We start from the raw sequence: 288,358 nt of genomic DNA, 5'->3' as shown, positions 1-288,358 counted from the left end.
AAAACATATATGTAAAGATCAGTGCATTGCTTTTGCAGTTTCACAATGGCTTTGAGCCTGTCGGATTCCACTCGGCAAAACCGCTTTATTTTGTTAAAATAATGTGCCGTCAGCATCAATCAATAACGACATTAAAAATTTTGCCGCAGCGCAATTCATGAAATTGACTTAGATTATTAATAATTAGCAGAATAAGCTAATAAAAGGGAAGTCATTGTAAAGTAGAGAGAACAAAGTTATTGCTATTTCGTAAAAGGGAGAGATGTTGATAGTATAAAACATTGCGAGAAACTGCCCCCCCCCCCCTCTGAAGTATTCAGTTGTTCTGGGTTTTGTTCAAACAAAAGATTTAAACATGTGAGCATGACGCACACCTATATTAATCAAAACAAAATAGTTTAGCCGCAACCAGAAACAAGAGACCTATTTTTGCCGTTCGGAATAACCTGTCTAAACACAACCCGGAGCCAGTCTAAATTCGCCTCAAAGAAATCGGTCAAAACCAGTGGGCTTGAGCAAACACATACACACAAAAAAGCATTACTCATAAATGCAGTTATTGTTCCTCCGAAGATGACGCTGTAGCGCTTCAATAAAACTATAATTAGGGGACCGGTAAATATACTTGTTCTATTAATAGGGCGCTGCAGTTTTTGTATCTGCCGCGGTGACGTCATTGCGACAGTGTCATGTTTAAACGTAATACAACCAGTGAGTTATTTTTTGACTGAATGGGGCGATGAAATGAGCTGATACAGTGTTAGGTTTGTTTCCGTACTTGAAACTCTTGAAGTAACGGTATATGCCTAAATAATAGTCCTAAATATATAGTTCTTAATAAATAGTCCTTCATATATTGTCCTAAATATATAGACCTAAATTTATAGGGCTAAATATATGAAAGTGTATTTAGACAAACTAATTTCAAAGCTATCAAAATGCTTTGTTAGGGTGATTTACCTCTGACAGTGTAGGTGTCAAATATTTAACGTAACTATTACGGTTACCCGTTTAACCGTATGTATATCCATCGACAGAAATTCACCTCTACGGTATAACATTTAGAGAAACAACTCCCTTCAAAGGAATGTGGTTTTAGAGAGAGGGATTCAAAAACATTTCAATCTGAGAAACGTTTCTGCATGAAACGGTGTCAAAGACCAGTCTCCTCACTTGGTGTACCTCAACATATGCATAAAATAACTAGAAGTAGAAGTTGCGAGATATTAATGAAAGAAAAAAACATCTTGTCACACGAAATTGTGTGCTTTCAGATGCTTGATTTCGAGACCTAAACTTGAGGTCTCGAAATCAAATTCGTGGAAAATTACTTCTTCCTCGAAAACTAAGTCACTTCAGAGGGAGCCGTTTCTCACAATGTTTTATACTATCAACCTCTCCCCATTACTCGTCACCAAGTAAGGTTTTATGCTAATAATTATTTTGAGTATAGGTGTCCACTGCCTTTAAGTGTGCTTGATAAATGTTGCCTGAATGCCGAGTGAACAATTACATAAAGAAGCAGTACCGGATCTGTTTAGGGAGACAGAGCTATTTCAGCCTTGAACAACAAATTATTTATGTCCATCTGTTTTGAAGGATGACAAGATAATCAAACTAGAAAGAAAAAGACAGAAAAAACCTCGGACTTTATTAATGGAAACTCAAGTTGTGTTGCAAGTATATCACAGGGGAGCATAAAGGCACTAAACACCTGGAATTGTCAAATACCAGTATTATCACTTAGTGTATCCCAGCATATGCATAAAATAACAAATCTGTGAAAGTTTGGGCTCAGTTGGTCATCGAAGTAATGACAAACAAAACACTCTTGTTGCACAAATAATCCACATAATGGGAAGAAGGAAACAAATCCACGGACGTTAAATGAAAAACTCAAGTTGTGTGTCGAGTATATCGAAGGGGGAGCTTAAAGGCAGTGGACACTATTGGTAATTACTCAAAATAATTATCATCATAAACCTTTCTTGAATACATACGAGTAATGGGGAGAGGTAGATGGTATAAAACATTGTGAGAAACAGCTCCCTCTGAAATGACGTAGTTTTCGAGAAAGAAGTAATTTTCCATAAATTTTGAGTCCTCAAGTTTAGAATTTGAAGTTTCGAAATCAAGCATCAGAGAGCACACAGCGTCGTGTGACAATTGTGTTTTTTCTTTCATTATTATCTCGCAACTTCGACGACCGATTGGGCTAAAATTTTCACAGGTTTGTCATTTTATGCATATATTGAGATACACCAACTGTGAAGACTAGTCTTTGACAATTACCAATAGTGTCCACTGCCTTTAAAGGTGTGGTTTGCGGAAGAGTTGTATCGACTGACCAGAGCATATTGCCTTACCGCACGCACGGTCTGATGCTGACGGGTTGCCCACTGGTCGTTTAGCTGTAAGCAAATACAGCATCCGTACGCGATCGATCCGCTCTTGCTAAATTTAACGTCGCGGTAGGTTGGGAAATAAGGGAGAAAAACCCATAAGTATATGCCTCAGAAGCAAAGCAGAAACATTGCGGTGGAAAGGCATACCTATAAAATATTCATGAACGATAAGCTAGTATTTTTTTTTATGGTGGTAGCAATTTGTTTTCATATTATAGCCTATGAATAAAATTGTATCCCTATTTATTTTGTGGTAGCACCATGTGTGTCTACTTCCGGGTAGATTATGTCCTTTTGAGACAACTTGTCTTGCTTTATATTCTACTACTACCGCGGAGTAGATTTTCTGGAATTTGGGAGACTTCTTAGTTCTCAAAAGAACTGGCCTGCTTCTTAACTGCTACCCGTTCATTCTTCGGTGTGTGTAATAAGTTTTGAGTCGCTCCAAAGATTCTCAATTTTGGCCCCTGGATGTGGAACAAACGAACAACTTCCAACACACTCATCTCAATATTGTTTTTCATAGTTCTCATGATAAGACACATGATGGACACCTTTGGTAATTGCCAAAGACCAGTATTCTCACTTGGTCCATCTCTACATGCATAAAATAACAAATCTGTGGAAATTGTTAACCAAATTGGTCTTCGAATTTGCAATGCACAAATTTCATTTGTGTGCTTTCAGATGCCCAATAAAAGGCTTCAGGCCTGAAGTGTTTTATTATTTTAGTGAGAAATTACCTTTTTCTCAAGAACTACGTTACTTCAGAGGGAGCCGTTTCTCACAATGTTTTATAATATCAACATTTCTCCATTGTTGATATAACCAAGTAACATATATGTAAGATATGTTGTAGCCAGGCAGAAAATTTCGACCTCCAGTCGACAAAATTATCCTTGTGTGAACTCGGCCTACGTTTTTTTTTTTTTTTTTTTTTTTTAAAACGTAACTTTAATTTAGATCAATCATACATTTGATAGGATCGATTTTGAAGTGGGATTCTTAATTGGTTTTGTTGTCGAGACGTAGCTTGTGTAAATACGTACGTTAGTCGTATATGATTTTCCAATTATGACAACACATTTTCTAAATCTTCACCGGAAATATTGGCAGGATTTTCATCGTAATTACTCTAAGGTAAACCGTTGTCACCATGCTGCACTACGCTGCGGAAACGGGGTGTTTAAATTTACACCACGGGTGTTTTCTCCTGAAGACAAGCAGAGTATGGGCATACTGTTCGAAACGTCGATTCCACATCAGCTCTTTTCAGAGCCAACACTCCTGCAAAAAAGATTTACATCTGTTTGTACCCGCAAGTTTAACTGTCTAAACTTGCTAAGTGGACAATTCACTTGCATATTGCCATACCAAACACAAGCCCGAAAAACCCGACGATGCATATTGCCTTTACAGATATTCCCTTGCTAAAATCCCGATTTTTTAAGAAATCTTTTCTGTTGAAAGAGCTTGGATTTTCTTTCTGTAAAATCTTTTGGTTTCGACTTATGATCACACGCGCTTGCTCGGATCCAAGGTTGGATTTGACAGGCAAGGAGAACACATATCACCCCACCCCGTACGGTGCATAATGCCCTTAAAAATATTCCCTTGTAAAAGCCGAGTTTCTAAGAATTATTTGTTCCATTACAGTAAGAACAATTGATTGTCTTATTTTAAAATCTTGCTCTGGTAGCGGCTGTAATGATCACACGCGCAGCCAAGCCCCAAGGTTGGATTTGAAACGGCGTCCACTGGGACGATAGGCATGGAGAACACACATATCCCCACCCCGTACGATGTATAATGCCCTTAAAAATATTCCCTTGTCAAAGCCGAGTTTCTAAGAATTATTTTCTTCCATTATACTAAGAACAATTGATTGTCTTTCTTTAAAATCTTGCTCTGGTAGCGACTGTAATGATCACATGCGCAGCCAAGCACCAAGGTTGGATTTGAACCGGCGTACACTGGGACGACAGGCAAGGAGAACACATACCACCCCACCCCGTACGGTGCATAATGCCCTTAAAAATATTCCCTTGTAAAAGCCGAGTTTCTAAGAATTATTTGTTCCATTACAGTAAGAACAATTGATTGTCTTTCTTTAAAATCTTGCTCTGGTAGCGGCTGTAATGATCACACGCGCAGCCAAGCCCCAAGGTTGGATTTGAAACGGCGTCCACTGGGACGATAGGCATGGAGAACACACATATCCCCACCCCGTACGATGTATAATGCCCTTAAAAATATTCCCTTGTCAAAGCCGAGTTTCTAAGAATTATTTTCTTCCATTATACTAAGAACAATTGATTGTCTTTCTTTAAAATCTTGCTCTGGTAGCGACTGTAATGATCACATGCGCAGCCAAGCACCAAGGTTGGATTTGAACCGGCGTACACTGGGACGACAGGCAAGGAGAACACATACCACCCCACCCCGTACGGTGCATAATGCCCTTAAAAATATTCCCTTGTAAAAGCCGAGTTTCTAAGAATTATTTGTTCCATTACAGTAAGAACAATTGATTGTCTTTCTTTAAAATCTTGCTCTGGTAGCGGCTGTAATGATCACACGCGCAGCCAAGCCCCAAGGTTGGATTTGAAACGGCGTCCACTGGGACGATAGGCATGGAGAACACACATATCCCCACCCCGTACGATGTATAATGCCCTTAAAAATATTCCCTTGTCAAAGCCGAGTTTCTAAGAATTATTTTCTTCCATTATACTAAGAACAATTGATTGTCTTTCTTTAAAATCTTGCTCTGGTAGCGACTGTAATGATCACATGCGCAGCCAAGCACCAAGGTTGGATTTGAACCGGCGTACACTGGGACAATAGGCAAGGAAAACTACTCCACGCTGAAACAAAGCAGGGTTTCCCTTTAAGGGAAGTAGTAGTTATCCGCAGTCCGCGAGGGGACGGGACTTATTATGGAACAAATGTCCTTGCGAGCGCCTGACATAAGATCTCTGTAAACAAGGTTTGATCATGCCCGATTCTAACAGATAGAGAAATCCCACTGCAACCCCCGGGTACAATAATATGAAAAGATATTTATATTTTTGAAGTACATTCATAATGCCCTACTTAATTTAAGGCGGGTAATCATTGAAAGTCATATTTTGTGTTCGTCGATGAAGATGGATAATGAATAATGGGATGTTTTTTACAATAATGCCACAGTGATGCATACAAAACTGCTGATTTTTCGAATACATGTAACTTTCTGCATTTTGTTGTTGATTGGTGTGAAAAAAAACAGAGTATTTTCTTATAAAAGGCCGACCTTTCATTTTTAACACAGATTTATTTGTCATCACAGAGTAGCGCAATAACACCGCCCCAAACAATCCTAAATTTGTCAACGGCTGCTTCTAAACTTTGCCTCATTCCCCCGCAGTAAATCACACCCTCGACGCTAGACTGAGGTTTTGGTTGAAGATAATGTTGCATTCTTTAATCAGCCAAAGTCACAAATTTCCTCATGCCACTGTGTTTACCACTTGCTCTGATTTAAGACGTAAACACGCTTTCTCAACTCATAAGACATCTTGGAGTAGATTTGAAGGCACTGGACACTATTGGTAATTACTCAAAATAGTTGTTAGCATAAAAACTTTTTTGGTAAGGAGCAATGGAGAGCTGTTGGTAGTATAAAACATTGTGAGAAATGGCTCCCTCTGAAGTAACGTAGTTTTTTTTAGAAAGAAGTAATTTCTCACTCAAATATTAAAAGACGTCAGGCTTGAAGCCTTTTTCGAGCATCTGAAAGCACACAAAATAATGCAACAAGGGTGTTTTTTCTTTCATTGTTCTCTTGCGACTTCAGTGACCAATTGAGTCGTAATTTTCACAGGTTTGTTATTTCATGCATATGTTATGATACACCAAGTGACAATATTGGTCTTTGACAATTACCAAAGTTGTCTAGTGCCTTTAAACTCTTTCTAAAAAGGAAAGGGGCATTGCCGTTAGCGCACGACTGGGGTCTCAAATTACACGCCGCATTTCCCCCCAAACATTGGAGCTTGAAGTACACAGAACAGGGTAATGAATTCACGAACATAGGCTTCAGCCAGACAATTTAATTTTTAATATTATATATTTTTTTATTTCACTCGTATTACATCATGACCATATAACTAATCAAAAGGAAAAAAATGGCACAGGAAAAATGACACGGTTCAGCCGTCCTATTCTTTAATTAAAATATGATATGAACTTTTTTGACACATAAATCGCATTGGTTATTCGTTGGCACCTACACGCTGTTTGAGTTGTGTTACTTCATTGGGAAGTTTCGATTCTATAAAGCATAAACATAAAATAACAAACCTGTGAAAATTTGAGCTCAGTTTTTCGTCGAAGTTGCGAGATAATAATGAAAGAAAAGACACCCTTGTCAGACGAAGTTGGGTGCTTTCAGATGCTTGATTTCGAGACCATGTTTATTTGTTTATTCACAATTGTACCAAAACCTGCACAACAATAATCACAGTTGACGCTGACGCTTATACAATAAAACAACATGTATTGGTCACTGGACGTTTAGGTAGAAAATAAGAACTCAAAATCATCTCACAAATACACATATAAACAAAATGTTACAAAAGCATTTCCCTTTATAACGATTCTGCAAAATCTTAACCCCTTAAAAACAATAAACGTACAATGCCGAATACCTGAAAGTTGATATTCCGTTCTCTTTGGCCTGCACAGTATTCGGTACATCAATTTCCTATCATTTTGACCTTTGACCTTTGACCTTTGAAATTTGTTCGCTGTATTTGATACTGCAAGAACTCAGAGATTGCTCAACAAGTTTCCGCTATGGGAAACTAAGCTTGTGTAACCTGCCTCTTAGAACAGTACATAATATAACAAGGTATTAGTTAGTTTGTATCTCTTTATCTGGTAAGCGAAATTATGTTATGCTTACCTAATTTTTGTGAAATTTGATTCGTGTAACAGGTGCGCTGAATTGTTTATGAGACAAAGGCGACGGGTGGTGTGTTGTTATTAATGTATTGACTATTGTATGGCCATGTTTTCTTTGTGTTTAATTCGGTTGATCGTGTAGTGTCTATATATGCAATTCGCAAACCGTAGTTTAGTTAGAAACTAATGTGCAAACTTAATGGCAATGGACGCTATATGTATTTATTTAAAGTGATTGTTAGCATAAAATCTTACTTGAAATACGAGCAATTGAAAGATGTTGATGGTAAAAAAACATTGGGAGAAATGGTTCCCTCTGAAGTAACATAGTTTTTGAGAGGAGGAAATTGTTCACTCAAATGTTTAAAGACATCAGGCCTAAAGCGTTTTGATGCATCTGAAAGAGAACACACATTAGTGCACCAAGGGTTTTTTATTGCATTATTCTCTTGAAACTTCGATGACCAATTGAGTCAAAATTTTAATATTTAAGCATATGTTGGGATACACCAAGTGAGAATACTGGTCTTTTACCAATAGTGTCCATTGCCTTTAAAGGACAATATTGTCATATACGATGTCATCATCGAATAATTTGCCATGCTATTATCACACCTGCCTTGCATGCCCCCTCCGGTTTTTTCTAAAGCCCTCATCTCATCTTAAACAATACTCTGGTGCAGTCCGCATGACCTTAGAAATGCAAAAGAAATATTGCAAATTATTGTATTTCCATTTACATCTAAAAGTTTAATGGGAATGTTTGAGCGGCCATAATAACCGTATGGTTTGAACCGTCACATCAATTACGCTGTACTCAATATTTGATGAATATTGACAAGCACTGGCGTTTTTTTAAAAACCTACTTCGGTTTTTTATACACTGTAACACCCGGAGCATCGTGCCAAACCAAATTGAAAATTTCAGAATTGAGGAGACAGTTCACCGAAGAGTGAAAACAATGTGATCGGTCCGCTCCAAAGAAAGGAATAAATTCGTGGCGAGATTAAATCGTGTTTATGCCTCAGTTCAAACTTGAAGTGACTCTTACTTAGTATTACACACTTGGATTACATTTCTATTGTTTGCCGACATTGAGAAGGTTGAAGGGAATTTAAAAGAAAAATACCAACAAAAAATACACATTTCACAATGTTTGATGAATACTACAGAAAAGAGTTGCGATATCACTTTCCTTTAGGATGCTTATACCACTGATCGTATTCCGTGTATCCCCAAATTGCCCTTGATAGTACTTCTTCTGTTACATATCGAGGACACAGACTGATTCCAATACCAGCCTCACTTTGGTTGTAAAACAAAAAGTAAGACAGACAATGGTCAATCCGTATGATAGCGATTCATAACATTGCACGTCGTGGTGGCTTCTGGCAAGCTTTGCGTTTATTATACAGATTAGTAACTTACGTCACTATTACGTCTGATACAAAATATCACCGTTAAACGTTTAAATTGACTCGTTATTATGTTAATACTAGGCCGATGCCAAAGTTTCGTTGTACACTTTAAATCGGGTACGGTGTACGGTGGGGTATACACTTCGCAACCATAAACTATCTTAAGCGTATCCTATACTTCCGTTTCATTTACGTGTAAGTTACCTGACAATTCAAGTAACATTGTCGTGTTTTGAAGGGTGGAGTAGCTGTGAGTTGTGCTGTGTAATACCGTGTAAGGCGCACAAAGTGTTTTTATCACACACGTTTTTTTCCCCACCCTTTGATCATGAATGACCATTTTAGCAGAAAAGTTGACATTCTAGTGTCTACTGATTTAAGGAAAACTTAACTATTTCGTTTTGTTTACTTTACTTTTCACTTATTATTATATTGTATAATACAGGTAATTGACAATACATGCAATATTGGAAGCGCGTTGGAACATTTTAATAAACATCTAATACACACAACTAATAATTGTACCAATTACGGGAGTCACGTAACGCCCAATTATGATGATCGTCCCAAATATAGTTAGGATGCCCAACTATAGTCGGGAGGGCCCGATTGTAATTCGGACCGCCCGGCTTGTAGATGGTACTGACCCAACTTGAGTGTAACATAGAGTGAAGAGGACATAGAGGACATATATATTGTACCAACTACGGGAGTCATGTAACGCCCAATTATGATGATCGTCCCAAATATAACTGTGATGCCAAACTATTGTCGGGACTTTCCCGAGTTGCAAGGGTCGTGGGTTCGAATCCCACCCGAGTAAGATGCATGTGATATTTTATTCACAGGACTCGGGAAAGTACTGAGTATACAGTGCTAACACACATCGGTGTATGGGTAAAAACCAAAATTAATATTCTTTATCCCCATGCAAATTTAACATCTCTTATATCGCTGCCAAAACATAGGATTCGAACTTCCTCTAGCTACCGGGCAACCTCGGTTGGTAAGACACTGCTCTAGAATTGCAAGGGTCGTGGGTTCGTAACCCCATCCGAGTAAGATGCCTTTGATATTTTTTTACAGGACTCGGGAAAGTACTGAGTATACAGCAATAACACACATCGATGTATGGGTAAAAACCAAAAATTAATATTCTTTAACTTGGTTGTTTAATATACTGAAGCCTTGTCAATATGACAAATATGAGCTTACTAGTTAATGTATAGGGCTAGGCGTTAAAAAATATAACCTGCAAACCATTTTGTCGAAGCAACCATAGTTCAATTGAAAGCCTTGTAAATTGTATATTAAGGATTTATTTAAATAAATAAAAACATATTGTGGCAAACTCCAAATAAAAACCCGTTGTGTCCAAATCGATATTTAATTTCCAGCTGATACTCAGTGATGCCGGATGTGAAATACATTACCCTTTTGAAATTTGAATGTTTTCCCCTAAAAAGGGTGTATTATTAGAAAAGTATTGAGAGGCAGAGCTAATATTAAAAAAATGACAGGTTGGAGTTATTGATATGTAATAACTTCCCGTTGGTTCAGTAAACAGTCTGTGTTTACCTTAGCACCCACCTGATGGACTTTCGCGTTGGAGAATGTTGCTTTATGTTCCGGTTATGCAAACTGTGGTTTATTGTGTCCGCGGTGTTAAGAAAACACCGGTCAATCCAATAAGTACAGTAGTTTGAGCGCGTGTTTTTTCTCTCTCTACACATCCAATATCGATGTAAAAGATAGACATTGACTGTACGAACCCATTTGAATGTCCAATGTCCACTATTGAAAAAGCAAGGTTGATATTCGACCTATGTGGATGTCCGATGTCCAATATTGAAAACGCAATGCGTTTAGAAAACAACGGACAAACCATTAAGTACGTGGGATTTGTTGAAAGTATTTTGAACGCGTTCTTTTTTTCTCTCTCTCCATAATATCCAACACTGAAGTACAAGGTAGATATTGACTGTTCAAACCCATTTGAATGTCCAATGTTCAATACCGAAAAAGCAACTTTGATACCAAAGTACAAACCTATGGGAATGTCCAAAGTCCAATATTGAAAAAGCAAAGTTGATAATGCTGTACAAACCCATTTGAATGTCCAATGTCCAATATTGAAAAAGCTACATTGGTTTTACAAACCTACGTGAATGCCCCATGTCAAATATTGAAAAAGCAAGGTTGATATTCGCTGTGCAAACTTAAGTGAACGTCCAATAACCATAATCAAACTAACTTTACTGTCATTCAGTAAATCTGCTTCGTTGGGCAAGTTCTACCTCCGAGGAGGGTTTTGTCTTCATTCGGTAGATGTATTGCAAAGATACACAGCTTACTGCTTGATGCAGCTTTCAGAGTGAGTGGATGCCGTTGGTTAATCAAAACAAAAAAAGTGAGGCAGGCGTCATTAAGACGGGTGTATATTGGCGAGAGAAAGACTTGTAATAGACCCAAGGAATGAGATAAGAAGAAGATCAGTAGAAATTCAGTTTCATGTATGAGGTTTGATCATCAGAGGTAGAGATGTCTCGGCGTTCAGGAAATGCATTCTCTACTCTTTCAGCAGTCCGGTCATCTGACGCTTTTCAATTACTCTCACGAGCGCATTGAGTGTATATGTGAAGCCCAGGCAGGGACCTAAATCATTCCACTCATTGCTGATGGGGGCTCCGCTCCTCTTGTCAGGCCTTCTCTATCGACGCCCTAATTTGCGATCGCTGCAACTCACTTTAGTGATGATGTGGTATCCCAAATCAAAACAACCTTGGGACTAATTTCATATAGAGCTACTCTCAGCAGCAAGTATTGCTTAACACAACTTCTGCTAAGCAAAAATTAAGTAGGGTGCGATTGCATTTGGTACTGTTGGAATGGTATTTTCGCTTGTAAACATATTCTGAAGGACGTTGCTCAGCTACTGTTTGTGCTTAAAGCAGAAAAGATATTAAATAATTTGAAAAACGGAACATCACTTTTATGTTTTCGATTTCAAAAAATGTGTACTGAGCGTTTACAGCATAAAGGGAAGGTACACGTTTGGTAATTACTCAAAACAAATATTAACTTAAAAACTGACTTTGTAACGAGCAATGGGGAGCTGTTGATAGTATAAAACATTATGGGAACCGACTCCCTTTGAAGTAACGTAGTTTGTGAGAAAGAGGTAATTTCTCACCCACAAAAAAAAAAAAAAAAAAAAAAAAAAGAGTTCTGCCTATCTGAAAGCACACAAATTCGTCCAACAAGGGTGTTTCTTCTTTCATCATTTTCTCGAAACTTCGATGACCAATTGAGCCCAAATTTTCACAGGCTTGTTATTTTATGCTTATAATGGGATACACCAAGTGAGAACACCGGTCTTTGACAATTACCAAACGTGTACAGTGTCTTTAAAAGTAGATGAGATATCATGGGAAGTATAGTACAATTCCTCTTTGAAAAGCACTGCAGAAACTGAGTGATAAAAATGACACCATGTGTTGTCACATATAGATACTATAGAAAGTAGTGTTATTTTAACAATCTATGTTGTAAAAAGAAAAGAAGAAACAAAATCGATATATTATGTGACGCCCATGGTGTCAATTTTAACGCAACATTTTGTACACAGTGTGGAAATATATAGTTGGTGATTTTTTTTCTTCTTCCAAAACCCCTGGGCTTAATTATTTATCCCATGGTTGTACAATAAACATCAAGTGTTACACCTAATATTTAGGTCTGTGCAAATATTTGATAATTTATGGTTTTAGACCACAATCAATATTCCACCGTCGCATGGAATTCAATAAACCGATTTTCTCCCCCATGCAAGGTCAAAATATGTGAAATATCCCTAATGAAATTATTGTGTGAAGACAATGTGCACGCTGTGTTTTTAGATGTCTACTGAATTATTTATTGATATACGTATTCATTTGTTAATTTAGCATGCTTTGTTTGTGGATGAATCCAACATTGTCAGTACTTATAATATGTACAGGTATAAAGAAAAGAGATTCGCCACAAAAAAAAATAATTTGACTATTTGTATACGGTGATTACGGTAGCTGTGCAACGTCGGTGCCAAACAAAGGACGTCAAGTTTACATGTAAATTCATCGCAAATTTTACGGTAGCTGTTTGACACACTTTCTGCCATGAACCAAATCGAGGCTGAGTTGTCAAATAGTCTGGTCCCCTCTCTATTTAATGGGCAAGGGAACTACCATCATCAGCTGGGGATATAGGAATTATGACTAACATGTGTTCGGTTTGATTGAAGACTTTTTCTGGCATGAATACATTTCCATCAATTATTGTTTGTATATTTTCAGAAGAATATTGTTATGATCACAGTTTGTACAATCTGATTCCTTTGAGTAATTCCTTTCAGCCACATTATTGCCGAACATTCCTAGTTTAATTGTTCCTTTCTGTTGGAATGTTCTCGGCTGGCTGAACTCCTAAGTTCTTTCATTACTTAAACAAGTGGTCGCATTTGATTTTATTCTAATGTGCGTATAAGGCATTGTTTTAACAACCACAAGTTGACTGTGGATCAGTACTACAGTAGTCATTTTAAGTGACTATAATTTCTGAGAATGTTTACTCTTAAAATGAATGGTAATACACACTTTTTGTTAAGCCCACTGCAGTTCTCACACTCAAACAGTAGAATGGGAACTACCAGCGTTTAAAAAGACTGATTGAGCTGCTCTTCCAGATGATATTTAGCCTTTTCACAGACATTTCAGATTTGTAATGGTGTTACTAGTTACTGACACTCATGGTAACCTGGAAGACGAGGTTGTAATCGGTTTGTAATAAACTGTCACTCGTTTGCCCTTTTCTGTGGTTAACTACTAACAGATATGTGGAGTATCGGGTGTTTTCGTGGCAGATAAAGCAAGGCCGAATCTTGTTTTGATTTGAGTGGTTGTGCTGCCATCCTTGCTCAAAGTGGACCCATTATATTTAAAGGATTGTGTTAGATGCTGTTTGTTAAACGGTTTCAAAAACCAAACGTATTCTTTCCCTTTAAAGAAAACCATTGACTTAAGAGCCTTGACTCAGATATGGCATCTTCCAAGACTTTAATCTTAGGAATTTTTCTCACAGTCATATTGAGTGGGGAATAACCAAACAAGTACCGTGGATGGTATCTTTGCACTGCTAAGTGTTCTGAAAACCGTACCTTACTGATAGTTGATGGCTGACCCCAAGCAATTATTTGCGAAAAAAAACAAGTCAAGCTTTTGTACTTCAATACTTGTGACAACTTGTTTACATAAGAGATCCGTCCTCTCGACTCGCTTGTTGGGTCTTAATTGCTACACAAAGACACGAAGTTAAAATGTGGACTTAATTGCCGGGTTTTATTTAAACAACGATAATAGGTTTCGGATGGAGGCTGTTGCTCATTAGACGAACAAACACAAAACTTCTCGTCCTGTCAATGGTTCTGAGGACTGTGTATAATGCACGCTAAAATGAAACTTTGAGACATACACTACATACACAAAAAAGCCAACGCTCTGAAGTTAAGAATTATTTTTGTTCAAAATGTCTTGCTTTGCAGACTCGCCAGTGAGATGTCTACCTTTGGGAAGAAGCTCGATATGTTCGGGCACCAATTTGGTTATATGATTCAAAGTGCAAATTCAGAATGTGTTTACCGCTCGTAAGGGAGCGAACGACGATGCGTACTAGGTGGATTCTATGACACAGCTTAACTAGGGTGGGCACTGGCATAATGGCAATTTCTTATGACAAACTTTCATGGCATTGAGATATAAAATAGAAGAAGGAAAAACAACGGAGCACACACGGCTTAATAGGAAAACTACAATCCTTGAATATTTATGACTTTAGCCTCGGAAGATAAAATCTCAATTAAATTTGGACGTGCATGCTCTTCAAGGGCGATTTCTCATCGCAGTTTTAAGTGACGTTCCATAGTTTTGTCCTCCAAGGAGGTATTTTTGATAACTGCCTCTAATTTGTGTTCAATGATGAGTTACTTTCTAGGGACAAAGAGACAAGGACGCAACTCCACATAACCAGGGGTTTGCTGTTTTGAAGACCACTGCCGAAACGTTCAATTTATAAAACACTCATGATTAAAACGCTGCACGGGAGTAAGACAAAACGTAACTTGCTTCAACCACACAATTTCTTTTTTAAAAGAAGCACATTGACCACGTGCTTGCGTGCGTCACGATTTAATAATCCAAATGGCCGCTTGAAATTGGCCGCTTGAAATTGTCCTCCCTCGTTAGACGTGTGGTAAAATGCAATTAACAACATGGAACGTGTACTCACCATAAGAAGTTCATTTAGCACAATCAAATTCATTTAAACAATAATTAATGGAAGCTATCGTTCGCACGCACCAAGCAATGAGGGGAAAACAGCACACTGTTCAATAGTGACTGGATTTCCAACCATACTTCTGACGATCACACATTAGGATCTTTTTAAAAGCTATCTTAAAATCTCTGTTCGCGAACGCATAACATATTGGATTACACGAGCTGTTGATATAGCACAAGAAGTAGCTGAGTTCATAAAGGTACATGTTCACACAGTCGGGGCAGAAGCCTTTTACAATGACCAGCACGCTGTACGGCGTCCAACACAAGATGAAAAATCCAAGGATGGCGCTTAGAGTCCGCACGGCCTTGGCCTCCTTCAAGCTCACCAAAGCGGCAGATAACGTCTTTCCTATGGTATGGTCTTTGCTGTTCGGACTGGCCTTAGTGTGGCTTCTATTCGAAGCCTGGTGATGCGAGGCCCGGTCGCTTTGATCTTCGGAGTACTCATCGGTTTCAGACTGGAGTGTGACCCGTCTCTTCTGCCCGTCCATCCGGCACCCGTTATCGGCGTTATGCTGGTGGGAGCTGGAGGCTCTACCACACAGGTCCTCCTCCTCCTGGTGCGCCGGTAACGGCAGGTCCCGTGTGGGGAACGACACCGTTTGTTCGTCCTCGGAGTCTAGCATGACACCAGAGGAAAATTTCCGTTGGTGGTTGTTGTTGTGTGACGTCTCGGCCGGCTCCACGTGGTGCCGGACGCTCAAGCGACCGATAATCCTGGCCTCGCGCTTCACGAGCCTTCGAGTTAACAAGTAAATACGCATGTACAAGATGAGGATGACGACTAGTGGTAACCAGTATATCATAATAATGGAACCCGCCGTGAAGAAAGGGTCTTTGATGAACTGCACCTCGCACTCTCTCTCGGGGACGGTGCGTTTCCCTTCAAAGAATTGCCAGCCTATGATGGGGACACCGAAGAGAAGTATTGTGGTAATCCAACTAGCTACGATGAGGAAGAGTACACGAGCCCGGGTCATGTCACTTCGGTAGGTCATAGGGTGAGATAAACACCGGTACCTATCGACACTAATCAAGAGGATCCCAAGAACAGAAGCACCACAGCACAAGTAGTCCAGAAACAACCATATATCACATATGACGGGACCCAACGGCCAGTAGTCTATAAGTAGATACATTGTGTAGAGAGGCATGGAGAAGGCTCCTATAATCACATCAGCCGATGCCATGCTGATTATGAAGTAGTTGCTGAGGCAGCGCAGTCGCCTCTCCCGGCAGAAGGCGACGATGACTAGGGCGTTGCCGCACACCGTGAAGAGACTCGCGAAGCCGGACAGCACGGCCATGCAAGCGATCTTCACCGTCTCCATGTGGGATTTACTGTCGTCCTGGCCGCCGGGCCCGCTGCAGTTTACCCCCGTGCAGTTCATGGCTGCGTCCATCATGTCCATGGTCTCCGTAAAATCCATTGTACTATCGGGGGACTGATGGAGACTCGAATCAGTTGGCAAAAAGGTTTGATAGGAAGTCTCAAATTCCATGAAATTCAACCACGTAGAAGTCCAGCTGGTTCGTGAAACGGTTCCCCTGCGGAGAAATAATAAAATAAATCGATATGTATTAAATAGATGGCACTATAATAAAGAAATCGTAAAGCAGTGCAGTTAATATCCGTCTTCAGATGATTGGGGCACTTTAAAATATCTTAAACCAAAATTTAGTTGAATGTAATTTGTAATGATGCAACTCCTTTCTGCGGCCATATTGAAAACTGCGGCTTTTGGCTTGGGCTAGGGTCTAGGCTTGCCTCACCCCATGATTGGTGCCCCGTACCGAAACACCACGTTTTCTATATACACAACAACAGAACGGATCATAAGCCGTACGTACACGATACATCCCAATTTATCGTACACGATACATCCAAACTTATCGTACACGATAAATTATTGTGTACATCTAAATTTATCCGTACGTACATGGTAAGAGACTACTCGTGTATGTACACGATACGTTTGGAGTTAGCGTGTACGTACACGATAAGATAGATTTTCTTTATTCATGATGTGGTAATGAGCTTCCGAAGTAATCCGTGCCAACCCGTTTCAAATGTTCCATTCAAGAGAACCCAGCTTCCAGCGCTGTACCCGTGCCACTAAATAATCAGCTTTAAATATTTGTAGGGAAATATGAACACAAGTTTTTTCGACAACAAGCCTGAGGTAATCCGCGCCAACCTCTTTTAGTTTCACGGCAACACAGCTTCCAAAGCTGTACCTATGCCTTCAAAAGGATGAAGAAAAAAATATATCAACCCTTAAAAAAAAGAGAGAAAATGCTCCGGAACATAGTTCGATTGTTCCACATTGATCGCTAATGTTTGCTCGTATTGAATGTGCGAGGGGCCGAGTCTGAAGTGCAGGCAATGCATATTCTGATCACGTTGCTTGGATGTTGGTTGATTAAATTGCCTTTCTTGTTGCTATGTGTTTTTTCGTCGAGTCAAGTAGCTTGACGGTGACACATGTCGTGGCGATCCCCACGACGATCCCCACGACCTTGTTGCTACATGAAACACAGGATGACCTAGAGTTTATGTATAGATCTGCATTCTTTACTTGATATGTTGTCTGATGTGGTGGAATGAAGAATATATTTCTACTGATTCGAATAAACTGTACGTCAAGCTCGTTGCTCATCTTTGAAACCACGCCTTGGGCTCTGAGTAATGTAGCGTTAAAACAATAGCTTTTGGCCGTTAGAAATAGTACACAAGTTTTCCAAAAGGTTTCTTCTTTATTATGATGAAAACACAACGGTGTTCAGGCGAAAAGTCACGGCATGCGAACGCGAAGGATTTTAGCGTCCATCGCGAGTCATACACGCTTAAGAGCTCCCACCGTGTACGGGAAAAAGAGTTGCACGGCCTCAAAAAGCAGATCCCATGTAAGGATTGGTTAAGCCAATTCGTTTTCGTGCTTGTAAAACCATAATTTGATTTGAGTGGATTGTGTCCAGTGAGTTTAAAGGCCTTTTGACCTATTCCACTGACGTCACAACTGTCTACTGTGTGTCCATGGTCGGCCATTGTTAACACCTTTGGTAATATTGTCAAAGACCAAAATTCTCACTTGGTGTATCCCAACATATGCATAAAATAACATATCTGTTGAAATTTTTACTCATTTGGTCATTGAATTTGCAAGAGAAACATGAAAGAAAAAAAACACTCATATTGCACAAATTTGTGTGCTTTCGAATGCACAGTAGAAAGCTTTCGGGCCTGAAGTCTTTTATAATTTGGGTGAGAAATTACCTCTTTCTCAAAAACTACGTTACTTCAGAGGGAGCCGCTTCTCACGATGTTATACTATCAACAGCTCTCCATTGCTCGTTAGCAAATAAGTAATTTCATCTTTACGCACAAGAAAGTTGTTAACAGATAAAATGTAGCATCAAGTACAACCACCGTAAACTATACCACAGCATAGCATTCCCATTTCAACCACCTCGCTTTTTGCTAAACGAAAAACCATCGAATATGGGTAGCTTCTGTGGTTATAGATACCCCCTTCTTATACGTGGCTAACTATTTGGGTATTTGGAACTAGGAATTTATTTGTGCTAGTTGTTTCTGCAAAGTCTCGAATTTCTCTCCAGATAATCTTTTTTTGTTGTTGATACTTTGATATTACACGACAGCGTGCAATGAGTCACAATGGGAAATAAATCCCTCACTCGTAGAAGCTAACACTGCTTGTCTGAGAGCAATACCACGAGATGAGATAGATATAATGTTCTGTGCATGGGCTCGACGTAAAGCTGTAAGACTTGCTGATAGATACCGTCCCCCGACGGAAATCAATTTCACCTAATTGCCCCTGACAGGTAATCTGTACCGAACATTGTAGGCGGGGCCTGCAAATATCCCACCCTTTTTCTCCATCCTTTAGAGAATAAATAGAACATTAATCAATACTAATCAATTACTTAACAGGTAAAAAATAACCGCACAGCCGATGAGTTTATTTTTAGTTATTTTATTGATTGTTATAGACAGGGTAGCTTTATCAATTTGAGAACTTCCATCCATAAGGACCCTTTGTGTATTACAGCAACAATTAGAACTGTTAAAATATAGTGCAAATAAATGGTATAAACAAAATAGGCAAGAGGAAATGTTTACGTTTGTACAATGGATCCTTAAAAGGGCATAACTTTACTAATTACACCACTTCAATTCAATGACCGTGTATTAAGAGCACTGGGGAGCTGTTGACACTAAATCAGTCTAGAACTGACTCCTTTGACATAATTTAGTTTATAGAGAAAGAGGTAATTTTCACCCCAAAATCTAGAAGCTTCAGGCACGAAGCCTTTCCCAGGCATCTGAAAGCACACATTCTTTGCAACAAGGGTATTTTGTTTCTTTCATTATGTTCTTGCAACCTCGAAGACCAATTTTTGAGCCCAAAAAATGTCCACAGATTTATTATATTCTGCATACGTTCGGATACACCAGTGAGGATGGTCTAATTTGAAAATTACCAAAAGTGTACCCTTATGTATTTCAAGTCATCAGGTTGGGGGAAGAGGCCAAATCGTTCCCAATCAGTTTGGATTTTTATTGATGAACGACGACAGAAAATTTATTCAGCGGATATGTATGAAAATTACCGCTACCCGACGAACTGAGCATGCGCTGTAAGTAGACATAGCAACAATCATAATTTACTTGAGACAAACAGAGCAATCGGTTTAGCAAGCGACCGAACTCGAGCGAGGCTCTGCTAGGGTAGAAACGTGAAACCGTTATTAACAACATTTATGCCGCATGTCATTTTGGGTTAGTATGCATGCCGTTCGCAACAGCCAACTCCCTACCGGCCAACAGATTGAGCATGCCGAATTTTAACATAGTTTTTAACCCTGCACCGATTAGAACCGACTATTGGTCGGTGGTCTAAAGTGGTGAAGAGCATCTGCTCTAGAATTGCTGCGGTCGTGGGTTCGAATTCCACCGCGACCATCAATTCCTGTCCCTAGTGTTTTTCATCTACTTTTCCAAGTGCAACAAGCTAAAAGACAGACTAAACAGACTAAACAAAAATATCGTCGAAGTGTCAAAATAGACTCAATACACTTCTTAAAGTCTCCTGGAAGTGGTATTTTTTTCAAAATAAAGCTTTTGTCACTAATTTATGTGTTTTGATGAGTGGAATGTGAATAAACAGTTAACTAAGGTTTTAAAAAATCAGTTCTTATGTTATTTACAAATTTAAGAGTAGACCCCGACCCGAGAGGGCGCAGTTCGTGACGTCAATCGAGGCAGACTTTGCCTGTAATGCGTAGAGTAAACACAATTGCAAAGTACATGTACGGACCAAATCGTGAGTTTGTACTTTTTTTTAAATTTTTTAATTTTGTTTTTTTCCGGCAATGCCGACCAGGTGTATTGCTGCTGAATGCAGAAAAACACTTTTTGAAATGTACCAACCAACTCACGACTTGGACGTACATGTACTTTGCACGTGTGTTTACTATACGCATTGCAGGTAAAGTCTGCCTCGATTGACGTCACAAAAGGGGTAGGCGGAGTCAGCCCCCCAAACAACTTTATATATTTTTTAAACATATAAATCGTGACAAACAATTACTAAAAAAATTGTTTTATTGTTCATAAGCATATACTCTTATGTTTGAAAGAAAAAAATTATATTTCCAGGTGACTTTAAAGGCAGTGGACACAATTGGTAATTACTCAAAATAATTATTCAAAACCTTACTTCGTAACGAGTAATTGGGAGAGTATGATAGTATGTTGATAGTATAAAACATTGCGAGAAACGGCTTCCTCTGAAGTGACATAGTTTTCAAGAAAGAAGTAACAGATTTAGAATTTGAGGTCTTGAAATCAAGCATTTGATAGCACACAACTTTGTGTGACAAGGGTGTTTTTTCCCGTTATTATCTCGCAACTTCGACGACCGATTGAGCTCAAATTTTCACAGGTTTGTTGATTTATGCATATCTTAAGATAATAATTTACACAATGGGTGTTGTCAAATGTAAACAACGAAAAGAGAATCAAAACTAACATCATTATGGTGTTAAAATAGCACAAATGTTATGCAGAAATTTGTGTTTTTGTGGAACACCCTTTTTGTATGTAACAACACCCATAGTGTAAATTTTAACACCCCGTTTTGTGTAGTGTATATTCACTTTATCCTCACAAACAACCAGTGTTTATACTTGTCTTCTTCACAATATTCCAAGGCATCATGTTTATTCACTTCATGGTGCCTACTATAAATATGTCATTTTTCACGGTCTCTATAACTGCCACAATCGTACAACTCACGTGCATAATTTTATACAGTTGGCCCCTATCTTATTTAATAAGAGCGTTCTATTTTCCTCTGTGCCGCCCCATGTTTTGCAGTGTCTGTTAAGTCGAGCTGTATTTTACACCCTAGCCACATAAACAGGGAAGGGAAAACAAATGTCGGACATTTTGGTAAAGAAGCAAAACAAAACAATCAAATAAATGCCATAGATATGACTATAGTTCAAATTCATGTGATTGTTTTTAATTATTGGCTAATAAACCATTCTAACCTAATCTATACGAGTACGCAGGGAACGATGTCTTCCAGCCCTTTTGCATGGTAAAACATTTTGACTGAACAAGCTTTGTTGCACACTGAATGGTAACATTGAGTAGCAAGTGATGATTTTTTTTTAGTTGCAATTGATGCATTTTGCTCTGCCATGCAACCACCGAGAGGGTTTGAAACTTTGCATGGTGGGAGAATACAATAAGAGATTTGTACATGGTGCTCCCGCAAAACTTCACCTGAAAGTAAATAATAACAAATTAAATTTAAAAAGTCATCTTGAATGAGGTAACACTTAAAAGGCACCGGTTAATCAAGGGTTGTTGCCACTGTCACTCAGGCCCTAAAGACACTGGACACTATTGGTAATTGTCAAAGACCAGTCTTATCACTCGCTGAGTCTCAACATATGCATAAAATAACATTCCTGTGAAAAATTGGACGCAATTGTTCACTAAGATGCAAGAGAATGTGAAAGAAAACACATCCCTGTTTCACACATTTTGTTTGCTTTCAGATGCCTTAAAGGGCTTCAGAAAGCATGAAGTATTTTGATATTTAAGTGAAAATGTACCCTTTTTCTCAAAATCTACGTTATTTTAGAGGAAGCCGTTTCTTACAATGTGTCATACTATCAACAGCTCTCCATTGCTCGTTACCAAGTAAGTTACTATGTTTATAATTATTTTGAGTAATAACCAATAGTGTCCAGTGCCTTTAAAGGATTTGGGTACTTTTTCAAAATGTCCATAGATTTACATTAAACTTACCGGCTTTGAAGATAATGATAGTGGAAAGCTTCCCTTCAAATCTTACTTACTGAGGTGCTGTAGTTTTTGAGAAATGAGTAAAACAATGTCATGAAAATCCGTTTGTAAAGGATTAAAATAATGTTCGTCTCATGAGACGAAAATTATTTTCATGACATTGTTTTACTCATTTCACCAAAACTATTCAGCACATCAGCACGTAGTATTTTCAGGGAAGCTTTCTACTATCGTTATCTTCAACCTGTGAAAGTTTTGTGTAAATCTGTGGACATTGTGTTTTTTGTCTTACAAAAGTTACATAGACCCTTTAAGCAATATATGTGAGATGATTGATCAAACTACAGCATTGCTCATCCACACACACACACAAAGGAGTAAAATAAATAAAGGGAACAAAAAGACAAACAAGGACGGACAGATAATTTATCAAGTGAATCAAATTGCCCGGTAACTGTTTATACAGCAATCCAGTGGGCTTGGTCATATTATTTTCTGAAAGTGCTCTGAAAGTAATTGAAAACGCAAACCGTTGACGGCAAATTAAAGCACACAGAAATATCATTTGGATAGACTTAAATAAGGAAATGTTCACAGAGGAACTGAGAGGTAGGTACGTCTTAAAGGCAGTGGACACTATTGGTAATTACTCAAAAATAATAATTATTATCATAAAACCTTACTTGGTATCGAGTAATGGGGTGAGGTTGATAGTATAAAACATTGTGAGAAACGGCTCCCTCTGAAGTGCCATAGTTTTCGAGAAAGAAGTAATTTTCCACGTATTTGATTTCGAGACCTCAAGTTTAGAATTCGAGGTCTCGAAATCAAACATCTGAAAGCACAAAACTTCGTGTGACAAGGGTGTCCTTTAAAATATTCCCAGGAATATTACTTACAATATTGGATAACGTGTGATCCCCAAGTTCACTGCATGCGTCTAGTATAATTGGAAAATTAATACAGTTCCCTGGTGAAATCTCGACGGGTGGGGGCGGGTCACTTACAAGCCTCTCAAGAGCAACGTTCGTTTTATCCCCAATGCTGAACCGTGAGCTACTCGTTTTATCCCCAATGCTGAACCGGGAGCTACTCGTTTTATCCCCAATGCTGAACCGTGAGCTACTCGTTTTATCCCCAATGCTGAACCGGGAGCTACTCGTTATGTCCCCTAATGCTGAACGTGAGCTACTCGTTTTATCCCCAATGCTGAACCGGGAGCTACTCGTTATGTCCCCCAATGCAGAACCGTGAGCTACTCGTTTTATCCCCAATGCTGAACTGTGAGCTACTTGTTTTATCCCCAATGCTGAACCGGGAGCTACTCGTTTTGGCCCCCAATGCTGAACCGTGAGCTACTCGTTTTATCCCCAATGCTGAACTGTGAGCTACTTGTTTTATCCCCAATGCTGAACCGGGAGCTACTCGTTTTGGCCCCCAATGCTGAACCGGGAGTGACTAGTTTCGTCCCCAATGCTAAACCGTGAGCTACTCGTTTTATCCCCAATGCTGAACCGTGAGCTACTTGTTTTATCCCCAATGCTGAACCGGGAGCTACTCGTTATGTCCCCCAATGCTGAACCGGGAGTTACTAGTTTCGTCCCCAATGCTAAACCGGGAGTTACTCGTTTTATCCCTAATATTGAACCGTGACCTACTCGTTTCGTCCTTAATATTGAACCGGTAGCTACACAAGAAATGTATTTGGCAAATTGCTATCTGAAGAATGAAGAGGAAGGGGTAGTTGGCCATTCTAGCTTGCGACTTCGGTTCAGTTTAGAACACAGTGGAATGTATATTTGAAAAGGATCAGGCAAATTTGGTTATTGAGGAAAACTGACGTATAGCCTATACGAATAGACGTTCATTTTATATCATAAATTCCTTGGCTACACGTTGTACATATTAAGAGAGGTCCACATAATGTATGGACTTGAAACACTATGTGGACTTCCACACGTCCACAGAGTGTTTTTACAGGTGTTAAATAATACGATTGTGTGTAACGAGCAAAGGAAATATCCACACAGTGACTGCAACACAGAGTTGGATGTGTTTGCTTTCTGTCTCTCCATAGGTCATCTCAACATTTTGGAGTGCTCTTCAATCTCATACCGTACTGTGTCGCCTAATGCTATGAACAAATACATTAGTGTTGACTTTTTGCTTTAGTAAGACCTAAGGAATCGATAGTTGCATGGGCTCGGAGTTTTCTCTTATGGGTATTTTTTTTTCTGAAGTCGTAATTCATCCTATTACTCATGATAATTGTAAGCATAGAAACGTATCGGTACCGAGCAACGGAGAGCTTTTGATACTATAAAATATGGTGAGGAACGGCTCCACTGAAGTATAATAGTTTTTTTAGAAAGATGTAATTTTGTACTCAATTATTATTAAAAGACTTCAAGCCTAAAGCCTTTTATTAGGCATCTATGAAAGCACATAAGTTTGTGCAAAAAGGGTGTTTTTATTGCTTTAATGACCCAATTAATGCAAAATTTTCACAGATTTGTTATTTCATGATTAGGCCTATGTTGGGATAACTGGCTTTTGACAATTCCTAAATGTGCCCAGTGTTTTCAAGTTTCAATGAACGAACCATGTATAGGACAGTATGGTTAATGTTCTGTCGGGGCTTTAGTGCACATTCACAATCGGTTTACTAAACAGGTTTTGCTTTCAGCCGGATAATATTTCTCCGAAGGATTTGTAACATGGACTTTGTTTTCTTCAGTGAGCTTTCAGACAAACCTCGATCATTTTTGTTTCGATAATAACAAAACATGTACTTTAATCGTTTTATAGGCAGTGGACACTATTGGTAATAACTCAAAATAAGATAATTATTAGTATAAAACCTTACTTGGTAACGAGTAATGGGGAGCTGTTGATAGTATAAAACATTGTGAGAAACGGTTCAGTGAAGTAGTTTTCGAGAAAGAAGTAATTTTCCACGAATTTGATTTCGAGACCTCAGATTTAGAATTTGAGGTCTCGAAATCAAGCATCTGAAAGCACACACAAATCGTGTGACAAGGGTATTTTTTCTTTCATAGTTATCTCGCAACTTCGACGACCAATTGCGCTTAAATTTTCACAGGTTTGTTATTTTATGCATGTTGAGATACACCAAGTGAGTAGACTGGTCATTGACAATTACCAATAGTGTCCAGTGTCTTTAATATGCATTTTGTTTCCAATGTGTGTCTGACAACGACACACCCAACATTGGCAACTGTTAAAGAATGTATCCGCACTTTGTGTGGATCAATATACACATGAAATAACAGACCTATGACCCTGTGTTGCGAGAAACCTTTGTTCAGAACCCTCCTCGTGATTTACATGCTAAAAGGTTAGGCTTGGGGTTAGGGTTATGTATAGGGTTAAGATCAGGGTGAGGTTTAGGGTTAGTTGTGGGTAATTAGGATTGGGATTGGCATAAGAAAAAAGACACCGGGGTAGATTTCACAAAAAGTTTAATACTAGTCTTATCTCAAGTAAGGATGAGTTACTAGTCCTAACTTAGGGAATAACTCCTAGAGTAGTCCTTAGTTAATATATTGACTGGTAACCTGTTCCGGTATACTCTGTTTTGGCAACCTAAAGCACGCACATGTGCATCAAGGGTGTTTTTCTTGTCACTTATATTGTTCTCTTGCAACTTCGATGAGTGACCAATATTGAGTCAAACATTCCACAGATTTGTTATTTAATGCGTGTTTGGATACACCAAGTGAGAATACTGGTCTGGGTCAGTTACCCAAGGTGTCGTGTCTTGTGCAATACAGGTTGGATACACCAAATGATAATACACGTTCTTAGACAAATACGGTGACAAACTGGTTCAAAAATGTGGCATGGCCGATTTTGGGGAGAGATAAAGACGATCAAATACTAGAACCACCACAGGCGCAGGCTCAGCTCTCATCAGTCCAGCCAGATATAAAAGAGAGAAGTTTCCAATCGAATCTTAGCTCTAAATCAACCCCCTTACTGCCTGGCAGTTTTAGCCGTGCCTACCTCGTATAGATGGAGGGCACTTATCTATTGCTCGAGGTGCGCAGTGTCCTTTTTACACGCCCAATATATTACGCTTGCCCCTGAGGGATGTCCACTTGACGCTCGGCCAACTGAAGGAAAAAACACCGGCAGGCTCTTCTTGGCGAATAGTGTTCAATTTCTCGGGGATTGCATATATCTGTGTCTTTCCTTTCTTACTGTCTTTCTTATATTGGTTTTTCGCCCTAAATGATGGAATTTCTAAATTGTGTTTGAAACTGCATGAGTGTCGACTGGCATGGGGGAAATATATAACGTTCTTTATTAAATAAGGTACGGGCTGACGGTATGCACGCGAGTTGTATATGACTGTCACAGTAGAAGATCGCGGAAATGATATTTTTTTTGTGGGCACCATGGAGTAAATAAAACACGCCGTGGGATATTATGCACTAAACAAAATTAAACACTCTGGTTTTGTGTTAGGCAGCCAGATGACACTTTGGTCAACTGTTTCAGTTCGAGTAAATGTATTTGGTTGAATGTTTTTTTGACAATATTTTATGTCAATGACATTGAGAGTAGCCCATGAAATGATTATCTGTGGGCACCACGATGTGAACAAAACGTGCATTTGTGGGGGGGGGGGGGAATGGTTGGAAGAAAGGCAACCAGTGCATATAATGCAAATTGGGGTGATAAAACTAACACCCGTGTTGTCAAATAGATACCCCAAAAATCAACATTTTACACCGCGTGTTAAAATAGCACCCATTTCAGCCCAAACTATTACATTAATGTTATTTTAACACCCTACGATTTTAGATGTATGTGACAACACCCATGTGCCAGTTTAACCACCCAAGTTGTTGTCAAGACAATTTGGTTTACCTTTTCAGCGACGCGTACATTGTATTTCTTACAAAATGTTATTGAAAATATGTCCATAATTTATCAAGGAATTGAGCATCATTAATTTCGGTTTAACTCTTACACCTATGTGGTTTTTTTCGAGTTCTGTGGGAAAAAACATGTATGTTACTCGGGTGGGATTCGGACCCACGACGTTTGCGATTCCAGAGCAGTGTCTTACAAATAAGACCACCGAGATTGCCCAGTAGCTATAATAGGCAGTTCGAATCCTTTGTTTTAGCAGCAGGTACTGCAACGATATAAGATATAATTAAGTTTATTTTTTATTTTATTTTTATTCTTCGGACAAAACAAAACAAAACAAAACAAAACAAAACAATAAAACAAGCACAGGCCGGCCAGGGAAGGGCAAAAGTAAAAAAAAAACCTGTCAACCAAAAAGATGTGCCCTCCCAGACCTAAAATCGGGTTGCATTGGGGATGAAGGATATTACTTTGGTTTTTACCCATATACACCGATGTGTGTTAGCACTGTATGCTCAGTACTTTCCCGAGTTCTGTAAAACAAACAGCCATATTACTCGGGTGAGATTCGAAACCACGACCTTTGCAAGTCTAGAGCAGTGCCTCACCAAGACGATTAATATGTCCATATACATTTGTCAAGGAATGGAGAAACATCAGTGAAAGCTAGAGGAATTTTTTCAAAGTCTGATTTCTCGATCTTCGCACGGTGAAATTGAGTCAATCATGATGGGTACTAATTGGTATCATTTGGTTGCTAAACCGACCGTGCCTGTGTGAGTATTATCTTACCTTGGCGTAGGGTTTCCAGCAAAGTGTGTTAATATCTGGGTCTCCACATCTTGAGTTTCTGGTTCACCCTGAGAGCATCTTTCATTCCACACATCCTGACGCTGCCTCCAGCTGCAGTTGATTTTATAAACAGAGGTATCTCTCTATCTGTAACTATACATGCACGCATCCTGAAGGCGTATTCAACCTCATTTGAAATACAGGTATCTTCAAGACATTCTGCACTGAGATATAAGTGTCTTATCTGGCAACTGATATCATTTTAATCATCAGATTTTTGAGTTACTTTTGTTGGTGGTATATCTGCTACTCTTAAGTTCCATGTACGTTAATTCGCTATAGCATATACCAGCACTGTATACGTAGAAACAATATTCACTCTGTAATCAATTTGTACATGGCGGTCGATGTTGTTACGTCATTGTAGTTATATCCCCATAATCGTGGGCAATTTTTAACAAGCCTCTTGTGCCGTACCTAAAAATTGATTTTTAATAATCACATCAATGGAGCAGTACAGGTGCTGTATCAATTCCCATGTTGTTGTCAAATAAAACTCTGGCGTTTATCCTCTTGGAAGTTTAGACTGGTGTGTGCACGGAAGAGTTATGAGTGGTCACGATGAGAAGTTAGCCCGTGAGATGCTTCTGGATTCCCGCCTTATTGTACGTGTGTGTGAGTGTTAAGCCTGCCGGTGCATCCTGCTGCTATAGTCCTCATACGAAGGCGAGCCCGTGATAAGTGGTCGCTGAGTAGAAGACGCAAGAGCCACCGAGAGACCTCACGTGCTGCATCCCATCGCAAACGCACACGACGCATGCTCCCAACCACTACAATCATAGCTCATCTCATCCACACGCTGCACGGACTTTTTAAATAACACCACATCACTGATGGTGAATAGGCGAAACTAGCTAGCACTGCAACATGGATACAGCTTATTAACGAGCGGGCAGCAGTCTTGATTCCCAAACCACGCTCTTTTCATGAACTATAATTAAAACAAATATCTGTAGCGGAATGCTGTGAACCGTGCAGGCTACGCATTGTCAGGGCCACCAATATATAATAATATGAACAATAAATACTACTATTGCATTGGCATACTGGCCTTGCATTGATGGAATGAGTTCAGCGGACACACACCACTTACTCACAGTCTACATTTTTCTTTATCTAATCCGCATCATCAGTACTTACTTGAGCAGCATGCAGCATCAGAGTCCACTATTCTCCAGAAGACGATCAGAGCATACTGATCGAAACGTCGAATTGGAAACCAACGTTTCAGAACCACCCCCAACTCAATGAAAGATTATTCATAATACATGGTGTTACCGCAAACCTTACTCAATCGTTTTGCCCATATGCAAAGTTTCAAATCATACATATACTTTTCTATAAGCCATCCTTCGAGATTAAAATATTTTCTGATTAGTTGTGATTATTCATCACTTTATGTTTAGGAGAAGTGTAGATTCGTGCCGAAGGCAGGAACATTCTATCCACGAGTCTACACATGACGTTTGGTCATATTTTATAGCTATAACAAAATTCATAAGCATTTTTGTTACAGTAATTTTGAAAAACAGTGATTTTCAAGCTGAACTACCTCTTTATTTTGTAAGGAATCGTAGTAAAGTGTAGATTCGTAAAAATAATCTACACTTTCATCAAAAGGGTGACGTCACAGGACTTGGTTAAATTAAGTGTTATATGGCTCCCGTGTTTGATGTTGTGCACTTTTTCTGTTGTCACCTCCCCCACCTCATCCCCATCCACCCCACGCAGTTCCAATATACCGATGTGATGGCATGTTATTTTCATACTGGTGCTACTGTTTGTTTGTGCAGTGCCGTCATTTATTTTATTCACATCGTCACTAGTATACACAAACTGTCACCAGAAGAATGGGTCCGTCGTTGAACTCTCTCCACCGTAGGGTAAGGGTGCCATTTGTAACCTATTGTGAAGATCTTGAAGCGTACTTGAACACGCTACTGTGGGAAACATGTATATTAAAGAGGAATGGCAAAGGGGTTGTGTTTGTGGACTTTGGCCCGGGTACCAAGTAAATCAAATTAATATCGTAGATCTACCCAAACTGGCCGTTTGATCGCCATGATCACACTAATGAACGCAAATAAGCCACCTGGTATATCGCCAATAAACATATAGATAAAGAGGCCATCTGTGGGTGTGGCCATCTATCGGATGCCTCTTATTAAGGCCATACAAACATAATCAACCCAGCCTAAGACCAACTGTAGTTGTAACTGATATCAGTTATAGGCCACCTGACAGATGTGGCCAGCTATCAGATGCCTCCTTGTGGCCAGCTATCGATATCTGGCCACCCGATGGCCATAATGAGCATAAGGCCACCTGGTAGTTTTGGCTGCTATCAGTTAAAGACCACCATATGTGGCCAGCTAACAGATGTCTCCTTATCTATTGTGACCAACTATCGACATTGAGGCCACCTGGTTGACAAACATACTTAGATATTAAGGACACCTGATAGTTGTGGCTGTTATAAGTTTTAGGTCACGTGGTCGATGTGGCCAGCTATCGGATACCTTCTGATCTATGTGACCAGCTATAGATATCTGGCCACCTAATGACCATAGATATACACTTAGGTATTAAGGCCACATGATAGTTGTTGCTGTTATTAGTTAAAGGCCACCTGGTAGAGGTGTGGCCAGCTATCGGGTGACCATCTATTGACATTGAGACCACATGAATGACAAACATAGATATCAACTTAGATATTAAGGCCACCTGATAAGTGTGGCTGCCATCATGAGGCCATCTGATGGCCAGTTTTTGTTCGATACCAACCAATGGGCCACCGTAGCTAGTGTTCAGCGTTCACACTGTGGCCACCTCACATCCAACCTTCATGTTAAACATCGCGGCCACCTGATTGATATGTTCAGCAACACAAGCTGGGCCCAATTTCATGGCTCTGCTTACCGTAAGCACAGAATCGGCGCTTACGGAAGCAGGGAATTATGTGCTTACGGTAAGCGTATTCTACGCTTTCAAGGCTAGCGCAGAAATTCGGCGCTTGCATGTAAGCAGGGAATCGTGATCGTAAGCGCAGAATTCGGCGGTAAGCAGAGCCATGTAATTGGGCCATGTACAGTTACGCTTAACTGCACAGTAAGAAATAGAGCAACAAAACAACCAATTTAAAAGAAAGACGCCAAATGTCAAAAATTAATAGATGTTGATTATTCGAAAGCGGCAAGCCACGAGGTGGCATCGTTTTGCAGGCAGAATAATGCCAAAAGAAAGCCCAATGGTAGGGCCGATATTTCCCTAATGTGTTATCTTCTAAAATGAGCATGTGCCAATGTTCATGATATAGACTCAGCCGAGACAGTTGTCTCACGTACTAGAGCCTTTTGACCTTTCACGCTCCTCTAAAACCCAACATTTGTCACGCTAAAATGTTTGGCATAATCAATGATGTACTTGCCATGCCTGTCAATACACTCGTCCTTAAAGGCACTGGACACTGTTGGTTAATACTCTAAATAATTGTTAGCATCAAAACTTATTTGGTAACGGTTAAATAAGAGCCGTTGATAGTATATAAAACGTTGTGAGAAACGGCTCCCTCTGCAGTGACGTAGTTTTGGAGAAAGGGGTAATTTCTCCTCACTCGAATAACAAAAGACTTCAGCCGAAGCCTTTAATAATACACCTGAAAGCACTCAAAATAATGCAACAATGTTATTCTCTTGCAACTTCGATGACCAACTGAGCCAAAATTTTCACAAGATAGTTGTTTGGTGCATATGTTGAGATACAGCAAGTGAGAAGACTGGTTTTTTTGTTGACAGCTGCCAAAGGTGTCTACTGCCTTTAAATGAAACTTCTACGATGAAGAGAGTCCAGGGCGATTCATCCTTGACCTTCCACGCGTCTTTTTCCTTCGTTTTTTTCTGATTCTCTTCTCTGTCTTTCTACTTTTCTTGTTAAAGAGCTTATTTTTAACATGTAAAGCTTTTTGAGGAAGCGATTCTCAACGGCAGACGTTGACACTTTCGGACAGGGTGAATTTCACGTCTGTTCGGGTTGATGTTCTTACTGAGTGGATAAAAGTGAATTCAGAAGTTTCGTCTGTAATCTTGTGAATGGGTGCATTAACTCGGTTGACAGTGATGTATTGAGATAGTGTTAAGAAAAACCTTGGCTTGTGACGAGGACTTATCAAAACAAATCAATTTGCTCTGGTGCGGGTAAAACAGTAAGCCTGGCAAATGCCTCACAATCGCCAAGAATAACATTAAGAATATCTGAATATTATGACCAAATAAATGCATGCATGTTATAACTATACTCCCCCCCCCCCCCAGCAAAAATAGAAAGCACCTCTTTCATTTCATGTTTGAGTGCAGCAAACACGACCGCAAACAAACCAAACAAAACCCCAACATCTAACCGAGTAACAACACCCATCAAATAGGGCCAACAAATAAACAAAACAACTGTTTGTTTTCAGTGAAAACAACTAACAAAAGGGAAACAGTTAGCACAGGAAAGTCATTTCTCATACACCCCCGGACTCCTTTTACTCAAAGTGTTAACAATAACCTTCGCTAAAAGCAAACACTACTGTATTGTACTTGGTTAAACTGAAGTGTTTACATTTAGTTTGAGGGAGTTGGCGTCGATGATCTCATATTCTAATATAAAACCTCTTGAATTCATTACTATGGTGCAGGTTTGGACGTAATGTGCTAGCAATACATGTCTTTCAATTTCTGCAACCCTGCCACAGTATGAGCTACTTAAAGGCAGTGGACACTATTGGTAATTACTCAAAATAATTATTATCATAAAACCTTACTTGTTAACGAGTAATGGGGAGAGGTTGATAGTATAAAACATTGTGAGAAACGGCTCCCTCTGAAGTGTCGTAGTTTTCGAGAAAGGAGTAATTTTCCAAGAATTTGATTTCGAGACCTTAAGTTTAGAATTTGAGGTCTCGAAATCAAACATCTGAAAGCACACAGCTTCGTGTGACAAGGGTGTTTTTTCTTTCATTGTTATCCTCACAACTTCGACGACCAATTGAGCTCAAATTTTCACAGGTTTGTTATTTTATGAATATGTTGAGATACACCAAGTGAAAAGTCTGGTCTTTGACAATTACCAATAGTGTCCACTGCCTTTAACTTGTATGCACTGGTCACTGTTGGTTATTACTCAAAATATTTGTTGGCATATAACAACTTTACTTGGCAATAGAGAGGTCTGTAAAGAACATCCTTTATGTCTGCATGTGGTCTTGCTAGTATAAAACATTGTGAGAGACAGCTCCCTCTATGTGACGCAGTTTTTGAGGAAGATGTAAATTCTCACTCAAATAATGGAATACTCCAGGCCTTAAGCCTTTTTTATAGGGGTCTGAAAACACACAAGTATATTTTTGGAACAAGGGGTTTTTCTTTCATTGTTCTCTTGCAACTTTGATGACTAATTGAGTCCAAATGTTCACAGATTTGTATCCAAGAGCGTTTAAAGGGGCGTGTATACCTTTGGTAATTACTCAAAAATAAATGACCTACTTCAAGAGCTTTTGTAAAAAGTATTGAGAAACATTCCCATTCTATAGGAATTTGGTTTTAAAGAGAGTGATTAAACCCAAAATAAATCTGAGAAACGTTAATTTCTAAATGAAATTTTTCCAAGATTTTGTTTTCCATTCGGTTTATTCATCCCTGCGCGGACATAAATGCTCCAGGTTTTTCTACAATATCTCAAATTAAACACCTTTAAATTAAAATTTTCACATGTTAGTTTGATTGTATACAATATTCACATTCTATGGGAAAAAAACAATCGAACGATTTGAGAAAACAAACATTACCTTTAAAAACAGTTCCTCTGACAAAAACAAATATGTCTCCGGTAAACAGCAAGCTCGGTGTTTACATTGATAGACTGCAAGCTTACCTTCAGTTAATTATATTGCAAATATTTGTTGGAAAATTATTATGAGATTATAACTCACTAATAAGGAATAGTGCCCGGTAAATGTGCATGAGTGAGTGTATAGTATTTTCCGCACGAGTGGTGATCTGTCTCAGTTAATATCTCTCTAGCATTATTATTGACGTGCAACTTCAAAATTAGAGTACAGATTATTCATAAATGGGTCACTTGACTATAAATAGAATTGATATTCAGAGAAAACATAACGTACCGGGATAATCAAATGAAGTAAACTGAGAGAAAAATGGTATCTTATGATATAAAGAACGTACGCATTAAAACAAACGAGCAACATGGCAAGGGCTTAATTAAAGGGAAGGTACACGTTTGGTTATTGTCAAACACCAGTGTTCTCACTTGATGTATCCCATAATAACCATAAAATAACATGCCTGTGAAATTTTGGGCTCAATTATTGGTCGTCAAAATTGCGAGAAAATGATGAAAGAAAAAACTACCTTGTTGGACGAATTTGTGTGCTTTCAGGTAGGAACAAAAGACTTCTAGGTCGTTTATTATTTTAGTGAGAAATTACCTCTTTCTCAAAAACTATGTTACTTCAGAGGGAGTTGTTTCCCACAATGTTTTGAGTAATTACCAAACGTGTTTAAAGAGAAGGGTGTCTGGGTAGCAAAACAAATCTTTGCTACCGGGTACAAAAATGAGTGCGGCGTGAGCGGCAACACTGTAAACTTTATGGAACATTGCCCTGCAGGGTGTTTCTGCTAAGCAATATTTGTTATTGCTTAGCAAGTTATTTTGTTCTTACAAGCTGTTTCACGTTTTAGTGAGTCCTCGTCGAGCGCATGTAATAAGGGTATGACCGTAAACAGCCGTTTCGTAGACGACGGCTATTCATTTCGAAATGCATGTTTTGTGATCTTTATTATATTTCTGAATGTAGAGTTTGATGATATTTGAAGATGTCAAGCAGTCATCAGGAAGTCTCATTTTATTTCTCAATATTTTTAGTTGGCTGTAACAAATATGTTTACATTGACTTCGGTTTGAACTCATATTATATTACTTGAATAGTATCATCTGACGTAATAATAATATATCTCGAAATTTACAATGATTTTTTTTGAAAACTCGATAGCTATTCAATCTGGTCATCAACACGGTGCACTTGCCTTTGAGGTGAAATATAGGGCGGTTCAGAGATTTATATATATGTTCTAAAAACAGTGATAGCCCGACGATATTTTTATGATAGTTTAGCGTGCAATGATTTGTAAAAACACACCGGTCATTAATTCGATAATGTCTAGTCCACGGGAATATTTATTTGTTAATGAAATGTCAAATTCCCGAGGCAGTAAGGCTCGACTCCGCGAAAAGGGGGAATTCTTTTGTATCCCTTGATGGGAATTTTGTTCATAACCAAGTCTTGCAATAAAATGATTGTGTAGTGTACAACAATCAACAAAACAGGATCGCTGCAGCTTTAAGCGAAAAGGGTAATTATACAGGATTGGTAAGAATAAAAACTCCATTGTTTTAGGTTGAGTCTGATCGACTAGGCCTAGTGTTGATGAAATTCAAACTAGAACCATGATTTTATTTGAATTATGCCCCTCTGAAATAAAGTCATATTCGAGAAAACTGTATCAAAAAACCTAAATGAACCCAACACCTGATTTCGGTTACAACCGAAATTAAGGACAATGCCGGAAATTGTGCATGGTTTTTCCCCGCTGACTCACACTGGATTAAGCCAATTTATTTACAGGATTGTTAAATGTTTTATTTTATGTACAAAACATGAGTACTGTCTGCGACTATTGTGTGTAATAGGCATTACCGATCCTGTGTAACAAGTTTCCCCACGTTTCAAAAACGAGTCTAAATCGATTCAAAGTACTTTTTTAAAATCCTTTTAAATCCTTAGCATTCTCACTTCGTCAACATTTTCAAAGATGTATAAATCAGTCAGCCTCTTCCTCCTACTACCACTAACGAAGATCTTGTGAAATATTTTATGGGCAGCTGATGTAACCACGCAAATCATGACCACGCGTAAAGGTGCAATGGCTCTCTCTCTCTCTCTCTCTGTGAGCAGTTGGTGCTAGAGGGCGCTGTTTGCGCTTTAAAGAGGTCTCTATCGGTTGAAGATGGTTGAAGTACCAACGGAATTCCCGCGCACTCAAACAGGTTTTTAAAATATTCGCGAATCATGTGCAATAGAACAACCGCGGGTGGAACCAATGGGGGTAGTTTCTACATTCACATCTGACAAAATTTCGCCATGGACGTTTATCATGCTGCCACCATTTTGGTCGTATTCTCTGTATCATATTACGGTAATGGATACTATAATATTCATTGAACAAAAAAGAAACCAAACTATCTCCCTTCAAGACTCGGTTTGGTTGAATGGATTTGAATGGGTGAAAATCGAGATAACTATTGTTAACTGGTTCCTTTTTCAACCCTAATTAATTATACTTTTTTTTTTCTTTTTTTCTTTGGATGTACAGATTATAGGCAGTCTTCCAGTTCATTCCCGCGAGATCTCGCGAGAGCCAGTTGACTGCCCCTTGGTTCCTGCCCCTTGGCCCTGCCTTTGGGCAGACACACTCATGCGGGCCAAATTTTATAGAGCTATACTCGAGCGCAAAATGAACAAGCATAACAAAATTACACTTAGAATAAGGTTGCCAGCCAAATAACCATATCACAAGTACAATTTGTGACTAGTATCCTGCTTTACCAGACATTTTTAATCGAAACTCTCTGCCGAGGCAGCTCTATGAAATTAGGCCCGGTGGTAGGAATAGAAATATCTTCCTTGATAAAAACAGGATTACCAACCAAATTTCCTCGTGATTTTCAGTATAAGCAAGCAATAGCTAAACACCAGTAACAAGCAATGTGTAACAAATGGAAATTTGGTTGGTAATCCTGTTTTTATCAAGGAAGAAATCTAATGCTAAGCACATTTTGGTGCTTACAGGCTTTATGAAATTGGGCCCAGGTACCGGATTGTCGCGAAACACCACTTGTTTATCATAGGAGTCGGGGTACTAGACGGGTTTGACGCCTTGACGAGGGTATTCAAAATGGCCCCCAGTTATCCCCGACTGATGTAACACCGTGGATGACAATATGAGGATTTTGTGTTTTTAATACCCTTATGAAATGTTTATGGTTAGCTTCTTATGTGGTTTGTACAATTTAATGTTAAAGTGTAGGATGCGTATAGGCCCATTGATTCCGTGTAGAATAGAAACTAATAGTAGTACAACAACAAACCAGATAACTTTGTGACATATACAAATATAGTTACGACACAATAGAAGCAACAAAGTTGTTTTTATTTTATTTTTTATTTTAAAGTTGCATAATCTTACACGACAATGTAGTTTTTCCAAAATGTTTGTCTGTTTGGATAACTGTATCTGCAATCAGTGAGTATTGACAGAAAAAATACTATGTATACATACATACATTTGTTATTTTTGCATCGTGGATAAAGAATGTTATTTGGTTGTGCCTATGAGCACTGTCTACTCAGTACTTAGTAACCCTAGATAGCTGAGTCTACCTCCATGGTCTTCCTTAAATATTTAGGTTTACAAAAATGTGTTTGTTTTCTGTACAATTTCGGTACTGTGTATACAATTATTGTTTCATGACGTGTGTTTGTGTTTACTCTAACTCTCAAGTAGGTCTGCCAGATTTTTTTCAAACACCAAAATAATGATTATTTGAAAGCTGAATAAATTGAAACTGTCCGACCCGGTAAGGGGTCAGGCCCATCTGCACTAGGAATCAAGGCAAAGCTAAACGAAGCTAAAAACTTAAAAATAATAATTGCTAAATGACAACATAACAAACATGAACAGGTAACTAAGTGAAACATAACCACTTCACTGCTTATGTTTTACTTAGTTACCTGTCCATGTTTGTTGTGTTGTCATTTAGCCTTCGAGAAAGACTCTGCTAGGGTCGAAACTTCAGGCCATTAACTATTTTTTGCATTTATACTCTCGGTCCATTTGGTTGGTAAGTTGTTTGCAACAGCTAGTTCTATTTTGTCAAATAATAATTGCATAATATTTGTGTACGATTTGAACAGCAACAAAACAATGTACGACTGAGGAAGTATCGATTATCGATTGAGATAAACACAAAATCAAGTTGTTCGTAATCCATTTCTTCCCGGAATCAGGTCTTGATTGTCTATGATTTTCAAAAATTGTTTTAAATTTGTTTATTTGTCTACTTCTGAACGAATGTCTAATACGCCATTTCAAGATACGATGTGAACACAGAACTATGACAAAATGTTTGGTGGGTGAAACGGTATATGTAAACACCCAGACCAACAGGGACCAATTCTATAAAGCTGTTTAGCAGATAATTCTGACGGGGGTGTTGCAGCAATGGTAACTGTACTGGCTGGTAACCTTATTATGCTAAGCAAAAGTTGTGTGCTAAGTAAGTTTTCAGTGCTTGCAACACAGGCTTTTTGAAATTGGGCTCAGCTCACTTCTATTTCAGTTTCTACCATACCTTTAAAAAAAATATAATTTAATTGAATAGAGTTGAATTTAAAGACACTGGAAACTATTGGTAATTGTCAACGACTAGCCCTCACAGTTGATGTATCTTAACATATGCATAAAATAACAAACCTGTGAACTTTTGAGCTCAATCGGTCGTCAAAGTTGCGAGTTAATAATGAAAGAAAAACCACCCTTGTCACACGAAGTTGTGTGCGTTTAGATGCTTGATTTCGAGACCTCAAGTTCTAAATCGGAGGTCTCGAAATCAAATTTGCCAAAAAAATTACTTCTTTCTCGAAAACTACATTACTTCAGAGGGAGCCGTTTCTCACAATGCTATCAACCTCTCCCCATGACTCGTTACCAAGAAAGGTTTAATGCTAATAATTATTTTGAGTAATTACCAAAAGTGTCCACTGCGTTTAAGATGACGAGTCTGCTATGTACAAATAAAATCAAAGATTATTATGTATGTGATATTATGTTATTTCTAAAAAGTAATAACACTGAAACACCAGACATTTTCGTGTCTATTTGTGTGTTTATTGTGAGCAACATTTCAAATGACAAGCATGGATGTGTGAGTTGTATAAAATGCAATTTTAATCACTTGGTAAACTGTTACCCATGTCACGAGGCTAAAGCTCCCCCACCCCTCCCGTGATTTTATTCGACAACAATGTACTTATGTGCATCCAATAATTTGTAACTATAAACAAAAAAACAAACAAACCAAACTTACTCAGCAAATGCACATAACATGTCATTGCTTGTTTTGAGCAGAAAACCCCCAACACCAAAACATAAACAAGTACAAAGCCGACAAAGCGTAGAAACAGCATTTAGCGTTCTATTTTTGTTCATACACAAGTTTCCATGCATCTCGACCATCCTTGCATTATCTGTACCAACCCGGTGGGAAGTTATATGCAAATCTCTTTGTTATGCAAATGAGGCATTTCTGTGCGTCCAATCATAGAGAAAGAAAACGACGCAAAATGGTCCAATGCAATGCTCTGTTTCTAACCACCACAGCAGCATGCATGGGCTAAACACACGTGTTGAATTTTTCCACGAGGACGACAACACAATTTATCGTCTGCTAAAACGAACACTTTCTTGTCTGCTAAATCAACAATTTTAGAGTTAGAGTGATTTGGGCTTTAGTGTAAATGACTCCAGTTTGAGTGAATTGCTTCATTAAGTCACCACAGAGTTAAGTAATGAAAGACTGTTTAGAAATTGCCGACATTGCTGTTGAGATATACGACGGACCAGAGGCCTCAAGAAAAAGATAGACCGAACTTTCGCCGGACTTTATATTTCTCTGTTGAGCTTTCACTCAGTTATTTGCGAGCACCTTTTTGTTGGCCGAAGTCACACACCAATATGCCGAGTGAAGGCAGGACTTCTTCTGAAAAGTTGACAGGCAAAGTTGACAGGCAGTAGACAGCACTTGACAACGTGCCCAACCGGAAGAGACGAACCCAGCCTAGGGACCAGTTTTATCACAAGAACCAGTGGGAGGAGGAAAGCTGCAACACCTAACCCCGGACCAGAGCTGCATGCACCCGGCCAAGCGAGGATGGCGACATGGCGACTGTTCAACGAAGAGACAACGGACTGTGTTGCTGCTGTCCACGAACCATGAAAGGTAAATACCCCTATATTGTTGCAAAAATCATTGTCATAATGGAATTATTGACAGCTGAACTTCGCACTAGTGTCATATTTCTTGCGCGACATCTCGGTGAAATTCAATACAGTTCAAGACACTTTCTACCTTCCCCACTCTCAAAAACACTGATTTATGAAGGACAAGCTCAAAGAACAGGCTATAGGGCCTACATTGTGGCAAATTTGTCATTTTAACTGCTTTAACCGACTGCAACTTTTATGACTGAATACGTTATTAGGGAAAATTATGGGGTATTTTGTTGTACTTGTGATTTATAAACATGGCGGTCGGTTCGACATGTATTTTCGACATATTTTTACCATTTAGCCCCGCCCACCATGTCATAACAAAGCCAACGTGGGTAGCAATGAGTTTAGTGTGTCTGGATCTTTGGGCGAGTGTCCGCGGTTGTGAGTGGTCAACTCTCCCTGAAGAGGCGGGGCTTGATTGACTGTCGGCCTATGCACTAAAATGTGAAGAGTGACTACTGTTTTTTGTTGGTTGACAAGATAGTTGCGGTTGTTGTTCGTTGTTTTGTTCAGGGGGGGGGGTCCTTGAACCAAAGGAATATATATATTTATTTATTTGGTATTTGTTTTAAGACTTAAAATTCTTCATATGTAAAATCTTGAAAGCATGGAAATATTGTGTTGAGCCCCATGTACCCCAATGTATTTTGTTCATGCTTAATATAATTGAGAGCAGCGAAGTTAACTCATGTCAGACTTTCAATGTTTCATTTGATGACACAAATTTGGTAAAAAGTTCTGCATCCTGCCACCACTTTTTCTTTCGTTACTAAATAAATTGGTATCTAATTGTGGTGACAGGGCATTTTCTCATGCTGGTCCGCTACTTTGGAACAACCTGCCACTTAATATCCCTAACATGTCATCTAAATAATTCATAATATTAAAGAGGCCACTTTTTGACTGCTGCTTTTCACTAGATACTTTTGTTTCATTCCTTTCGCCAGAGCATCCCTTGTATGGATACCGTGTTCTTCTTACTGTTAATATTATTTAGTCAAAGAAGAGATTTATTTGGTAACAATGCGTAAAATGGTGATGGCAGGATCTTTCCTAAATTTTAGTTTTAAATGGGTTTGTTTGTCTTTTCTTTTCAGGTCTTTTCCCCTACTCTGGCTGGCTGACCAGTGAAGTTGAAGATTTCTATGGAGTGTGCCTTATTGAAGATTCTGACTGATCCATGAAGTTGAAGGTTTCTATGGAGTGTGTGGTATTGGTTTTCTGACGATTTGGAGTCCTACAAAGGTAAACAAGATCTTGGAGACATCAAATGGTAAGAGAAGATCTAACCCAATTCCATCCCCAATGATTCTCTGCAGGAAGCTTGACTCAGTACTTGTAGATGTTGTCAACTTGTACGGTTTCATGGTGATGTAGACAACATTATGGGCTTTTCTTTGTGTGGCATGTTGGTCGTAGCCAGTGATGCCTCTTTGTTAGGTTTGGATCCTCATTTCACTTGGACAACTTTCCCAGGGAAGTCTCAAGCTGAAATTCTACATTGGCATGTTAGATTTAAAAGTTGTCATAACAATTTTGCCTGAAATCATGTTAGATATATTAGGCAACACCTATGTAAAACCTAAACGTCATCTAGGGTCTTTTTAACAAAATTCAAAAAGAGTGTATTCTCTTTGGTGTTACTAAATATTTAGTTAAGTGTAAGGAACTCAAACGAGGTGACCACATACCACTAGTTGCTGATGAATCATACTAAAATCCAGTAAAGCTGCTTCAAAAAAGAAAGCATGTGTAGTGTATTGTAAACCAGATGTATAGTTTCTTAATTTTGGAATATTAAATTGATTCAAATTTAGTAAAGCTAAATTATACTGTTTATGTTCCTGATCTCTGATATTTATATCAACTGAGATTACTCATTCTGAGGCAAGAAAAAATATCTCCACCTTCCCCCCCCCAAAAAAAACCCAAACATTTCAGTTTTTAGAAGACTAGAGTAGTACAGGAAAAATTTAATTCTCTAATGAGCGGCGCGTAAGAGAAGTCATCAAGTTATTCTCTTTTCGCTGTAGGCTAAGGGCTAACTTTTCCTTCCACAGCATAGACCTTTTCGCAAATACCCATTGCACAATTGTAACTGTTGATTGAGATGCATGCTGGTCTAGCTAGCGATCAAACTAGCTAGACCAGCATGCACCTGCTTATTCAACAGCTACTGTGCATGTCCCAAGTATTTGCGAAAAAGTCTATGTTAACACCCCTTCTCTTCATAGCTTTTAAGATACATGAAGAAGTGACTTGAGACAAAACATCGATCGGAGAAGTGCTTCTACCTGAGCTAGATCTTGCAAGTGGGTTAGAGACAGACGTCACATTTTGTGAGGTGTAACGAGTGCAGAGAAAGGTCAGTGGTAACACTAAATCTTGTTTGATAAAATGTGCTGTCTTTTTTCTTTTCTTTGGTTTCAATCTCAATTATGGCATGTAGTGGTCGAGTGGATAAGAGCACCAGACTCAAGCTGTAGTGTTTGTTATCAGCAGCATGTGGTTCAAGTCTCGGTTATGACACTCATGTCCTTTAACAAGACACTTAACCATGCTTGCTTTGTCCTTCTGTTGTAGCCTTGATCAAGGCTGTGTAGACTAATAAAGCTAAAACCATAGAGCACCTTAGCCGCCCGAATGTCCCCCGACTGACTCTTAACAGAATAGCACACCGTACTCTCACCCACACCCACACAGCGCCTGTAATGTACATCCACCCAGCCCCACACACAGCCCCCACACACACTCGTTGGGACGTAAAGCCAATGGTCCCCAGTGTTGTGTAAAGCTTATAAAAGAATCCACTTATTGAAGGGGTTTGCCCAGAAATTTCTAGCAGTGACTACTGAATGCGTTACATGACCTTGTAACCCTTATAAGGTTGCTACATCAAAAACCTGTCCGAAAATGTTGGTGTTAATTGTTTAATTAAGTGACTTGAGTACCTCATTGGTAGTTACATGTGCTACATCAAAAACCTGTCCGAAAATGTTGGTGTTTAATTGTTTAATTAAGTGACTTGAGTACCTCATTGGTAGTTACATGTGCTATATGACAACATGTCATTATTATTATTATCTCAGCTTTGAAAGCACTGAGTGATCATTACAAATTGAAACAAATCCTTCAAGACTTGAACCATCTTGATCTATCACAGTGAAGCAGTCAGACTTTTAAAAAATAGCCAAGTTAAAAACACTGAGTTAAAAACAATAGGGTTTGATGTGAGATCAAATTGATTCTCAAAATGACCTAGCTGTTCCCCAAAATATGTTCCAACAATTTCGTAATTGTGTTGAATATTTCTTTCTTATCTATTCCCAGCAGTGAAATCTCTCATGCAACTCAAGTTGTGATTATGAACATCTGTCAGTGAGTGGTGATGCGTTCAAGAATCATCGACCATGCACAGAGGCTATGTTCTGAATATTTCTAGGTAAGTAGGGTTTGAAACTTGCATGGTGGGAGTACATTCTGGGCCTAGTTTCATGGCTCTGCTTCCCGCAGAATTCTGCGCTTATGATCACCATTTACCGCTTTCTGTGCAAGCTCTGAGCAGAAAATTCCCTGCTAAACCCATGAAATACGCTTAACGGAAGCGCAGAATTCCCTTCTTCCGCAAGCAGCGATTCTTAGCTTACGGTAAAGAATTTCTGCGCTAGCTGTGTAAACGAAGAATGCATAGTAATGTCAAGTGGACAGAGGCTATGTTCTGAATATTGCTAGGTAAGTAGGATTTGAAACTTGCATGGTGGGAGTACATTCGGGGCCTAGTTTCATGGCTCTGCTTCCCGCAGAATTCTGCGCTTTCGATCACCATTCACCACTTTCTGTGCAAGCTCTGAACAGAAAATTCCCTGCTAACCCAGGAAATATGCTTGACATAAGTGCCAGGGGTCGATTTCACAAATAGATAGGACTCGTCTTAACTTGAGTTAGGACGCGTAACTCATCCTAACTGACGAGTAACTGCATGCTACAGTGCAGGGTTGGGACTCGTCCTAAGTCCTAAGATTAGTCTTAAGTTAGGAAGAGTTTTGTGAAATCGACGGCAGTTCCCTAGCATCCGCAAGCGCTGATTCTTTCCTTTCGATGATAAGCCATGAAATTGGGCCCAGGTGAGGATTTATGGTAGCACCGTGTGTAAATCTCAAGTGAGTAATAGGGTTCTGAGACCACCGGTTCTTCTCAGAACCACCCCTACCTAAAATAGATTTACACACGGTGCTACCACAAAACCTCTCCTAATCAAGGTAGTGGACTTAAGATCTGGAACGCAAATCCCAAAAGATTGTCCACTTGAAACTTGTTTGAACTAAAGAGGGACTCCAATGTCAATTCGTTTTTCTGATGCAGTCTTTTTCCAATAAGCAAAAAAAAACATTTGAAAGGTGGGAAAATATTGCAAGTCTGTAAACTGCCACTTTATTGGACACTCTTTCCAGCCAAAATTAAATATGGCGGCACAGAACATCATCAATAAATGGGTCTGTACATTCTGCACCTGTAGAATTGTTCATTAGTCAAGGTTAAATTCAATGCCATTTGATGAAGTACATGTATCATGAAAATTCAGGAATAAATTGACAATTTTCCCTGTGCAATAATGTACAGACCCACATAGTTGAAATGCAATGTCATTGGATGTTAATACATTTTGCACTGAGTGTAACCATAGCCATTTGATACCATTTTAACAGTTCCATAAGGGCTCTATCTATTGGACAATGAGTGCATCACAAAACATAATTTGATCTTAGGGCCCTCTATTAAAACTGAGTATGGAATCTCTTTACAAGGGCAGATCAAGTCAAACATTTTTTTGGAGGGCCAAATCTGTCTTAGATAGAGCATGCGAGTGTGGAGAAAATTGTTGATTCTTGATGCTCTGTGGTGCAATCTTAGACCAATTAGAGGCACAATTGATGAACAGAATGATAGGCCTTCAAAATTTAAGATGGCCAGCACTCCCTAGATCTACCCTTGTTCCCTTAACCCCAAAGTTGTATAAAAGAGTTTCATGGTGTATAAAATCATTGGTTTCCACACAGCATTGAGGAACTCTGGAGTTAACCTTACTATCATGGTTTCCGGTTCTGGCAAACAGCGAACCTCCAAGCAGCCATAGTTACAACCATGCAGGAGTTTCATCGTACCAAGAACAACAAAGATTTGCCCATCAACAAAGACCTACATAACGTACAACCATCAGAACACCTGGCGTCATCTTTCTGGGAACATAGCCAGTCTCTTCACAACAATTTAAGGTAAAGGATGAGAAGGGGTTGAAAATTTTCATGGTAAAAGTACAATCAGGTTGGGTTTTGTGGTAGCACCATGTGTAAATCTCAGTTGAGTAGTGGGGTTCTGAGACCACCGGTTTGTCTCAGAACCACCCCTACCTAGAAGAGACCCACACACGGTGCTACCACAAAACCTCACCTGATCAAGGTTGTGGACTAAAGGAATGGTATGTGACCCGCTTTGGATTGGAACATGGGAAATGTCTCGCAGGCGAGAAGAGGTACAACTTTTCCAAAGCGGGGATAAATGAGTGAGTCTCACCATCAGAAAGCCTGTTTTCCAACTAGAGAGAGATAAAGTAAAGGTGTGGGACCTGTCATTGTTGATATGTCTAACCTTATACACAAGTGTGGGGTTTGCGGACTTGCCAGTGTGTAACTACTCACCTAAGGGCCAGTTTCATTTTGGCTGACTTTGTGCCAACTGCGCAAGTTTCAAACTTATAGCGCTGCTGACCATGCCCACGAAAAGGTATGACCGGTGCTTACTGTGTGAAAATGAATGGCGTAGGCCTATCAATAACAATGCAAATTACATGTATCCTACAATTATCTGTAGACGTTATGCACCTATCAACAAAGACATCTGAAACTGTGAAAAAACTTATCCACATAGCAATAGGCCAGAAGCTATTCATGGGATTGTATTTTTAGGATAATTACAAATAAAGGTATTAAGTTCTTAGCAAGACTAAAGTAAAGGGTGGGATTTTGCGCTGTGCACAGCGTTAAGTCTGGCTGTGCCAAGGGAGACAGTGAAGTGATTCGTCTCTAGCTGACAGCTACTGGCCTTCTAATCAAATAATTTGAGGGGTGAAACTATAGGGATTTGCAGCTTCTTCAGGAGATTTTTATTGAAAATACTGGCAGCAAAATCTATACAACGGGGGCAATGTAAAAACCACACTTTCCGTGCACAAACACATGACATCGTGTGAGTATTCTCGTGGAATTTTCTGGTTGGTGGAACTGTGTTTAGTCCATAACTGCCATTGTTCAGCCATCGGTAAGGTCTCATGTTACAAACTCTGGAATATTCTTTAGTGATATCGAGAATTGAGTCTTTATTGAACAAAAAAATGCCACAGTAATCATGTCTTTTTAACGAACGTTGATACGCAGTACGCCATGTTTGTTGGTGTTTAATACCCATTACAGGTCACGTGATGTTATGTAGCACAGTATGTCTATTAACTACCTGTTACTGCCAGTTGTATATGGTGGATGCCTTGTTACACATTTCCAGGAGGTTGTCTGGGAGTTTCATATGGTGGCATAATATAATTTTGGACTGGCTTTGAATCTTTTGTATGAGAAAGTTTAAACGTGTTTGAGTGCTGTTCCAATATTGAAGTAAACAGTTCAAATCTTATTGAAACTTTTTGAATACCAGTTCATTGTATTCATTTGTTCCCATCCCATATTAATGTCAGTAGTAGTCAGTTAACTCTGTGGCTCATGTAGAAAATAAAAACAAACTCTTCATTGTCAGTCATTTAAAACAAAACTATGTGGTACTCATTTTTATTTAGTTTAAAGAGAGTGTTTTGTAGGACGACATACATAGTTGTATTAAAAACTGGTGTATTTTTTCATGACATTTGGCACATGTAAAAAGTCATAGAGGTTTGCGGTAATGATATTCTCTAAATGAGTTGGGGTGGTTCTGAAACAAACCGTTGGTTTCAACTCAGGCTTTTCGATTAGTATGCTCTGATCGTTGTCTGGAGAAAGCTGGTTTGCACTTTTATAGTAAAGGTTTGCGGTAACACCATTTAATGATATTCTCTAAATGAGTTGGGGTGGTTCTGAAAAGAACCGTTGGTTTCAACTCAGCATTTCGATCAGTATGCTCTGATCGTCTTCTGTACAACGTTGATAGAGAGGATGAATCCTAAAAACTAAACTTTTATCCCCTGTGAAAACTTTTAGAGGAAAACAACCCACAACTTTACTAGTAAAACTGCAAGTATCACAAACACAAGAAATGAAACCCAGTCTCAGAGGTAGATTGTCCACTCAACAAATGTATTAAATTAAAACTGACTGTAAACATAAACAAAATATATAAATATATAATTCACACAAAACTGTAAAAACCTTGCAAGCAAAATTTGAATAGAACTTAAAAATTCATGACATACAAGAGTACAAATGAAAAACATTGCAGCAAGGAAAATTGCTTTATTTGCCTTTCAATTCAATTCCCCGCATTTTTTTTTAATTGGCCCACCTCTAAATTCGCCCCAACTAAAAATTGTGTAAAATTATGTAAATTGCAGAAAAATTATTGAAAAATTTTTTGCAACAGAGTCATTTATTTTTATCACAAATTTCCTCTGCATGTAGTGTACATGTAATAGGTTTTTAAGAAGATAACGAGCACACATAGTAAACTATTCGGTAACGCTAATAATTGTATGCACAAAATCTGTCAAATACATGTACAGTGTACATCATTGATTTATTTAAAAATTCTTCAAATAATTCTTGTAATAAAAAAAATGACATGGCATGGAGATATTAACACACAAAAAATGTACATTGCATATTGCCATAATTAAGTTTTATCATAATAGGTAACACGTTTTGGGGGTTTGTTTTATTGCTTTCAATTTGGAATGCAATGCACTTTTGACCAGTTCCGATTTCAAAGAACATTTCTGCTTGAACAGAATAAAGTAACTGCCAACTAATGTTTGCTAAGCAGAGAAATTATTAAGCAGCATTTGGCGCTTCAGCAGCTTTGTGATATTGACTCCCAGTTATAATTAATTTTGCCTTTCACATGGTGATGAAGTAATACAAGAACTTACTACAAACAAAACATTATGATATTGTCACAGAATCTTTCATTTATGGCTGGTTTATAAGGATGGTTTTAAATTGCAAGCTAATTTTTATGGCATAGAATACTTCTGGGCTGACCAATGAATTATCTCTGTGAAAAAAGTGATGTCACAAAACAAAACTACACTCAGAAGAATATAGAAAACTCATCATAAGATGGCTAATAAACAAATTTTGACAGCAACCTGAAATCTGATTAAAGTAAGAAGAATATCATGCCTGCTTATTCAAGTCATAAATTATTTTCTCCCAGCGGCAATATTTTCAAGGATATTGGTAATTATTTGTTACTATCATTTCAAGTTGCCTTTAGACACGTAATCTGAAAACGTATCCATAACGGCACCGTCTCTTTAAATTATGGAATGTACAACTTGAAAATATTTACCTCAAAGGATGGTTTACTGCTGCTAGATTGCCTCCAGGCAGTCAACTTAAATTAGCAGCTGAACTTGAGCAGTATATTTACAACAAATGCGCTAGAATCTGTGATACTTAACAGCAATGCTCTTGTGTGCTGGCAAACATTCACAAGGACTCTCTTATAAACCGGGGGCGATTTTTCAGTGAGTTTAATTCTGCCATAGTATCTCGATTCTAACACTTAAACGAACCTCCTTTTTTCTTTCTTGTGTTTTGTTTTTTCTTCTCTTCTTTTCTTTTTTTAGCAATGCACACATTTGAAGTGGGTCCTTCTTATTCAGGCAGCCAATGTAATCTGATTATTAAGAACTAGGTCAGCCCAATTGGTCCAGATTAGATTGGCTGCAAATAAACCTTGATTGTTCAACTTAAATTAAAATATGATGAAATCTGTGTTTATTTTCTCCAGTAGACATTCTCACAGTGTGCATTTAAGATGAAATAACTGCTATGTAAGGTTTATTAAAAACCAATAAAGCGAAAGCATTTATATCTCACCTTTTGGTGCGTATAAATGACATCAAGTCCATCAAGTCATTCAAGAGATGTTCACACTTTTCACATAACGGCAAACATTTACTTCTTAAAAGAAAAATCGGAGGCAAAGCAAAACACACCAAAACATAAAAATGTCCACTGTGATGGTGTCCTGTTTATACACCTGCTCAACAGAAAACTTGTTAGCAATATTTTATGCTTGAGCTCTGAGCAGCTCTATATATATGGAATTGGGTCCAGCGATCAGTCCAAGTCTGTTTTGCTTCACTGACTTAATCTGTAACTCCTAATCGACATGTTATAAATCCAAGACTTATATTAATCTTTAATACTTTGTGAACTCCCAAATGATACATGGATATTGCATGACCATCTTATAAAGTATTAATGTTTACATCTCCCTTAATAATACCAAGAATAATCTGGAAATATTATCAAAAACGCTTACGATAGCCTAAATTCCGCAGTAGTAGTAGTAATAGCTTATATTAATCTTGTCTGCTCAAATCCGATCGCTACGTAAAAACATCCTTCGCCTACATAAGTCATAACCTTCATGTCACTCAATAAAAAGCTTTATCCTTAAGTCTTTTCTTCATCTTTAACTCTTCTCACCAAGTTTTCTGCATCAGTGCCGGTTCATTTCTATTGGTGTGAAGCTTAAACGTTGAGCAAATGTTTTGACTAAAAACAATTGGGAATACAGGCACTGGCAACCAGTCTTTCCGGCTGCTACTTCAAACATTGAGGTCGATCGAGGCCGTGCTATCAACCTTGGCTAGACGTGTCTGTTTTAGACTCTCAGTTCTGGTCAAAGCTTTATAACAGCCATTAGGAGACCTTGTCCAATGCTCAATCAGAGATAACAATTGACTGACTAACAAGACATTATTATCAACCATTCAATCAATTTGCCAATTATAGTAAAATTATGAGCATCTTTACACGGGGGAACTTTAAATACTGAAAAACTTAAATTAATTTAATCTTTGAATACTGTATCAATATTTAAAAAATAATCAATCAGTTAATCAAACCTTAAATCATTATTACTTATTTCATTCATCATTATTTCCAACTAGTTATAATCAATTTATACATTGCTTGTCATAATGAACAAGGCAGGGCTGTGACTTAACATTTTTTGCACATGTAGTCACAATCCTGATTTGATCATGACGATACAGTAACTTCCAAAATTATTGTAAGAAAACTCAAGTTACACCAAACAGGAGAAATATTCAAACCTTTAAACACTTGATTTACCTTAAACACTTTTCACACTCAGTTTCAAATCTGCTAAACGTAACAACAACACACATCATACTGTAAATACTGATAACATAATTAGGCCAGGGCCGCTGCCAAAGCTTGTAGGGGTCAATTTCATGGCTCTGCTTACCACAAAATTCTGCGCTTACTGTGCAGCACATGAGTCTATGGGCTGTAAGTGCAGAATTGTGTGTAAGCAGCGCCATTAAAAAAAATCTGGAGGGTACATCTTGAGGCACTTGTTGAAACCACAGCTTGGTCTCTGGCTTGGGATATACTGCTAAAAATTGTATTCTTGAAACAAGAAAGACATATTGTTTAGAGAAAATATTTTATGTATCACTCCCTAGAAACTTTTTCTAGGGAGTGGTACAAGAAATATTTTCTCAAAATAAAATGTTTTTCTTATTTCAAGAATACCATTTTTAGCAGTGTAGGTCCGCTTGTTTGAAGCCCCATACCGAAAACGGTTTATTTTAAAAATAACGGATGGAGCCTGAGCTAGAACAGCTGAAGTTTCATTTAAGGTCACAGTGTCCCATTCACCTTCGGTCACAGGTAAAAATTTAGGATTTTGCAATAGATCTTTGGAATTTTTCTTAATTGAGATCTAAGAACAGCACTGTAGCCGTTTCAAGGAACAAATTGCATAGTTAATTTTATGTTTTGCTGAAGAATCAATTTATTTCTGGATATTGTAAATAACAAGTAAATATGTGAGTCTTTACTAATTATCACAATCCAATAGTATGATACAAAAAAATGGACGAAATTTCAATAATACCTGGATTGAGTATAAATGTGATCAAAAGGTGATCAATAATGGATAGATTATCAATTCTAAATACATAATAATTTGTCATGGACGGAATGTACTCACTATGGTTATGTTTAGAGTAACAGGAACGTTGACCGATCAATATCATCAAGTTGATGCAGTCGTCCCAACGATGATAATATCTCTTCTTAGTAACTTGAAAAAGAAGATGCACTCATGGGCCTCGGAGACAAGCTACTTCCTGGTCGGGAACCTATTAAACAATCGATAGAAATACAAAACAAATGTCAGACTAACATGTACTAATTCCATTTAATTTAATGGACCAGTCTTTAAAGGAAAGGAAGAAGATTCAGCATTGATCTGAGGTCAGATTAATTAGTCCAGTTGGACGAGCATGAAACCTCCATGAACTACCAGGCTGCTACAATATAGAGGATTTACAGACTCTCCACATCACAGCAAATTGTATGTTATGTTTATAAGGGCACTAATTGAATGGTTTCATATCCGTAATGATCAAAAGGGAGAAAAATTAAAATGCTTATAAAATCTGGAAACACAAATCGAAATCCACACATATTTTTTTCTTGAAATAGGCAGTTTTTAAACTATTTTTGACCAGGAGATAACATGTAGGTCTATACTAATATACAATAGAAAGATATAAAATCCAAACATAATGTGCTAACGACATTAAAAAGTTATCAGCTGACGAAATGCAAAAATAAGACGTCTGAACATAAAATGGCTGTCCTTTTCCCTTGGTCAGTTTACTGTTATCCTAGTGAGCAAACTTGCTTTTAGCTCAGCCATTGTCTGTGGTGCTTGACCAGCTCTCTGAAATTGGGCCCAGTGCATGAATTTCATTAAATTACAATTTTGAACTGTGCATCCACATCATAAAAATACAGAAATTTTGCATCTTTGCGCATTCTGCTTGTAGGCCGTACACAAACCCCTACCCCCCCTCAGCAAATTGTGAATTTGATTTTCCTATTATGCCAGTCGTATATCTGACAAGTTTCTGTCGCATATTATTATCATTATTACTCTTTTATTAAAAATCTGCTCATCACAGACGGCAGGCATAATTACAATACTGGATTTACAATAAAATACAAAAGTACACCAAAATATTTATACAACAGAAACATTAAATATTTAAAGGCACTAGACAATAGATTCATTACGAAAACCCCAAATAAGTAAAAAATAACATAAAGCAAAATAACATAAAGCATATAATGAAGTAGTCCAGCAGATACATGCAGCAAAGCATTGTAGCACTGTGTACATATTGTTAGTGGATTGACGCGCGCAATTCCCGCTCGATCCCAAACGCCAGCGTAAATACACTCTGTCTGGTAAAACCGGCTACACTACAGCCCGTCTCCACATAGTTGATTTGAATTGAACAGTTATTGTTTCCAAGCGCTGAAAATAGAGCGCTATTGATTTGTGCGGTCACTCACTTCAATGATTAGGGGTTATATGAGACGCAATTGAAGTGTGTCCGTCCATACTCCAATTACACTAGATGTCAATAGTAATACTACATGTATAGAGAGAAATATTAAAGGGAACACTGGACAGAGAGTGTAGGGAAAGCTGACAGATTATTAAAGGGAATGGACAAATTGTTTATGCTCTGCCGGCGTTTGAATGCTAGAAGAGTCTATAAAATAACAACACAATACACCTTCTGTGTTTTTAGAGAGTGGGATTCAAAAATGGAATCTGATATACGTTTCTGCATGAAATATTTTTTTATAGATCCTTTGTGGACATAACCGCTCCAAATATCTCATGAAATTTACACAGGTTTATTTTATTGTATATTATTTCAACTATATAGGACAAAAGCAAAAATGCTTTGAAAAAACCAAGTTCTACTTTGCCTTTTATCTAAAATCTGAACACTTTCAACCCAGGAAAATGGTCAAAACCAATTTGTGTGAGGCACTTGTTTTCCTAAAGGCCTTATTTTCCGGCCTTTCCTTTTTTGTAGTTATGTACCACATTGCTTCAAAATCAGTTATCCATGCTGGTTGCCAGCGCTGCTTGGACTCAGATTTTATTAAGGATCCTTGGCACTCTGATCGTACTCATCGGGATATACATATGGGCAATTGTATAATTTAATAGATTAGGAAATACCTGTAACTGAGGACATGTTCGTAAGAAAATCAATCAATCCATTAATGAACCTCTGCATGCATGAAATGAAACACAGAGAAAAATAGTTCTAAAAAAGCTGCCCCAATACTCCGTTGGATTAAATTAAACCTCTCTAAAATGGAGGTGAAGTGATAAAACACATATACTTCAAAGTGAAAAATAAAAACCCCAAATTACATTATCAATCCTACTCATAGTGATGACTTCTCTAGATGCAACTTAATACATGGGGAGTGTACATTGTATCAAGTTCCAATAGGACTATCTAGAGAAACAGCAGAAATTAAATTAACCCTAACACTGGCCTTGCCAGCAACTCCAGCAGTGACAGACTAGAGCAGCCTGAACGTTTCTCTAAACTGGAAAGATGTGTGTTTGCTTAGTATACGACCACATTTATTATTATTATTATTATTATTATTGGTTTATTGTAAAAACATCTGCTTGTCGCAGTCCAGAGACTGAATTAAAATACAGATTTACATTATTATATAAACATTTTAAAAAGCAGAGAGAAAATTTATACACAAGAAAAATTGAAAAATTAAGAGCAAAGTCATAAGAGACGTCATGAGAACTAAAACTAGATAAAACAAAAACAATAAATATTTAACAAGCACACTTAACTAACAAACCCAACAGCAGCCCGACAAACATACCCCCCCCCCCCCCGACACCACAACAAACACCCCAACAAACAAACAAACGAACAAACAACCAATCAAACACCCCAACAAACGAACGAACGAACGAACGAACAAACATACAAACAAACAAACAAACAAAACACTCCACCAGACAAACAAACACTCCACCAGACAAACAAACACACAAACAAAAAACCAAACACACACCCGCAAAAGGTAAAAAAGACAAAACAAACACGCAAACAAGAAAATAAAAACTGGGAAGAAAATCGATGGTAAAAATATGAGGCCTGCCAAAATGTGTCACATGTTCAAAATACTGGTGAGGTAGGGAATGGGGCTAGACCTGTATCGGTTGGTTCAATAGAGCTGTTCAAGTCTTTTAGTGAGGGGCGGAATGTTAAGCACCACACAAATATCAGAAATGAACGCTTTCAATGAGAAACTATTGTTCAGCTGTTTTGTTTTTTACAGATTAAAGTGAAATGCACTTTGGCCAGAAACGTAAACAAAATCTTGATAATCCCACGAAATTCCATTAAAGCTCTTTTTTTTTCGGGTCAGAAAAAAAAAGTTCCCGGCAAATGTTTTTCTGGGCTAACCACTGACTTTACGATGGTTAGAAAAAGTATTTTGTCATCTAGTTACTGAAACACAATTTCTTGATTTATGCAGTTCATAACCATAGGCGTCAAACCAATGTTTGTATGAGAGAGCCTAGCTGTTGCCAGCTTGGTGTTTATATCCCCTTGTGAGTTTTTACCGAGTTCCCTTGACGGATCTTAAAGATCATCTAGACTGAGACAGTTCATATGTTCAATTAAGGAGGAAACTTCATGTATATGTCAACATGATCAAGTGGCATCACGAATGCTTAAACACCCCCAGGGGATCTGGGAGTTCTTGGAAGGCAACAATTTAGCCATGATGACAGGGGTAATAATGTTCAAGTTACAAGAGAATCACACCAAGTCACATACCGAGTCCCAGGCCCGTTATTTCATGGAGGCAACAAAGGCGATTGCCTCCATGCTCCCCGGTCGATGACTTGGTGTCCTTAAAGGGTGCGTTCGTTTAGCTTCCCTGGGTCGACCCCGGTGTGCCGCGTTGTTTTTTTCCAGGAGGAACGTGTGTAATTATCTGCACATGTTCGTCCTGGGAAAAAAAAACGCGGCACACCGAGGTCGACCCAGGGAAGCTAAACGAACGCACCCTCTATGCTCCAGTTGAAACTTACAACTTCCTCCTAGGGTGCCCTTAACCAAGGAGAGTATGCATTGTGCCATTGCCCTTTCTAAAACGAAGCATCGCTTGAAGTAGACTATCCAGGATGTATTTTTACATTAGTATTCTATGTACTCACCAGTTGGGCTAAGAGTTCCATTCAAGCGACGCGGGCTTGGAGATCTTCCGCTCCTCGGGGTAACTGCTCTGCTTGGACTGCGACTTCGTCTTGGGGAGGACTGCCATGCAACAAAAGCAAACATTATTATTAGTTATGGCCAATCACAACACTTGTGTCCTTGAGCAAAGACACTTTCTATAATTGCTTCTCTTCACCCAAGAGGCTGATGTGGTAACCCCAAGAGGGCTTGGTTAGGTTTTGTGTGTGTGTTATTAGCTTCATAGTATAGCTTCATCACAATTGGCTTACAATATCTTGTACGCACAGCCACGGTTGAGATGGGTTTTGTTTTATAATGAAATAACCGGCTCAACCAGAGAGGTAATAATGATAAGACACCCTGAGCAAGAACACTTGACGGGTGCGGATTGAGCCGTGCTATTATCAATATTGCAATTAAACCACATACTAAAGACACAAATGTAACAATTGCCAATGCTGAGATATCGAAAAACAAATTAGAGGGATGGCGCAAGGGCTTTTAAATACATGCACAAATCGCATAAAGAGACGAGCTTGTTTAAACGCTATAAACAAACATTTTGAGATATCACCATTTGAAGAGTGCTTTAAAAGAGTTAAAATCCTCTCACAGTATTAAAAAAAATTGTTGTACATACTCAGAAAGAGCCAATAGTTTTCCATTTAGAAAGGTCCATTAAACAACAAAAATGGATTCCACAAATCAGTGTTACTTTCTTAACCAGCTCTCTCATAAGAATGTCATCAAAGCAAACCTATAACTGATGCCACTTTGTCTGACACACGCTGATTGGAATTTGATCTCCAACTTCAGTAAATAAACTGTATTTGTACTAAGTGAGTTTCTCATTTTCACCTATTTCCATTTTCCATTACTAGGAAAAAATCCACGGCCCTTCACGATGTAGTGTAAACTTGTCCGATGACATTGATGTATTTACACACAGTGTATCCCGTGACTGTATTCCGTTCTGCACATTTTTATTAATTTCCCTTTGACTAAAGCTGTGTTTACACAGGAGCCTCGTCCCACTAACATCAAACCCCGGGGTATTTGTCTTCTTAGATCAACTCAATTGCTGGCTCTTATTGATTTGTGTACAAAACGACCTGGCCATAATCAATTGAATCAATAGCCTCATAGCTATGTGTTTAAAGGGTTTGGGTACCATTTTTGTAGGTTAAGTTTTGGGCCAAGACATGAATCCCTTCCCACTGTGCATGAAGATGGACATATTATATAATTTCCCTATAGAAGTTTCAGTCGTCAGTCGTCATGGTTTTTTTTAGGAAATAAGTGAACAATTACAGGGCAAGTTTTTGCAGAAAACTGTTTTACATGCTTAAATAATTTTCGTCTCTTGTAAAATTGTTTTACTAATTTCTCAAAGACTACAGCACCTTATAAGCAGGTAATATTTTGAGGGAAGCTTTATATCATCATTATCTTTTAAAAACTGTGTAAGTGTAATGTAAAGCTGTGGAAGTTTTGTGCCATACAAAAAGTACCCAAACCCTTTAGAGAGCATATAAATACAACATATTTTTATGAGTAGGTTCTATCATGTAGTATTTTTAAGAAAGACATAGTGTACTGTTATGAGCAAAGATAATGACTCCACATTATGCGAAGGATGGACTACTTTTTAGGTAGGGTCATATATTGGTAAATACTAAAAAAAATTATGACCATAAAATATTACTTGAAGAGAAGCACTGCCGATGTTGATATTGTAAACTATTTTGGAGAAATGATTATCTTTGAAGTTACATGTTTTTTTTCTCATCCCAATACAATAATAACTGAGAAACGATTCATGCATGAATTGTTTCTCAGGTCTCTAAGGGTTGCTGTACGTAAGGTGACGCCTCCCCCTCCCCCCCACACACACACCACACAAATTTTCAGTGCCCCCAGGCGCCCCCAATTAAACAAATCGCAAAAGTGTTCAAACAAAATTAGAAGAGAGAAAAAGAGGAAAAAATGTTTTGTATCAAAACGTAGTGAACGATCATGATCGGAACACTGCGGCTACATACATGAAGCGCCCTAAGAAGATGGTGACCCCCTGCAGCGTTCCCCTTCCAAAATTAGAGCAATGCCCCCCCCCCCTTGAGATTTATATACCCTCATAAACGAAAACAGGTATTTAACAAAACAAGTGCTTTCAAAGTATTTTATCTCTTAGACTCACACCATAGATGTTTTCACAGCGCAAGAATGTATTAGTTCGAGGAAGCATTACGAACAAAAATTCATGGGTGACTTACAAGAGTAGCACCGCGTCTGGTTACCGCCTCTCCTTTAAGTAGAATCCTACCAGTCATGACTTCCTGTAGTGCAGGCCAGATGTAATGATTGACCAGCGGTGCTGAATATTCAGAGTCATAGCTTCGCCGGTACCTAAGGAAAAATAGTGTAGAGAAATCGTTATTAAAGTCTGATTTCTGCAGAAACACATATTTGTTAAGATTTTTTTTAATCAGAACATATTTTGACAGAAAATGCTATTTAACCTCTCCCCCCCCCAAAAAAAAAAAACATACAAAAATTGTTTCCATATATTTTGGATTTTTGTGTCAGGTTTTGGTTAGTTTTAGGCCTTCGAACCTCAATTTTGGTACTTGTCACTCAGAAACAGACTCGAGATTTGAGGAATCAAATACAAGTATGTTAAAAGATGTTGAAGTGAGTAGAGGGCTTTTTATGTGTGTGTAGCAGATATAGCGTAGCTGACATTCTTACGATCGACTATATTTTTCCAGTCAGCTCGGTCCATTCCTCCTTGGACAGAAGTCTTCCAGCCCAGCTGTGTTTTGCTTTTTATACAGCGCTCAAGTTCTACTGATGTTTGGCTGTCTAATATTGTACTCCTGCGCCCAATTTTATAAAGCTCCTTCAGCACGAGAAGCAGCTAAGCACATCAAAGTTATGCTCATCAAAATAAGATTACCAGCCAAAGTACTGTGTCACATATGTACAATCTGTGACTTGGCATCCTGCTTATGTTTCCTTAGCAGAAAGTTGCCAAGCATGATTCTCTGCTTTTAAAAGCAGCTTTGAAATTTGTCCCTGGTCACTGGGTCATTTATTTCATTCCTTCAATCATTACTGACCAACCACAACATGCCAGCAGACTGTATATTTTCTCTTGTTGCATCTTACAGCATTCAGCATTGAAATATGATCAATATAACACCATAGTAAATATTTATTTGTGCTCAAACTTACTTGAGATCGTCGAAGAGTTCTGCCGCCCTAGCCAGGATGATGTCCAGGGGGTTGGGTAAGGCACTCATGTCCCACGCAACCTTGACCAGTTCACGGATGAACAGAGACAAGGCTTTGAAGTCTACCTCTGGTGGGTAGGAGAGTACTGGGTGGGTATTCATTGCCAACAGAACATCCTACAAGAAGAATAAACGAGATGGGTCAAATAGTTAACGCACAATTAATACAATAACTTTAAAAATGGCCATTATGGGTAGGCTATAGTCCCCTTGTCTTTACTTGCTATGTGCATATCGGGCATATGGCTTTATTCTCTGAGCATGCCATGGGGGTGCATTGATTTTTATAAGAGATAACAAGGCCAGATGGCCACTTAAAGGTGAGGGCTACAACACTTATTTGGGTTTTTGACCCAAGTCAACAGTCACCATTGCATTTCTAGATCAGACATCTTACCACTAGACCACTGAGCTAGCCCGGTGGCTACATGTAGAGGCAGTTTGAAGTGTTAGCGAGTACCATAATAATTTCATCAAGATATTATATAAGTGACTGTACCTGTACAATGCTGTGTACATCCAGCAATTGTCCGTTTTTGTTGACGTAATTCTGCACAGCTTCGTCCAGAGTCTCTGGTCCAGTGTGAGTAATCTGAAGGGTGCTGCGGACTTTGGTGCGATACAGACGATATGCCTTCTTAGCGCAGTTGAACGCTTCCTGTGAACAGAATCAAATGAACTCATTTATAATGTCCGATTCTACTTATATGAGTATATGTTCAATTGTGCATCTCATAAATTATTAGTACTACAAACATACATTAACCAATCAAGAAACACCAAGTATGAGCCCCTTCTCTTTCATGACTCAGTATGAGCAAATGAACTGTGTTTTCTTACTGCAATTCTTACTAGATTGTATCTCCACGGTACAAAGTTTCAAGTCCTAACCCATGTACTGTAAATGGTGTTGACTGCAAACCTTACTAGTGGCACCATGCAAATTTTTCAAATCCTACTCATGTGCATGGCGTTCTACAAAACTCACTTAAGACTGTATCTCAACCATGCAAAGTTTCAAAACCTACTCTTGTACAAGGTGCTTCAGCAAGTCTTACTAGACTGTTTCTCCACCATAACAAGTTTCAAATCCTACTCATTTACATGGTGTTAATGCAAAACCTTACTACATTCCACCACAGAAAGTTTCAAATCATACTCATTGGGTTATCTCCTAAACCTTACTAGATTGTACCTCCTCAATGCAATCTAGTATAATAGTTATGTTTACATCTTTTATCGCAATAATTGACAACTCACTTCCACGCATGCAAAGATAATGCGTTGATTTATTTCATGATCATCTGATAGAGTACGTAGTATGTCCATAGCATCCATGCGGTCCCGTGAGAACATGTCACCAAAGCGAGTCACCAGATGAGCTTGTCTTACTCTCTGTACCACATCACTACCCACTGATATGGTGGAGCGAGGACTCGTTGGTGGCAGTGAAGCTGTCAGATAGTCCATTCTGAAATAATGAAGGCGAGAGGTTTGTTATGGCACATGCACGCACATTCACCATCTTGTAGGGCAGATATTTGAACGGTGACGCCATATTCAATACAGTCTATAAAAGAAATCAGGACAGTTTAATAAGTGCTTTTGATTAAATTTTACGGAGCGTTTTGGGTGTGATCCTGCCAACCGAGAAAAAACATCGGACATCCTTATCTGGATGGACAGACAGTTAAGGGCATATATGATGTCAACGGGCAAAAACAAAACCAACCGTTCTGAGTGGACCCGAGTTTGCCTACAACAAACTTGGGTCAGTATCACTGATTTGGGTTGGGCAGTTTTCACCATGATCTTTTATCTGATCCAGAGTTAATGAGGCGACTGTGGCAGTAAATTGAGCCACTATTAACAGGCTGACAACAATTTCTACAAACATCTACAAAGTTCTTGTTTATAACTCTAATTGGGAAAAGTGTCTAAAAATATTATGCGACCAACTTTAAATCATACAAATTTACCACGAGACTGTTCCCAGCCAGTCACATCCACTATAGATCTCTTAACATATTACCGATGTAGTTAACAGCGCATTAAAGGTAGTGGACACTATTGGTAATTACTCAAAATAATTATTAGCATAAAACCTTTCTTGGTGACGAGTAATGGGGAGAGGTTGATGGTATAAAACATTGTGACAAACGGCTCCCTCTGAAGTGCCATAGTTTCCGAGAAAGAAGTTTTCCACGAATTTGATTTCAAGACCTCAAATTTAGAACTTGAGGTCTCAAAATCAACCATCTAAACGCACACAACTTCGTGTGACAAGGGTGGTTTTCTTTCATTATTATCTCGCAAGTTCGATGACCGATTGAGCTCATATTTTCACAGGTTAGTTATTTTATGCATATGTTGAGATACACCAACTGTGAAGGCTAGTCTTTGGCAATTACCAATAGTGTCCACTGGCTCATGGTCACTGGCCTTAGGAAAGTGAAGGTGCCCTGTAACTTATAATACCTTTATTGATAGTGATAGCAGTTGAGTTGAAACCGACAGGTAGAATCGAGTGTTTTTGGCTAACTCATGTAATGATATGAGTGGTTTTATCATAACTCAAATCTTGACTCCCTGAATTTCTTAAACTTTTGCAAGTACATGTATTTCGTTGTCATGTTTTGTTAAAGAATCTCATGGAGCAACCTTTAAACTTACCTTCCAGTCAAAATTGCCTTCTCCTCTCTAAGGAGGTTGACATCCCCTCTGAGACGGCGAGATTCTGCTTCATAGTTCTCCAAGACTCCAACGCGAGACTTGTACATTCTCAACTCATCCTTTAGGGATTGCATACTGATAAAGGAAAACAAGAAATGGCGTAAACTATTTTCACTGACAATGAAAGTGTTTGTATGTTTAGATGATCTTAATGTCAAGGGAACTGGGCAAACTCCCACAAGGAATATACATATAAACGCAAGCCAACAGCCAATATCTGTCTACAAGCATTGGTTTAGCTTTCATGATTATGAATTGCACAAATCAAGAAATTGTGATCGGTTACTAGATGATAATATGGGATCTTAGGCATTGCATGATGAGGCTCCAAGAAATATTTGGTCTGCTGTAACAATATATTTATATCTTACTTGCTAGATAGATTTTGTTGTTTTGAGAACCATTTACTTTTTCTAGTCATTGTGAAATTAGCAGGTGGCTCGGTAGGATTTGAAACCAGAACATTGTAATTGCAAGTTGTGCAGTCTTACCACTGGATCACTCTGTTGGGTGATGGTATTGCGGTGTACAATAAGTCCTTGGTAAACATGTTTTTAGGAATAGAAAATGGTCAGTTCGGAACTCTTGGTACTTCTTTTTGAAATGGAAGATTTTTCTTTCCAGATGTTGGCTGCAGTATGAAGTGTTGTTAAATTTCTTAGTCTTTCTTGATATGCAGCAAAAAGAGCAGCGTAGGTTTAGGCAGGATCACTGTTCATACGCTTTGACTAGTCAGTTGGAAATGGGCTAAGTACACTATCTAGGTGTCTTGAACATTAGGCTAGGAGAAAGCTGCTACTTTGTTTGAACCCGTTAACATCAAAACCGGTACTAAGTTTTTTATTAATCCAAAATGTACCTTGAGTTGAGTCTGATGCTATCCTCCTCATTGATAATGGCTTCTCCTGCAGACGCCGACCGTTCTTCATTTAATTCAGCCCTTGTTTCTTGCAACCTAAAAAAAACCCAAGGCAACAACAAAGTGATACTTGGAAGTATTATCACTGCACCACAGGGTAACGGTTCGAATCCCAGTCGTGACACTTGTGCCCTCAAGCAAGACGCTCTTAACTAAAAACTACTTTTTTAACCATGCCAGAAAGACTCTGCTATAGGGTTGAAAGGTCAAGCCATTTACTATATTTTGCATTTATACTATTGGTTGGTAGGCAGCAGCAAAATCTAATTTCACAACCCATTGCTCCTGGCAGTCTAGTCTGGCACTCTTTGTGCACACAGGCATGTTTAACATTTTTATTCAATTTTTTTTCGGGGGGGGGGGGGTAAGAGTAAAAATTGCTTCTTATGGCAACTATTCAAAACTCTTTAAATTTATAACCCTGATCTTAAAAAAGATTTTTTTTTAAAAGAAAAAAACATTTGCAAAACTCAAGATCCTTTCTTTTATAGAAACACGTTTCATTAAGACCCCTCATAAATTGCAACTTAAACAGGAAGCCCGCCTGCAAAATATCAGAAAGTTTTATTCCCACCTGAGCTCCATTATTAGATACTTTGGCTCTCTTTATTTTATACTGCACGACTTCAGAAGTTTCATCCCTCTTTTTCATAATTGCATTTTAATCAATGCATCCACTGCTGACGCACGTAACCAACAAATACATGTACATGTAAGCAGGTGTTTTGATATGAATCTACCTGTCTATTATCAAACAGTGATTGATGAGAGCATCAACATCACAAAATGGAAACAATTTCCTTGCCTTTCAATGGGCAGGCCTGTTGTGAGCGTATAGGAAATAACGACAGGGAATTTGATGATCTCTTCTGAATGATAATTTACAGTTTGATTGTTGTAACTATTGCAAAGAAAAAAGTGCATTGGCACCGAGCTTTGGGAATCTATGAGTAAAAGTTTTTTCAAACTTAGAAAATATACCAGGGTTTTTTCAGGACCTCATGAACCCCTTATCCTTTCCCCCATGTCATATGACATGGCTGACTGGTCGTGTCCACTAAACTCAAGTTCTTGAGGCAAAAAACCACTACATTTAGTGCTCTCGAGCTGGGGCATTGTACCCCCAACCTCCCAGTCATCATGTCTTTATTGTGTGCTTAAAATATCAGGAATTCTTAATAGGATTTAGGAGGGGGAGGGGTACTTGTGTACATAGGGTCAGGCGTGTGAATGGTTTAAATTACGGTCATGACATGGCACAGTTTCTGAATATTTGCTAGCTAGCAGGACCATGACGTCTCCCAAACTGAGTTTTTGTGCGTTGTCATTAAAAATGCCATGAGATTTGAATCAGCTTTTGGTAAACTTTCAGGTTCATAAAATTATTCTGTTGTATGACATGGTCGAGTGGTCTAGTGTAAAAGACTTAAGTTCTTATGGCTAAGTCATCGGAGTGTGGGTTGAATCCCAGTCATGACACTTGTGTCCTTGAGCAGAACACCCGACTGTGAATGCCTACATTTTGAGGGAAAAGATGGTTATTGTGAATGATTTTTAGCTTGGTGAGCTAGACGCTTAGCAGCACAGGAAAGCTAAATATATACTTGATCAAACAAAGACACATTACAAGTTCAAATTTGTAAAGCGTGTAGAAAGCTGTTTCTTATGAAATAAAGTCTGGTCTGGTAAACATTTTTAGCTACGAGCCCTGCGATCTTGTGGAATTTTACCCTAAATTCAAGCCCTGCTTTAGGGAATGTCTATATTTTGTAAAAAAATATTTGGAGAGCTTACTCCTGCTTGAGACTGTCGGCCTCATTCCTGGATCGATTCAAATCGTCCTCCATGTCTCCCAGTTGTCCCTCAAAATCAACTCTGAGCTTTGATATGGTACGATCTTTCTTGGCAACATCGGCGATCATATCCAAGCTCAAGTCAGAGGTAGCACTGCTTGAGGTGAATCCCTGGGACAGCCAAGGGAGCAGTCGGTTCTTCAGTGCGTCGCACCCACCATAAATACCTCCTGAAAATCACAACAACATTAAATATTATTAATTTTGGTTTACCAATATAAACCGTTGTGTGCGAGCAATGTGTTGGCTTCCTCAGTACTTTCCAGAGCTCTGTGGAAAAAAAATCACATATACATGTACTTGCGTGGGATTCAAACCTACAACCTTTGCAAGCAGTGTCTTACCAACTAGGCCACCAAGATTTCCCGACAGTTAGAATCTTATTCATCAGCAGGTAGCCAACCGCAAGTTTTGTTCTGTAACAACTTAAAGGCTGTGGACACTACTGGTAATTACTCAAAATAATTATTAGCAGAAAACCTTATTTTGTAACGAGTAATGGGGAGAGGTTGATAGTATAAAACATTGTATGAAATGGCTCCCTTTGAAGTGGCATAGTTTTTGAGAAAGAAGTAATTTTCCACGAAATTTGATTTAGAGACCTCCTAACTAGATTTTCAGGTCTCGAAATCAAGCGTCTGAAAGCACACAACTGCGTGTGACAAGGTCGTTTTTCTTTCATTATTATTTCACAACTTTGTCGAACCAGCTGAGCTCATTTTATGCATATGTTGAGATACACCAAGGGAGAAGACTGGTCTTTGACAATTACCAATAGCATCCAGTGTCTTTAACACTTTGATGGTCCTACTAAAAGCCGACAACTCGCCGACAACAAGTCCAGAGCGCCGACAACTCGCCGCCAACAAGTTTTAATTACCTCAAAAATGGCCAATAAACCATAGATGTATTAGAACTATATGTGATCTGTAATATAAACATAAAGTTAATGGAAAAACTTCACAAAAAGTGTGAATTTTTAACCAGAAAAAAAGTTCACTTGCACGAAAAGCGGTCGGACGCCATCTTGGCTTAAAAACCGTGTTTGGACCAGACCATTATGATACGGGTAGATTTAGCACTTGTCAACAACAGAGGGCGGGCTTCATGTGAAGACCTTCACTGCAGTGTGCACAGCGCATGACGCCCGCCCTCTATTGCTAAGTCTGACTCACCCGCATCATAATGGACTGGTCCGAACACGATTTTAAGCCAAGATGGCGTCCGACCGTTTTCCGTGAACGTTCAGTTTTTTTTCTGGTTAAAAATTCACACTTTTCGTGAAGTTTTTCCATTAAATTTATGTTTATATTACAGAACACATATAGTTCTAATACATCTATGGTATATTGGAAATTTTCGAGGTAATTAAAACTTGTTGGCGGCGATTTGTCGGCGCTCTCGACTTTTAGTAGGACCCCACTTTGATGACCAGTGCTCTTTCTGTCTTGTAAGAGAAAGCTTGATCGCAACATACCTTCAGATGCACAGAGATTGAGGATTAGAAACAGTTGTCCCTGTAGGCGTGATGTCACCTCAAGCAACTCACAGCAGCGATTGACATTCTCATCACAGGTGTTTATCTATCAGAAATAGGAAAAGATGAAGAGATCATAGAAAACAAATTAGAAATGAATTTACAAATTAAAATCAATCAAATTTAGTGTAAACAATAACATTACTCTCACATTCATGAAGAGATTGTTAATAACTCTGTATCATTATTGGGGGGGGGGTCGTGAAGAAAATGAAAAATACATTAATATTTCCAAAAATCCAATGTAAACAACAAAATAGGGGAAATAATTTTACAATACCATACCAGGGTCCAGGGAAACACTGCACCAGAAACGAACTTTCTACATCCACAATTTTACAATTAAAAATACAATTTTATCAATAGTTTGAAAGTGATTTGGATACATATGACTCTTGTGCATATATTTAACGGTTGACTAATATGTTCAAGTGTTCTGTGAAGTGCATTTAAAAATTGTTGTCGTGAGTTGTCGTGAGTTGTCGGTATTTTAGTGCGACCGTACATCCATGATTCAGTCAGTGTGTGCAGGCAATAAAAACTTACCAAAAAATTGTCACTCCATTTATCCAGTTTCTCCTGCAGAAGCGAAAATGCCTCAGTCTTTGACAGCCTTCTAAGCGATTCAGCCATTTTCAATCACTTGACTTTTCAACACCAGAAGTCATAAAAATACCCGAGTTGTTCTGCAACTTGTCTTTTTACTCTGGTTCTGCCAAAGTACACACAGTTAATCGCTTCCGTCAACAACGTTAGGCACGCCACGCATGCGTATCGCGCCCCAGTGGAAGCTGTGTACTAGGTACCAGACAGTATTTTCATCTATTTACCTTCGAAGTGATTTAGGGTACCAGACTTTTTGATCCCATAGAAACCGACGCTACCGAGATTTGCGGACACACGAGCGGAATAATGATTTGACACCTATCGAAGAGGGCGCTATATAAAAGGACCGGTACTATTTATTATGGGAACCGTTATATTAATTAAACTTGCCATTGCATCTGGCGCTGCTGAGAGTACTACTAATGATATAATGTCAGTCTGACAGATTGAAATACTGATTTGAAAATTGGTTATTGGATTATAATAGCACTATTACAAGTAGTAATTTATTTTATTTTATAAAATGGCATTTATTCAGCTTTGGTAAATGAATTTTCTGTTGAAATCGTTGTAAGCGTGGTTGTGGAAGATTGGCTTTCAAATCTTTATGTGCAGTGATTGGGGGGGGGGGGGGGGCGATGCGTGGACTCCAGATATCCCAGTTTGCTGATAACAGTGTGCACTTGTGTCCTACTAGGCCTAATGGTACAAAACAAGATCCAAATTTGCGAATGCGAAAGATCGTTGTTCAATAATGGAAGTAAATAAACAAGTTTTGAGTACTATATATATGACATTCAAAACTAAATGCATTGAGAATTACGTAATAGTGACCCAAATGGTTGGGCCACTAGTACACAAAATAAACATTGATTTGTACACTTAAGCTTGCTCTTTTTCTTTTCTTTTTCATAAAAGAAAGAAAGAATTAAAACGTGTAGTATATTATTTGTTATATTGATTTTTGTCTGCCATGAAATAAATTAATCTAAACCTTGCATGCCGTCGATTTCACAAACTCTTCCTAACTTTAACACTTAAGACTAATCTTAGGACTTGGGACGAGTCCCAACCCTCCACACAGCATGCAGACCTTAAAATTCATCCTAAGTTAGGAAGAGTTACTCGTCCTAACTCGAGATAAGACGAGTCCTAACTCTTGTGAAATCGACCCCTGGCCTATTTTGTTCAGTAACTGACACTTTTACTGTATGGTGCCGCCGTTCACATGGGTAAACGAACGTTATTTTGTGGCCATGATTGAGGGGTTTTGGAACTTAGCATTGCACTGGTCTGCCATGGTCTGCCAATGCCAGACCATTTGAATCCGATGAAAGGTTACCATTCATCGACAACGATGAAACCTACAATGGATGGTTCTAGTTGTCATTATGCAGCCGTGTATTTAACTCTGACACTCCAACATGTAAACCTATGGGTTGACCTATGACATGGCATGTCCCTTCTTGTTCAGTCTTGGCACTTTTTTTTTCAAGGGACTGTACTCAAACATTATTTTGTGGCCATGATTGAGGGGTTTTGGAACTTAGCATTGCACTGGTCTGCCATGGTCTGCCATGCCGAACCATTTGAATCCCACGATGAATGGTTACCATTATGGACAACAATGAGACTTGTAATGGATGGTTCTAGTTGTTATTATGCAGCCTTGATAGACTTCTGACAACTCTAACAAGTCCTTATGGATTGGCGTATCATATGTTATGCCTTGGTTCATTGTGGATATCACCATGGGACAAAGTAATGAGCTTTAGAGTGTGTAAATCCATGCTACAGTACGAAACTTCACTATAAGAAGGCTACCATATTTTGGGTGCGTTCGTTTAGCTTACCTGGGTCGACCCCGGTCTGCCCCGGTACGTTCGAATAGCTTTGACGGGGCTCACCCGGGTCAGCCCCCATAGTGCCCTGCTTGTGGAGTGGGTCACTTGGGGTGATCTGAGGTGCATGCCCTCACCACAAAAGGGCGAGTGTGATCGTTCGATTAGCTCTTGTCAGGGGCTCACCTGAGTGAGCACTGCGGGGTCGACCCCATTCTCATCCCCATCCCCGAGGCAATATAAAAAAAACACAAATTATCAACCTTATGCCTTCAACAGAAAAATATGGCGACTCATTTAAAACAAATCTTTGATAAAACCTTTACATATTATTTGCGTGATAGACAACCATTCCTACAAGAAGCACGCGTTATTAACATTTCCGGAAAAGAATTTCTAAGCGATTCTTGATAGCTTGAACCATTGTTCTATTTTTTTAAAATTAAATTTAAGTTTTTATTTGTTTGTTTAGCCTTCAAACCATTACGTCCAAACCGAGGTTGAAAGGGAAACTACGTGGTGCTATACGAATCCCACATTGAAAGGTTACCTGACATCTACCACTCTATGTAATGAGAGTTATACTATAATTATTAGTTTAATAAATTATTATAATTATTACAATGTATGGTTTTAGTTGGCATGGCTATGCAGTAAACCTACTCAATCTATGATTCCGAAATCAAACAGCAACTTGTAAAACTATTGGGTTAGCCTATGGAACGCCATGGTGTCGAAGTATTGTTTTTAAACAATGGTGTGGTGTGGTTACCAGTTCCTTCTAGCTAGTCTTTGCTTCCCATGGATATGTAGATCACTGCCAGTAGTACGAAACGGCACTTTGGCAGGCTTGGATATAATACCACACAAAAAGAGGAAGAAACCAGTAGCCATTGACAAAATCTTTGAAAATATTTACATAATAAATATTGAGTGACACTTGAGGATGCCTTTTAATTTTCATAAAACAAACAAAAATATCAAATTATTGTTTTTAAAAACCAATTCTTAAAAGCTTGAGCTGCGTTTTAATATATTTATCTTGTCATGTTTTGTTTTCTCCCGTCAAATGTATCCAAACCTTTATGGAAGGGATATTGCCTGACTTTTTTGTTTGTTCAGTAGGCCCCTGTATAACTGACACTTTTATTTGCTGCGAGGGACCGTGTTCACATAAGGAGCGTAACGAACTTTTTTGGATATACCATCAAAGGTTGCCAGAACTTAGCATTGTACTGGTCTGTCTGGTCTGCATGGTTATGCAGTACTTAATCTATAGAATTCCGAAATCGTACAGCAGCATGTTAAGCTATGGGTTTCTAAACAATGGTGTGGTTGCCAGTTCCTTCTAGCTAGTCTTTGCTTCCCATAGATATGTAGATCACTGCCAGTATAGTACGAAAAGGCACTTTAGCAAGCTAGGATATAAAAACACTAAAAAAGGAAGAAACGTGTGTCCATTGATAAAATCTTTGAAAATGAATTGCATGTTAAATATTGAATTATACACTTAAGCTTGCCTTTTTTTATTTAATTTCATAAACAAATTAAAACAATTTCTAAAAGGTTGAATTAAATTTAAAATAATTATATTCGTTTGTCGTGTTTTTTTTCTGTTGTAAAATAAGTTGATCCAAACATATAGGGGCCTAATATGGAAGGAATATTGCCTGTCATTTTTTTCATTATGAACAAATTATAATTCAAAACACAGCTTAAAAGCTTGATTTACGTTTTAATATATTTGTCTTGTAGTTATTTGGGGTGATCTGAGGTGCATTACTTTTATTTGCTGCGAGGGACCGTGTTCACATAAGGAGCGTAACAAATATTTTTGGATATCATCAAATGTTGCCTGAACTTAGCATTGTACTGGTCTGGTCTGTTATATAGTACTACAAAGGATTGTTTCAGTTGGCATGGTTATGCAATACTTAATCGATATAATTCCGAAATCGTACAGCAATAGGTAAACACCGATGGGTTAGCCTATAGGATGTGGTATGCCTTGTTGGTTCATTGTGAACGCCATCGAGTGACGAAGTATTGTTTTTAAACAATGTGTTAACCCCGGGCCCAGGCGAAGGGGGCGGGAGGGTTCTGAAAATAAGGATGAAACAGCCAGTTATGGAGTGATCATAATTTTATTGAGTTTCCTCACTCACAGTCATCCAGAATGACTGGCTGTGGGCCACACACAAAACCACATCACTCCCCTACCTGCTGTTCCTCACTTGGGGGTCCAGCATTAGGCTGTTGATAAACTGGTGGGTTAGTGTGAAGGCTCTTAAATTTTTAGGGGGGTGAAAATAAACTACTTATATTTTTATCTTACAAGGGGGGCGGTCCCTACAAATGGTCTGGTTGCCAGTTTCTTCTATTGGTAGTCTTTGCTTCCCATTATGTAGATTACCTCTAGTAGTACGAAAAGGCATTTTAGCAAGCTTGGATATAATAACACAAAAAAGGAAGAAACCTGTGCCCATTGATAAAATCTTTGAAAATGAATAGCATAATAAATATTGAATTATACACTTAAGCTTGTCTTTTTTATTTAATTTCATAAACAAATTAAAACAATTCTTAAAAGGTTGAATTAATTTTTAAAATATATTGTTTTGTCGTGTTTTTCTGCTGTAAAATAAGTTGATCCAAACATATGACATTAGGAATATTGCCCGCCCTTTTTTTTCTTTATAAACAAAATATAATTCAAAACACAGCTTAAAAGCTTGATTTACTTTCAATATATTTTTCTTGTCATATTTTTGTTCTCCCGTGTCAAAGTTGACCAAAACTTATGGGAAGGGATATTGCCTGAATTGTATTTTGTTCAGTAGGCCCCTAACTGACACTTTTATTTGCTGCGAGGGACCGTGTTCACATAAGGAGCGTAACGAACTTTGTTGGATATCATCAAATGTTGCCTGAACTTAGCATTGTACTGGTCTGGTCTGTTATATAATACTACAAAAGATGGTTCCAGTTGGCATGGTTATGCTGTACTCAATCTATAGAATTCCGAAATCGTACAGCAACATGTCAAGCTATGGGTTAGCCTATATAGGATGTGGAATGCCTTGGTTCATTGTGAACGCCATCTAGTGGCGAAGTATTGTTTTTAAACAATGGTGTGGTTGCCAGTTGCTTCCAGCTAGTCTTTGCTTCCCATAGATATGTAGATCACTGCTAGTAGTACGAAAAGGCACTTTAGCAAGCTTGGATATAATAATAAAAAAAAAAAACCTGTGTCCATTGATAACAACTTTGAAAATGAATAGCACAATAAATATTGAATGATACACTTTAGCTTGCCTTTTTTTGTTTAATTTCATAAACAAACTAATACAATTCTTAAAAGGTTGAATTAAGTTTCAAAATATATTGTTTTGTCGTGTTTTTTCTGCTGTAAAATAAGTTGATCCAAACATATGACATTAGGAATATTGCCCGCCCTTTTTTTCTTTATAAACAAAATATAATTCAAAACACAGCTTAAAAGCTTGATTTACTTTCAATATATTTTTCTTGTCATATTTTTGTTCTCCCGTGTCAAAGTTGACCAAAACTATATGGGAAGGGATATTGCCTGAATTGTATTTTGTTCAGTAGGCCCCTAACTGACACTTTTATTTGCTGCGAGGGACCGTGTTCACATAAGGAGCGTAACGAACTTTGTTGGATATCATCAAAGGTTGCCAGAACTTAGCTTTGCACTGGTCTGGTCTGTTATATAATACTACAAAAGATGGTTCCAGTTGGCATGGTTATGCTGTACTCAATCTATAGAATTCCGAAATCGTACAGCAACATGTTAAGCTATGGGTTAGCCTATATGATGTGGTATGCCTTGTTGGTTCATGTGAACGCCATCTATTGACGAAGTATTGTTTTTAAACAATGTTGTGGACGAAGTATTGTTTTTAAACAATGTTGTGGTTGCCAGTTCTTTCTAGCTAGTCTTTGCTTCCCATAGATATGTAGATCACTGCTGTAGTACGAAAAGGCACTTTAGCAAGCTAGGATATATTGACACAAAAAGGAAGAAACCAGTTGTTATTGATAAAATCTTTGAAAATTAATAGCATAATAAATAGTGAATTGTACACTTACGCTTGCCTTTCTTTTAGTTTCATAAACAAATTGAAACAATAGGCCTAAATTAAAGGTTGAATTAAGTTTTAAAATATATTGTTTTGTCATGGGTTTTTTCTACTGTAAAATAAGTGTATCCGAATAAATATGGAAGGAATATTGCCGGCCCCTTTTTCTCTTCATGAACAAAATATAATTAAAAACAAAGCTTAAAGTCACCTGGAAGTGTTATTTTTTCAAAATAAAGCTTTTGTCACTAATATATGTGTTTTGATGAGTGGAATGTGAATAAACAGTTAACTAAGATTTTAAAAAATCAGTTCTTATGTTATTTACAAATTTATGAGTAGACCCCGACCTGAGAGGGCGCTGTTCGTGACGTAAATCGAGGCAGACTTTGCCTGTAATGCGTAGAGTAAACACAATTGCAAAGTACATGTACGGACCAAGACGTGAGTTTGTACGTTTAAAAAAAAAATTAAAAAATCCGGCAATGCCGACCAGGTGTATTGCTGCTGAATGCAGAAAAACGCTTTTTGAAATGTACCAACTCACGACTTGGACATACATGTACTTTGCACGTGTGTTTACTATACGCATTGCAGGCAAAGTCTGCCTCGATTGACGTCACAAAAGGGGTAGGCGGAGTCAGCCCCCCAAACAACTTTATATAGTTTTTAAACATATAAATCGTGACAAACAATTACTAAAAAAATTGTTTTATTGTTCGTAAGCATATACTCTTATGTTTGAAAGAAAATTGTTTTTATTTCCAGGTGACTTTAACAGTTTAAACCACGTTTTAATATATTTATCTTGTAATATTTTTGTTTCTGCCGTGTCAAAGTTGATAAAAACCTATATGCAAGAGATATTGCCTGACTTTTTTTTTGTTCAGTAGGCCCCTAACTGACACTTTTATTTGCTGTGAGGGACCGTGTTCACATAAGGAGCGTAACAAACTTTTTTGGATATCATCAAAGGTTGCCTGAACTTAGCATTGTACTGGTCTGGTCTGTTATATAATGTTACAATGGTGTGGTTGCCAGTTCCTTCTAGCTAGTCTTTGCTTCCCATAGATATGTAGATCACTGCCAGTAGTAAGAAATGGCACTTTGGCAGGCTTGGATACAATAACAAAAAAAGGAAGAAACCAGTGTCCATTGATAAAACCTTTGAAAAATAATTGCATACACAAATATTGAATTGTACAGTTAAGCTTGCCCGTAAATTTCATTAAAAAAAAAAACTTTTAATGGTTTTTTTCTTGCTATTCTTAACAGATTGAACTACGTTTAATATTATTTTTTTATGTCATGTTTTATTCTGCCATTAAATGTACCCAAACCTATATGAAAGGGCTATTGCCTGGCATTTTTTTTGTTCAGTAAATGACACTTTCATTTGCTGCGAGGGACCGTGTTCACATATAGGGACCGTACAACAAACTTTTTTGGATATGATCAAAGGTTGCCTGAACTTAGCATTGTACTGGTCTGGTCTGTTATGTAATACTACAAAGGATTGTTTCAGTTGGCATGGTTATGCAGTACTCAATCGATAGAATTCCGAAATCGTACAGCAATAGGTAAACACCTATAGTAGCCTATAGGATGTGGTATGCCTTGTTGGTTCATTGTGAACGCCATCTATTGACGAAGTATTGTTTTTAAACAATGTTGTGGTTGCCAGTTCCTTCTAGCTAGTCTTTGCTTCCCATAGATATGTAGATCACTGCTGTAGTACGAAAAGGCACTTTGGCAAGCTAGGATATAATAACACAAAAAGGAAGAAACCAGTTGTCATTGATGAAATCTTTGGAAATTAATAACATAATAAATATTGAATTGTACACTTAAGCTTGCCTTTCTTTTAGTTTCATAAACAAATTAAAACAATAGGCCTAAATAAAAGGTTGAATTAAGTTTTAAAATATATTGTTTTGTCATGGGTTTTTTCTACTGTAAAATAAGTGTATCCAAATAAATATGGAAGGAATATTGCCTGCCCCTTTTTCTCTTCATGAAAAAAATATAATTAAAAACAAAGCTTAACAGTTTGAACCACGTTTTAATATATTTATCTTGTAATATTTTTGTTTCTGCCGTGTCAAAGTTGATCAAAACCTATATGCACGGGATATTGCCTGACTTTTGTTTGTTCAGTAGGCCCCTAACTGACACTTTTATTTGCTGTGAGGGACCGTGTTCACATATAGGGACCGTACAACAAACTTTTTAGGATATGATAAAAGGTTGCCTGAACTTAGCATTGTACTGGTCTGGTCTGTTATATAATGTTACAATGGTGTGGTTGCCAGTTCCTTCTAGCTAGTCTTTGCTTCCCATAGATATGTAGATCACTGCCAGTAGTAAGAAATGGCACTTTGGCAGGCTTGGATATAATAACAACAAAAAGAAGAAACCAGTGTCCATTGATAAAATCTTTGAAAATAATTGCATACAAAAATATTGAATTGTACAGTTAAGCTTGCCCGTAAATTTCATTAAAAAAAAAAACTTTTAATGGTTTTTTTCTTGCTATTCTTAACAGATTGAACTACGTTTAATATATTTCGTTGTCATGTTTTTTTCTGTTGTTAAATAAATGTATCCAAACCTATATGAAAGGGCTATTGCCTGGCCTTTTTGATCAGTATTTGACACTTTCATTTGCTGCGAGGGACCGTGTTCACATATAGGGACCGTACAACAAACTTTTTTGGATAATATTAAAGGTTGCCCGAACTTAGCATTGTACTGGTCTGGTCTGTTATATAATGTTACAATGGTGTGGTTGCCAGTTCCTTCTAGCTAGTCTTTGCTTCCCATAGATATGTAGATCAATGCCAGTAGTAAGAAATGGCACTTTGGTAGGCTTGGATATAATAACATCAAAAAGAAGAAACCAGTGTCCATTGATAAAATCTTTGAAAATAATTGCATACAAAAATATTGAATTGTACAGTTAAGCTTGCCCGTAAATTTTAAATTTCATGAAAAAAAAAAAACTTGTAATGGTTTTTTTCTTGCTATTCTTAACAGATTGAACTACGTTTAATATATTTCGTTGTCATGTTTTTTTTCTGTTGTTAAATAAATGTATCCAAACCTATATGAAAGGGCTATTGCCTGGCCTTTTTGATCAGTATTTGACACTTTCATTTGCTGCGAGGGACCGTGTTCACATATAGGGACCGTACAACAAACTTTTTTGGATATGATCAAAGGTTGCCTGAACTTAGCATTGTACTGGTCTGGTCTGTTATGTAATACTACAAAGGATTGTTTCAGTTGGCATGGTTATGCAGTACTCAATCGATAGAATTCCGAAATCGTACAGCAATAGGTAAACACCTATAGTAGCCTATAGGATGTGGTATGCCTTGTTGGTTCATTGTGAACGCCATCTATTGACGAAGTATTGTTTTTAAACAATGTTGTGGTTGCCAGTTCCTACTAGCTAGTCTTTGCTTCCCATAGATATGTAGATTACTGCCAGTAATACGAAAATGCACTTTGGCAGGCTTGGGTATAATAACACAAACAAGGAAGAAACAAGTGTCCATTGATACAATCTTTGACAATTAATTGCATAATAAATATTGAAGCTTGCCTTTTTTAACTAACTTCATAAACAAATAACAAATTAAAACAATCCTATAAAAGTTTTGTTTTCATGTTTTTTTCTGCTGTAAAATAAGGGTATCCAAACATATATGTAAGGAAAATTGCCTGCCCCCTTTTTTTCTTCATAACGAATATTAATTTAAAACAATACTCCAAATTTGTTGTCATATCTTTGTTTTTGCCATGAAATAAATGTATCCAAACCTATGGATGGAATAATAGTCTCCAAGTGTTCCATGCTAGCTTGCTCATTTTCTAGACCACTGCCTACTTAAAGCAGCCCATGAGGAAGGCTTAAATATTTGTCTTGGGTTCGAACGCGTCCCTTTCTCAACCCCACCAAGAAGCAGTATGTGCAAAAAGGAAGAAAATGCCTCAAATTGTAGTTACATACATACATACATATTACATACATATTGGGCATATTTTGTATAGCGCTACTACGCCAAGAACGCAGCGCATTAGATAGGGTACAGATAATGTCTGATACACTTCTTTAACAAAAATGTACGAAGAGAGTCAGATTCCTGATTGAGTTGGAGAGTGCATTCCAGGTGTGAGGAGCAAAATGAGAGAATGTGCGACTTGAAGCTGACTGAAGAGGTTTGATTGAGTTAGTTTCCAGGAATGTGTTCTTAATGAATTGTCTGATATTTTACACGAAATACAGCAGATGTGCAATAGGGCCCGTACGTAGTGAAATAAAATAGTGATTTAATCGTTTATTTCATAAACTTTATAAACGGCAACAGATGGACAAATTAAACTTTATCTGGAATGTAAAATCCGACTAAACAATGATAAGGCCTGCCCAATTAGTCGGATTTTAGCTACTTCTCGGTGTAGACCTAAATATTGTTGTAATAAACAGTACTTGTTCCTTTCAATATTATTTATTAAACAATTATATTTAGGGTAAATAGTTGGGCATGCCGAATATAGAGACACTATATTGAAATCAAGATGTTTTACCATGAGAATAAACTTAAAAGACACCGGACATCACTATTGGTAATATTGTCAAAGACCAGTCTTTTAAAGTCACCTGGAAGTGGTATTTTGTCAAAATGAAGCCTTTGTCACTAATATGTGTTTTGATGAGTGGGATATGAATAAACAATTAACTAATCTTTAGATAAATTAGTTTCCGTGTAATTTACAAATTTGAAAAAAGCCCAACCCGAGAGGGCGCTGTTCGTGACGTCAATCGAGGCGCGATGAATCACATGCAGTGATAACACAAGATAGTGACCCTTGGCGCAAGCTAATACATGGCCTCAAAGTTGAAACAATACCTGATTTTGTTTTCACGTTGGGCAAATGCTCCCTTAGGTTCGCGTATTTCAGGTACCTTCTTCGACTTCCCCGCTAGCTGGAAAAATTGTTGGGATGGCGTCATGTTTTAGAATGAACTTTTCTCTTCATGTCAAAATGTGTAGTGTATTCCGGATTCTCGAAGCACGACGGATCGAAGTGTTTGCTGCACAGCGCTGGAAAAGACGTCGGACCGGACCACTTTGCAAACTGACCCCATCATTAATTGTTTTGCTGCATCAACATTGCCGGGAAAATGCAAAAAAAAAACATTTTTTCGAAACGTACAAACTCACGACTATAGGACTTGAATGTATTTGCACGTACGTGCGTTCGATGTTCGATCGAGGCAAAGTCTGCCTCGATTTACGTCACAAAAGGGGAAGGCGGAGTCACCCCACACAACTTTATTTATTGTTTAAACATATAAACCGTTTAAAAAAATTACTCGAAAAATTATTTTATTGTTCAGAAACAATAATATACTCTAATGTTTGAAGAAGATTTTTTGTTTTCCTGGTGACTTTAACTTTGTGTATCTCAACATATGCATATAACAAACCTGTGAAAATTTGAGCTCAATTGGTCGTCGAAGTTGCGAGATATAAAGGAACGAGAAAAAAACACCTTGTAACACGAAGTTGAGTGCTTTCAGATGCTTGATTTCGAGACCTCAAGTTCTAAATCTGAGGTATCGAAATCAAATTCGTGGAAAATTACTTCTTTCTCGAAAACTACGTCACATAGAGGGAGCTGTTTCTCACACTAATTTATACTATCAACCTCTCCCGCCCCATTACTCGTTACCAAGTAAGGTTTTATATTTTGAGTAATTACCAATAGTGTCCACTGCCTTTAACAAAGTTATAAACAAACTTATTTGATAAGTCGAACATAGAATTTACAATATTTGTTACATACGTGGTTATTATGTGAGAGGTTTCAATTATTACTCCCATTAATTTTCAATTCGTATGAACTTCACAATCAGATCCTTTCATTGATCAGAAATGCATTATTAAAAAAGGTTCTGTGGCTGAAAGAAGAGCCCACGTCTTCGTAGGCAACACGTAACACAACCCCCTGGAATCGCACAAGACTCTTTCTGGTTTTACTTTCCAAAATAATAGGCAGAAGCAATGTCCCCCCTACGAAACAACATCAGAAATCTATCCATACTGATTTGACAAGTACAGATTCGGGTTTCTGAGACAGTTCCGTTTGAACCTTGCGTAGCATCTTTGCCGACCTGGTGGGGGTAGTCGAGTTCGCACCGACTAGGCTTCTATCGCCATCCCGTGATCTGCCGTCCAGACTCGGCAACAAGATGCCCGTTCCGTCCCGGATCAGTGTTTGCTCTAGGTTCCTAAACCTCGGATCAAGAGTCACCTTGGCCTTGGATTGTTTGCGTTGGAGGTAATGGATGAACTCCTGCTCTCGTGCTTCGCGTTTGGCATCGGCATCAGGGCCGTATAAAGGTAGATCTATCCCGTGGAGGCGAGTATAGACATTCTTGGTGTGGATATATTCAAGGAAAGGGTCCGTCTTGGCTGTTGTTAGAGCTCTCCGACTTCGTGTCTGTCGATCTTCCGATGAGGGGAAAGTTTTGGCATTCTCCTCCTTTATGTCGAGCTGCGTAGAGCTCCGTTGAACTCGTCCGAACGGCCGTCTCGCCCTCACATCAGACTCGGTCATTTTCATCACGATCTCGGGTAGGAAAGATGTGTGGGGGATACCCAGTTCCCGGAGCTCCGTCTCCTTAATCGCCTGCCGTAAAACGAAGCTCTGCTCCTGCCAGGCTAGGAGCCTCTGGGCCCGGTGACGATCCCTCCGGATTCGTCCCAGCTGTTCCGTGAGGAGAGTGTCGGCGAACTTGTTGTCCGTGGACAAGACCTTCTCGATGGCGCTTACCGGTAACGCGCCGTGCCACTTTGAGTTTTTCTTCCGGGGGCTGGATCGCTGGGGATAGGCCAGCATTTGTGGAATCTGCATCTTGATCGAGGAAGTTCTTGTGTGAACGCTCCTGAAACGCACAAACAAAGTTACGTTAATCAAAATGACTTTACAAACGAAGTTTGACATCAGCACTTACTCGATTTAACCTCCAGAGAAACACTTTCTTTTCTGGAAAAGGTCCAGGATATAGCATTTTAAGAAACACCAAATTACTGGTGCTGTTTTTTTAAGTATTTTTTAGTAAACTTTGAAAGGAATACTACTTTGTACCGGTTATGTCAAAAACAATAGTTTGAAAAAGTCTTCCAAATGCGTGTATTTTCGTTGTGGGCTGATTCGTTTGTTCGTAAAGCCAGCGGTGGTCATGCCAGTCGTGGTATTCACAGAGGCAAAAGGAGGTCCGTTGCCCCCGGTCTAAGCATTGCTGCCCCTTCAGGTTTCGCATAGACTTTAAGATTTTCCAGTGGAAGTGCCCTTTGCGAAGTGAAAAATTGCATTGCCCTCTTATATGAAATTCCAGGCCTATAATCGATAACCAAAAGTACAACACATACCAATTTTTTCGTCAGACTGCTATGGTTTAAAGACACTGGAGACACTATTGGTATTTGTCAAAGACCAGTCTTCTCACTTGGTGTATCTCAATATAGGCATAAAATATTACAAACCTGTGAAGATTTGAGCTCAATCGGTCATCGAAGTTGCGAGATAATAATGAAAGAAAAAACACTCTTATATCATACGGAGTTGTGTGCTTTCAGATGCTTGATTTCGAGACCTCAAGTTCTAAATCTGAGGTCTCGAAATCAAATTCGTGGGAAATTACTGATTTCTCGAAAACTACCCCACTTCAGAGTAGAGGGAGCCGTTTCTCAAAATGTTTTATACTACCAACCTCTCCCCATTACTAGTTACCAAGTGAGGTTTTATGCTAATAATTATTTTGAGTAATTGCCAATAGTGTCCACTGCATTTAAATATTCAGGTTAAATTTATGTATACATTGAAAACAAACTTACGGTAACAACAGCATTGTAGTTTTTTTAAATGCAGACGGAGAAACATATCATTATTACCATGTGGCCATATCGTTATGTTTTAACATCTTAACTACCGTTATCCTTTGATCAAATGACTCGGATTCATAGCGCCGTTTATTCTCATGGCTGTATAAATATCTGTATTTGTTTATCAATTACCCGCTAACATACTTGAGCTCCCTGAGCCTCGTTGCTAAGTATTCTGGAGGAGCGGGTATGTTGACGCTTTGGATTGTTGTGCATAAGTAACGCCCCTCCCACGACAGCCGAAAATATTATTTAAAGGCACTGGACACATTTCAATAAACTTGTTAAAGACCAGCCGTCGGTTTCACGAACTCTTCCTAACTTAAGATTAATCTCATGAAACACATGACGAGTTAATTTACGTATCCATGACATTAGGAATGGACGCATTGAACCCATCCCAAGTTAGGATGGGTATACTCGTCCTAACTCGAGATAGAATTAATCCTAGCGTTTCGTGAAAGTGGCTGCAGTATTCTCTCTTGGTGTATCCCATTATATGAAAAATCTGTGCAAGTCTCGACTCAATTGGTCATCGAAGTTGCACGAGAAGAGTGAAAGATAAAGCACCATTGTTGCACAAATTAATTTGTGTGCTTTCAGATGCCTAAAAAGGCTTCAGGCATGAAGTCTTTTGACAGCTCTCCGTTGCTGATTACCAAGAAAGTTTGTATGCTATAATAAATGTTTTGAATCATGCTGAATTGGACGTGTTGTTGTGTTCTCTCACTACAGCAGCCCTAATTACAGCACAGATCCAGTTCACACAGAATACAAAACCCGGGAAATGTCCACGCTTATCCCTACTCCCATGCATGAACATAGCTCCCGGGGAATTGCAAGGGTTATCAATTCGAGTGTGAGCAGTTCAACCAACTTGTGTTATTGTGGGACGAAAGCTCATGACCCCCAACGTAAAATAAAAATGTTGCTTTTAAATACTAAACTTACATATTTTATTTGCAACCTTTGTTGCAAACTAAAAACCAAGGACACATGGATTTATAATCTAGTTTTTATTTGGGATTTATTTTTCTTTCACTCTGTTTACATTGTGTTATCAGAAACTGTATCCATGTTAAACATTTTCCTAATCTTTTTTACAACTTGATTGCAGAACTAAAAACAGACAGGATTAAAAAAGTTCGTTGACGATGAACGTACAGAATCATTTTTCTTTCAAAGTTTTTAATAAAACTATAGTTTAATTAACATAACAAAAAAACACGCACTCCGAATCTCCCCCCCCAAAAAAAAAGGAGTCAATAAACAAAGGTTCTTGCTTGGCAGACACATGTGTAATACTGCAGTAAAATCTCATGTTCATGGATTGATAACATTTTTATATTTTAATATCAATAAAATCTGCAACATAACAAACATAAAACTGTACTTAGCAATTTCAACATCACCATAAATGTTCCCATTACAGAAAAACATGATTGATATTCATTGCACAGAACAATAAATTATGGTATGGGTTTCAAATAATGAAATCCCAATAATGATATAGTTTATGCCATGCACCAATCCCGACAAAAAACAACAAATTTCAGTCTAAAACACTTTTTTTTTTTAAATTGAGAACACTTTCATTTAAAGACATTCGACACTATTGGTAATTGTCAAAGACCAGTCTTCCACTTGGTTTATCTCAACTATGCATAAAACAAAAAAACCTGTGAAAATTTGAGCTCAATTAGTCGTCGAAGTTGTAAGATAATAATGAAAGGAAAAAACACACAAAGTTGTGTGCTTTTAGATGGTTGATTTCGAGACCTCAAACTCTAAATATGAGGTCCCGAAGTCAAATTCGTGAAAAATTACTTCTTTCTCGAAAACTGCTCCACTTCAGAGGGAGCCGTTTCTCACAATATGTTATACTATCAACCTCTCCCCATTACTCGTAATCAAGTAATGTTGATGCTAATAAATGTTTTGAGTAATTACCAACCGTGTCCACTGCCTTTAAAGAGCCCCAAATCACCACTGTTTGTTGCAATTACCACCAGCGACATCAATACAAATAATCATAATTTTAAAAATACATGAAAAGCCTCAATGTGTTAAAAATTTAGATATGCATGAAATTAAATATTTGTAAATTTAATACTTACTAAAAGGAAGAATAGGCCAACTTCACTCTGGCAAATTACTTGATTCCAGATTTGTATTCCAAAGACGAAGCGGTGAAAGGGGTTCTTCGTGATCAATGAAACGAAGATGACACAGTAAATCTCATTCTTGATTCAAAGTGCTCAAATCTAGGCTTTGATGATGTGTTTTGGCGCACATAGTTTTGTTTAAACAGTGGGCTCATTTTGATAAAATCTGTATTCGATGTTGGGCATCGATTGTTTGTGGAATGTCAGTCCAGCATCACGTCGAATTCTCCACCACCAATCACACTGAATGAGGATCCACACTGGCGAATACTATATGTTTTTTTTCACGTGGCAGACTAATGAATCCTAGAACGTCCTGCTCAATATTATTTCAAAGTTGGAGCATATCAGAACCAGAGGTCAGCAGTTCTGCTTTCTCCAGAAGACAATCAGAGCATACTGATCGAAACGTCGAGTTGAAACCAACGGTTCTTTTCATAACCACCCCTACTCATAAGATAGTCATTACATGGTGTTGCCGCAAACCTGTCAATACAGTTGTAGTTAGTTGTAGTCAGTGTTAGGCTATACTTTTCATGTTTTGTGTATTGTTCCGACTAGCACCAAGCAGACAGTCGCCCCGCCCGGGGTTGTTGTAAACTACTTGGCGGTAGCTACGTAGCACCGTCTACCCTGGTGTGGTATCCTGGGTCGTGTGTACTTTATCCCCCCAAACCTTAAATACACAATAACCCAGGGATTGTTTGATAAGAGGTAATAGAAGACTACATGAAAAGATAACTTGATATCATTCAATAGAAAGCTAATAAATGATAGTCCAACCAATCATTCACCTTCGCATTATTATACGCCGATTATTATGAAGTACTGGTTCATCGTTTTGTAATAGAGCTCGGATTCAAAGTGTGAAACCCAGGTTATTTATTACCACTTCAATGATGTTTAAAGTGCATACAAAATACAGTTCAGGTTGAGTTTGGTTGGTGCACAGATCATTGGTAGGAATAAAGTTGACAATACAGGCAATACGGGTTGTGTGTGCACAAACACCCCCCCCCCCAACCCCACCCCTCCCTGCACCGTACCTCCACGCAGGGTGGTCAATGCATACAATCGTCCATCTAATAACAGTTTGTTTATAGATGATGTAAAATATAAGAAGTATATAGTTGTGACAGAGGTTTACCGAGTCACATTTGCATGTTATCATAAATCAGTTTATGAACAGAATTCTCTTTTCAAGCGGAGTGTTTTTCCCTGGCTGTTCGAATCACTTTGGAAAGTCCCTCAAATACCTGCAAAATAAGAAGTGACAAAAATCCACACTAGATAAAGACATTAAAACGAACCATGCGTTAATTAAGCTGTAAATTAACCAACCAATAAAACACGGTATTTAGGCGTCGCATTTAACGTAAGTCGCGCTTATTGACACCACATTTTACGATTGGAGGCAAAGTTTTAATCATTTTTTACACAATTCTGGTTTTAAATTAACACTACTGCCAACACAATTACACTGGTGTTTTTTTAACACACTGTGTTAAATTTGATATAATGTGACATCACCCCATTTGTTGCAGCGTAAATCCACCGTGTTGAATCGTTTTATCTGATGGTCCATGTGTACCATTTTCTAATGCGCACTTTTATTGTTATATATAAAATAAAACAAATACCTACATTTTGTCACAAGTATAATAACAAAAGTGCAAAATCGGGCCATGTTTGAGGATGTCCTAACTCTAACCCACCTTCTCCATTGACTCACTACTTGCCATGGCAACCGATACTCTTAAAACGGCAACATCTTTAAGCTCGGCGCCCCTTGGGTAGAACATAGAGGCGGGAACCAGGATAACCTGCGCTGTCTCCACAAGCTTTTGGTTAAGTTCCTCTGAAGTTAGTCCGGTGCCGTACACTTTGAAAAATATAAACATCCCATCGCGAGGTACGTTCCATTCAGCCAGGCCTGAATGGTAAAATAAACGGGAAGGACTTTAAAGGCACATGACACTATTGGAATCTACTCAAAATAATTGTTTGCATAAAAACTTACTTGGTAACGAGCAATGGAGAGCTGTTGATAGTATAAAACATGGTGAGAAACGGCTAGAAGTAACGTTTTTTAATAAAAAAAGAGGTATAATTGCTTACTCAAATAATAAAATACTTCAGCTGAAGCATTTTATTAGACATCTGAAAGCAAGCAGTGTTGATTCGTTTCAAAGCTGTTGTGTAGTGTGTACCGATACAACCATAACTGGAGGAACAGTCACAATACACCAGGGCACAATTTCATGCTTAACACAATTTCTGAAAAGTAAACAAGTAAGCAGGAAACAATTTCGTTCAAATTGTTTTACGCAACATTGTTTAGTGCTGAGAGAATTTTCTATGGTTAAAACTGATTAAAGCAGTTGATATTTCAAACAGTAATAATCAATAATCAATAATCAATAGTCAATACCTGTCAGCCATTTGTCAGCCAATCCTAGAGCGAACAGTCTTTTTTCTCGAAGTAACTTCACAACTCCCTGCATGTGCTCCTCGAAACCAGTCCGACCCCACTGCTTCAACAGTTTACAAACGAGTATCTGTAAAGATGAAATTTGGGTTAACTCTATAATTCTTGTTTGCCGACGTTCATTTTGTTATAACGTTGTCGCCGATATCGCAACACGAACCATTGCTCGCAACACGCATTACTGGAGAATAAATTATAGTATCACACAAACATCTGGCTCAAAATGAACGCTGTTTCGATCCAGTCCCTCCGAGTTAGCCTCACAAACAGTCAATTTAGCGCAAAAACAGCGTTGTCGATCAAGAACAGGTAAACACGCATTTAGATAAACCAACATACCACAAACATGACATTTGCATTTAGATGAACACTGCAAAAAAATAGCCCTGTATAAGACTCTTCCTCTGTGCTGTAGTATAACACGAAAGTGTAAGGTCACCAGGGCCAACCACAGACATGACATCATTATTTGCACTAAGATGGACACTACAACATACCACAAATATGATATAATAAGCATTTAGATGGACACTACAACATACCACAAACATGACATATATGCATTATAGATAAGCACTACACCAAACCACAAACATGACATATAGACATTTAGATGGACACTACAACACACCACAAACATGACATATTATAGGCATTTAGATGAGCAACACTACACCAAACCACAAACATGACCAACAGGCATTTAGATGAACACTACAACACACCACAAACATGACATGTAGGCATTTAGATGAGCACTACACCAAACCACAAACATGACATACAGGCATTTAGATGTACACTGCTTCCATGCTACAACACGCCACAAACACCATGACGTACCTGCGCTAGTCCGTTTGTCATCTGAATACTCTGCATAAACACAAGTTGTATTTTCGTTACTAATTTTTGAGGCCCAGTGATAAAAGCCAACCTCAGACTGCAAATGAAATTACAAAATGAGAGACAAATGAAAAGAGATTTACCTGAGGTGAAGACACACAAATTCAATAAGTTCTTTTGGCATTAAACGACTGACAATATTATCTGTATTCCCCCTACCTGGACACTGTGACGCCAGTCCATCCCATCAGTTACTCTCCTGCGTGTAAAGCAGCGATTACGGTAAAATATACCTTGCCCATCGACAAACTACACAGCATTTATAAAGGCGTACTAAATCTGATGTAAAACCATTCAAAGGCGCCGGTCAAGATGGAAAAAGGAAAATCTCAAGTGGTATAGGAAAAGCAAAGGTGTGTCCAATACACGTGTCGCGACCTGCAATGCCAGGAATCGAACCCACATTATTTAAATTACAGAACTTGAGCCCACCACCTACCGCTCGGCCACGAAACCCCACTTAGAATATCATGAGCTCTAAGACAACTGCATCTTACCCTGGTGCTACGAGCTTAGAGAATGAATCGAACCTCAGTACTCTTCCATCCACGTCAAGAGAGAGATAGCTTGGGATACGGGGCTGGAAAACGTGCAAGAAAAGTACAATGTCTATAATAGAAACTATTTCATGCCAATGATGATTTGGTTGAAATTCAACAATCCACATGTGAACATTATATTGAACCATCTTCAACCCAGTACGGTTACCCTGCGTATGATTTCAGTTTAGCTTGAGAAACATAATTTAAAAGTTTAATTGGCCAGGGCAAGGTCGTTTACCTGCTGGATTATTTACAACATAGACTGGTCCGCTGTGTAAGGAGTTCCCCCGTTGACTCGTGCACAACTTTGCAATGGTTGGCAATCTTTCAATAATTGCAAGTTGACATTTCCTATTTGCACCCGTTAGCGCGGTTTTGGGGTATTGCGCCCTCTCGAAGGGAAACATTGTAACGAAACAAAACAAATTTACTTGTCTTGCACCATGACTCTTTTGTGTTCATGATAAAGGCAGAATGACGTTACCTGACTTTCCTGTAGGTAGTAGTACGGATCGTCCTCCACTATGATGAGATTGTATTCCTGAGCGATACTATAGATCTCCTTCCGTCTGGGTAGGGAGGTGTTGACACCGCATGGATTGTTACAGCATGGATTTAACCATAGTATGCGAGGGATACCAGACCTATTCATGGGCAGAATAAAATATTAATTTACAAATCACCGAACGAACCATTGTATTATAACACGTGTATTGTAGTGCACACATTGCATGATGTCACATAACCAACATGGGTTAACCCAAACCAGCGATTCATTTCAAACATTAGCAAATGAACCAGCAATACAATTATTATAATGTAATAATTCACAAGACTTTGGGAGCTTGTAACATACTTCTGCTTTAGGCACATTCACACATGCTAACATGTGTTCTGGCTTGTGCTTCGAACAACTTGTGAAATGTGACTTATAACAAATTAGCCACAATTATGTAATAGTAAACACGAGGCAATTTGCAGGCAATGTCATTCACTTCCAATTTCCTCATTTCTTTTCTTGGGGTTATTGAGTTACACAACAGCAAAAAGCAAGTCTATTGTGCTGCCGTATAGTCTTCCTATAGTGCATGCAGTGCACTTGCCCAAAAGTTGCCCCAAAAATTTCCACTGTGACGACCTATTAAGGGAGCGTCCGAAATGGCGACTGTGGCTTTTGCCTAAGGTAATTCTGTGGGGCTTCCCCGCTTCAGCACGGGTGTGACGCGGCCGATCAAGCCGCAACCGGCGGATGCCAACGCGGGCTTGGCTTAATAATTGTAGTTACTAACTCTGGATTCTTGGCGTCTTCTGGCGTCCATCTTGACAGAACCTTTCTCAAAGTTGACGGCTTGGCTCCATCAGCATCCATATCAACACTCAAATAGTTACTCAAGAGATCACTCTATATAGCATGAAACAAACATCAAAACGTTATCATACAAGTATTTCAGGGTGCAATAAAGATAGGCCGAGTTACTACAGCTCCATCTCGTAGGACTCTTTCTCAGTGCAGTTTAAATATTGCATACCAATTTGGATAAGGTGTCCAAGGGAATTCTATCCGCCGGAGATTCGTTCCCCTATATATTTTAGGTTAACACGGGCTTGAGGAGGAGGATTCAAAAAGGGCGCTATCAGAAGAAGTTTGTACACAGTTTGCCATATGGGGGGGGGGGCACACAGAAGATTCTGCCACAACGGCATAAAGTGTGTCTATGTTAGTACAATTATTGCCATGACTCACCAGTGGGAACCCAATGAACAGATAGGCAGGCACGGTAGAAATAATAGGTATGTTCTCACGAGAGCATATCATTGCAAACTGCAGAAAGGGAAATAAATAGGATAGACAACAAAAACTGTGGTGGATTGCCACGATTAACACTTGTTGAATTATGAAACAACATTAAACCAACAAGTTTCCCAGCGTCGACAACCATGTTTAAAGTTGAGCAAAGTCTCAGTGATAAACATTTAAAAGGGTTTTGGGTTTTGATGAGATGTTTCCTTCTATGGTTGATGTCTATTGTTTCTAATTAAGGAAGTGCAGATATACCAAATCTAACCTGATGATGGAGAATATCCATGAAAAAGGTCTACGCTATGTAAACAGCATGTAAACATATATTGTCAAGGTGATTCTTTAAAAAATGGTTTAATAGCTGGACGTTTCGATCAGGATGTCGTCAGTTGGGATAGTTACCGTTGCTAGTGACATCGTCGAACCTGGTGCTACCAACACGGCCATCTTGCTTTCCCCGGTCTCATGGCTTGCTGTTGGTGGATGGTGTTCATCACACTGCATCTTAACGAGAATGTCTACAAGTCCGTCCATTCTTTGGAAGTAAGAACACGGTTAATGCTTTCAAGTAGAGGTTGCATTCATTATGCCTCATCTCCAACTGATGTCATTGGAATTTCCGTACATTGTGGCTTCCGTACATTGTTTGCATTGTTTGTTGATTTCCGTAAATCAAGTTTGTTGATTTTCGTTATTCAAGTTTGTTGGTTTCGCAGTGTGTTGATTTTTAAAACAAAGTTTGCTGATTTCCCTATAATAAATCAAGTTTGATGACTTTCGTAAATCGAGTTTGCTGGTTTTCGTAAATCAAGTTGGTTTTCATTGTGTGTTGATTTTCATGAATTCAATTTTGTTGATTTTCGTTAATCAAGTTTGTTGATATTCGTTACCAAACTTATGTTTTGTTGATTTCCGTAATTCAAGTTCTTGATTCTTGTGAAAATATTGACTTTCGTAACATTTTAATGTTAAAGTGTGTTGGCTTCCGTAATTTAGGTTTGTTCGTTTTCAAGTTTGTTTGTCTTCGATCGTAACTCGGGTTTACACCAGGGGCCGATTTCACAAAACAATAAAATTCATCGCAAGATAAATTGTCAGTGTGACGTCACACTTTACATTTAGCAACCACCATTGGTTTGCATTTAAAATCCATCTTGGTTCTTTGTGAAATCAGCCCCAGCATTTGTAACGTGTGGTTGATTATTTGAACCCGCATTCTGTTTTTGCCTACATGTACTGGATGATCAAATCCTTCAAAATCCTCCTATCCTATTTGTCACTCCAAGTCAAATTGTTTTGACTGATAATAAGGGGTCACTCAGAATAGTCAATCTTTTGGGGCTCGGGTGCCATGGGTCAAGGCAAGATGGAGGAAGGAAGTTCACTCATCCATGGTCAAAGGAAGCAACTGGAATTCTGAAATCGGGTTTTCAATTGATTGAAATAAGAGAACACAAATTTGTTTGGGGTGGGGGACAAATACAAGGTATTTTCTTTCTCTTTTACCCCAGGGGCCAATTTCACAGAGCCGCTTAAGCAAAAAAAAATGCTTAAGCACGACATAGCTCGCTTATTTTAGACATGTTACTGGCCAAAATGTCATGCCATATACATTGCTTGTGACTGGTATTTATTTAGCTGTTGTGTAATTAGCGTAACAATTCAAAGTGGAGTCTTGGCCGGTAATCTGATTTTATTAAGCCAGGATTTTTTTGCTCAAGCAACATTTTGTGCTTAAGCAGCTCTATGAAATTGGGCCCTGATGTAATACGATTTCCAAGATTGGAAAAATTGTATATGCAGCGAATGCTGCATTAGGGTGTGTTGATGCATTGTCGGTGGATGATGGTTGGGTTGTAAGCACAAACCCAAAACATACCCCTGGGTTTTCCCGTACTGCAGGGCGATATCCATGTCATCTTCCGTCAATGTGATCTCTGTACCATCTCTATAAAAAAAAAAAATGAGGGGCGGGGTAAAAGTGAAGAGCCATATTTAATATAACAGAGAATGATTGCACCGTCCTTCACGAGTATACATGTTTTAAAGGACCAATCAATTATTCAGTATTGACATCAAAATAAACAAACCACAAGTTTTTGAACCAAATAAAACACGCGTAGGGCCTACTCACTTTAAATTGAACGTTGCGCCATTGAAAGGAAACGTAGCTGTGTTTGGACATCCAATACTGGCACTTGCCTCTGTATCAGACGTCAGTAAATCCGCTGGAAATAAAAAATAAATACAAATATTCCAGTTGATTGACAAGCGAACAGTATAAAATAGTCAAACAAAATGTCTGATTTTTTTTACAAGATTGGATATTGCATCACAGTTGTTTTTGTTTACGTTCGCATACACAATAATTGCAGTTGGCGAATCGGTTTCATTAGGCCTATAGCAAGTAAAAGGACACTTATCAGCATTAAAAACCAACATGCTCGATTTAAGTTTCGGATTTATGCAGTGATGATGGTGTGGGGGCCGGGAGGGCGGAGAACAGGGTGAAACGGGTGGGGCACCTTTGACAGCAGTTTTCAAACCATTGCTTCGTTCTTACGTGAGAAAAATATTGCTTGAATCCAGGCTAAAAATTAGACACTATTTATCCCACGAACCACAGCCTATGGCACGGTTGAAGGATTTTTGTAACAATGTTGATATATATTTCACGTGGGTAGAAGGATATTTTGTAATGTTGAACCATGTTTTCCATCATGTTGACACAATTTAAATTTGTTGCCACTAATTCGGTTAAATGTTGAACAGTAATGTTATGTTGTGATATATTTTTTATGTTGACGCAGATTCCGTGCAGTGTTGAATAAATTCCGCTTTGGCGTGCCATGACAGCCCATACGCTACACAAACTGATCATGTCAATGGTATACACATGGCTCAATGCACTTGCTATAAATGATAGATTGTGACCTGGCTGACACCAAGAATTCACAACAGATATTACAAATTATGACAAAGGTCAGCAGGATATTGAGCTTTAAAAAGTAGCTCCATTGATGAAGCAGAGAGTAGAACATCTATGCCACATTTCAACTATGAATACACCAAAGCCCTTGTACAGTTGATAATAATGAACACATTCCGAAGCTCAATTATGTTTATCTAAAATGTTCACAAACATTAGACACATTCATATAATACTTTAATTTTTAACATTTATTATAGAGTTATTAGAGCAATTTCTCACCCACCCCATCCCTATGATTAAAAGGAGCAATTAAGTCCTGAGTGTAGCACAAAAACCCATCCAATCCATGCCAAAGTATACATTTTGAAGGCCTGTATAGGCCTATAACTATAGTTGTATGTAAATGCATCTTAGAGTTGGTGTACATATCCGTGATTTGTCGTTTGTTTGTGGAGTGTACATGTAGGCTACATGTACAAGATGTGGAGTGGACTTTTGAAATCCGAATCGGTCAATAGTAAACTCACCCAGGCCCCGTATTGGTGGCGGTTTCACCCCGATACCGTAATAATTCAAGAAACGTGTGTAGTCCATGTCTGCGTCTCAGCTGATGGTGCTGAACTGGTAAAGAGTCGTCGCCTTAAGCCCGGTTTGTACTTCCTGCGAATGCGAATGCGAACCTTCTCTACGGTTAGAGGGACTTTCAAGGACACATTCGGTGTTGTGATGCACTTTTCAATAGAGTTATAATGAACGCAGTGACGGGATAACATATGGGGGCACGGGTTTATGCAACCACTCACACCATTTTGATATCTAGACTTTTTAGGCATATCATACAAATAATTATTAATACTTAAATAATTATTTGCTGTACAAAAGTGTACAGACCTAATGTTACTATTATGTGACGTCGACGTTTTGGATGAAAGCATGAAGTTTCCACTATCAATAAGGACTCATCTATTTATTGTGTCATAAAACCGACATGAAAGCATGAAGTTTCCACTATCAATAAGGACTCATCTATTTATTGTGTCATAAAACCGACACCCCCCTCGCCTAGTCTTGGTGCAAGACGTTTCTCGTTTCCCTTTTCACGCACACCGCGGCCAATTCACCAACAGCGCCCGCACCGACTCAATCCGCACCGACTCACGTGACTTAGTTCACCCACCGCTCCCCCGGGGGAGCGGTGATCTGGGATCCTGGGTGCACCCAGTCGAACATAGTCCCAAATATTTTGAAGATTCATTGTAAAACATACTACTCGCCTCAATGTACCTAATCCGCCAAGCCGAGTCTTCATCAAGTTGCACATTATTTTTTCATTTTGCTCCCAATACCTAGCTGGAATGAACATCTCAATCAGGGAATCAGACTCTTGATGAAATTTCCTTGAAGACGATTAAATTTTGTTTGGAAAAGCCCAAATTTCCTCTACGTCCCCTACGCACCTACGTCCCCTACGCACCTACGTCTCCTACGTACCTACGTCTCCTGGGTCCCCTACCTCCTGTCCCTTACGTCCCCCAACGTCCCTATGTCCCCTATTAGTCGCCTAAGTAGGTCCTCTAGCTACGTTTCCTAGGTCCCCTATTACGTCCCGTCCCTTACGTCCCCCAACGTCACCTACGTCCCCAACGTCCCAAACGTCCCCTACGTCCCCTACGTCCCCTGGAAATTCTTTGATGGGAACATCTTTTGTGTGATTTTAAAATGTTTCAGTGCAATCACCTTTTTATATTGTTTAATTATATTTTTATCGTTGGCAGGGGTCTGGTTTAACACATCTTTTGATGACAGTACTTTTGTTTTAACCTTGACAGCCCCTGTACAACTTGTAACTATTGTGTTTGTCTAAAGATTTAAAATAAAAATAAATAAAAATCTGCCCCAGGAGCCTTGAAGAACAAAGTGGCTCCATAAAATCTTTTAAAAAACGGGTACTATTTTTGACAATGGTTTGGTCCGGTGTGGCAAGAAATTCTGTACCCGCCCCCGAAGATTCGCTGTCCCCCATACTGTCAAACTGTGTACAAACTTACTCTGATAGCACGAGTTCTCGGTTGTCGAGTTTGTGCTGCCGAGTTTGCGAGTAGCCGAAAGGGTGCACTCCACTAGAGGGAGCTCACCAATTTGTTGTTAGGCCCTCAATATTCTTCTATGTGACAGATCATTTGAGAGCCCCTAACAGTGTGGACAAAAATGTACCCAACTGTTAGCTGGGTTTGTTCACTTCCAACTTGATGTATTTTGGATGACATTGGAGAGGTGTAGGAGAGACATTGTTTTCAAGATTTGATTTTCGGGATCGGACATTTTAATTTTGGAAAAATGGGCGGGGTTGGTTTGGCCGGAGGCGGAATAACTCGACGGGCCCGGAAAACTCCCCATAATGTAAATGATCAAAGTTCAAGAGTCTATGAATAATTTCCCATTTACTGTAAAAAGCTGTGAGACTTCGAAGTATTTTTCGTTAATGTTTTGTTTTGTTTTATTATAGCTTTTTTGCTTGGTGGCTTGAGTTTTATGGGTGCACCCCGAAGTGTCCGGTATTCTAATCGCTAGAGGGCGCGCTATCTTCTTGATCTCGATAGTAAAGAGTAAAACATGGCGGACTCCGGTCGGAATTCGGAAAAGGGAAGTCCCTCCCAAGATGGGAAAGAAAGCGACCAGGATGACAAGTCGAAAATACCAGCCATGAATATTTTCCAAGCTGTAAAAGCTAAGTAAGTAGAGCATTTGGCTATAATCTAAACTCGTGTCGTTTGATGAGATGTCGGTTTAAATCGTTGGTTGTCAAGTTGTGCTTTGTTCATTGACAAAAGTTGGTTGGTACTTAATCAATTTCGTGATAAATTAAAGTTTAAACCTTTTGTAATTTGAAGTTGAGCATTTAACTGTATTATAGAAAAACTGTCACAAAATGTGCAATGGTTAAAATGTTTGAATTCAAATTTCAAGTAAAGTTCAATGTTATATGGGGGATGAAAAATAAAATACTTCCAGCCAGCTGGAATCCATTCTCGTTTCAATTTTTTTTTTTACTTTTATAAGAACTCTTTCTCTTCTAAAAAGTTGAACATGTTTAAATATCATTATCATACTCATCGAAGACAAAGCCAAACGATGCAAACCAAACTACTGAATACTTCAACAACAAAAAAAGGTGTTTTTTTCTATCAATGTCTCTCCAGTCTTTGTACTAAAAAGCATGTTTTATTGTCCCTCTGGTTTGTTGTATTAATTAATTAACTTACATGTAGGCTAAGTACCAAAAGTTATAATATTTAAATTATTATAGGATAGGCTTACCTACCTACTAATTTATAAATATGATTAAAGCAGGGCAATTATTTAAGTAAACAACTGCATAATTTGATTTGGCCCAAAATTAAACATTTAATCTGATTCACTTTAAATTTACGTGTTTTAACTTCAAGCAAATGTTCTTAATAGCGACATTCGATTAAAACCGATTACTATATTAGGCCTATATTATTATTGTTAAAGACAGTGGACACACACTATTGGTAATTGTCAAAGACCAGTCTCCTCACTCGGTGCATCTAAACATATGCATAAAATAACAAACCTGTGACAATTTGAGCTCGATTGGTCGTCAAAGTTGCGAGAGATGAATGAAATAAAAAACACCCTTGTCACACGAAGTTGTGTGCTTTCAGATGCTTGATTTCGAGACCTCAAATTCTAAACTTGAGGTCTCAAAATCAAATTCGTGGAAAATTACTTCTTTCTTGAAAACAACGTCACTTCAGAGGGAGCCGTTTCTCACAATGTTTCATTACTCGTTACCAAAAAAAGGTTTTATGATAATAATTATTTTGAGTAATTACCAATAGGTGTCCACTTTCTTTAATGGAATGCTGCTGTCAATGGCTAAACAGATTGAGTACTGTGTAATCAAATTGAATAAATTGCACTTCCTCATTTGTGCTGCTGATTTTGTCCTGCAGCTATTTAATCCGAGTGCAAGAACTGGTAGAGATTGAAGGTCCAGGGATCCTTGTGGAGTGTGATGAGAAGGGACACACTCCAGTACACTGGGCAGCTTTGGGAGGCAACACCAATATCATCCGTCTTATGGTGCAATGCAAAGTACAATTAGGTAAGACAGGAAGATTATAGTGGTTGAATTAAAGGAACACGTTGCCTTGGATTGGACGAGTTGCTCTATAATAAGGTTTTTTATAAAATGCACATGGTTGGAAAGATGTTTTAAAAGTAGAATACCATGATCCACACAAATTTGCCTCGAAATTGCGTGGCTTTCCTTTTACTGTCTGAACTAACACGGTCTGCCATTTATGGGAGTCAAAAATTTTACTCCCATTAACATTAAATGGCCGCCCGTGTTAGTTGACGAGATAAAAGGAAAACCATGCAATTTAGAGGCATGTTTGTGTGAATCATTGTATTCTACTTTTACAACATCTTTCTACCCACATGCATTTTATAACAAACGGTTACAAACACTTTTTATAGACCAACTCGTCCGATCCAAGGCAACGTGTTCCTTTAAGATGAGGTTGCACAATGTACATGTAAAGGCATACTCATTACTCAATAATGTAGAACTACACACTCTCGTATTTACAAGAATCTTTGTTGATTTGCCTACAGTTTAAAATATTGTTATTGGACGTTTGTAAATATCTTTAGCATTTATAACATTTTTATGATAAACTGTTCTGTATTTTTTCGTAACTTTGCTTAAGTTTGTAGTCTCTGTCAAGTGCCCCAAGACCCTTTGCGATTGGTTGTTAAATAAAAGTTGTTAAATATTGTTATTACTTTGTCAAGCCGGGTTTTCACTGTGCCATTACGGCATTTTCAGGGGATAATTATTTCTTTGGAAGCTCCTAAACGAAAAATAACGAATGGTCACAGGCATGAAAAGTATTTTGGAATGCAAGTTTATGTGTCTTGACGTTGGATGTTGTTGCAGATCTTCAGAGTAAATCGGAGCTTGGTCCCAGACCCATCCATTGGGCTTGTGTGAATGGTCACATAGCGGTAGTTGACATTCTGCTACAAGCAGGAGTACCCATCGACACTGTAGATAACAAGGTACGTAAACAGATTCAAAGCAGTGGGAGGACTGAATAAATGTGGAATACAAACACTAAGCTTAGAGCAGGGCCCAATTTCATGGCTCTGCTTACCTCCGAATGCTACGCTTACGATCACGATTTCCCGCTTTTGTGCAAGCGCCCAATTTTTGCGTTAGCCTTGTAAGCGTAGAATGCCTAGTAACGTGGAAAACGTACGCGCAGAAGCCAAAATTCGCCGCTAACCCATGAAATACACTTGCCGTAAACACAGAATTCCCTGCTTCCGTAAGCGCCGATTCCGTGCTAATTACCAATAGTGTACAGAGCCTTAATAAAGGGGTTTCTAAATTTTTTAGAGCTGAGGGTTTTGAAATCTAATTCCAACAATGATATTCACTCTCACTTGATAACACACAGGGCTGCTCACCATTGATCATAGCCTGTCAGTACGGCAAGACAATGCTTGCAGGCTACCTCATGGGTAAGGGTGCCAGGCTACAGTTGACTGATAGAGAAGGAGATAATGCATTGCATTGGGCAGCTTTCAAAGGTAGGCTTTGGTGTTGATGTTGATAACAGAGGAAAGTGTGGGGGGGGTGTGACACGTTTTTGTACATGTAAAAATCTTTAGAATGGTAATCTAAGTAAGCATGGGAAAGTAGTGCGACTAATGATTGCTTGAGTCGCAACTACTCGATTAATAGTGCTGCTGCGACTACTACAAAAATTGTTGCGACTTTCTGCTGGGTGAACCAATAGTATCGCTCACACTAATTATTATAAACAAGACTTATAAAGCGCATTTTACAAGTATTCACAACATTATAACTTATGAAACACAATCAGACATCAGTGACACAATCATTCAATCTATTCGGCACAAATTGTACTATATTGTACCTATGGCAAACAATTTGCAGCAATGCATCTTGGGAATTAAAAGTTGGTCGCGACTAGTGTCAAAGTCGGAACTGTTTGAGGGGTGAAGCGGCTAGTGTCGAAGTCGGAACTGTTTGAAGCGTGACTAGTCTCTTGAAGGCAAGTGGAGTATACTGTTTGAAGTGTCAAGACCACATCTGCTCTTCTCAGAGCCAACCCACCTTCCTAAAGATATTCTACCTCAAAGTTTAGTGTTGTTGTTAATTTTTATCTGATTTTTACTGTGGTATAATATAATAAACTATTTGTTTTTGAAAAAACAATCACAGGGAAATGCGACTTGACGAGACTGTTGATATATTCCGGCTTCAACCCAAGACAAAAGGACAATTTTGGTCAGGTGAGCAAACTTATCTCAGTTACACTACTATTTATAATGTATATTATCTTCAAGTACGCGCTAATCCTCCAATCAAATTTGCAGAATTGAGTGGTGATATTAACCTATATTGCACAGCTAATATCACTACCTGCGACTTGTGTGTTCTACATGTATGTCACGCGCCAAGTTTGCTTGAAGATAAATACGTTATCAATGCGTGCTCGTGGAAATACAAAAACGTAGAGCGTCTGCGTCCCATATCTAACTTGCCCTTCGGCCTCGTTGGATATGGGACGCAGAAGCGCTATATTTTTCCGTATTCCACTCGCGCTTGTGTGATAACTTACAATGTTACTGTTTGTATCAAGAGGCAGAAATATAAGTTTTGAGTTCAGAAATTGGGACACTATGTTAACATACTACGTTTGGAAATTTCCTATCTTGACATGGCCTTTACTTTGACCTCTTTATTACAATAGAAGTAGGGTAAATCGTGAGGCCGTTTGCGTTCGCTTTGGGCATTTTGGTACAAGCCGCTTGTGGCTGCCATGGTCTCTATAAAAATCATTAACTCTCAAACATTTTTTTTTTCATTGCTTTTTCCAGACGCCCTTGCATTTGTCGTGCATCAACGGTGACCTGAACACGGTCAGGATGTTGTGTGAGCAGGATGGCGTGGAGATGGAGCTTGAAGATCATAATCACAAGTCACCCTTAGCCTTGGCTACTGGGCGTAACCATACGCCCATTATCTCCTACCTTAACAAGAAACTGAATAAGAGCTGGAGTGTTTTACCTCATATTGACTTAAGGTATGTGTTAGTGCTTAGCCTTGGGGGTCTATTTTATTGAGTTGCTTAAAGGCAGGATATTTCCTTTGGTGATTATCAAAGACCAGTATTCTCACTTGGTATATCCCAACCATATGCACAACTAAAAAACATCTGTGAAAGTTTGGGGTCATTTGGGCTCATTTGGTTACCGAAGTTGCAAGAAAATAGTGGAAAAAAATCCTTGTGCTACCAGATGCCTGAGAAAGGCTTCATGCCCGAAGTCTTCCTCAGATTCAAATGTTTGATGTGAAATTACCTCTTTCTCTTGAATTATTTTCTAACAATGTTTTTTTTAATGATCAGCAGATCTCTAGTGCCCTTTCCAAAGTGAGATTTTACTGTCGAAAGCTGAAAATGATGCTTACAAAATTTCTGCTGAGCAAACTAATAACTGCTTTGCTGTTAATTAACTGTGTCAGACACTTCCTCAATGGAAATAGTGATAGACAAAGAGTTCCTGATACTGGTGGGAATGGTGTTCCAAAGTTTGGGGCCAGCTGTTTAGAAAGCCCTTGGGTCGAGGGATTTGGAGCTTAGAGACACTGCACACTATTGGTAATTGTCAAAGACCAGTCTTCTAACTTGGTGATGCTTGGTGGATCTTAACATGTGCATAAAATAACAAACCTGTGAAAATATGAACTCAATAGGGTGTCGAAGTTGTGTGAGAATTATGAAAGAAAAAACACCCTTGTCAAACAAAGTTGTGTGCTTTCAGATGCTTGATTTCGAGACCTCAAATTCTAAACTTGAGGTCTCAAAATTCTAAATCTGAGGTCTCAAAATCAAATTCTTGGAAAATACTTCTTTTTCGAAAACTACTCTCGACTTCAGAGGGAGCCATTTCTCACAATGTTTTATACTATCAACCTCTCCCCATTACTCGATTCTAAGGAAGGTTTTATGCTAATAATTATTTTGAGTAATTACCAATAGTGTCCACTGCCTTTAAAGGAAATGTTTTGAGAAGTTTGTCTATAGATGCTGATGCACTTTGCCTTTGTTACAGATAATGAAGTCAAATTGAAGTCATATTACACCTAATGTCTAAACTTTTTTACTTTTTTTTTTTTTTACAGTACAATTGTATTTGGACCTCCAGGAAACACAAGATTTCCTTTCGTCTTCCTTGTGTCAAACTTGATCTTCTTTGCATATCCCATGTATGTCTTCAAGGTAAGTGTCAGATCAATGTATAAAACCTTCAAAAAAATTTTGTATGAACTTAGCTTTCCATTTCAAATGAACCCAAATTGTTTTCAGTATTTAGAAGCGTGCTTGTTCAGTCACATGTTGAAACACCCTTTAGTGGTTTTTAGTACAGAAAGATACAACTATTGAAAAAAGTGGTGCCAACACCAAAAACACAGGTCTCAAAATTTGTACTGGACCAGTATTTATTTATGGAAAGGTTTGCGGTAACACCATGTAATGACTATCTCTAATGAGTTGGGGTGGTTCTGAAAAGAACCGTTGGTTTCAACGCTTTTCATCACCACCCCAACTCATAAGAGATAGTCATTACATGGTGTTACCGCAAACCTTTCCATATCGTATTTCCACCATGTAAAGTTTCAAATTCTACAGAATATGTGGGACTGCGTTTGAATTATGAGACCTACTCCTTTTACATAGCACCATGTAATGGTTTACAAGGTGCTGTGGCGCAATATGCAGCCAATCAAACCAGGAACACCGGGATGAACCCCTTCTCTTTGCACTGGTAGTTCTTTTATATGCTCAACGGTACCAACAGCTTTACGTCCCAATTGAAGGACAAAGCATCATGGTTAAAGGGCCACGTTGCCTTGGATCGGGCGAGTTGGTCCATGAAAAGCGTTTGAAACCGTTTGTTATAAAATGCATATGGTTAGAAAGATGTTTTAATAGTAGAATATATTAAACAATCCACACAAATATGCCTCAAAATTGCATGGTTTTCCTTATACGCCGTGAACTAACATGGCACGTTATTTTGGGGAGTCAAGTTTTTTACTCCATAAAATGGCTGACTGGGACTCGAACCTACACTCTGCTGATCAGAAACACCTGATTTTGAGTCTTGTGCTCTTAACCGCTAGGCCATGACATGCCACAAATGTTAAACAAACATATTGTAAACAAGTTCAAATAGCATTTATTTTGAGCTGAAGTATCCATTTAATATTAAAAAGTATGTATTTTTTGCTTGTCTTCACTCAGCTTTTGCCCATCTATGGGTTCTCTGAGATGCCTGTGATGCACTCCATATTCATAATGTTAAATACCTTCATGTGGATGATGTTGTATCGATGCTACAACACCAATCCTGGTTATCTGCCTAAGAATTCACCGGACTATGACCGTGCTATTAGGCAGGTGAGTAAACAATCTGGGGTGCATTTTGGCAGTCGTACCGCCCGCCAAGCCTGATACATCACGGAGGCAACGAAGGCGATTACCTCCGTGTCCCCTGGTCATTGCCTTGGTGCTTTTGAAATGCTCTAGTACAAATTTGCAATTTCCTTATAGGGTGCCCTTTACCAAGAAGAAAATGCCTTGGTGCCCTTGCCCTTTCAAAAACGAAGTATACAGCCCAGTAAACCACTAACTAATTTGGTTGAGTTTGCCATTGGTTAATTACTGGCCAATGACCGAAACAGTAACTGGTTACAACCATCAAAAGGCATTCCAGGGGTGGATTTCACAAAGAGTTAGGACTAGTCTTATCTCGGGTTAGGACCAGTTACTCGTCCTAACTTTAGGACTATCCATGCAATTTGTGTATTTCCTAGGACTAGTCCTAAGTTAGGACTAGTCTTAACTCTTTGTGAAGTTGACATTTTGTTTTTCTTTGCCCATAAGAGTACAGTCCACCATCATGGTTCTGCTTACCAACAAATATTGCGCTTACAATTACCATTTGCCGTTTACTGTGCAAGCGCTGAATTTCTGCGCTAGCTGTGTAAGCTAGGAATGCCCAGTGCAAAGAGAGACTTTGGAACGCTAGGTGGCAGCAGACTCACTAGGTAAAATTCCATTGTTTACATCTTTCTGAGCATGTGAAGGCTACTGAGAACATTGAATTTACCTGGTTAGGAGGCTGCTGCCACCTTGCTTCCCAAAAGTCCCCTATTTCATGAAGTATGCTTGATGTAAGTGCAGAATTCCCTGCCTCTGTAAGCGCCAATTCTTTAATCAGCTTATAGAGTCTGGGTACTTTTTGTAGGACAAAAACACACAACTTCCACAGATTTACATGAAACTTACATAGTTTGAAGATAATGACTGTAGAAAGCTCCCCTTAAAATATTATTTGCTGCGGTGCTGTAGTTTTTTAGAAATGAGTAAAACAATGTCATGCAAATAATTTTCATCTCAGTGATCATGAGACGCAAATTATTTTAGCATGTAAAAACATATTTTCATTACATTGTTTTACTCATTTCTCAAAAACTGCATCACCTCAGTAACTAATACTTTAAGGTGAAGATTCTACTATTATTACCTTCAAACGGTGAAAGTTTAATGTAAATCTGTGGACATTGTGTTTTGTGTTACATAAAGTACCCAAATCCTTTAAATAAGATAGTTTGGGGTTGAAATATTGCATTACATGAATCTAACTCCAATGTGTTTACCGGGTTCTCTCCCTCCAGGTTGCCCACTTTGCTGAATGGAAGCAGGGCAAGAATCCTCTAAGTCGGTTATGTCACACCTGCCGGATAGTCAAACCCCTACGCACAAAACACTGTAGAACATGCAATAAATGCGTGGTCCATTTTGACCACCACTGTCCGTATATTTACAACTGTGTTGGCTTAAAAAATAGGTAAGTTAATAATGATCTCATTATTTCAATGTATCGTTGCGGTACCTGCTGCAAAAACATAGGATTCGAACTGCTCTAGTTACCGGGCAATCTAGTTGGTTGGAATCCCTACTGAGTAATATGCCTGTGATATTTGTTCACAGGACTCAGGGAAAGTACTGAGTATACAGTGCTAACACACATCGGTGTATTGGTTAAAACCAATTTTGCACAGAATTTTACTTATTACATTTTAATCTTAGATTGGCTCAGCTCCATCTTACATCGCATATCTTCTAGTACTCTACATCCCTTTGTTTTCATACCAACGTCCCTCTAAACTGTTCCAAGAGCATCTTTAACATATCGTCATCAGTTTCATAAAAAGGCACTTTGCACAAATAGTAGGAGTAGTAGTACTATTGTAAGTTTTCACACAAGCACTATTCGAATTCGAATTCGGAAAAATAGTGCTTCTGCGTGCCATATCCAATTCAGCCTTTGAGTTGGATATTGGACGCAGACACGCTATGTTTGTCTGTATTTCCACGAGCATGCATGTGATAACAAATTAATCTTCAAGCAAACTTCAAGCAACACATATGTGACAATCAGCATTTAACCTCTCATAAAAGCTGTAGTTTTGCGATAAAGCTTATAAAAGCGCAATACGTAAAGATAGAGTACACAATACGCAGGGTGTGATATGTGCCGTGCGATATAACTTTTTATCTCACTCCTTGTTGCTATGGATCGACCAATCAAAATCAAGCCTGCTTGAAGACAAATAAACTCATAGGAAAGAGTGGGGAAAAGGATCTTTTAAGAGTCTTTGACAGAATTTTGATCATTTTACACAATAACAACTACTGATCCATCATCGTTTTGTTTACAGGGTGTACTTTTGTGGTTTTACTACCTCGCTGGCGATTATGGCTATCTTTACGATATACTTCTCCTATCTCATGGTTCATCGTGACGGATTACAGCTCCTGTATATGTTTGGTCTGGTGGAGGTTATCTTCTTTGGCTTCATTGCTGCAGGACTCACTATTACAGCGGTAGGTATTCAAATTTATCCAGACCTCTTACATTCAAGATACTCACCTTCATAAAGAATAATTGTAATAATAAAAAACATACTTGGTACTGAGCAATGGAGAGTATAACACATTGTGAGAAATGTCTCCCTCTGTAGTATCATAGTTTTTGAGAAAGATTAAAGGCAGTGGACACTATTGGTAATTACTCAAAATAATTATTGGCATAAAACCTTTCTTGGTGACGAGTAATGAGGAGAGGTTGATGGTATAAATCATTGTGAGAAACGGCTCCCTCTGAAGTGCCATAGTTTTTGAGAAAGTTCCACAAATTTGATTTCGAGACCTCAGATGTAGAACTTGAGGTTTCGAAATCAACCATCTAAACGCACACAACTTCGTGTTAAAAGTGTTATTTTTCTTTCATTATTATCTCGCAACTTCGATGACCGATTGAGCTCAAATTTGATTTCAGTGGTACATGGCCTTCCTCAACATCAACACAAACGAGCGGGTGAATCACAAACGTTATGACTACCTGAAAGACGCCAATGGTCACTACTTCAATCCGTACAACCGAGGAATAATTCATAACCTGAAGGAGTTCTTCCTTATAAGAGCGCCCCCTAGTGATGAAGAGATAGATCAAGCTTCCGTGTACACAGTATAGACATGTCTCCATGTTGGAGTTTGGTATTTAACACTAATTCTGTGGCTGTGGTTGGAACTTTACCTGCCTTCAGATCTTTTCATCTAGAATTCTACCTCCCTTCAGATTGCTTCATCTAGAACTTGACCTATCTTAGGATTGCTTTATCTAGAACTAGAACTCTGACCACATTCAGCTTGCTCATACGAGCACCACCTAGTGACGGAGAGATAGATCAAGCTTCAGTGTACATAGTATGGACAGGTCATGTTGTTGGAGTTTGATGTTTGAAACTTGTTCTGTGACTGTGGTTAGAACTTTACCTGCACTCGGCTCTTTTCATCTAGAACTTGACCTGCCCTCAGATTGCTTTATCTTCATGATCAGATGGCTTTCTAGAACATTACCTGTATTCAGACTGCTTCATCTAGTACTTTTAGTACTCTACCAGCCTTCTGATTGCTTCATGTAGAACTCTACCGGCCTTCAGATTGCTTCGTCTAGTACTTTTAGTACTTTACCAGCCTTCAGATTGCTTCATCTAGAACTCTATCTGCCTTCAGATTGCTTCATCTAGTACTTTTAGTACGTTACCAGCCTTCAGATTACTTCATGTAGAACTCTACCAGCCTTCAGATTGTTTCTTTTAGAACTCTACCTGTATTCAGATGGTTTCAAGAGGCTGAATAAAAAGACTGAATATGTTTTGCCTGTCCAAAAAAAATCATAATACAGTTTGCCAGAATGAATTACTGCTTAAAACAATTCTATTAGCTAATCAAAACAGTGAACTGATGACAAACAATGCATCACTTTTTTTTATTATTTTTGCTGGTGCAGCCTATTTCTGCTGAGCAAACCTTGCCCAATGAACACTTAACTGGATGTTCATGTCTCATGTTCAGAAAACATGTAAGTGAACTTACCATGCCTCGGAGGAGGGTTTCTGTTTCATAAACGCTGATAACTGGCAAAGCAGAAGGCACACCAGGGCACAATTTCTGCTAAGCAGAAATGAGCAGGATACAAGTTAAAACTTGTGCATGTGATATGGTAGTTTTGCTGGTAACCTTATTCTGGTAAGCATATTTTTTGTGCTTAGCTACTTGTTATACTTTTGGCAGCTCTATGAAATTGGGCCAGTGGTCACCAGAACGGCTGTTGAGAGCAGAAGGCATATTTGTCTGCTTGGCCAAATTTGAGGAAGCTGACTAGCGGAAAATTGTGCTGTGCAATTCTTTTTCTGATCATCTAAAACATGCAGGGGACAAGTCGCAAACTATGTATATAACAAGGCATTTTGCCTGCTGACCTTATTCTTCTAAGCAAGATTTTTCTGTGCTTAGCATTTTTTTATTTATTTATTTTGTTTTGCTTATCAGCTTTATGAGATTAGGGGCGATTGGTTCGTGTCAGTGCAAAGCGTCAATCTTCCATGAAACTTGCACTTTCTTCAATATTTTTGCCGGGGGGAAGCGCACAAAATTTGTTGGCTGTTTTAACACATTTATCTTTGCTCTGAAAAAACTATCTTTTGCTGCATTGTGAAGTTTGATTACACGTAGTTTACAGCAGGAATTTGTATATAGATCATGAACTGCGAAATCAATGAAACCCTTCAGTAGAAATATACACCTGTACAAACCATTGATTTCCAGTGCCTTTGTTTTATATTATAGGCATAATTTTGTCAACCAGAAACCAAATGCATTGACAAAATTGTACATAAATGATTATTTATAAAGCTGTAACTAATCAGACGTATTTTTTTCTAGCCTATTGATTTGCCGTTGTAATAAATCCTATACTTACTGAAAAATTACCAGAAACTCGACTTTACAATAATTAAGTGATTTATTTCTGCATTTAAACAACTTATTGATTCAGCTGCTTGTGAGTTTGAAATTAAGCCTAAACAACCCTGCTAACAAGTTTCTAGGGAAAATTATAGACTTCCGGCTACAGCCATGTGTAAAACTCTCTTTGGATAGTGTTGGTTCAGAGAAGAACTGATGTATAGTCTCAAAGTTTCGAGCAGTCTTCAGGAGAACAAGCATACCTGCCTTCAAGCGATAAGTGCCGTTGGTGCGAGCAGAATCGTTGGCTGAATTCCCCCACTCCGGCCCCCCACTGTGAGGGTGCACCCCACTGTGAGGGTGCACCCCACTGTGAGGGTGCACCCCACTGTGAGGGTGCACCCCACTGTGAGGGTGCACCCCACTGTGAGGGTGCACCCCACTGTGAGGGTGCACCCCACTGTGAGGGTGCACCCCACTGTGAGGGTGCACCCCACTGTGAGGGTGCACCCCACTGTGAGGGTGCACCCCACTGTGAGGGTGCACCCCACTGTGAGGGTGCACCCCACTGTGAGGGTGCACCCCACTGTGAGGGTGCACCCCACTGTATGAACTCCTTGTATTTGTCTCTCAAATCTGTCTAGTATACATTATTTTGAGGGCAAATAAAAGCTAGTTAGAAGTGCACCACACATAGGCCTCAAATTCACAATACTGCCAAGCTAATCATCATTTGTTGTAAATCCACAGTCATTTTTGAATAAGAACGTTTTGGGGTTGTGCAATCAATAACAGGTTGTGTAATCAGAAAAAAAATATGAAAAAAATAGTTAATGAGAATGACGACTCTGCTAGGGTCGTTACAAACTAGGGGTTCTGTGTTTCAATATTTGAGGAGGCCAGATTTGATGAATTTAGGCTTTTAAAGTAAGTGACATTTTGCTTTGGAGTGGGGGAGTGCCTCGTAAAGAAAGGCAGCAAGTCAGTTTGGGAAAAAAAAAACATTTCCTTTTTTGGTTTGGAGGGGGGGGGGTCTATCTGGGTTTTTTTGTGGGTTCTAGCTGCAGGGGGTAATTAGCAAATGTTCCAATGAAATGAAATCTAAAGTGAAGTAGTGTGAAAATAATGTTTGATACGTTTTGAAGAGAAAGACATACTTCAAACAATGTGTTTAATATTTATGAATATTTTTAGCAGTGGTGCACCAGTCGTGTTGAATATCGCCCTCTACCGGCAGCAATCTGATAAGGCTGGGTGTAGGACTATAGTAGCGTCTTGTGACCAAGACTAGATTAGCGCGCCCGTGGCCTAGACTGGTCCCCCATGACGTCGACTGTTAGTGCTTGTCTGATCTGACTTTATGTCTGTTACCCATCTCCATTCACCTGCACGTGCTCGACTTGGTTTGATAACAACCAAAATCCGCCGCCGTAGGATTTTTTATAAACCCAGGCGAGAAATTAGAGAGAGTTGTGGTAAAGCACATGGCGTTTCGTTCGTGACATTTGCCGATACAGTTCAGGTAAGGTGAATTATTATTAGTTGTAAGAGCAGTAACAATTCTGCTTTTGTACGTTTTATTACACTATTTTACAAATCAACAGAAAAAGTTGAAGTAAGCAGGCAATTAGAAACCGGACAGGACACAATTTGTATGTTTTAACTGGTTTGTGTCCATTTTCATCCCCATACTATCTACCTACACTACAGCATTATTTATTGCATAATAATGGCAAATGTTATCATCAACATAGTATTAGTAATACGAAGTCAAAGACATGGAAGATGGCCAAACCATTGTAACCTCCGTGTACTCGAGGAACAATGCCATTTTTATAGCTGTGTTATGTGTATGACTCTTTAGACTTTAGTATAGTATTACTTAACCACAGTAGTTTTATTTTATGTTGAGTCAACAATTGATAAGAGTTTTTTATGTTTTTATTAGTTATCCCAGAATTGCGAGATACTTATCAGATCCCGGAGCGAATTCCCAGGTTGTTATTTTGACTGCCGAGCCACGCAAATTGGACTAAAGAAGCGATGCGACAGCTTCATAATAACAACCTGGGAATTCGCTCCGGGATCTGGTAAGTTTTTGTCCTTTTTCTTCAAAAACATTTGATGCCAATTGGTGTTTAGAGTGTTCATTAGACATTGAGGATTAAGTTTGTGCCCTAAGAATTTGTATTATGATTTTTGAAAGTTGTAAAAATGGGGCAAATCTGGTGACCAGCTGCACCGAAATTCAAAATTATACGTGTTGGATCAGATTGTCGTTTGCTCGAGAGAATCTTGTAACCTAGTTGCGATAATGTAACCCTCCTGCCGACGGCGTAGCCAGAGGTTACGAGTCATTCTCAATCGATTCAGGGCGAAATATTTTAGTCAACAGATTTGCTCATTTTTTACCACTTTCAAAAATCATGACACAAATTCTATGAACACGAACTTAATCCTCAATGTCTAATGAATAACATTCAAAAACACAATTGAGAAAATATTTTGAAAAAAAGGACAAAAACTTGCCAGATCCCGGGAGCGGAACAGTCACAAATTTTCCAGGTTCTATTTTTGAACCTGTCGCTGGTTACCAAACGCTGACCCCAAACGCTGAACCCAACCACAGGTACCAGCCAATTGAATTGACGACCTGCTGACCGAGCTGCAGCCGAGTTTGACTAAACCATTCTGTAAAAGGGGTGTAACAATGGGTGCAGCTGCAGTGCGGCAGTGCGCTAAGTGAGTGAACAGCGGGCATAGTAAACGGACAGCGCACACGCCCTGCCGCGCTGCCTTACATGTATAACACCCCTTTTACAGAATGGTTTAGTCCAACAGCAATGAACATCGGGAAGTCACAAAATGGCAAAGCGACAGGTTCAAAATAGAACCTGGGAAATTTGTGACTGTTTCGCTCCGGGATCTGGTAAGTTTTTGTACTTTTTTTTCTAAATACTTTCTCAATGGTGTTTTGAATGTTATTCATTAGATATTGAGGATTAAGGTCGTGTTCATAGAATGATTTTCGAAAGGGGTAAAAATTGAGCAAATCTGTTGACTAGCTGTCGAAATTGTATGTGTTTGACCATTTCGCCCTGCACAGATTGCGTGTGACTTGTAACCCTCCGGCTCCGCCGTCAGCAGGAGGGTTACGTTATCGCAACTACTCGTAACCCTCCCCCCCTGGTGGCAGCGGGAGGAGGGTTACGTTAACGGTTATTGCAACTACATGTAGCAGTGGCGTAAGATTTGGCTTTCTAACAAAATAGGCCTATTAAAGGGTTAACACACGTCATTGGTAATGGGTTTAAAAAAAATACAAATGTTGTAAGAATTGTAAACTGCTTACCAACCAAAAGGACCTATTGTTAAATTGCAAAAAAATAGTTAATGGCCTGATGTTTCAACCATATCAAAGTTTTGTAGAAGTCTAAATGACCACACACACAGCATCCTTAAACATGTTACTTGTAAGGCGCCTTCATGAACCTGTTTTTGTGTTTTTTGTTGTTGTTAATAGCCTTTGAGAAAGACTCTGTTATGGTCGAAACGGCAGGCTATTTATTAATGTTGTAATGCGATAAGAGTTTTTTTATCCCCATGGCAATTAATACATTAAAAGGCTAACAAACTGCTACAAAAATATTAAGTTCATTCTGACCTCCGCTTTCCAAACAGTTTTCTTGGCAAAAGAGTCAATAAAGGAACTTGGTCTTAAGTCAGAACAAACAGTAGTTTAAATGGCAAAGTTTTACTGAATGAGTCCCAAGTCTAGTCCCAAGTCTATAAAGTCCAAAGGATAAGACTGTTTATAGTTACAGAATTACTCCACTCAAAAACTAGGTAACTCTTGTTACTTTTTCAAACTCCTAAGTATGTATACTATATAAGAATTTGTGCTATTTGTTTGTAGGTCAATGTGCCTCGAAATTGCGTGGTTTTCCTTTTACTTTGCGAACTAACACGGTCGGCCATTTCCATAAATGGCCGACCGTGTTAGTCGACGAGGTAAAAGGAAAACCACGCAATTTCGAGTCACACTTGTGTGGATCATTATATTCTACTTTTAAAATATCTTTCTAATCATATGCATTTTATAACAAATGGTTACAAACGCTTTTCAAAGACCAACTCGACCGATCCAAGGCAACGTGTTCCTTTAAGTGACAAATTATCTCTTTCTCAAAAACTACGTTACTTAAGCGGGAACTGTTTGTCACAATGTTTTATACTATCAAAAGCTCCCCATTGTTCATTACCAAGTTAATTTTGATACTAACAATTAAACTGCGCCAATAAAGTATCTAAACACTTACAAATGGTCAGATATATCGGAACCTGAAACAGTATGCCAAAAAATAATTATTCATTTCGAGTCACCGTTAATTTCTGCACATTTTGACACATCTTGTGTTGCGCTACGATGTTGTTTGGTGGATTTACGGGCACTTGAATTTCAAAAGTCGAATTTAAAAAGTTGCAAAAGCCCCTATTCAAGCTAAATCGTTGTATTGTGACGAGTAAGATCGGCGTTTCTTTTGCTCGCCTTTTATAAATGATGTTTTTTTGGTCGCGTTTTGGATAAATCGGTTGCGATGAACATACTCACCAATAATTGTCAGTAACCAAGCAAAGGGGTCAAAGATGGGAGGCATACAACAATGGTAAGACAGGGAAAGGTGTTTCAAGATAACAGGAAAGATGGCTCAAACGACCAAACAGGAAAGAGGAACACAAGATGTGTCAAAACGTGCAGAAATTAACGGTGAATAGAAACGAACAATTAAATTTTTGTATACTATTTCAGGTTCCGATAAATCTGACCATTTGTAAGTGTTTAGATACTTTATTGGCGCAGTTTATTTTGAGTAATTACCAATAGTGTCCAGTGCCTTTAATAAATGCCTGTTTGAACGTGGGTAGATCTTGAAAGTCTAAACAGTTGGGAACATTCTAATGGGATACTTTGGAACATTAGCTGACTAGGTTGCAGCAGACTTTGGCCTACTACATGTAGGTTAATTTCAAATATTTACATAGTTCTGACCATTGTGCAATTGCACCTTGTAAACCAATAAATGGTTATCTGAGAAATAAATCATAATGGGTTGTACAGGGCCTACTTCAAACCATGGAGGTAGAATTAACAAACATGCTATGCATGTATTGTATACCTTGAAGCTGTACAAAACTGTGGTGAGTGATTTCAGATGCCCTCGCATGGGATTTAAAGTGCTAAAGAACTGCATATTATTATCAAGTTTGATGATTTGTTCACAGGTTGTTTGTATGTTGTGTTTTATTGAAACCAAGAGAATGAGACATTTTGAGTGCCTGTGACATCATTACGCTTGGGTAATTTTGTCTGTATACACCTAAACCAAACCAGTGCACCCCCGTACAGTGTCCACCGTATCTCAAAAAGGCTAATGGGAAATAAGTGTACTTTATATAAATGAAAAAAAAACTAACGCTCTTTCCACTGAACAAAGTCATTGACTTCGTGCAAATTGATCAGGCCCAAGTTTCTCTCCAAGTTTCTCTTGGAGAACCACATGGAGTGCCAGAGCGGACATGCTGCGATGTCAAATTGAAATTTTTATCGATTAATGCTTTCAGCTTTACAATTATGAAAAGTATTCCATCTGTGATCAAACCCCCCTCTGTGTGTTATAGTGGTCGTTTAACAACCAGAAGAGAGGAGGAATTTTTTTGATAATTCTCCACAGGCAGTAGTTTTTCCATTCCCAAATTTCCAGGAATTCAGACCACAGAAATTTAGTTTTGTGGTTGCCAGTCTTACTTAGTAAAAGGAACACGTTGCTTTGGATCAGGCGATTTGGTCCATGAAAAATAGTTTTTATAAAATCTATATGGTTAGAAAGATTGTTTAAAAATAGAATATAATGATCCACACAAATATGCCTCGGAAGTGCATGGTTTTCCTTACACTTTGCGAACTAACATGGTCAGCCATTTTATGGAGTCAAAAACTTGACTCCACAAAATGGCGTGCCGCGTTAGTTCAGGAAGTAACCATGCAGTTTGGAGGCATATTTGTGTGGATCATTAACTTCTACTTTTAAAACATCTTTCTAACCAGACCTACATCTTATAACAAACGGTTTCAAACTCTTTGCGTGGACCAACTCGACCGATCCAAGGCAACGTGTCCCTTTAATACTGGACTGTTTGGTTAACATTTGTTTAACATTAATTTTGTCCGATGACTGCACGTGGGCAACAACATGTACACATGTAGTCCCGTCTGATAGTCCTATAGAATTGCCCCCAAAACCATAAAAACACTGATTTACATAATTCATGCAGATCATGCTGAACAATGATGTGGCAAGGTATGTTTAGACCATCAAGTTGAATTAAATAGTTCAAACAGCTGGTTTGCATGGTTTTTATTGTCAATTAATTATTACAACTATTTGTATAATTGTTTACATATCAAACAATATAAGCTCTAAATTTAATTGTTTATATCAATTTTCATAAAACAAGCCATTGAGGAACGACATGTTGCTACCACATAAACATTTAATAATCATTCTGAAAAGCAGTAGTCTCCCATTAGTTAAGTAGTCATACATAAAAGAATATCGTAATTTGTACGGTTGTATTTTACAGCATTGAGGCAAGGCAGTTTATCCTCAGTAATAAGGGCTTTGAGGGGAATTTAAATTTGAATTTAAAACAATGAGCACCAATGCAATGGTAAGGGGCACATCAGTTCAGTACAATACAATACAAAACAATAATACTTGATTGCCCTGCATGGGAAATTCCTTTGGCATTTTTCCTCACATAAATACTGATGTTACAAAGGGGAATGTTCATTGTATTTAGTTACATTTTAACAATGTATTTAGTTATATAAACATTGTTTGGATTTTGATTTTGCAGACTTCACTATGTCCACATCAAATACACTTGCGATAGTTCTGCTGTCGCTGTGTGTCGCACTCGCTGAGCGCTCAACACTAGATGACTACATAAACACGTGCATGGATGGCGTCAGCCACAAGAGCAAGCCTGGCAAGGAGGATGAACTTTTCCAACAGGTTGGTTTTGATGTTTCTTGAGTCATAAAAAAGACTCTCCCCGATTCTGCAGAAAGTTCCCTGAAATTAACCCACACTTTCCATTTTCTAATGAACAAGTTTGTAAATCTTCTTGATTAATGGAAACTGTTAAATTTCTAAATGTACCTCTAAATATTGCCCTGATTGTTGCACAAAACCTCCCTAATTGCAAGGAGCAAATGTTGGTGGTTGTAGTCATAATGGTTAATTTGATTTACCTGGGAGCAAGGGGAGGGTCTGATTGGGGGGGGGGGGGGGGTGGTGTTACAGTGGCTTGACACCCCCAGTGGTTTTTAGGGAGGGTTTACCTGGGGTACATGTAGTTACTCACAAAAATTAATGACCATAATGACTTTTTCGGTAAGAAGCACTGCAGATTTTGATAATGCATTTCAAATTTGGAGAAACTGTTCCGTTTGAAGGATTGTAGTTTTAGAGAGAGAGGTTATAGGGGGGGGGGGGGTGTTGGGGATTCAAAAACATTTAAAACTAAATATGCATGAAACATTTCCAATTACGGATTGATTTCCCTGTGTGGACGACCATATTCTGATTTTTTTCGGCGGTATCTCAAAAATGCTACTTTTTAAATGAAATGTTTGCGTTTTTTTCCTTCTTATAAATCTGACTTAAAACAATTAATGGAGCAGTTTCAAAAACCAAAGCTTAACTTTGCCTTTAACTAAAATCATCTGTAAAGGCACCATTCACGTTTGGTAATTGTCAAAGACCAGTGTTCTCACTTGGTGTATCCCATCATAACCATAAAATAACAAGCCTGTGAAAATTTGGGCTCAATTGGTTATTGAAGTTTCGAGAAAATGATAAAAGAAAAAACACCATTGTTGGATAAATTTGTGCTTTCAGATAGGAACAAAAGAATTCTAGCTAGACGTCGTTGAATATTTTTGTGAGAAATTACCTCTTTCTCAAAAACTACGTTACTTCAGAGGGAGTCATTTCCCACAATATTTTTTACTATCAACAGCTCTCCATTGACGTTACTAAGTCAGTTTCGAAGTTAATATTTGTTTTGAGGGCCCTGATGTTTTTAATTTGTTTTGTTAACAAACTATTCCCACCCTCACACATCATGGTACCTAAACTTATTAAATTCTCTCCTTCGCTCTGTTTCAGTGTGCCCCGTGGAAGAACCGTTCCTGCTGTACAACGGCAGTAACTGAAGACATGCACGTCTCCCCTACCTGGTATAACATGGACTGGAGCCACTGTCCCACTCCGCTATCGGAACCCTGTCAGAAACACTTCATGCAAGACCTCTGCTTCTATGAGTGCTCTCCTAACGTGGGTCCATGGCTGGTACCTGTAAGTATGCTTTACCCTGTCATGCCCCACCCCTGTCAAAACTACACCAAGCCTGATACTTCACGATGCACCCTGGGCCCAAACATTTGCTTAGCATGAAATTTCTTCCTTGATAAAAACATGATTACCAACCAAATTTCAACGTGATTTTTAGGATAAGCAAACAACAGCTGAATACCAGTAACAAGAAATATGCAACAAATTGAAATTTGGTTCATAATTATGTTTTTACCAAAGAAGAAGTTTCATGCTTAGCAAATTTTTGTGCTTAGCAGCTCTATGAAATTGGGCCCTGGTGATTGCCTTGGTTCCCTTGAAATGCTGTAGTAGAAATGTACTCATAGGGGTGCCCTTTGCCACAGACAAATTGCCTTAGTGCCCTTGCCCTTTCAAAAGCAAATCATAGAGGCTTTCTACAAGACTGCCATTTGCTAATAATAATAATAATAACAGTGGCTTCTTATATAGCGCTCAGGTTTGTCACGCAGTGACGCTCATGGCGCTTCAACATTATTACCCCTTGGCACTGGGCCTTAAATCATTCCTTAAACCATCTCGGCTCATTGAGGAGTATACAGCATGTGAAACAACCATGATTTGCTACCACGCTTATACCAATCACAAGAACCATCCTCTGACCACACTGGTACCCATTTACCCCTGGGTGGAGAGAAGCAATTATAGTGAAGTGTCTTGCTCAGGGACACAAGTGTCACGACCGGGATTCGATCCGACACTCTGCTGAACAGAATCAGCAGAGCTTGAATTCGGTACTCTTATCTGCTCGGCCACGACACCCTGCTACTGCAGCATGCATTCCCTTAGGAAAACATGCTTACCTCATTTGCTATGTGGATTTCATACTGTATTTCAAAGTTAAATATAACCTTCCCAGATGTTGTAGAGGGTAGTTTGGCAAACACAATATCAATATAGTTGATCCGACAGTCACCTGAACAGCTATTGTTTTCGTCAAGATTTTTGTTTGTTTTTCTAATTAGTAATCTTTCACTCTGTCAAAAACCCATAGGTTTTGTACACGCATTTTGTTATCTCCAACAATGATACTCTGGCTTAGTAAATGTAGTTTAATTAAAAGAGTCAGATCCTATATCGTGTTTTAAAAGCTTAGGTCATGAAGTATGGATCAATGTAATCAGCTTAAAGGAACATGTTGCCTTGGATCGGTCGAGTTGGTCTATAAAAAGCGTTTGTAACCGTTTGTTATAAAATGCATGTGGGTAGAAAGATGCTATAAAAGTAGAATACAATGATCCAGACAAACATGCCTCGAAATTGCGTGGTTTTCCTTTTAGTCGTCGACTAACACGGTCGGCCATTTATGGGAGTCAAAAATTTGACTCCCATAAATGGCCGACCGTGTTAGTTCGCAAAGTAAAAGGAAAACCACGCAATTTTGAGGCAAACTTGTGTGGATGATTGTATTCTACTTTTAAATTATCTTTCTAAAAATATGCATTTTTTTACAAACGGTTACAAACACTTTTCAAAGACCAACTCGACCGATCCAAGGCAACGTGTTCCTTTAACTGAATCGATTAGTTTGTTGTGACCATCATGTTGTAAAATTTGTATAGGCGTGTCATCTTTGTTTTTACAATCAAGCTGTGAAAAAATAAATTATTCAAGTTTATTGCACTGTACATAGTGTAATTGCTTTGCCCGCTACATTGTAGTTTGTTATAGCTGATTATTCATGTTTAATACAATCACGTTTTTAAATAGTTCAAACAGCTGATTGGGATGGTTTTGTGTTGTCATTTATTAGCCAACTGTCACAAACAATGGTCGCTCTAAATTCAATTGTCTTTATCAGTTTTCATGAATAAAAAAAAGTCACCATGGAACATTGCCATCACATGGGTATTTAATGATACCTCTGAAAAGTACATTCAATAATTGCATTGTAAGTAGGCTTATTGTGTCAAACAGCCGTTCTCGGTGAAGTTTGAAGTAACTTTCGGGTACTTTTAAAATGTGCTTTGAAGAACAAAGCCCAACGTTTCCATTTGTGTATCATATGTTCACTCGCCACATTAATTTTATGCCTGCTGAAAATTCCATCATACCTCAATGGATTACCTTCTCAAATCCAATCAATACACTAATTTTCTATTTTAAAGATTAAGCTTTAGACTTTTCTTTTTAAAGACAGTGGACACTATTGGTAAATATCAAAGACCAGTCTTCTCACTTGCTGTATCTCGACATAAGCATAAAATAACAAACCTGTGAAAATTTGAGCTCAATTGGTCGTCGAAGTTGCGAGATAATAATGAAAGAAAAAACACCCTTGTCACACGAAGTTGTGCGCTTTCTGATGCTTGATTTCAAGACCTCAAATTCTAAATCTGAGGTCTCAAAATTAAATTCGTCCGAACACTAAAATCAATTTTCTTTCTTGAAAACTATGTCACTTCAGAGGGTGCAGTTTCTTACAAGGTTTTATACTATCAACCTCTCCCCATTACTCATTACCAAGTAAGGTTTAATGCTAATAATTATTCATAAATACCTCAGACAGTTTTGCTATTCCTATTGGTGGAGAGCGCATCACGTGGGTGTGTATAAACCTTTGTTTATGACCGGTAAAAAGTGTTAATTCATGGCGTGACACCAGCCTTGCACCTGTTCTTTAAAGACAATTTCTTCATTCCCATTGGTCGAGAGCAACGGCTGAAACAGTTGTGCCACATTATGCGATAAGCGCGACGCGCACAGCATTCCCTTATAAGGAGTTGTTTACCCGAGGGCGGCGGAGGGCTTACCCATTTCATAGCTGGAGGTGTGTTGTGTTGAAAGAAATCATTTAACAATAATAATTTTTGCTTTTATTTTACTTTTTGACCAAAAAAGTGATGATGTTTTTGACCGAAAAGGTATTTATGAATGGGAATCAAAGTGTGTTGAATCGGTTTTCAACTAGTGGTTTAAGCCCGCCGAGGCCTGGTTCTTGATAATTTACCTCGACTTCGTCTTGGTAAAATTATCAAGAACTAGGCTGCGTTGGAATTAAACCACTAGTTGAAAACCTCTTCACCACACATTGATTCCCTTATTTTGACTAATACCAATAGTGTCTACTGCCTTTTAAACAATCTTTTGTCTAATTTTGTGTTATGTTTGTGTAATGTTGTTTTGATCAGTTCGCTCTGATCGTCTTCAGGACAAGTCTCTGATTGTCTTTAGCAGAAGTCTCCTGAAGACAATCAGAGGTTACTGATAAAAACGTTGAGTCGTTAACCACCAGTTCTTTTTAAAACCATCAGTTCTTTTTAAAATCATCACTACTCAAAAAGAGATATTCACATGGTGTTTCTGCCAACCTCTCTTAGTTAATGTTTTACTCCAGTCTGTTTACAATAAGTGGTGTTATTATTATGATCTCGGGATTCTCAGTGAAGCATTGTACAATTGTAGCACGCTGTGACTGGGTCCATGGCGTTTTGTACACCCGAAGGGGAAAATGACACCCGAGGCAAAGTTTGCCACCGAGGGTGTACAAAACCCATGGACCCCAGTCACAGCATGCAACAACTGTTTTGTTATACTTGTGTATAATTGTTATTCCTCTTCTCGAAGTTCTGTTCCACAGTTGTTTCGTACACAGCTCTGGAAATCGACCAACGCTGGGACTGATCAAGGTGATGTTCACCGGTGTACATCACTTTTCATGTTACCTGGCCCGTCGAGCCATGTAACATGCGTTTTTGTTGCACGTCATATGATTGGTTGTCGACCAATCAAACTTCACAGTTTGTAATCGAGGTATAACAATTGTGTTTGTTATTCTTGTTCATATTTTTGTTCTCTCTCTTCACAGCATAATATCAGCATCCGCAATGAGAGATTTGTAGGGGTTCCACTGTGCCGGACAGAATGCGACGCATGGTTCAATGCATGCAAGGATGACTACACATGCATGGAAGACTGGTCAAAGGGATGGGATTGGTCTACGGGTAAGCTTGTCTAAATTTCGTACCCCCTCATGCCATTATCACTAGTGTCATAATGATTCATAGTGATTTATTATTACTTACTTTAGATTATATTGTTTCTGTTTAATTTAATGCGCTTTAGATTTTGTTACATTTCTATGTACTGTTTTTTAACTCTCACAATTGTTCTTTTTTTTTGTTCAACAAGAGTATGGAATAAACGTATTATTGAATTGAGGTGAAGAGAAAGCTAGCCTGAACATCTGACGTCACACTTCAAGGCTCATGTACTATGCCAGAGAGTGACCTCTAGCCTTGGTCAATCCCTGTCCATAATGACCCTTCACCTACATTCATTTCATGTAGAGATATGCAGTCAAAAGCCCCTTTCACACGAGAGCAATTTAGCAAGGGTCCCTTGCTAAATTGTAGCATGGTTGTAAGATTTTACAAAATGCACCTCATGTGAAAGGACACAACATTTTGGAGTGTCCAGGGTCCCTTGTCAAATCTTGTCCAACATTGCTACATTTTGTCGGAGGTCCGGACCTACGACAAAATCCTACACTGGCGGAAGTTTTGACTAAGGACGTGGGCTACATCATCGTGTGAAAGGAACCCTTGTTTATTGAACGACGTCCTAGGTGAAAATGCCCATTCAGCGCATGCTATTGTGGGTGCTATCTTGTCAAACTAAGGTGATCAGGATTACCAATTCGTCATATCACTCTCATGTCGCACAAGGGTTGTTAGTTTTTTAACTTTACAGTGTGAAAGCTCACAAAATCAGTCACTCATGGTGATAACAAATAAACAATCCACGCTCCTTAATTTTGTAGCAAGGGACCCTGGCTTCATTTTGGCCGTGTGAAAAGGGCTAAATTCTACTGTACTGAACATGTACTGTACATAATTATACATGTGGACATTGCATGCAGACGACCGGAATTAAGCTTTCCATAACCTGTGTTTTGATTTGTCTTTGGTGATGTTTGTCAGCTGCACCCACATCGACTCCGACCAATCAAAACACAGCTATGGGAAGCTTATGTCACTGCCTGTTTATCCAATAAAATTGTTGTATCCAATGAAATCCCTGGTTCTAAAAAGCAAATACCTGTCTTTATTCAAAAGTTTGATTATTCTAAATTGCCAATTCATAAATGGCAAATAATAAATGATTTTGTGTTATTTTTCTCTTTATTCACCACTTTTCCCGCAGGCTCAAATAAGTGTCCTGCTGCTTCGACCTGCCAGACCTTTCAAGAGGTCTTCAAGACAGCCGAGAAAATGTGTCAGACCGTTTGGGGTGGATCGTTTGAGGTTGTGGACGACAAAGAGCCGTGCATGCTGCTGTGGTTTGATGGAGAAAATAACCCAAACGATGAGGTATGGTCACATGTTTAGTAGAGTAACATTGTGGGCTTTCCACTGGTGTTGTGTATGATATTGCCTTTGATCGGGCGTGTTGGTCTATGAAAAGCGTTTGTTATAAAATGCTTATTGTTAGAAAGATGTTTTAAAAGTAGAATACAATGATCCAAACAACATGCCTCGAAACTTCATGGTTTTCCTTTTACTTCGTAAACTAAAACGGAACCCCACTTTGTGGATTCCCCAACACAAAATGGCCGATTGTGTTAGTTCGCAAAGTAAAGGTAAAACCACGCATTCTCAAGGCATATTTATGCATTTTATAACAAATGGTTTCAAATGCGACCAACTCGCCCAATCTTGGTGCAAACATTGTGGGGTGCAATGCTAAAATGCCACACAAGAACAGTTCCTACCTAAAAAGATCATCACACAATGTCTATGTATATTTGTATATAACCAGTGAAGCTGAACGCCATCAAATTGTTTTTTTAATTGTATGGTTTATTCATTTGACTCATAAAACGACGAAAAGGCTGACACCATTCAACTTTGCACATATTTACATTTTGAAAAATTTACAAAAAGTAGCTAAAGAAAACATCAACCATTGTGTCAATAAGGCATACAAAAGTATACATCAACACACACACAAGATGACAAAATCCTCAACTTTGCAGCAGCTGTCACAATAAGTGATTGAAAAATGAAAAGAAAATTACATTCAGTGTTTTGCCAATTTATAAAAAGAGGTGTTTTATAGGGACACGTTGCCTTGGGTCGGACGAGTGGGAAGTATAAAAAGCATTTGTAACCGTTTGTTATAAAATACATATGGTTGGAAAGATGTTTTAAAAGTAGAATACAATGATCCACACAAATTTGCCTCAAAATTGCGTGGTTTTCCTTTTCCTTTGCGAACTATTGCGATTTATGGGAGTCGAAATTTTGACTACCATAAATGGCCGACAGTGTTAGTCGACGAGAGAAAAGGAAAACCACACAATTTCGAGGCATATTTGTGTGGATCATTTTATTACTTTTAAAATATCTTTCCAACCGAATGCATTATATAGCAAACGCTTTTCAAAGACCAACTCGACCGGTCCAAGGCAACGTGTTCCTTTAAAAATCGTTTGTGAATGCAACAGCCAGAGATGTGGTTGGTACTGGCTGTCACCTCACTATAAAGCGTAGATGGTTCAACATTGTAAAAAACATTCAATGCCATTTCTTTAAATTTTTCTCAGCGAGTAGACACAGTATTTAGCTGAAACTTTCACATACACATGTGCCTTTTATTGTATCTTTCTTTATAATCTGCTTTGGACAAAAGCCATTTTAGGCCACAAATAAAGCATTACGTTGGAGACATTAACCAATCTTTGATCCTACCCTTAATCTGCTTTGGAATGTGTATGTCTTGGACAAAAGCCATTTTAGGCTTTGTATGAAACGGCGACTTCAGCTATGGCTATATTACTCACTTCTGCCTATTCTTCAACACTGGCAGAGACGTCCTGATCTAGCCTTAGCTGTAGACGAAGTAGCGATTTTGAACACTGCCTTAGTCCAAAGAACATGTATTTTGAGATAATTTAATGTGTATAACTTTGCTTGTTGTGAACAGATAGCATTGAAGGCAGCTGAGGCTCTACTAACAGTTGGATCCGCTCCAACCCTACATACTGTATGGAAAACGCTAATGGCATGTGCTACTCTATGTCTTGTAATTCTACATGATCTAAGATAGCCTTCTCAAATGTATGTGAGACGCTTAAACACGACTAGGTTCTACTTAATTTTGATCAACTGTCACCACCGATGTACTCAACTGTTTTGGTTATTTCTAGGCCCGGGCGCCTTGTGCGACTAGTGTCGTAGTCATGATTAGTGGTTTACTAAGTCAAGTCAGGACTACTGTTTTTCAACTACTCGGTTAATCGTGCTGCCAGGACTTCTACAACAATAGTCATGACTACTACTACATGAATGTTGTACCTGTATGGTGAACCAATTGTGGTGCTCACAACTATTCGGGACTATTTCGGAAGTTGCCACTATTTGAGGCGCAACTAGTCGAGTGGCAAGTTTCACTAGTTGCCCAGGCCTAGTTATCTCCACATTTTTATCTTTTTTCTTGTTGTCTTTTTGGTTTTGGGTAGGGCTTCATCAGTTTTTCGACATTCGATTTTGATGTTTGGTTTTTTGGCGATTTTTTGTCGCGTTGATCTTCTTTTTTTTTCTTGCAATAATTGTTGCCTTTGAAGTGAGTGAAATTCTATGGAGTAATTCAGTGATTTTATGGTGATATAAATTTTTTTTTTAAAGTGTGTGATTGAGTCCTGTATTCAAGAAACCATCGACCTGACAGAAGAGGAGAGTGTTGCTGTCAGTTAAACCAATATGGTTTATCGATGGTCAAAGCCTTATTTTTTCGTCAGATCACAGGTAAAACTAGTCGTATATTAATAAGTATTAATTAGAGATAAAATATCATGGACAAAGAGAACATCATCGTACACGAGGCTGTTCATTTCATATCATATAGACTTGACGTGGGATGTTGTGGCCAAGTGGATAAGAGCACCAAATTCAAGCTATGGTGGCCCTGAGCAAGATACTATAATTGCTTCTCTCCACCAAGGGGTAAATGGGTACCTGTGAGGGCAGAGTTGGTTCTTGTGATTGATAAAGCTTAGAAGTGCATATTTGTTGCACAGGCTGTATGAGATGGTTTAGGGAATGAATTGAATAGCTTGGTGACCAGCCGTCGATTTCAACAAACTCTTCCTAACTTGGGACTTGGGACAAGTGAAGTTCCGTATCCAAAGACTTAGGACGCATTGAACCCATCCTAAGTTAGGACGGGTCTCTCGTCCTAACTCGAGATAGGATTAATCCTAGCGTTTCGTAAAATCGGCTGCAGGAGTAATAATTTTGGAAGCACTTTGAGACGCCCTTAGGGTGTGAACAGCACTCTATAACCTGTTTTTGAGATGAACTGAGAGGTTTACATAACACTGACGCCTTTTCTATGCTTTTATATCCTCCATAACTTGGCTGAGGTACATGTTCCTTGTGGCATTTTTAGCCCTCATCTTCAAACCAAAGAGCAGTAAAAGTTAATGTTGATTCCAACTATAGTTACGTTGATTCCATCCTTAGTTTGGTTGATTCCAACTTGGGGAGGAGCATGAATAAGTTTTGCCTTTTCAATCGAACACAAGGGTAGAATAACTGTAACCGTACTACCAAGTGCCTTTCAGCTGCACAGTTTGTGTTTGTGTGGGCCATGTTTGTATGAATCTCCCCGTTCCATATGAAAAGTGCCTTACTCTTCTAGCAGTATAACATTCAAGGCATCATTGAAGTGTATAATGAATGCATTTATATAGACTCTTAGATGGTATTAGGTCTAGCCCTGGCGGCCTTACACTTTCGTATTGTACTACAGTGGCATCCTGGATATCAGGGTACATTTCTTGGGAGGAAAATTTTCAAAGCTTCATAACTCAAATCTTTACTGTAAGAAACCACTTATTTCAACAGATTCACATTCCATGGCAGCATATATTTGTCTACGGTGGGTTTTGGTCGTCATATATTCTTCACAAATACGTCATTTTCCATGGAATGTGAATCTGCTGAAATAAGTGGCTTCCTGCAGGTAAGATTTTAGTTATGAAGCTGTGGAAATTTTCCGCCCCATAAACGGGCCTTAACAGTTAGGACTCTGTATCTCTGTGTAGGGCACAGAGGAAGAGTTCTTGATAGGGCTAGTATTAGGTCTAGTTCCTGTAAGTTTTGTTCCTGTCCCTAGCTGTCTTAACCATAGGTATGCATGCATTTGCATAAACTCCATAGAAATAGAACCCGGAGAACGCTGAGCTCGACTGCCTCGTGTGTTGTCTGTGGACCCGTCTTATCGCTCCACGTGACATGTGTGAATGGCGAAAATGATCATCACGTGACACGCATGTATGGCAAAATGGCAATGCATATAGACCGTATCTACCTGTTTCCATTGTTCATTGTTCACGACGTCTAATGTATGGCAAAATATTATTACCGGCGGGTGTGTTCGGCCAAACAGTCACATAGCACGCTAATTTTGCCATACACACTTTAAAAAAATGGCGTATGGGCATCAATAAAAATGGTCTCACAATGAAATCATGAACACGCAAAATGTTGAACTCGGCGTTCTCCGGTTTCTATTTCTATGATAAACGCAAACTTGCTTTCAAGTCATTAGTCAGCTGGAGTTTTCAATACAAACATGACAATAGTTGGTAGCGCATTTTTCTGCAGAGTAATTTTGTATATTTTTAACCAGGCCATGATTTTGATCATGAAAGATAATTCCATTGTTTTGTCTTGATTTTAATAATAACCATGTTAAGGTAGAAACATTTATGAATAGTTTGATTATTTCCTCTTGGGTCACATAATTCTTCATGTACATAATTTTTGGATCTGAAATTGTACTTAATTAACAATGAACATAGATGTCATGTTTAATCAAGTCGTATTAATTTAATTAGAGATGTAGTAATGATAATAGTGTAAAATTTTAAGTTTATGCAAAACTTTCTTTGAATATAGATATTTAAACTGTCTAATCATTTAACCACGTCCACTGGTTTTTAATGATAAATAATAATTGCCTCAAATATGCTTCCATGTGTTGAATGTATATATACATGCAGTACACAGTCAACCCTCCTACTGTCTGGCCCTTTAATATCATCCACTGGTTGTTCATGATAGATAAACTGTGTCAGCATGCTATCATGTGATGAATGTATCTACAGGAGGCAAAGTCAACCCTCGTACTGACTGTCTATTTAATATTATCCACTGGTTTCTTCTTTTTTCCTTGAACATAGCTCCATGCTTGAACAGTGCAGCCTTCAAATGATTGAAGATGTACGCACTGCGCTTTAGCGCATGTGTTGAGTTAGGCAACAGGAATTTGTGTCAGGTGCAGTTACAATGTAGCATTATGTACAGGTTGAAAGCTGGAGATGAGGTTACTACAGTCGGGGTCTCTTAAAGGCAGTGGACACTATTGGTAATTACTCAAAATAACTAGTAACATAAAACCTTATTTGGTAACGAGTAATGGGGGGAGGTTGATAGTATAACTAATTGTGAGAAACGGCTCCCTTTGAGGTATTTGATTTTTTGAGAAAGAAGTAATTTTTCACGATTTTGATTTCGAGACCTCAGATTTATAGAATTTGAGGTCTCGAAATCGAGCATCTGACAGCGCACAAGTGATACAAGGGTGCTTTTTTCTTTCATTAGTTACTCGCAACTTCTGACGACCGATTGAGCTCAAATTATCACAGGTTCTTTTTTTGTGTGCATATGTTGAGATACACCAAGTGAGAAGACTGGTCTTTGACAATTACCAATAGTGTCCAGTGTCTTTAACCAGTGGATGATAGACAAACTATTGTTGCCCTACAATACTGTATAGTGGTAACTGCATCTACACAGTAAACACATATACACAGTTGATTCTGCGTGCAGTTATGCCAACACCAAAACCCATACAGTCGATTGGTATCAAATGGTTGGTTTACTCGCTGCAAGGTTTTACTAATTCATGTTTGATTTGTTTATTCCAATAGCTTTACATAAATACCAACTTTCATTCGAGGCATATATATGTAAAGAAAATATATTATGGTGTTTTGTTATAGTTAGGGAATAAAAGAGTGACAACAAGGTCTTAAATGGTCGATTCAGGGTCACGGCTGTGTGGTAAAGCACCGAGAAGGCGAGGTCCTTTATTGCACGGTCCACGACCCTGCAAGGTTTTGAATTTACGTTTAAGACCAAGTCACAACTCTTTTATTGCCAAGATTATTCCGACTGTTGCCTAGGATGTTCAACGCTTGATGTGAACCTTACCATAGCCATAGCTGCCAATTTAGACATGGTCCCAGCTGTGTTCAATTTCATAGAGCTGCTTGAGCAGAATAATGCTCAACAATGAGCAGGACACCAGTCACAAATTGTACATGTGACATGGTATTTTGTCTGGTAACCCTGTTCTGGTAAGCATAATTTTGTTGTACTTTTGCTATTTTTTGTGTATTAAAGGCAGTGGACACTATTGGTAATTACTCAAAATAATTATTAGCATAAAACCTTTCTTTGTGACGAATATTTGGGGGAGGTTGATGGTATAAAACATTGTGAGAAACGGCACCCTCTGAAGTGCCATAGTTTTCGAGAAAGAAGTAATTTTCCACAAATTTGATTTTGAGACCTCAGATTTAGAACTTGAGGTCTAGAAATCAACCATCAAAACGCACACAACTTCGTGTGACAAGGGTGATTTTTTCTTTCATTATTATCTCGCAAGTTCAATGACCGATTGAGCTCAAACTTTCACAGGTTTGTTATTTTATGCTTATGTTGAGATACAACAACTGTGAAGGCTAGTCTTTGACAATTACCAATAGTGTCCACTGCCTTTAACAGCTCTATGAAAATGGGCTCTGGTACTGCTGTTTATAGGCCTTGTAATGGTTCAACTCCTTCAATTTCCTGCTGGGAGAATCCCAGGAATGTCCAAGGGTATTATCTTGCATTAATTCAGCTGTGTTAAACAAATTGAAGTATTCAAAACGTCGTCGATGATTGAACAATCAATACATTTTAATACAATTTCAAAAAAATCAATCAAATAAGTTGTCTCAACAAGTAATTGCCTTTAAATAACAAACCTGCCCACCAACAATGATATTTTGTATAATGCACAGCATTATTGCCATTGGGAGTCAACAAACTTTGATTTATATTATTAAAACCTCCACAACCCATCCAAAATCCAACTGCCATGTTTTGATAGTTTTGTTAGATTTACACTAGTAAATGCTCTTTGTAAACTGACTATGCTTTACATGAGGTACATGTTAGGCAAACCACTATGATCAGAGTCTTAACTGTTTGGGTGTGGAGTTAAAATAGTGCTCGATTCTGTTGGACCGAGGGCTGTACCAATTATGCTTTACATGCTACCAGGCAAACCACCATTACCAGAGTCCACCAGTTTGGGTATAGAGTTACAATAGTGCTAGATTTTGTCAGACTGAGGACTCACTGTACTAGTGAACTAATTTTGCTTTATATGGAAATCGTCACTATCAGAGCTTAACAGTTTGGATATTTAATTCTAGTCATGTTTGATTTTGTTGGAGCGAGGACAGATCCTATAATCACGGAGGGGATACCAGGCCTGTGCTTCGTTTTTGAAAGGGCAAGGGCACCAAGGCATTTTCTCCTGGGTTAAGGGCACCCTACAAATGTATGAGGAAGTTGTACATTTCTATTTAGGCATTTCAAGTGCACCAAGGCAATGACCAGGGGGCATGGAGGCAGTCGCCTTCGTTGCCAATGTGAAGTATCGGGGTTAAGCAACAAATTGCTCACAATCAAAACCTGTGTGCTACTGTGTGAGGTACCTACAGACTAGCATGCCTGAATTTTATCTGTGAAAGGGCAAGGCCATTTTCATTTCGCTAAGGGCACTTTCATTGGGACGTCTTAAAGTCAATGGGAAACTTTTGTAGCACCAAGGCGAAGACCAGGGGCAATGGAGGTTTACGGCCTCCATGTAATTCCAGGCCCGACTTGAAGACAAATAAGGGCTTTGCAAACAACACCCATGTAGGTAACTTCCGATAAAGCTAAATAATCAACATTTCTCCTGTTGATCGAGCTATTGAACATGCCATCGACTCTCTCTAATTCTAGATTCTTGCATGCAGTTTACAATAAATGTGATATAAATGTCTTTTGTATATTCTTCATCATCTTCAGCCGGTGGTAGGCTACTGCGATGTGGGTGTGTCCGCCATTGTACCTAGGGTGTCCGCCACCTGCTGACTAGTGACATTTTCCAGTGAAGCACTCGTTTCTCGGCCATACTCTGAAAAAAGAAAAACAGTGCCAAGTTTTTGGTTAAAAATCTGACAGTTCTGGCATGTGATTATAAAAACTTTACTTTCTGATCATTGAACAATCATGATTTTGATCAGTATGCTCCGAGTCTTCAGGAGAATGGAATCTCTAAAGGCGATACTTTTTAAAAGCAGCATAGAGTCTAGCATTCTCCTGAAGACGATCATACTCATTGCAACGTTGAGTTGTCAATGTCAACCACTGGTTCTTTTCAGAACCAAACCAACACTACTCAAAAGAGATTTTCATTTGTGGTGTTACCGCAAACCTCGGCTTATAATACTTCCACCTACTTCTTCTTCCTTTAAAGTGCTGCTTCTCAGGAAATTTGAAGATTACCGCACTGTGGCTGGGCGCGCGCATGAAACCATGGGACCATAAGCCACTCAGGTGCCAAATACACATGGTGCAAGTAAAAACTGGCCAGCAAGATTATTGACTAGGTGAGACCCTCAGTGCATTCTTGAATGCATCTAGAGAGGGTGAGAGTGCAGGGTCCATCTTCAAGTAGTTCCAGTCCCTTCTAGAAACTATAAGGCTCCCCTACCCATTCAGTTTTTAATCCAACTTACCATATCTTGCATAGATCTTGGGTTGTACTCCACTACATTCTCTGATTAGGATCGGAAACTTGGGGTTTGCTTTCTTAAGATCCACATAGCTCGTCTCCACCCATTCTCTGTAACATAAATGCATGCAGTCATTTTTATTCTCATTTTTATCCCTCATTGATTGAGTGTTGTTGCTAGTAAGTAAGACGATAGGAGCCGATCAATCACTTACAGTACACCAAGATCTATGTGAGTTTTATTGGTATATTCTATCATTTTGTTTCTTTTAAATACTTATTGAAAATGAAATTTCATGGTTTAAAAAACATTGATCAAATTAAAATAACATAAAACATAAACCCTATTGAAATAAACAATACAATAATGTCATTGTCAATACAAAGCCAAAGGCAAAGCAAATACGACTGGAAAAAGGTACATTTTCAAGTTTATAACAATGGCGACTAAAAGACTTGTATTAAAACCAAAGAGAGTCATAACAGCCCAAACAATTTGTGGATTGGCAACCAATGTCAAAACGGGGAGGGGGGGGGGGGGGGGGGGGGTCAGATCAGAGCACACACAAAAAGTACACATAACTTGACTTCACAATCACAGCACAACTTCACATTCTTCGGCTGAGTTGAGCTGCTAGTTGCGCGATATTATTTAGTCAATACACCCGATCTGACTACTCTACGAGCATCAGAAGGTTCGAGGGTTATCTGTAGGTCTAAGTCAATCTCATTACCTAACTCCTTGGCTTGCGGGAGATCGCTGACACAAGTGAATCCGCAATTCTTTCAAATGCTGCGGGAGTCTCCTAGCTGCTGCAGACGCCATGTTGTTTAGAAATCAGACGACAAATCGATTCCTTCCCATCATGCATCACTCCATTTTTTGGCCGGGCACATTCAAGATGGCGGACAACCGTTTGCTCGATTGACGTCGTAAATTTCGGGGAATTACTGTAAAGTTTCCAGGTTTCTTGGCCGTAAATTGGGCGTGAAAACTTGTCGAGAACCGAAGGTAAGTTCTGGTCGTGCTTTGTGAGTGATTTGGAGAGTTTATGAGCGCTATTTATGTCATTATGTCGTGGTTGTGTGGTTTTTACTGCAGACTTCCTATTTCTTGTGAAAAAAAATGGTGGTCATGGAAATGATAAACGAATTTTGGGGCGTTGGTGGTTATAACAATTGGGGCGAATTGGTTTTGTTGGGGAAATGTATTTATAAGGCAAAGAATGGGCAGATATGACAGTGATATCCCTATCCCTAATATTAGTCTTCAATTTCTTGTATTGAATCATTGATGAAGGAAAACAAGTGAAGTAAATAAATAATGGGTTGGGTGGGCCAATTCAATTGAGTGGTGGGCGGAGTTTGGATGGGGGTGGGGTGATTATGGGAAGAAGTGTGACTGTCACTGGACACTGTAGTGAAATTGAAAATAATAATTAACTGTAATTAATTGTATTGACTAATAATGTTTAGGTTTAGTTTTCTTTAGCTAAGTTCCACCTAGCCCAGGTTGGACTCCTCCGTTGCATGCTATTGCAACGCGACGGAGTCAAGGGTATAAAGGTCCCGTACTATTGCGAAAATCTTTCAAAAATCTGTTAAAAATATTTCTACCTAAGTCGGGAGTCTGAACTTTTACTCACATGTTCCTTGTAGTTGGAACTCCAAGCCCACATTATTTAAAATTGTTAATTTGTCTCCTTTGGTGTTAATATTTTGTGAAAAGAAAATTGAAATTTACGTTTTCCATTCCCACGTCGTGCACTAACTTCCGTGTAAACACTTTCTTGCACTGATCACTGGCGGCGCCATCAACTTGCATCAACCACCCACTAAGCAGATGGATAATAGTCAGCGAGCAATTTACACAAAGCGCAGAACATAGGGTGCGTTCGTTTAGCTTCCCTGGGTCGACCCCGGTGTGTGGCGTTTTTTTTTCCCAGGACGAACGTGGGTAATTATCTGCACACGTTCGTCCTGGAAAAAGAAAACGCCACACACCGGGGTCGACCTGGGGAAGCTACTCGAACGCACCCATTGTTTACCGAGCATAGACGTCTTGTGCCAAGACTCCATGTGCTGGAAGCGTATCTTTTTCCCAGGACAGATAAGGCCGTTAAATTGGCGCATGCTAAGTGGCCTCATCTGTCCTAGGAAAAAAATATACGCGCGCAGGAAAGCGCCCTCTGTTGTCCGTCAATATGACAAGAAGAAGCCCTGTGAAAAAGCAAGATGGCGGCAGACGGCTTTGCTGCTTATAAATATTTTTTAAGAAAAAAACTCACTTTGTAACCGAAATTCAACCTGAAACTTTTAAAAATTCTATTTGAGGTCTAGTGCTTTCCAGTTTTTTGCCTCCTGGTTTTTAAATGTACATGGAGGAGTTGAAGGCGAGTTGATGGCACCTACCCAGTTGACGGCGAATAGCGGCAAGACAACGCGCTGCACTCAAAGCCATGCACACTTGGGCTCACACTATCAATTGGTACATGATGGTCACACCGCCAGTGCAGAACTTCGACATATTTTCGGAAATAATTTCTTCCATGGATATATTTGTTAGCTGTAAACTCGTTGAAAATATAGTGAGGGACACTGTGAATATATGAACGGAATTTCAACTTCTCAAATCAGGTAATCAGGAAAGTTGTAGTCAAATTTGTGTTCGCATTGTAAAGAACCTTTATACCCAGGACGTCAGTGCAGTGGCACATGACTGACGTCCTACCAGGGCTAAGTTCCACCCATCTCAGGTTCTGCTTGTCCTGGTTTTGTGAGTCAACAATTGTGTTCCCTTTTTTTATTTACCTTACCTGCTCAAATGTTTGCTTACTACACGATTGATGGAATTCCATTTGATGTGGCCCTGCAGCTCAAACTCCTTCACGTTTCAGCGTTTCAGCTGCGATTAAGGATGATTAGCCTCCAAACTTGTTGTTATAATTTGATTGATTGATATATTGATTGTTTGATTGATGAGTGAATTTTTCACACTGATTTTCTGTCTTTTATGAATAGGTGGAAGTGCAGTTCTAAAATCTAATCACTACTTTGTGGTCTTAATTTGATGTCATAATGGACAAGTACACCAAGAAAAAGAAGATTGGAGAAGGGTCATTTGGGAAGGCCTTGCTGGTCGTATCCAAGACCGATGGGAAGGAATATGTCATCAAAGAGATTAATATTTCCAAGGTACATAAATGTTTATATAATTCAACTATATAGTTTCTCACTGCGGAAAGACTGCAGAACAACCTACATGTGTTCGTAGACAAAGGCTCAATTTCATAGAGCTGACTAAAGCCCGGTTCATACTTCCTGCGAATGCGATACGAATGTTCACGTCACAAATTCGCAACGAAATTTGCACTGAGTTGTGTTGCGTTCAACTCTGCTGCAAAAGGAGGGTTGTGACGTCAAATTCACGTCAAATTCGCTTCGCATAATCGCATTAGCAGGAAGTATGAACCAGGCTTTCGGACTGATTTTGTGGTGACCGCACAAGTTTCCATTTCATTCTTTTTGAAAATTAATGATCTTACAATGAAAATGAATCACGTAACAATGCAAATTCATGGTGTGTATGCGCAAGCTGCTTTTTTTTTTGCTGACCTGTGAAATACGCTTAAATTGCTTACCTATAAGCAGCGCCATGAAATTGACCCCTGATACTTGTAAGGGTTACGGCACTTCGCAAAATGGGTCAATACTCCCAACAACATCTTCCTACATCATTTTTATCTGTTTCTCATTTGTTCATATTATTGTTGCTTGCATAAAATAAGGTCAATGTTTATGGGAACTGTGGTTATGTTGAGGTATAGAAAAAAACTGTAATGATTTCCATCATTGTTTCTGTATTTAGATGAAGAGAAAGGAGAAGGAGGAATCCAAAAAGGAGGTGAGTGTATGACTGGGATTGTCCTTTAGATGTTTGGTACATACGTGAGTACAATAGGTACAATTGTAAATATCTAAGGGCCTTTTACAACTAGAAATATTTTCACTAGCGGTCCCAGTGTGCTTTCTTAAATGAAATAGAGTATTAGTTTTTTGTCAGTTTGTATCGTGACAGCAATTGATGGCTAAACTCGCTGATCGTCGGTGCAAACAATCTTTGCGGATTAGAATAGAGGGCCAGCTATGTAAACCTCACTTTCAGCCATCATGATGCCAATAGACCTTCATCACGGTGTGGTTATCCCTTGATTTGACTCCATTCCAACGCATTGTAACCAATCTGAGGCTGGACAAGATAATAGTCTGGTGCCATGTGCAATGAATGTTAGCATTCATTACTGTTATTGGAAACAGGGAACATGACCAAGATGGTGACAGCATGATAAAGGTCTACATATATAGGGGTAAAGCTAGCTTCCCAATGCATGAATCTACAGCGAAGCTAGATTTGATATCAAGTCACTGTATGGGCTGTATAACCATAGTTGCACACTGAGTTTTCTCTGATTTGTTTCAGGTGGCCGTTCTCAGGAAAATGAAGCATCCCAACATTGTTTCTTACCAAGACTCATTTGAAGGTATGATACTCTGTATTGGTTCATGATGTAACAAAGTGGGTTAATGGAAGTGTTGTGGCTGAGTGGTTAGAGCTCCGAATTCAAACTCTGGTGTTTCTGATCAGCAGAGTGTGGGTTCGAATCCCCAGCCGTGACACTTGTGTCCTTAAGTAAGACACTTAACCATTGCTTCATCCTTCAGATGGGACGTAAAGCTGTTGGTCCCATGTGTTGTGTAATGCATCTCATTTTCCAATAAGTTCAACAACCATTTGAAACCATTCAACTGCAGGGGGTATGTAAGGTAGCCTAGCTGTATCTGTGTCATTGCAATGAGGCTGCCGTTCACTAAATTAATTTATCGTTCAGTGGATGATTAAATGGTCAGACAGTAGGAAGGTTAAATGGAAGGTACATGTTTGGTAATTACTCAAAACAAATATTAACTTAAAAACTGACTTGGTAACAATGGCATTGGAGAGCTGTTGATAGTATAAAACATTGTGAGAAGCGGCTCCCTCTGAAATAACATAGATTTTGAGAAAGAGGTAATTTCTCACTAAAATAATAAAAGACTTCTGAACGCACACAAATTCATCGAACAAGGGTGTTTTTTCTCTCATCATTTTCATGCAACTTCGATGGCTTGGTATTTTATGATTATGTTGGAATACACCAAGAGAGAAGACTGGTCTTTGACAAATACCAAACGTGTACCTTCCCTTTAAGCACTTGGTAACCGATGACATTCTAAATATCTTACCTTTTATAAAGCTGCATTAATTCAAGATTATGTTGTTGTTTTTTCCATTTTTAATACAGAGTTAGGCAACTTGTATATTGTAATGGACTTCTGTGATGGAGGTGAGTGTGCTTAATAATGTAACAGCCTGCACAGTCTGTCTGAGCAGGGCCCATGTTCATGGCTCTGCTTACCGCCAAGTTCTGCGCTTAAAATCACCATTCTCCACTTACTGTGTGTGGATGCCGAATTTCTGTGCTAGCTGTGTAAGACAAAAATGTTTAGTAATGTGGAGTATACGTACTCGTACATAACACACCACAAATTGTTTGTGGGAGAAATTGTTTGGCTTAAGTCCAGATTGCACATGCATTTGAAGGGTGGATTTTAGATTGACAGTATTGAGAGCTTGTTAGACCTGTATAATGTATTCTGAAAAATGTATTGTGAAAAACACATATAAGGTGAGCTTCATAAATGGTTCTCATAACTTTTCAAAACCTGCCTTAAAACGTAATCCTGTGTGATGTAGCGCTTTTGTACAAAGTTGTAGTATCCAAATGAAACAGTTGATTTTTCATAACACAGGAGCAGATTGCACGAAAGTAATCAAGTTCATAGCAAGACAAACTGTCAGTAGTACCATAGTGATTTGTATTGTGATATCAAACTTTACTTAGCAACTAGGATTGATTTGCAGATAAGATCAATCTTAGCTCATTGTGAAATCGGCCCCGGGTTTATTAAAGAAGGTAAACTCACCAGCCAGTGATGATTAATTTGGATATGACGGTTCTCCTGTATATTTTTATCAAGCTTGTGCAATAATTGTTTGCCATTTTTAAATTGTAGTTTTAATCTTCTTTGTGATTTTGTTTACTTTTTATAGTATTTTTGTGTTTTCTTCCGTTGTTTGCCTGTAGTTGTGCTTATGGTCCCCATTTAGTGGGCCTGTGTGCCTGTTCGGGGTTTCCCTTTTGCAGCAATGTCATTTTTTATGTGTTTGTGCAATGAAGGTAATAAAATTACCGCCGGCACGTTAATCCGGAGGTCGTTGGTTCGAATCCCACTCTAGTCAATTCTTTGTTCAACCCCAAAAATCATTTCAAAATTTACCCAGTCAGTTTCCCTTGTGGTTTATATTGATATCTGAAACAAAAAGTCGCATCCCCCTAAGGTGATCCCCTGGCTGCCGCTTCCCAGGTTGTAGCGTAATTTGGTTGTGATCCCTGGCTACACGGCAGTTAACGGTTGTATGGCTTCTGCATGACTGGCACCCCCGAACTAAGATATTGACAAAATAGGGACACCACCAATATAGGGCTAGATAGCTCAGTTGGTAGAGCGCCGGCACGTTAATACGGAGGTCGATGGTTCGAATCCCACTCTAGTCAATTCTTTGTTCAACTCCAAAAATCAAAATGAAATAAAAAATAAACAGTACAGAGAGATTACGATGTTTATTTAATTTTTGTCTGCAGGTGATTTGTATAAAGCAATCAATGGGCGGAGAGGCGTGTTGTTCCCAGAGGATCAGGTACTGGACTGGTTTGTTCAGATTTGTCTTGCCATCAAACACGTTCATGATAGGAAGATTCTACACAGAGACATCAAGTCACAGGTAAGAGATTGACGGGTAGGCATGTAGACCAACAGATACTGTTGGACAGATAGGCCAGTCGCCCAAGAGATATAGAGTGTCATGGCCGAGTGGTTAAGAGCATCAAATTCAAGTTCTGGTGCTGATTCACCGGAGTGTGGGTTTGGGTCCCAGTCGTGACACTTGTGTCCTTGAGCAAGATACTTTACTATAATTGCTTCTCTTCACCCAGGGGTATAAATGGGTACCTGCGAGGGTAGAGGTTGATATTGTGTATGAAAAAGCCACAAGCGCCTTACAGGCAGCTCAGGGCTGTATCCTCCCCAGGGAGCTGAGAAACATTACAGGGATGTTATTGGCCCTATGCCCAGAGCACTAATGTAAAGAGCATTGATTCGGTTATTGTGAAATGCGCTATATAAGAATTTGTTATTATTATTCTATAAAATATACTGGAAAGCCCAAGTGATATTGTAAACACAATGGATAGGCAGCTAGCAAAAGATGGACAAAATAAAGGCAGGTAGCCCAAAAGAAAGATACAATAAAAGTCGCCTGTGAAATTTTCAGCTGAGTTCAATGTCTACTCACTGAGAAAACAGCAAAAACAAGGAGTATGCACCAATAGGTATTTGAGGAAGTTTACAGATTAACGGTCTGTTCTACGTACATGTATTGTACCTTCTACTATTAGTAATAGAAATAATAATAATAACATTTATAAAGCCCCATATATACAATAAATTGCTCAAAGGCGCTGGTTTTTTATAAATACATTTGTCAACTATTGATCGTGTTTGATTTGTCTGCAGAATATATTTCTAACGAGGAAAGGGATTGTCAAGCTAGGAGACTTTGGTATTGCTAGAGTCTTAAACAGGTAAGAATGCTGAGGCTAAGCCTTTCCAGTATTTGAACATTTTAAAAAGGAAAAACGCAGCAAACATTTTTCATTAGGAAATAAAAGAGTAGTGGTGGTGTCTTAAAGATGGAGTCATGGATTGGTTTGTGTCAGCGTAATGCTGATTTATTGGCAAAAATATCAAGAAGGTACAATAAAAAGTTACATGTGAAAGTTTCAGCTGATTACAGTTTCACTTACCGTGAAAAGAAAACAAAAATCAGGGTCGTGGGTTCAAATCCCACCCGAGTAACATGCCTGTGATATTTTTGTCACTGGACTCGGGGAGGGACTGAGTATACAGTGCTAACACACATTGGTGTATGGGTAAAAAACAAAATTAATATTCTTTATACCCCATGCAAAATTAACATCTATTATATCATTGCGGTTACCCGCCGCCAAAAACATAGGATTCGAACTGCCTCTAGCTACCGGGCAACCTCGGTAGTCTAGTTGGTAAGACACTGCTCTAGAATTGCAAGGGTCGTGGGTTCGAATCCCACCCAAGTAACATGCCTAGGATGTTTTTTTCACAGGACTCGGGGAAGTACTGCGTATACAGTGCTAACACGCTTCGGTGTATGGGTAAAAACCAAAATTCAAAATCGGTATTTTAACTAGAACATCAAATCCAACCATGTTTAGAGAGATGACAGTTGGTACCAACCGCGATCTCTGGCCACAGCAAACTTACAACATTTTAGTTTGTGAAAAGGAATTATATGTGCTCTAACTAATATTATATTCTACATTTCACAGTACTGTGGAATTGGCACGGACTTGTATAGGAACTCCGTACTATCTGTCGCCAGAAATTTGTGAAAACAAACCATATAACAACAAAAGGTATGTGTGGATATAAGAAATGTTTATTTTTAAATGGTGCAAAGCTTATTTTCATTGTAAATATCTAATCAAGTTTCATAATCGATCTAGTTGAACAGTGTTACAAACTACATTTACAACATGCTTCAACACTTTCCTCTTTTCGACAAACTGTAGTTGCATACCTGTTGACTTGTACACAAAATCCTTCTTAATTATCAATTAGATTTTCTGCTTCTTCTCACCTATACACTCTTGAATTGCTGAGATGTAGAACAAGGAGCCATTCAAATAGCTTTATTACACGTACTGCATCTCTTTAGAACTCAATTATTCCCTATAGTATTTGCTGTGTATTTCTTGTTTGGAACCTGTTAAGTTACTTGTCTCTCTCTCTCTCTCTCTCTCTCATGAACTGTGTAGTGTTAAAGGCACTGGGGTCGATTTCACTAACGCGTTTTGGTCATCGCAAACGCCGAAATCGATCGCTAAATCTAAAATCAATCGCAACTTAGCAATGGATTTTTAGCCGACGATTTCACTGAAACTTAACGATGAATATACTCGTCGCAAAGTTTTATTTAGCGATGACAATCTTGCGATGACATGTTAGTGGTCGCAATGTAAAAGTTCATCGCAAACTTATGACACATTGCGCCATTATGTGCTTATAGTTACATGTATAGCGGTGTACGTTTTGACGTATAAATTGTCCGTGATTTAGAGTAAAATGAGTGGCGCTACATTATTTTAGTCTTGCGGTCTTTTACCTGGTAGACTCAGATTGCCGATGACAACTATCAGCGACGCAACTGCAGCAAAGAGCCCCTTAATATCGGTAAAAAGGAGATACTATATGGGTTCGATTATTTTATTCATCATTTTTAGAAAAAAATAATGTGTAATGTATTGGCAAATTGACAGTGTGAAGCTTGGTATTATTTCTTCCTCCATGGTATTATTAGACAGATATGTCAGAATTTTCATCAATCCCACCGTTACAACAGATTTACGAAAACTGTTTATTAAAATCTAAAATTATAATAGAGGCCATAGGCCTATAAATGCTTTAACCCTTTGTAAATGAGTGCCTAAACATCGTCCACAATAGTTTGTACGTGTGCACCAACATGACAACGATTTACATATAAACTGCACAATGCCATTTCATTTCGAGCGACGACCGACGATTTTGTTGCGGGATGTCAAAGGTCAATACTTTTAGCCTCGTACAAAAAATTTATTTCCCTTTTAACGTCATCGCAATTGCGATGACTTTAGTGAAACGCAGAGTTAGCGATATCGCAATTGCGATGAATTTGACGTTAGCGATCTCATCGCAAGTGTGTTAGCGATGATCGCAAACATAGACATTAGTGAAATCGACCCCTGGACACCTTTGGTAATTGTCAAAGGACCGGTATTCTCACTTGGTGTATCCAAACATATGCATACAAAAAAAATAGAATAGTGAAAGAAAAAAACATACTTGTTGTAAAAATTTGTGTGCTTTTAGATGCCTAAACAGGAGTGAGAAATTACCTCCTTCTCAAAAACGTTGTTACTTCAGACAGAGGGAGCCATTTCTCACAATGTTTTATACTATCAACAGCTCTGCATTGCCCGTGACCAAGTAAGTTTTTAAGCTAACAATTATTTTGAGTAATTACCAGTAGTGTCCAATGCCTTAAATGAGAATCTCTTGTTTACTTTGCAGTGACATCTGGGCATTAGGCTGCGTACTATATGAGATATGCACACTGAAGCATGCAGTAAGTATTTTAGGGCAGGATAATTTTGTAAATTTAAACTGCACATTGTTTCTTTATTGTTTAATGCATATTTTATGTCATGGAAACGTAGGTATATCATCATTAAAGCCTGTGTTGGCTACACGCATATTACGCAGACCTGTTTTTGAAATGGCAAGGACACCGAGGGCACCCTTTGAGGAAATTGTAAATTTGAGCATGTCAAGGGCACCAAGCTATGCATCTTGTTTCTTGGGGTCACCTGATTTTCTCTAACTAGGATTCATCTTTGAATAAAATCCAATGCCTTGTGTAATTAGTGAACACTCAAACTATTGGACTCTGATTATGGTGCTACGCCTGATCCCATGTAAAGCATAGTAAGTTTACTAGTATACCTCAGTCCAACAGAACCGAACAAAAACATGCTGTTTACCAGTGTAGCACCACTAACTGGGATACTTTGGTTTAATACTCAGTTTGAAGCAGGCAACATGAAGAACTTAGTTCTGAAGATCATCCGTGGTTCTTACCCACCCGTTTCTCCGCGGTACAGCTATGACTTAAGAAATCTACTCGCTCAACTCTTCAAGAGAAGTGCCAGGTAAGATACAACCTCTCACTGTGTTAAACCATGATGCAAATTGACTCCCTGCACGCGTATCACACACGGCAACTGATGCCACGCTCACCATGTTGGTGGTCAATAGGTTTACGTGTAAATGCTGCTTCGCCTAAAATGCGCACTTCTATGGATAACACACTTTAACATTGACCATGTTAGCAGAAAAATTGGGCAGCCATATTGCGTGTTTACGGCGGATTTGCATTGTGACGTCATTTATTTTTGTGCGGTAAGCACCGGAAGGTTAGCACGCCTTTTCGTGTGCTTACGGTTAGCAGCGCTATGAAATAGAAATTGCAAAGTAAGCACAAAATCGGCCGCGAAGCAGCGCTCTGAAATTGGGCCCAGGTGAATTGGGTCAATATGTACATAAAGTCTCAGTACACCGTAGAGGAATACACAATCTTGAAATGTTACGACAGAAAACACTTTTCAGATTCAAACTTTGGGCCATCAAAAATGGTTTGATTTTATATAACCACAGTACTTCGAGGTGAAATGTCTCAAAATGCATTATACCATCAAAAGCTGCTGTAGGCTTCTAACCAAAAGATTTTGTTGCCATTAATTTTTAAGTTTTTTTGGGTACTTTTTGTAACACAAAGCACAATGTCCACAGATATACATCAAACTCACACCGTTTGAAGATAATGATAGTAGAAAGCGTACCTTAAAAAAGTAGTTGCTGAGGTGCTGTAGTTTTTGAGAAATGAGTAAAACAATGTCATGAAAATACGTTTTTACATGCTTAAATAATTTTTGTCTCATGTTTACTGAGACGAAAACTATTTTCATGACATTGTTTTACTCATCTCTCAAACACTACAGCACCTCAGCAAGTAATATTTTCAGGGAAGCTTTCTACTATCATTATCTTCAAACTGTGTAAACTGAGTGTAAATCTGTGGACAATGTGTTTTTTTGTCCTACAAAAAGTACATAGACCCTTTAAGATTGATAACCAAATGTATACCTTCCAATTATACAGGGCACAGCTAGTGTTAATCTTGAGCAAAAAAGTGTTTACAGGAACGCTTTTTACACTTCTTCATGATGTGTTTGCTTTTCATTTAAATGTAACTTTGATTTTATGTACATCAGAAACGTTCGTAATTATAGATGGAACGATTAGTCCCAAACCTCATGGTTTTGATCAACTAATTACACTATTGCTGTTGGCGACTCGCGTCTAAATGACAATACCTTGACGTCTTTTGTGGGAGTTTGCCTTGTTATACCTTCATGTTGCAACAAAACGGCTATACAAAACGGAGCTCCCTAAAATGTTGTAACATGAGTGATGACCTATTGTGGCTTTTGCGAAATCTTTCTAAAAAGCACTGGAGAGGGGTGTAATCTGTTTCAGCAAAGATCAATTGTTGCCAATTTCGTTAAAGCTGTTTTTTTAACAAACAATTTCTCTGCTAAATTACGTTCTTGTTCCGTTTTGTAGAGATCGTCCGTCAGTAAACACGATCCTAAAGAAGCCTTATATCCAAAGAAGAATTGAGAAGTTCTTGTCAGACACGGTAAGATGATTAGAGTCTATGGGCTTTGTCACACGAGGCAGAGTTTTTCTGTATGCAGGCTTTTTTGAAATTGGGCCCTGATAATTTTTTGTTCTGTTTTACGGCAATGCTCTTCTCTACAGTCTTCCTAACAACCAGATTTCCCGTCTTCAACGCTGCCCGCATTGCGACACTGTCTAAAAAATCCTGTTCCATCACCCCCATTCTGAAACAACTACACTGGCTCCCTATCTCTCAACAAATCATCTTCAAGCTGATGCTCATTGTCCACAAAGCACTTAATGGCAAGGCTCTCACTATATTTCTGAACTTCTTCAAGTTTACACTCCATCAAGAAATCTTTGATCAAGTTCCATACTTCTTCTCATTGAACCCAAGTCTCGAGACCCATGGGGCGACAGGTCTTTTTCTTCAGCTGCGCCACGCATCTGGAACTCTCTACCACTTAATCTTAGATCTTGTCTGTGTACCACAACATTCAAATCTCTTCTCAAAACTTATCTTATGTCACAGGTTTTCAAGGACTCATTTTGTTGTGTCTGTTTTTCTTTGTTTTGTTTGTTGTTGGTTTTTACTGCGCCTTGAACACCCAGCAAGGTGGATACGTGCGCATTACAAGTCTTATTATTGTTATTATTTATTATGTGTTTCCAGCAAATGTCGGACGAGTTTAGCCACACTATTCTACATCGAAATAAAGCACCGGGACCCTACGGAGCAGCAGGCAGACCAGCATTTGCAGCAGGTAAACGTCTTGCTTATTCACATTCAACTATTGGGACCTAGATTCATGGTGATTCATTATCATTGAATTGTGGTCGTACAATGGATAGAATGACCGGCTTAGAATACAGTGAGAGTTTGGTGGTAAGCAGCTCCGTGAAATTGGACCCTTTGAACTTCATTGTGGTTTGGAACAGCTTAAAGCCATTATACACTTTCGGAACAGAAACAAAAATAAAAGTTTATAGATTTACAAATAATTTACAGGGTTTACAGAAGGTAATTGTGAAAGACTTCTCTTGAAATATTATTCCATGAAATGCTCTCCTTTTTGAGAAAACATTAAAACAATTATCAATTCTCGATATCGAGAATTACGGATTTATTTTAAACACATGTCATGACACGGGGAAACGTGCAAAGTATATCTTTTTTGTTGTTAACCGTTCGATTGTTTTAATCGTGTCCTTCTAACCAACGGTTTTTATTGCTGTTAATTTTAAACGAGTGATTACCAAACATATACCTTTCCTCATATCATGTCAGCCCCTACACAAACATGGACATTATATAAAAGTGTTAATGAGCTCTCTGTCAGGGTGTCCTTCCTCCAGTGTTTGTTTGTTATGTGTGTTTTATTTATTAGTCATGATATTCTTCCTACTTAAAGGCAGTGGACACTACTGGTAATTACTCAAAATAATTATTAGCATAAAACCTGACTTGGTAACGAGTAAACGGGAGAGGTTGAAAGTATCAAACCTTGGGAGAAACGGCTCCCTCTGAAGTGATTAAGTTTTCGAGAAAGAAGTTATTTTCCACGAATTTGATTTCGAGACCTCAGAATTAGATTTTAAGGTCTCGAAATCAAGCATCTGAAAGCACACAACTTCGTGTGACAAGGGTGTTTTTTCTTTCATTAATATCTCGCAACTTCGACAACCAATTGAGCTCACATTTTCACAGGTTTGTTATTTTATGCATACGTTGAGATGCACCAAGTGAGAAGACTGGTCTTTGACAATTGCCAATAGTGTCCAGTAAGTATAGTTTAAGTATAGTTTTTTCATTGTTCACCCTGGCAAACTTCAGAACGCCTTATATTATTAATGCCTAGCCTACACTATGTATACATGTGGGCCAGCCCTTGTACTCGATAATATGTTCCTACTTTTGTCCAACTAAGGACCAACTATCATGTTTTTATTTTGTGTGTTTTGCAGAGAGGAAAGTTCCGCAACCAGTAAGACTGAGTGACCCATCAGCTAAGTATGGGCCATCTGTTGGTGTTCGCAAACCCCCACCGGCTGTCAGGTAAAAATCACTGTAGATTGAGTGTAATGAACGTTATATAAGGACTGCTTAATACCTCCATCACACTGAACTCGGTCTCACTTCTTTCTGAAAAATGTAGTCTTGTGACAAGATGATAGTAATGTGCGCTGCGAGGAGGGAGCGAGCAGGGGGATCGAGATAGTAAAGTGTTAGTATTAATAACAATGTCTTGCACAAAGACTACATTTTTCAGATTGTAGTGAGAAAGAGTTCTGTCTGATGGGGGTATAACCAGACCTATGTGCCAGAAGGAACTCTAATTTCAAGCTTATTCATAAAGCCATAGCTCATGTTTATTTTAAATGCACAGAAGTTTAAACTTGTTGCCCATAAACAAAAACAGAAAACGCAAACTGGTAAAAAACTCATGTTCGCTTTGATGAGTCTTTTTAGATGAACGCATCATTTGTAATGAGGTTGTAGTAACTTAAGAATGGTCAAAGTGTAGTCTTGAATGCCTATACATAAATTGGAATGACCGAAGAGAATCTGAATGAGAAAATCAAAATCAAAGACGAAATTGAAAGCATTAATGTCTAAGAAGAAACACTAGTTTCAGTGGATTAGGGTAAATTCCTGGATTTGAATGTGTGTGAGTGAAATTAATTGAATATTTTCTGCAATTGGCCAGTGAAAACTTTTAGTAATGCAATTGGCCAGTTGCCATCACACATTCGAGATAGTGGCACCGTGGACACTTTTAAAGACAAATTAAAATTTCATTTGTTTCGAACAAATTAACATTTTATTTGTTGCAAACAGCTTTTCAGTAGTTGTTTCTTTCTTTTGTTTCCCGTTGTTCCCTCTTCTCTCTGTTGCTTTGTTTTTGTGTTCTTCTTTTCATGCACTTTGAGCACCTTAAAAGGTGGATATATACACGCAACATACATTTTCCTTCCTTATTATTATATATATTAAAACCTATAGACGATGTGACCTCTGCTGCACTCGAAAACCATACCATGATTCGCGCGCGTACCGCCAGGGCAAAACCTTTGTGTTTTGGCAGCCAGCTAGAAAGTGTATGCAATCTTACCATGACTACGCGTCTTTTTGCCAGGCGAAACATGACAAACACAGTGTTTTGTCAATAGAGGGGGGTTTGAATGTAAACATGGGTCACATCGTCTATAGTGATGCAATTGGCCAGTAAAACCTATAATAATTCAAATACAAAATATGTGAGGTGTTCTTTCTACGCTTTTTACTTTCTAAATTTGTTTGTGTTTGTTTGCTTGTAGGAAGCCAGCAGAGAAAAGAAAAGAGCTTATACAGAAGGTGAGTTTTTGAAACCCTGCTTTTGTCTGGTCACTATATGGCTTTGATTGTTTCTTTCTAACCCTAACTGTTGTCAACCCTAACCATTCTCTATTTGAATCATAGAGCTATATATATTGACTAGAGCGCTAACTTGCTCTGCGTTGTGAAGCCACCCTGGGCGCAGACATGTTTGATGTACCGCGTGACTAAGGAACGATTTTATTTTAAGAGAACACACATTGCCGCAATTTGTTTACATCCGGCGCGTGCGGTTTAATGTAAAATAAGAACAGAAATCTGTAAAAGAAAGGAAAGTTTTGTAGTTGCTGTTTACGGTTCAAGTCAAGAGAGGGCGCTGTAACCAGGCACTATTTTCAAAGACTAGTGCCCGCTCGGGAACTAGTTCCCAGTCACCCGCAGGCTTATTCACTACCCTGCCTGATATGGACCTTGTTTGTTCTCAGGTCCACCCTTTGTGTGTAATGCTGAGCCAGGCAGGATCTTACACTTAGGTCATTGAGTTTACCTATTCCACTTTTTGACCATGCCTTATACTGCCAATTTTCCAAGTGATATTTTATTTCAATCCATATCGCACAGCCCGCTATTGATTTGGAGAAAAAAAGGAGGGAATATATGGAGAAGGAAAAAGCCAGACAAAACAGGGTGAGTCCTAAGTGGAGGGGAAAGTTTGCCTTGCATTTTTAACAATTTTTTAATGAGAGATAGCCTTACATCACAAAGCCGGACGGCCACTTGAAGGACTGTCAACCCAAATCGACTGCCACCAGGGGCATGTTGCCACCTACTCCTGGGGTTGACACAGGGTTATCCCCTTCACGGGCCGTAGTGATGTATGCATGGGTATCATCCACTAGGAGCCTGGCTTAAAGAGTAGAATTCACTACCTTCCCAACTTTTCAATAATGGTCATGTGCTTTGCTCTAGGGCACAATTGTCATGGATGGGATTGGAACCCACACTCTGCTGCTGACAACACCAAAGCTTGGGTCAGATCAACTAGATCGTTCGGCCCCAACATGTGACTGGTGGAGTATCGATGTGAATTTCACTTTGAATGTTAATCTTTTAACTTTGGCTATTTTGTGTCAATTTTTTATTTAACTTGAAGGAGAAACAGCCCCGTGTGAATCAACAAAAACAACTTGTGGACAAGCAAAGAGTAAGTAGCAGTTAAAATGTTGAATGTGAACTTAAAGCCATTGGACACTTTCGGTAAACAGTATTGTCCAAGGCCAACACTTTGGCGTCACACTTCTATCAAACCTGTGAAAGTTTAGGCTCAATCGGTCATCGGAGTCGAGGAAAATAACGGGAAAACCCACCCTTCGTTTCTGCACGTTTCGCCGTGTCATGACATGTGTTTAAAATAAATCCGTAATTCTCGATAGCAAGAATTGATATTGTTTTAATGTTTTCTCAAAAAGTAAAGCATTTCATTGAATAATATTTCAAGAGAAGTCTTTCACCATTACCTTCTGTAAACCCTGTAAGTTATTTGTAAATCTGTGAACTTTCAACTTTTTTTCTGTACCGAAAGTGTCCAATGGCTTTAATGTAGACACCAAGGCCAAATTTCATAAAGCTCCTTAAAGACACTGGACATCTTTGGTAATTGTCAAAGACCAGTCTTCTCACTTGGTGTATCTCAACATAATAAAATAACAAACCTGTGAAAATTTGAACTCAATTGATCGCCAGAGTTGGGAGAGAATAATGGAAGAAAAGTTAAGTGCTTTCAGATACTTGATTCCAAGACCTCAGCTGAGATCTCAAAATCAATTCAAATATTTTATCAAAAGATTACTTCTTTCTCAAAATGTATGTCACTTCAGAGGGAGCCATTTTTCACACTGTTTTATACTATCAATGGCTCTCTATTGCTTGTTACCAAGTAAATTTTTATGCTAAAAACTGTTTTGAGCAATAGCCAATAGTGTCCAGTGCCTTTAAGCAGAAAATATTGCTTACAAACATTATGCTAAGCGGTTAGTACATGGCGTGTTGTGCTCTGGTGTGTGGGTTCGAGTGTCACTCACGATGCCTGTGTCCTTTAACAATGACACTTAACCATAATGCTTCGACCTTCGGATGGGATGTAAACCTGTTGGTCGTGTGTGTAGTGTAATGCACATAAAAGAACCCAGTGCACTTTTCTGATAAGAGAAGGGGTTCGCCCCGATGTTCCTGGTTTGATTGGCTGCATATTGGTGCTACGTGAAAAGGAGTAGGTCTCATAATTCAAACGTAGTTAGAAATACCTTACAGGAAAATACTGAATGTTGAAGCGCCTTGAGCGTGACAGATTTGACGGCTACGTAAGAAGCCACTTTTATGTTATAAACTTAAAATTCACTCATTCTCTTTTTAGATGCAACACATCAACAAGGCAAGGGAGGCCGGTTGGCGTGTAACGCTAAGCTCTGGATCAGGGGGATCCAATGGCATTGAGGTTAGTGTAATAATTAGTCACATTCAGGTTATGTCACTTGTGTATGTTGTACAATGCATATATTTTATCGTTTTTGTCCTTGATAGCCACTTAAAAACTGTAAGAATGCCCATCAAAATTTTGTCGGAATATTGTTATTTACATCTTAAACTAGCATTCATAAAAACCTCAGACAGTTTTGCTATTCCTATTGGAGGAGAGCGCATCCAAGGGGGTGTTTAAACCTTTGATAATGACCAGTGATTATAAACCGGTTGTGAGCGGGACAGTTTCTTCATTCCTATTGGTCGAGAGCAACGGCTGGAACAATTGTGCCACATCATGCGATACGTGGGGCGCGCACAGAAATGCCCTTATAATTTAAGGAGTTGTTTACTCGAGGGCCTTACCATTTCATAGCTGGAGGGGTGTTGTGTTGAAAGAGATCACTGAACAATTGTCATTTTTGCATTTCATTTACTTTTTGATATTTTTGATATTTTACCTCGACTTCGTCTCGATAAAATTATCAAGAACCAGGCCTCGTTGGGTTTAAACCACTAGTAGAAATCCTCTTCACCACACATTAAGCTTCAAAATGATGCAGATGTTAACTCTGTAGGTGTTTTATTATTGAAGATGTTCTTGTCCAAACATAGCAGGTCATGCTAATTAGTCAAAAGTTCGTTAAATCATATCTCCAAAGATTATGAACTGAATTACATAAAATTTGAGATTTGGGGGTTTCTCAGGGAGTTCAATCAGCACACTGAAATTTGTTTAAATCCATGACGGTTAGGTCCAAAGTGTGTTGAATTGACACGGAATGACCCCTCTTCTATTTTTATTTCCATAGACAACAGAAACAGTTTCCAGTAGAACAAAGTTGCATGTCTGGATATCCAAAATATGAATTTAATCAATTTGATTTAGTTGGTGTTATACATTTTATTTTTGTGCATGTTTTTAGTTTGCTGTGTGGTTTACAAATGATTTAAACAAAATTGGATCAATTGATGAATTGTTACTTTTAATGTAATAAAAAAGAATATAACAATTATAAATGTTAGCTTCTAAAATTTAAGTCTGTCACTGTGTTTTGGAGTAGATCCAGAAGAAATATTGCCCTTTGTTCAAAGGACACCTTAAATTTCACATCAATCAATAATAAGGAAATTTACAAAAATTGAAAAGTACATGTTTACCCTTTTTGTAATATTCTAAAGAAACAAGAATTAATTTCTCAAATCGGAGGAAACTTACAAAATGTATTCATCTTTCTTAACATAAATTATGTGTTTTAGAAATTCATATTTGAAGTTTTTTTTCCCCTTTGAACTTCCTAGGAATTTAACAAAAATCCAAGTTTGCGTCCTATGTTCCACTATGTACATTTCCCATATTTGTGTCCAGCTCTCAAATAGACCGTTCCACTAAGCTCCGCCCCATTGTGTATTGACCAATCACAACGTAACGAAGGTGTGACAAATAAGGTCTGACATGCGTGCGCGTATCTTGGCGCGCGCGGCAGAGTTGTGCAGAAAGGCATTTGAGAGCCCCACGTGTTTTTGCTCACACGTGCGTCGTGGGTGAAGCCTACTGGATCGGTCTATTGTCAAAGTGGTGATGATGTAGTTCAAAAATCTTTTGGTGGTTTGTCACCAGGGAAGTTTAAGGCACTTCCTTCATCTTGTAAGATTAATCAATGTTATGGATTGATTCTATCAAGCTGTCATCCAAGAGATACAAAACTTGGCACCGATTTACCATTAAACAACCTTCTTCGTTTAAAGGCACTAGACACCTTTGGTAGTTGTCAAAGACCAGGTTTCTCACTTCACTTGGTGTATCCCAATATATATGCATGAAATAACAAATCTGTGAAAATTTTGACTCAATTGGTCATCAAAGTTGAAAGGAAATTGAAAGGAAAAACACCCTTGTTGTACAAATTGGCGTGTTTTCATCTGCCTAATAAAAGGTTTCAGGCCTGAAGTCTTTTAATATTTGAGTGAGAAATTACCATTTTCTCAAAAACTAAGATACTTCAGAAGGAAGCCGTTTCTCACAATGCTTTATACTATCAACAGCTCTCCATTGCTCGTGACCAAGTAAGTTTTAATGCTTACAATTATTTTGAGTGATTACCAATAGTGTCCATTGCCTTTAATCTCACCAGTTTTTAAACATGTAATTTGTTAGAGGTTAGACCATTTTGTTGTCCGGCTGCCAGTGTGAGCCTTGACTAGATCATCTTGTAGTTTTAGCGATGCATGGAATTATGTTTTATTTTGAATGCAATGTTCTTGTGCATGCTTTACATTCAGAACGACAGCCAATCAAACGGTGAACCACCGAACAAAGAGCCCAAGATCGATCCAAACAGGGCCAAACCTGAAGTCAAGGTTGGTTTGTCAAACTAGTTCCAGCTAGTTGTGACCAGGTGCAACCAGTTGCTGCTAGTTTTTTGCTTTTTAGTTTTGTTTTTTACACTGGTGTGCAAACTGGTTACAGCTAGTTCCAGCTAGTTTCAGCTAGTTTCTAAATAATAAAAATAATAATAATAATTACAGTATAACTCATGTCGGAATCAGCTAGGTTTGCAAGCCAGTTTGAAAAGTAACCTTTGACCAATATCATGAAAAAAGTTCATCTTTGATTACTATGTAAAACAAAGTGAGTTTGAAAAACATTTTCGACCATTTTATTTTTTTAAATTTGTATGTACCAATGATCATTAAAGGAACATTATGGATTTGGTTTTTGCTAACAAAACAGTTGCTGGCAGGGAAAGCACTTTATGTAATCCACCGTATATATCATAAGCTGACAAACTTGTAGAAGTTTGAAAGTGATCGGCCATCTGGGTCATAAGAAAAGAGTGAAAAATCAATTACACATTTTTCTCACTGAGCGATAATCCCCAAACGGGAAATGAGTTTTAATTCTTTCTCATCAAATATGACATTTCAGACAGAAAAAATCAAGGGATGTCATTATCATAATCATTAGACCGTGTAAGTTTTATGTAAATCTGTGTTCTTGAACATTTTTTGTTCTTAATACCAATTCTGTAATTTGACCGACATTTTTTCCCCTTCAGCCTTTCAAACCCCTCCAAGATCGTGGTAACTATGACAACTACCACAACTACCTGGACAAGCTGAGAGCCAACATGCAGGGCGCTCCCGAGGGACAGGGCGGGGCTGCACTATACAGACAGGGCGAGAAGGCGTGGCCGGATGAGCAGGCAGCGAGGAGGAACATCAAAGAGAGACCGGTGTCTGCGAGTGCAGCTGAAGCAGCCAGACGTGGGGAGATGGCAAGGTAAAGAGGAGGTTTGGTTGTTAAAGACACTGGACAGTCTTCTCTCTTCGTGTATGTCAACATACATGTATGCATAAAATAACGAACCTGTGAAATTGTTAGCTTAATTGGTCGTCAAGTTGCGAGATAATAATGAAAGAAAAAACACTCTTGTCACACAAAGTTGTTTGATTCCAATAATTATTTTGAGGAATTACCAATAGTGTCCACTGCCTTTAACCCTCTTACTTACAATTGGTACCATTTTCATGCGACCATTTGAAACAATACCACTGCACTGGTTATGTATAGTGCTACAAATGTGCACAGAATTCTCAACTGTGTGCGAGGCACACTCAATCGACAAGGCCATCCGCTTGATAGCTCTGCCAAGATACTCAACCAGACGAATTGAATAAAAAAGCCGCCAGAACTTGAGCTGGTTAAAGATTTTGAACATTAACTTGATGTTACTATACCTCATACATATTCATGACTGTGAGGCGAATTGTCACTGGTCCACGTGCCAGGTGCTATCTTTGCTGTTTACCAAGCGCACGCGTGTATTCACGCACATGGTAATACGCATGACAAGCAGACTGTCGCCCAGGCGACAGTCTACATGTGAAGCGCATTACGGCCGTGGAACTGTTCCCCGGGTGTTGTATGCATGCGCCCAGTTGGTTTTTGTGTTTTTAGTGCACGTAGAAATAAAAAGAAATTCATGAAAGTTCATGAAGTTCATGCATTTTATATCATGGTCATCATTTCCCCTTGCTCATAATCATACTGTACCGGTTACTGAATATGTTTGAAGAATAATAAATCTTGCAATACTTCGGGGAGCTTATGTCAACTGTTCACCCTCAAACCATACTCGCCCTCAAAATCTGCCTCCTTGTGTTCAAAGTTCTGCATGGACAAGCCCCACAGTATCTTTGTGAACTATACTCCACCAAGCACAGCAGTCGTGTCCTACGGTCTGCTGGATCTCACTTGCTGGTAGAGCCAAGGTCTAGAACAATTCGTTACGGAGACCATACTTTCGCCAAAGCTGCTCCTGCCCTATGGAATAAGCTCCCTGTCTCACTTTGCAAAACAACATCACTCAAGAACTTCAAGAGGGAACTAAAAACACACTTGTTCACTTAGACTTTCATTAGGTATAAGTTAAATTATGTTTATTCTTGATTTTCTATTGTATAATGTTTTCATTTTGTGTAGGCGCCTCGATCGGTTTTCTGGAGAAGTGCGCGTTATAAGTCCATATTATATTATTATTATTATTATTATTATATTTGTATGCTGTTATTCATTGCAGGAATGCTGGGGCAGAGGCCGCTGACAGGGCCAGACTAGTCCAAGATTTCCTGTCCAACAAACGTGCTGCGGCTGCTTACAAGGCCCGAGCTGGCAACCCAATAGGTGCAGCAGTGCCGGTAAGTACAGGGCTGAGTTGTACGTTTTCATCTGGGGGCAAGGGGGGGTGGGGAGGGGGAGGGGAGGGATACCAATTTGAGTTTGGCAGAATCATTTAATTCGACAATATGGGCTGTATTCTGAATTCTGAATTGATCACTCTTTATTCCCTGAATTTCATATGGATCAGCTGCTTCAGAAAGCCGAGATTGCCACCAGCATTAACTTGAAAGCTGCAGCAGCAGGCAAACAAGTTTTCACTTTAGGGAATGAGTTGCTGTCATTATAAACATCCTTAAGAATACATGAAGTGTTCATGTGCCGCGTGTCGTGGCCTTGCGGTTATGAGCACCGGATTCAAGCTCTGGTGTTCGATCAGCAGAGTGTGGGTTCGAATCCCGGGCGTGACACTTGCTAGGTAAAATTGGGGAGGTAGTGCTTTCTGCTCTACCGACCAGGCTTTGGATTGATGATACCCAAGCCTACATCCGTATGGACTGTAAAAGGGGTAACCCTGTTTCAGCCCTAGGAGTAGGTGGCAACGGCCCCTGGAAGAACAAAAATTGTAGCCCACACCTTGAAGTGGCCTTCAGGCCTTGTGTGTCTGGCGAATTGCATTAAAAAAAAATGTAAAAAAATGACGTGCATAAAGTTTGTGTGAGTATTAGATGATTTTGCTTGATTTCTCTTCTTTTTAGTTCCCTTTAAGTTGAGCTAAATCCAAGTATGGAGTGGAACCTACAGCCTAGAGCAGATGTCATACAACTAGACCACTGACATGACTGAGCTTGCTTGGTAGCTAGAGTTAAAATCCAATATTAGCAGTTGATAATAATGGCAAAGTTCTTGAGTTGGAAGTCTGGCTCTAAGTTTGTTCCATCAGAGATACAGTTTTAATGTATATTGCTATCAGGCCGAGGAACGTGACCAAGATGATGTAAACTTGATGTTAGATGTTGTCTTATTTTTACCTTTTAGGCACCAGCTTACAACAGACCTTCCCCAGCCGTCGCACAATTTGGTGGCGATAAACCCGGACGGAATCACCAAGAAGAGGTATAGTAAAGAGTCGTCAATTAAAATAATAATTATTAATAATACACAGTTCATACACAGTACTTTTTTACACCTGAACAGGTGTATCAATGCACACATGGTGTCGTGACCGAGCGGTTAAGAGCACCGGACTAAACTCTGATTAGCCTTTTGTCAAGGCCTTCGTGGCTTGGACAGCTTCGTAGAGCTGTGGTCCCAAGCGACTGGAACGGGAGACCACACACATGAGTGGCGAAGCCACGAGGGCCTTTTCCAACTTGTTTGCGGTTTCTTATTTGTTTCTTTAAATCTCGACTTTTGCTACCCAAAAGGGCCTTTTCCAACTTGTTTGCGGTTTTTTAATTTGTTTCTTTAAATCTCAACTTTTGCTACCAAAAAGGGTAGCAATGTCCAAACCAATCAAATTTCATACTCTATGAATAATTTATCAACAAAACCGCAAAACAAGTTGGAAAAGGCCCTCGTGGCTTCGCCACCCGTCTGTGTGGTCTCCCGTTCCAGTCGCTTGGGACCGCGGTCCAAGCCACGAAGGCTTTGACAAAACGCTAAGCTGTGATCAGCAGAGTGTGGGTTCAAGTACGCCTTCCAATTGTGTTTGCCTATTACTCACATTAAACCAGCCACCACAAATACGGGTGTTCCACCAAATCTGAAATCTTTAAGTATTGATCAGATTTTGTGGAAAAAACTGAGTGTCTTTCTCGATTACATGCAGGAGTACCTCGATCGTCTGAAAGCGATTCGGATGCAGAATTATCAAGAAAGACGGAACCTCCAGCAACAGGTTGCCGCAGGTGGAAAGGCAGTCAAGGTGAGGCGTTTCTTGAAATATCAGAGTGTTGTATGAAAAACAAAAGCTTTAAAGGCAGTGGACACTATTTTCAATTACTCAAAATAATTATTAGCAAAAAACCTTACATGGTAATGAGTAATGGGGAGCTGTTATAGTGTAAAACATTGTGAGACACGGCTCCCTCTGAAGTAACAAAGTTTTCGAAAAAAGTAATTTTCCACGAATTTGATTTCCAGACCTCAGAATTAGATTTTAAGGTTTCGAAATCAAGCATCTGAAAGCAAACAACTTCGTGTGACAAGGGTGGTTTTTCTTTCTTTATTATCTTGCATCTTCGACGACCAATTGAGCTCAAATTTTCACAGGTTTGTTATTTTAGATACACCAAGTGAGAAGATTGGTCTTTGACAATTACCAAAGGTGTCCAGTGTCTTTAAGAGCCCGGTTCATACTTGAATGAATTTTGGCGTCACAAATTTTCAAGCGTAAATAATTGCATCAGTTGAGATGTGCTCAACTCCTGCGAAACATTCACAGCGAAAGCAGAGCTGTGTCGTCAAAATTCGCTTGGCATAGGCATTTCCGGAAAGTATGAAACATGTTTCAGGGAGCGTCTCAAAAGTTAGACACATTCTGTTAACAAAAGAATGTTCACCGGGGTTATGGGCACTTAAAAAAAAACAATCCCACTGGCATACGCCCACCACCATCGGTTTTGTGCACTTGCACAAGAGTGTTTTTTTCTTCCATTAATCTCTTGCAACTTTGATGACCAATTGAGTCCAAATTTTTACAGGCTTGATATTTTATGCATATATTGGGCTACGCCAAGTGAGAATACTGGTCTTTGACAACTACCAGAGGTGTCCATTGCCTTTTATACACACACAAGACATTGACATGTTTCTTATTACTTTGTATGATTGTGATGAACAGGCTTCTTTGGACCGAGACGCACAGTCCGAACATAGAAGGAAAAAGATTGAGGCACTCAAGGTAAGTGAGATCTCAGTCCCTATCTACCCTTTACCCACTGAGCTAACTGAAAAACAAGTAGTATTAGGAAAGACGCCCCTGGTGTTTGTCTTACTACTCCTGCGTTTAATTTCCAATTGCTGATACAGTCACCAGCATAGAGGGCGCTATTGACCACGAACTGCTAAAGGCAAAGTGTACATTGCTAAAGGTGGTTAGCATTTTTGAGAAAAAAGGAATAATCCCTAGTTGCAGTACACAATTTGAGAAACGTTCTCAGTTTGACGTTTTTACGGAATCTCTCTATCTAAAACCACATTCATTTGAAAGAAATTGTTTCATGAAATGTTAAACATTATCAACAGCTGCGGTGTTTCTTACCATGTAAAGTAGTTATTTATTCATTTTTATTTTTAATGTAATTACCAAAGGTGAACCCTCCCTTTTTATTTTGAGGACTATTTAAATCATGTCTCAATGTCTTTTATTTGTTCAGGCTCAAGCTGATGAGAAAGCTGCCAGATTGAAGGAGCAGCTGGAGAGACAGAGAAGAGAGGCTTACGAGAAAGAAAAGAGATCATGGGAGGATCATGTGAGTCACTCTCCATAGAGTCATATATAAGAACTACAGGGCGCACTGGTGATGCTGCTTGCACAAACGCAACGGGACCGCAAGGGGACACGCATTGAATATGAAGTACACGTTGGAGTTGTTCGCTAGGCAATGCTGTTTTGTCAACTTACAAAATGGCCGCACAAACACACGCTGTGCAATGCTGTTTTGTCAACTTAGAAAATGGCCGCATGCACGCATGCCGGGCCGCGCATATAGCACAGTGCGCCCTCTAGTTAGTATATATAACTCTATGGTCACTCTTAAATCTACCTTGTTCCGGGGGGGGGGGGGGGTGATTAATCCCAGCGGTGATTTTTTTTGCTGCATTTCCTCCCAAAGGCACGCGCTGTTCTTTTCTTCTTCAAATTTTCTTGTGATATATGATTGACTGTTTTTATTTTATTTTTATTCAAGTTTCCGTTATTGTTTAAAATTTCATTATTGCCAGTGCACTGTGTCATGAATCCTCCATGTTTTGTAACTTCATTGACATTGTTTTGTTTGTTTATTTTTGTTTTGTTAACAGATAAACAAGAAGAGAGCCCAAGACGTTAAGAGGTATGTTCGTTAGGCCATGTTTATGGGATTTGTGGCATCGCATGGTGAGGTATCAACATATATATTTGGTTTGCGGTAACACCATGTTTGTATCTACTTGCCAGGTTGATTACGTTCCTTTGAGAACTTGTCTTGCTTTATATTCTACTACCGGGTAGTAGATTTTTGGAATTCAAGCTTCGGGAGACTGGCATGTTTTGTATATTACTTTTATGTTAATGCAATGGACACACATAAAACTATTTTGTGACAACTCAGATGTTTGTATTCCTCATGGACTCACCCTGGTAATAATTATGTTTTTTTAAATATTATCTTTACTGCAGACCTGTAGCAATGCAAGTACGAGGCCCAGCTGCTGCAGGTATGATTTGTTACTGTTGTGCACATAAACAAAATCGAATACACTTGTTGTTTAAGGCAGTGGACACTATTGGTAATTGCTCAAAATAATTATTAGCATAAAACTAGTAATAGGGAGAGACCTCAGATTTAGAATTTGAGGTGTCAAAATCAAGCATCTGAAAGCACACAACTTCATGTGACAAGGGTATCTTTTTCTTTCATTATTATCTCGCAACTTCGACGACCGATTGAGTTCAAATTTTCACAAATTTTCACAAACTTTGAAGGCTAGTCTTTGACAATTATCAATAGTGTCCAGTGTCTTTAAAGGTGCTAGACACCTTTGGTAGTTGTCAAAGACCAGTATTCTTTCATGGTGCATCTCAACAACATATTGGGCTCGATGGGTCATCCAAATCGCAAGAGAATTATGAAAGAAAATAACCTTTTGTGTGTGTTTTGAGAATCTAAAAAAGGCTTCAAGCCTAGAGTTGGTGGATGAGAGCAAATAAATTAATCTGAGCATCATTATTTTTCTCTTGCAGTCATTCCGCTGACTGCAGTCCTTAAGGATGTAGGAGTTGATATGTTGCCAAAGGTAAGAACAAACTGACATTAGTCTATATTACTGAACCCATACTGATCGTGTATCAACCAACCTGTTTTCTTATTGGCTTTGTACGTCAACAAGTATTAAGGTATAAGATAGAATTAAAGGGAAAATGTTTGGCATCCTACCTTTTTGAAAGGAGCGAGGATGTTTGGTCTTTTCTCGTTGATCCAATTTTTATACAAAATTCGCTGCCAGGCCCTTTTTGGGAATTTTAATGAAATGACGTTTTTGTCCTTGTGCCCTTTTGCGCCTTTGTTATTATCATTTTTATTTTTATTGTCTAGATCGCCTTTAGATAGTGATTATTTTTGCTTTTTGGTTATCCGCAGGCTTGTTCTCTGTGTAGTCATATTTTTATTGCCTAATCTTTGTATGTACTTTTTGCCTGGAAATAAATAAATAAATAAATAAATAAAATCAATTAACCAGAATAGAAAATCATAAAGAGGCGAAATGTGAAACATATCATGTTCTTTTTTAAAGGAACACGTTGTTTTGGATCGGTCGAGTTGGTCTTTGAAAAGTGTTTGGAACCGTTTGTTATGAAATGCAAATGGTTAGATAGATATTTTAAAAGTAGAATATAATGATCCACACAAGTATCACTTGAAACTGCGTGGTTTTCCTTTTACCTCGTTGACTCACACGGTCAGCCATTTATGGGAGTCAAATTTGGCCAACCGTGTTAGTTCGTAAGGTAAAAGGAAAAGCACGCAATTTTGAGGCAAATATCGTGTGGATCATTGTATTCTACTTTTACAAAATCTTTCTACCCATATGCATTTTATAAAAACGGTTACAAACGCTTTTCAAAGACCAACTGACCAATCCAAGGTAACATGTTCCTTTAAGGACTCTGCATAGTCAATAAGGAAAAGTAATATCCCTGGCATTGGCCACCATCTCAGAGGATAAACAATTGAACTGGCATACATGTATGCGTCGGGCACAACTCTCAACCAATGATAGCTCTTTATTGACCTCAATGAGGGCGCTGTTTAGGGTTTTGTGACGTCATTTGCAAGGGGTTCTACTGATGATGTTTGGTCAAACCAACCAGATCATTTTAAGACCAAACTTGCAGGGATGCAACTTCTCAGTGGCTGATTTCGCCCCCCCCCCCCCTTTTTTTTCTTTCTGGAGTTTTGTTTTGTAAAAACCGAAAAACTGTTTACTGGACTAGGAAATTTAAGTACAAAGACAGACAGAGCATTGTGTTGTGAGGGAACTTTTTACAGAAATTGTTTTTTTGATTTCTAGGAGAGTGCTGAACTGAAGGAAGAGGCAATTTCCAAGTAAGTGCTGACTTCTAGTAAATTTTTCTTCGTTCAACCCTTATCATTTAAAAACAGGCATTGGACGCCTTTGGTAAAAGTCAAAGACCAGTATTCTCACTTGGTGTATCCCAACATATGCTTTTAAACAGCCAATAAAGGATGATCTCAATATTTCAACTATTACCTTTTTATGGCCGGTTAATAACCTTTTTACTCTCTTTTATGTTTCCTATGGACTCCAGCTATTAGAAAACTGTAATATCTATATATTTGAGATCATCCTTTATTGGCTGTTTAAAATATGCAATTGGTCACGAAAGTTGCAAGGGGATAATGAAATAAAAAACACCTTTGTTGCACAACTTTGTGTGCTTTCAGATGCTTAATAAAAGGCTTCGGGCCTGAAAAATCACCTCGTTACCAAGTACGTTTTCATGCTAACAATTATTTGGAGTAGAAACCAAAAGTTTCCAATGCCTTTAAATCATGCATGTTTTTTTGGGGTGCAGGCCAGCCATACCAGACGAAGAGCAAGGTGGAGACCGTAAGAAGTGGGGTGGTGGAGGGAAGCTCCAGTTAGGAAATCTACCCCTACAAGAAACAGCTTCAGGAATGGAAGGTGAACTATGGTCATATAAAATAAAGTAGTGACAATTAAGATAAAATAAAATACAAAAGTCTTCTTATTTGTTTTATATTTTGTATAACTAAGATCAAATTCATAAGAATATGAAGATAAAAACCGTATGAAGCAACCCAGGTTTCAGAGTAGGGTTTTCAAAGCAGTGGACACTGTTGGTAATTACTCAAAATAATTATTAGCATAAAACCTCACTTGGTTGCGAGTAATGGGGAGAGGTTGGTAATATAAAACATGTTGAGAAACGGCTTCCTCTGAAGTGACGTAGATTTCGAGAAAGAAGTAATTTTCCACGAATTTGATTTTGAGACGTCAAGTTTAGAATTTGAGGTCCCAAAAATCAAGCATCTAAATTAGCATAAAACCTTTCTTGGTAATGAGTAATGGGGAGAGGTTGATGGTATAAAACATTGTGAGAAATGGCTCCCTCTGAAGTGCCGTAGTTGTTCGAGAAAGAAGTAATTTTCCACAAATTTGATTTCAAGACCTCGGATTTAGAACTTGAGGTCTCGAAATCAACCATCTAAACGCACACAACTTCGTGTGACAAGGTTTTTTATTATTTTATTGTTATCTCGCAAGTTCGATGACCGATTGAGCTCAAATTTTCACAGGTTTGTTATTTTATGCATATGTTGAGATACACCAACTGTGAAGGCTAGTCTTTGACAATTACCAATAGTGTCCACTGTCTTTAAAACAAAAGATAAATGAATGTACGCAGGCTTCGCAATCTGAAGCTTTCACTCTTTGTTCACTCTTTGTACTCATAGTTCAGGGTTTTTCAACAGCCTATCACAGCTCTGATCAATCTGAATTGCTAAGCAAACATCAAATATAAACTTATGACATGTCATTTCCATTTAAAAGCTTTTTGTTCTGCCAAAACTCCTCTGTGTTCGTTTTTTACAAACACTTAATAGTTATTATTATTATCATCCACAATGTTTTATGTTTTACATTACCAGCAACTGGTGCTGGAGATATTGTGACAGTGAATACCAATGTCCCACCTCGTGGTGGTGGTGGGGGTGGAGGGGGCTTTGGTGGCGCCGGTAAACCCGGCGCATTTGGCCCCCCACCACCTCTCCCACAAGGGCGTAAGAAGTGGGGCGGGGCGGCACAGACTGCCCTGAATGTTCTCCAGCAGGCTGAAGTAGTGCAAGGAACGACTACGTTGGCAACTACTGAATCAGGTAAGGATGCAAGGTCCCTCGGATCCTCTTCCCAACATCTACTACAAGTACCCCTGTTGACCCCTGGCACGCGCGTCACACGCGGCGACTGATGCCACGCTCACCATGTTGGTGGGCAATTAGGTTTACCTGTATTAATGGCCCGTCACCTAAAATGTGCACTTCACTGCATAACGCAAAGCATAGAGTTATATATTTAAAAATGCACAGGGGAATTGCCCACCAGTTTGGCGCATTAAAGGTTTTTCTGATGACGACGTCAGGTGAAATGGGTCAATAGACCATATCGAATAATCCCTTTGTGGCTATGAAAGTCGCCGTCTTGTTAAGCAGACCATATGCGTGTCTAAACGCGTACATCAATGAAGCACGCAGCATTCCCAGTTTGATTTCTGTGGCACATGCACATACACCCACATGCACACACTCACAGATGAGATGTTTTAGAGCAGGTATTTGAATCGTGGCGTCATATTCAAGTACGGTCTATACAGAGAAAAAACTTAAGGTAAAAGAACCTTTGCCTTCAGTACACCCACCTTTTGGAACTCTGTTCCTGCTACCCTTCATTCTCAGACGAACCCGGATCCCTTCACACTACAACTCAAATCCTACCTGTTTGATCAATCTAATTTGTAATCCTTTATTGTTAAGTTAATTTGAAGATTACACTTGTATTTTGTTCTCAGAGAACTAAAATGTGCTCTATAAGAACGTCTTATTATTATTGAAATTGAATTCAAGCTGCATGTCACCTTAAATCTATGAATATGTCGTCACAGCCACGGTGTCTCGCAAGAATTATGATTAAATATACAAGCTTTGGAGGGTCTAGGTACTTTTTGTAGGACACAAAACACAATGTTCACAGATTTACATACTCACACTATTTGAAGATAATGATGGTAGAAAGCTTCCCTTAAAATATTACTTGCTGAGGTGCTATAGTTTTTGAGAAATGCGTGAAACAAGTCCCGAAAATTATTTTAGCATGTTAAACGTATTTTCAAAGCATTGTTTTACCCAATTCTCAAAAACTACAGCACCTCAGCAACTAATATTTAAAGGTAAGCTTTCTACTAACATTATCTTCGAAAGGTTTAATGTAAATTTGTGGACAATATGTTTTGTGTTACAAAAAGGACCCAAATGCTTAAAGCCATTGGACACTTTCGGTAAACAGTATAATAATAATAATAATAATAATAAACTACATTTATATTTTTATTGTCCAAAGGCCCACGAGTTGGGAGAAAATAACAGGAAAACCCACCCTTGTTTCCGCACGTTTCGCCGTGTCATGACATGTGTTTAAAATAAATTCGTAATTCTTGATATCGAGAATTGATAATTGTTTTAATGTTTTCTCAAAAAGTAAAGCATTTCATGGAATAATATTTCAAGAGAAGTCTTTCACCATTACATTCTGTAAACCCTGTAAGTTATTTGTAAATCTGTGAACTTTTATTTTTGTTTCTGTTCCGAAAGTGTCCAATGGCTTTAAAGGCGTGCCAATGGACTTGAGTCAAATTAAGTACAATGCCATTCAACATGATTCACTGAATAACTTGTGGTCCATTTGTTTTGTGCAGGTGGCAAAGCACTGGGAATCACTATAGTAAAAGACGGACCAAGTCCTCATAAACTACCCATCGTCAAGGGAACTATTACCATTCCAGAGGCAACCAAGACAGGAGGCGACAGTGTAGATGCAGGTAAGCACTCTAAAATGACTTTTGCAAGTCTTGGGTGTTAAACATAGAGGGCACACTCCTGAAGTTGAAGTGCACAGTTTTGTATCATTCACAGGTAAAAAGCATCGTAGAAGCCCAAGCATCTCAAAAGTGCAAATCTTGCTGCGTATCTTGCTGCGTATGCAGCGAGCGGAGTCTGAGCCAGAGCCCAAGCCGAGGTTTGAGAAAGACCCCTGGAACCACAGAAAGTCCCGCTTTAAGTCATAGACAGCAATAATTATCGAAGTCTTGTATAGCGCACGCATCTACCAAACAAGGTATTCAAGGCGCTTAGTATATACAAACTTTCAGAAAGATAGGTTATTTATTGAATTTTGATGAATTCTGAGACCCAAATATGTAGCACCTTATAAGGGTTTACAAGGTGCTATGGCCCATACAGCAGCCACAGCCAGGAACCCCTTCTCTTTTCGATAAGTGCACTGGGTTCTTTTACATGCGTTACACAACACTTTGGACCAATGGCTTTACGTCCCATCCGAAGGACGAAGCAATGGTTAAGTGTCTTGCTTAAGGACACAAGTGTCACGGCTGGAGATTCGAACCCATACTCTGCTAATCAGAAACACCAGAGTTTGAATTCGGTGCTCTTAACCGCTCAGCCACGACACTTCCACTAAATCAGACTGTTTTTTCAGAAGTGGTGAACAATGCTAATAAAAGTGCTATAAACCCAGTATTAATTACACATCAATCTTTGTGTATATTTTCCTTAGGTGATATTGAGACCATTGATGCAGAGGTCAAGGAAGCACAACCAGAGGGTGAACCTGATGTGCCTAAAACACGCTCAGCCTGGGACAAGTCTAATCGCTCTGCTTCGGCGTCTCCTGGCACTGCTTCCTCACCCAAAGAAGGTAAAGCAGAAATGTACAGTGCAGAGATCTTTGCATTTCAGTTCGATTCAGTTTCAATTCAGTCAACATTTATTTCCATATTGGTGAAAAAAGGAGAATAATAAACAAATTAGGTACAATTATTTCAGTCTAAGGCAGTCCAGTTCAGGAAAAATAATAAATGAAAAATGGAATGAATACAATATAATGTCATGTACACATGTATACAGAGCAAACCAATATGGGGACATTTACAGAAGCCAGAAAGGCTTGTTTTGAAATGCCTGGAAAATGCATCCGACGAAAAAACTAAAACTAAAATGTAGGTGGTATAATAACAATAATGAGGAAGGAGTTTTTTGAAGAGGGAAGACATGAATATTAAACCAGTCCACAGATAATCTTGTTGTGAAGCCAAGAAAAGCAAACTTAATCACTGTACTAGCCAAGAACCCTATGGAGAGAAGACAGGGAAGTTTCGGATTTAGATGTGGGAGGAAAACCCCAATGAATTATTCCATGGGAAAACCCATGCAGCGCTAAACAGTTGTATGAAGTTGGACCCTGTTTTCTTGCAAACCCTTCTAAAATAAAAAAAATTAAATAAATCCCCGCAATTGTTATGATTTTTGTTTATAAAAAAAAAAACAGATGCAGAGCAAACATTAAAGGCCCCATCGTCCCCACTGAAGCCGACATCCCCGTCCAAACCATCTGAGATTACTCAAAGTCCGAGAAAATCCCCAAGACCTGACGAGAAACAATCGAGTCCCGTCAAGACAAAAGAATTTTCTCCAAGGAAGTCTCCCAGCTCCAGCTCCTTGGAGAAGGATGCGGATGAGACCAAGACGAAGGATAGCAGCGCCAGCAAAGAGAAACAATGTAAGTTGGATTTGAAACTTTGCATGGTGGCAGTATAATAAGGTGAGGTTTGCGGTAACTCCACATGAAAATCTCTTATTGAATACATCTACATTTATATAGGATTACATGTAAAGCAAGCAAACGGTTCCAAAAACCAAAGGTATAACCCTTTATCATGGTGCAGCCATCTTGAATTTCTCCCACTGATATCAATGTTACCAAACCGAGGCTGGAAGAACAAAATAGTCTGGTTCCTATTTGCAAAATGATTATTAGCATTCATTATTGTTATTCAATTCACATGACCAAGATGGAGGCAGTTTGATAACGGTCTATACTTTGCCATTAAAGAGCTGAAGGGGGTTCGGGTGGTCACAGGACCGAATATGCCACAAGGAAAATGAACGCTCACTCCATTTGCGAGTTAGATTTAGACAATATCTATTACATGGACTTGCTACATGTAAGTCAAAAGGGGGAAGTAAAATTTGAATTCCTCAGATTAGAGAGAGTTGCTATTTCACTTGCTTTTGGGGGCAAGGTTCTCATAGTTAGGTAAAAGACAGCAAACACTCGTGCACTATTCTAGAATGAATGTGGATGACTCAATGGTACCATTATTTCATTAGTTTATTGTCAAAGACAGTTTGTTATTTTTGCAACAAATAAAGAAATAATATGCACTCAGAGATACATAATGTACACTAAGCTGATTTCAAAATGCACTGAACCCAGCATTTCATCATCTTCTTCATTTTCATTCCATTTACATCTCCTTCCATTTATTGGTCATAACTTACTTTACTTTCCTCTGTTGGTAAAGCCATGGGTTTGTTAATTCTTTGTCTATAGTTTCTTTTGTCAACTGTTTCTTATCCAAACTTATGCACTTGAAATATTCCCCATAAAGCAGCGCTGTTTTTTTTCTTCATCAATCGAATGGGCATAAATTGTATCATTCTTGTCCGACAAAAAGGTGTAATTGTTGCTATTTATTATTTTCCCCCCTCAATTCTGTGCTTAAAGGTGAAGATCAACCGAGTTCCCCAGTAACCCAGACCGGTAGTGCTACCCATGTCGTCAACAGATTTTCTACCCCGACCAAACAATCAGGTTCCCCTGCAACAGGTTCTTTAACCTTAAGCACCCTCTCAGCCATCCAAACCCAAATTCCTAAAAAAAGTAGTTATTTGGGTTCCGAAGATGGCTCTAATACCACAAAAACTCAAGAAGGTGCTAGAGATATGTCTCGTGCAATCTCAACCGAGCCCAATCTCCGTAAAACTCCCCTCTCACCTCAACAAAACAACCTCAAAGCACCGATCCCCTTTGATGACCAACTAGATAGCCCAGATGATATCTTGATCCTAGATGATCCCACTGGAAGCCCAGTACAACCCGTATCCAGCCCTTGTAACTCAAAACTTAACCCAGATGCACCCATTTTTGAGCCCATGAGTCCCGTTGATGCTTGGGGCACGCTAAAGCAAGAAACAAAGATTGCTGCAGGAGGTATGAACAAGTCTGAAGAGTGCAGCTTCTTAAAGTTTGCAGCTAACAGTTTTGCAAGTTGTTTTTTACCCAAAGCCTTCCATTTTGCTTTTCATGTTTTGCAGTGGCCTCACTTTTTTAAAGATTCACCCAGCCTGATTTTTATTTCATTAAAAGTGTTGCAAACTTGCTTTTCTTTTCTAAAATTGTGTACATTCTATGCAGACCTGATACTTAGTATAGACAATTGCCTCAATGCCTCTGGTCATTGGGCCGTATTCATAAAAAAAAGCAATTGCTTTTTCTAGGCTTTTGCGTACATCTTTATACTTTCTAGGCTTTTGCGTACATCTTTATACATACATCTGTATAAAGATGTAAGCAAAAGCCTAGAAAAGGCAATTGCTATTTTTTATGAATACGGCCCATTGCCTTTGTGCCCCCTTAAAATGCCCAATTAGAAATTTAAACTTTCTTAATCGATGGGTGGCTCATGCCTAAAGCATTTGCCTCTATCACTGTGGCCCTGGTTCGATTCATGGTAGGGGACATAACCAGTAGAGTTGTGCATTGTGTTTCTCCCATGCCACAACGGTTTTCTCTGGGTCCTCCCACTATCCTCCCTCTGGAAAAATCAATCACTTTGATTTCATTTATTGTTCAAATGCTTTCTTGCTAATCTCTGTTCTTCTTAACCTCACAAGGCTCATTGTTGTTATTTGTTGCAAGTATTGTATCAACTCAAACTTGTTGAAATTGTCCTCATTGTATCATGGATTAATACACAACACACGTCCAAACAAATCTTACATTATGTGTGAATGTTTGTGCTGCACTGTGTTTCTACTTTAACTTGTATTTTGCAAGATCATTCAATACTAAAAACCATAATAAACTTTAATCATTTTCATCTCTCTTTTTGAGATTTTGTTTCTTTCGGCACATTCACAATAGACTAATCAACTTCAATACCAATTCTTGTTTATAGAAAGATTAAACTTCAGTTGTTGAAAGGCTTTCCATAACAAAATTTTGTTATTAACTGCATAGATGCTAATGAATATTTTGTTCCCCCCCCCCTCTAATTTTGCTGTTTAACATTTGTGTTTTGTAAGTGCAACTTTTTACAAGGCATTTGTGACCTGAGTAATGTGTTTGAATGGTCAAACTTAATTATGCATAATTAAGTTTTTAAGTGAAAGGCAAAAAAATCTCTTGTTATATGGTTGGCTTCCATGTTTATCCATGTAACCCCACAACCAAACATGTCCTGGCCCCAATTTCATGGCTCTGCTTACCGTAAGCACAGAATCAGCGCTTACGGAAGCAGGGAATTCTGTGCTTACGGCAGGCGAATTTCACGGGTTAGCGACGAATTTTGGCTTCTGCGCGTGCGTACTCCATGTTCCTAGGCATTCTACGCCTACAAGGCTAGCGCAGAAATTCGGCGCTTGCATGTAAGCGGGGAATCGTGATCAAAAGCATAGACTTTGGCGGTAAGCAGAGCCATGAAATTGGGCACTGCAGTCTAGTGTTTTTCCATAAACCAGTAGTACTTTACAATCACTATACATCATACTTACATTTTGCTCTTCGGAAAATATTTTAGCATTATTGCTATTTATCTTTTGATATTGTAGCTCTCGTGAGCCAAGTGGAGTTGGATAGTGATGAAGACAATGAAGAAGACCAACCACAGTGAGTATAAAACTTCAAAATTAAAAAATGTATTGGTTTTTGAGAGATATTTCTGGCTTACACAAGGCCGGACGGCCACTCTAAAAGATTTGGGTACTTTTTCTAACACGAAACACAATGTCCACAGATTTACATTAAACTTACATGGTTTGAAGATAATGATTATACAAAGCTTATCTTAAAATACTAGTTGCTGAGGTGCTGTATAGTCCAGTCAATCTATCAGAAATACTGGCTTGACCTGGAAAAAAATGCAGTCCAGCTGCAGTATGACTGGACTAGTAGTTTTTGAGAAATAAGTAAAACAGCGTCATGAAAATACATTTTTAAAAGCTAAAATAATTTTCGTCTCATGATCAGTGAGATGAAAAAAAAATTCATGACATTGTTTTACTCATTTCTCAAAAACTACAGCTCCTCAGCAACTAATGTTTTCAGTGAAGTTTTATACTATCATTATCTTCAAACTGTATAAGTTTAGTGTAAATCTGTAGACATTGTATTTTTCGTTCTACGAAAAGTACATAGACCCTTAAGGAAAGGGCGAAACTTAACTGGTTTGAGCTTTGGACCAAATTAATTGTCACTAAGGGGACATTGCCACCTATTCCTGGGGCTGAAACAGGGGAACCCCCTTCTTAGTACATAAGGATGTCAGATGGGTATCAACCAATAGGAGCCTAGCTGGTATGGCAGAATGCACTACCTTTCTATTTGTTTACGAAGCAATTACGGTTAAAGGAATTTACAGAATTGGTTTTTGCTAACAAAACAGTTGCTGGCAGTGTAAGCACTTCATGTAATCCACCATATACATAAATTGACAAACCTGTAGAAGTTTGAGATCGATCGACCATCTGGGTCGCGAGAGAATAGTGAAAACCAAACACAAATTTTGCATTGCATCGATGCCATAGTAAAAATGAATAAAACGCTCACTGAGCGATAAACTCCAAACGCGAAGATAGATTATTTATTTTTCACCAAATATGACATTTTAGACATAAATATTTCAAGGGATGTTTTCAACTATAATCATCATTAGACTGTGTAAGTTTTATGTAAATCTGTGATCTTCACGATTTTTGTTTCTTACCAATTCTGTAACGTTCCTTTAAAGACACTATTGGTAATTGTCAAAGACCAGTCTTCTCACTTGGTGTATCTCAACATATGCATAAAATAACAAACCTATGAAATTTTGAGCTCAATTGGTCGTCGAAGTTGCGAGATAATAATGAAAGAAAAAACAACCTTGTCACACGAAGTTGTGGCTTTCAGATGCAAGTTGATTTTGAGACCTCATCTAATTCTGAGGTCTCGAAGGTTTTTTTGAACCCACCCTCTGCTGCTGACAACACCAAAGCTTGGGCACGGTGAACTAGACTGCTCTAGTTTTCCCAGCCTTCCCTAAACTCGTTGAACAAGCAGAAAGCCTGGTTTCACGCTCAAATATTTGTAATGCAACACTCTCCTATACTAAACTAATTTTGATGATGCTTCAAATTCCTGTGATTGTTTTTAATCATTGGCTGATAAATCAATCAAATCTAATGTAAGATTTTTCCGATCACCTCAGATATGACGATGAAGCCGCGGATAGATCAGAAGTCATCGAAGGACTTGAAACGGGAAACTTTGACACTGATGCCAGAGTGAGATACAATTATGTTCATTATTCAATTTAATTTTTGAAATTTCATACAAGTTTGAATTCCAGCACATATTTGATTCCATGGATTATTGGAGAGTTTTGACAAAAGATTGACACAAGTGGTTGGTTAAGATGGCAATACAGTGTTTCAATATTGCACAGTTGTAGAGCGTCTGAGTAGCGCACGTAGTCATTACCAATAATAACTATACATGCGCGCTTCTGCACCTCCTCCAGATCATTGCACTGCTTGCTTGAAATAACACCTGACCATGCGGGTGCAGTGTACTCGAAATGACAAGGGCCCAATTTCATGGCTCTGCTTATTGTAGGCACAGAATCAGCATTTACCGAAGCAGGGAATTCTGTGCTTACAGCAAGGTTATTTCCTGGGTTAGCGGCGAATTTTAGCTCCTGCTTACACAGCTAGCGTAGAAATTTGGCGCTTGCACGTAAGCGGGACTAATGATGGTTAACGCAGAATTCGGCGGTAAGCAGAGCCATGAAATTGGGCCAAGATCATTTGTTCTTAGATAATGAAACTCCAACATGTAAAACTGAAACTTCCTTCTTCGTTTTCTCTCCATTTGGGTTCTTGACTGTATAGTGATTAATTTTAATTACTTTTTTCTTAGAGCCATTGGCTTCACAACCAGAATTAATAAATGAAACATAATGAGCTATAATTTAAATGTTGGTATCAGATTCTGCGGACATGCTCGCTGCCGGACCTGAGCAAGCTCTTCCGCACCACCCTTGCCTTGAACCCTTTCTATGAGGTAGAGAAGCAGACCATGGAGATTGCAGCCAGGACCCTAGAGCTGGAGTTGGCTGATCTTCAAGTTCAGGATGTCGATGATGATGATGAAGAAGAGGAAGATGATAGCAATGAAGGATGCGATGATGTCGATGGCAACGATGCTGGGTAAGGACAATTCATATTTTGTTTTAAATTATTTTTTCAAGAGACGCGATTTCTCTGTTTTTAATTTGAAATCCGTTTATGAAGAAAGTTGCCCCAGATTGCAAAGTAGTACTTTTTAAACCAAAGATAAATGCATGTCAGTAGGCTTCGGACTACCAAGCTTTTACGCTTTGCACTCACAGTTTAGGTTTCTTTTGTCAACAGCCTGTCACATCCCTGTTTGTCTGATTTATTATTAAAATACTAGGAATACTAAGCACCCAAATGAGCTTAGGTAAAAACACTGTAATGGGCTTTGATGAGCCTTCTTGGTTTGACCATAATCAACACACATTGTTATTATTGTTGTTAACATATTGTTCAACTTTGACAGTGTTTCTTTACTGTTGTGTAGTGATGAGGCTGATGTAGATGACGATGACGACGATGAGGAATACAAGAGTCTAGTGGAATCCATGAAGAGCATTCTAGAAGCTGCTGGTAAGAATCTTGAGACGCCTTTATGGCATCTTCCATCCTTTTTCTCAACGTTTCTAAGGTCACCCAGATCTAACACTCTGATAAAGTCAGGCATGCAACTCTTCCGCGGATCCGCAATTTTTTTCATGTTTCAATGAAATGGAAATTCCACGCTATCATGAAATCACAGAGACACAAGTTTTCCTCGTACAGCGTACCTTCTACTCTATTTTGTTAACAGTCTTGCTACGAAGTGTTTTTATGTGTTTGTTGTACAAGGAATTAGCAGGAACCAGACACTGTTAGTGCCCAATACACGACTAGGACATAATGGACCCTTCCCATGAAATATGCTAATTACATTCACGCCTGCGTACAGACCCTATTGGTTGGCAAACGCCATAGAGTTGTGCACTAAGCAGACGCGCAATCGCATCTGCGTCACACAGCCGTTAGCCATGTACAAAACAGCGCGATTTTCCCTCATTTTGCCTACCAAAATGTTAGTGCGTACGCGCTATGTGCAATTTACATATTTCATGGGAAGGGTCTATTCTCCTCGTGTACAGCATACCGTCTACACTATTTTTGCATAGTCTGGCTCTGTAGTGTTTTTATTGCTTATTGAATAAGAGGATGCCGGGGGAACCAGATACCAATACGCGGCTAGCTTTAGTACACACGATTATTAGGAAATTATTTTCCGCATTTGTTCTGCTGGAGAGTTGCATGCCTGTAAAGTGGTGCCACCTGTTCTTAGTATCAGGCTTCCAGATGTCTTGCCGACAGTCTATGCCAGGTTCTAGGTTCACCCCCCCCCCCCCCCCCCCCCTTTCAATCAAACTCTTGGGCTTACTATGGAGCCAGTAATTAGTGGAACCTTTCTGCATGACATCTACTCTAGAATAATATTAGTAATAAACAGTAATTATTTAGCGCCAAAATCCGCCTAGGGCAAATAATTGCAAAGGCTGTGGGTTTGAATCCCACCCAAGTATTCACAAGACTCGGGGGAGGGGGGGGGGAAGTACAGTTCTTTGCACACATCAGTGTAAGGGTAATCCCAAATAATATAGTTTATAATTGTGTTAATTTATCATGTTGTGAGGAGTGTTTTAAATATTGAAAATCTTCTGGGCAGATGCTGAGGACAACCCCACCATAGCAGATCATAAGGGTCAAGGGTCAACTGGGGGGTCAGATGACAGGTCATCCAAGTCCTCCTCGCCGGTCGGAGCCGAGGGTGGGGATGAGGAAGAAGATGACATGGCTGACGGGAACGAATCGGGAGAGAGTAAACCTATCAATGAAGACTGGGACTCGGGTAGGTGTTTTTGTTGTTGTTGGTGTGGTTGTTATTGATTTGTTTGTTTATGTGATTTTCTCTCTAGGGGTGTGAGGGGTAGATCATCAAATGCCTGTAACATTTTCAAGCCTGCCGACTATGAACAGCAAATTACATGTGACCGGTATCAAAAAAACCTTCATTAACTTTTACATTATCTTCAAGCAGACTTGAAGCCTTGATTCTGATTGTTCGATCCATAGCAATACGGAGTGTGATAGAACATATATCGCACAGCCCATAGCTCACTCTGTGTTTTCTAACACCGCCTATTGTGCTTTTATAAGCTGTATGCAAATCTTAACTATAATTGCTTCTCTCCACCCAGGGGTAAATGGGTACCTGTGAGGGCAGAGATGGTACTTGTAATTGATTTAGCCGAGTAGCGCATAATTAATGTTGCACAGGCTGCATACTCCCCACCAGGGAGCTGAGATGGTTTAAGGAGTGATTTAAGGCCCAGTGACCAGGGGTAATAATGTGAAGCACTTTGGGGCGCCCTTCGGGTGTGAAAAGCGCTATATAAAAACGAGTTATTATTATTATTATTAAAAGAAGTTACTGTGGATTCAAAAGTGGCGCGTTTGTGTCAAATGCTGATCATCACATGCGTTGTTTAAACTTTGCTTGAAGATAAATTCGTTGATATACCGAAAAAATATAGCGAGTTTGAGTCCCATATCTTACTCTGCATTTGACCTTGTTGGATATGGTACACAGAAGTGCTATATTTTTTCGTACTCCACTTGCGCTTGTGTGATAACTTATAATAAGTCGGGTTCAATGATTTATTGACTTCAGGAGATGGGACGGACGGGGAAGAGGAGAGGGAAGGAGACGACGAGAGTCTCTTCAGTCGACTTGAAGAATCTAGACTACAACTAGAGAAGGAACTAGGGTGTGATACGTTCATCAAAGCTTACAAATCAATACAGGTAAGACTACCTACCTGTTGACCATTGCTTATTTTGATTGCTGCAATCTTAATGAGCATCGGTCACAGGGCAATCTAGACTACAACGTGAGAAGGAACTAGGTTGTGATACGTTCATCAAAGCTTACAAATCAATACAGGTAAGACTACCTACATGTTGACCATTGCTTATTTTGATTGCCATGAATAAGCATTGTTTTTATTTTTAAAACATTTTTTAATGAGATGTTGCCTTACATGTACATCACAAGGCCAGACGGCCACCTCAATGTGAGGGCTACACTTCATCGATTTGGGCTATCGACCAAAATCAACTGCCACCTGGGGCACGCTATTCCTGGGGCTGAAACAGGGTTACCCCCTTTACAGTCTGATGTAGGCTTGGGTATTCTCCACTAGGAGCCAGGCTAGTAGAGCAGAATGCACTACCTTCCCAACTTTTTTCGAACCAAATATGTTCAAGTGCCTTGCTCAAGGGCACAAGTGTCGTGACTCAGAACAAACCCACACTGTGCTGCTGACAACACCAGGGCCCAATTTCATAGAGCAGCTTAAGCAGACAATATTGCCTTATAATTGTTGCTCAGCAAAAATGAGCAGGACACCGGTCACAAATTGCACCTGAGACATGGTATTGTGGCTGGCGACCTTGTTCTATTAAGCATAAGTTTGTTGTGCTTAGCAACTTGTTGTGCTTAAGCATCTATGTGAGATTGGGCCCACAGCTTGGATCCAGTAAACTAGACCAATCGACAACGATATTAAACCGATCCATTACCTGTGTCTTTAAACTTCTTGTCGTTGATTCTTGTTGTGATCCTGCCAGGCAATCCATGAAGATGAAGATGAAGATATAGAGCAAGGCACCAAGGTGATTGGTAGCATCCTAGCTGAGGATCAAGAACACCTATACACTAAGATACTACAACTAGTCATGGCTGATGGAGCGTATACAGAAGGTTAGAAACCCCCTAAAAATCAATCGTTGGGCCTTGTTTCATACCACAACTGATATAAAGCAGTGGGAGTCAAGGCCTGATACTTCACGGAGGCATCGAAGGCGATTGCCTTCGTGCCCCCTTGTCATTACCTTGGTGCCCTGAAATGCTCCAGTAGAAATTTCCAGTTTTCCTCATGGAGTGTTCTATACCAAGGACAAATCGTCTAGGTGCCTATGCCCTTTCAAAAACGAAGCATACACGCCTGGAGTCTACCAAATGTTCCTATTGACTCCTTTGCACGATGCGCAGTGCAATGACATGCCCCTTTTCTGTTCTCTGTTTTGGGGAGTTAGCATTTACACAATAGAATTATGGATCCTGATTATGTTTAATTTCTGATCATCTTTAGGAGACAGTGTTCAGTCCCTGGGCCCACTATCAAATAGTTGCATAAGTAGAAAATATTGCTTAATAATTTTCTGTTGAGCAGGTATGAGCAGGATACCAGTCACAAGTTGTACATGTGACATGGTAGGTTGGCCGGCAACGTGTACCTTATTTGGTTAACAGAATTTTGTTTGTGCTAAGCTATTTTTGTGCTTTAGAGGCAGTAGACTTTGTTGGTAATTACTTAAAATATTTATTAGCGTAAAAACTTACTTGGTAATGAGTAATGGGGAGCTGTTGGTTGTGAGAAATGGCTCCCTCTGAAGTAACGTAGTTTTCGCGAAAGAAGTTATTATCCACGAATTTGATTTTGAGACCTCAGAATTAGATTTTTAGGTCTCGAAATCAAGCATCTGAAAGCACACAACTTCGTGTGACAGCGGTGTTTTTTCTTTCATTATTATTTTGCAACTTCGACAACCAATTGAGCTCAAATTTTCACAGGTTTGTTATTTTATGCATATGTTGAGATACACCAAGTGAGAAGACTGGTCTTGGACAATTAGTAATAGTGTCCAATATGTTAAGGCAGCTCTATGAAATTGGGCCAAGATTATAATAAGTGTTGAATTCCTACCCATTTTTGTACACATTTTTAAACTGTTTCCCCAACCCCCATCCCCCTTCACAGATAATGATTGAAAGATGTTTCCACATTCCAAGCTGCCTCCAACGAGAAATCAAAATTATTGTCGAAATCACTGATGTCTTTGAAGAAATATAACCACGTTCGTAAGCCTTAATTTCTAGCCTCCAAGTACTGTCCACCTATGTAAGTTTTCTATCCAGATATATATATTGAAGGTAATGTCTTGTCTATAGCTTTCAAATAAAAATTTAAAGTAATGGAATCATATAATCGTGAAGAAATAGTGAAACGTATGTGCAACCCATGGCTTGTGAGAAAAACATGTGGCATCACTGTCACATTTTTGTTGTTAGAATCACCCATGTTTTCCCATTCCAATGCAGAATTTAACCCTCCTAGAATGACTTAAAGGCAGTGGACACTATTGATAATTACTCAAAATAATTGTTATCATAAAACCTTACTTGAATAAGAGTAATGGGGAGAGGTTGATAGTGTAAAACATTCTGAGAAACGGCTGCCTCTGAAGTAATGTAGCTTTTGAGAAAGAAGTAATATTCCACGACTTTGATTTCGAGACCTCAAGTTTAGAATTTGAGGTCTCGAAATCAAGCATCTGAAAACATACAACTTTGTGTGACAATTGTGTTTTTTTCTTTCATTATTATCTCGCAACTTCGACGACCGATTGAGCTCAAATTTTCACAGGTGTGTTATTTTATGCATATGTTGAGATGCACCAACTGTGAAGATTAGTCTTTGACAATTACCAATAGTGCCCAGTGTCTTTAAGAATGGTAGAAAACTGTTAAATATGCTCAGTTTTTTTGAAACCCAATTGACACATTAAATTGCTTACACCCTTTTACCTGTTAACTTTCTCTGCATCCCTCCTCCGGGCACACAACTACAAGTTCTTTTTATAACATACACTGTACATATTATGTAACGCATTTACAACTTTTGATTCATAATAAGAAGTGTGCATGATCCTTAAAGAACTTACACTGTCAGTATTTTGTAATTATTATCCGCCGAAACAATACCTTAAGTAAAATCAAATTGTGAAATAGCAGTACTCATGACCAAACCGAAACATACTTCAATACAAAACGCATGCACAATTAACACAAAGTGTAGTAATTAACCCAGTAGTAAGGGCCCAATTTCACGGTGTTGCTACCTTGCTTTACTCTGTACTTACAACTAAAGTTCTCTGCTTAACTTTCAATTCAATTCTTTCATTTTTTTTTTTTTTAAATAAGCAGATTAATAGTTAGCTTATAATACCAGAAGTACATGTGTAATGCATGCGTTAACTTTGTTTTAGAACTCAGTACTATGTTATCAAATTATACTGTCATGAAGTGTCTTATATCACGCAAGGAACATTGTTCACTTGACTCGACATACGGGATATTTGGAATTTTCAGTTAAACTGATGACAGTGTTTTCTTATTTTGTGCTTTGTAAGAGTAAACCAACTTTGATAGACCATAAAATGGTGTACAATTACAATGCTTCAATTCAACATGCTGAATTGTGATCTTTGGAAGATAGAACTTCGGTTGGGTTATGATTTTAGTACTTTTCTTGTGGAATAGTTATTAAGAAATTTGGTAAAATTAAATCTTTGATCATATTTTGAAGAAAACATGTTTTACTGTCTAAATGTATGCATCTATGCATCTTTTCAGATCAGCAGATTTTGTTTTTATTTATTCAGCTGTGCCATTGACAATGGAGACTTTGGAACGCTTGGTGGCAGCAGACTTATTAGGTAAAATTCCATTGTTTACGCAGTTCTGAGCATGCGTAGATTTCCAAGGACGATGCATTTACCTGGTAAGTCTGCTGCCACCTAGTGCCCAAAAGTTCCCCATTGAAAAAGACAGTACAAGTCTTGCAGTGCCTTGCACGCTTTTTTTTCAGGACAAACTGCAGTTCGAGCATGTCTCCTGTGATTTTACCAAGAGAACATATAATCTGAGTTAAAGTAGCACATTTTTATATTAACTTATGCAGCTGTTGTTAGATTGCCCATATCATTTCAATGTTTGTCAGCCCTTGTACTAAATAAAACGTTGAGTATTTTTTTTTCCAAAGAGCGGATATCATGCATGTTATTTAATGGTGGGCAACTTCATCAATCTAGACTATTTTAATGCTAAAGTACTAGTTATTATACGAAAAGGCTTTCATTCAGTGCAAGTATCAATTCATTCTACACTACACCCTGCTCACCTGCCTTAAAGGGAACGTATACCTTTGGGTTTTTTAACCGTTCAGAATGGTTATGTCCACGCAGTAAGAATATTTTGATGTGGGATACACACAATCTGAGAAGTGTATCTGACAGAAAGGTTTCTCAGATTCAAATTTTTGGGACAAAACGATGAATACTATTGAGGCTGCTAAATCCGAACCAGGTTAGATTGTATCGCGATAAACTTTAAGAGTGATCACCAATATATGCCTTCCCTTTAAGCATTCCTGAAACCATCTCAGCTCCTTAGGAGTATGCAGCAACGTGCGCTAGACCATAACACCCTATGAATTGTGTATTGGGTAGGCTTAAAGGCAGTGGACACTATTGGTAATTACTCAAAATCATTATCAGCATAAAACCTCACTTGGTTACGAGTAATGGGGAGAGGTTGATGGTATAAAACATTGTTAGAAACGGCCCCCTCTGAAGTGACTTAGTTTTTGAGAAAGAAGTAATTTTCCACGAATTTGATTTCGAGACCTCAAGTTTAGAATTTGAGATCTCGAAATCAAGCATATTAAAGTACACAACTTCGTGTGACATGGTTTTTGTTCTTCTTTCTTTCAAAGTTATCTCGCAACTCCGTCGACCAATCGAACTCATGTTTTCACAGGTTTGTTATTTTATGCAAATTGTGAGATACACAAGGGTGAGAAGACTGGTCTTTGACAATTACCAATAGTATCCAGTGTCTTTAATTATTGAGTGGAAGCAACCATTAGCCCAAGGTTTCATTATTTAACAATAGTTAAAAATGTACATTGTATTATACCAAAATTGCCTTTTTTGTGTGTGAACGTAATTTAAAAAGCAAAATGCAAAACTGAAGCATGTGCTATAGCAGAAATAGAATGCATGTGTTTTTGTGTACATGGTAGACATGTAAATGTCTGTTTATTAGCTTGTGATATTGTATTCAGAAAGACTGGTCATGCTTTTGTTTTTCAATTCTTGGTTTATTGTAATTTTGTTTTATGATTTGGAAAACCACCCGTGTGATTTTTAAAGTAACCTACTCCTGTGAAGTATGTGCATATTTTGTTAAATAAATTAATTATCAACCAATGGTTTTTGTTTGTTTTGTAATCTGTTATGTTGTTGTGTTCCGTGAACAAAGAGAAAAACAATGGGTATTGTTCTCCAGGTACAATAACCTCCTGAAGATGACATGCTCTAGAAATAGACATCTTAACAACCTCGGAGCAGAAGCGGTATAGCCTTAGGGAGGGGGGGGGGGGATGGTTTTGTCAGCGTCGGGGATCATGCAGTTGTGTTTTGGAAGGGGACCGCCATTTACAATCCTCTTATGTTCTTGCCATTATATGGCTGTGGTAGAGATCGCGATCGTTAACTACATCAGATTCCGTTTCCCCCTTATTTTGTGATCACTACTGCGATTTGTTTTCATTGGGGACAGCGCGGGGGGGGGGGGGGGTTGCACATGATGCCCCGGGCTCCTCCTTGGCTACTCCGCTGCAGAGCATATCTCTGTTATAAATAAAGGGGCGAACTGAACAAAAGGGACTACACAGGATTTGAATCTGTGACCTCTAAGTTTATACGCAAGTGCTCTACCAGCTAAGTAATCCAGAACTATTATAGGGGGACTCCCTGTTTGCTTGTTCTGGTGCAAGTCAGACTTCTTAAAACCATTTGTAAGTTTGACTTTGATCCCCTTTGAGCCAAGCTCACTTTGCACAAACTGATGACGTATAATGATCACTACAAGCCCCTTAAAAAAATCATCCGATAAATAAATAAATAAATGAATAAACAACGGTTTTGGGCTTACCTTCCATTAATTGTTTTAAGATTTCATTTTAATTTATTAAAACCGTTTCGAAAAGTCAGAACCAGTTTAATTTGAAATACGAAGTTAAAAAAAACAAAGGTAAAAATTTTAATTAAATTAACAAGAGTCAACAGGTGCAAAACCTACTGTACCCACACACCAAAAAGAAACAAACAAAAATCACTACAATAGAAGACAGTAATCAAGTGACGGAAATTCACCAACCAAAAGCTTTTTTTTGGGGGGGGGGGGGTTAGATCTTCTCACAGCTATAAATTTCTGTTATAAGAAATACCTTCGATGGTGAAACAAATGTTTTTGGTTGTGGTTAAAATGCACACAGTTGGCTCAGTGCTATAATAAGGTATTCGAAATTATCTTTAATTAAAAAAAGCTTTAATATATATCATAAAACAATCAGTAGATAGCCTAAATGTTTTATTTAGAAAAACGAATCTGTTGCCGAATTAATACACTGAAGACCACTCATGATAAACCCTATTTGTCAGAAGCTCAAAAGGTATATTTTAAAATAATGTTATCAAACCCATACAATCTGCACTAATTACCTTCTAAGTCCCGAGCAGACGACACAAACCTTGTGCGTACACCTGATGCGCATGCGTGTGACGTTCTGAATTTTTAATTCATACGCGCGCGTATCTGCTGCACGCCTGAAAGTTTCTCCTTTTTCTGAGTAGTTTTACCCCAAATTATCCGAGTCATTGTTCAAAAGCTGACAGAAACTTTCAATTCTGAGATATTTTTCTGACAACTTTTATGTATAAAAATAATGTGTATAAAGGGGGCGTGGCTTAGGTACAGTGGAATGTTTACACTAATGTTTGTTTCAGCAAACAAAAACACTTGGCTCAGAAAACTGCACGCACTTGACATTTTAACAAGTTTTAAAACATTCACAAGTACCAAAGCAACTACAGGAGTTATGCATATCTCGTAAATTCCTTGCGCTATCTCACAAATTCCTTGCGCTATATGAACCAAGATGCAAATCTCTTTGTTATGCAAATGAGACGTTTCTGTATTGGCCAATGAAATTCTCTGTTTTTGACCACGAGTGGCCAAAAACATGTGTGCTTGCAGTTTGACATGAGCATAACATCAGACCACACGGACGAGTCAACACGTACTTTTTCAGCTCTCGTCTGCACACTTTTTCGTCTGCTACACATTCTCGTCTGCTAAAACAAAACCAGTTTTTCTGGGTTTTTTTTGCGGAAAACTCTAGCAAACTGTCAATATTCTGGTTCAGAACATGGAGGAAGTGACTCCAGTGTGTGTGAATTGCTTTGTCTGAGCTGACACGGAGTGGAATACTGCCAAAAGACTATGAATATTGCCGGCATCGGACCAGCAGAGGCTATTTTATTGGAACTTTCTCTTGTTTCTTCGAGACGGCAAAAAATAACATTCATAACCGGCTAATTTCTCTGTGGAGCTTTCAGTCTTTATGCTCCAACTTGTGTAACGAGGACTTCGTTTTTAAGAACACTTTAACAGGCGGCGAAGACGGTACTGAAATTCATGCCCCACCGGAGAAGACGAACCCAGTGCGCGGGACCAGACTGCAGCCCACGGCCAGCCGGAGGAGAGAGCTGTAACACCCGGTCACCGGTTGACCAGAGCTTCACCGCCCGGACCAGTGGAAGGAGACATGCACCCGGCCAAACTATAAGAGATAACGGAATGGGTGTTGCTGCCCACGAACCTGATAAAGGTAAATACTCATTATTTTTGAGAATTCAACAATAGGGGAAAAACTGACTCAAAGATGCTAAATTTTTACTCGACCAGTCTTGGCTCATGGTTAGCCAAACATGGCTCATTTTGAGACAATATTTTTGGCCATTTTGTGAACAGAGGAGCCGGCATTTTTGGCTGAAACTGCGCCGGTTATTTTTTCCAGTTATAATTAATTTAATTTCAACTGAACTTTGTTGTGTGAAACCTAGAACAACTGAGTGTAATTTAATACACATGTCGGATAACTTTCCGTATGGCGCCACCACTTTTTCACTCATTTTAACAAAAAGGGATATATGAATCAGGTAAATAAGTTCCTATATTATTTTATATCGAATGAAAAAGTGGTGGCGCCATACGGAAACTTTTCCCAAATGTCAATTTTTTACGTACACTTGCTCCTTTTCGTTCACAAAAAGACTGAAATTTGATGAAAGTCAGCGGCAAATTTGTACGTTTATAGTTGTCACTTCCGTAAGGGTGCTTTAACCGAGTTACTGTAACCGACTGCCAAGTTAGTGACTAAAAACTATGTTATTTTGAGTATTAATTATATCCCCTTTTTTATCTTGTCTTTTTTCTGTATTTTGAGAAATTTAAAAATGGCGGCCGAGCCAATTTTTTTCTCCATGTGCAACAGCTCCGCCATTAAGCCCCGCCCACCTTGTTTCTGAACGATATCCACGTGGGTAGCTTATTAGTTGGGCGCGTGTCTGGGCTCAGGTTGCGTGTTCGCGGTTGTGATTAGTCAGTTATATTTTAGAGGCGGAGTCTGATTTATCAGCTGATTAATTGTTTGTGTAATGCAGTGTACATGGTGTGAGCAGTGTATACCTACCTGTCATGTACATTATGTACATGTACATTAGTTTATTTTTAATTATAGGCTAAGCTTTCAAATAGTTTGGTTTCGCAAGTTGTGGAAGAATGGAACTAGCTAAAAAAGAGGGAAAATTTTACTTGTCAAGTGTTATGCAGTATGAATACTTATTGTCTGGAGCATTTACTGACAAGAGTGTTCAGAGCCTCTGGCTAAAAAAATTCTGTTTTTGGTGAGCTGCTGAAAAGAGTTCCATTTCCAGGTTCTTATACAGTGACAGTCATGTTTGGTTCTCTCAACTAGTCTAGACCATTATTTGAAAAAGGTCTCTATTTAAGTGGGTAAGCGGTTTTTTTTTAGTAAACTGTGGTAACCCATCCAACTCGCCTAATTTTGGGGTGCTGAATACAAAAATATGTGATACCAAGCCAATTTTTGAGATTAAGTTGTCTTATCAACAAATTAAATAAAACCAATTGAAAACACAAATTATGCGAAACAGACATCTGTGTAAATCAGTCTGGTGTAAATTTCAGGGTTCGAAATGAGCGGTTGCCCGATCGCCAAATGCGAGTGAAAATAGCGTCGGGCGAGTCAAAATCTTTTGTTTCTTTTCACATATAAATGAGGGTTTAGTGGCAAAATCCCAATAAAACTTTAACTAAAGCTTTTAAAATAGTAAGTTTGACAATTCTAGATACTTGCTAGATTTAATTTGGCCGTGATCGGGATCTGAATTGCAGCGTTCATTTCAGAATACACGTTGTCGTACAATCATTGAAAACATGATGCACAAACCACATGGTGCAGAGTATCAACCCACAGTCACCCACTAATATGAATATGTTCATTTTTTCCATTTTAGGGGAATATTTCAAGACTTTTCTTGAAGTTGTTATAAAAATGCCACAGCTTTGAATCTTTTATCAACTATTTCCAGTGACATGCAGGTTCATATAAAAAGAGTATGATTATGACACTGGCTCCAGTTAAAATTATCTACCCCCCCCCCAAAAAAGTAGCTTATAGTACCAACTTTTTCTGGCTTGTTGATTCTCACCAAATAATTGTTAATGGTCCTAAATTGAGTATTTACCAACCTATGACCCTACCTTGAATAAATGAGACCAGTGTTTTATGACTTAAATTTTAGTCTTACAATTTTGTTTGTCTTTTCAGGTCTTTTCCCCAACTCTGGCTGGCTGATCAGTGAAGATTTTTATGGAGTGTGCGCAATTGAAGATTCTGACTGATCCATGAAGTTGAAGGTTTCTATGGAGTGTGTGGTATTGGTTTTCTGACGATTTGGAGTTCTACAAAGGTAAACAAGATCTTGGGGACATCAAAATGGTAAGAGAAGATCTAACCCAATTCCATCCCCAATGATTCTCTGCAGGAAGCTCGACTCAGTACTTGTAGATGTTGTCAACTTGTACGGTTTCATGGTGATGTAGACAACATCATGGGCTTTTCTTTGTTGTATGGCATGTTGGTCGTAGCCAGTGATGCCTCTTTGTTAGGTTTGGATCCTCATTTCACTTGGACAACTTTCCCAGGGAAGTCTCAAACTGAAGTTCTACATTGACATGTTAAGTTTATAAAACTGTCAGAGAAATGTTGCCTGAAACCATGTTAGATACAAACTTGTAAACTACGAAAATGTCATATAGGGTATTTTAATGTACAAAAACAAAATATGTGGCAAAAGCCACATCATTTAGTCAATGTCAGTATTGTTTGAAATACATAAGGCTTGTTATGATAAAGACTTATAGAGATAACACTCGAGCAAAGCCTGTAGCTGTTGTTTCTTTAATGGAAAAAAACCAAACAAAAACACATGTCTGGAAGACATACCAAGTATGCTTTAACAAAACCAGAAAATGTTTAAGGTACACAATAGGGGACAAAAAAGACCTAGTTGCTGATGAACAATTAAATTTACAGTTCATACTAAAGGTCTGTAATCGGTAAAATAAAAGGTCAGGCATAGGGTTTTACAATGGTTTTTTATCAATCAGTTGTATAGTTTCTTGGTTTAGGAATGTTAAATGGATTCAAATTAATTTAGTAAAGCTAAACCGTTTATGTCCTGATCTATGAGCTGTATATAAACTGGGTTTTCTACTTTAAGTTAAGAGAAAAGTGCCTGCATGTTTAACGTTATTATCAAACTTGTAAAGCATTATCAAAATATCTCGACCCCCACTCCATAAAAAGGTAAACAAATCAATAAAGATATAATAAACCTACGTAAGCGCAGATATTTTACTTTAGAAAACAATTAAAGTAAAAAAGGTATCAACCTGTTTAGCAAAGCGTAAGAGAAATGAGCCACTCATTTTGGTGCGCATTAAAACAAAAGCAAGCCCCAAGAACATGAAGAAGAAGAAAAACAGAAGGAAGCAGCATCAAGGAAACTGCATGCTGGTGGTGAGGCCTCTGACTTATGCAGGAGAAGCAGTCGTGGAAAAAATGAGGTATGTTTAGATCACACTGTAAGAAATTGCCAACAGGCTTAGAGTAAGAAGTGTAGGCCTAGAAAATAGGTGACTAAACCTTAACCATTGAACAGGTTGGTGTACTGTGAGCCACATGTATCATTTATTGATACTCATTGTCATCGGACTGAGAAGCTCTGCTGTGTGTCGTTACCACGGTCTAAGATGTTCTGAAGGAAGATACACACTACATGGAGTCAAGTGCAGTGGCAGAACAAGTAACATATGATGTGCAAGTATAAGGGTCAACAGGGTCATCTCAGATTTGATAAGGTCAGAAAACATGGGCTAACTTTTCCTTCCACAGCATGTCACAAGGGCTAACTTTTCTCTCCACAGCATATGTCACAAGGGCTTACCTTTCCTTTACACAGTATGTCACAAGGGCTAACTTTGCCTTCCACTCTCAGATTTGGTAAGGTCAGATAACATCACAAGGGCTAACTTTCCTCTTCACAGCATGTCACAAGGGCTAACCTTTCTTTTCACAGTATGCCATATGGGCTAACTTTTCTCTCAACTGTCAGATTTGGTGAGGTCAGGTAATGATCACAAGGGCTAACTTTTCTTTCCACAGCAGGTCACAAGAGCTAACTTTTCCCTTCTCTCTCAGATTTGTTAAGATCAGGTAACGTCGAAAGGGCTAACTTTTCTTTTTACTGTATGTCATAAAGGCTAACTTTTCCTTCCTTTCTCAAATTTGGTGAAGTCAGGTAACATCACAAGGGCTAACTTTTCCTTCCAATCTCAGGTGAGGTCAAGTATTGGCACAAGGGCTAGTTTCCTTCCACAGTGTGTCATAAGGGCTAACTTTTCATTTTGCTCTCAGATTTGTTCAGGTCCAGCTAGAAGCGTCAAAGAGGGCTAACTTTTTAAGTTACGTCACAAAGGGCTAATTTCCCTCCACAGCATGTCATAAGGGCTAACTTTTTCTTCCACCCTCAGATTTGGTGAGGTCAGGTAACGACACAGGGCTAACTTTTCCTTCCACAGCATGTCACAAGGGCTAACTTTTCCTTCCACAGTATGTCATAAGGGCTAACTTTTCCTTTTACTCTCATATTTCTTAAGGTCCAGTAACGTCAAAGAGGGCTAACTTTTCCTTTGACTCTCAGACTTGGTGAGGTCAGGTTATGTCACAAGGGCCAGTTTTGCCCTCCACTCTCAGATTTGGTGAGGTCAAGTAACGTCACAAGGGCAAATTTCCTTCCACAGTATGTCATAAGGATTCAATTTAAGGGCTAACTTTTCATTATACTCTCAGATTTGCTAAGGTCCAGAAACGTCAAAGAGGGCTAACTTTTCCTTCTACTCTCAGATTTGTTGAGGTCAGGTAATGGCGCAAGGGCTAACTTTTCTCTCCACAGCATGTCATAATGGCTATCTTTTCCTTTTCTCTGACAGATTTTTTAAGGTCCAGTAACGTCAAAAAGGGCTATTTTTTCTCTTCACAGCATGTCACAAGGGCTAACTTTTCCTTCCACAGCATGTCACAATGGCTAAATTTCCTTCCACTCTCAGATTTGTTAAGGTCAGGTACTACGCTAACGTCACAAGGGCTAACTTTTCCTTTCACAGCATGCTAACACCCCTTTTCTTCTAGAATTTCTTTATAGCTTTTAAGATACATGAAGAAGTGTCTTAAGCCAAAACATCAAACAGAGGAGGCTGGAAAGTGGTTTCAAGAGGAGCGCACTACATCAGGTATAATGAGTGCAGAAAGGTCAGAAGGACAGGTAACACAAATCTCTTTGTTGATAAAGGTGCTGTTCTTTTTCTTTCATTGATGTCATTTTCATTTATTGAGCATGACTGGCCGCATGTATTCTAGATTGGCTTCAAGTCCCGGTCTTGACACTTGTAAGATGTAAAGCTGCAGGTCCCATGTGTTGTCCAATGCAATAACACTAATGCCTACACTAAGAGAAGGGGTTTGCCTCGGTGTTTATTGCAGTGCGGCTGCTTAATGTGCACGGCCCCCTTGTAAACCCTTATTAGGAGCTAAATATCTCATAATGTCTTAAAATGTTTTTGTTTGTACAAGTGCCTTGAGTACCTTACTGGTCGCGGAAACTTGCTGTATAATATCTGGAGTATTATCATCTCGGCTTTGAAAGCACTTGGGAAATCATTACGAATTTAAATAGATCCTCCAGGAATTGAACCATCTTGATCTATCACAGTGTAACAGTCAGACTTTCAAAAAGTAACGAAGTCAAACATATTGACCTATAAACTGATTTTAACTGAAATTAAATCAAGTTTGAAATGGTTCAATTTTTCCTCAAGATAAAGAACCCAAACTGCAAAAGTTGAACTTTTCTTTCTTATCTTTTTCCTGTGTAAAAACTGTTCAGCTTGAGTTGCAGTGATGTGCATCTGCCAGTGAGTGTGTGCAGGTTCAAGAATCAACAACTTCACAAAGAGGCCATGTTCAAGTTTGACTGATGCCCAGTTTTGTAGCAGTGAATCAAGGTAATTGATTAATGATTATTCATAAATACCTCAGTTAAGCTATTTCGATTGGTGGAGAGCGCGTCACGTGTGTGTGTGTATAAACCTTTGTTTATGACCAGTAAAAAGTGTTAAAAACATGGGCGTGACACGTGAGCTTGCACCTGTGCTTACAAGACAGTTTCTTCATTCCTATTGGTCGAGAGCAACAGCTGAAACAGTTGTTCCACATCATGCGATACGCACAACGCGCACAGCATTCCCTTATAAGGAGTTGTTTACCCGAGGGCGGCGGATGGCCTTACCATTTTATAGCTGCACTGAACTTGACCTCTGGTGTTTCCTATCAGCACCTTGTTAAACCAATAAAAGGGGCTTCATATCAATTGCTCTTAAAACAAAATAAAAACATAGCTCTGCTTATATCTTGTTGAAAAATACAAAAAACGAGCAATTTGCGCTCTAAATCATGTGGGGCCACTTGAGCTCAAAAAGTAGCTCAGCACAACCAAAGTTTGCCCACCAGAATCAGGTTACCATCCAAAATACCATATTAAAAAAAAACATTTTGTGACCTTTTTCAGCTTAGCAGAATGTCTTTGAGCAAGATTTTCTGCTTAAAGACACTTGACACTATTGGTGATTACTCAAAATAATTTGCAGCATAAAAACTAACTTGTTAACGATAAATGGAGAGCTGTTCATAGTATAAAACATTGTGAGAACCGGCTCTCTCTGAAGTAACATAGTTTTTGAGAAAGAGGTCATTTTCCACTCAAACATTTGAATTTGATTTCAAGATTGAAGTCTTGAAATCAAGCATCTGAAAGCACACAACTTCATGTGACAAGGGTGTTTTTTGTTCATTAATATCTCGCAAATTCGACAACCAATTGAGTTCACATTTCTCACAGGTCTGTTATTTTTTGTGTGTATATGTTGAGATACAACAAGTGAGAAGACTGGTCTTTGACAACTACCAAAAGTGTCCAGTGTCTTTAAGCAGCTCTATGAAATTGGGCCCTGGACTTCAGTTTTTATCCACAATCAAATCAGGAAATAAATCTCCACTGGCTGGTCTTTTTGTTCGTTGATTCCTAGTAGGTTACTTCCAGACATTTTCATTGGGGGTGGGGGGGGCTGGGTTGCAAGCAGGCCCAAAGACATAAGTACAGGTATGGAGGTGTGTTGAAACTTTTACAAGTTTAAGTGTAGCTAAGATGGTTTTTGCTAACACTACAGTGGATAATCTCCTTGGTTCTAAAAAGAACCGGTGGTTAAACAACTCAATGTTGCGACCAGTATGCTTTGAAGACAGTCAGAGCATACGATCAAAATGTTGACTTGTTAACCACTGCTTCTTTTCAGAACCAACTCTACTTTAAAAAGAGATATCCACATATACATGGTGTTACCGCAAATCTCTTAGTTAAACCATTTATTTCTGTGTTTTTCATACCGGTATGTCCTGATGGGATTCTCTTTAATAATATGCAAGTAACTGGTCCCTCATATTCTGGAGTTATTTTGCAACACAAAATTAAACATAATGTGAACGAAATCCCTGGTAAAGTTTAGACTGTTTTCCCCGCCATATGTCGAAACAGAAAACAAACTCAAAATAACAACAAACTTTATTGTTTAAAAAAGAGGACTGGACTTGGAAACATTATTTTTAAAGAGACTAAACTTTTTAATGACAATTTGTTTTGTTCACCTGCAGATCTCGAAGAGGATCCAGCTACAAAGTACTACAACTTCAAACACTGGTGATCATCGTTACCTGGACCATAGTGGTGCGCTCTGTGCAAGAAAATCAGAACCATGTAAAAATACAGTTGGGACGAAACCCAAGGAAACAGCATTTGATTTTTACTTTTCCATAGGGCTTTCGTCGCAAAACAGCATAAATACATCAAATTTTTGGTACTATAGATTTTTGTAGCTAAAGTTAATCATACTTTTTGCAACCTCTAGATCTGGAATCTGGACTCTGATATATGAACAGAAGTTATTTCTTGCATAAAAGTCAAGACCTGGATGGTTTTTTTTTTCATATACTTCAACAAAAACATTGCCCTTTATAAACAAGAATGGGTTGTTACAAAAGCACACAAAGAAGTACATCAAGTGTCATGGCTAGATCAAGTTTAAATTTAGAGCCAAAATTTGTTTGGGTTTTAAAACTTTTATGAAAATCAGAGTATTCTACTTGGATTGAAAACACAAACTTACTTGGTAAAGAGTTATGAAAAGCACTTATACAACATTGTTAAAAAGAACCCCTTGTGATGTAGTTTTAGAGAAAGAGGTAATTATTCCTTCCAAAAACTTGAATCTCAAGCATCTTAAGGTACACAATTCTATGTATTTTTTTGTAAATTTGATGCCAAAAATTAACAGGTTTTTTATTTTATGCATAATTTGTTTGGATACACTAAAAATGAGGATACTGGTCTTTGGCATTTACCAATGTATACCCTGCATTTAAAGGACGATAATACTTGTTCATGCAACTCAAGATGTACACTGACTGTACTTATGTTTCATCATTGATCACCTGCCCGGAATGAATACACCCAAAATGGCACTTGTTAATTGTGGTAGTTTGGATGGATACAAACCTCAAATGTTCTTTATGTGCCTTGTTGCTTTAAGCCAAAACCCAACAAATTTTTAGGCTTACTTGGTTACCATCCAAAACAGCATGTCACACTCTGTGAAACTGGTGTCCGGCTTATTTTTAATAAATTTTAATAAGTATAATAACAATAATAATCTAATAATTTTTGGTAAGTTTAAAGTTGGATGTGCTACAATAAAGAACAAAAAAATATGCAATAACAACTGATTTTAGTGCTTTCATTGTATACTCATAATTATATATTGGAATTGATTTCCGTTAAAAATTTCAGTAGTGATGCAATGTGATTGTTCAACATCATCTTCAAATAGAAAGTTACAGGCTTTGAATGCACTGCAATTAATCACTTTTGTTTTGCCTCAAAATAAAGTTTTACACGCAAAAGTTCATTTTGACTACACAACCACAAAATTAGCAACAGCTCTTTTCGATCTAAATAAAGGAGTGTTATTGTTTCGTGTCACCAGAATATTTCCACCCTAAAACAAAGAAAAGCAAGTTTGTTAAAATTTGCTTGAACCAATTTCCACTATTTCTCATTTTAACATTTTGTTATAACTTTTCTTTGTTGTTACAAAGGCCAAAGGGCACAAGCTCTTACTACCAGTCACCCATGTTTGTTTTTGGTTTTGTTAAAGGGAGGGTTAACCTCTCTTTAATTACTCAAAAAATTAAGGACCATGGTAAATTTCTTTTTAAGAAGCACTGCAGTTATTGATAAAGTAGAACATTATTTGAGAAACAACTCCCTTCAAAGAAATGTGGTTTAAGAGTAGAGAAGGATTCAAAACATTTGAATCTGAGAAACATTTCTGTATACAGTGTGTCTAAGATTGAACCTGCAAAGGCAGAAATGTAAGATTCTTGTAATTTATTTGATGGAGCGTTATTTGTAGGGGGTGTCGTGGCCGAGCAGTTAAGAGCATCGGACTTGAGTTCAGGTGGTTAAGTCATCGGGATGTGGGTTCAAATCCCGGTCGTAACACTTTTGTCCTGAGCAAGACACTTAACCATTGCGTCTCTCCACCCAGGGGTAAAATAGGTACCTGTAAGGGGGCAGAGATGGTTGATGTGAATGATTAGCTTGGAAGGCGGTAACTCACAGCACCGGCTGTATACTCCCCATAGAAGCGATGGTTTAAGGAAGGAAAAATAATGATGGTCCAGCGACTGGGGGTTATAATTTCAGAATCGCTTTGATGCGCCCTTTGTATTCTATTACTTTGTTCCAACTTATCCAAGGATGTGGGTTCAAATCCAACCTGAGTAATTTTTATGCCGGTATTGTTTCACAGAGCTTGGAAAATTCATTAGGCCTATCCCCAATGCAAATTTCAACCCATTGTTCTTTTGTCTTTTCTTTTTTTGGAGATGGGGGGGGGGGGTGGCGGTTGTTGTGCAATTCATTGCAACTATGAACAAAACAAAACTAATTTTACATGACCGTTAATAAAACTACACTAATTATAATTTATGGTGGCGCTATATAAGAGGACCGTTAACAAAATTAAACCAATTTTATCTTATGGTGGCGCTATTTAAGAGGACCGTTAATAAAACTAAACTAATTATATTTTATGGTGGCGCTATATAAGAGGACCGTGAACAAAACTAAACCAATTTTATCTTATGGTGGCGCTATTTAAGAGGACCGTTAATAAAACTAAACTAATTATATTTTATGGTGGCGCTATTTAAGAGGACCGTTAGCAAAACTAAACTAATTTTACCTTATGGTGGCGCTATTTAAGGGGGACCGTTTTTTGATCGGTTTTCAAGAGGCTGGAAGACACCAACGATTGTGTGTGTAGTGTATTCTTTGAATACTAAGCATTATTTGTCAATCAAGGCTAGTATTTCCTTGCCCTTCGTCATTGTGGGCACAGTTAATTGCACTTGGAGGTAAAACAAAATGACTAAAATTAGCTCGACGAAAATGTAGATCTCGAAATATGTAGTATAATGTTGTCTATAAAAATCCACTTTGTGCATTGAAAAAAATAATGGGTATAACTTTTAACCATTGGCCAAAATAATGAGAAAACAAAGTCACCGTGCATTGACCATTGAGTTTTAAGCCTAATTACCCAATGCTTTTTGGCCTTGGATATAATTCTGCGCGGCCGTTTTAAAGTGGATTTTGAACGGGCATGTATAAATTATCGTGACTGTAAATTAAGAGTCAGTTCAGGTAAATAATTGACATAGTTGCTCACGGTCAAAAAATGAATTTTTTTTATACTTTGTGGGTGGAAGGGCCTTGGGGTGCAAGTAAACAAAATTGCATTTTCAATTCTATATATAGCCCGTTGCCATGGTTACGGCTCATTTTGTTTTTTGGCCATTTTAGGCCGATTTTGGGGTCTGAAAAACTGGTTTTTAGCTCATATTTACAACTCCACCCCACCAAAATGCAACATTATTTCAAAAAACCTTTTATATCACTACAAAGTATCATCCTTGGCCTTCCTTGAGAAAAAAAATTATTGCTTTAAATATCACCCTTGTGCTATTTTTGCATCATGCATTACAGTATGTTTTTAGAACTTGCAAAATCGACATTTTTACCCTATTTTTGCCCTCAAAATGTCAACTTGCCAGGGGTCTCATAAAATGTTTTCGTTCGGCTGTGATTAGGGCCAACATTGGTCTTTCCATATCTGGTGTCAAAAACTTGGGCAATTGTATCCTGTTGTGACAGTACTGCCTCAAAACTAGACTTTTTTCCAAAAAAACGTGAAAAATGCCTTTTTAAGGGTCTTTTCACATAATATCGACATACGTGTCCATGGTTAAAAAAAAAAGGAATATTTTTCTTATACTTTGTGGATGGTAGGGACTTGGGGTCCAAATAAACAGCATTTACATTTCAAATCATAATATAACACGTTGCCATGGTAACAGTTCATTTGTGTTTAGGCCACTTTAGGCCGATTTTGGGGTCTGAAAAACTTTTTTTTTTAGTTAATATTTACAACTCCACCCCACCAAAAAACAAAAATATTTCATAAAACCTTTTACATCACTACAAAGTATCATCCTTGGCTTTACTTGAGACAAAAAAATATTGCTATAAATTTTACCCTTGTGCTATTTTTAGAACGTGCATTAGAATATGTTTTTTTGAACTTGCAAAATCAACATTTTTACCGCCGAAAGGAAAATTTTCTGAGACCCCTGGCAAGTTGACATTTTGGGGTCCAAAAATGGGGTGGAGTTGTAAATATGAGCTAAAAACCAGTTTTTCAGACCCCAAAATCGGCCTAAAATGGCCAAAAACAAAATGAGCCGTAACCATGGCAACGGGCTATATATAGAATTGAAAATGCAATTTTGTTTACTTGCACCCCAAGGCCCTTCCACCCACAAAGTATAAAAAAAATTCATTTTTTGACCATGAGCAAGTATGTCAATTATTTACCTGAACTGACTCTTAACAACTAATAAGCAAATGAATCAGCTCATCTATAATCATTCCGTCCCTAAACATCAAGAGGTGCAGTCTTACCCGTGTGTACATTTCTCTTCGGACGAACACACAATTATAAATTGCCCTTCGTCACTGTATGAGCCTACAGTTTATTGCAAATCGAGGGTATACCTTGCTAAATAAGAATTTTGCGTTTGCTTCAGACCTCTACGAAACATGCCATGGCTGTTTAGATGAATATGTAATAGTCCATAAAATCCACTTTGTGATTGAAAATTCAAACCAATAGATGTTGATTTCACCCAATACCATTTTGGCCTTGGATATAATTCGAGTAGTGTTTGAACAGGCAGCTATATTACAAACTAATAAACCCATTATAAACTTTAATAAATCCGCCCCGGAAAATCAAGGTGTACATTTCTCTTTAGGCAAACACAATTAACTCGCGGGAGGACCATCGCAAATGTTTCATGAAGCAGTTGCCATTTGACCGGGATGAAAACGAATACGAACTGTCATGGCCCATTTTCATAAAGCTGCTTGACAAATTTCTATGCTAAGCAAACATTAAGTGGGGCACCAGTTGCCATAATGTGAACTTTATGAAGCTCTGGCTGGTAAACTGTTTCTGTTCAGCAATACTTTTATGTGCTAAGCCAGTTTTTATGCTTACAGGCTTTATGAAATCGGGCCCAGAATATTGAGAGAGGCTCGTTAATTAAATGTCCGTAATTGGATGGCCGAGCGCTGTCCACTTAACCTTCGCCTGTGTTTGCGTCCGGTAAGACCCGTTCATCAACCAAGTTGATCCTTGAATGAAGAGCGACTTTAATATTAATAGAGACTCTGCTTTGTAAATCTACAGGGAAATTAGAGTATCTCCCCGTGCTTTGCCAATTCTCCATTCATGGTCATAACAATACACCCCCTAATAATAATAAAATAAATAAATAAATATTGCGTTCTTTCACTTCAAGTTAATTGTTAATTTAGTTTTTGTTATATACTTTTTCAGCGTTGCAGGCCTAATATACGTTATTTTGCAAACAAAAGTTAATGGCCCGACCGTATTTGACCATAGCAGAGTCTTTCTCGAAGGCTAGATGACAACACACCAAACATGAACATGCACCGATACGTATTTTAATAACGGATGCATTTGTTTTTATGGGCAACAAAATCCGATAAGACTGCGGAAGCTAATTATGTTGGCGCCATGACGCTTCATTTTAAGGGAAAGACACTTTTATTTTTAAAATATTAATAATGTCGAAATGGGCCTACAGAAAATGTGTGAACTGGCTGGTCAGCTGTGTACACTTGGGATCTATCCGTATCCTAATTTCTCCACATGAATACGTTGAATTTGAAACACGTTTTTGTGAAGATGTTTCGCATAAAAGTCTTTTAAAATTATGTATCTAGATCCATTCAGATGGTGTTTAATATTTTGCTGGTTTATTTTTATATTAAAGAAATTCGCCACAGGTACATTGCCATCAAATCCATTAAGTACATGCAATAACACAGATAATAATAATTTTACTAATCGTTTTCTGCATGAGCTATATCCACAGAAGGCGGGGTGAAATCTTTCCATGAGCAATCCCCAGAGGCAGTATTGTTTAATGGGCAACAACAAAAATCAGTTCGGAGAAAGGCACTTATTAACTGCGAGTGTGTACCATCATTCATTACTGCCTTGCTCTCATACGGCTGATCGATCAACCGTTGGTTAGAATCAACGTTAGGTACCTTTGATAATAGCGGATTATGGGCATGGGCTAACGGTAAATCTACATCGACGGCGCCGCAGTGTACTTAATACGACCATCGGAGATGTTGGCAAGAGCAACTTGACAATCGTCTTATATCGGGCTTTGGTACCGTCTCAACCGGGTTTTGGTACCGTCTCATACAAGCTTTGATACTGTCTCATACGGGCTTTGAAACGTCTCGAATATCGGTCTTTGATACCGTAAACGATGCCCAACTATGTATGACAACGGGACGGTAGAAGGAGCAAGAACGTCAGCGGGGGAACGCGAGTCTCACGACGGTATAACCCTGGCCACGATGAGTGGCGTTTCTCGGACCGAGGGGCCGTCAAAGAACCAAGATGATGGCAGTCATAAAGTCAAAACCATCAGGGAGGAAATTAAACGCTTTGGGGATGATACCACGTTCCACGGTGTACGACTTGCCACAGATTACAAAGTTAATCGATACAGAAGGTAATTGCTCATCGACTTTATAGTATGTTTTTACAAAACAGGGTTTCTTTTTACCCGAATTTGGTCTTGGAGTATCCCCCCCCCCAAAAAAAAAAAAAACAAACAAACAAACAAACAATTTGGCTCAATATTGGTCATCGAAGTTGCAAGAAAAGAATGAAAGAAAAACACACTTCTTACACAAGATTGTGTGCTTTCAGATGCCTCAGAAAAAGGCTGTAGGTTGCAAGGCTTTCTTTATAATTATATTCAAATTGTTTTATTCAGAAATTATCTCTTTCTCACAAACTATGTGACTTTAGACAGAGTCGACTCTAACGATTTGTTAATGTCAACAGCTCTCTCCATTGATCGTTACAAAGTAAGTTTTTATGCTAATGGAGTAATTGCCAAACGTATCCAGTGCCTGTAACACTATTTGATCGGAACCAAAAACTAATGGCAAGCCTCCATAAAATGGTGGAAGTCCTCTAAGTAATATTCATAGACGTGTTTTTTATTTATTTATTTTCAACTTTTATTTTCTTCTAGGCTGCTGTGGTTTATAATCGTTGGCGGTATGAGCGGATACCTTATCTACGGCATCGTGATCAGTACCCAAACCTACTTCAGCTATCCAGTCACGAGTGTTGTGAAAATCAAACACCAAAGCTCTGTCAAATTCCCGGCCGTTACATTCTGCAATTTCAACTGGTGGCGTACGTCAAAGATCAGTCCCGAGTTGGGCCGAGCTATCAGAGCCGTGGCCAGTGAAGATGGAGAGGACAGGGTTGACCTCAATGACTCCTCAATCGGTTCGATATCCAACATGTCAGCCCGACTGCGTGTCGTTGGTCACCAAATAGAGGACATGCTCGTGCTGTGCAAATTCAAAGGGCAGAAATGCAGTGCGGCTAACTTCACTCAAGTCATAACAGATTTTGGATTGTGCTACTCGTTCAATGAGAACATTGACAGCAATCATACAATCCACCAATCCGGAAGCCAGAACTCGTTATTTATGCAAATCAACTTGGAACAGGATGAGTACTTGCCTGGGCTCAATATTGCAGCTGGAATTAAAGTAAGTGGCTAAAAATTATGTAAATGTTTTCCTTCAAATCTCGATTCATAAAGTGCAACACCAGTAACAGCCTTATAAATCACTGTCGTTTTTCATCCCATACAGTGGATGTCCGATTCCCGAAAAAACATTTTGCTTATTATTGTTAATTATAACGCCTCTGCATGGATTATTGTTTTCCCCATAAAACTGCAGTTGTTGGTACATCCTCAAGGACAGCGCCCTCTTGTGAGTGAATTGGGCATTGCCATCTCACCGGGATTTGAAACTTTTGTTGGACTACAGTATACACAGGTATTAATTATTTGAGGAGGAGTCTCCCAATACTCATGATTTTGTGCACGAAATGGGTTTCACGATTCATCATGCGGGTTTCTCCCAATTTGTGATGTACAAATTGCTGCACAAACATATTAGTTGTTTGACGTCATTTGAGTATGGCGCCCTTGCCTACATCAAAAAGAGGTGGTTTATTGCCAATCCCCCGCGCGCAATTTGTTTTTCGTACAAAAAAAAATGCCACCTGTAGAAGTGCTTTTCAGGGGATTTTTTGTTCTTCTAAGTCGATTGAAAAGTGATTACTGAAAAAAAATCAGGAATTTGTTTGAGGATGGCAATTTTGTTTAGAAAAAATAGCATCCCTTGCGCCGCGCGTATACAACTCTGTGTGTTTATGTTTCATCAGTTTATCTCTAAGATGGCGGATGGAGGACGTCATCATGAGGCCTATGGAGAGCTATTCTGACATGTTGTTTTGAAACTCGTTTAGGTTATCCTAGAAAGGGATTCATTAATAGTGCCTTAAGCGTGTCACGTATGATTAATCTTCCCATTTTTGTTTTCATTTCCCCTGTTTTCATTACATATTGAGATCCTACTTTCCAAGATGACACCCTTGGCCAGTTTTTCAAACAAACCAAACCCACACATTACCTCGAGGTTATGGTGTAACAAGTGCCATGCATCCACTTTTTTGCAGGTATTCAACCTAAAGACACCGTACGAATCTAACTGTACCACCGAGGAACTGAAATACTCGCCTCGTTTCACTGTACCATTGTGCCAGTACGAACACATGGCTGATGCGATTAGCAACACGTGTGGTTGCCGAGACTTACGACATCCAGGTTGGTCTACCATTACTTCATGTTAGTTGTGATCGTCTCCGATCACGCTAAGATTTAACCAGCAGCTTCAGAAAAAAACATAATGTAGTCTGAGACGTCATAACTAGTCTCAGACGTTTTGATCAACTGCAGATTCTTGAGCTCACTGTTGACGATTTTCTCTTAATTCACAGGAGACTTGCGTGAGTGTATGCTGAGCGAGTACAGCTGTTTGCGTCAAGCTCTTGGTAAATATTTATGGCCTTTTCCAAATCTAGGCGTACACTCCGGCTCATGGCGTGGGTTCCATCTTGAATTTTAGTGATCAGTGTGCATTTTTGCACTGTAGTTTCAATCAAAGCCCGGAGGCTGAACTGAGGTTTGGAAAAGGCCTTATAGATCGTCTTCGCCACCAGCGTTTACTCACTGGTAAACGAATGTGCATTTTTTACAAATTGATGAAACCACATTAATTCCTTTGTATACACTGGTGAATATAAAGTTTGTCCACATCACGCGGTGGCGCTCTAACCACTCCACGGTCGCCCAACAGTCGGCTGCCTTTAACACTAAAGATGACGTTCAGAATGATTATCGATTAAATAAAACAAACATAATTATTTGTGATCATTTGTCTTTCTTCTTTTTTTCGTCAGCTGATTTTACTTCTGCTGATAAGTCCGTTAAGTGTCAAATCCCTTGCAATTTGACCGCGTACGAGCCGCGTATTTCCTTTGCCCATTGGCCTGGGCACCTACAAGCAGATGACATCTTGGAAGACTTAAACATGACCGCAAGTGATATCAGGTACAATTATTAAACCCAATAAGTTTTAAAGAACCATGTATTTTCATCCCCATCGATGCATATCTTAAAATAACTATGTACTTTCTACGTCTTGCTTTAGAGATGACGCATTTTCATCAATGTTCATCTTGTGCTTTCAGGAAGAACTTGCTACAGGTCAGAATCTATTTCGAGGAAATTAGCTACAGAAGAATTGCAGAAGTCGCGTCCTACAGTTTCCTAGACTTGCAGAGTAAGTTTGATTTCTAAAAAAAAAAAAAAAAAAGGAATTTTTTATATCATAATGACGATATGTCCTGTGTAAAACTTAGAAACAAACTTTTTTCAAAACGTTAACGTATTCCAAAGTGAGCATTTATGGCATTTAAGTCAAAACACGTGTTGTGTGCAAAACACGTCTTGTGAAAACTTCACAGGAGCGAATGTATTCGATAAGAGTGACCATCTTGTACTTATTGAAAGTACAAAATTATATAATAGTTTTCTGTATAAGGCCAGGGGGTTTGCCTGGTATTTATGACAGTGGCTGCTGAATGCTTCGCAGCACCTTGCAAAAATAACAATTGTGCTATATAAATGTATCTCATTTCAAACGTCGTTACTCTGCTATCCTGTTGAAAAACAAATAGTTTACAGGCCCCAAGGGGTGCGACCAAGTGCGTTATAGGAACACAGTTTAATTATTGTAAAGGTCTTCCGCAACGTCTCACTTTCGTGTTAGGGTTTGCATAATGTTAGTAAGATTGAAAGTAATTAATGATCACATGTTTTTATCACAAATTTAAACATGGCTTACTTGGTAGGAATTGTTCAGTCGCAAGCAATGTGTTTATGAAGCATTTGGGGGCGTGGTCCCCATTTCGTCTCTTTTCAGGCAGCATTGGTGGTTACATGGGTCTCCTGATTGGGGCCAGCCTGATCACTCTGTTTGAGTTTCTCGACTTCATCGTGGTTACAGTGGCAACCCATCTGGGCCAAATTTCATGAAGGCTGTAAGCACAAAAACTTGCTAAGCACAGACAAGTATTGCTTAGCAGAATTACGGTACTCGCCAAAACTACGAATTACGGTACTCGCCTAAATTACACTGAGCTTGCATTGTTGTGACTGGCGCCTCACTCAGTGTTTTTTTATTTTATTTTAGCAAACACGTTCGTCAAGCAGTTTTTCTGCTTAAAGGCAGTGGAAACTATTGGTAATTGTCAAAGACCAGTCTTCTCACTTGGTGTATCTCAGCATATCCATAAAATAACAAACCTGTGGAAATTTGAGCTTAATCGGTCGTCGAAGTTGCGAGATAATAATGAAAGAAAAAAACACCCTTGTCATTTGTGTGCTTTCAGATGCTTGATTTCGAGACTTCAAATTCTAAACTTGAGGTCTCGAAATCAAATTCGTGGAAAAGTACTTCTTTCTCGAAAACTACCTCACTTCAGAGGGGGGCGTTTCTCACAATGTTTTATACTACCAACAGCTCCCCATTACTCGTTACCAAGTAAGGTTTTATGCTAATAATTATTTTGAGTAATAACCAATAGTGTCCACTGCCTTTAACAGCTATTATATAAAATTGGCCACTGACTAGCGAGCGAAGACTGATCGAACAATGCAATATGGCTAAGGAATAAATTATGTGTGTTGGTTCTGAGTGTAGTTGACATTTATTAGGAACTACCATTAATGTGAATCAGGTTTAAAACTGTTATATTTTTTTGTGAGTGGTTTGTTTCAATACCATTGCAGTCGCTTTTGACTAATTAGCGAACTATTAGGTATTCTGCGAGACTAATTAGTTTAACCTCGAGTTATGGGATTGTCAACTTGTGTACCGGGTACTCCCTTTTTTGTTGCTGTGAATTAATCTCTCCAAATTTATTTGAATTATAGGCCTATGCAATGTAGTCCTGTCTACCCGTAAATCGGTCAATTTGTGTTGTTAAATTGTATTAACATGCCCATCAAAACGAGTACATTGACATTGAATGCAATACGTGTATACTTATAGCTGCCATATATACCAGCAACAACACAATATGCATAATTTGTCATAACAATTTACCACGACATTAATTTATGGCTAATAACCTAATCGATAGGGACTATATAGAAAAGCATAAACCGAGGCCAAGGGACACGACATCTGGTATAGTGTTTGCACAACGAAAATAACGATTTTATTAATACTTTGCAAAGGCCTACACATTGGTAGGCTATTTTTGTATTGTTTTCAGACAAAAGCAGGTTTCCTTGTACATGCCCATGCCCATTCATGTCACCAGTTGTATGGCAGTATGTGACTGGTTAAGTCATGCGTCATAACTAAAATTTAATAAGCTTTTATGAATCTGCTCGGTGCACTTGCTGTTGATCATTTACGAATACTTGTGTTCTGTTTGGAACAAGCACTTATTGTTCGTCTGCTGTAACTAAGGTGTAGGCCTACACACTTCAGCAACATGTTGGAGGTAACAGAAATCAAAGTGGTCGCCATTTTCACACTACTGTGTGCGGCTTTGCTCTTTGGGTTAATCCCAATATGCCTCATCTCCAATACATCGATGAGGGACCCTAAACACCGTGAGCGAGTGAAACGTGCCGTTGGTTGGCTCAACGCTTTTGCCGGCGGAGTCTTCATGGGAATCGCGCTGATCCACCTCCTCCCTGAGGCAAGAATGCTGATGACGGATGCGTTCGAAATGCAGGGCTTGATGTACCATTTCAACTGGGCCGAGTTCACAGCGGCTGGCGGGTTCTTCTTGATAGTGTTCGTCGAGCAAATTATCTACCTCTGCCAGAATAGACTTGCAAATGACGAAGAGCCAGAGGAAGTTGCTTTTGCTGGTAAAGAGGTAACCAGTGACAAAGCTGACACTGCTCAAACATCGGATCCTCAAAAGACGAGAGACGAGTCTACTAAATCTGACAGCAAGCCTTTGGTGGAGGACGACGATGATAAAGACGCGGGAATGTTGAACCTACCAACAAGACTCACCACCCTACGAGCCGTCATACTTCTGATCTCACTCTCTCTACATTCAATATTCGAAGGCTTGGCAATCGGGTTACAGCTCAACAGAAAAGACGTGGTCGACATATTCATAGCCATTGCCCTGCACAAGGGAATCGAGGCGTTTACCATTGCGATCAGCTTCGCCCAAACGTATGTGAGTAACACAGCCAAGAGTGTGTACTGCGTCGTCTTCTCACTGATGTCTCCAATCGGGGTTGGTATCGGTATACCCATTGCCCAGGCTACCCTCGCCAAACACAAAGAGATGCCAGGTTCAAGTCGGATGGTCAATGCCGTTCTGCAAGCTATGGCTACTGGCACATTCATGTTTGTTACATTCATTGAGATTCTACCGCAAGAACTCAACTCTAAGAAAGACGGTATGGCCAAGTTTGCATGCGTGCTTGTGGGATTCGGAGCGATATCGGCACTGAATGCTTTCGAACATAAAATGTAGAGCTGCTGAAATGACTGTTCTTTGAAACCACACTTAATTTGCCATCGTTCAATTCTTAAAAAATAACTGAACTAACTTGGGTTGGATGTCTAGTACGCACAAATTTATCTGCCATTGTCAAGTCTCGCGCAGATGAACATGTTTGTTACCACTTTGGTCACAAGAGCCGAGTGTTGATTAAACACTCGCGCACTTTTAAACGGGTCACAATGTTATGGTGTTCCATATGTGCCACCTTTATTCCGATTTTTATTTACCGTCGCATTTTTTTTTTCCGTCGCATTTTTTTTTTTTCGTCGCATTTTTTTTTCCCGTCGCATTTTTTTTTTCCGTCGCAATTTTTTTTTCCGTCGCATTTTTTTTTTCCGTCGCATTTTTTTTGTACGTCGCATTTTTTTTTCCGTCGCATTTTTTTTTCCCGTCGCATTTTTTTTTTCCGTCGCATTTTTTTATTTATTTTGTTTCACGTGACTCCCACGTGATGAGGAGGTTAAACTTTGACCTTAAGTACCTTGCAGCTTTCAAGAAAATGTACACGTTGCTTCATCCACAATCTACGGTCATTAAAGCCATTGGACCCTTTCGGTTAAGAAAAAAAAAGTTCACAGATTTACAAATAACTTACAGGGTTTACAGAAGGCAATGGTGAAAGGCTTCTCTTGGAATATTATTCCATGAAATGCTTTACTTTTTGAGAAAACAGCAAAACAATATAAATTCTCGTTAACGAGAATTACGGATTTATTTTAAACACATGTCATGACATGGCGAAACGCGCGGAAACAAGGGTGGGTTTTTCCGTTGTTATCTCCCGACTCCGATCCGATGACCGATTGAGCCTAAATTTTCACAGGTGTGTTATTTGATACAGAAGTTGTGGTACACAAAGTGTGGGCCTTGGACAACACTGTTTACCGAAAGGGTCCAATGGCTTTAACTGCGATAATATCCTTTTTGTTCAGTTCAAAGTTTAAAAATGTTTTGTATATTGTCTGCCTTGCGCTGGCTGATGAAGTAATGAAGCTGCAGATCCCTATAACAGGTAAAAATGGACGCTTGAATAAACTAAACGTCGGGGGAACTCACTTAAGAAATCTCAACGTATACATTTTCTAGAAAGCTCAAAGTTCATCACGTGGGAGTCACGTGTAACAAAAAATACAAAAAAAATGCGACGGAAAAAAAAAATGCAACGGAAAAAAAAAATGCGACGGAAAAAAAAAAAATGCGACGGAAAAAAAAATGCGACGGTAAATAAAAATCGGAGTAAAGGTGGCACATATGGAACACCATACAATGTTCCAAATCGCGAGACTTGCATAGTCTATAGATCATTGTAAATTTCATGTATTGACTTCTTTATTTTTATATTCTATTTATGTGTTGTATGTGTTTACATTTATTTGCACAGTGTGAAGGTTAGTAACCAGAAACATTGTAAAATAATGTGTTAGTTTAAAGTGAAATAGTGAAACAGTGCAGAGGAATTTGGAATACTAGCTGTAATAATGGGCCCGCTACTTTCTTCTCGTTCCTCTTAGTGTACATCCAAACAGACAATTATTATGGAGAGCCTTTCGCTCAAGAAACACAAATCAAAATGTGCATACAAAGTAAACACGTTTCGTTTTACGCTTAACGGCTGTTTTAGACCCGCTTGGTAACGGCTGTTTTAGACCCGCTCGGTATTCTCACTCAACATGCATAAATAACAAATCTGTGACAAAACAAAACTCCGCTCCTGTCACCCTTTTTTTTATTTATTGCTAATAGTTTTAAGGTGTCCCCAAAACAAGATCTATTTTCTTGTTAAATCTCGCGTATCCTCATTTTCATCATTACTTCCTAGACACAATGGCTAATGGCACACCCAGACTCGCACGCCTGCTGTCCTCGATCCCTTCAAAACTATTTTTCCCCCTGCAAAATACCCCCCTAAAAAATAATGAAACAATAAATAAATAAATAAGTAAATAAATAAAGCAGTAATAAGTTAGGAATCAACAAACAATTAATAACAAATTAATAAATTAAATAGCTGTCTTACTCGGAGTTCTGGCTAAGCTACTTTAAACTACAAAGGAATTTAGTAAAAATTCGGTAATTAATTTTTGTGAAATATTGTCTAGTTAAACGGGCTAAATAAACAATATTTATATTAGCACGTTTTGTCTGTTGTGAGCTTATTGATCTTATGACAAGGTGTATATTTCACCATTACCTTCTGTAAACCCTGTAAATTATTTCTAAATCTGTGAACTTTTAATTTGTTTTCTGTACCGAAAGTGTATAATGGCTTTAAAGCGGTATTTAGAGGGCCGGCCTTTTCCAAACCCCAGTTCAGGCTATGTGCTCTACTTTGATGTTGAAGCAAAGTGCGAAATATACCCCCTGCTCTCTAAAATGCTATCGAAACCTAATATAATAAACCTACGTTTGGAAAATGCCCTATTTATTTGTTTCTGCACGCAAGGCGACCAGCTTGCAGTCTTGCGTATTTACGCATCAAAACATATTCGATATGTGCTGTGTTCATGAATAAATATTGATTGGCAGTGCCAATCAAAAACAACCCAAAAATAATCCATAATGGGATGGGATTACAGAGTAATGGTCTTATCAATTTGGATTTATACATATCGATTGACACAATTTCTGTCAGTAATCAAGGCTGCGGATACAAAGGAATCCAACCATTACAGCAGATGATATAAAAGGCCTAACTTGATTACATATAGATTAAGAAATCCATTTTTCCCAAAATATAATTTGTTTCACTATGATTTAACGCTCAAGCCTGAGCTCATGTTCTTTTTTTACAGGGGAGACTTTTCCGCCATCTGTCTTTTAAAAAGTGGTAACAAAAAAATGTCACTTCTTTCGGTTAGAGTAGGGTTGGTTTGATTGTTTATGCGTAAGGTTAGTGTTGGGTCGAGTTTGTAGAGTCCAGTACGTGAAAGAACCCCTAGAAAATAATATAGTCTGGGTAGCCCCCCCCCCCCATGCTGTCATATGATAAAATTTAACTCTTGGTAGAATGATCATGGACCCACTTGCATTCCCGTCCACTTTTATTTTTTATTTTTGGATATTTTGATAAAGCCAAGGGTAATTTTTGGCCGCCACGGATAGCTTATTATCGAATAAATATGATTTACTACAAGCGGTCTCAAAAATATTTGATTGTAACGTCATTGGGCCATGCCACACACAAAACCCAAATGGAATCTGTTCATTCCTCCAGCTAAAAGTTTTTATGACATCATGATAGGTTTGTCTCATGTCAACAGAGGGCGCACTTTCAGCTAACTGTTGATGAACAGCAAATCCCGAAGGCGGAAGTAGAAGTGAAAGAAATGTAAGATTGACGTGTACCACCCCGAAAAAGCGTCGCAATTGTCCACTTGTTGCGAGAATGTTGGAGTAAAATACTTCAGGAATGCAGTAGAGGTAAGTAAATTTTAGTTAAATCGTTTAAGCCAAGGCTTTTGTACAAAAATGTTACAATTTTTACAACAACAACAAGGGTTGCTGTTTCTAACGAAATTACATTGCGTGCATGCTTGCCTTCTAAAAATCATATTCTACTAGTCTGGATGACTAGACTTAGCTAGTAGTACTGCTACACTAGTGCAATGTAAAAAATCCTGTGTTTACACACAAAATAATACGAAAATGCTCTCTGTGAGTGAATGATGATCTGTGCATGTTGAATGTAAACCCTACCTAAAACCCTGAAGACTAGGCAGTTTGACCAAAATGCGCACCAAATCCTCGCATTTCTCTTCTCCTATTTCTAAATAATTAAATAATATTACAAAAATACAAGAATTAAAATAAATGTTTCGGTGTCACTCCATGAGTTTGTCTCGTTCCGCTTTCTTCTCCACAAAGAGTGGTGTAGGGGAACGAACCTCATTATAGTCATGCGCCTCTCTTAATTATTAATATATTTATTCATTGAGTATGCGACAATTCTAAACCATAGCGAGGCCATAGGCGCAGCCAATGCGAGCATGGCAAGTGGTGGCAGACGTGCGTCTATACAAGATGCCTCATTTTGGGTAAGAATACTGCGCTGGCCCAAGTACTTCTGAATCCTACACAATAATTATTTTAAAGGATACTGGACACTATTGGTAATTGTCACTCACTCAAAGACTAGTGTTCACAGTTGGTGTATATCACTGCATAAAATAACAAACCTGTGAAAATTTGAGTTGCTATATTATTTCATATTGAATGAAAAAGTGGTGGCGCCATACGGAAACTTTTCCATGAAAGGAAAAACACCCTTCCCTCTAAAGTAACGTATTTTTCGAGAAATCAGTCATTTTCCACAAATTTGATTTCAAGACCTCAGATTTAGAATTTGAGGTCTCAAAATCAATCATCTGAAAGCACACAACTTCGTGTGACAAGGGTGTTTTTTCTTTCAATATTATCTCGCATCTTCGATGAACGATTGAGCTTAAATTTTCACAGATTTGTTATTTTATGCATATGTTGAGATACAGCAAGTTAGAAGACTGGTCTTTGACAATTTACCAATAGTGTCCAGTGTCTTTAATACATGGTTGAGTGTTGATGCAATTTTATTATTGGGGAAATGGCCCGAGTGGAGTAGTGAATCAATTAAACAATTTTACAAATGAACAAGTTCAATTACAGTTTTCCTTTACTTTTACCGTATTCAACAAATACTGTGAAAATAATGACAGGGAATACATGTAAAGGGTAGTGCTTGCCTCTGTCTTTTAAAACTGCTGTGTGAAACCTTACGGGTCATGGGCATGCGGATAAAAGACCTCGCCCTCAGCCTAGTCCTTTAATGAATGGCCACGACCCTGCTAGTTTCAAACAGCCGTTTTAAAACCTCATATGTTAGGCTTATCCTTTATTAGTGTTGTCTCATTGGTAGATTATAATTTTCATTGTGATTTATCATTTTTGAACTGGTGCCTACATGTACTTGTTGCAATGGAGCACTTCCTTCCTGTACTGATCCTGTACTGATCAAGATTTATCTTGTCATTTGGATGTACCCTAATGTATTGCTCATCTCCCTTAAGTACGTGGGTCTGCTAGTCAAGATTTAAGGGATTAGAACAAGTTGTACGACATCCACTGTACATGCTTGAAACTGTACTTCACACATTCTATAGGCCTACATTTTGATTAGTCCGCTTATAATTCAAAATGTGGCAGTGTCAAGGAACGTGAGGAGACTGTTGCTTATTAATGCACAATTAGTCAGAATCTTTAAATAGAACCTATAAATATTTAGAAACAAGTAATAGCCACAGGAGATTCTAGAGCAGACAGTATTTTTCCTGAACTTTTACTATCAGTTTTAATGTAAACACTCATAAATGTGGGCCTAGGTGTATAATAAAAACAAACTCTGGTTCAATACAAATTATATTGTGGCGTGTCATGGCTGAGCGGTTAAGAGCATCGGACTAAAGCTCTGGTTGGTGTTTCTGTTCAGCAGTGCGTGGGTCGGAGTCCCGGTCATGACACTTGTGTTATTTTATTTTTTATTTTTTTATTTTAAATCTTTAGACATACACAATAGTTACAAGTTGTACAGGGGCTGTCAAGGTTAAAACAAAAGTATAAAACTGTGTTGTGTCCTTTTAATAAAGCAAATCAAATAAAGTAGGCCTAAATAGGTTCTTTTTTTATACCAGGGCTGGAGTTTGGAGTACAATTCCACAAGACCATAGAACCTGTTGCTCAACATTTTTACAACACCAGAATCTAAATGACTGTGAAACAACAGTGAGGTATTGTTACATAAATATCAAAAAGACACCAGACCGCCGGACTTGTCCGGTGTGGCAGGAGATTCTGTGCCCCCCGGAGACTGTTCCCATTGTTCAACAGAATCTCCGGCGGACAGAATTCCCTTGGACACCGGCCATGAGTTTATTGGCCTGACGATAAACTATAATTACTGACTTCGGGCCTGCAGTCCAATGTAAAATACGAGATGTGAAAAAGTTTCTGTGTTGGAAAAACACTGAATACGATCACCCTCTGTAGGCCTTCCATGTGGAAGTTGTCTTCAGCGACCAAATCATTAAGTGTTGTTAAAAACTACAAAGCGAAACAGGATCTTGGTTCATGGTATCAATTGTTGGTTCAACATTTATTGTAAAACATGTTTATAATGATAATAGGACTCGGTTTGGAAGGAATGCAAAATTAAACAGGTCAGAACTGGAGGTAAGGCTCAAGGTTTTTTTTTTTTGGGGGGGGGTCAACGACAGTTACCGCTTGTTTAATTCTGAATTAGCGAGTTGACAGCGGGTACCAACTGCATCACTTGACGCAGCATTCATGCATGGACACCAACTCTCAAAATGCTGAGAAACAATTCATGCATGAATCATTTCTCAGATTCAAATATACTGGGGTGAGAAATTATTCACTTGTAAAATTTACTCTCGTCATCTTCAGTAAGCCTGGTATAATATTCTTTTTATCTTTTCATCAGGTTTTTGTAATGTCATTCCTCGTTTTGTCTGTATTGTCTTGTTTCTTCTTCACTGTTTGCTTGTCTGTCTGTATAAAGGCTGTTGTCTACAAGCCTCGGCTTACTCTAACAGCCGCATGCTCTCGCTCCTCTCCTGTACATATTTAATTCCTAGTTTTGTATTGAGTATTTGCTTTAACATTATATTGTTTTTGTACAAAATTTTGCGCTATTGATTTTGTTACGTTTCTATACTGTTAAATTCTCATAATTGTTCTTTTTTTTTTCTAACAAGAGTATGGAATTAAACGTATTATTGAATCGAATTGAACTTAATTCAAACCATAGGCCCTATTACTTCAAAGGGAAAACTTCCTAAAAAAAGGTTCCAATCAACTGCTGACTGTCCGTTTCACCAAATAAGTTTTCATGGTCATAATTAATTTTTGGAGTACTAGCCAAGGTTTATAACCTTGTTTTATGTTTGTGTTGTTGCAGTGGTATCGCTTGAAGAGGAACGTGCTGTTCATTTTGGAGTGAGCAGTATTAACAGTGCTCCATGCAACGCTGACCTCGGAGCTACTTGATAATTCAAATTTCTAAGAAAACGTGGTAGGTACAAAATATATCCTGTGGTTCATGTACTCTCTGGTTTAATGTTGTGTGCAATAGATCTGGGCCCAATTTCATAGAACTGCCTTATGGCTGAGATTGTGCTTACTGCGAAACTTTCCATTTCGTAGCGCTGCTAACCGTTAGCACATGAAAAGGCATGTTAACCTTCTAGTGCTTACTGTATCAAAATGAATGACATTTAACAATGCAAAGCAATGTAAACGCGCAAGCTGTCCAATTAATTTTCTTGACTTAGACTTAGGAAATATGCTACGTTTAAGGACCATTTTCTGCTATGGTAAAAACTTTCCTTACCATTAAGCAGTACTATGGAAAGGGGGTGGGGAACTACAGTTCAACTGTTTTCTTTGTGCTATGCTCCAGGGCCATATAGGGGCCAAAGGGGACCATACATGCCGGCGGCTTGAACATGTTGTAGCCAGGGTTTTACCCAGGATTTGGAAAAGGGTGTCAGAATTTTCTAAGGAAAAACGGGTGTGCAGACTGTTTTTAAACTAACAAACTATTTTAAACTTTTAAAACAGGTTATACGAATTTAAAACAAGGTGTCCAAAAGACACCCAGACACCCCTACAGCTAGCACTATGCCTTCCCGTGCAGCCATAACTACATCACGTTCAGTATGCACCATGTCAGGGCTCGCCCTTAACACTTGGGACTTGGACAATACTGTTTACCGAAAGTGTCCAATGGCTTTAAAAGAGCAAGGCCTATGTCTTTCAGCATAGTTAATAATAACCATTTCCAGATCCTTGTTTTTCACTAACATCTTAACAGGGTTCTGGCTTATATGAAAGCAGATCACAGAAGTCTAGTTTTAATTAATGCTCTTTGTAAACACCACTCCAGTGCATTGTTTCATTCATGCAGTTTTTGGTTGTGTACAAACCTAAACAATGTCGTGGGAATTTCCCTGATAGGCAGATAGTTATCATGAATAGAGGAAGCTGGACTCGCAAAAATCCTCTGGCTTCATTTCCTCATATCGGCTCAAAACCGACATGTATGGCAGTTTTGTTCAAGGAAAAAGGCTGTCAGTGTTTTGAAACAAAAACAAAATCAACTGCAGTAAAAATAATGATCAATGTTGTCAGGTTGTGACACCTGAGTTTGTGTGCACATGAGACTAAACCTTAAAGTAACATAAACAAGACTTGAGATCGAAATTGAAACTAGCAGACCTTGAGACAAGCCTATTTCTCTTCAAATATAAGTATTTGTTATCAGTGTCAGTGTTAAAAGCATTAAACACGCTTAGTATCACTAAAAAAGAAACACATTAGCACAAAAACTTAGGTGATAACGAGCAATGGAGATTTGTTGATAAAAATCTAGTATATAAAACATTGTGAGAACTGACTCCCCATCACTAATTTCACCAAACTCTTCCTAACTTAGGATTAATCTTAGGACTTAGAACGGGTTTCAGTTCCGTATCCAAATATGTAGGACGAATTGAACCCATCCTAAGTTAGGACGGGTTACTCATCCTAACTCGAGTTAGGATTAATCCTAGCGTTTCGTGAAATCGGCTGCAGGGACTACATGCCGTTCTAAGTGTAGGCTGTCTTTGAGAAATTGATCACAGGCTTGTAAAAACAATTCTTGTTTATAGCCCCCCTAGTTCGAGCACTGGTGATGCGCTAAGGTCGCTAAATGTGTTGGTTTAGCTCTCCAATCGGTTAGACTGAGCAAACCAGTCTGTTGGAGTTTTTTACACGGATTGTCATCTCCCACCGGTCATGTATTTATATTATTGTTTATAATTTATACGTTTCTCTTACGTTTACTAGCTTATCCTTATTTGTTTAAAGTCAAAGGTCAGTGCACGCAGCCAATCGCCTGGCTAATTAATATAATCCATTTAGTATTTTGTCCAGCTTGACAAAATAGTACTCTATTGATTTTCATTGTTGATTTTCATTATTGACTGCCATATAAGTATTTCCATAACCATTCTAAGAAATCTAATTTTAAATTATTACTTTAGCCCTTCCTAGAGAATGACTCTGCTAGTGTCGTAACCTCCGTCTGCTTTTTGTTCGCATTTAAATTATTATATATATATATATATAGAGTGTTCAACTCAAGACAGTCAAACCCTTTGGACTTAACATAAACACTGGTGTTAAATAACTTCTCATTACCCTCCACTTCACTTCTGCCTAAGAACTTATATGTTGTATATATTCTGTACATAAAGTATAAATTAACCTAGTTTAAAGTTGTTTTTATAAATTCATCACTGTAACTATCTGATGTAAGTAACCCCCCCCCCTTTTTTTCCACAGGTCCCTCATACCTATTTTTAAAATCATCATACCTTTGATCTTGCTGATCTTGCTATTCTTATTAATTGACCATTGTTAGTTGCATCATGATGCAACTTGCTCTCTAATCCTACCCTTTCATGTCTCCCTGCATTGTTGTCGAACAATACTTTTACCACTTTTATGGTCCAGTAACCCTTCCTTTCATTCTAAACATCCTTTGTCCTCGCCACTTCACTCCCATTGGTTCATAGCCACCAATATTGTTTCTGAAATAGGAACTTTGATTGGCTGTTATTTTCCCGCTTCTTTCTGGATCCTTTCCTTAATCCCTTTCCCCCTCTCTTTTTCTATAAATGGATATGTACCGGTATTTGTTTGTACTTGTTTTATGCCTCTGAAGAAGGTCCGGATTGGATCGAAAGCTAAGGCCATCTACCCTATTCATTATATAGAGTGTTCTAGGGGCGTATTAAAGCAATCAGTATTGTACATGAACATGAAATTGACTTGGTTGAAATAGCATAGCAAGCAAGTACAGACTTCCTGGTGTGTGTGTGAAAATTCATATCAGTTTAACGGCAGTGGACACTATCGGTAATTGTCAAAGACTAGCCTTCACAGTTGGTGTATCTCATTACATGCATAAAAAAACGACCCTGTGAAAATTTGATCTCAATTGGTCATCGAACTTGCGAGATAATAATAATAAAAGAAAAAAACACCCTTGTCACACGAAGTTGTGTGCGTTTAGATGGTTGATTTCGAGACCTCAAGTTCTAAATCTGAGGTCTCAAAATCAAATTCGTGGAAAATTACTTCTTACTATGGTACTTCAGAGGGAGTCGTTTCGCACAATGTTTTATACCAACAACCTCTCCCCATTATTCGTCACCAAGAAAGGTTTTAGGCCTATGCTTATATAATTATTTTGAGTAATTACCAATAGTGTCCACTGCCTTTAACTTGTTTAAAGGGAGGGATACCTTTGGTAATTACCAATAGTGTCCACTGCCTTTAACTTGTTTAAAGGGAGGGATACCTTTGGTAATTACAAATAGTGTCCACTGCCTTTAACTTGTTTAAAGGGAGGGATACCTTTGGTAATTACCAATAGTGTCCACTGCCTTTAACTTGTTAAAAGGGAGGGATACCTTTGGTAATTACCAATAGTGTCCACTGCCTTTAACTTGTTTAAAGGGAGGGATACCTTTGGTAATTACCAATAGTGTCCACTGCCTTTAACTTGTTTAAAGGGAGGGATACCTTTGGTAATTTCTCTGAATGATCATAAAAGCTAACTTGGTAACGGGCACCAGAGAGCATTAGAAATGACACCTTTGAAGTAACTTAGGTTCAGAAAAGGAAGTTATTTTGTTATCCCGAAAATTTTAATCTGATAAATTTTTCTCAGGCATCTGAAAGCAAACAATTCTATTCAACAAGAGTGTGTACATCCTTGTTGAATAAACCACAAGTGTTTTTTTTTTTCTTTCATTATTTTTGGTTGGAACTTCAATGACCAATTGAGCCCACATTTTTACAGGTTAGTTAATTTATGCATCTATGAGGTCGTTCAGACACAGTACTTAAGTTGGTTTAACTCATGGTTCAACCCGAACGAGTTCAACTCTGTGTGTCTGAACAGTTCTAAAGTTAGTCCGAATCGAGTTCAACCCACAAAAGATAAACCATCCAGCGAGGGGGTTTATCTTTAGACCGTTTTGGGTATATCTTTTAACACTGTGTGTGGACAGAATAAAAAAGACCACTTCCGTTTTAACTCACAACAGACGACCCATTGACCTCCGTAATCATGACCTCCGTAATCATTATGTAAATACATGGTGACCAATGAACAGGCCAATAAACAGGATGTTAGAGTAACGTTTTCTTTGACCTCTTAAAACCAAAGATAACCGTATCGGGTTTAACTCAGTGCTGTCTGAACACAAGGGTTTTTTATTTTTACCACCACCCCCTGCTGCTCGTAGCAGTTAAACTGGTTCAGGTCTAACTTAGTACGCTGTCTGAACATACTCTATGTTGGGACACACCAAGTGTTGATTGGTCTTGGACAATTACTGAAAGTAGTCACTTCCTTTTAAGGACACTGGACACTATTGCTAATTGTCAAAGACCAGTCCTCTCACTTGGTGTATCTCAACATATGCATAAAATAACAAACCTGTGAAAATTTGAGCTCATTTGGTTGTCAAAGTTGTGAGATAATAATGAAAGAAAAAACACCCTTGTCACACGAAGTTGTGTGCTTTCGGATGCTTGGTTTCCAGAACTCAAAATCTAATTCTGAGGTCTAGAAACCACAATTGTGGAAAATTACCTTTTTCTTGAAAACTCTGCTACTTTAGAGAGAGACGTTTCTCACATTGTTTTATACTATCAACAGCTCTCAATTGCTCGTTACCAAGCAAAGTTTTATGTTAATAATTATTTTGAAGATTTACCAATAGTGTTCACTGCCTTTAACTTGAAATAGAACCGCATGCAAAAATGCATATGAGCTCATGCAGCTTTGGAACCTAAGGGGTCATCTTCTATCAAGTATGTTTGTGTTTTGTAGCAATTGTATTTCATTACTCTCGATTTTCTAAACTTAAGATTTAATTTTTGTTCTTACTGTGCATGTTCTGTTTGTGACAAGAGCACTCTGTGGATTGGTGTGCTTTAGGAAGATTTTCCTTATGATGGTTTTTTGTACTTTACAATTTGTGTACTCAGTGCACAATACTGACACGCATTTTTTTTTTTTTAATTCAAGATATATGCTCTATTAAAGTCAAATTCAGAAGATTCCTTATAACTGGAGAAAGGAAAAGAAGTCTATAACCTCACTTTAAAGCCATTGGACACTTCGGTAAACAGTATTGTCCAAAGGCCCACACTTTGTGTAGGCCTATCACAACTGATATAAAAAATAACAAACCTGTTAAAATTTAGGCTCAATCGGTCATCGAAGTCGGGAGAAAATAACGGGGAAAACCCACCATTGTTTCTGCACGTTTCGCCGTGTCATGACATGTGTTTAAAATAAATCCATAATTCTCAACAACGAGAATTGATAATTGTTTTCATGTTTTCTCGAAAAGTAAAGCATTTCATGGAATAATATTTCAAGAGAAGTCTTTCACCATTACCTTCTGTAAACCCTGTAAGTTATTTGTAAATCTGTGAACTTTCTTTTTTTCTGTGCCAAAAGTGTATAATGGCTTCAAAATGGTGTTAAATTAGTATTGTTTGATACCCTTCAATTGCAAATTTGTTTTCAAAATCCCAAAACCTTTGATGAAGCCCTGTTTAGGGTCTTTGTATATTAGTCAAGAGGATTTGTAGTTCATTTCTGAAGATGTTGTCTATTCAAAACAGCATTGAATTTGACCTTCTGACTACAAGAATTCCTCTTGCCTTTTTTTTTTTTTTAAATCGGAGCGTTCTGTTCCAGATCATCCGCCATGTCTGTGATGTCTATTGTTATTGCTCAGCCTAGTATCCATAGCCGTGCTTAACCCCTGCCCGAAGTGAACTGGCAAACATTTCCCCAACTACAAATTTGCAGTTATGAAAAAGCCATTTTTAGACTTTGAATTGCCTTGTAGGTTTTTGGTTAGTCTTTATACAAGTAGTCTTGATAAAAGTGTTTTTTTTTTTAATTAATGTGCAATTTCTATTGTGAACTTTGGTTATTTAAGCTACCATTGTGGCTGCCAGCCATGTGTTTGTTTCAACATTTCCAGAGTAACTGATCCTTTGCCCTTCCTTTGATCTTAGAATGTGTTTGGCTTGTAGTGAAACAAGAACATGTTCCTGCAGGGGTCGTGACCTGGTTGTTTTGAGGCCTGCAGCAACCCTATGAACTTGTCTCATTGTTTGCTTTATGCTGTTATTCTCTAGAGAAGTGACCTTGGCTACTACCAAATTACATTACAAGAATGTTACAGTGCACAATTTACTATTTAAAGGTATTGGACACTTTCAGTACAGAAAAAAAAGTTCACAGATTTACAAACAACTTACAGGGTTTACAGAAGGTAATGGTGAAAGACTTCTCTTGAAATATTATTCCATGAAATGCTTTACTTTTTGAGAAAACATTAAAACAATATCAATTCTCAATATCAAATATTTATTTTGAACACATGTCATGACACGGCGAAACGTGTGGCAACAAGGGTGGGTTTTCCTGTTATTTTCTCCCGACTCCGATGGCCGATTGAGCCTAAGGTTTGTTTTTTTATATATAAGTTGTGATACCCTTGGACAATACTGTTTACTGAAAGTGTCCAATGGCTTTTACCCAAAAACTGACAAAAATGTGCATAGCGGGAAATAGTCCTGTTTATGTTTTTTTCCCCCCATTTCCTCTTTGTCATTCATCATGTTTTTGTAAGAAGTTTCCTATTGAATCTGAACACAACTCCAGTGACATCATCTGTTTATTTGTATGTGGCTTTGACCTCTTTGCATTCAGTCATACAAACATGAGCGCATTGGTGCCGAATATAATCACAAAATGAAATCTGGACTGTTCCATTTCACGAGACGGAAGCGGAGTGATGATGGAAAAGCCAAATTTGGCTGGGTGATTATAGTTTGTGACAATGCAGAAACAAAACTTAAACATAGACTGTAGTAGAGTTTATTACACAGATTTGTAATAAAATATTTTGGTGGGGTGTTTTCCCATGCTATGATTTCTAAAAAATATACATCCATACGATTCAGCCTAAACTTTCACTAGTATCTTAACTGTTGTAAGATCTATGCATTAAGGTCTCATTTACATCAACTTGTTAATAAAGGTCTAATTTTTTAGGTTGAGACAATGAGGTGGCAATAAAGTTGCCAATAAAGTTTAAGTGAGACAGACACGTTTCAACTGAACTAAAGAGTATTATGAATATAGTTGTTAATCCCTGATGCATTTTTCCCATTAATTCTCCATTGCAGGCTGGAGATCAACCACTATGAGGAAGTGATTTATTGAAGCATAATACCGCGGTCAACCGGCAAAGTTCCACTTTTCCCTATCTGTGCAATAGAGCCGCTATTTCCCGAGTTCACTCATCATACAGACTGCACTTTTGTCTCTGACGGCTCCTGATGGCTCAAAAGCCAGCATCATCAATCCAGGATTGGCTGGAGTCGCTAGATCTCGGCCACTTCACCCCTAACTTTCTTGTCAATGGTGTGACAGAGCTCCACCAGGTGTGTCGCCTGACGGAAGATCAGCTGCACATATTAGGGATCACGCAGAGAGGCTACCAGAAACGGATCCTCAACCATTTACCAACTCAGGCAGAGGCCTTGTTGTCGGAGTTCGTCGTGAATACCGAGAAGGATAACCATAAGCCCGCGATGGATGCTCCAATGCCTCCGCCGAGGGTCAATGCCAAATCGCAAAGCAAAGAGAACGGTCACAATAAAGGCAAGAAGCCGATATTTGATGATGAATCATATTTAATGCATCCACCGCCTGGTGCAGGCGAAGTTCAATCCAACACTCCCATCCTGCCTCCAAGGCAGAGATCTGCTCCCAACATCTTGGAGATGGGGGAAATGGACCATCACTTGCCTCCAAAACGCCTGAGCGACCCCAATGCTAACCCGTCCGTTCCTCCAAGAGGCCCTAGTCCAAGGATGATTCCAGCAAATCCAGAGGTTCCTCCCAAGCAGCCACGAGATGTACCCAGGCCTCAACCTCGAGCGAGGCCAGAGCCGAGTACAGCAGAGAGACCTCCCCCACTACCTGACCGACGGGAAAGGCAAGATACCAGACCTGTGCCAAAGCAGCGCCCAGTACCCAAAGCCCCTGCTCCTGCTGCCGAACCACATTCCTTGTTGAAGTTATCTTCCCCTGCAGAACACTTCCCTATATCTGAGCAAAACATATATCTAGATGATTTTCCTACTTCCGCTTCTCTTCTATCGCCATCCGTGCAATTTCTCTCTCCGCCACCAATTCTTCCACTTCCGCAGTCTCAAAGTTATTTTGATGTCCATGCGGATGATGACAGCCTTCCTAACTTGCCTCCTCCACCCCCTCCCAAGAGTTCACCCAGTCCTAAAATCATTAAAAGGGATCTACCAGAAGCTCCCCCTCCTGCTCGCCCAGACACATCTTCACTCTCATCTGATGTTGGGTCACACTTAACAGACAGCTCCTCTGTGATGTTATCAGGGTATGAGTTTGACGATTATGGCCCTCCTAGTTTCCCCCCTCCCCCTCCTCCCCCCAAAGCAGCAGCCCTTCCTTCTCCCAGTGCAGTATCAACAAATGACCAAGAGCTGGAAAGCCTTCCAGTGCTTCTTCCTCCAGCTCCACCAAGAGAGTTGTCCCCGTCAATAGATTTGTGCCCAACCATGCCACCAAAACGTCACGACACCTCAAATGTATCGGCCTTGACTCCACTTTCATCTGACTTGCCAGCTCCTCCACTACCACTTGAGGAGAGACCTGTACAAAGTGTACTCAAGGATCTACCCCAGCCACACAGGAGCTCTTTTAACCCATTTGAATCAACAAATAAAGAGAAACAGATAACTTTTTCTGATACTTTAGACATTGCACAGTTTGACCCACTGTCCACAGATGAGAATACTACTGAGTTTTATCCGGATGCACCTCCATTACGTCCACCATCCCTTTTCTGCAACCCTGAGACATTTGACCCTGATCTGTCCTTCGGCCCACCCCCTTCCACGCCTCCCCCACAACTCCCATCAGAACCCCGGCCATCTCCCGTTCTTGCACCCATCATTGATTCTGATCTCTCGGTAGACTTGATGTCGAGACCTGTTCCCCTCCCTCCTGCTGCGAGACGTGGAAGCCACCCTCCTCCAACTCCACCAACCAGAGATTTGGTCAGCTGCATGCCACATCTGCCCGATCGCACCCTAAACCGTTCCCTCGATTCAGTAGATCCTGACTTTAAAAACTCACACTTTGCAGACAAAACAGCGGCTCCAAGTCAGACAGAGCCCTACTTACTGCAGGAAGCAGTACTTAATCAAAAGCCAAGGAGTTTACCTCCAGCAGAGTCTTGGCAAGCAACAGCCTTGCCAGCCAAAGCATCTCACAGCCCCTTAGCAAACCTAGGACCGGTACCTACACCACCAGTTGCTCCTGTGAGACAAAACACGCATCAATCACCCGTACCAATGGCGCTTCCCCGCAAGTCATCAGACTTGCTTGATCTTGAAGGCTACGCTGTCAAGCTCAACACTACTGGTAATGGAAAGGGGGGATCGGTGGATCATGGTTTTAGAAGTGATCAGGCACAAAGTACTTTCGACCCATATTCTGTAGCGATAACTCAAGATAACCTTGACGACCAGTACTCAAAGATATTTCATTCCTCGTTAACTTCAAAGGATGTTGAACCATTTGAAGTGCCTCCGCCTCCCTCTCGTCCTCCGCCAATTCCTCCAAGGCTGGATCCGCAGGGTGAGGCAGAACCTTCGATTGCTTCCTTACCGAGGCCAAGTCCTATCGGTGCCGATTTCAACGAGGGCGACACCTACAGCTGCTTGGCAGATGCTGAGTCAAGACCCATCTCAGGAGCAAGTTCAGATCGGCACTCCTACATCTTGCTGAGTGAGTCTATAAGTGGTGTCACTGAAGAGCACCCAACCATCCCGACAGAGCGGTTCATGCCAACATTGGCATCTCCCTTCGAGGGACACCAAGAGGCTGGTGTGCCATTGCAACAAGAACATGCAAAGACATCCCACAAACCAGTCAGACGCGCTCCTCCACCCCCAGTGGTCAAACAGGCTCCGAGTCAAACCCCCAAACTCCCGACAAGAGCTGCACCTGTCCTTCCCATGAGGCATTCATCTCCAACGCTGCCACCAATTCTTAACGAGGATGAATACGACTTACTGGACGCCAACGGGATTGGGCGAGAGAGCCCTCCTCAAGGGGAACCTACAGGCCTAGCAGATAAGTTTGCTTTCAAGGAACTGGCGCAGAATGAAGAGAGTGGAGACGATGATGATTCTGGCTTTGACATGGACAGCTTGGGTTACAGGAAGGCATCTGTGCAGGAGGTAAGAACACACTTTGCTCATTTTTACATTGCCCAAAGTATAAATGGATATATTCAAATGCACATCTTGTAAACAATACTCTAAACATGCCCAGAGAGGGCGCATGAAGCCCAGTTCATCTTCCTGCGAATGCAAATGTGATAGGAAATTTGACTTGTTAGCTGTGACTTGTGAGCTGTGTTCAATTCTATGTGACGTCAAAATTTGATTCGCATTTGCATAAAGTATGAATTGGCTCTAAGCAGCCGCTCCTGAAACTTGGGGTAAGCCCCTTTTACTTCCGGTAGGTGTCCCTGATTTTTATTACAAGCAAGCTCCATTAATGAGTTTCAAGTTTGGCCACAAAGACTCTGAAAGTATACATTCTTCTCACCGAGTAAGTGAGTTTAAACTGATTAAAGCCCAGTTAGTACATTCTGCTAATGTGAATGTGAAGTGAATTGAGATGTCGCAGGACTGTTTTTCACTGGGAATGATTCGAAGGAGTTAAGCACATTTCAACTGTTGCAAATTCCCAAGTTTCGCTTTGAATTTATGTCGTCGAAATTCGTATCACACTCGCAGGATGTATGGAGCGGGCTTTACTTTGGGTCATAAATATTTGCTTAATTTTGTTTACTTGTAGGAATGTGATAGTGTCGATCTGGCAGACAGACGTAGCAAAATCCAGGATCACGTTATGCGGATGGGCCAGAAGTGGCAGCGGGAGCCACAAGTACCTGAACATCCCCCAGTAAAGCGAACGCATAGTCGCGCCATCGATGTAAGTACCTCTGCAATGTTTTGGATTGTGTCTTGTAGCTTGGTGGATGTGGAAACTACTTGGAACTTGTAGGAAAATTAGTTGAATGTCTGCATCTTTCATGTACATGTTATGCACCGTGCACTGTCAAGTTGTAGGGAAGGTACAGCATTGATGCCCTCTAGAGTCCATACAGATTACGGCCCAATTTCATAGAGCTGCTTAAGCACTAAAAGTAGCTAAGCATAACAGAATGACGCCTACCAGAATAAGGTTACCAGCAAAATCCCAATGTCACTGGTATCCTGCTCAACTAGACCAGTATGCACCCCAATCCATGGTTAACACGCGGGTATCAAGTATTAGCAAAGTAGAATGTCATTGATCACACTAAAGTAGACCAGTTGTAAAAGGGCCATAGATTGGTTGGCAAAACAGTGCTTGATTTGATAGAGAAGGGGAAAGCAGTTTCCCCAACAACTCTACGAGGAACTTGAAATTTTCATCTGGGCAATTTGAAGGGCACAAAGGCAATGATATAAGACATAAGACAAAAGAAAACTTTAATGATCTCCAAAAAGAAGAAATTGCATTGAAAGGCACCATAAACATCAAAAGTTACAACGGGCAGATACAACAATAGCACAATATACAATGCACAAGTGGGCATGAAGGCGATTGCCTGCTTAGTGTCACAGCCCTGATTACAAGGACTAACATTATCACGACTCTTTCGATAAGCCATCTCTGGTACACTGTCATGACTTGCTTAGTCACAAGTGAGTGCTTAAATACAAACTCTCCAGATTAAAGAACGGTGTTGGGGCAAGCGTTGAATGCGGATCAGAGACGGTGAACACCTAGATACACAATTCTGAATAAATGTATTTGACACAATGGTATCAGGCTTTGCCTTGCTGGAGAATGCCATACAAAAGCTTGCCTTAAACCATGTCACATAGCAACACTGTTTTCAGGGGAACTCCAATTTTAGTGTTCACTTTGTGACCAATCAAGTCTTTGTACCAGATATTGCTTAAAATATAAATTGCAAATAAGTCATTGTTTTATATTGATGGATTTTGTTCCTTTCACAGATATGTGATGCGATCAAGCAAAATGAGTCGTTTGTAGACCCATGTCAATTTGTTTTGATACACTTGAAAAGAGCATTTCATCTTTGCTTATTTGTTTTTGGAAACACCATGTTGATACAACCGTTGGTTCAAAACTTGTGAAAGTAGAAACACCAAGAGATGCGAGAAAAAAGGGGTTTATTGAAAATTCATTGGCACTTTTTATGGCACATATTCTTTCAATGCTAATTTTAACCCCCTTTTTAATGTTGTTTGTCAAAAAGAAAGTTTGTATTTATAAAGTTAGATAAATTTTGGCATTTAAATTAAAGACACTGGACACAAGTGGTAATTGTCAAAGACTAGTCTTCACAGTTGGTGTATCTCAACATAAGCATAATAAATAAACCTGTGAAAATTTGAGCTCAATCGGTTGTCAAAGTTGTGAGATATTAATGAAAGAAAAAAAACCACCCTTGTCACACCATGGTCACACAATGCTTGATTTCAAGACTTCAAATTCTAAATCTGAGGTCTCGATATCAAATTCGTGGAAAAAATTACTTCTTTCTTGAAAACTTCGTCACTTCAGAGGGAGCTGTTTCTCACAATGTTTTATACTATCAACCTCTCCCCATTACTTGTAACCAAGAAAGGTTTTATGATAATAATTATTTTGAGTATTTACCAACAGTGTCCACTGCCTTTAAATACTGCCTTTGAAATGTTTACCCTTATTTTGGCTAGTGTTCCCATGCTGGTATTTTCAATGATTGACTCATTCAGCTTCATCTTATCAAATATGTCACTATGTATGATGTTAATGTCAGATGTCATCTATTGTAAAAAGTGGTGTTAGACGTAGACTGCATGGTGAACTAACCCCACTTTTTTTGTTTTGTGGTGTCCTCCCTCTTTCCTCTTTATCTCCCATCTCTGTCTGTGCATGCCAACTCCAGGAGAAAACTAGACACAGTCTATCCAAAAAACTATCGCATTCTCTGCAAGATGGTAACATCACCGCTGAGGTAAGCAGTGCACTCCTATGCTGGGAGAAAACAGCACCCTGCACTAATGATGTCACCTTTTGCGCGAAATACCCCGCTGTCAGACAAAGAAGTTACCACTAAAGGCCGAGTCACACTGCAGCAATAACAATTTGATAACGATAACGGCGCAAAGAGAACGCATTCTAGTGGTTGGATTGCTCCACACAGAACACGCCCACGCTTATTCAACCAATCTCGGGCGTGCGTTTTTAACGTTCTCGATTTCGTTCTCGTTATCGGAGCCTGTGTGACCAGGCTTTAAGCCTGGTTCATTCTTGCTGCCAATGTAAATGTGAAGCAATTTTTGACGTCACAGAGCTGTTTGAGATGCACAATTAGTCAACTGTTGGGAATTATTCGTTGCGAGTTTGCGACGTCAAAAATCGTATCGCATTCGCATTCGCAGAAAGTATAAAGCGGGTTTTATGCGATCACCACACCATCAGCGCGTCAAACTGCTTTAGTAGTACATGGTGCGAGTACACATTTTAATGAAATTTTACACACTGTCTGAGATCTGGGTATTGAGCCTCTATTTTGAGAATTAGTGCGGTTTTCCTTTATGTCGCGAACTAACACGGTCGGCCATTTATGGGAGTCAAAAATTTGACTCCCATAAATGGCCTACCGTGTTAGTCGATGAGGTAAAAAAGAACCAGGCAATTTTGAGGCATATTTGTGTAGATCATTGTATTCCACTTTTAGAACATCTTTCTACCCATATGCATTTTATAATAAACGGTTACAGAACGCTTTTCAAAGACCAACTCGACCGATCCAATGCAACGTGTTCCTTTAAGTTGGGGACTTGTAGGACGCTAGGTGGGGCGCAAACTTACCAGGTAAATCAATTGTTCTTGGTAATGTGCGCATGCTAAGAACTACAATGGAAGTTTACCTGGTAAGAATGTACACCTAGCATTCCAAAAATCTCCCACTGCCAAATCACATACATTACATGAAAACAAGTTTAGGTATTAACAAAGTGGAATTTTATTTTGTTGTTTGCCTATAGGAGTTGGAATTCTTGACCGCACAGTTTTTCTTGTAGCATGTAGAGTATATTACTGTATTGGACATTTTGTTGAGCATGCTGATGCAGAAGTACATGCACTTGTTCCCTTTGCACACTTTTGGGTCAAAACTTTTATGTCATGGGAGACTTTGGGGGCACTTTGTGGCAGCAGACAATTGCCAGGAAAAGTTTGCATGCTCAGAACAATGAAAATGTATCTGCTTAAGCCCGGTTCATACATATGTACTTCGTGCAATTGCGAATGCGTAGCAAATTTTGATTACACGTGGCTGTTTTCGCAGCAAATAGTTCACAGGAGTTGGACACAGTTTAACTGTTGCGACTTATTCGTTGCGAATTTGTGACGCATTCGCAGGAAGTCTGAACCGGGCTTAAGGCTGCTGCCAGCCAGCGTTTCAAAGTCTCCAGTGGTAATTTCTTCAATCATTAAACACAAGACACTAATGACAGCATCTTTTACCTTGTACACACAAAGAGTCTGAAAAGTCTCTTACAAGCAGATATGTTCAGGATTTTCTAAATGTACACACATTCATAAAGAAGCAGCTAACCAGTACACAACAAATGGCTGTAATTGCTCGGTGACACCACAACCTTAAAGACACTGAACACCTTCGCTAATTGTCAAAAACCAGTCTTCTCACTTGTTGCATCCCAACATGCATAAAATAACATACCTGTGAAAATACTATTTGCAAGAGATTAATGAAAGAAAGACACCTTTGTTGCATTGTTTAAGTATTTTGCTAACATTTTTATTTATTTTTTTTTTTTTTGGGGGGGGGAGTAATTTACATGTACATGTGCACCAGGCATACCACATTTGGTACCAGTCTCATGCATACATACATGTACAGTATGTGTAAACAGTTACAAGTTTATGTGCAGAGGGTGCACCAGGCATACCACATTTGGTACCAGTCTCATGCATACATACATGTACAGTATGTGTAAACAGTTACAAGTTTATGTGCAAAGGGTGCACCAGGCATACCACATTTGGTACCAGTCTCATGCATACAGTACACATGAAAGAGTACATGTGCAAAGGGTGTAGGTTAGAGGGTAAATGTAGAATCATGGTAGAATCACACACTAATCTATATCGGAGAGTAAATCAACTTCATGTACATGATATCTTAATCCTGGGTCTAGGTGCAGTCATCAACTAAGGCAGTCCAGCTAAAGAAGAGTGGATATCTCTGGAAGCAAGGCGGGTAAGTTGATCTTCAACTGTAGACCAAGGCCCAATTTCATAAAGCTGTTCTGCAGAAAAATCTGCTGAAAATTTTCTTTGCTCAGCAAAAATTGAGTGGGGCACCAGTCACTGCATGTAAACTTAAGGTAATTTTGGCTGGGAACCTGTTTCTGTTTAAAAGCAATACTTTTTTTGTGATTAGCATGTTTTGTGCTTAGTGGACATGCACATGCCTGTACCATACAGCCACCATATTGGTCATCTTCCTTGTGTCATGGCCGAGCGGTTAAGAGCACCGGATTCAAGCTCTGGTGTTTGATCAGCAGAGTGTGGGTTCGAATCTCGTTCATGACACTTGCTACATAAAATTGGGGAGGTAGTGCTTTCTGCTCTACCGGCCAGGCTTCGGACTGATGATACCCAAGCCTACATTCATATGGACTGTGAAAGGGGTAACCCTGTTTCAGCCCTAGGAGTAGGTGGCAACGGCCTCTGGACAAAATTAATTGTAGCCCACACCTTGAAGTGGCCTTCAGGCCTTGTGTGTCTGGCAACTTGCATAAAAATTAAAAAAAATAACAGTAATGAATGCTAATATACAATGTACAAAATAGAGCCAGACAATTTCTCCTTCCTTTCTCAGTTTGGTTATATAGACCTTTCTTTGTTGATAAAAAAACAGCCTTGGTTGGCATGGTCAGCCGGATGTTAGTAAAATACTAAATTGTTAAACAGATGTACTAAAATTCAACATTTTCTGCAAACTTTCAATTAAATAAAAAACATCTTATAATTAGTTTTTTTGTTTTTAAAAAAATCAACAAATTCTGTTTAATTGTTACAAAAAATAGCAATCTTCTCTTGATTTGCACTTGTGGCTTTCCATAGTTTTTCAATCTGGGTTGGCACAAACTTGAGCTGTGACCTTGCAAAAGAAATGTCTATTGATTTGAACGGGAAAAAATCCACAGGCAAATCACTCCAGTGGGATTTGAACCCACGACCTTTGCATTGCCAGAGTAGATGTCTTACCACTGAACCACTGAGCTAGCCCGGTGGCTGGAGGCAGTTTGAATCCTGTGTGTTAGCAGCGGGTACCACATCGATTTAATAGATGTTAGTTTTTGCGTTGGGGATAAACAATATAGTTTCTGCTCTAGCAATGCAGAAGTCTCGGGTTTGAATCCCACCGGAGTGATTTTCCAGGTGACTTTGTCCGTGAAACTTGAAAAAATACTGAGTAAAAGTGCTTAATACACACCATTTAGCAATTGTTTTCTAATTTAGTCATAAAAACACTGTGTTTTAAAAAATTCCCCCAAATGAATTATTTTTGTTGCATGGTTCTTGTCTCTTTGGAAGCAGTGACAAATGGGTTTACACTTTCTTTCAGAGTTTCATGAACACTTCAAAATCTTTAAGTCTGAACTTTGAATAATTTGTGGTTGAACTAAGAAAAATTTACTAGAGCGGATCTGAACCAACGATCTCTGGATTGACATACTGGCACTCTACCAACTGAGCTACATGTATCTAGTCCTATGTTGTACTAGAGCGGATCTGAACCAACAACCTCTGGATTGACATACTGGCGCTCTACCAACTGAGCTACATGTATCTAGTCCTATGTTGTACTAGAGCGGATCTGAACCAACGACCTCTGGATTGACATACTGGCGCTCTACCAACTGAGCTACATGTATCTAGTCCTATGTTGTTCAATGTTTGTCTCCCTATTTTTGTCACTGGCAAGCTGAACAAAGATGTTGACGAAAAATAGGGAGAACGCCAAAACATAGGGCTAGATAGCTCAGTTGGTAGAGCGCAGGCACCTTAATCCAGAGGGGTTGTTGGTTCAAATCCTGCTCTAGTCAATTTGTCTTTGTTCCACACTAAATAATTTTTCTCATACACATTTTCACCATAACCTTTGTTATTTTATCTGAGCAGAAAGCAGAATAATAAAGGGTTCAGGAAGCGCTGGGTTGTCTTTAATGGAACCGAGATCAGATACTTTGAAAACGAACAATCGGTAAGTGACAAATTATTCAAAACTTACAGCTCTGAAATATAGTGGCCAAATAAAACGGGATAGTCGTGTCTTAGCTGAGCGGTCAAACCACTGAACCATCATTGCTTTGTCCTTCGGATGCGGCATACATGCTAGCCATACGTGTAGGTCAAACCTGTTGTGTAATTAATGCACTTTAAAGAACCCAGTTTCATTCATCACTAAAGAGAAGGGGTTTGCTCCTGTGTTCTTGCAGTGGCTAATGAACGCTCCACAACACCTTGTAAACCCTTATCAGGCGCTACATAAATGGGTCTTACAATTCAAAACATCAAAAAGCTGTCTTTAAAAATTACAGATTTGGGGTTGCACAAAAATTTGTTTTTACTAGAGCAGAATTTGAACGAATTGACCTCTGGATTAATGTGTCGACGATCTACATGTACTAACTGAGCTATGTAGCCCTATGTTGGCGGTCTCCCTATTTTTTTCAATGTCTTAAAAAATAACCATTACCTTGAGACGCCAGTAGATACAGAGCTATGTAATTTATTTCACTTAATTCTTTTCAAGTAAGTTTTCAAACGTCTTGTAGGTTTATAACTTAAGGAAGGTTTGAGATATTTGCTTTGGATTGAGGAAATTTGGTTTTAACGTCCGTTATCTATAAACAATATTTTATTCTGATCTATTTTCAGTTGTCTGAGTGCAAAGGGATCATCCCTTTGGGGACAATGCGTGACGTCAAAAACCACTGCGGAACAGCCAAAGTAAGTTGGATATTCATTTCATTAATTTTATTTCACTTAACACTGGCAAAACACTAATAGGTGAGATACAATCCTTAAAAAAGAGCAGACTGAGAAACCTAAAATAAATGCAAATAGTCAAAATTGTATAAAAATACCAAACCTGTAGTGGCAGTAAGGAAGCGTTGACCATCACATCTACAAGGCTGGCCTACCACAAAAACCGCCAACAAATACTCTGCCTTTCAGATTAAAAAAAAACAAGTTCCGGCTAAATAATGATTATCCCTAATTCCCTTGACTAGGATCCTTCCTCACCAACACCCAAACTGTTTGACTTTAATTATGGTGGTACATGCTTGCCTGATCTTGTGAAAACAGACATAAATAGGCCTAACTTCATGGCACTTCTTACCGTGTAACTCTGTCCTAACACCCTGCTGCAGGTCATGGAAATAGAGGGCGCCGTAAAGCGCAGAATTCTTCCATAAGCAACTCCATGATATTGGGTCCCATTTACTAGTGCAGTCCCCAGTCCTAGTGCAATCTTTAGAAATACACACACTAGAGGGCGCCTTAAAGCGTAAAATTCTTTAATAGACTTATTTTTTAAATAGCCCTTTACACACCATGTCTCAAAGCGCTTCCACATTATTACCCCTGGTCACTGAGCCTTACAGGCAGTGGACACTATTGGTAATTACTCAAAATAATTATTAGCATAAAAAAATTCTTGGTGACGAGTAATGGGGAGAGGTTGATGGTATAAAACATTGTGAGAAACGGCTCCCTCATAGTTTTTGAGAAAGAAGTAATTTTCCACGAATTTGATTTCGATACCTCAGATTTAGAACTTGAGGTCTTGAAATCAATCATCTAAACGCACACAAATTGCGTGACAAGGGTGGTTTTTTCTTTCATTATTATCTCGCAAGTTCAATGACCGATTTAGCTCAAATTTTCACAGGTTTGTTATTTTATGCATATGTTGAGATACACCAACTGTGAAGGCTAGTCTTTGACAATTGCCAATAGTGTCCACTGCCTTTAAATCATTCCTTAAACCATCTCAGCTCCCTGGGGAGTATACAACCTGTGCAGCTAAATATGTAGCGCGCTAAGCTAATCGATCACAAGAACCATATCTGCCCTCACAGGTACCCATTTACCCCTGGGTGGAGAGAAGCAATTATAGTTAAGTGTCTTGCTCAAGGACACAAGTGTCACGACAGGGATTCAAACCCACACCCTGCTGAACAGACACACCAGAACTCAAGTTCGGTGCTCTTATCTGCTTGGCCACGACACCCCATGATAAAAAGCGCCATGAGATTGTGCCCAGTTTACACTAATAGTCCTCGGTCCAATAATTATTAACAATTAACATTGAGTCTGTTGCCCCCCCCCTACATATCTATGTACAGTATCTCCCATTATTCATCGGTGAAGGAAAAACTGCAATTGATTGTTTAAGGATGTTCCATATCAATTTAGAAATTGTGGGTTATGTTGTTATATTTGTTGTCCTTTTATGTATCCTTTAGTTTGGCGATGGAAAACACAACCGTATCATTGTGGAGACCACTGGGAGGTCGTTCCATTTTGCTGCCGAGACCTTGGGTAAGAATTTAACATTTTTCTTGATGTATACCATCATTCATTCACATTTGTATTTACATCTCATTATTTGTGTTCAATGTTGGTCATTCATTCTCTTTGCTTGGAAAACAAAACCATCAAGTGTATTCTAAATTGTGTTTTTTTTTTCTCTTGTAAAGCGAAGCCTACAGTCTCATGACTTTCGGTAGTTTTTTTGTGAACAAGCTAAAGATTGCCAAGGAACTGTACTTCGCTTAAATCCAACTTGGCCATCAGTAAAAGGTGAACACATTTCAGACTAACACATATATGAAGACGGAAAACAAACAATGTATTCGTACTATTTTGATTGTAGTTGAGGGAACGCTATGGGCCAATACGCTGATGCAAGCTATTCTTTCCTACAAGGTAAGCGAGAAATGTTATTGAGAGATTTTGCAGAAGTACCATGGACAAATCTTTGAAGAGTTGTTAAGTGAAGTACAACTTGAAGCTATGCATGGGGCCCACTTTGATGACTCTGCTTACCACAGAATTCTGCACTTCTGGGCTTGATTTCACAAAAAATAAGACAATCTGTCAGTGTGACATCACACTTTACTAAGCAACTACGATTGACATGCAGTTAAGATCAATCTTAGCTCTTTGTGAAATCGGCTCCTGGCACCCTGTCAGGCATGTGATTCCATGGGCTTTAACCCTATGGAGACCATAGTGGCAACAAGTATGACAAGCGGCCACCATTAGTGGCCACAAGCGGCTTGTACTGAAATGCCCATAGCGGCTGCAAATGGCTACAATATTTGACCTACTTACATGTATGCTCAAACAAGAGAAAGCGGTAATTGCCAAAGTTATCTATAAAATTGTAATGTCAAATTTCCCATGTTAACAAAGAATCTACAGTTCTATGACAAAATGTTTCCCTTTTCCCTTGACAAAAACCTGTCTCTGCAAGCTGAGTAGATAAAATGGCTCTTAAAGGAACACGTTGCCTTGGATCGGTCGAGTTGGTCTTTGAAAAGCGTTTGTAACGGTTTGTTATATGATAAGAAAGATATTTTAAAAGTAGAATATAATGATCCACACAAGTCTCACTCGAAATTGCTAGGTTTTCCTATTACCTCGTCGACAAACACGGTTGGCCATTTATGGGAGTCAAATTAAATGGCCGACCATGTTAGTTCACAAAGTAAAAGGAAAACCACGCAATTTTGAGGCAAATATGTGTGGATCATTGTATTCTACTTTTAAAACATTTTTCTAATCAAATGCATTTTATAACAAACGGTTACAAATGCTTTTCAAAGACCAACTCGACCGATCCAAGGCAACGTGTTCCTTTCATGTTGGCCGGGATTGTAGATACAATTACTGTCTGTCAAATTATTTTCTTTCTTTGACATACTTCTGAGTAACGTCTCCTCTGATATTGATGACTAATCATTCGAACAATGCTTTCTCCTTTTAGACTCCACCGGGTGGCTTTCCTGTGGGAGGAGATATGAGCTGCCCTGACAAAATGGTAAGTTCCACTTCCAGTCTCTCAGTTTGTTTGCCTCTCATTGTCAATATTAGTGTTGTATCCCACAACCTGTGGCAATGTCCTGGCAGAGCGGTCAAGCACACTGAATTCAAGCTCTGTGTCCACTTCCATAGAGTTGCTTAAAGGCACTGGACACTATTGGTAATTGCAGAGATACCAACATACACGATTTGGGCGTAGCAAATACGATTTCGAGCCGTGACTACGACGCTACGATAATACTCAATATAACACGCTAAACAAGCCGGCAATATAATTGTATTAAATCGTACAATACATGCAAACAACTAATGAACTATTAAGTGGAAATAAAGTTAAGAAAAATATCAAAACAATTGTAACAGAAAAGAAAAAAACACTTTTAATTTTAGAACGCAGTGTTGAATAATAGCGGCGAATTCACTCGAACAATGTACGTGTCTCGACGGCATGATTGTTGCGTGCCCTCCCCCGCTGGCTGGCCGGCTGAGTGTGCATTGTTTACGCTAGTGCATTTCTGCAAGATCGTACCCATTGATCTCTATTACACGATGGGGGGAATAGTGCACACGTGCGTGGGGAATGAGGTTGTGTGTGAGCTAACGTGTCACAGTAACCTCATTCCTCATGTATCCACTATTATTGTGCCCACGCTGGCTGTACATGTACTTTATGGAAGCTTGGCAAAAAAAGTACGAAATAATGACGACAAAAAAAGGAGACCTTCTGAACAAAAAAACTCTCAACTGAGTGGCCTGTGAGGTCTAAGCTAGACAGTTTCCATGTTTTCCTACCAGTAATTGTAGCGCCGATGTCCAGACAATGCCCAGACAATGCCCAAAATACGGACACTTTTTTTGCCCAAAATCCGGACACGTTTTTTTTTTTTTTTTTTCTCTTTTTTCTCCTCACTCTCCCAATAGCTTGTTGTTGCGTTTCTGATCATTAAAACAAAAACATCCCTTTTTTATGTTACATTTAAGTAAGGCCACCCTTTTTTATGTTACATTTTTGAAACATAGTCAGAAGATGAGGGAAATCAGGGGTTTTTTCAAGTTTTTTTTCACTGGCCATTATAAACATTTGTAGCTGTTCTGTTGATGCATACAGGTAATTGTTATTTCACAACAATGCCTGAAAATGAGCTAATTAGCATTGTAGAGAGAATAGAATCGGTTTAGGGAGCCCAAGATGCGCTCGCCCTTAACATTTGGGAGATGCTACTCTTTTTTAAAATTCAATGTTGGCATCTCTGTAATTGCTCAAAATAAATGTTAGCATAAAAACTTACTTGGTAACGAAAAATGGAGAGCATTTTATAGTAGACGACAATTTGAATATGGCAACCTCTGTAGTGACGTAGTTTTTGAGAAATAGGTAATTTCTAACCGCACTGTTGACATGTCAACCTTTAAAGGCACTGGACACTATTGGTAATTGTCAAAGACAAGTACATCAACATATGCATAAAATAACAAACCTGTGAAAATTTGAGCTCAATTGGTCGTCGAAGTTGCGAGAGAATAATGGAAGAAAAAACACTCTTGTCGCACAAGTTGTGTGCTTTTAGATGCTGGTCTTGAATTCAATTCAAATATTTTAGTAAGAAGATTACTTCATTCTCATAAATGATGTTACTTCAGAAGGAGCCCTCGTCACAATGTTTTATACTATCAACAGCTCTCCATTGCTTACCAGGTAAGTCTTTATGCTAACAATTATTTGAGCAATTACCAATAGTGTCCAGTGCCTTTGAGAGGTGAATGTGGCAGTGTGTTATTCAAATCAAAGGTCACGACAATGTCCCTTTAAATCTAGAACTGTCTGCTTTGCCCTTGAAATAAAGGACATGTCTGCCAATGAAATCCTAGTCATAGTCTGCTTATATAAACTTAACAGGAACTTCCTTGATTCATTACTGATAGGGTCACGGTAATGATAGGATCAGGAACATTAAGTGTTGGTTGTTGATCTGTAGGGTTACTTGGTTTCAAGTTGGACGTGGTACTATCATTCATTCGGAGAAGTATTGCTTCCTGAAAGAAGTATTTCACTTACATGATACAAATAATATAATGCACTTCTTATGTAATGCTTTATAGTCCCCGAGGGTCTTGCATGGTGGATGCGATAGGCCTATCAATACATTCGAGTTTTGGTCAAATGATGGTTAAACAAAACTTTTCCTTAGTTTCCCAGTAAATGACCACTAACCACTAAGAGCAGGAAGAGCAATTAAAACGCCATTATTACTCTTTTACGGACCAACTACGTCCAGACGTACGGAACAATTTTGTCATAAGTTGGCGATGAACTTGTACTTTGACCCACTTAATAACGAGTCTTCGCGATATTGTCATCGCCATTATGTTTTGCAATGAATAAATTTGTCGCAAAGGATTTAGTGAAATTGTTATCTAACACCCATTTCTGAGCCTCCAAGGTTCAAATCATGGGCAGCTTTTCATTTGTTACTCTTTAAGTGTATTTATTCAATTTTACAAATCATTGTGTTGTTGGAATTGATCTTCTCATCCTAAAAATCGTCTCCTGACGATGACCAGAGCAAGCTTGTCGAAACGTTGAGACCAATTCAGAACTAACTCCGCGGCTGAAGTAGTAGTCCCAGCCTATTTTCTATACCATCCGCCCTGGTAATAGTTAAAAGCAGGACAGTTCTTTTTAGAACTGAGAAGTCTCCCGAACCCCATATTATCTACTCCGCGGCAGTAGAATAATTGCAAGACAGTTCTCTAAGAACAAACTCTACCTGGCAAGTAGATACACACATGGTGTTACTGCAAGCCAAATATATATCCTGAAAATTGTTATAATTTATGTTGAGAAATTAATTTTAATTTTTTTTGCAGGGTTATGTGAAAATTGATGGCTACCGAACAAAAAGGTAAAAAATCTTTAATAATTCATTTAATTTTGTATATTAATTTTGGATTGAGCTGGAGTTTTATATACAAATTTTGCTCTTCCCTGGTTGCCGGCAACAATAGAAATAATTATCAGACCTGTATGCTTCGTTTTCAAAAAGGCAAGGGCAACAAGGCATTTTCTCCTAGGTAAAGGGCACCCTACGACGAAAGTGTAAATTTCTGTAAACTTCTAGAGCATTTTAAGGGCACCAAGGCAATGAGCAGGGGAGATGGAGGAAATGGCCCTGATTGCCTCAGTGAAGTGTCAGGCCTGAATTCTGGCAGTCATTCAGGGTATTCAAACCCAAGTCTGTTAAGAGTTTTCAGTGTAGTTAGATTTTGCCCTTGGAAAAATGTGAAAAATTTCGTTCAACGCGATTTTGTTTACATTCATATTAATTTAATATATTTGTTTGGTTTTTAGGTTTCTTGCTATCAAAGGAGAGATGCTTTGCATTTACAACACGGAAATGGTAAGAAAATCTCGCTTATCTAGAACAAATGAATTTGATTCATGTTGTGCTAGTTTATGGTATCAGTGTAAGCTTAGTAGTTTTTGATTTGGGGTGTATGGCTTTTGATTGGCGCCACGAACAAATAAGTGGAACTGCAACATAGGGCTTTTTATGTTGGTGGGGCTTAGGCATTCTGGATCATTATAAATGGTTCTATCTTGTAGATTATTTTCAAAACTAGGCCAACAAAAAGTCTTTTCGTAATTCGCTACGATACACTAACTTGTTCATGGATGAGACCTGGTATTTAAGTGACAAAAAAGATGTTGTCACTTTTTATTTGTGACGGATTTAATTGGATTTGTGGTATTCGTAATTACATTGTGTGTTGATTAAATCAACTTGCTAACTATTCTATTTTCCAGGATTTTGAGTCGGCCATAGCGATTTCAGATATCCAGATGAAGCTTGCATCGGTGAAGGAACTGCCAAAAAATAAGATGCAGCTAGCTACTCCACCAAAGATCTACACGTAAGTACATGAAACTTCTAACTAGGAGTATCATTAAAACACTAACTGGCGTGGCTTATTGGTTCCGGCACCACAGAACTGTTGTCAAAGTGTGGGTTGGGGCCCTGGGGTCGATTTCACAAAGAGCTAAAATTAATCGCAACTGCAAATCGGTCGTAGTTGCTTAGTAAAGTGTGATGTCACAATGCAAATCACTATGGTGATACTGAAATTTTTTCTTACGATGGATTTTATTGCTTTGTGAAATCGAGCCCAGATCATGGCACTTGTGTTCTTGAACAAGACACTGATCCATAATTGCTTCATTCTTGAGACAAGTCATCAGTCCTGTTTGTTGTTTAAAGTGAAGGTACACGTTTGGTAATTGTCAAAGACCAGTGTCCTCACTTGGTGTATCCCATCATAAGCATAAAATAACAAGCCTGTGAACGTTTGAGCTCAATTGGTCATCGGAGTTCCGAGGAAATGATGAAAGAAAAAACACCCTTTCAGACAGGAATAAAAGACTTCTAGCTAGAAGTCTTTTATTATTTTATTGAGAAATTACCTCTTTCCCAAAAACTATGTTACTTCAGAGAGAGTCGTTTCCCACAATGTATTATACTACCAACAGCTCCCCAATGCTTGTTACCACGTCAGTTTTTAAGTTAATATTTGTTTTGTACTTTCCCTTTAGTGCAAATAAAATAACCTAAAACACTAATCGTTCGTTATCAGTGGGGCAAAGAGTATTGACATCTCCCGCTTTTGTAAATTTGGGGGTCAATTCCTTTTTGTAAATTTTGACCCCGTAAATGTACTGCTTGTTGAAAAATAGGTGGAAACAGTAAATATCGCATGTTAGTGTCAGGGTTCATGCAAATATTAAATTCACAAATGTTGAAATCATATTCCTATCAAAATCAACATGGAACTCAAATTTTGTTTGACCTTTGACCATTGACCTGACAGATTGACTGTGGATTCTCCCACTGATGTGAAGGAATGGATTGAAACCATGAAGGAGGCCATTCAAGAGGGACTATCGGATCACTCGGTAAGTCAAGCACTGTTAGATGCAGGGCCCGATTTCATTGAGCTGCTAAGCACAAGAATTTGCTTAGCATGAAATTTCTTCCTTGGTAAAAACAGGTTTACCAACCAAATTTACATTTGTTGCATATTGCTTGTTACTGGTATTCAGCTGTCGTTTCCTTATCCTGAAAGTCACATGGACATTTGGTTGGTAATCCTATTTTTACCAAGGAAGAAATATCATGCTAAGCAACTTTTTGTGCTTAGCAGCTCTATGAAATTGGGCCCAGAACTCACATTGATACTTGTGGAGTGTCCTGTGTCCTACATGTATCTCATGGCTCTGCATACATGGCTTACTGCAGAATTAGGTTCTTGCAAACAGCGTTCTCCGCTTCCTTTGCATGGGCCAAAATTTCTGCCCTAGTTGTGCAAGCGAAGTCGGGCATTGTGAAATGCCTGGCAACGTTGAAAAACAAAATTTCCCCAACTGGTGAGATGTGCTTGTACCATACTATACTATACCATGCCCCCACCTTCTCAAGCGTCCCCATACTTTAACACACTCTTTTCTGTGGTACAGAAGTACCCCTTGAAAATCCTCTAAATATTTTTGGAGAATCTAACGACACTTGGAGACACATTAAGGGGGGGGGGGGGGGGTACACCACGCCACATTTTGAGGACCAAATGACTTTTAAACAAAATTTATGTTGTTCATTTGTGGGAAAGTCTCTTTATAAAGTTTGATTTCTAGCTCAAAAATGTCTCGGTTCATTCATTGATGTTTGAAAATATCCATCTATCGATGTTTTTTTGTTAATGTTCATTGCAGAGCTTGGAGAAGATTAAGCAGAACTCATCCAACAAATACTGTGCAGATTGCGGGATGAAAGGTACGTGAGTAACTACAATGAGTGCAAAATGATGAGGATTTTTCTATGTAAACTCCAAAAGTTGTATCATAAACTTGGCTGTGCTCCCTTGCTTTCTGGCAGTTGCAAGTTGTATGGCTTGTTACTGCCATCTTGAACAAAGATATTGACAGAAAAGGGAGACCACCACTATAGACCTTTTTTTCCATTGATTGATATAAGTGTAAGGCCGTGTCCGAAACGACGACTTCGGCTACAGCTACGTCTAGATCAGCGCGTCTACCAGTGTTGAAGAATAGGCAGACGCGCGCGATCTAGCCTTAGCTGTAGCCGAAGTAGCCGTTTCGGACACGGCCTAACAAAACCGTGGCTGGAAGAACAAAATAGTCTGGTTCCTATTTGCAAAATGATTATTAGCAGTCATTATTGTTATTCGATACAAGGAACATAATGAATGACCCAAATGGAGACAGCATGATAATGGTGTATAGGGCTCGGTAGCTTAGATTGTAGATTGATAACATGCTAAAGGTTGTTGGTTCAAATCCTGCTCTAGTCAATTTTTCTGTGTTCAACTCATAGTTAAATTCCAAAGAACAAAAACAAAATGTAGAAAATTACTTTGTTTGATATCTAGTTTGTTTCACAGATGTATATTTTTTGCCCCTCGTTTTGTACAGATCCTGATTGGGCATCCATTAACCTGGCCATAGTTGTATGCAAGAACTGCTCTGGTGAGTCTAACAACAGTGCTGCTTCTAAGACTGTGTTAAAGTCACCTGGAAGTGGTATTTTGTCAAAATAAAGCTTTTGTCACTAATAATGTGTTTTGATGAGTGGAATGTGAATAAACAGTTAACTAAGGTTCTAAAAAATTAGTTCTTATCTTATTTACAAATTTAACAGTAGGCCCCACCCCGAGAGGGCGCTGTTCGTTACGTCAATCGAGGCGCGATATTTGAAGAGAAAATGCTTAAAAAGACATCGGACCGTACCACTAGGCACTATTGCTCTTGTGAGTCTGACCAGCCATGTAGACTGACCCCATCTTTAGTTGTTTTGCTGCATCCAGCGTACACTTAGTCGGCATTGCCGGAAAAATGCAAGAAAAAAACTGTTTTTGAAACGTACAAACTCAAGACTTGGACTTGCATGTACTTTGCACAAGTGTTTACTCTACGCATCAAGGCAAAGTCTGCCTCGATTGACGTCACAAAAGGGGTAGGCGGAGTCAACCCCCAAACAACTTTATCTATTTTTTAAACATTTTAAAAACAATTACTAAAAAAATTGTTTTATTGTTACTAAACATATGCTCTTATGTTTGAAAAAATAAAAATTCTAGTTCCAGGTGACTTTAAATTAAGGAACTTTGAAAGTAGCAATGAGGTTGTAACAGGCCAGTTAAAGCCAAGCTGTTGGCGAAGTCCCTTATCACAAGGCAACGACCCTGCAAGGTTTCTTTTGATTGCGATAAGCGCATGCACAGATCCTTGTCATTTGATTGGTGGAACAAATGTTACGTTTCATCTTTTATTCGGACATGTACATGTATACTGCCGCAACACTCCAAAATTTAGAAAAGGAGTCCTACATGTATATGGCTATTTTAGATAAATGTCTGTATTATTATCAAAACTAATATTTGTATGAACAAAATTCCAGGTCTCCATAGAAATCTTGGTGTGCAGCTCTCCAAGGTCCGATCCCTTAAGATGGACACCAAAGTCTGGACCCCGGGGCTGGTGCAGCTCATGATAGAGCTCGGTAACAGAAAGTCTAATAGATTCTGGGAAGCCAACTTGAATGAGAGGGAAAAAGCCGTGCCAGATGACACCCTGTGAGTTTTTGTTATCGCTGATTCATTTGTAGAAGGTTTATTACAAACTTGTGTGGCGTAACTTGGCATGTCATGGCCTAGCGGTTAAGAGCAACGGACTCAAGCTCTGGGCCAAATTTCATAGAGCTGCTTAAAAAGAAAAAAAAAACATTCTGCTAAGCAGAATTAAGCAGGATACCAGTCACAAATTGTGCATACATGTAAGACATGGTATTTTGGCTGATAATCATACTCTGGTAAGCATAATTATTTGGTGCTTAGCCGCTTTTTGTGCTTAGGCAGCTCTATGAAATTGGGCCCTGGTGTTTTTGATGAAATATTTCTTTCAGTAAGCAATAACTCTTAGCATGAATGGTAGTACCAGATCCAACTTGAAACCAAGTAGCCCAATGGGCCTTTTTTTTTACCGTGTGAGGGCGCTCTCAATCACTTACAGGCAGAGCTGTGTATTGAGACAGTTGCGACATGGAGGGACCAGTTTTCTTTTGACGCCATGTTGTCTCCAAATGCAGCAAAACCCAATTGGCAGATTAGTCTGGCACCCAATGTTCGCCCATGCGTTTCTTGGGGAACAAAATGGCTTCTAATCGCAAGTTGTTGTAACTCTCCCAATGTACAGCTCTGCTCCCGGGGGTACATGTATATTCATTCATACCGAGAACAGTTTTAAATGAATGGAACACATTACCATCACAGATATCTAATCCATCACGGACAATACGACTTTTTAAGGAGCTGTTATAGTCCACCTTTAAAGCAAGTTGAAACTACGGCGCAACAAAAGTGACAGAACGCCTATTAATCTGTGCAGGGCGAATCGCGTATACCCTCGGAAGTGATACAAATACTATTTATAGCGCCTTCGCACGGTCACAAATAGGGCGCATAGATCAATCATCTGTGGTGTGTCATGGCGTAGTGGTTAAGAGCACCGAACTTAAACTCTGGTGTTTCTGATCAGCAGAGTGTGGGTTCGAGTCCCAGTCGTGACACCTATGTCCTTGAGCAAGACACTTAAGTATGATGATTCGTCCTTCAGAACTTATTGCTGTTGGTCCTGTGTGTTGTGTAACGCACATAAAAGAACCCAGTGCACTCATCGAAAAAAGAAGGGGTTGGCCTCAGTTTTGATTGGCTGCATATTGCGCCACAGCACCTTGTAAACCTTTACATGGTGCTTTATGAAAGGAATAGGTCTAACAATCCCCACATACCTTGCAGGAAATACTGAATGTTGAAGCCTCTTGAGCGTCACTGATTGATGAATATGAGCGTTATATAATAGCAAGTATTATTATTAAAAGGTTTATTTAAAGGCAGTGGACACTATTGGTAATTACTCAAAATAATTATTAGCATAAAAACTTATTTGGTAACGAGTAATGGGGAGCTGTTGATGGTATGAAACATTGTGAGAAACAGCTCCCTCCGAAGTAACGTAGTTTTCGAGAAAGAAGTAATTTTCCACAAATTTGATTTTGAGACCTCAGATTTAGAATTTGAGGTCTCGAAATCAAGCATCTGAAAGCACACAACTCTGTGTGACAGGGTTGTTTTTTCTTTTATTATTATCTCGCAACTTCGACGACCGATTGAGCTCAAATTGTCACAGGTTTGTTATTTTATGCATATGTTGAGATACACAAAGTGAGAAGACTGGTCTTTGACAGTTACCAATAGTGTCCAGGTGTCTTTAAACTTGTGCGTTGTTAAGTTGTTTGCAGTTTGCAATTCAGCTTCTCCGCCACAAGTAAAGATGATTAGCTACCCAAATTATTATTCTTATTTAATTATTCTTATCACAGTGAGAGGAGACAAGCTTACATCTTCAATAAATACAAAGAGAGAAAGTACTGCAAGCAGAACTCTGTAGATAAAGACATGGACAGGGTAAGAAATCAAGCTTGTGTTTCACTGCCTCAATGCCTCAGCCCCTTCATATCTCATTGACTTTATTACCAATCAAAGAACCTGTGTTCCTGTTCCGACACTTCAACTTTTCACATTCAAAGAACTAAACACAGTTGGGGGGGGGGGGGGGGGATTGTGCCATTTCTATCGCAGCACCAAGAATGTGGAATCATCTTCCTCAGAACATCAGGCAATCTTCTTCATTAGCAAAGCTCAAAACTTTGCTTAAATCTCATCCTTTTTCAAAGGCCTACTGTACGGCGCTTATGAGCAACGACTGTTGGATAAGGGCCTTATAAATTTTACGACTGATTGATTGATTGATTGATTGATTGATTGATTGATTGATTGAGTGATCGATTGAAGTTCATCTAAGTCTGGAACCCTACAGCCCGGTTCATACTTCCTGCGAATGCGAATGCGGTGTGAATTTGACGTCACAACTCTGTTTTCACTGCGATATTTGCAAGAGAGTTGGGCCCAACTCAACCCCTGTGAATAATTCATTGTGAATATGTGACGTCAACATTTGTATCGTATTCGCATTCGCAGGAAGTATGAACCGGGCTGAAGTCTATGGTGCTCTTTTCCTTCTGTATCTCCTCCAAGTGCCCCGGCGTAATTTTTGGCGGCACCGTTTGTTTTGGCAATGTGTGTGTAGCGCATTTTGTATTGAGAAAAACAAATTAGCGGTTGCAAACTGCTTACCAAACAAAAGGGCATATGGTATTTATGTCTTTGCATATTTCTCAAAGGCATTTTGTATTGCTTACAATACGCAACATGACCTGAAATGACCAAGTTCAAAATAAAGATTTGGAAGTCAGCTTTGAGCTTGCGTAAAATCGAAGTAGAATGTATTGGACACAAACCAAAAGGTCAATTAAGGTAAGTTTCCAGCCGTCGATTTCACCAAACTCTTTCTAACTTAAAATTAATCTTTGGACATAGGACGAGTCCCAACCCTGCACTGTAGCATGTAGACCTCAAGATTTATCCTACATGTAGGTTAGGACGAGTTACTCGTCCTAACTCGAGGTAGGATTAATCCTAGCGTTTTGTGAAATCGTCTGCAGGAAACTGTGATGCTGGTATACACATGTGTACATGTTGCTTATTTCGTGTTATCAAAAGGATCTTGGTCATCGGGCAAGGCTAAGCCATACCTAATTGGATGATCTTTCTCTTGGTTTCAGACTCTTGTGAAAGCAGCATCTCTTGGTGACCTTGATGAATGCATCAGGCTCGTTTTCTCTGGTGCTAAAGTAAGTCACTTCAGTTTCAAATTCCAAATGCAGGATGGTAACTTTTGGTAATTACTCCACAAGTAAAAGGAACACGTTGCATTGGATCGGTCGAGTTGGTCTTTGAAAAGCGTTTGTAGCCGTTTGTTAAAAAATACATATGGTTAGAAAGATGACTTACAGATGACTTAAGTAGAATACAATTTGCCTCGAAATTGTGTGGTTTTCCTTTTACTTTGCAAACTAACACTGTCGACCGTGTTAGTCGACGAGGTAAAAGGAATACCGCGCAATTTCGAGTGATACTTGTGTGGATCATTACATTCTGTTTAAAACATATCTTTCTAATCATATGCATTTTATAACAAACGGTAACAAACGCTTTTCAAAGACAATCTCGATCAGTCCAAGGCAACACGTTCCTTTAATGACTGTAAAAAATAGGTAAAGACCACTGGGAAGCTGTTGATATTACAACATTTAGTTAATAGAAACGACCCCCTTTGACATAGTGTAGTTAAAAAAAAGGTATTCATCAAAGAAGTTGAATCTATGATGCCTTTCTGAAAACACACAATTCTACAAGTAGGGTCATTTTCCTTTCCTTATTTTTTTGCAATTTTGAAAAACCAATTAAGCTTAAATTAATCCAAAGTTTGGATACTGGTCTTTGACAATTATCAAAGCATACACTGCCATTTTCCCTTTTCATGTGTGAATCATTATATTATACGAAGAACTCAATCTTTATAACTAGTTTATCAAACCATCAATGGAGGGAGAGAAGTTTTCAGAGCTCAGCACCGAGGCTTTGGAACTCCCTCCCGGACACTGTGAAACTCTCCAAATCACTCAACATTTTCAAGAACAGTTTAAAAACTCATCTTCATAGAGAAGTTTTTTGTTAAGTTTATTTTTCTTATTTTTTTTTTGCTGCTTAATAGTTGTTCTCTTGTAGAGCAGCGCCATGAGTGCCGCTTTATTATTTATAACAAGAAGTCCCCTCCGACCTACCAAAGTACCATATCAAACACACCGCCCTTGACTGGTTTCCTGCTTATTTTTGCTAAGCAGAAAATAAAATGGAGCAAGATTTGCACAGGGCCCAATTTCATAGAGGTGCTTTTAAGCACAACAAGTAGCTTATCACAAGGAAATTATGCTTACTAGAATAAGAATACCAGTTCTACTACCATGTCCCTTGTACAATCTGTGACTGGTTTCCTGCTCATTTCTTCTTAGTGCACAATTGTTAAGCAGTAATTTCTGCACTGGACACTATTGGTAATTGTCAAAGACCAGTCTTTTCACTTCTTGCATCTCAACATATGCATAAAATAACAAACCTGTGAAAAATTTGAGCTCAATCAGTCGTCGAAGTTGCAAGATTATAATGAAAGAAGAAAAAACCTTGTCACAACTGTGTGCTTTGAAATGCTTGATTTCGAAACCTCAAATTCTAAATCTGAGGGCTCAAAATCAAATTTGTGGAAAATTACTTCGTTCTCGAAAACTACGTTAATTCAGAGGGAGCCGTTTCTCACAATGTTTTAAAATCTTATCAACCTCTCCCTACTACTCAGAATCAAGAAAGGTTTTATGACAATAATTATTTTGAGTAATTACCAATAGTGTCCACTGCCTGTAAGCAGCTCTATGACATTGGGCCCTGGTCTTGAACCCTGACTCATCAGTATGCTGTTCGTGAGCAGTCGCTATAGTCCTTGAAAAGGCACTTTCTTATCTTCATTGATAAAAAGGAAGTTGAATAGTTCAGTTGCCATTGTATGACTCTGAATGAGACCTTCCATGGTAGACATTCATTCTTGCATAGTACTCTCTGATTAAATCATCATGCGTCCGATTTATTTGCAGGTAACTTATGCTAGAGAAGATGGAAAAACTGGTAAGTTTATTTTCTTTTTAATAACAATATTATTATTTATTTGGGGAAAGATTTCACAAGCACATGTACAAACATTAAAAATATATATAAAACCAAATCAGTAATACAAAAAGAGACTTGCATTAAACAACATCAGTGGGATGCCCAGGAGAGCATAACAGTTAAAACTGTCTGCAAAAGGTGTATGTCTCCAATGTTTTCTTTTCTTAGGCAAAGAAACACCCGATCTTATAAATCCATTTATTCATGGAGATCTAGTAAGGTTTGCGATAACACCATGTCCATGAGTAGGATTTGATTGGGGTTACTGCAAACCTAACTAGATTTTGTATCCAACACTATGCAAAGTTTCAAAGCCTACTCATGTACACGGTGTTATTCGAAAAACCGTACCTGGGCCCAATTTCATGGCTCTGCTTACCACCTAATTCTGCGCTTACGATCACGATTCCTCGCTTACGTGCAAGTGCCAAATTTCTGCACTAGCCTTGTAAGCATAGAATGCATAGTAACGTGAAGTAGGCACGCACTAAGCTTGGGCGATATTCGATTTATTTTATTCACGATATATCGCTGACAATATATCGCGATATTCGATATAATCGCGATTAATGAAATTTGACATCATCAGTCTTAAAACTCCAAGTGAAAGTTGTAGAAGAGACAGTCCTAGCATAAGAGAGGTGTTCTAATGACCTATTCTTCTGGTTTTACTCCAAACCTATGGGGTGCAAGATGTCTCAGCTAGCAAATACATCGCGATATTTAATCGATAGATTGGTATATCGCGAGTCATCGCGATATATCGCAATATATCGCGATATATCGATATTTCGATTAAAACCAAATCCATCCGATATCGAAATCGTGTCCAAATTAATATCGCGATATTCAATAACATCGTGATATCGCCCAAGCTTAGCACGCACAGAAGCCCAAATTCGCCCCTAACCCGTGTAATACGCTTGCTGCAAGCACAGACTTCCCTGCTTCCGTAAGTGCCGATTCTGTGCTTACGGTAAGCAGAGCCATGAAATTGGGCCCAGATTGTATCCACACCATGCACAATTTTAAATCCTACTCATGTACAAACTTTTACTCAAAACCTTACTAGATTGTATCTCTACCATGCAAAGTTTCAAACCCCACTAAACTAAACTTCGTGCATTTAAAGGCACTGGACATATTTTTGTAATTACTCAAAGTAATTGGTGGCATAAAACCTTACTTGGTAGCGAGCAATGGAGAGTTGTTGATAGTATAAAATATTGTGAGACTGAATGTGCATCCGGATAAAAGCACAAACAATTGTGACCCACTCTGTGAAAATGAGTCATATGTCGCCCAATGCAATATTAAGTTATGGACAAAAAAATAAAAAATTCTTTTTTTCTTTTTAAGATCTTTAGTTGCATGGTTAACCTTTAGAACACTTACTTTTATGCAATAAAGCTATGAATACAACAATTTTGTGATTATACTTACGTCTAATTTGTATCCTTATGTACACAATGGTAGTTTAAAATATCATTTTACTTGTAATTCGTTTTTCCACAAAAAATGGTGTAGTGGCTAATTTCAAACGGGAGTAACTCAGCAACGCGATACACCCCAAAGCTTAGACACATACCAAATTACTGCTGCTGTGGTGTGCTATTTCCAGCCATGCATATAACTCAATTCCTGAAATTGCCTACATCTGACTCATTTTCACAGAGCGGGTCACAATTGTACAACAAGGTTGTTTTTCCTTTTATTATTCTCTTTATTCTCTTGCAAAATCGATGACCAAGGTTTGTTATTTGATGCATTTGTTGGGATACACCAGTTGAGACTAATGGTCTTTGACAATTACCAAACATGTCCAGTACCTTTAAAGGAACATTACAAAATTGGTTTATGCTAACCAAACAGTTGCTAGCAGTGTAAAGCACTTTATGTTATCCACCATATACATAAACTGACAAACCTGTACAAGTTTGAGATCGATCGGTCATCTGGGTCACGAGAGAATAGTGAAAAAACGATTACAAATTTGCATTGCATCGATGCCAAAATAAAAATAAATGAAACGCTCACTGAGCCATAAACTTCAAACGTGAGGTTAGATTATTTATTTCTCATCAAATATTACATTTTAGACAGAAATATTTCAAGGGATGTTTTCTACTATCATCTTCATTAGACCTTTAAAGGCACTGTACACGTTTGGTAATTGTCAAAGACCAGTGTTCTCACTTGGTGTATCCCATCGTAAGCATAAAATAACAAGCCTGTGAAAATTTGGGCTCAATTGGTCAACGAAGCTGCGAGGAAATTATGAAAGAAAAAACACCCTTGTTAGACGAATTTGTGTGCTTTCAGATAGGAATAAAAGATTTCTAGCTAGAAGGCTTTAAATATTTTAGTGAGAATTTACCTCTTTCTCAAAAACTATGTTACTTCAGACGCAGTCGTTTTCCACAATGTTTTTTGAGTAATTACCAAACGTGTGCCTTCCCTTTAAGCAAGTGTCTGACCACATAATTAATTGAGCAAGTCTGACTACAGAAAACTGTTTCCACCAAAATCCTGGCTCATCAATTTAAAGAGAAATATATAAAAGAGCTTACCATAATATGCAGTTTCACCTTTGACATTATTTTGACTTTTCTTCAAAGCTTATGATGTGGCAATGTCATCCAACTTCCTTGGTGTAGCGGTAAGTAGTTGTGGTTTTTGTTAAATTTGCAGGCCCAATACCTCACGATTGGCAATTGCTTGATGTTCCATTGCCTTGATGCCAATGGCAATTGCCCTGATGCCCTCGGCCATTTCCTTGATGTTCTTGCCCATTGCCTACATGCCCTTGGCCATTGCCTTGACGCCCTTGGTCATTGTCTTGATGCCCTGGGTTAGCGTCTCAAGCCCCTTGAAACATTTCAGAATATATTCATTCGTCACGTAGCCCACTCTGGGCGCTGCCATGTTTAGTTCATGTTTGCATGTCAGTGACACAGAATGTAATTCAGCTCACAATAAATACTTTGAGTTCATGTCACAACTTTTATTGAGTGCTGTATGTGATAGAAATACCATGAGTAGTCTACTACACCTTTCAAACTTGTTTATCAAAATAAACATGGATATTGCCCACTCATTGGTACCTTTGACCTACAACGTATCAGTAAACCTTGTAATTGTATTGTCTGTACACACATACTTCCGTGAATACACATAACATTTGCACTGTATGTGACTGGGGACGGTACAGCATAACTCTATCTTAACATCATGATAAATTGCATTGGATTTGGAATTTCTTTACTGTTCACAGGAGTTCCTGCAGCAGAACATTGGCATACGTGAGTATACCTTGTCTTTTATTCCAGACAGAGTTTTTCAAAAACCTGTATTGGCATTTGGAAGGGGTGGGCACATGACTACAAAACAAATATCAATTAATACTTTCAATTCAAAGATCTTTTGTATACTTTGTGTACAATATGACTGATCGATATTAGGGAGCGTTGAACTTCCCATTTTGGCATTTTGGTGACCCTGACTTAAGACATGTGTAAGTTTCAGTCATTGAGTATTAATTAATCTTTCCATGTTCTAAAGAGCAAATTTGACAGTCTCCCTGTTTTATGAAACTTTCCCTTTTATGTTGAATGCAATTCTAAATATCTCCCTGATTATAAATTTTTGTTTTTTTACACATACACCGATGTGTGTTAGCACTGTTTACTCAGTACTTTCCCGAGTCCTGTGAAAAAATATCACAGGCATGTTACTCGGGTGGGATTCAAACCCACGACCTTTGCAATTCTAGAGCAGTGTCTTACCAACTAGACTACCGAGGTTGCCCTGTAGCTAGAGGCAGTTCAAATCCGATGTTTTTGGCAGCGGGTACTGCAACGATATATGAGATGTTAAACAGGACTCGGGAAAGTACTGAGTATACAGTAAAACCTTACTTGGAAACGAGTAATGTGGAGCTGCTGATAGTATAAAACATTGTGAGAAATGGTTCCCTCTAAAGAAACATGGTTTTTGAGAAAGAAGTAATTTTCCACGAATTTGATTTCAAGACCTCAGAATTAGATTTTGGGGTCTCGAAATCAAGCAGCTGAAATCACACAACTTTGTGTGACAGGGATGTTTTTTCTTTGATTATTATCTCGCAACTTCAACGACCAATTGAGCTCAAATTTTCACAGGTTTGTTATTTTTTGCATATGTTGAGATACAACAAGTTAGAAGACTGGTCTTTGACAATTACCAATAGTGTCCAGTATCTTTAAATAAAAAATAAAAAAATAATCTAATTTGTTACACAAAATTTTCAGAAATCATGCCTTCGAAGAACAACAGTGCTCCCGTAAGTATTTCCAAGGGACAGCCCAAGAACGATAAGGCGTCACTTGTGAAGACACAGCCGACCCGTGAGAGCAAACAAGAGTTCATTAAGAAGGAAGGGTACTTGCATAAGACTGGAAACAATAAGAAAGGTGAGTTGCCCATTGAATAGTCATTTCGCTGGAATTGGTTTCGAATTCCACCGCAGCCACCATGAAGTGATATTGCAACTAAAAGAGTGGTCTCATGACCTATCTTATACAATACTATGCAGGGGTTAAAGTAATCCATGTTACACCTCACAGCAATTCATACCTTAAGGCAAAGCCAGGTAGCTGAGATGGTTTAAGGAGTGATTTAAGGCCCAGTGACCAGGGGTAATAATGTTGGAGTGCCATGAGCATCACTGCGTGACGGACCTGAGCGCGATATAAGAAGCCATTATTATCATTAAGTAAACCTTTGGTTTCTGGAACTGTTCGGTTGGTTGAATTCTAACTAGTTGGGTTTGAGATATCAGCCATCATTTAGAGCGCTTTTGTCTTCTCATGAAGAAGAATCCCTGATTGGAATACACAATCTGAGAAACGCTCTGACAGCAAAGTTTCTCAGATTCAAATATATAGGGACATAAAAATTGATATCTTTTTCTATAACCACTACTTCAAAGCAAAATGATTATCAAAATGCTTGGTTCTATCCCAAGCTGCGGTACTTCTACCATTAATTTTAGGAAGTGATTACCAAACATGGACCTCCCCTTAAGTGACTTCAGCTGCGTCTATGCCCACACGGGAAGCATAATTCGGGCTCTGCATGTCTTTGAATAAATAGGAGTGTGCTAGCGTCACCTACACAGACCCATCATTACTCTTAACAGACACTTTCATGCTGTGAAACAACAAACCTTTGTATCTAGTAATCAGGCTATTCTATGAACTATTTTTCAAACAGAATTTCAGCGACGATACTGCACCCTTATGCATGGCATCTTCAGCTACTACGACGACAGGGTAAGTCAGCTTCCATTTCATATCAATTCTGGGACCAATTTCATAGAGCTGCTTAATAAGCACAAAAAGAAGCTAAGCAGAACAAAATTCTACTTACCAGGGTAAGGTTACCGTGTAAACTACTATGTTGGATGAAAAGTCTGTGACTGGTAACCTGCTCATTTCTGCTTAGCAGAAAAATTTGTGGAGCAATTATTTTCTGCTTAAGCAGCTTGATGAAATTTTGCCAACAATTTGTCCTGCTGCTTATCTACTGCCACAGAGTACATAGGTTGGGAAAATTGGGTGACTACCTAGTTAAGAGAAGAAAGGCATCTGACAGCACACAAGAGTGGTTTTCCTTCATTATTTTCTTGCATCTTCGATGACTAATTGAGCCCAAATATTCATAGGTTTGTAATTTTATGCATATGTTGGGATACAGCAAGTGAGAATACTGCCGTCGGCACACAAGGGTAGTTTTCCTTCATTATTTTCTTGCATCTTCGATGACCAATTGAGCCCAAATATTCATAGGTTTGTTATTTTATGCATATGTTGGGATACAGCAAGTGAGAATACTGCCGTCGATTCCACAAAGATTTAGGACTCGTCTCATCTCAAGTAACTCATCCTAAGTTGGGATTAATCTTAAGGTCTGCATGCTACAGTGCAGGGTTGAGACTCGTCCTAAGTCCTAAGATTAGTCTTATAGGCAGTGGACACTATTGGTAATTACTCAAAATAATTATTAGCATAAAACCTTTCTTGGTGACCAGCAATGGGGAGAGTTTGATGGTATAAAACATTGTGAGAAACGGCTCCCTCTGAAGTGCCATAGTTTTAGAGAAAGAAGTAATTTTCCACGAATTTGATTTCGAGACCTCAGATTTAGAACTTGAGGTCTCGAAATCAACCATCTAAACGCACACAACTTCGTGTGACAAGGGTTATTTTTCTTCTTTCATTATTATCTCGAAACTTCAACGACCGATTGAGCTCAAATTTTCACAGGTTTGTTATTTTATGCATATGTTGTCATACACAAACTGTGAAGGCTAGTCTTTGACAATTACCAATAGTGTCCACTGCCTTTAAGTTAGGAAGAGTTTTGTGAAATCGACGGCTGGTCCCCCGGAACTTTTTCAGAACTGAGAAGTCTTCCCAATTTCGAAAAAGGTACTTCGCGGTAGTAGAATATAAAGCAAGACAAGTGCTCAAAAGAACCTTATCTAGTAGATACACACATGATGTTACCACAAACCAAATATATTCATCCATTCTTATTATTTTGTTGAACAGAGTCAGCCTCCAAAGAACACCATAGAAGGCATTGATATGGTCCTGATTGCTACGGCTGAGCAGAGGCAGGGGTAAGTGGCAGCTAGTACTTCTCTTGTTTGTCAAACCACATCATATTGTTGTCGATGAAATAAAGTTGTATCTCAAAAATACAGTTTGCTTGTGATGCAAGTTTTACAATGACAAAAAGGTTGTATCTCGCTTAAAAAAAAACAAAAAAAAAAAACACCAGTTACTGGCCTGATGTTTCAGCTCTAGCAAAGTCTTCCTCGAAGACTGAATGATAACACAACACACATAAACAGGTAACTAAATGTAAGTGAAGCAGTGAAGTGGAAATACATGAGTAGAGAGAGACAGTCAGAAAGCACACCAAGTCAGCAGACACCTAGATTTGTCGTTGCTGCATGGAGTGCTTAGTAGCGCATAATTGTTGCACAGGCTGTATACTCCCCAGGGAGATGAGATGTTTTAAGGAATGAATTCAATGGCTTAGTGACGAGGGGTTATAATGTTTGAAGCACTTTCAGGTGTGCAAAGCATCATTATTATTATTTATATTATTATTATTATTACTACTATTGAGTGTTGCAATTTTGGATAACTCTCCAGGCATAAATACTGCTTTGAGGTCTACACATCTGTTGGGAGGACCTACCTCCTCTCTGCAGAGACAGAAGAAGACCGTAGGGAGTGGATGATTGTACTAGCTAAGGTAAGCTGCAAATCTCTTACTCTTAATGACATGTGTTTCAATCCAAGGAGGCAGAATGACATCTCCCCCCTCCAACTTCTTAGAGTAAGCAGCATATTGGGCCACAGCACCTTGTAAACCATTTCAGTAAGCAGCATATTGGGCCACAGCACCTTGTAAACCATTTCAGTAAGCAGCATATTGGGCCACAGCACCTTGTAAACCATTACAGTAAGCAGCATATTGGGCCACAGCACCTTGTAAACCATTACAGTAAGCAGCATATTGGGCCACAGCACCTTGTAAACCATGACAGTAAGCAGCATATTGGGCCACAGCACCTTGTAAACCATTACATGGTGCTTGTAAGGAATAGGTCTTATACTTCAAAATGCAGCTTGCAGGGAAAAAAACTGAGCGCTTTGATTGGCCCCTTAGCACTATAAGAACCTAGTATTATTATAACCACAATTGATTTGTCCTTTGGATGGATGGGACATTAAGCTGTAGAGCTCATGCACTAGGATTGCTCATGCATGTAATGAACCAAGCCAGCTATTGTGGAAGAGTAGGCGTTATGCCTAACCCTGGTGTTTCTGGTTCACATAGCAAGCGCCCTTGTTTACAGGTTTCCTCAGGCTTGTGAGCTACAGTGATTATGTTCACTTATGAGGCATCCTTGGTTTCATTATCAGATATATATATTAAGAATACTGAGACATCTATCTCAGAGTTCAAAGCAAGCTTTATAAATAAATTAACTGTTCTGCTTTTATTTCTTCTATAGATTCATTCACTGGAGTGCATGTGGCAAACACTGGAGGTAAAATTTCTCTCAATATTTGTCAAAATAATATGTTATCGTTCAATTTTGAATGCAATTCATGATACATGTGTGACTTGAACAAGACACAGAGAGCAAAGATGTTTTTACTTTGATTCGGCGTTGAACGAAGGAAGACTGACCAGAGCGGGTTTTGAATCTGTTACCTTCTGATTAACGCGCCGGCACTCCACCAACTGAGCCAACTAGCCCTTAATGTTGGCGGTCTCCCTCTTTTGTCGACATCTTTGTGTGGAGTGCCAGTCGGAAGCTGCCTTTTGACATAAAGGGCTGAATAACACCATGGGAAATTTTTGTAAGGGTGGCAGGTCGCAGGTTCAACTCTGTGCGTGTCATGGCCGAGCGGTTAAGAGCACCGGATTCAAGCTCTGCTGTTTGATCAGCAGAGTGTGAGTTCGAATCCCGGTCGTGACACTTGCTACATAAAATTGGGGAGGTAGTGCTTTCTGCTCTACCGGCCAGGCTTCGGACTGATGATACCCAAGCCTACATCCATATGGACTGTAAAAGTGGTAACCCTGTTCAGCCCTAGGAGTAGGTGGCAACGGCCTCTGGACAAAATTAATTGTAGCCCACACCTTGAAGTGGCCTTCAGGCCTTGTGTGTCTGGCGACTTGCATAAAAAAAATAAAAAAATAAAATAAAAAAGTTGAGCTCAAATTCAGGTCATATCAATTTTTTTTAATTAAAACTAAATCAGTCAGTTTCCCTCATTTGTTTTAATTCGACACAACATTTTCTGCTGCACATATAATATGGAATGTAAGGTCGCTGTTTGGTTTCAATGATCTGATTGTTTGTTTGATTTACTTTCTAGGAGTTTGAACAAGCTGGTTTCTTGCACAAAAAGGAAGGAGCCGCAGCGGTATGTAGTTAACCTCTCCTTAGAGATAATCCTTTTGTATCTTTGAAGATGACACTCCTGTTGTTTTTTGTTTATGTATTATAAGCGTTGAAAGAAAAATTTGGTAGTGGGTGATTTTTTCCTAAAGGCTCTGGACAACTTTGGTTTTTGTCAAGGGCCAGTATTTTCACTTGGTGTATCCCAATATATGCATTAAATAACAAGCCTGTGATTTTTTTTTTATAACTCAACTGGTCATCAAAGTTGCAAGAGAATAATTAAAGTAAAACACCCTTGTTGCACAGATGTGTGTGTTTTTATCTGCCTAATAAAAGGCTCTAGGCCAGAAGTGTTTTAATATTTGAGTGAGAAATTGCAGCTCTCAATCGCTCGTTACAAAGTAAGTTTTTATGCTAACAATTATTTCGTAGTAATTACCAATAGTGTCCAGTGCCTTTAAAGTCCATATTTGAGTTAAATTAATTTAATTTCAATGTGCAATGTTTTCAATTTTAAGGGAGTGGCTTAACTATTCCACCTTATATTTTTATTACCAATTTGCCTCCTATTTTGTTTCAGTTTTTAAACTGATGTAAAATTGTTGTAATTCAGCCTCTGTGCTGCGAGGACAGTTTTTTAATAAACCACCTTATCTATCTATCTATCTATCTATCTATCTATCTATCTATCTATCTATCTATCTATCTACCTATCTATTTTCTTTCATTTGAGTGGAGCTCTAAGACTCTGTTTATTCATCACCAGTGAAAACAAAGTACAAACATCTTCAATGGAACATTAACACATACTGTTAGAACAATACATTGAGGATACAAGAGGCTAGTTAAAAGACAATGAACAAAGGTGATATTACATATCAAACAACAAGGACATCAAAACATGATAAAAAGCAAATTTTTGCAAGGAAAACAACGTTAAACGTAAAACGAACGTAAAGGACAGTAACTGGAAAGATGAAATTTGATTTAAATCAAAACGTCAATTTTGGAGTCTGGTCTGAGATTTGTACAATTTGCTAAAACTACTTGTTCTGAGCCTATTTCTCTCCCTTAGTAGAAATGATCTGAGGTTTTTTTTGTAGATCTTGATGGTATTATTTGTGAAAACTTTGTCCTCATAGATCACACCGGGTTTCTATCTATTTATCCATCTATCTATCTAACTATCTATCTTACCATGTAAAGTCCCTTTATTCCATCATTCATTTGAAACTTCCAAAGATGATCTCATCTGATGATGTTTATTGTTGTTCTATTCTAGACCAACTGGCAGAGATTATGGTTCATTCTGAAGGGCAAATCTCTGGTGTCTTACTCAGTCATTCATGACAAGTTGGAGGAAATCGACCTAAGGAAACTTATCTCACTGAGTAAGTAGTTGTTTGATCGCCAAGCTTTTTATATTGTTTATCAAATGCTTAAAAAGTATGGTATCAAGAGCATCAGACTCAGCAGAGTGTGGGTTCAAGTCCCAGTCATGACACCTGTGTCCTTAAGCAAGACACATAACCATGGATGCTGCATCCTTTGCAGGTGAAGGAACCCAGTGCACTTATCGAAAAGAGAAGGGGCTCGCCCCGGTGTTTCTGATGTGATTTGCAGCATATTGGACCACAACGTCTTGTAAACCATAACATGGTGCTTTGTGAAAGGAATAGATCTCATAATTCAAACGAAGTCCCACATACCTGGCAGGAAAATACTGAATGTTGAAGCACCTTGAGCATCACTGGGTGACGGGTTTTAGCGCTATATAAGAAGCCACTACTCTTATTGTTTGGTCTTTGTTGATGTAAAGGTAAAATTATCAAGAAGGGAACATCGACGGTCGATTGTGCCAGGTTCAGATTACACAGTGACACTGTATTTTCATCAAGAACATCTAACTAATCTAAGTAAAAGACCTAAGAGTTTTTTTCTCGCTTTTGGTTTCCAACTGCAGGTCGGCAAGATTCTGACAGTGTAGGATCTTCGGATTATAATCATACGTTATCCATAGTGCTGCCTGGAATGTAAGTTGCTCTTGGATTGTGCGTCAATCATCTGTGTTTTCCAGTGTGCTCGACTTTCAGATCCACTTGAAGACTCGGATTTATTATTTGGTGCATTTGAATAGCTTTGACGTCATTCCAGGGGCACACCTAGGTCAGCCCCAAGTGCCCTGCATGACGTCATCAGGAGAGGGCGAGTGATCAATCGATTAGCCCTTGTCAGGGGCTCACCCGAACGAGCACCGCTGGGTCGACACAGGGAAGCTAATCGAGCGCACCCATTATTTCATCAAGTGTTGATCTTTAGTGTCGACATCAATTCAGCATAATCAGTTTTATCCATTCAACGTCGCCTGTACAAATGTTTGTGTTCAATTTTGACATGTAAAGGTAGAAATGTTAAAGATGATTGGCCGATTTTACTCAAAAATCTGGATTTGAATTTAGAAGCAAAAACATGAGCAGAGCACCAGTCGCAACATTGTTATCTGTACGGAATTTTGGCTGATTACCGGATTCTGCTTAGCGAGAGTCAGGTGCTTAGCAAGCTTTTGTGCTAACAGACTTCATGAAAATTGGGCCCCGCTTACAGAACTTCTGAAACTGTTCCCTGATTTGATTAGATTTATAAACAAATTGACAAAAATGCTCAATATTTTATCCTTTAGGAACATCTACCTACGAGCAGAAACCAAACAAGCGGCAGACTGCTGGTATGAAGAAATCAACAAAGTCACAATGGTACGCAGAAAGTTTATCAAGACTTACAAACCAACCTAGTCCCCCCTTCCCCCCCCCCCCCACTTGATTCGTACCTCCGAAACATACCAGAAAACATTTCCTAGGAAAAATCCATTTAACCACCTCATGTTGTGTTGTGGCCGAGGGGTCTAGCTCACCGGATCCAAGCGCTGGTATTGGCAGTAACAGAGTGTGGGTTAGAATCCCATCCATGACACTTGTTCCCTTGAGCAATAATTGCTTTGTAAACAGTTGGGAAGGTAGTGCATCCTGCTCTACCAGCCAGGCTCCTAGTGGATGATACCCATGCCTAAATCCACATGGACTTTGAAAGGGGTAACCCCTTTTCATCCACAGGAGTAGGTGGAAATATGCCACTGGTGGCAGTTGATTTGTGTCAACAGTCCAAAACAGGGCCCAATTTCATAGAGCTGCTAAGCACAAAAATTTGCTTAGCATGAAATTTCTTCCTTGATAAAAACAGGATTACCAACCAAATTTCAACGTGACTTGAGGATTTAGCAAACAACAGCTGAATACCATTAAAAAAACATAATGCAACAAATGGAAGTTTGGTTGGTCATCCTGTTTTTATCAAGAAAGAAATTTCATGCTAAGCAAATTTTTGTGCTTAGCAGCTCTATGAAATTGGGCCCTGTTAAGTGTAGCCCTCGCCTTGAAGTGTCCTTGTTATGTTAGGCCATCTATCATATAAAAAGGAAATTGTAAACAACTTTCCGTGCCCAGCAAAGAACTTGTTGGAGCTTCTTGAGTAATCATTTTTGCTTTAGAAATATTGTCACCACAATGACATCCTGATTTGACAAACTGTTTTTACTTGCTCTCTTCCTTACAGCGAAAAGGTCAAGCTCTTGAGGATCAGTCATTGACGAGAGATAACGTACCAATCATTGTCAGCCAGTGTATTGGCTTTGTAGCTACACATGAAGGTAGATACTCATTGTGTTTCCTTTTTTTAATGTCACTGGACATTATGGCACCGGTAGTTGTTAAAGACCAGTATTCTCACTTGGTGTATTCCAACATACTATTGGTAATTACTCAAAATAATTATTAGCATAAAACCTTATTTGGTAGCGAGTAATGGGGAGAGGTTGATGGTATAAAACATTCTGAGAAACGTCTCCCTCTGAAGTGACGTAGTTTTTTTGAAAGAAGTAATTTTCCACGAATTTGACTTTGACACCTCAGATTTAGAATTTGAGGTCTCAAAATCAAGCATCTGAAACTTTGTGTGACAAGGGTGTTTTTGCTTTTATTATTATCTCCCAACTTTGATTACCGATTGAGCTCTAAATTTCACAGGTCTGTCATTTTATGCATATGTTGAGATACACCAAGTTAGAAGATTGGTCTTTGACAACTACCATTAGTGTCCAGGGTCTTTAAATAACAAATCTATGAACATTTGGACTCAATTGGTCATCGAAACTGCAAGCAAATAATGAAAGAAAAAACACTCTTGTTGCACAAATGTGTGTGCTTTCAGATGCTTAATTAAAGACACTGGACGCTATTAGTAATTGTCAAAGATCAGTCTTCACAGGTGGTGTATCTCAACATATGCATAACATAACAAACCTATGAAAATTTGAGCTCAATCGGTCGCCGAAGTTGCGAGATATTAATGACAGTGAAAATACCCTTGTCGCACGAACTTGTGTGCTTTCAGATGCTTGATTTCGAGACCTCAAATTCTAAATCTGAGGTCTCGAAATCAAATTCGTGGAAAATTGCTTCTTTCTCGTCACTTCAGAGGGAGCTGTTTCTCACAATGTTTTATACTATCAATCTCTCCCCATTACTCGTAATCAAGAAAGGTTTTATGATGATATTTATGTTGAGTAATTACCAATAGTGTCCACTGCCTTTAAAGGCTTCAGGCCTAAAGTATTTTAATATTTAAATGAGAAATTGCCTCTTTCTGAACTTAAAACTATGTTACTCAGAGGGAGCCGTTACTCACAATCTTTTATACTATTAACAGCTCTCCATTTCTCGTAACCAAGTAAGTTGTTATGCAAAAAATTATTTTGAGTAATTACCAATAGTATCCAGTGCCTTTAAAGATCACTACATTTTCCACGTATAACAGGAGTAATGACTGAGGGTATTTATCGGTTGAGCGGTACCAGCAGCGTCATCAGGAAGATCGTAGCTACCTTCATTGAAGACCCTCGTACAGCTCGGCTAGTGGAAGAGTACTCAGTCCACGATGTCACCGGAGCTCTCAAAAAATTCTTCCGGGAGCTTCCTGATCCTCTGCTGACCTCCAAGCTGTATAAGCAATGGACTGAAGTCGTGTGTAAGTTCACCCCTTTACCTTTTCCACCCCTTTGCACATAATAATAATAACAAATTCTTATAAAGCGCATTTCACAACAACCGTATCAATGCGCTTTACATTAGTGGCCAGATTTCATAGAGCTGCTAAGCACAAAAATTTGCTTTAGCATGAAATTTCTTTCTTGACTAAAACAGGATTACCAACCAAATTTCCATTTCTTGCATATTGCCTGTTACTGGTATTCAGCTGTTGTTTGCTTATTTTGAAAATCACATGAAAATTTGGTTGGTAATCCTGTTTTTATAAAGGAAGACTTTTCATGATAAGCAAGTTTCTGTGCTTAGCAGCTCTATGAAATTGGGCCCTGGTCATAGGGCCAATAACACCCCTTAAATGTTTCTCAGCTCCCTTGGGAGGATACAGCCCTGAGCTGCCTGTAAGGCGCTTGTGGCTTTTTCATACACAATATCAACCTCTACCCTCGCAGGTACCCATTTATACCCCTGGGTGAAGAGAAGCAATTATGGTAAAGTATCTTGCTCAAGGACACAAGTGTCACGACCGGTATTCCAACCCACACTCCGGTGACTGCACCAGAACTTGAATTCGATGCTCTTAACCACTCGGACATGACACTCTACTATCAGGGCCTCAGGGTGGCCACTTTGGTGTAGTGGTGTCTTGCCTTGCCTTACACCTCGGGGACCCCGGTTTGAATCCCACTTGGGGCACTACCGTAATTTTCGGATTATAAACCGCGGTTTATATGTTGATTTTGACATTTTTTTGAACTCCTGCGGTTTATTCTCCGGGCGGCTTGTAAGCCGACGTATAAATATTTAAGAGAAAAAACGGCATTTTTTAAAAGAAAGATCGTTTGTAAAATATTCTAATTAATGTTTTTTTTTCTTAAATGAGAACAAAAACCTGCCTGTGTGATGACAAAATCCTGTTGAAAATCCCACCACAATTGTATTCCATGTTTCCTTTGTAAAACGTTTATCAACCGCCCTCAGCTCCCCCTCTCAGCGCAACGCGGGTTAGACTAGACTGGTGCCCGTCTATTTATCCTAGCGATCTCTACATGCTGACGTCAGACATTCAAGCTATACTCGTGTCTCAGCGAAATAGACTCGTCCCCTGTCTATTTATCCCACGATCTTTATATACTGACGTCAGACATCCAGGCTACACCATAGATATAGAATTAAAATAACTAGATCGGCCGCGCGTACATACGCGCCATTGCCTGTGTAGAAAAAGTTTTTGTTCGCCATGGACGCGGTAAAAATTTCATGTTCGAAAGGTGACGCGCGAAAATGAACACGGGAGATAGGCCTTTGACGCGCTAAATGTCACGTGCTGACGGCAAAAAGTCACGTGCTGACGGCAACGCACAGAAAATGTACACGGAAGATAGGCAATGGTGGCCCCCATGCCAGAACCCGCGTATTTACGCGCGGCTGATCTAGTTGTTCTATTCTATATCTATGGGCTACACTCGTGTCAGCCAGCGGTTTCTTCAGCTCAACCACGCACAACGCAACAGCAGAATGGTCAATGGACGTACGCAAAGAACTTACCGCTTCGGGGATCAAACAAAACGTGTTCAACCTGCCCTGATTGTTACTTGTTGAGTCCAGTAACATTGGGAATTTTATTTCCAGGCGGCGCAAATGCAAGGGCGTAGCGCAACCCGTCGGCGAACATCGCTCAATACGGTGCCACCAACATCTGTTGTGCAATCTCGAGATTGAGCAGCGCATTTAACAGATTGCTAGCTTTACGAACTCGCATGTGTGTACATGTGCTTAATGTGCACGCTGCAGGATACATTACTCCACACACACGCGCTACGTCCGTCCGCCCGTCCGTCGTTGCAATATCTGTTGTGGATCCTCGTTGTGGGACTACAATAATAAAAGGGAGGGAGAAACACCGGCCAACCACTTTTCTTTAATTCCCTTATTGAAAGACCCATTTCAACCTTACTTCCCGTCTACTCCGATGTTTAATAAAAGTGAATCCCCTGTCCTTGTGATTACGCAAACAATAAGGTAGCGCATTTTGTTTCATTACCACCGCTATACAATAAAAGTGAGGGAAAACTTTAGCCGTCCCCATTATTATTTCTTTTATATTTTATAAAGAAATTGTGCATGTTTAAAAAATGTTCCTATATACATTGTAAACAGAAAAAACACTCATAGACAATACTCTCGTTTGTGTTGTGGTAGCCCTGAAAAGGACTGTTTGGTTTTGGTTTTGTCTATTTTCTATTTAAACAAAACGGAAGGCAAAGGATTCCTTGGATATAAATCTTCGCACTGTTTCTTTATCACTCACTGCTTCTGCAGACGAATCCTATGTTAAAACGATGGTCCACGCACTGTCTGAAGTTAGTTTTTATTGCAACACGAACTCACTTACCTACAAATAAAGTAGGATTTAACTTTGTCAATTTTTAAAATTGTTATTGGATTTTTTCAGTATCACAATAATAAACGTATTTTCAGTTGTAACTTCATCAATAATTATCCAACACAAACAATTATGTGGTCCCGCAAAGGGGGTGCTGCCAGCTTACAAAAATAATCCTATAATAGATCATTTCAATTACGATCAATAGTGTAAACTTCAATACATTTCAACTTTAATTATGACGCATCTCCCACATCGCCGCAACTATACAAGACTGACTGGAGTGACTGATGTGCCGCCCGCCTGTCACTGCACACCGCCACAAAGAGGACGCAAACAAGCACGGCCCCTATGTGTTCACGCATGCGGTGATTGGCCATTTGATGATTGGCCGTTGTTGATTGGCCGGCGATAGTTCCATTCATGAAATCTTGGCTAGACTTCGGACGGATCGAGTAGAGCGGCTGCCCATTGTACAACGGGGAGCTTGAACGTTTGACCCACGCTTTGAGGCTCGGGGCCCAGTCTAATCAAACGTGAACAACTTTTGTCAACAGAGGGCGATGCGATGCAGGGCAAAGTTCAACTGTTTATCGGCGTGCGTTGTCGGCCGATCTTTGATTCACGGAGAGTTTGTTGCCAAAGAAGTTTTGGTCAACAAATTCTTGAAAAGGGTTGTTGATGGAAAAAAAATATAACTCAGGACTGATAGTGTGAGATAAAAAAATCACCCGTAACGCGGCAGGTTTGCGTACTTTACTTCCGTGTTTTGAGGTTAGTTTTTTCATGTTTTTTTATTTTATTTTGATCGTGGCATATACGCCGACACCTAAATATTTTTTTGTATATTTTTAGGAAGTGCGGTTTATACGCCGCGCAGTTTATAATCCGAAAATTACGGTATGTGGATTGGGTTTTCATTCCCCGCTGAGGGCACTACATGGATTGGGTATTTTAGTCTGTGCCTGACTGTTGGATTTCCCTGAAATAATTCTCTGGGGTTATCCTCCCACATCTTAAACTGAAATGTCTTCATTGTCTTCTCTCTTCTCGTTTGGCCCTAATAGACGCATTGGGAATATATATCCAGATCTACATGTAGATCTAGATGAAATACTCCAAATTTGATATGAATACTTGTTTGTTGTTGTTGTTGTTTGCCCGTACACCGGTGTGATGAGCACTTTGTAATACATGGTGCTGCACAAGTCAGCCACGACACTACTCTGTGTGCAGTCAATCATCATCTAATTCTTGCCTTTCATGTAAGGTTCCATTTTGTGTCCTCCATAACCAAAAAAAGTATAATTGATTTTGTCTTGCAGTGTATAAAGATCATTCAGCTCGGCTGCAGTGGCACCAACATCTTCTTAGCGAACTCCCTCCTGTTAACTATTCCACACTCAAGATGTTAATCGGACATCTCAAAAAGTAAGCACCCCTTGGAACTTTTCATTGTACTTATAAATCATCATTAGCCACTTTTTGAATCTTGTCATTTGGTTTATGGAGCATTTTGTAACGTGTAATGCTTTATTTTGCACTGTGTACTGCTCCAACACTCTTGACTCTAACATTTAACATTAAGGGTTAAAGGCACTGGACACTATTGGTAATTGTCAAAGACCAGTCTTCTCACTTGGCGTATTTCAACATATGCATGAAATAACAAACATGTGAAAATTTGAGCTCAATTGGTTGCGAAATAAATATGAAAGGAAAAACACCCTTGTCACACGAAGTTATGTGGTTAAGATGCTTGAGACCTCAAAATCTACATGTACATGTACTTCTGAGGTCTCGAAATCAAATTTCGGAAAAATTACTTCTTTCTCAAAAACTCTGTTACTTAAGAGGGAGCCATTTCTCACAATATTTTATACTATCGACCTTTCCCCATTACTCATTACCAAGTAAGGTTTTATGCTAATAATTATTTTGAGTAATTAGCAATTGTGTCCACTGCCTTTAAGACAAGTAATTGTTCTACCTCCATTAAGCTAGACCTGCACATTGACTCTTCCAAAAACAATGTGGAACATAGTTCGCTTTCAAAATTACAGATGTAAGGACTTTAATTTGTCTCAAACTACTGCTGAACTGTCCCATTGTTATGTAACAAACTAGACAATGTAGCTGTTTAGTGATACAAACACTCCAAGGGCCACAATCACCCTAGATTTTATATTCGATATAAAAAGTTAAACATTTTAAGTAATTTTTTAGCCGTGACGGGAAGTATTGTGTCAAGGTTTAAAAATCTTTTTTAAATGGATTGTTTATTTCTTATTTCAGTGTTGCCGATAATAGTGAATTCAACAAAATGTATGTACGCAATCTTGCGGCAGTGTTTGGCCCAACACTAATGGCCTCCAGTGATGTAAGTACTGATGCAGTTGTTTGTGTGGATATTACTTACTAGGCCCTTACCTTACTATACAATTTTCAATAGCCTTGCGAAAAAGCTGGTCACCGGTTAGATTGTTTCAATAAGGGAATAAAAGAGTGGTGACTCATTCTTGAACGTTCATTCATAAATACCCCAGACAGTTACTCTACTCCTGTTGGTGGAGAGCACCTCACGTGGGGTGATTAAACCTTTGATAATGACCAGCTGGAGCTGTTTATAACAAGCTGGCTTCTGCGTGTCGGGCGCGCAAGATTAACATGCAGAACGCAATTCATAGCTATAGTAACAGCGCGTAATCTAAGCGCGCGCGCGTGCGTACACACAACCCACGCGCATCAAACAGATTACTCACAAAGGTTTTGAACAAACCTGTGAAAATTTCAGCTCAATTGGTTGTCGAAGTTGTGAGATAATAATAAAAGAAAAAACACCCTTGTTGCACAAAGTTATGTGCTTTCTGATGTTTGATTACGAGACCTCAAAATCTTATTCTGAGGTCTCAAAATCAAACTCATGGAAATTTACTTCTTTCTCGAAAACTACGTCACTTCAGAGGGAGCTGTTTCTCACAATGTTTTATACTTTCATGCTCTCCCCATTACTCGTTACCAAGTATAGGTTTTACGCTAATCATTATTTTAAGTAATTACCAATAGTGTCCACACTGCCTTTAATACTGGAGTGTGTTTTGGCTGTCAGAACCAATCAATTTTAATCACTGGCCAATAACCATTATTTCCTTTCTTTTCTTCTTGATTTTTATCGTAGGTTGGTCTGTTGAAATGAGCACTTAGCTATCCCTAAGGGATATTATGCTTGTTTGTCATGGGGTACTCCTTAAAAAAAAAAATTAAATGCCTGAAACAGTATATGGTAATGACCCTCACCTTTGTATGCATTTCAAACAAGCTAGGTTATAACTTTTTTTCCTCTCTTCATTTTGCTCCACTCCAGTCAACTTATGTGCATGCTGAGCATGAGATTGCAGTCATAGCCGACCTGCTGACGTACTATGCGTGGCTTTTCGGGGTGTCAGATGAAGAGATGGCCAAAGAACGGGAGAAAGAACTGAAATACCAGCAAGGGCTGGAAAAAATCAAGGCTGCACGAGCATCCGAGGTAACCCCATTTATAAATTGTTTACATTTCACTTCTTCTCACCTATTCACTCTTGATTTGCTGAGATGTAGAATAAGGAGCTATTCCAACAGCTTTATTCCACGTACTGCATCTCTTTGGAACTCCTTGCCTGGTGCATGTTTCTCCCCATCCTACAATATAGACTGTTTTTAGAGGAATATCAATTCCTACCTTCAGCTCCCCTGAGTTATTTTCTCTTGTAGCACCATACTGAGAGTGGCTTTAGACTTGTTAGGGGCGAACTTGCATAACAAAATAAATGATTGAATTTATTTTCTACGTGTTCTATTTTGCAAATTGCTTATGTTGAATCTACGTTGAACTTATGTTTTGGAAGTGTGTACGATCTCACGATCCCACGATCTTTGTATACTGACATCCAGGCTACACTCGTGTCAGCCAGCGGTTTCTTCAGCTCAACCACGCACAACGCAACAGCAGAATGGTGAATGGACGTACGCAAAGAACTATGCCGCTTCGGGGGATCAAACAAAACGTGTTCAACCTGCCCTGATTGTTGAGTCCAGTAACATTGGGAATTTTATTTCCAGGCGGCGCAAATGCGAGGGCGTAGCGCAACCCGTCGGCGAACATCGCTCATTACGGTGCCACCAACATCTGTTGTGCAATCTCGAGATTGAGCAGCGCATTTAACAGATTGCTAGCTTTACGAACTCGCATGTGTGTACATGTGCTTAATGTGCACGCTGCAGGATACATTACTCCACACACACGCTACGTCCGTCCGCCCGTCCGTCGTTGCAATATCTGTTGTCGATCCTCGTTGTGGGACTACAATAATAAAAGGGAGGGAGAAACACCGGCCAACCACTTTTCTTTAATTCCCTTATTGAAAGACCCATTTCAACCTTATTTCCCGTCTACTCCAATGTTTAATAAAAGTGAATCCCCTGTCCTTGTGATAACGCAAACAATAAGGTAGCGCATTTTGTTTCATTACCACCGCTATACAATATGTTTTATAAAGGAATTGTGCATGTTTAAAAAATGTTCCTATATAATGTACATTGTAAACAGAAACAACACTCATAGACAATACTCTCGTTTGTGTTGTGGTAGCCCTGAAAAGGACTGTTTGGTTTTGGTTTTGTCTATTTTCTATTTAAACAAAACGGAAGGCAAAGGATTCCTTGGATATAAATCTTCGCACTGTTTCTTTATCACTCACTGCTTCTGCAGACGAATCCTATGTTAAAACGATGGTCCACGCACTGTCTGAAGCTAGTTTTTATTGCAACACGAACTCACTTACCTACAAATAAAGTAGGATTTAACTTTGTCAATTTTTAAAATTGTTATTGGATTTTTTCAGTATCACAACAATAAACGTATTTTCAGTTGTAACTTCATCAATAATTATCCAACACAAACAATTATGTGGTCCCGCAAAGGGGGTGCTGCCAGCTTACAAAAATAATGCTATCCTATAATAGATCATTTCAAATACGATCAATAGTGTAAACTTCAATACATTTCAACTTTAATTACGACGCAACTCCCACATTGCGGCAACTATACAAGACTGACTGGAGTGACTGATGTGCCGCCCGCCTGTCACTGCACATCGCCACAAAGAGGACGCAAACAAGCACGGCCCCTATGTGTTCAGGCATGCGGTGATTGGCCGTTTGATGATTGGCCATTGTTGATTGGCCAGCGATAGTTCCATTCATGAAATCTTGGCTAAACTTCGGACGGATCGAGTAGAGCGGCTGCCCATTGTACAACGGGGAGCTTGAACGTTTGACCCACGCTTTGAGGCTCGGGGCCCAGTCTAATCAAACGTGAACAACTTTTGTCAACAGAGGGCGATGCGATGCAGGGCAAAGTTCAACTGTTTCTCGGCGTGCGTTGTCGGCCGATCTTTGATTCACGGAGAGTTTGTTGCCAAAGAAGTTTTCAAACATATGGTCAACAAATTCTTGAAAAGGGTTGTTGATGGAAAAAAAATATAACTCAGGACTGATAGTGTGAGATAAAAAAATCACCCGTAACGCGGCAGGTTTGCGTACTTTACTTCCGTGTTTTGAGGTTAGTTTTTTCATGTTTTTTTTTTTTTATTTTGATCTCGGTTTATACGCCGCGCGGCATATACGCCGACACCTAAATATTTTTTGTATATTTTGAGGAAGTGCGGTTTATACGCCGCGCGGTTTATAATCCGAAAATTACGGTAAATCTTTTACAGAAGTGTCAACGCAGTAACTTTATATTAAATATTTTAATGAAACTGTTTTAGTGATCTGTCATGGTAATCATAATAACTGTGTATTAATCATTTTGATGACTGTGCAAATATTTTCTATTGTTTTTTTTTCTTTCTTTCTCTGAATTTACCATATTGATGACTTTGCAATTAATTTCTATTGTTTTAATCTATGTTTATCATATTGTTGACTTGGCAATTTTCTATTGTTTTTACTATATTTTTATCATGTTATTTACTATGCAGTTATTTTCTTTTGTTTGACTCTGAATTTATCATATTGTTGACTGTGCAGATATTTTCTAAAAAATTTTGTTATTCTTATAGCTTGTGATTTGTATGATGTGTATGGAGACTTTTAATGTGCATTTTACACATGCATTTGTTCTTGTACTTCTTGACTCACTCTATTGCAAGATTTCTTGCTCGTAACTATTCCAGTTTTATGTGTGAAATGGTACATGTTGCTTTTGTACCTGTGCTTGTATAACTGTGATTCTTTCCCAAGTGTTTTTGAGGCGTTGGAAGTGGCCAAACTAGTTTCCTTGGCGTTGACTCAGGAGAACGTTGTATTTCTCATTCTGGTTCATTGTATTACAAAAATTTGTTTCTCGTAACTATTCCAGTTTCATGTGTGAAATTTTATATGTATTTTTGCCAGTGCTTATTACTGTGATTCTTTCCTGAATGTTTTATTTTGCAAAGAGCCTTAGAAGCATTGTTTTGTTTTAAATGATTTTCAGCGCTGTAGGCCTATATATGCTGTATTATAATAATGAGGAGCAATGATGAGCAATTTGATACTTTATATATTTGGTTTGTGGTAACACCATGTGTGTATCTACTTGCCAGGTAGAGTTTGTTCTTAGAGAACTGTCTTGCTTTATTCTACTGTCAAGTAATAGATGTTCTGGGGTTCGGAAGACTTCACAGTTTAAAAAAACAAACTGTCCTGCTTTAAAAAAAAAACTATTACCCGGGCGGATGGTATAGAAAATAGGCTGGGACTACTACTTTAGCTTATAGGATCGTGATTAACTGTACTACCGCAGAGTCAGTTCTTAAATCTGTCTCAATGTTTCGACTACCTTGCTCTAGTCATCCTCTCTAGTCAATTACTTTAATTTGATACTTATTTTACACTGACATATTTGTACAAATATTTTGTGTGCAGATTTAATATTATTACTTTTTAATACTATTGGTTTATTTCATATAAGTATTATTTTTTTTTGAATGTACAGTACACAATAGGTTCAATTACAATATACAGTAATTATTAAAGAGGTAGTCAAGGTTATACAAAACAAAGTCAAGTAAACTACATAGGCCTAACTTGTTATTACTATATCTCAAATATAGTTTGTTTATGTATTAATATTATTTTGGGTATTTTGATTTCGCAGGCGTTTGCTGATGAGCAGTTGATCATGGTGGAGATTTTCATGGGCAAGAGAGAACCAGCAAATACAAACAGCATCAATATTAAGGTAATAAAAGTTGCCAACAAATACATGTAGGTTACGGCACTGGACACCTTTGATAATTGTCAGAGACCGTATTGAATAACCCCTTATGCTGCTATGAAAGTCGCCATCTTGTAGGTCAAACCGTATGTGCATCTAAACGTGTACATCAAAGAAACACCCAGCACCCAGAATTCCCAGTTTGGATTTCTATGGCACAAGCACGCACACACACACGCACACAGACGCCATCTTGTAGGGCAAATATTTGAACGGTGACGTCATATTCAATACGGTCTTTTCTCACTTGGTGTATCCCAACATATGCATCAAATAACTATTCTGTCAAAATTTAGACTCAATTGGTCATCGATTTTACAAGAGAAGCAAACAATGGAGAGCTTTTGATAGATTAAAACATTGTGAGAAATAGCTTTGAAAGAAAAAACACCCTTGTTGCACAAATTTGTGTGCTTTCAGATGCCTTATAAAAGGCTTCAGGCCCGAAGTCTTTTAATATTTGAGTGAGAAATTACCTCTTTCTCTAAAACTATGTTACTTCACAGGGAGCCATTTCTCACAATGTTTTACACTATCAAAAGCTCTCCATTGCTCGCTACCAAATGCTTAAAACTATTTTGAGTAATTACCAATAGTGTCCAGTGCCTTCAGCAGAGTCTTTCTCGCGGGTCTGCTAGGGCCGAATCGTCCAGCCATTACTTCTTTTTGTGTAATTATATTGGTTGGTAAGAAGTTTGCAATAGCTAATTCTATTTTCTGTTCCCTGAAGTAAGTTGTTAAAATGTTTTTCAATTGTTCCCACAGATGTCAATGGATCACACAGCAGAAGAGATTGTCAGGATAGCATTGGAGCAACAGAAACAGATTGATGATGGCAGTTGGGCAATGTTTGAGGTCATCGCTAAGGGAGAATTACGTAAATACTTTAAGTTACTATTATTATCATTGATATAATAATTTTTGTGCTATTTCATTTTATCAGCATGCAAACAAAATATGACATTTTATTTGCCTCGTTAAAGGAACATTACAGAATTGGTTTTGCTAACAAAACAGTTACTGGCGGTAGCACGTTATGTAATCCACCATATACATAAACCTGTAGAAGTTTGAGATAGATCGACCATCTGGATCAAAAGAAAATTGTGAAAAACCAATTACACATTTTGCATGACATCAATGCAAAAACAAAAATGAAAAAAACGCTCCCTGAGCGGTAAACTCCAAACGGCAAATAAGAATATTTATATCACATCAAATATGACATTTCAGACAGAAATATTTCAAGGGATCATTTGACCATATAAGTTTGATGTAAATCTGTGATCTTCACGGTTTTTGTTTCTTGCCAATTCTGTAACGTTCCCTATAACTCCTCAAGTCATCTATGTCCTTTCCTTTGTGCCGATAACTCCTCGATTATTGCTACGTTACATAGCGTTAGATCACAAGGGTCTTTCACACTATCCTTGCCGTTCCAAAAGGTGGCACCTTCTGTAGCAGATGTACCCTCACACTTGTGCCTATCTGGCCCAATTTCATGGCTCTGCTTACCGTAAGCAAAGAATCAGGGTTTGCGGAAGCAGGGGAATGCCCTTATCAACATATTTCACAGGGTAGCAGGAATTATTGACTTGTGCGTACTCCAGGTTACTTGGCATTCTATGCTTGCACAGCTAGCGCATAAGTTTGGCGCTTGCTGTGCAAGCAAGAATGGTGATCGAAAGCGCAGAATTCAGCGGGAAGCAGATGAGCCAATGGACAACTACTGGATTAAAACTAACACCTTTGGTTGCATCAGAAAGCGCAGAATTCCGTGGTAAGCGTGAGACCCATTATTGGGTCCAGCTGGTATTTTGCAGCACAAAGAATACACATTCCAATCACAGTTATATTGTTATGTTTCAGAGCGTTTGATCCACGGATATGAGACAGTCTTACCACAGATTCTAGCCTGGAATCAAACGATGGCAGCAGACAACTACATCTGTATCAAACACAACTCACTCGTGGAAAAGATCAAACCGGTAAATGGATTACCAAATTGCTAGACCATGTTACTTGTGACATCACATGTTTACAGTAGAGCCCATAGAGCTATATATATTGACTAGAGCGCTAACACCCCGTTATACATGCACAAAAGTTATGAAGCCGTGTGGCGCATCCATGTTTATGTACAAACCAATACAAAAGCTTGAAATTTTGTACGGCAATTGTACGGCTATTTGCATGATAGTGCGTTTGTTCTTTTCTATGTTTCATCGAACCAAAAAATGCAGCAAATGTGAACACACAATCTGCTGATGAGCGTACAAACTGCGAGCGTTATGTGCGTCATGTTTAAAAGGCGCGTATACTTTTTTTTAAGTACCTCAATCAAGTCAAACTTACGGTTTTCGTAGCGCGGACAGACGCGAATGGAAAGTTGCGTACGTAAGCGCACACGCCGACTGTAAAAAAAAAACGCGCCAATGTGAATTAAAATCATTCCGTAGTCACGCAACACATCAAACATGTCTGCGCCCAGGGTGGCTTTAAAACGCAGAGCAAGTTAGCGCTCTAGTCAATATATATAGCTCTATGGTAGAGCCACAGAGCCTGGGCTTTTAGAGTTGTGTACCAGGGTTTGCCCATCTGGAGGTTGCTATACAAAAGCTTGCCCTGAACCATTTGACATAGCAACTGTTTCTATAGACGATGTGACCTGTGACATCACATGTTTACAAAAGAGCCTGGACTTCCTGCTGGCATGATTTGTACACAGCTCAATGGAAGAAAACAAAATCTTATATTATATGTAGATTGCACTGTCTTATTCTAAACAACTTTTGATGTGATGAAAGGGGGCCATCTAAAAACTTAGCCAGCTTTTACTTTCATAACTATTGGTTTTATGCGGGAATTATGACACAAAATGTCAACTTTCCCTTACAACCAGTGTAGTATCTTGCCTGCCAGAATACTCAAAGAATGTACAAGGTCACACTTAATGTAAACAAGGTTCACATGGTCTATAGTCTGAGGAGTTAGGACTAGGCAAATAATTGTACAAGACTTAAAATTTAACCCACAAATGGCTTATTTAGTATTAAAATGTGACACGCTTAATTTTTTCTGTCCTCAGTATATGGATCAGGCCACCCTGTCGGATCTTGTGAAATTCAGCGAGAGCAAAAAGAGCTTTAAAAAGTACACGTTTGGACTTGAGCACAACATGGTGACCTGCTACAAGGAAAAGGTAGGTTGAGCTGCTGAGAGGTAGAGGCCTGGAATTACATGCAGGTCATGGCCTCCATTGCCCCTGGGCCCAATTTCATAGAGCTGCTAAGCACACAAATTTGCTTAGCATGACATTTTTTTCTTGATTAAAATAGGATTTCCAACCAAATTTCTATTTGTTGCATATTGGTTGTTTACAAAGGAAAGACAGCAAATGTTCTCATAACAAGCTCCCAGATTTGTCTTGTTCTCTTTCGAGTTTGCATTTACTGTGAATCGTAAAACCTCAGCAGTGAGCCACGACTTATAATCTGCCATGATACTTGGAATCTCAAAATGCTCACTTATTATATGCGGGGCCAGCGGAGTGTGGTGCCATTGTGTCATAGACAATAGACCTTATACATTGACTTCTCTGAACCCAGCCACCATCTTATAAGAAATTTGATGATGAAACAAAGATGCACAGGATTGTCCATTGAACAACCTCGTTTTGACCTCGAGGCGAGGACGCCCTACATTTACTTAAGCATAAGGTTTTAAATATAACGCTCGAGTAGTGTCTTACTATTATTATTTTAAACAGAGTGTCATCGCCGAGTGGTTAAGAGCTTCGAATTCAAGTTCTGGTGGTTAAGTCCCCGGAGTGTGGGTTCGAACCCCGGTTGTTACACTTGTGTCCTTGACCAAGAACATTTACTTTAATTTCTTCTCTTTACCCGGGGGTATATAATGGTACCTGCGAGGGTAGAGGTTGATATTGTGTTGAAAAAACCTTTGGTTGCTACGCCAGCTCGGGGCTGTATACTCCCCAGGGAGCTGAGAAAGATTATAGGGATGTTATTGGCCCAATGACCAGGGCACTAATGTAAAGCGCATCGATATGGTTATTGTGAAATGCGCTATATGAGAATTTATAATTAATATTATTGTTATCATTATTATTAAACAGAGTTCAACAGTCTCCTATGTGTGGAAAGTTGCTGATATGAAGATATACACAGGAGTAGAGAGGAAGAGATCTCCTCCAACTCAGTAAGTTATTCCAGGCTTTCTTTTATTATTTCTCAAATATTCTGAATGATATTCTTCTTCCAAGTAAAGTGCAGACTTCATGGTATGAATATAATGCACTGATACTATGTGATTAATCTTCTGATAATTTTGCATTGAGGATAAAGAAAGTAATTTGTTTTACCCTTCACACTGATGTGTATTAAGCACTGTGTATTCAGTACTTTTCCTAGTTCTGTGAAAAAAAAAAAAAAAAAAAAAAAGCTGCACAGGCAAATCACTCATTTGGGGTTCAAACCTTTGCATTGCTGCAGCAGATGTCTTACCACTAGTCCACCAAGATTGCCCGGTAGCTAGAGTCAGTTAAAATCCTAATTGTTGGCAGCATGTACTAGAGCGATTTATTATCTTTGCATCAATATCAAACAGCAACAATTTTGGCTTACCTCAGAATTCTGCAAAGTGTGTACTTCCTAAGATCTTGAGCGGATATTTAAACCTTTTTTGTCATTATACATGTAGACTCTTATTGAATGTGTTGTTGTTTCTTTGCAGATGGGGTATATCGTTCACGGTCAACAATGAAGAGGGATTGAAGTGAGTATTGTGTAAGCTTCACCTTTTGGGGTATTTTATCTGGCACACCTTGGGCGTTAAAGGCAGTGGACACTATTGGTAATTACTCAAAATATCTATTGACATAAAACCTTTCTTGGTGACAAGTAATGGGGAAAGGTTGATGGTATAAAACATTGTGAGAAACGGCTCCCTCTAAAGTGCCATAGTTTTCGAGAAAGAAGTAATTTTCCACAAATTTGATTTCGAGACCTCAGATTTAGAACTTGAGGTCTCAAAATCAACCATCTAAACGCACACATCTTCGTGTGACAAGGGTTATTTTTCTTTCATTATTTTCTCGCAACTTCGATGACCGATTGAGCTCAAATTTTCACAGGTTTGTTAATTTATGCATATGTTGAGATACACCAACTGTTAAGGCAGGTCTTTGAAAATTACCAATAGTGTCCACTGCCTTTAAGGTTTCAACATTTTCATGGTCATGAAAAGAGTGCACGGAATGGAGGGGGTGTGAAGGGTGGGGGGGGTCATCACTAAAGATGCATGATGATGACGCATACCCGTTAAGATCTCTCTCCTGCCGCTTCCCAGGTTGTAAACTTGTGTCTGATCCCTGTCTACTGAGCCTGAGCGACTTGTCAAATTTACCACTTGGCGCCTCGAATAGACGCCACCTGGACAATAGTCGCTACTAATTTTTTAAATTCCAAGATGCATTGCAGCATACTTTTTACCAGAGGCATATTATAGTAAAATTCACGCTGAAAGGATTAAAGGATTGTGTCACTGACATGTTATTAATGTCAAACATTTGCTTAAACTTAATTCTACTGTACTTTTAAAGGACTTTCGTGTAAAGTTAAAATTCTTCAGTAGTTTTATAAAGTAACCTTTTGATGGTATCCTCCTGTCATTGCTTGTATTTTACATATTGCTGTACTGTTTGGCTAACTTTTATTTCTTCAGTATAGTTTTATTTCTACTATGTATTTTTCTAACTTCTTACTTTTATTTGTACATGTATGAAGCGCCTTAGGCGCCTTTTTAGGTGGCTTCTGTGCTATATAGGATCTTTTATTTTTATTCTGTCATGATTTGCACAGTTTAGTCATTAATGTAAATGACTTATCATTTTAGAGCAATGTGTTTGGACAGTGAAGGTTCGTACCACTTCTGGTTGGCCGGACTTCTCAAATCAAAGGTGAGGCTATTACTAATCTACAGTCATAGTTCCCGTAACGGTAACTTACAAACGTTACTATAGTTAATCTCCCCCAATAAGCACCAGTAGGTTTAGGTTTAAGAAGTTCCCCTTGCTTTGTTTTCATATACTCATGTGCATGACAATTACAGGCGGGCTGTTGCATGAGAAACTCATATCCTTCACGAGCACCTACAAATAGTGTATTCAAATTGATCTGATATCTAATAAATTAATGCTTGATTGAGAAAGACAAGATCTCTCACTCCTCTTGACAGCTGGTAAGTCCAACGGTTCTTTAGTCTGACAATTTTAGATTTATATATTTTTGGTTTGCGGTAATAATAATGATAATAATAATAATAATAGTAATAATTGTTGCTTCTTATATAGCGCACATGTCTGTCACCCAGTGACGCTCCTGGCGCTGTAACATACAGTACTTCCTGCCAGATGTGGGACTACATTTTGAATTATGGGACCTAATTCTGATAGCACCATGTAATGCTTTACAAGGTGCTGTGGCGCAATTTGCTGCCGATTGGACCAAATTATTTAACACCTTATAAGGGTTTACAAGGTGCACAGCCAGGAACACCGGGGCGAACCCCTTCTCTTTTCAATAAGTGCACTGGTTTCTTTTACATGCGTTACACAACACATGGGACCAACGGCTTAACGTCCCATTTGAAGGACGAAGCAATGGTTAAGTGTCTTGCTTAAGGACACGAGTGTCCTGGCTGGGGATTCAAACCCACCCTCTGCTGATCAGAAACACCAGAGTTTGAATTTGGTGCTCTTAACCACTTGGCCACGACACTTCCACCATGTGTGTATCTACTTTCCAGGTAGAGTTTGTTCTGGCAAGTTGTTACACACATGGTGTAATACCGCAAACCAAATATACATCGATAACTCACCCATTTCACTACAGATTTGTTTCTGCACAAGTATGCACAAAAAAAACACATCACAGCTGGGCACTAAGATTGTATTTAAGAGCATTTAATCTTCTTGGGGCCTTAAGGAAGGCGGACCCTAAAGCTGGTGCCCTCGGGGGTGCCAGGATGAAGGTGCACTGGACTTGCCTCCACACCATCTCAGGACTTCATGATAATATTCTTGACCAAATAGCATTTGCTAATCACAAAGCCAGGCATTATCCAAGTCTTAAACAGTTTGTTGTTGAAATACCATGGAGAATATTCAAGCATTCGGGTGGTTCTCTAACTAAAGGAGTGTAGGTTCGAATCCCAGTTGTGTCCTTTAGCAAGACACTTAACAATATTATTGCTTCTCCTAACCCTGGTATATACCGTAAAACGAAAACCAGTGATTGTCGATGGTGTAAAGCACCTTGATCTAAGTAGGATTTGAACTTTGCATAGACTTTTTCGCAAATACCCATTGCGCAAGAGCTAACTGTTGAATGTGGTGAATGCTGGTCTCGCTAGCGATCAAACTTGATTGCTAGCCAGACCAGCAAGCACCTCATATTACCCCTAACGTTTGCATACAGACCACTTACGATAATGTCTATGTTGAAAGTATAACTAAGAGGAATTGTGGTAACACCTTGTTAATATCGCTTGGAGCGGTTCTAAAAGAAAAAACATATGGTAGGTATTTCTGCTGCCACAGATTGCCTCAAAGTCTGTATTAAAATGAATGAGTTGTATATTTTCATCTCACAGCTTGGCACCCCCCCAAAAATCACCGTGTATTTTTGCTTCTTCACTCCACTCTAACCTCCCCCTCCCTCTCTCTCTCTCTCTGTCTTCTTATACACCATCTATCTTCCATTTGACGTGCTCTGTCTTTGCTGTTTTTATCTTGGGCTGTGTGTGCGTAGAAGGAAGCTAGCAGTAACTTGGGAAATGCTGTATGTATATATTTAAAGCTTTATCTCCAGAGCTACATGCTCTGGAAAGTTTAATGGTTGAATTGTGTTGTAAGCCTATGGGTGACTAGTGAAATGTACCACTCGACTAGCCGCACCTCAAATACTCGCGACTAATTCTTAATTCCCAGTAGTCACAACTACTTTTGCGGTAGTCACAACTATTTTTGTTTTACTTGTGGCCGCACTAGTCGCCCAAGCCTTAGTGTGGAGGAATGACGCTGATATACAGAGTTAACACAGTTTTTAAAAAGCCTGAAAGCATAATGGACATTAAGAGACTAACATTTAGAGAAGAGCTGTGCACTATAATCTGGATAAGTATTAACCAGCCAAAAATTGTGAAAGTTTCTTGTCATATTTAACATCCTTAACCTTCTGCTTAATAAGCGTGACCAATTATTAATTTTAATCTAATTTGTGTGCATGGTTAGTGTCCTCCACATTTTTCTAACGAGACTCAACTAAACTCTCTCTGCATTTTCATCATTTGCTGAAAAATATAATTTAAATGTTCGGCCTTGTCCTACAAAGCTGGGTTAACTGGTACCCAGCAGCACAGAAGGTCCACTTACCCCAGCTTCCCATGCTGTAAGTGACATCGACCAAGGGTCTGCTAGTTTAGCTTACTGGAGGTCTATACATGATTAAGGCTACAGCTAGCCAATGTTATAGTAAAATATTTCAAAATGGGGCACTTCGGAAGTTTTATTGAATGGCAGATGAAACAGCTGCCTAAAATCTCAAAAGGGTTCCATAGGACACCCAGAAACCCACTCTGGCTGTTACCATTAGTGGCCAACAACTGTGGAAAGCACCAGACTTGGCTTGATAAAGCTACTATCATAGCTCGTCTAGCCTCGTCCAGGACGGTTGTACTAAAAACTGTTTTGCACTTTGTGACTGTAGAGGCTAAGTCACACTACAGCGATAACGAAAACGATAACGGTAACGATGCAAATGAACGCATTCTATTGGTAGAATTGCTCTAGCAGAATACGCCCGCGCTTACATGTATTCAACCAATCGAGGACATACATTTTTAACGTTCTTGTTTTTGTTGTATCGAGGTCTGTGTGACGGGGCCTTAACTCCTTGCCATGGTAGTAAAGCCTCCCTAGGCTATGGATCACTGGGCCAAAATTCACAGTCATGCACACTAATGGTTTTAAAAAATACAAGAACCTTTACTTCATACTGCTTGACATACAGCTCATGCAAGTTATATTTCTGCTGGCTGCGTGGCTAGTGTGTGGCAGAGTTGTGTATAAGACATAAAGCTACTGAAAATGGCTTGTTGTCACAAGGTGTGGCAACCCTCTCAAGACACAGCTGTAATGTGTAGATGAGTTCAAATCCCAATCACGACACTTGAGCAAGACACCCGACTATATTTGCCTCTCTCCACCCAGGGGTAGATGGGTACTTGTGAGGGCAGAGTTGGTGCTTGTGATTGGTACAGCTTGGTGCGCTATATTTGAGATGGTTTGAGGAATGAAATAAATGGTACAGTAGGCAGGGGTTATAATGTTCAAGCACCACGATTGTCACTGCATGACGAGGACAAGGCTCATAATAGCACATCTTACTGGTTGCAATATGGCATCATCCTTTGTACACTTTCTTGATCTTGACGCAAGATTCACACTGGTAACCACAAACACATTCTTTCTTGCATCCCATATCTTCCCTGTTCTTTCTGGCTGCTCGATATTTACAGGTAGTTGACCCTTCGTCAGTGACATACTCATCGCATGCATTATCCTTCAGATCAGTAAGTATCAGCCCCTCATAATTGATTATCACCCTTTCAATATTGATTATCAGCCCCTCAAAATTGATTATCATCCCCTCAATATCAATTATCAGCCCCTAAATATTGATTATCAGCCCTTCTAAATAGATTATCAGCCCGTCCATATCAAATCATCAGCCCCTCAATATTGATAATTATCCCCTCAATATCAATTATCAGCCCCTAAATATTGATTATCAGCCCGTCAATATCAATCATCAGCCCCTCAATATTGATTATCAGCCCCTCAATATTGATAATCAGCCCCTCAATATTGATAATCAGCCCCTCAATGTTGATAATCAGCCCCTCAATGTTGACTATCATCCCCTTAATATTGATTACCAGCCCTTCACTATCAATTATCAGCCCCTCAATATTGATTATCAGCCCCTCAGTACTGATTATCAGCCCCTCATCATTGATTATAAGCCCCTCCATATTGAATATCAGCCCTTTAATATTTAAAAGTTGCCACTTCAAAAAAACAACGTACTTTGTTTTTTTTATTTAAAGAATCGACTTTAAAATGGTAAGAAATGTTAATCTGGTAAATTCTCCTACTATTATTGATTAAATTGTCATTTCTATGTATGTCACTGCATGATTTCTTTGCATGTCCATCAAAAACAAAATTCTCTTCAAATTGCAGAAAGTTGAGCCCAGAATAATTGTTCATGCAGTTATACTTGCAAGTCTTGTGACGTTCGACCAATATACTGTGATAACCATCTTCTCATTTTCTTTGCAGCATTCCTTATTTAAAGAGAACAAATCTTGTGTCATTGAAATTTACTTTCATCGTCCAGTTTTTTATTTAACACACAAAAAATGAAATCACTTAAACATTTGATGGATCATGTTGTAGTGTAAACAGTGTGCATTAGTAGTGTTGTAAGCCGGACTTGAAAGTCCTAGTCCAAGGATTGGTTTCTCTGGTGTATTGGTACTGACAAACCATTGATAAATGTTGAAATTAATCAGTTTTTCAATATTTTATAATAGCTTATTAATGTAAATGTGTAAGATCATTTGCGTCCTTGTTTTGCTTTCAATCTGTTAATACTAGATCATAAGTATTAATAGCTTGCATTTATATAGCGCTTTATAAAGGGTTTTTGCTGGGGGTTGTATTTATAGTTGCTTCATCCAGTTAAATCATTCTTAAAGGCAGTGGACACTATTGGTAATTACTCAAAATAAGTGTTAGCACAAAACCTTTTTTGGTACTGAGTAATGGGGAGAGGTTGATGGTATAAAACATTGTGAGAAACGGCTCCCTCTGAAGTGCCATAGTTTTCGAGAAAGAAGTAATTGTCCACGAATTTGATTTTGAGACCTCAAATTTAGAACTTGAGGTCTCGAAATCAACCATCTAAACGCATACAACTTCGTGTGACGATTTTTTTTTCTTTCATTATTATCTCACAAGTTCGATGAATGATTGAGCTCAAATTTTCACAGGTTTGTTATTTTATGCATATGTTGAGATACACCAACTGTGAAGGCTAGTCTTTGACAATTACCAACAGTGTCCACTCCCTTTAACAAGCTCCACTAAATCTGATAATATTTTGCAGGGGTGTCATTTATGGCATATACATATTGCATTATAAATGTACACTTTTTATAACGATATCTTTGTTTATATTATTGTTATTATTATATATATATTATTATTATATTATTAGTATTTGTATTGTTATTATTATATATTTATCTCAGATATGCTCAGTCAAGAGAATTTGCAAAGTTTATGTTGTTAATACTATAAAAAAAAATATAAATAGTGGCCTGACGTTTCAACCCGAGCAGAGTCTTTCTCGAAGGCTAAACCCTTGTTAATATTAGTGTCCAACATTAACTACTTGTTGAAGGTGTTACGTAGTTGTCGTTGTCAGTGTAAGCTGATAATAAATTTTCAAGTTGTACTAACCCAACACACTTGTTTCTTTTTCCCGATAGGAACATGAGAGTTTTTCGAGTCGCCAATCTCGTCAACTGAACAGTGTCGTCGGGAAAATGAGCTTCTGGAGAAAGTCCAGAATGTCTTCAGTGGACGATTTATAAGAAATGTTTTCTACGAGCAGTTTTGCTTTCGGAGGGCGCCATAAAACACAAAACTCTGACACAACACGAAGTGATATTTAGAGTGGAGGTACAGTCTGGTGTATAAGAAATGTTTCTTCAACTCTTTAAGCAGTTTTGCTCCGGAGGCTGCCATAGCATAAAACTCTTATGCAACACGCAGCAGCAGACTTATGAAATGCCATTCAAATGTCTGTGTGTGTTTAGTGCTAGTCTTGTCAACATGCCACTTTTTGCGAGCGTACTGGGGACCTCTGAGGAGCTGGTCGCATTCGGTTCTGCGCTAACAGGACCCCCTCATGGCTTCCTAGTTTTCTGTCCCATCAAAGCTGGGGCGGATTGTGCGGCGAGTGGTTTAACAGAGTCCCTGTGGTCATGGTTAGGTGGTTCTGATGGAAGGGCACTGTAAACAATGAACAGGTTAACTCTTTAGATGGATTCGTGCCCAATGCTCTAATCAAAGACCTGTTCCTGTCACACGCCAGCCAAAAATTTAACAATCGGATTATACTGCATTGACATGAGGCCTTCCATCTCTGCTCGGGATGCCGTCTGTTCAACCGGGCATGCGTACTGGGCATGCGTCAATGTTCAACCGGGCATGCGTCAATGATTAATTAATGAATTTTTAGACTATCTGATTGCGCTTCAGAGACACAACTGTAACAAAAAGTCGCTAAAATTTGAACATTTGTCTTCAAAGTTTGTGCTAAGTAAAACTAAGCAGGATTCTATTCTCAGATTACACATGTGACACAGAATTTTGGCTGGTAACTTAAATCTGCTAAGCAACAATGTGCTTAGGTACTGTTTGTGTTTAAGCAGATCTGTTTTGGCCTTGAACATGTATAAGTATATATGTATATAAAATGTATCTTGCTACTGCAACCGTGTAAATAATCATCCTGCAATATCTAAATAGAGATTTTTCTTTGACAAAGTAATGATGTACATTGGCTTCAGACCCCATGCACTGGCGTCATTTGCAGCTACTCTCTGCCCAATGGTTGCTTTTTAGGGAGTTAAATTGCTTATCGCCTAAAATTTGGCGTGCAAAGTAGGGCCATGTCTGAACTGACACTGAGCAGTTTGGGTGGGCAGTTGACTCGTTCCCCCGCTTGATCGAACGCCTATGACTCCGAAACTAGCAACATTTCTTTACAATTCAAAGCTATACACATATTTCAAGATTGTTTTCAAGTTGGCTTAAAGGCAGTGGACACTATTGGTAATTGTCAAAGACTAGCCTTCACAGTTGGTGTATCTCAACATATGCATAAAATAACTAAACTGTGAAAATTTGAGCTCAATCGGTCATCGAAGTTGCGAGATAATAATGAAAGAAAAAAACTCGCAGTTGTGTGCGTTTAGATGGTTGATTTCGAGACCTCAAGTTCTAAATCTGAAGTCTCGAAATCAAATTCATGGAAAATTACTTCTTTGTCAAAAACTATGGCACTTTAGAGGGAGCCGTTTCTCACAATGTTTTATACGATCAACCTCTCCCTATTACTCATCACCAAGAAAGGTTTATGCTAATAATTATTTTGAGTAATTACCAATAGTGTCCACTGCCTTTAAAGAGCACCACATTCAAAACTCACGCACAATCAATTTGTATATGGCTTAAAACGAATGTTAGATTGTCTTTAATTTAGATTGGTCTATGTTAGTTTTATCTCTGAGAATATTTAAGAGAAATTTCTGAAACTTTTATGAGACAGGTTGTTTAAGCAACTTAACTAACAATGACTAAATTGAAATCATAGATGCATTATTTTCGATTTATTTTGTTCAACAGATTTTATTGTTTTTTTTTTATGCAGTTAATTTTGTATTATGAGAGTGATAGATAAGATGTCTTTAATACAACATGTGTGCCTACTGCATGTTTTATTTCTGGTCACATAAAAAAAAGGCTGATAATTTATGCAGTCTTTGTGCGTGTTATATATGTATGTCGATGTGAACTTTCTTGTTACAAAGATTTTGGAAAATGTTGTATAGGTACATCGCTTTGCAATACTCATTGCTGATATTTTATTTTACTGTGATGGAATGTTCTTCCTTGTAAACTGTTTCCATCCAATTGGTGGATGGGTAGATTAAGTGGGGGGATATGTAAAGGAACGTTACAGAATTGGTACGAAACAAAAATCGTGAAGATCACAGACTTACATGATAAAGGGGCTATTTAATGTATGGAGCACACACATGTAAGAGTACCTTTTGATTTTTTCCTTTTCTGACCAGCAAAACAACACTGTATTTTTTATGTCTCTATATATTTATGTTTATATATAATGTTGTGTTATCTTTTACTAATTGCTATTTCAGTGAGGGAGATTTTGAGTTTTGACATTGATCAATTATGTATTGATGTAGGATGTCTAGGTTCAGCAATGGTGACTTTCAAATGATTTGCTGCGAAATTTACCTTAATATTGTCGATTATGCTATGCCCTACAAAAGCGTGAAAGGTAGACCTATTATCATATATTTGCAAATAAAACAATAAAAAAGGGTAATGTTGGCTTTATTCTTTTTTTTTTTATTATTATTATTTTTGCTGATGCTGTTTTTTTCCCTTCATATCATAGTATTACTATTTTCTATTTAATATTTGTATATAAATTTGTGAATATGTACTTTATGAGAAAAAGACAACTTAACAGCGACATTAACTTGCTTATTTATAGATTATGAAATCTCTCCGATTTTTAATATTATACTTTACCAGCAAATTATATTATACTTAACCAGCAAATATGTTGTATCAATAACATGAAAGTATCTTTTGAAAGGGTGATGAACAAAACAAACATCCATGATTCAAAAAGTTCAAATCTTAGCTCCTTCCTGACCCCAGAGGAAACTGTTCCAATGTTTTTTTCAAAATTGCAGAGACACATTTGGTAAGTAGTCAAAATAATTGTTAGTATAAAAGCTTACTTGGTAACGAGCAATCGAGAGCTGTTGATAGTTTAAAACATTTTGAAAAACAGCTCCCTCTGAAGTAATTTAGTTTTTGAGAATGCAGTTATTTCTCACTCAAATATTAAAAGACTTCAGCCTGAAGCACATAAAAATGTGCAACCAGGAAAGTTTTTATTTCATTACTTGCAACTTCGATGACCAATTCAGTCCACAATTTTTTTATTTTATGCATGTTTAGAAACACCAAGTGAGAATACTGGTCTTTGACAATAAGCAAAGGTGTCTAGTGCCTATAACCATGGAGGAAGGAGCTCGAACGACCCGCAGAGTAACAAAAGAATACCGTGACAATGCCCCTGTCTGACCAGTGGAAAAAAATAGGAGACCTCCAGCTGCCTTTGTGTAAAGTTGAATCAAGAATTGTAAATATACACGTTTTCATTTACCGTTTTTGATGTTTAACGGAAATATCATGACATATTTTTACACTTTTTGTGACTTTCCTGTCACTAGCGGTGCTTCAAAATTTGGGTATACGCACACGAGGGTGGTTGGTATTCAATTGTGTTTTTTCGATTTGGTGGGCGAATATGTACACAATTTTTATCAGTTTTTTTCTGTATTATATCCATACCACATACGACACCATAGTTGAGTGAAGAACCAAGTGTGCACGCGCAAACTCACATACACCAGGTCGCCCATTGTTTGTATAAGGTATGTGGGTGATTACGAGGTGTCGTTAAACGACCGCGGTACCACGGGTTCGGCTTTTGAAGTCCCTTCGTTCGAGCTCCTTCTCTTCCTTCCTCCATGCTAAAACAAAATACGCCAAAGCACCTATGACGGTGGTTATTATGATTTATATTGTAGAGAATTGAACACTATTATGGGTCATGTAGATTATAAATCATGATGACCCTTTTAAGGGGCTAAAGCTGAAGCCTGTCTTTTGTATTTTTATTCACCACATTATAAAGCTCATGTAGTTATAAACATACCAACTTAGTTTCAGATGCGTATTTTATTAGAACGAATCTTTTGCGGGTGGAAATTTTTTGCTGACTTTCAACTTGGATGTTCATAGATCAATCTATTTGAGATGACTTGCATAATGGGTTGATTTGCAGGGTGGCATGTTTTGCTTGTGCGTAAAGCACTCGCCTCTCACCAAGGTGACCCTGGTTCGATACCCAGCCAGGGCCATATGTGAGTTGTGCATTGGTTCTCTGCTGTGCCACAGGGGTTTTCCATTTTCCTCCCTCGGAAGAAATCAAACACTTTCGATCTCTGGCTGTGCTTTGTGGCCATAATGTGGCTGGCTACCAAAGGCGCCCTTGCATGCCTGCGTCTCGAACACGTTGTAGCCGCATCCTTTACAATTCAGCTCTTAGCTGCCAGTTAGGATGATTAGCCTCCCAAATTATATACTGATTTTGTAGCACCATTGCTAGCGCTTGTGTTCGCGTTGAGTGCAGGGGAGATTTTAAGACATGCAAATTAAAATATAAAAACTGTGTCCAATATTTAACTCTTTCAGTGCCTGCTTTTTGAGCTTAAAATTTCAAGCTTTTTAAGTTGTTTGAAATTCTGTATAACAAAATAATAAGTCTTTCTAACCTAACAAAAATGTATCTTGCTGATTTGTGTTGCCTTGATACATCCCAAAGTCAGTAGTAAATACATGTGGTATTTCTTGAGTGATAATGCCCTCTTGTGATAACATGTATATTTATATTAATTTTGGTACCCGCTGCGAAAACATAGGATTCAAACTGCCTCTAGCTACCATGCAATCTTGGTAGTCTATACATGTATTTGGTAAGACACTGCTCTAGAATTGCAAGGGTCATGGGTTTGAACTCCACCCGAGTAACATGACTGTGATATTTTTTCACAGGACTCGGGAAAAAGTACTGATTATACAGCGCTTACAAACATCGATTGGTAACAACCAAAATTAATATTCTTTATCCCCGATGCAAATTTAACATCTATTATTTGTATCTTGATAGTTGTGCTATGTTAATCGATGACACTTTTTGGTAACGTATGCAAAAAGTTGTACATGTACGATACTGTCACTTTCAGAATACCTAAAATATATTGCACATGTAGGACTATTGCACTGAAGAGTCACCAATAATTCAATTCAAAGTTATGTTTTATGTTGTATAAGTATTTGAAACCTGAAGTGAACTTATTGGTGTAGAAATAATGTCTGGGTAAGAAAATGCGGTGCACATTGATTGGCCAGACCCAACTGATGCTTTGATCTTTATGAACTGTTCAAGTAAAGAATGGTATTGTTTGATAAAAAACACTGTCTCGAGATTCAGTTTATGTTTTCGCATGACAATGACTGGAGTGGTATCCTAACATTTAAACCTTATCCCAATCATAAAAATAAAAATTTCTGTACATGTATATAATCATCTCTTCATGCCCAATGCTAATATTGTTAAGTTTTAGACACAAGTTTTGTTTCTAAAAGTGTCTGGAAAAAAAAAAACATGAAACAGAACTTCTGTTTTGTTTTTAGAAACACAGAAACTATAGTAAACATCGGAAATATTGAGAAATGTAATTTCAGGACACAACGGTTACTGTCACTGATTTGTTTGTGGAAGTAGGTCAGATCTTGTGGCTGTTGTGGGCATTTTGGTGCAAGCTGGTTTTTTTAAGTGTTTTTTCATGCAAGTCGCCAGACACACAAGGCCTGAAGGCCACTTCAAGGTGTGGGCTACAATTATTTTTGTCCAGAGGCCGTTGCCACCTACTCCTAGGGCTGAAACAGGGTTACCCCTTTTACAGTCCATATGGATGTAGGCTTGGGTATCATCAGTCCGAAGCCTGGCCGGTAGAGCAGAAAGCACTACCTCCCCAATTTCATGTAGCAAGTGTCACGACCGGGATTCAAACCTACACTCTGCTGATCAAACACCAGAGCTTAAATCCGGTGCTCTTAACCGCTCGGCCATGACACGCCACTATATAGACACCAAAGGGTTGACAACCCTTAAGAGAGTACCTCATTTAATTGTGGGTTTTTAGTTGAAAAGTTGAAAAAGTTACAGGGGAATGGGAACAAACAGGGCCTGCACATTTTCATATAACAATCACAAATTGTTCTTGGCCCATCCCTGTTCCATTGACATTTTAAATTGGGTGCGTTCGAATAACTTCCCTCGGTCGACTACGGTCTGCCCCTGGTGCGTTCGAATAGCTTTGACATCATTCCAGGGGCTCGGCCGGGTCAGCCCCAAGTGCCGCGCTTGTGGAGGGGGTCACTGGGGGCTGGCCCGAGGTGCATGACCTCACCATGAGAGAGCGAGTGTGATCGTTCGATTAGCTCTTGTCAGGGGCTCATCCGAATGAGCACCGCAGGGTCGACCCGGGGAAGCTAATTGAACGCACCCAATGTTATCATAATTAAATACACGACCCACACCCAACAAATAATGAATGTTAACAAAAAATCTACGAATATGTTTCCTTTCAACTCGGCACTGGTACTAAACATTCACTCATAGACACAGTCTATAAATTGTTAACTTTATCACTGTTTTATTTTGCAAGTGCACGGTCCACAAAACACAACTGCATTTCTACTCTTTTACACCAAATATACAATTGTTTGGAATGTGTACAATTTAATTAATTTGTAATCAACCATCCTATTTATACAAATCAAATCCCAACAGAATTTGTACGCAAAATTGCAATTATTTAAATTATAATGTAAAATTACCCAATTGTAACTTTGATGCATTGTAAGATATTAACATTTATTAATTAGTTAAAAAAACGTACATTGTTGATGTACATGTAGCTGCATCTTAAACACATTCGTAAGATTCATTCCGATCGATTTTAATTATCAAATGATATTTTACCCTTAAAAAAGGGCTGGGAAATGGTTTAGAGTATTAGCCGACATACATAGGGGTAGTGGTGTAACTGGGGGGGGGGGGGGGAATATACTCCCCTATATACAAAACGTGTGGCTATAGTCCTACGAGTAACTCATCCTAACTCTAGATAAGATTAGTCCTACCTCTTTATGAAATCCACTACATTACTTCTGAGGGAACCATTTGTCACAATATTTTACGCTATCAACCTCTCCCCATTACTCGTTACCAAGTAAGGTTTTATGCTAACAATTATTTTGAGTAGTTACCAATAGTGTCCACTGCCTTTAAGACATCTGCTCTAGAAAGCAGGGGGTATGTGGGTTCAAATCCTACCCGAGGATTGTTTTCCAGAGTCCTTATCACACACCTTATTAGTGTAAGGTTAAAACCACAACAAAGTTGTTTAATCCTGATGCAGATATTACACCGATTAACACATAAAATAAATAGTGAGCATATTTTGTCAAAAATTATGTGCCATCAACATACAGAAATTGCTTGAACTTCTTGCACACACACAACATTCAGGTAATACTAATTAGAGAAATAGTACAAAGGTGATTGCACAAGATAGAGATATGTTCACTTAACAGTCACAATATCTCACTAAAATTTATTTTAACTCAAATAGCACAGTCCATGTTTTAGGGACATTTTAAACTTTGCCACGATCGTCGAGATAACGGGTGTTAGTTGTCAGATGAAAAGGATGTTATTATTTTAGCCTCTTTCTTTAATGGAGCTTTCACAAAAAATGTTGAACTATAAAACTGTAATACAGATGTACATGTAATACTATAATCAAGGTACCCATTCTGGGTGAATGGTGAAGTCTGAGCGGACGTGTTTAGGGTGGATTTTCTGGTGTACTTTGCTGTAGTCTGTGATATGGAAATGTGGACCACTCATTGGCAGGGGTCTTGGTCCACTCTCTAGACTCTGTAACATCTTATCAGCTGATCTGGCCTCTGTCATGATTACACACAAAAAAGAAGAGTTTTTGATGAGTTTTTTTTTATAGGTGTGCAGGAACAGAAATGAACAGTCCTGATAATACACTGGCCATCCCCATTTGAGGTCCAGGATGATTCATACAAAACTTCAGTTTGTTATGTTTTAGAGTTGATATAAACAGAGTTGATAGTGTCCTCATTGAGGTCTATGAGTCCCTGCTAGCCTTTTGGTGGTCTGAAGTCAGGGCAGTCACAAATGATGTGGTTGATTGTATGGTGGCTGCCACACGGACACATTCGAGCTGGTAGCTCCAATGTAAGTCATCGCGGTTTAGGTTTGAATCCAGGTCGTTTGTCTTTTGAAAGTTTGCTTCATTAGTGTGAACCGGTGAACTTCTTGTGTCCTTAAAGGGCACTGTTAAGCAAGACACCTTCGGATGGGACGTAAAGCCGCTGGTCCCATGTGTTGTGTAACACATGTAAAAGAACCAAGTGTACTTATCAAAAAGCCCCGGTGTTCCTGGCTGTGACTGCTTAATGCGCCGTATAGCACCTTGTAAACCACCATAAGGTGCTAACTAATAGGGTCTCAGAATTCATCACTGCAATAACCTAATCATTCTGAAAGTTTGTATATACTCAGTGCCTTAAGTACCTTGTTTGGTAGATACGTGCACTATATAAGACTTTGATATTATTATTTTGTATTACTTCAAAACTTTGCGGCAAAGTGCTTATATCTACCTTGCTGTCTTGATTTTTGTTCTTTGGAAAAAAAAGGTCTTGCTTTTTATTCTACTGCCGCAGTGGATTTAAACAATCGGGAGACTACTGACTTCTAAACAAAAATTCCTGCTTATTTTTCCCCTTTTTTGTTGGTGATAACTTTACTGCATAACCTACCTTCATAACCAGCCGTTTTCAGGAAGCGATGAACGGAAGACTGGTATGGCACCCTGACTTGTTCATCAACATTTATACTTGCTCTGTTGAGGGACTGTCTATTTGTCCTTTGACCTTTGGTATGGGCTTGATCAACCATTGTCCTCACAGCTCTGCCACCTTGTTATCAAAGAGAGAAAAAATAAGCATAGATTATTAGATTTATAAGATAACATAGAAATGTATAGGCTAACTATGAGAATAATGATGATGTACATGCCCTAGACATATATATTAGGGGCACATATAAACTATTGTCCGTTCTCATTGCTTCTCTTGTTGGGTTCCCCTTCCCAAGTTTTCAAATCGGAGGTCTGAGCACATTTCCAGTCAAGTATCTGATCATGAGTATGGGCTAGCCATAAGTTTAGGCTAGCCAAGTATAGAAGTACCATCGAGTAGTATTTGAGTATGAGTATGGGCTAGCCATAAGTTTAGGCTAGCCAAGTATAGAAGTACCATCGAGTAGTATTTGAGTATGAGTATGGGCTAGCCATAAGTTTAGGCTAGCCAAGTATAGAAGTACCATCGAGTAGTATTTGAGTATGAGTATGGGCTAGCCATAAGTTAAGGCTAGCCAAGTATAGAAGTACCATCGAGTAGTATTTGAGTATGAGTATGGGCTAGCCATAAGTTTAGGCTAGCCAAGTATAGAAGTACCATCGAGTAGTATTTGAGTATGAGTATGGGCTAGCCATAAGTTTAGGCTAGCCAAGTATAGAAGTACCATCGAGTAGTATTTGAGTATGAGTATGGGCTAGCCATAAGTTTAGGCTAGCCAAGTATAGAAGTACCATCGAGTAGTATTTGAGTATGAGTATGGGCTAGCCATAAGTTTAGGCTAGCCAAGTATAGAAGTACCATCGAGTAGTATTTGAGTATGAGTACCGAGTTTGGGTACTACAGCATGGTAGAACCATAGAGTCTGTTGCTCTATTGTAGAACACACTACTTGAGTAGTATACTGAATGAGTACTGAGTATAAAGGTCTAAAATGCCTGATAGCTGACCGAGGCAGGTCTGTACCGAATTATGGTGTGACCATATTTTGTTCAGCTAAATGTCACACATCAATTCTGACTTCTAGCAGAACAGATTTCAGGTCCAAGGAAACTAAAATCCCTATACTTACTTTGACTACCAGCTAGCTTGAGCCACGCCTCTGCTGCCTGAGCTGACCATGGGTCTGATATCACTCTCTTCATCTTCTCCCTCTAAAAAAACAAACAAATAATTCGATCCCAGTTTATTTTTCATGACAACTGTTACCAATTCAGCTGTCCCAGATATTCTTTCTGATCATCATATGCAAAGTGCAATTATCAAAAAATTTCAACTGAATTCAACCATTTAACAATAATAATTAGTGAAGCTCTCATATCGCTCAAATAGTGACGCTCGTGCTGCCTTAACATTCAGTATTTTTCCTGCAAGGTATCGGAGCTGCGTTTTTGAAGTATAAGTTCTGTTCCTCTACATCACACCATGTAACGTTTGACAAGGTGCTGTCAGGAACACCAGGGCTAACCCCTTCTCTTTTTGATAAGTGTACTGGGTTCTTTTATGTGCATTACACATCACACTGGACATATGGCTTTACGTCCCTCTGAAGGATGTAGCGATAATGATAAAGTGTCTTTCTGAAGGATTAGTAAAGTTTCTCGACTGGGACTTGAACCCACACTCTGCTGATCAGAAACACCAGAGCTTGAGTTCTGGTTCCCGCTTGGTGACGACACGTCTTGGGATTTGAATATTTGATCACTTTGTAATTGTATTTTTTATTTTAAAATGCCTCCAGAATTTACCTCTTCATCCCTGTATGCCATAACATTAGCTGTGCTTGGTCTTCCAATATATTTATGTCTTAGTTGGCGCCTCTCTGCTTGTTCCCACTTTGGACATAATGCATCAACTGTCGAGAAAAGAATGAACAATTCAATCAACAATCATGTTAAAGAAATTACAATATATTAATTAATCTTCTTAGATCAGTATTCTCACTTGGTTTATCCCAACAACTGCATAAAGTAACAAATCTGTGAATTTGGACTCAGTTGGGAATCAAAGTTGCAATAATGAAAGAAAAACACTCTTGTTGCACAAGTTTGTGTGCTAAAATGGCTTCAGGCCTGAATAGTGAGAAGTTAATGCTTTCTCAAAAACTAAATTACTTCAGAGGGAGCCATTTCTCACAATTTCTTATACCACCAATAGCTCTCCATTGCTCGTTACCAAGTAAATTTGTATGCCAACAATTTCATTGAGTTATTACCAATAGGTACATTTTGAAAACTGTAGGTTACTCCTAACTCATTTAAATGTAAGTAGGACCTAACAATTGCTATTAAAGTATTTCCATATGAATTTAGAAGTTAATAATTATGTTTTAAGAAAACCTGGAACATGATTTTGGCCTATGCTGAGATTTTTTAAAGTCTCATTGCGGTGAACCTCACCTAAGTACACCTCTTCCTTGATTCTTGCGTCTGGGTTCTGGAATCCATGGACTGTGCCAATCTCTTTACCCATAGCCGAATTGGGATCATAATAGCCAGGTACCTTCTGTAGTCTGCATGTTAGGAAAACACTGTCAAAAAAAAAGAAAACAAATAACAGGTTAATGAATGAGCATCACGCTTCTGTTGTGATTTTAGGAATACAAATCTTAAAAAGAAAATATGTTTGGTGTAAAACTTCTTTACTCAAACGCTGGGCTTTGACAACACACCCGGATCCCTTTTTGTTAAAGTCCTTCATGGTTTCAATAAGCAATTTGCGATTTGAATTATGTCTGGTACAATGACTTGCTGTGTCACATTGTACTGCTTACTGTTGAATTCCTCAGACTATGAGGACAGAACTTTGATATGTCAAATGGTTCGGGGCAAGCTTTTGTATAACAACCTCCAGATGAGCAAACCTTGGTACCATATACCATTGTGCCGTACGTCATCCTTTATTAACTGTGTTTGGGTGTTTACCCTTTCTTGTAACTAGGCAAAAGCTTGGACCTGATCATGTGACATAGCAACTGTTTTGATATTCTGAGGAATTTAAATCAAAGTGGTTACTTGTGATCAAGCATTTCATTGTACAGACAATTATCAAATCCATCGTGCAAATGGCTCATTAGTCAACACTCCCAAGAAGACACAAATTTAAAATAGGAATTTTAAAGATCTTGGACACTATCTGTAATTGTCAAAGACCAGTCTTCTCACTTGGTGAATCTCAACATATGCATAAAATAACCAACCTGTTAAAATTTGAGCTTGATTGGTCGTCGGAGTTGCCAGATAACTATGAAAGAAAAACACCCTTGTTTACTCGTTGAGGTTTTATGCTGATAATTATTTTGAG

At 38.8% G+C, this 288,358-nt stretch overlaps 12 protein-coding genes and 2 long non-coding RNA genes across 21 annotated transcripts in view; 8 read left to right on the top strand and 6 right to left on the bottom strand.

Annotated features, from left to right (window-relative positions):
* Positions 1 to 14,119: 14,119 nt before the first annotated feature.
* On the bottom strand, positions 14,120 to 28,928 carry LOC117293786 (muscarinic acetylcholine receptor M5-like). Its single transcript, XM_033776229.1, has 2 exons — positions 28,188 to 28,928; positions 14,120 to 16,693 (listed from the first exon to the last, which is right to left on the bottom strand). The coding sequence occupies exon 2, from the start codon at positions 16,645 to 16,647 to the stop codon at positions 15,193 to 15,195; it is 1,455 nt and encodes a 484-aa protein (XP_033632120.1). The 5' UTR covers positions 16,648 to 16,693; positions 28,188 to 28,928; the 3' UTR covers positions 14,120 to 15,192.
* Positions 28,929 to 40,280: 11,352 nt separating this feature from the next.
* Positions 40,281 to 42,699, top strand: LOC117293258. The gene is made up of 3 exons (XR_004519407.1): positions 40,281 to 40,364; positions 41,515 to 41,690; positions 42,652 to 42,699. It is a non-coding gene; the product is annotated as an uncharacterized LOC117293258 (long non-coding RNA).
* Positions 42,700 to 47,739: 5,040 nt separating this feature from the next.
* LOC117293756 (mitochondria-eating protein-like) lies at positions 47,740 to 66,825 on the bottom strand. Its single transcript, XM_033776186.1, has 11 exons — positions 66,642 to 66,825; positions 66,036 to 66,141; positions 64,500 to 64,728; positions 62,646 to 62,741; positions 61,727 to 61,861; positions 60,314 to 60,524; positions 59,553 to 59,711; positions 58,995 to 59,170; positions 58,034 to 58,166; positions 55,739 to 55,838; positions 47,740 to 51,800 (listed from the first exon to the last, which is right to left on the bottom strand). Exons 1-11 carry the CDS (start codon positions 66,726 to 66,728, stop codon positions 51,736 to 51,738), a joined length of 1,497 nt encoding a protein of 498 aa, XP_033632077.1. The 5' UTR covers positions 66,729 to 66,825; the 3' UTR covers positions 47,740 to 51,735.
* An 11,844-nt stretch (positions 66,826 to 78,669) lies between these two features.
* LOC117293541 lies at positions 78,670 to 79,572 on the bottom strand. Its single transcript, XM_033775899.1, has one exon. It carries the CDS (start codon positions 79,570 to 79,572, stop codon positions 78,742 to 78,744), a length of 831 nt encoding a protein of 276 aa, XP_033631790.1. The 3' UTR covers positions 78,670 to 78,741.
* Positions 79,573 to 83,809: 4,237 nt separating this feature from the next.
* Positions 83,810 to 92,113, bottom strand: LOC117294070 (kynurenine/alpha-aminoadipate aminotransferase, mitochondrial-like). The gene is made up of 12 exons (XM_033776588.1): positions 91,962 to 92,113; positions 90,637 to 90,730; positions 90,382 to 90,450; positions 88,905 to 89,037; positions 88,446 to 88,523; positions 87,991 to 88,103; positions 87,186 to 87,345; positions 86,657 to 86,739; positions 86,100 to 86,196; positions 85,200 to 85,326; positions 84,484 to 84,701; positions 83,810 to 84,024 (listed from the first exon to the last, which is right to left on the bottom strand). The coding sequence occupies exons 1-12, from the start codon at positions 92,026 to 92,028 to the stop codon at positions 83,968 to 83,970; spliced, it is 1,296 nt and encodes a 431-aa protein (XP_033632479.1). The 5' UTR covers positions 92,029 to 92,113; the 3' UTR covers positions 83,810 to 83,967.
* Positions 92,114 to 94,021: 1,908 nt separating this feature from the next.
* LOC117293816 (probable protein S-acyltransferase 23) lies at positions 94,022 to 105,907 on the top strand. The gene is made up of 11 exons (XM_033776266.1): positions 94,022 to 94,166; positions 95,415 to 95,566; positions 96,407 to 96,528; positions 96,930 to 97,062; positions 97,721 to 97,791; positions 98,380 to 98,585; positions 99,686 to 99,782; positions 100,809 to 100,964; positions 102,245 to 102,417; positions 103,292 to 103,457; positions 103,912 to 105,907. The coding sequence occupies exons 1-11, from the start codon at positions 94,048 to 94,050 to the stop codon at positions 104,104 to 104,106; spliced, it is 1,590 nt and encodes a 529-aa protein (XP_033632157.1). The 5' UTR covers positions 94,022 to 94,047; the 3' UTR covers positions 104,107 to 105,907.
* Positions 105,908 to 107,239: 1,332 nt separating this feature from the next.
* On the top strand, positions 107,240 to 121,813 carry LOC117293860 (folate receptor beta-like). The gene is made up of 6 exons (XM_033776327.1): positions 107,240 to 107,403; positions 112,800 to 112,957; positions 114,116 to 114,304; positions 118,149 to 118,284; positions 119,486 to 119,652; positions 121,268 to 121,813. Exons 2-6 carry the CDS (start codon positions 112,808 to 112,810, stop codon positions 121,388 to 121,390), a joined length of 765 nt encoding a protein of 254 aa, XP_033632218.1. The 5' UTR covers positions 107,240 to 107,403; positions 112,800 to 112,807; the 3' UTR covers positions 121,391 to 121,813.
* Positions 121,814 to 127,417: 5,604 nt separating this feature from the next.
* On the bottom strand, positions 127,418 to 129,043 carry LOC117293416 (NADH dehydrogenase [ubiquinone] 1 alpha subcomplex subunit 2-like). Its single transcript, XM_033775740.1, has 3 exons — positions 128,923 to 129,043; positions 128,193 to 128,299; positions 127,418 to 127,588 (listed from the first exon to the last, which is right to left on the bottom strand). Exons 1-3 carry the CDS (start codon positions 129,012 to 129,014, stop codon positions 127,491 to 127,493), a joined length of 297 nt encoding a protein of 98 aa, XP_033631631.1. The 5' UTR covers positions 129,015 to 129,043; the 3' UTR covers positions 127,418 to 127,490.
* A 25-nt stretch (positions 129,044 to 129,068) lies between these two features.
* Positions 129,069 to 173,660, top strand: LOC117293415 (serine/threonine-protein kinase Nek1-like). 3 transcript variants are annotated; one of them, XM_033775737.1, is made up of 42 exons: positions 129,069 to 129,200; positions 131,210 to 131,383; positions 132,057 to 132,092; positions 132,669 to 132,729; positions 133,531 to 133,572; positions 134,932 to 135,071; positions 135,863 to 135,930; positions 136,714 to 136,800; positions 138,497 to 138,551; positions 139,010 to 139,134; positions 140,609 to 140,684; positions 141,339 to 141,429; positions 142,631 to 142,721; positions 143,984 to 144,020; positions 145,135 to 145,185; positions 146,395 to 146,475; positions 148,782 to 148,859; positions 149,558 to 149,781; positions 151,082 to 151,199; positions 152,158 to 152,235; positions 152,951 to 153,046; positions 153,965 to 154,024; positions 154,500 to 154,595; positions 155,146 to 155,177; positions 155,504 to 155,541; positions 156,068 to 156,120; positions 157,396 to 157,430; positions 157,922 to 158,031; positions 159,021 to 159,248; positions 160,841 to 160,963; positions 161,719 to 161,859; positions 162,490 to 162,720; positions 163,729 to 164,214; positions 165,834 to 165,891; positions 167,471 to 167,546; positions 168,250 to 168,470; positions 168,865 to 168,950; positions 170,071 to 170,253; positions 171,076 to 171,172; positions 171,312 to 171,348; positions 172,035 to 172,167; positions 173,228 to 173,660. In XM_033775737.1, exons 2-42 carry the CDS (start codon positions 131,267 to 131,269, stop codon positions 173,236 to 173,238), a joined length of 4,287 nt encoding a protein of 1,428 aa, XP_033631628.1. In that variant the 5' UTR covers positions 129,069 to 129,200; positions 131,210 to 131,266; the 3' UTR covers positions 173,239 to 173,660. The 3 variants fall into 3 exon arrangements, with proteins under 3 accessions (XP_033631628.1, XP_033631627.1, XP_033631629.1); XM_033775736.1 differs by lacking the exon at positions 171,312 to 171,348 and having other exon boundaries at positions 171,076 to 171,209; XM_033775738.1 differs by lacking the exons at positions 163,729 to 164,214; positions 171,312 to 171,348 and having other exon boundaries at positions 129,072 to 129,200; positions 171,076 to 171,209.
* Positions 173,661 to 182,583: 8,923 nt separating this feature from the next.
* Positions 182,584 to 187,553, top strand: LOC117293748. Its single transcript, XR_004519468.1, has 3 exons — positions 182,584 to 184,067; positions 184,689 to 184,806; positions 186,509 to 187,553. It is a non-coding gene; the product is annotated as an uncharacterized LOC117293748 (long non-coding RNA).
* A 5,304-nt stretch (positions 187,554 to 192,857) lies between these two features.
* Positions 192,858 to 197,059, top strand: LOC117293540 (acid-sensing ion channel 4-B-like). The gene is made up of 7 exons (XM_033775898.1): positions 192,858 to 193,096; positions 193,628 to 194,159; positions 195,139 to 195,286; positions 195,460 to 195,513; positions 195,922 to 196,072; positions 196,213 to 196,304; positions 196,947 to 197,059. The coding sequence occupies exons 1-7, from the start codon at positions 192,858 to 192,860 to the stop codon at positions 197,057 to 197,059; spliced, it is 1,329 nt and encodes a 442-aa protein (XP_033631789.1).
* A 1,148-nt stretch (positions 197,060 to 198,207) lies between these two features.
* On the top strand, positions 198,208 to 199,796 carry LOC117293783 (zinc transporter ZIP1-like). Its single transcript, XM_033776223.1, has one exon. The coding sequence runs from the start codon at positions 198,529 to 198,531 to the stop codon at positions 199,537 to 199,539; it is 1,011 nt and encodes a 336-aa protein (XP_033632114.1). The 5' UTR covers positions 198,208 to 198,528; the 3' UTR covers positions 199,540 to 199,796.
* Positions 199,797 to 202,875: 3,079 nt separating this feature from the next.
* LOC117293284 (arf-GAP with Rho-GAP domain, ANK repeat and PH domain-containing protein 1-like) lies at positions 202,876 to 277,523 on the top strand. Of its 6 annotated transcripts, XM_033775521.1 has the most exons (48): positions 202,876 to 202,989; positions 205,233 to 205,328; positions 206,519 to 206,632; positions 213,895 to 216,996; positions 217,622 to 217,759; positions 219,774 to 219,842; positions 222,055 to 222,116; positions 224,048 to 224,129; positions 224,807 to 224,878; positions 226,402 to 226,477; positions 226,812 to 226,864; positions 227,928 to 227,981; positions 230,852 to 230,886; positions 231,333 to 231,381; positions 231,789 to 231,895; positions 232,847 to 232,931; positions 233,745 to 233,805; positions 234,465 to 234,518; positions 235,450 to 235,624; positions 237,430 to 237,514; positions 238,732 to 238,800; positions 240,655 to 240,685; positions 243,346 to 243,386; positions 244,002 to 244,029; positions 245,017 to 245,178; positions 245,981 to 246,039; positions 247,321 to 247,391; positions 247,933 to 248,035; positions 248,802 to 248,837; positions 249,676 to 249,723; positions 250,984 to 251,092; positions 251,665 to 251,734; positions 252,382 to 252,454; positions 253,311 to 253,404; positions 254,571 to 254,780; positions 258,509 to 258,614; positions 259,479 to 259,563; positions 260,548 to 260,712; positions 264,367 to 264,450; positions 265,252 to 265,363; positions 266,356 to 266,474; positions 267,575 to 267,688; positions 268,622 to 268,704; positions 269,239 to 269,280; positions 270,400 to 270,463; positions 272,316 to 272,345; positions 274,084 to 274,137; positions 276,124 to 277,523. In XM_033775521.1, exons 4-48 carry the CDS (start codon positions 214,048 to 214,050, stop codon positions 276,226 to 276,228), a joined length of 6,573 nt encoding a protein of 2,190 aa, XP_033631412.1. In that variant the 5' UTR covers positions 202,876 to 202,989; positions 205,233 to 205,328; positions 206,519 to 206,632; positions 213,895 to 214,047; the 3' UTR covers positions 276,229 to 277,523. The 6 variants fall into 6 exon arrangements, with proteins under 6 accessions (XP_033631412.1, XP_033631411.1, XP_033631415.1 ...); XM_033775520.1 differs by lacking the exon at positions 205,233 to 205,328; XM_033775524.1 differs by lacking the exons at positions 205,233 to 205,328; positions 219,774 to 219,842.
* A 5,839-nt stretch (positions 277,524 to 283,362) lies between these two features.
* The window catches only part of LOC117293732, an 11,733-nt gene continuing 6,737 nt past the window's right edge, over positions 283,363 to 288,358 (bottom strand). The window contains exons 2-6 of the mRNA XM_033776160.1: positions 287,455 to 287,585; positions 286,804 to 286,910; positions 286,128 to 286,209; positions 284,957 to 285,115; positions 283,363 to 284,068 (exon numbers count right to left, since the gene is read on the bottom strand). Of these exons, the coding sequence (XP_033632051.1) occupies positions 283,902 to 284,068; positions 284,957 to 285,115; positions 286,128 to 286,209; positions 286,804 to 286,910; positions 287,455 to 287,585 (646 nt within the window). The 3' untranslated portion in view covers positions 283,363 to 283,901. The remainder of the gene's footprint in view (positions 284,069 to 284,956; positions 285,116 to 286,127; positions 286,210 to 286,803; positions 286,911 to 287,454; positions 287,586 to 288,358) is intronic.

Source organism: Asterias rubens, chromosome 8 (genome assembly GCF_902459465.1).
Source record: "Asterias rubens chromosome 8, eAstRub1.3, whole genome shotgun sequence".
Taxonomy (NCBI): Eukaryota; Metazoa; Echinodermata; class Asteroidea; order Forcipulatida; family Asteriidae; genus Asterias; species Asterias rubens.
This window is presented reverse-complemented; position numbering and strand designations above follow the sequence as displayed.

What these genes read in the sequence shown, in the direction of transcription:
- LOC117293541 (XM_033775899.1), bottom strand. Translation starts at nt 79,572, where the DNA reads ATGCAGATTCCACAAATGCTGGCCTATCCCCAGCGATCCAGCCCCCGG.
- LOC117293540 (XM_033775898.1), top strand. Translation starts at nt 192,858, where the DNA reads ATGTATGACAACGGGACGGTAGAAGGAGCAAGAACGTCAGCGGGGGAA. An exon ending in CCGAGACTTACGACATCCAG is followed by an intron (nt 195,287 to 195,459) that starts GTTGGTCTACCA and finishes CTTAATTCACAG; the next exon opens with GAGACTTGCGTGAGTGTATG. An exon ending in CAGTTTCCTAGACTTGCAGA is followed by an intron (nt 196,305 to 196,946) that starts GTAAGTTTGATT and finishes GTCTCTTTTCAG; the next exon opens with GCAGCATTGGTGGTTACATG.
- LOC117293816 (XM_033776266.1), top strand. Translation starts at nt 94,048, where the DNA reads ATGGCGGACTCCGGTCGGAATTCGGAAAAGGGAAGTCCCTCCCAAGAT. An exon ending in GCATTGGGCAGCTTTCAAAG is followed by an intron (nt 97,063 to 97,720) that starts GTAGGCTTTGGT and finishes AAACAATCACAG; the next exon opens with GGAAATGCGACTTGACGAGA. An exon ending in ATGACCGTGCTATTAGGCAG is followed by an intron (nt 100,965 to 102,244) that starts GTGAGTAAACAA and finishes CTCTCCCTCCAG; the next exon opens with GTTGCCCACTTTGCTGAATG.
- LOC117293416 (XM_033775740.1), bottom strand. Translation starts at nt 129,014, where the DNA reads ATGGCGTCTGCAGCAGCTAGGAGACTCCCGCAGCATTTGAAAGAATTG. An exon ending in CCCGCAAGCCAAGGAGTTAG is followed by an intron (nt 128,300 to 128,922) that starts GTAATGAGATTG and finishes TTTATGTTACAG; the next exon opens with AGAATGGGTGGAGACGAGCT. An exon ending in CAAGATCTATGCAAGATATG is followed by an intron (nt 127,589 to 128,192) that starts GTAAGTTGGATT and finishes TTCTTTTTTCAG; the next exon opens with AGTATGGCCGAGAAACGAGT.
- LOC117293783 (XM_033776223.1), top strand. Translation starts at nt 198,529, where the DNA reads ATGTTGGAGGTAACAGAAATCAAAGTGGTCGCCATTTTCACACTACTG.
- LOC117293860 (XM_033776327.1), top strand. Translation starts at nt 112,808, where the DNA reads ATGTCCACATCAAATACACTTGCGATAGTTCTGCTGTCGCTGTGTGTC. An exon ending in GGGATGGGATTGGTCTACGG is followed by an intron (nt 118,285 to 119,485) that starts GTAAGCTTGTCT and finishes CTTTTCCCGCAG; the next exon opens with GCTCAAATAAGTGTCCTGCT. An exon ending in AAAATAACCCAAACGATGAG is followed by an intron (nt 119,653 to 121,267) that starts GTATGGTCACAT and finishes TGTTGTGAACAG; the next exon opens with ATAGCATTGAAGGCAGCTGA.
- LOC117293786 (XM_033776229.1), bottom strand. Translation starts at nt 16,647, where the DNA reads ATGGAATTTGAGACTTCCTATCAAACCTTTTTGCCAACTGATTCGAGT.
- LOC117294070 (XM_033776588.1), bottom strand. Translation starts at nt 92,028, where the DNA reads ATGGACTACACACGTTTCTTGAATTATTACGGTATCGGGGTGAAACCG. An exon ending in GGCGCAACGTTCAATTTAAA is followed by an intron (nt 90,451 to 90,636) that starts GTGAGTAGGCCC and finishes TTTTTTTTATAG; the next exon opens with AGATGGTACAGAGATCACAT. An exon ending in CAGTACGGGAAAACCCAGGG is followed by an intron (nt 89,038 to 90,381) that starts GTATGTTTTGGG and finishes TTACTTCCAAAG; the next exon opens with AATGGACGGACTTGTAGACA.
- LOC117293756 (XM_033776186.1), bottom strand. Translation starts at nt 66,728, where the DNA reads ATGGCTGAATCGCTTAGAAGGCTGTCAAAGACTGAGGCATTTTCGCTT. An exon ending in CAATCTCTGTGCATCTGAAG is followed by an intron (nt 64,729 to 66,035) that starts GTATGTTGCGAT and finishes TGTGATTTTCAG; the next exon opens with GAGGTATTTATGGTGGGTGC. An exon ending in AGCATCAGACTCAACTCAAG is followed by an intron (nt 61,862 to 62,645) that starts GTACATTTTGGA and finishes TTCCTTTATCAG; the next exon opens with TATGCAATCCCTAAAGGATG.
- LOC117293284 (XM_033775520.1), top strand. Translation starts at nt 214,048, where the DNA reads ATGGCTCAAAAGCCAGCATCATCAATCCAGGATTGGCTGGAGTCGCTA. An exon ending in TATCTCTGGAAGCAAGGCGG is followed by an intron (nt 222,117 to 224,047) that starts GTAAGTTGATCT and finishes TTATCTGAGCAG; the next exon opens with AAAGCAGAATAATAAAGGGT. An exon ending in AAAAGGAAGGAGCCGCAGCG is followed by an intron (nt 249,724 to 250,983) that starts GTATGTAGTTAA and finishes GTTCTATTCTAG; the next exon opens with ACCAACTGGCAGAGATTATG.
- LOC117293415 (XM_033775737.1), top strand. Translation starts at nt 131,267, where the DNA reads ATGGACAAGTACACCAAGAAAAAGAAGATTGGAGAAGGGTCATTTGGG. An exon ending in CAGGTGGAAAGGCAGTCAAG is followed by an intron (nt 153,047 to 153,964) that starts GTGAGGCGTTTC and finishes TGTGATGAACAG; the next exon opens with GCTTCTTTGGACCGAGACGC. An exon ending in GAGCATTCTAGAAGCTGCTG is followed by an intron (nt 168,951 to 170,070) that starts GTAAGAATCTTG and finishes TCTTCTGGGCAG; the next exon opens with ATGCTGAGGACAACCCCACC.